The 288,358-nt window shown below is 42.7% G+C and overlaps 5 protein-coding genes and 1 long non-coding RNA gene across 8 annotated transcripts; 3 read left to right on the top strand and 3 right to left on the bottom strand.

The window, feature by feature from the left end:
• Positions 1-488: 488 nt before the first annotated feature.
• Positions 489-9,515, top strand: RD3 (RD3 regulator of GUCY2D; the record flags this gene model as incomplete). The annotated part of the gene is made up of 2 exons (XM_084261032.1): positions 489-784; positions 8,651-9,515. 2 exons carry the CDS (start codon positions 489-491, stop codon positions 8,946-8,948), a joined length of 594 nt encoding a protein of 197 aa, XP_084117158.1. The 3' UTR covers positions 8,949-9,515.
• Positions 9,516-19,298: 9,783 nt separating this feature from the next.
• On the bottom strand, positions 19,299-26,629 carry LOC311190095 (uncharacterized protein). Its single transcript, XM_084261947.1, has 7 exons — positions 26,583-26,629; positions 25,860-25,928; positions 25,489-25,632; positions 22,371-22,423; positions 21,653-21,736; positions 21,332-21,424; positions 19,299-19,867 (listed from the first exon to the last, which is right to left on the bottom strand). The coding sequence occupies exons 2-7, from the start codon at positions 25,924-25,926 to the stop codon at positions 19,817-19,819; spliced, it is 492 nt and encodes a 163-aa protein (XP_084118073.1). The 5' UTR covers positions 25,927-25,928; positions 26,583-26,629; the 3' UTR covers positions 19,299-19,816.
• A 5,898-nt stretch (positions 26,630-32,527) lies between these two features.
• TRAF5 (TNF receptor associated factor 5) lies at positions 32,528-39,248 on the bottom strand (the record flags this gene model as incomplete). 2 transcript variants are annotated; one of them, XM_084262014.1, is made up of 10 exons in its annotated part: positions 32,528-33,105; positions 33,635-33,803; positions 34,302-34,442; positions 34,973-35,065; positions 35,340-35,414; positions 35,826-35,903; positions 36,212-36,376; positions 36,936-37,037; positions 37,841-37,894; positions 39,030-39,248. In XM_084262014.1, 10 exons carry the CDS (start codon positions 39,246-39,248, stop codon positions 32,528-32,530), a joined length of 1,674 nt encoding a protein of 557 aa, XP_084118140.1. The 2 variants fall into 2 exon arrangements, with proteins under 2 accessions (XP_084118140.1, XP_084118139.1); XM_084262013.1 differs by having other exon boundaries at positions 37,841-37,898; positions 39,034-39,248.
• A 17,645-nt stretch (positions 39,249-56,893) lies between these two features.
• On the bottom strand, positions 56,894-81,043 carry RCOR3 (REST corepressor 3). The gene is given in 14 exon segments (XM_084262155.1): positions 56,894-57,611; positions 58,057-58,298; positions 63,646-63,703; positions 64,448-64,525; positions 66,144-66,362; positions 69,022-69,124; positions 69,983-70,107; positions 70,428-70,589; positions 72,000-72,053; positions 72,055-72,162; positions 72,278-72,330; positions 73,749-73,826; positions 80,134-80,190; positions 80,792-81,043. Coding segments are annotated over 14 exon segments (1,824 nt in total). The 5' UTR covers positions 80,934-81,043; the 3' UTR covers positions 56,894-57,266.
• Positions 81,044-82,899: 1,856 nt separating this feature from the next.
• Positions 82,900-88,507, top strand: LOC311190261. The gene is made up of 3 exons (XR_014617198.1): positions 82,900-82,961; positions 85,943-85,983; positions 88,423-88,507. It is a non-coding gene; the product is annotated as an uncharacterized lncRNA (long non-coding RNA).
• A 6,061-nt stretch (positions 88,508-94,568) lies between these two features.
• Positions 94,569-273,821, top strand: KCNH1 (potassium voltage-gated channel subfamily H member 1; the record flags this gene model as incomplete). Of its 2 annotated transcripts, none has more annotated exons than XM_084261532.1 (11): positions 94,569-94,641; positions 107,699-107,822; positions 108,069-108,175; positions 118,774-118,902; positions 127,142-127,260; positions 134,839-135,231; positions 147,351-147,780; positions 182,838-183,037; positions 186,653-186,905; positions 200,346-200,542; positions 272,973-273,821. In XM_084261532.1, the coding sequence occupies 11 exons, from the start codon at positions 94,569-94,571 to the stop codon at positions 273,819-273,821; spliced, it is 2,874 nt and encodes a 957-aa protein (XP_084117658.1). The 2 variants fall into 2 exon arrangements, with proteins under 2 accessions (XP_084117658.1, XP_084117657.1); XM_084261531.1 differs by having other exon boundaries at positions 134,839-135,297.
• Between the last annotated feature and the right edge of the window lie 14,537 nt (positions 273,822-288,358).

Here is a 288,358-nt window from a genome sequence, read left to right as displayed (position 1 = left end):
CTGCTGGAGATGGAATGGTTGAGTCCATGCAATAGTTTGAGTCCATGTGTGGAGTTTTTGCATGTAGTGTTTCGGCAAGGTTGTGCTCTCCCAGTGTGGACTCAGACAGGCAAGCCCCAGCTTCTCTGTGGGCAGGAGAACGCTTCCCCAGCCTGACCTGGGGGGACCAAGGTATCCTTGTAACTTAAGACATAAGACCTGTGACTGACATTTTAATTACGTGGTGACTGGAAGCTCAAGGGAAACTGTGCCTGCCCCTTCACCCTTTGTCTCACCCTCTGCACGTGTTGGCTGCTATGGGTGAGATTCCTCAAGGTGCTCAGCACCAGTTAGTTATTAACAGCTAATCCAGTAGCACTTTTAGGTGAGCAGACTTGAGGGGTGTGTGTGGGAGAATGTTCTCAGGCGAGGTGTGTTGATGATGGCACTGTTCTCTTTTTCTCCCTCCCTACCTGCAACCCACTCTCAATGAAGACACACACAGCACTATGTCACTGGCATCCTGGTTCAGGTGGAATGAGCCCCCAAACCGCATTTCCCAGAGGAACCCCACAGAAATGGTGGTTGAGACGCTAATGATGGAGCTGAGCTGGCAGACCAAGCAGGCAGAGAAGCAGCAGCGAGAGCGGGAGAATGAGTATCGCAAGATCAAGACTGGGGTGGACTACGGCTGGCTGGTCAGCTACCCAAAGCAGAGCTATGATATCAGCCCAGGAGAGCGGCTGCAGCTGGAGGATATGTGTACCAAAATACACCCTTCCTACTGTGGGCCTGTCATACTCAGGTACAGTAAAAGATCTGACAGTACAAGACCTTTCCTTTCCCCCCTCTCTGTGGTATGTGAGGAAGGAATGAGTTGTTAGGACCAACAGAACCAGAACTTGGCATCCTGCATCATAAGTCATGCTGGGACAGTGTCTTTGTGGCTGAAGGGAAGTCTGAAGTTTTGGGTCAGTTTAACGTGGTGTCACTTCCTCCAAAATGTTACTAACCACCATCTTCCTCTGAGACTGGCTTTAATACTTTCTGCTCCTGAGCAGCCAGAGCAGCTTTATCTTGCCTACTTCAGTATTGTGATGGCTTTTACATCAGTTTTTAGAATTTTAGAATAATTGAGGCTTAGGGGGACCCCTGGAGGTATGTACTTCAACCTCCTACTTGGGGTACAGCCCAGTTAGATCAGGTTTCTCGGGGCCTTGTGCTTTCCATTGTTGAATAACTCCGAGGGTGGTGATTGCACAGCCTTTGCACAACCTGCTTTGGTGTTTATCCGCTGCCATTAAAGCCTTCCTTCCTTGAGTTAAGCTCTTCAGCAGGTCTGTTGAGCTATTTGTTCCCAGTGTCTGGACTAGCCAAAAAGTGCTGTTGTGTTTTTCAGCCTGAGCACCGGGTATTCCCAGAGAAAGGAGAGACTGCATGCTTCTCCCTCCCCAGCCTCTCTCCACATCCTTGACATGGTGTAGGATGCAGGTGGGGCATGCAGTTGGCTTGAACACCTAGGTGGTGCTTCTTCCTTCTGCAGTGTAGATGTAGACACAGCCTCTTGGGCTTGCTGTTAAGATACAGGGTGCTGCTTGCCAGCTGAGTAACCTTCTGTACGAATGCCTTGAGAAACAGATCTAAGCGCTGCACAGCCAAGTTGGAAGGGAGGCTCTTCTTTTGAGGGGGGGCCCTTCTAAGTTAAATCTTGGCACAGTGCAGGTGAGGAGTTGTGCCTCTGAAGGCCACCTGAGCAAAAGCAGAGTTGTGAAGTGGCCTTTATAATCCACTTCCCCTGTGCTAACGTGTGCTTCAGATGGGATTAGATGGACAGTCGCAGGGGGCCATACGCGACGTGGTGCTCAGCACCCTGCAGTCCCTCACTGCAAATGCTGGTGCCTGTTTGCCATGAACAAACGAGCCTTGAAAATGAGCTGGCACCGGGCTTTGGCTTTGCAAAGGCTGCAACTGTGGCAGTCAGAGCCTTTGGGTCATTCAGTGGCCGAGTTCTCTCTGGTGAAAGTTTGCTGGGAACAGCACCTGCCTTTTGTATTTGTGTAATGCTGAGCTACACTGTAAACAAGGCACTGCAAACCCCTTGGGGTTCAGAGTTATTTTCACCATCCCCAGGGCCACTGAGCCAGGCCTTCCCAGCAAACAGGTTATTTCCATGAGAGCAGGCTTCAGGCACCCCAATGTTCACCATCTCCTTCAGAAAACAGAATTACACTGAGCCAAATGTGACTTGCTGCTGCTCAGGGTTTTTTTTTGTTTGTTTGTTTGTTTTTGCTTGCTTTTTTTTTTTTTCCCTTTTACACTGAGGCCGTGCAATATGTGTGGTTTCAGTGCAGCTCACAGTAGCTGTTTGCCATTGTTGAGGATTCAGCATGCTGGTGACAGTAGATAAACGTACTCTGAAACATGGGTGGGGTCTATCTAGGCATAATTGGGAAAGGATAAAACTATCCTCTTAAAAATCCCCTCATAAATCTCTATTACAGGCTATCATAAATTGTATTACCATGTGATTAAGAATGGGCATATTTTTGTATGTTTCATGCTGTAGAGTTTGCATGGTTAACAGAGCCACATTAAAAAAATGAGGCTTGTGTAACCTTTGCTGGCTCAATTCTGTGACTGAGAAGGGAATGTCATAGCCATAAAAATAGCACAGTTGGACGGGGTCAAAGGTCTGTTTGATCTGATGAGCAATCTGTATGTGAGAGAGTGGGCTGTAGCATCAGTGTAAGGAAAAAAGGCAAGCAAATCTGACAGTATGGGCAATTACACTATCTTGTGTCTAGCCTCCAACTTAAGAGTGGCTTGTACTGTAGAGGCTGTTGTAGCCAGAAGTGGTCCCTCTGTCCATAGTTGCTCTGTATGGCCTTGTCTTTCAGCAGGTTGTGGGCTTTTGCTTTTCTTTTTTGAAATCGTGGAAGCTTTTATTATCTGTGGTACCCTGCGTCAGAGTTGCACACCTGAACTACAGCTCTGCTGTATAAAACTGTGTTTTGCTCATCTCAAACTAAAGTGTAGCTGCTGTACTTGATAATCCCTTTTGTGTTGGGAATGTCAACAGCTGACCCCTCTTCTAACATCTAACGGAGAGCCTGGTGGTTCAGGAATCTTCATTGCTGACATGGAAACAATGAAAAAGAACAGGGCTTGCCAGGCTCGCACCTGAAAACATACAGGAGAAAGAAGGAAAATAGAGTCTAGCTAAAAGGCAGTGAAAATGGTATAAATTTTCCTCTTGGGAAGTGAGGTAACATGGAAACATCCACAGAGGTGCACAGGATGAGTATAATAGGAATTCAAGGGAAATCTTCACGTTTCCAGTTAAGTACTTTATTCCCATTGCTCACACTCTGGAAGCTGTCTCTTGAATACCCTGTGACTTTCTAATATGTAGTAACTTTAGAAAAAACTTCCACACATGAAAAGCCCCTAGGAGCATGTGTTTGGAACTTCAAATGCAGAGCATGTACCTTGCTGAAGCGCTTGGTTCCATCTGAAATATTAAGGTTGATCCTTCCCCTTCCATCTAAGAGACGCTGGAAAAGCTGCAGTCCTTTTTGATGTACTTGGCAAGCATGCAATACTTAAATAACAGAAGGAGCATGCATCTTGCACGGCTGCAGAGTTTGTTTTGTTTGTGGCATGCAAGGTCTCCTTCTTTGTGAGACTCTAAGCTCAGGGTCGAAGCTGGGAACAAAACGTTTTTGTGTGAGTTGTCAGAGATGTCACTTTAGTCTGCAGGGGTCGAAATGATTATCCGGGTTGTCCTTTTTCTGTAGCTGCAGTTGCATCTGCTGAGAGGCAGAGTTTCTATAGATGTGTTTCTTTAGATGCAAAGGAGGTTGGAAAGGAGCCTCTCTTAAACGGGAGGCATTATTTTCAGAGCCGGTTTGCCTGATTTGCGTCTTGGGTCAGTAGAAACTTTGAGTGTCCTGAAATTCTGGAAGGATTCAAGCAAACTGCAAATACCATCAGATGTCTGTAGGCTCTGACTCGCCTCGTACAAATAAAGCTACTGCATTCAGGTGTAACTTAAGTTCAGGTTACTGCGATGGAGATTGGCGACTCCAATTAAAATTAAATCCTGGAGACGTTTGAGGGAAACAACAGGGATTTCAGTGAGGCCCTGAGTATCAGAGATCTAGCTCTCACCAGAGCTAGTTATGGTCTCTTTCATTTCTTTCAGTTTCAGTGAAAGTGGAACAGTGGGCTTCTGTCCTGCTCTGCTAGAGAGAAACAAACCCAAACCCCAAATACAGAAATGTAAACCTGCATTTTAGTGACCTGAGCCATTATTAACACCACGGCCTGAGGACTGCAGTTGTCCAAGGACTGTGTATAGCTGAAGTGGACTTCTAGTATAGCTTGAATGTAAGACAAATTACTAAAAGCAGAAATGAGTTTACGATTCATGAGCTCTATTTTGAGGTGATGTGACATGAGCCTTGCAGTTAGTGTAAATGCCGTGGTCCCCTGGGAGTCAAGTAGCCTTCTGAAGCAAAGCTCTTCATAGCTATATAATATAACCAGAGCTCCTGCTCAAAATAGACTCAGGAGTCAGCAGCTCATTAGTAACACTAAGCACCCCACGTTTTCTTCGAATGACTAAATCTACTTAGAGCTGCCGGGTCAGACAGGCACTCAGGAATACGCCGAACTATAAGCATATTGTTTAAGTCCAGGGACTTCCATTGGATTTAACAGGTCTTTAAAGTTCACGGAGTACTTAGGACACCTACTGAGCTGGGGACCTACAGAGTAACATAGGCAGGTGACAGTGCTTTAAAAAAACCAGTGCCAGCACGAGCCAAGCGCAGCCGGATTCTTAAAATCTAATGGCTGTGCAAGGACACAGGAAGGTCACAACTTAAACAACCAATTTGTTTGACTGTGAGTAAAACACAGCCTGGACTGGGGAATGTGCTCATCCCTATATGAGTGTGAGTGTGGTCCCCAGGCTTCTGTGCTGGCTTAGGGTGAATTATATTTACAGTCACGTCCAAGCCCACATGACTTGATAACCTGCAATATCTTATGCTGCCAGCGGTATCATAACTTGTTTCACAATGATGCTAGATATGATGCTAGATATGTATACTTCTCTGATGAGTAAGAAAACCCTGTTGAGGGTTTTCTAGATATGGTTAGGCAGCTGCCTGGTTTTAAACTCTTCCATGAAAAGCTCTAAGGGTGTTAACCTGTGCCAAAAGATAGGCGAGCCTTGTGAAATGTTGTGTGCTTAGTTCCACTGAGCAGTGTGTGTGGGGTTTGTTTCCCAGGATACAAGCCCATATTCCTTGGTGCCTGTAGTTTTTACTGGGTTTATATGCTGTGTGTTTTGTGCAGAGAGCAGACTGCTGTATCATCCAGCATATCTGGAAGAGGGCCTACAAGAAAGCTGGATAGGGACTGTTCACAAGGACATGCAATGATAGGACAAGGAGTAATGGCTTTAAACTACAAAAGAGGGGAGATTTAGATGAGACATTAGGAAGAAATTCTTCCCTAGGCGGGTGGTGAGACCCTGGCACAGGCTGCCCAGAGAAGCTGTGGTTGCCCCCTCCCTGGCAGTGTTCAAGGCCAGGCTGGATGGGGCAGCCTGGGCTAGTGGAGGGTGTCCCTGCTCATGGCAAAGGGGTTGGACTAGGTGAGCTTTAATGTCCCTTTCAACCCAAACCAGTCTGTGATTCCATGATACCAGCTGGCTTTCATTGATAGCTGGGGAAGATGGCTTTAATTATGTGTAGGTAACTCCTGCAAGCCATCTATTTTCTGACACCCAGACTGGTTTAACTAGACCTCAGCCCCTGACAACTGTCCATCGTTTCTGCTGAAGTATCTGTGGCACACACACCTCTTGGATTTCATGTGGGGGATGTCCCTTACACAAACGTGCCGGTACTGAAGTTACAGGAGCATTAATAAAGGGGCAAAGTTAGTTCAGTCTGTTGGGGGAAAGGAAAGGCTCACCTTTCCCTTCTCTACCTGAATGAGTGGTTTTTCTTTGGGTGATTGGCAGACAGGCTGTTGCATTGCTTTCTTTTTGTTTCTCAGACCTGCACAAATCCATATCTGCTCAGAGGATAAGTTTGCCATTGTACCACTGACTTCCACTCCCCCCCCTCCCCCTCCCCATTCCCAAAGTCAGTCACTAGTTCCAGTAACAGCCTGACACATGCTGCTAACTGGAGGCACAGGTGAGGCCTTTTGGGTGCACAGTTGCCAATACAAAAGAAGAGGATGTACTGATATATATGCCTGCATCTCTCTTTAAAATACACATGGAGATAAAAGAACAGAATGACTCATTCAGTTCACCTCTGCAACAGAAGTCCTTTGAAGGTGCTTTCCCTGGTACAATAAGTAATAATGCTGTGAAGACTTGGGTTTCAATGGATACATCTGCCTATTCTTCCAACTAGGACAAAGGGAAAGTGTATTTTTTGTGAAAACTCTATTTTTGGCTCTTTGATAATGCAACTGAAGGGCCCCCTCAGAAGGGAGGAGATATTTGCAATATACAGCAAACATGTTACCACTGTTATGTGCTAACCCTCATCAAGTCTCATCTCTTCCAGGTTCTGCACCACTCTGCTTAGCATCACTGTGTGAGTACTGATGTACTGGTCTGATGTACAGCGCCTCAGAGGCTTTTTTGCACCCAAATATTCAAAGTTTAGAGGGTGTTTTTGGTGGGGCCATGAAATGGTTGGGGAACATCTTTGTGACTCTGCTAGGTTTTGTGTCAAACTCCTGTAGCTTGACCCTTCAGGGACTGGTGCTGCTACTGAGTTCCCTCAGCGCGTGGTACTGGTGTCTCCACAGCTGGACACAGAGCTGCCAGTACTTGCTGTGAGAGAAGCACACTGAAAGGTGTGGGACACACCATAATGTTAAGATGTAGGTCCAAACCAGGCCTCCAGAGTGAGTCAAAAGGCACAAATATACAAAAGGTCTTCTTGATTCATCTCTGATTTTCCTTCTGTCTTTAATTGTCTTGGGTACCCCTTGGTACACCGTTAAGCAGTGCAGTTCCACATCATGCTAAACTCCTTGTTAAGTTCCTAGGGCTTATCAAAAACCAAGAGGCATGATCTTATTGTATCAGCTTCTGCCATATATAGCTTATTTAAATGCGATCCTATTGTTTTCCATCCTGGTTCAGTACTGTTGGGAGGAAAGTATCAAAATACATATTGACCTGATACACTTCAGCTCTCATTAAGTATAAATACCTGGATTTTAGTGAAGTACTAGTCTAGCTCCATGTCTGCTTGTTGATAACATTTTTACACTGAGAACTGAGTAGCTATTAGAAAAGCCACAGTATCATCTGTCAGAAACACACACTATTACAGAATAACTAGAGTATCTATGTGACCCGTGAGTGAACCTTGGGAGTGGATCACACATTCTCCAGGCTGGGGACCAAATCATAGAATCATAGAATTGTAGGGGTTGGAAGGGACCTCAAGAGATCATTGGGTCCAACCCCCCTGCCAAAGCAGCTCCCTAGGACATATCACTCAGATAGGCGTCCAGACGGGTCTTGAGTATCTCCAGAGAAGGAGACTCCACCACCTCCCTGGGCAGCCTGTGCCTGGGCTCTGTCACCCTCACCATGAAACAGTTCTTCCACATGTTGGTGCGGAACTTCCTGTGCTCCAACTTGCAGCCATTGCCCCTTGTCCTGTCTCCACAGACCACTGAAAAGGGGCTGGCTGATTCCCCCTGCATCCCCTGCTTCAGATAATTATAAACTTTAATCACACAACAAGGTGTCAAGAGCGGTACGTTCTCCTCTTGGTCCAGCCAGTGACCCATTCAGGACCTGAAGAGAACTATCCTGCTCTGTATCTCATCTTTCTCACCTGCAAAACGAACTGTGGTAACTCTAGTTTCCTACTATTAAGCTACCTTAATATATGCAAAAAGCCCCATTTTTAAGCTCTTTGCTGAGAATGCACTGGCATCATTCGCACTTGTCTCATTAGAAACAGCATCATGCTGCCAATCAAGGTGTTATCAGCTAAGCCAGCCCTTTATCTCCCAGAAAGTCACAGGAGAATGAAATGCCACTTCCCTGAAATTTAAGTACCAAGAGACTATCAACATATAACAAAGCAGAGTTTTACAGGATTCTTGTTTTTCTAGTGGCTGTTGGGTAATGCTGTGGGTAATGAGAACTGGAAACAGCTTATGCTCAGCTTCTGGCAAGCAGCAGTTCAGGGACTACTTGAGCGTTTGGACAATCACGTTTAATCAGCAGCGATGGGGAGATTTTCCAGAAGCTTCTCTAATCATTTTGTCTCTTAAGCTATTGATAGCAGCGAGCTCTGATATAATAGGTGGTGCGTGAAAGAGCATTTCCTTTGGTTTCAAACTTGCCACCTTCCAGCTTTGTTTGGTGCTCCCTGTTATTCCTTGTGCTTATGAGAAACAGTGATTCATCGCTTCCTCACATTCTCTGCCTTGCTTGTGATTGTAGAGGCCTTGAGCATCTCTTCACGGCTCCTCCCTGCTGTTGTTCCCTTCAGTCCAGGGAGTCCCATGTTGCAGGAGCGTGCAAGGTCCAAGCCCCGCACACAGGGACTTGGCATCAGTCCCTGATTTGATGTTTTTAACTGGAGCTGTGCCTTGCCTGTGCTTTCAGATTCCGGCAGCTCGTTGCTGAATATGAACCGGAAGTGCAGGAAGTATCCCGGCTTTTCCGCTCTGTCCTGCAGGAAGCGGCCGAGAAGATCAAAGAGGAGGAAGAGGCCAAGAAGCTCGCCAGGCAGTGGAACACAAAGAACAAAACCAGCCTCTCCTTAACAACGTTTAAATCCCGGTCCAGGATTTCCCCGTTCATCAGTGACATCAAGACCATCTCTGAGGATGTGGAACGGGGCACCCAGCCCACCAGGAGGGTTTGGAGCATGCCAGAATTTCGGAATACCAAGGATTACTGACTCTGTACTGAACAAGGTTTTTAGACAGTGATCTTTCCAAATCCCAGTTAACCCTTTTTTAGCTCTACATTTTCTTCTTTGTTCCAGCTTTCTCCTCCCACCTGTCTCTCTTGGAAGCTGTGTCCATAGTAACTGCTGCTGATGCCCACGGTGTGTGACACAGTTTATTACCAAACATGCCTTTCCTTTAATTTAGTAGTTATTTGGTAACCTTAAGGGCAAGGCTCCCTGACTATCTCCATTTTTATTACTGCTTTCTTGTGGAAAATGAATTAGTTTTGTGATGTCTTGTCTTTCCCCTTTCCCCCCTAGCCTGGATGCAGTTTTTGGCCCAAGGTAGTGAGAGCTGCTGTCTGAACCAATCTTGCTGAGAGCAAGACGGCCGTTTACATGAGTAAGGCTTGCAGGATCAGGTCTGAGAGTTAAAGCTGCTATCTGATTTGGAACTGAACTTCCTTTTCCAACTAAGAACCTTCCTCAGTGCTGCAAGAATCTCCACAGGTAACCTCAGCACTGCTCTTGATCAGCTCTTTTTGCTGACACTTAGCCATCCAACCTAAATAGAAAGTGACCCAAGCTTTCTGAGATGGAAGACCAATACTATTGCACATCAACCCGTTTATGCATGCTCAGGTTTCTGGGGTGTTTTCTCTTTTGTGCAGGCAGAACCCCCTGAACCTTGCACCTGCAGAGTAGGTAGACATCTAACAACCTGCTGTGTAGAGATGCAGACACATACATCAGTGCTGTATCGATCATTGCTCTTGGTCCTCAGTGCTGTGTGTTGCTAAGTGTTCCACCCTGCATCCCAGCAATGTCAGTGGGCCGAAATTAATGCTCCTGGCTAAGCCTGAGAGAGCACTGAAGTACCATGTCAATGGCCAGAGGAGGGTGAAAGGTATCAGCAGTCCTCTGCAGTGCTCTCTGTACAGCTGCCAGAGTTGAGACAGTTTTAACAAGCTGCTGCTGTGAGTGATTGAAGGGCTCTGCTAGATGAAGGTTTGTGTCCTCAGTCTTCTCTCCTGAGTGCTCCCAAGAGCTTTCCAGTATCACAGGCTGCTGGCCGGTGAGTTGATACTACTGCAGAAGAATCTTTAATGCAAACTGAGCAGCTTGTAGGCCAGCATGCTGGGATTCTTAAGAAACAAGAACAGGCTGCTGAAGGAAAAGCTACTGGAGCTCTAACTCAGCAGCTGTAGGGAGAGCCCTCACCAGCAAAGGAGAGAAGCGTATGCTGTGAAAAAATCATGGATCCTATAGAGAAGCCAAAGGCTAGGATGCTTTTTGGTGACTAATGGGAGATGGGGAAGGATGAGAGGGATTTCCCTCTGTGACTGGCTCTGGTGAATCATCCCAGTGGGGTACAGTCTCCTGCAGGACCCTGTAGCTTTGTTGTTCTTCTGCCTCCTTCCAACTCTTTTCCCCGTGGAGCTTTGTAGCAGCACATGGGTACTACAGCCAAGATAAAACCCTTTGAAGCTGTGCCAAGTCTGGGAAGAATTCCAGCACGTGAAAGCTATCCTAGAGTAGAAATGTGCAGTTTTTCCAGAGATAGATGAGGGCAGCACAAAACAAAGATCACGATCAAACCTGTAATAGCTCCCTAAGACCGCGGGGTTCTGGCTCTTCCTCTCTCCCCTCTGGGCTATCTATGATTGAACACAAGGCTTTCTTATGACCACCAGGTTGTAGTTTCTAGGCCCTTGGTAAACTCTGCTGCCAGCAACCCTCCTAGGGTAGTAAGCAGAAGCTCACTTTTAATTAAAACTCGGCCCATCCCAAACTGGATGCTGTAATTGAAAGCCCTATTTCAACTCCAGGTCAATGAAGGAGAGTTTAAAGCCTTCTGACAATCAGCTTGGTGTTTTTCAGCTCTATGTCCCTGTGAAGTACTGTGACTGTGTATATGAAGTAAAAACAAAGGCTTGACATACTTAGCATAGCTGTAGCTGTCTAGAAGATGTGGGATCTCTAGCAAGGGATCACCAGTTTGCAGAAAAATTATTTGGAAAACTTAAAAAATATATATAAATTTACAAGCCACTGTATGGTACTGAAGGCTGAGATGAGTTAATGAATTTCATGCTACAGCTCTGTAGTCATTTTGTTTGCACTCACGTTCTATTTTGAGACCTGCAGTATTGACTGTATCGATGCACTATCTGCTGGACTGCTGGGAGAGATGAGGCATTCTGACACACTGACAGAAAGCTCTTTGTTACAGTACAGTCTCTGTAATGTGTTCACTCCTTAAGGGGAAGCAGGAGTATCTAACTTCTCTATGCCAGCGTACGGAGACAAGGAACTCACCTGAAGGGTGTTCACACTGTCACAGCATCCTGTGATCATACTGTGTACCATCATTAACAACCTCCAGCTAGCAGCTCCCATTCTCATTTAACAGCTGGGAAAGGGAGACAAATCTGACCTTTGGTCAAAGCCATGGAGGCCAGGCTGTGGCAGTGTGCGCAACAGCTGCTGCGCCTCAGCTTACCTATAAATTCTACTTCCACAATAAAATGTAATCCAAACTTAGTATCATTCTCCCTGCACCTCTTCTGCAAGTTATACTGGGCTCAGATGTATCTGACAAGGGGATATTCCAATACCAAGCTATGAGGTTTCTATTCTTACTCTGTACTGCCTAGTACTCTTAAAGGGATAGATGTAGTATCATGTTTGCCTGTCGCCAGCTGCTCGAAGACTGACTGACCTTCTCCGCTGTGCACCCAGCAGCGGCTACTGAAGCAGAGCTGAGGAGGGGGTTAGGATGCAGAACTGCTGCCCCAGGCTTGCTGTAGACTGAACCACGTGGCCACAGCATGCAGCAGCAACTACCCACCCACACGTTGTGAGACTACACGAGCATTTCAGTCAAGAAGTCAGGAGTGTGCAACTGCTCATTGTCCTACCGACTGTGCTGTGGTCCATGGACCTGGGCAGGCACAGTGGGCAAACCAGGTTTCTTTTGGATGAAGCTAACCCAATTAATCTACTGCAGCTGGTTCACAGACCATAAAGCTGGACTACTGCAGGTCTGATTTAAAGCCCCATGAAACTTATGCAGTGTGAACATCAGCTCCTCACTGACAAACATCTGACACTACAGCTCTGCTCATCCTGGGCTCCTCTACTTGCTAGTATAGGAAAAAAAACCCAAAACAATCCACAACACCCAAAAATTTCTACACAGCACTGATGATACTCTCTGATCTGTTCTTAGACCCATGTGAGAGCCAGTCCAGTGTCTTGAAGAAGTATGAAAAGTGAAACAGCAGCACACCACCCTCAGGAAACAAACAAGTGACCAAACCAAGACTCATTCTAAATTCTGAATCGTTCTCTCAATACCGAGCAAGGATTTTGGTATCAGCCCAGAGCATTGCTGCTGCCCCAGTGCTGGTTGTGTTACACTGTTCAGAGGACACTGTTGGACCCAGGAAACAGCAGTCCAACACCCCCTATACATTCTAACAAGTAATGGCAACGCTTCTTTAGTACCTCAGCTTCAAGGGGCTGACAGTCCTCAGCATCACTGCTCACCTGAGAGGGGTAACACAGCCCTGCTTCTGTGGCTTCTACAGATGAGCCTGGCCCACAGGCTCTGGTAGCCAGCAAAGGTGTGCAGGAGTTGAGGTTCCTCACCCATACTGGCACGTAGTTCAGGCTGTGGGGAACTGGAATAAACTTCACAGGAAATACCTGTCTGCTGAGATTGCATTGTTTATACATTTCATCACAGAACCTCACAGAATTAAAGCAAAGCTGTGAAATATAAGCCAATTTTTGTACTTGTCTTTAATTAAAGATCTCCTGAAATACTAACTGTCCACATCTAGCCAAACACAAGGGCTGTTCCACTGCCATACTATGCACTGTGTATGTATTAAAAGAGGAAGGCAAGAATGGTAAAGGCACTCAATCTAAACAAAAAAAAACCCCAAATAAACCACCAAACCAAAAAAACCCTATCCCCTCTCTCTACAGGCTACAAATGCAGCTGCCTAACTTTGATCTTGCTACCTCTACAAACATCCCAAGATTTAAGGTGATAAATAACCAGGATTAAACAACTACAAAGGTCTGAAATTCTCTGAAGCTAAGTGGTTTACAGATAGAAACTCGAACTAACTCCTCATCAATGCACTTCCAAACATGCCTTACACTAACCAGTGTTACCACAAAATGAGAAGATCCAAGTGAAAAAATGGATGTTTTATCTCCAGCTACTTTTGAGTCACTCTCATTGACCTAGTACCCAACTCTGGGCACTAGAATGCCTTAATATCATCAGATGGCCCCAGGTGGCTCAGGGCTCCCTGTGCTACACATGCATACATGAAACAAAAGGAAGCCATTTTTTCCCCCCACACAAACTACTGCTGCAGTCTGGATTGCACTGCTCAGCACACGCTGGACATCTGACAGATGAGTGCTTCCAAAGGGGACTACACCAGTTCAGCGGATTAGGAAACCACAGCTGTCAGGATGCAGCCTACAGCACAGGGCCTAAATCACTCCTTGCCAGAAGCTGTGGACAAAGCAAATCTCTCTCTGTCGTTACTGGTACTGCTTTACCAAAACACTGCTATAGGCATACAGACAGCTGCCTCTTGACTCGATGGCCATTCCTTCCCACATCGCTGTGTTCTGCTACACCTCCCTGAGGTGTGAGACACTGCACTGTAGTTTTGCCCAAAAAGCATCCTGAGAAGCCCTGGACTGATGAGTCAAAGCTGTTTTGGTTGCGCCTTGCAACAGAGGAAGAGCTATGGAGCCTTCCTCAGGTCCACCTACCTGTGCCAGGCAGAGACATCGTAATCTCAGCGCCTGCCTTTCCCTGGTACTGCCATCTGTACTGTGGGCTGCCAGCACAAGGGACCCTCTTGTTCCCTTTGTATGGGCAGTCAAGCCACATCTCAATCTAGCTTACATCACAAAAATACTGTGTTGGGCTGGAGAGTTGGGTCTCAGGCCTAGGTCTCCCAATGACTGCTATTTCTCTTCTGTGCAGCTATTACACAAAAACATTATCACACTCAGGGGAAAAAAAGCCTTTCCATGATGATCTCAAAATAAAAATGACAGAAAAGAGAGGAAAGGGCTACAGGAAGCACAGCGAATCATGTGGTGATTTTGGCTATCTCTATATACCGTACACCTCATAAAAATAAGAATTCCTAGGGTCTTGGCTAAATAACCAGATTATAGCATCTCTGTATTTTAGTCACATTTCGCCTCTACTAAGTTAAGTCTAGCCTGACCTGGCAGCAGAAAGTGCAGAAGGGTGGGAAAGAGCATGTGTTTTCTACATCAGAGCACTGACTCTCAGTAACTACATTCTGTTACACCTGGTCAGTGGTCACGTAACGCTGTATTCTCAGAGGCCTTGGTCAGGTCACAGTCCACGTGCAGTACATTTACAGCCTTATTCTCTGTAGTACCCAGCTGCCTAAACCAACAGATTACACCTCATTTAGTCTGAAGTCTATTTAAATAACCAGACGTGGTGTGAAGCAGTGACAGTGTAATACTACTTAGGTTTTTTTTCCACTAAATTCTGGCACTGGAGGTCTGAAATTATTTAAGAGATGGAGAAATGCAGGGTGCAATTTCTGAAGAACTCAGGAGCCCCAGGTGTGGGCAGCGCAAGAACACTTGGTCTTTCCAAGCACCTACTGGCTCTCAACAGCTTGCTCCACTTACACTCAAGTACTTGCAAGTCAAAGGCTTCCTTCTGCCTCCGGCACCCGAGTGCCAGCGGGAGAGGCTACTGTCCGTCCACAGCACAGCCAAGGGCCAACAACAAAGACTGAATCAAATTCACAGGTCAGCAGTCAGAAACATTCCCCATAAACAACACATAATTAGGTGTTAATTATGGCTAATTATAGGGTTTCAGAATAAGAAAGCGCGGAGCCAGTGTCCAAAGGTGTATAGGGGAAAATTCAGTGGGTTTCCGTGACAGTCCGGCTGAACAGCAATGCCACCTGCCGGCACCATGCCCAGCGCGGCTTCGCTTCCAGCTCTCACACCAGGCCTCTCCCAACACACGCCCCGCTCTTCCTCTACCTTCCTCTCACCCCGCTGCCACCCACAGAACGGCTCATGAACAGAGCAGAGCAAACAGCACTGGTGTTACAGGGCTGATGTTAAGGTGCTGCAGTGCTTAGTCCCTTACTGGCAGCCAGCACCGGCGGCCAGCGTGCTGGTAGCACGACAGCTGCCATCTGAAGCGTTGTGCCTCTGCCACCCATGTACGTTTATGGGACTGGATATTAATGATGCTCTTCAAAACATGCTTCCTTTAGAGCCCTCAGCACCATGTCCTGCTCTGCCCTCGGAAAACACAAGATATTCCATACTCCTTGTGAATCACAAGACTGAAATTGAACAGGCAGGAAAAAATACCTGCTGTCAACAGCCAAATAAATCATCATCTCTGCATGGGACAGTAAGCTTGATGATTCATTTTGTCCAGAGATGGAAATAGAAGGCTGGGTGCTTGCCAATAATTTTAAGAAAAGCTCCTCAAAAGCTTTTCACACCAAGTAGCAGACTGGAGGATCTTCAGGTGTGCCCAGGTCCTTCAGGAGGACCCACTACAACTTACAACCCAGCCATTTCATGGAGTGGCCAAATGAGAGTGGACCTCCCAACCTCAAGAGCTGAGCAGGAGCCTTGGAAGCTTGTTTCTAAGCATGCACAGCAAAGACCAGGAGGAGTACATTTGACATTTGCAATAAAGCATATCAGAGCTCCATCCAGTGGTCAACGTCTCCACTAGCACCTCATCGGGGAACGTTCAGCAGGCAACCCCTTCAGCTTCTGACCTTCCCTTTTCTCCTACCTATAGAGCTCACTCAGCTTTCCCTGCTGCAAAGGATGACTGGAAAGCTCACATATGCCTGCAGCATGAAACAGCCAAGTACAACAAAACAGCACGACTTGCCTAAGTTTAACTATACTAAATATTGAAGAGGTATCAAAATTGTTGGCCCTGCTCAACACTGCAGGATGACACATCTCACTCCAGCGGAGGCAAACACCTCCAAGACAAAGCGGTATTTACAAGTATTTTCTCATCTTGCTCTCTTGTACATTTTTGTATAGGCAAAGGAGTCAAGCTCAGGCAAATCATAAAGGAAACAAGAACAGCAAAGAATTACATTGCCTGAGAGAATGGGTTTGAATCACTTAATTACTTGCATCAACTATGATTTCATGTTTGGGTTTTTGCCTGTTTTCACTGCATAAGAAAAGCAATTTATGTAACTGTGCTACATTCCTTTCAGATAACTGAGATTTGAGGCTACTACCAGTTGTATCAGTTGCAGAGAGATCTTTAGAAATACCTGGTTCCTTTCCTGCTTCATGACAGTTGCTCACTTAATCCAGGAGGTCCAAATGAGCACCCTTCACCACAGACCTGCTGAAAACCACACAGACGTTTTACCTTTGTGCCTGGCTAGCTGTACCAAACGCAGGAGAAGAACTAGCATGGCAGCAGGGCCTTAAAGAGCAACAGGCACAAATCCCAAGGGACCGTGTCTTATCAGCTCTGCTGCTTGTGGCACAACTTCTTGTAAATGGGATAGAATCCTTAGAAAGAATGGTGCCAAGGAGAATGGGCATGGTGGGAACAGCCCAGACAATGTATCCTTCCCCTCCTCCTCACCCCAGTGACTTCTGTTCCTGGAATTTCTGTGTTAACAACAAAAAATAATTAAAAAAAAAAAATCAGTTGAGGTCTGCATGGTTCCCAGAATGGAAAGTGGTGGAGGGACACAGAAAGTGGGTGTTACAGGGAAGACTGTCACACAGGGAAGACTGTTACACACACAAAAAAGCCCAGGCTTTCACTTCTGAAAGACATCTATTATTCAGCATTTTAGCAAGAGCCTCGACTTGTCCAGGCAGGTGAGCTTCTGCGGCCCCTTGCTTCTCACCTGACCTCTGCTCCACTCTGTAACCTCTGACAGCAAGAGTCTCCCTCCACCCCTACTTTATACCGTTTCTATTGTTCCAGCCTTCATCTTCCCACACAACAGCCACTTTTTTGAGACCTGGGAGCAAGGCTGTCTACCAGCCATTTGCATATCAGGTCAACATCCCACGCCGCTTGACACTCTCCTCATGCGAATTTCTCAATCTGTATTTCCTCACACTCCTCTACCTCTCTCACCTTACTCTGGTAACCCTGACATCTGGTTCAGCTGCCCTGACAGTAACCTGAAGCAGCATTAAGCAGCTATGCTTCAGTGAAAAGGTCAGTAACATTAATTTCTTCCCTGAGGCAGCAAGGCATTGACAATTATTCTGACTGTATAAGCTCGTGCTCGCTGTGGACACCGCAATCTGAAGCTGGGTTCCAAGAACACGCATGTGACCTCAGTGCTTGTGGGGAAAAAACAGGGAGGGAAGGATGCAACATGAACTCAAACCTCTCCAGAAACCTGAGAATCCACATGGTGAGGGGTAGGAAAGGAAAGGAGGCTTCTAAAATCAGCAACTGCTGGGAGGTTTCAGACAGCACTCGTAACTGATTGGGCAGGAGAGAATAAAACTGAATCCCTGCCACAGAACTCAAGCAGCTTGGTTTATCTAAAAGGTGACAGCTTAGAAGTAAATGCTGGCACAGAACTATTTTATAGCAGCACCAAAACATCTCCAGCATGTCTAAACTGAACAGGAAAAAACCCTCTGCTTTGAAACAGAAAAAAAAAAAAGTTTTTGTTGGTTGTGTGATTGGTTTGTTTGTTTTTTAAAAAGGAAGAGTGGTCTAACTCCTTTTTTGTACAGTCAGCATTGGCAACTGCCAAAACCCTAAAAGAGGAAATCCTAAGTCCTCTGCCTTTTCCATACAAGAATGGAACAGGGAAGTTTTAGTATCTTGATTGATCTTGAATAGTGCAGCAAAAAGCAGATTACTTCAAAAAGGAATGGGAAATCTAAGAAATCTCATTTGTGAAGAACTGTGCTGATTGGAAGGTTCAGACTTAATTGCTCTCTATCTTCCAAATTTCTACTTCCACCACCCCCCCCATCCTTCCCCAATTTTCCAGAAATGATGCTATCTAATAATAAAACCTAGGGATGACAAGGATGTTAGCATCTTCTATGAGTATGTTCGGGATTAACTTTGTTAAGAAAAATCCAGATAAAATCCAGTTATCCGGACAAGATGCCTTAATGTCTCTAGCTGGAAGACAACAAAGTAGCATAAATCAAACCCCTATGAAACAAAGAGGGAAGATTTTGTTTGACTTTTTTCCCTACTGACATTTCAGAACAGTGCTTCCAAATAAAGCTTTCAGCAGTAGGTTAAAGTCTAGAAAACACCAGTCACTAACTACGTCTTTTCGTGTTTTACATTGAGAAGGGCATAAGGACTTGCTCATGTGGATCAGGGCTTTAGTCTCTGAAGAGTTACATCTCTGCAGCAATTGCAAAATGTTTCACAAAAAAAAAAAAGAAAGAAAAAAAAGCAAAAAAAGCCAGGATTCTAGCATCTTCAGAAGGCTTCACACATCAAGATGGTTTTAAAATTATCCCTTGAGCAATGATACAAATATTCAGGTTTAATTAAAACACCATGGCAGACACAGACGCAAAGACATTTCCATTTGTTTGCTCTTTAATGAACTCCCCACACTCTGACCACCACACACCTGAGACTCTTGTCAACGTCAACTACCTCTGACTCCTTTTTTCAGGCATTCCTAAACTGTTGTTCCTGAGGAGCACTTGCTACAGAAGGCATCAATGTGGAATTCCCACATCAGGGTAGCGTACAGAGGGGCCTGCTGAGCAATCCTAAGTCAAGGCTTTAGAAGGAAGTGAGCAAGGACCAAGCAAACTATCAGGCCCAACACGTACACACACAGGTTATGCTAGAGTCCAGCTGCCTATCATCTCACAGCAGACTGTCCACACACCCAAAGGGTCACTGTCACTGCCTGCCTGGACATCATTCCTACGGCTCTTTCTTTTTCCATTAGACTAAAATATGTGGTAAGTACCTTGCTGTACTTCAGATGGAGGAAGATTTGATACACAGCTCATGGGATAAGAAAGGCAGACCAGAACTCGAGAGATTTAGGTCCAGGAACTTGAACTCCACAGAAGGAGGGGGAACAAGGGTGTAAACTACTGTGAGATGCCTTTGAACAGCTGATCTGGATAAACAAACAAAACCAGAGACCTTTCCTGCTTCTGTTTTGGGTAAAAATCATTCAGCTACCATTATTGCCCTGGAGTATTTTACCATTTCTAGTGAGAGCGAGCAATAAACTGTCTGGAGAAAGATCATGCCTCAAACTCTGGAAGAAAATAATCTATCAGTGAATGAACTGTCAAAAAATCGTTTATGTAAAAGTATGTTCTATTTACAAAGGTCTATTTACTTGCTCTTTGGAACAAGTAAAAGCACTACTGGAAAAAATATACATATAGAAACGCCTCATCTTTCAAATAGACATTTACAAATATTCGGCTTTGCTTAAAACTACTAGAAACATTAAGACATTTGAAATTAAGAGTGCGTTCTGCATGCAATTAGGATAGAAATTACATTATTGGACTTCACTGTATCATTTCTTATTGTCAACAACACACTCTTAGGCTCTTCTAAAACATCACAGCCTGGCTATTACCTTAGGATCTCAAAAGGACATGGATCTTCATTAACAAGTTCTCAGTTACCCTTCGTTTTGCCATTAGAAAACGACATCCCGATTGTCTTCTCAGCAAGAGAGTGGTCTTGTCAAACTTGGTGTCCTTTTCCCTGAGTTTCCCTTTAGTGTTTTGCTAGGCATGATGATCGTTGGCTTGGTGTATTTACAAGTCCGTGGTCAGCACTCTTCCCGTTACAAGGCGGAGTTCAGAAACTCGAGGAGTTCTGCACGGTTCCGGTCTCTCTGTAGAGCAGAAAAGCAGAGGCAGCAGTTCAATGGTGCTTGGTGGACCAAAGCAGCACAACCCCGCTTTGCACGGGGCTCTCACACCTCAGCATTCTGCACAACAAATGCTACCACACTCACACAGCTGGATATGAGCAGCTACCGGTTAGGCATGACTGCCCGGAGGAGGCACAAGGCAACAGGCACTCAGTGAGATGCTACAGGAGACAAGCTGTCACTGTCACTATTCCAGGACACATTTTCTAAGTGGCTCCCCATGGAGACTCCACTGGGTTGTCATCATGTAACTCACAGCCTGCTCAGGAGGGAACTCGCAAGCGGAACAGATGCAGCTCTCTGGCATCTTTCACTGTACACACAGCAAGCCTTGTGCTTTGGGAAGTGCCCTATGCATAAGCAGCACCTTGCAGCTTAACAGAAATAAACCCACAAATTTAGCTTCTTTCTTTATACAAGAGGTGGCCCAAAGAATCAAAACATTTGTTTCCAGTGGTTTTTAAAAACCCATAAATCACAATTTATAAAACAATCATTGAATCTTAAATCTTGTGAAGTATGGATGTTGTTCAGTTCAGCACGCTCATGACCATGGACACCAATCAGAAAAGGACAAACATCAAATACTGTAACATGCAGGTTATTGGGATCAGGCTAGCAAGCATTCAGCATAGTCTAACACACACTTCAGTGCCACAGAAAAAAGGAGCACGTTAACTTGGAATGCTCAGGTCTGCTTTGGTAGCTATAGAATGAACCACTATGGCCAAATCAGGATCCGCCAAACTGGGTACCTCAGCAAGGTAATAATGCTTTTAACACACACTGACTACTACCAGAAGCCTTCTGCAGATCACCCTAAGGTGTGGAAACTGCTGAAATGAGTGAACACATTATTTAAGTGCTGAGTCCAAACACCCATAGCAATAGCACAAAATACTCCTTGTGATACCTATTTCCCTGGGTTTCTCAGTGAAACAACTGCTTTGAGAGAACACACAGGCATGTGCTCCTAATACTACTATCCTTTTTTTTTTTTTAAATTCCTTTCTAAATAATGGCTAGTCTCACATGCCTTAGAAACAAACCCACAGTAAAGCAGCAATTACCACAACTGATCACAAGAGACTGGAAGAAGATGAGGACAATTAAAAACAGTGCAAATTAAATCAGCAGAGAAACCCATGAAGCAGCTAAACTCTGCAGACTGAAATTCTAAGAACCTGCACAAGCATCCCTTGGTTCATCTACAAATGCCTGAGCATTCCAAGCCCACTCAGAGCACAAAACCTGCCAAAAGAATGAATTAAAATTTCACAGATGGCATCATAGCCACATGAAAAGCTACAAACAACTTACAAATTCTAACTGTAAGATCTACTCTTCTACAGAAAAACTATTAGAAAAATATTAAAAGATGCAGTATTTTCCCTTAGGGACAAGACAGACTATTTTAACTCTTACCTCTTTATCCTCCTTGGTCTTCTTTATTTTCATCTTAATTTTCTTCCCAGTTATCATGCTGTAGTTTTCATTCTTCTTTTTGTTTTTAAAGAACTACAATGAGATCACACATTAAAAAGACAAGCTTTATTTTGCAACATTAGAAACCTTAACTAAAATTGCAGACAATAAACTTTTATACTTCCTAACCATCCAAAACAACAGAGACAGATCTCTGTTTGCTGATGACAAAACTGATGGTGTCAGAAACTTTTTTATGACAGGACAGATTAAGTGTTTAGATGAGAAGTATAATGGGAATTCAGACTCACAGACACCTACCTTGGAAAGCTGGACGGGTCCTGTTTTCTCTCTCTTTTTCTTCTTCTCTTTCTTTTTCTTCATTTTGTTCTCTTTTTTTCTTCTCTACAAATATAACACATACACTCTTATGCTTACAGATTCACAAGAGTAAAAAAAGGAAACCCACAAGTAGCTCTTAACACCCTGGCTAGTCAAAACAGCCACTACTGCTTGCCCTTACCACTGTTGAACAGGCACTATTTGAAGCACACGAGAGGCAATGCAGCAGGGTTAGCAACCCTTGAGATCTGGAGAAACAGAAATTTTGTTTCCAGATTCCAGACTCTCTCTCTCTTTTAATGCAACCCAAACGTGTAACAAACACTGAACAGAAGGTCCTAATAAAATGAAAAACAACAACAGCAAGAATCTACTGAACTGTCTGACAATAGACAGTGTTTTCTATCAGGGATTTTAGAGAGTCATCATGATTCCCCACTTCTCTCTTCATCAGACTACTCCAAATTCTAGCTGGGCCAGCAATGACTGGCAAAAAGAACATCTAAATTATTTCTGATTTAGCGTACAGCCAAGTATACACCAACCCGTCAGCTCCCTTTCTGTAACCCTAAAAGCATGATTCACATTTACATAGCCACGGACAAAGCATCACACATTACATGACAGCAAAGGTTATCAAAATACCAACTTCTATTTCCTGTTTGTTAACTACTCATTTCTCTTAGTAGATGTTTACCTTTTTGTTGTGCTTTTCTTTTTTCTTTTTCTTCGATTTAGACTTAGGAGAATCTAAAAAAAAACAAACCACAGAACTGAACAAAACCTTGCAAGTATAGCATTCTGAAAGAGGCACTTCATTTTACAGATAAGACATACAGAAATGTAAAACACAAGAAGAAAATGCTTTAACTTATATATATATATTAATGCTGGCTCAAACTAACCCTGAGAAAAGCAATACATTAACGTACTGCCACTTACTGGTCTAACACAGAAACAGAGTATACTCGATTTACTCCATGATTACTTAGACCATATTAATAGAGACAATATTTCTCTCTTCTTTCTGAAGCTGTGCTCAATAGATTGCAAATAGCTTTTACAGCCAGGGATCCTGACTAACAAAGCAGACTACAAAAAGTACAGTTGGAGCCCACAAACCACTGAAAACATTGTCACTGGTCAAGGGAAATTAAACACTTTTCCTACTCACTCAACTCACCTTCCAACTTCAAGGTTTTCAGTAAGCTTTCTAAAGCAGAAACTCCTCTAAGTTCTAGAAGCCAATAATAGATTTTTAAAGAAAATATTATGACTGGTATGTGAAGCACCAAATTTGACTATGGGGCTGTAAATCTAGAGAGATTGTGAAACATCTTGCTGGTCTTCCAACAGACTGTCTTCAAGCTATCTGCTCTCCACGTCCTTTACAATCCATTCCAAGAGAAAGACAACAGGAATACAGGAATATACCAGAGCACAGCCAGACTCAAAAGTTAGGAAAGTCTAAGGTAAGACGGCCCAAGCAATTTTCTTTTGGCCTCTTAATGACAAACGCAGCACAAGCACAATGTCAGAATGAACAATGGAAACGGTACATCTATCACCACATTCAGTCTCTTGCCCACAGGGGATGGAATACCTGGCCAGAGGGCTTTTACACATGCTTGCCAACATCAGGAAAGGGGTACATTCACAAACACCGTGTTTCCTTTCAAGCTCTGAAAATCAGTACACTATGGCAAACAGAAAACTGCTCAGTTTTACCCCTTTGCCCACATCCCTTCCAGGTGCAGTTTTTATCTCCCACCATCCCAGCCATGGTTCTCATGATCACAAACCCTAGAAGAGCTTCTCTAGACTTCTGCACCAAAGGGTTGGCCTCCTAGGCTAAGCCAGGACATCTTTTCCTTCTGTTCCCTCTTCCTGAGTTGCCATCGCTCACCATCTGGCCTCCTCACTGGCTCAATCTGTTTCCATACTCAAGCCACTCTGCCTCCCTGATTTGAGCACTGACTCACCTGCTTGTCTCCTGTCTGAGGGGGAACCCCCCTCCCAACTCCACCTAACAAGCTGCAGTCCCAGTTTCTACATCCCAATTTCTTTTTCCACAGCAAAATGCATGCTTTCTGCATTGAAGTTACCTTCATTTTCCACATAACCTGTGTTACCAGCAAGGCTAGAGAAGGTGGATGGGGAATACAACTCAGGGAGCAGAACTCTCCTCTTGGTTTTCCCACCCACTGCCCAGTGTCTAACAGCCAGAGTTACTGCTGCACTTGCTAAACAAGAGAATCACAGATAAAGGAATGCCAGAAAAAAAATAATCTCCACTTTGGTACCCCCAACCTTCCTCATTCAAGGTCTTTAACTGCAGGTTAGACAAGCTATTCCACTGCTCTGCTGGTAGGGTGTATTTTTACCAGATCTAGTGCAAATCCCTCCTGTTGCAATTTAAAATGATTTTCCCTTGCTCCTCAAGTCACAGACAGATTTGTCACTCCCTTGCCACAGTAGCTGCTACCGAAACCTATATACCTGTCTTAGCTCAACTACCTCAAATCTGTTCTTCTCTAGATGCAGTACGTCAAGTTGTTTCAACATGCCCTCCTAGGACATTTCTGCTAGTACTTCTGCTCTCTCCTGTGAATGGGAAAACTTAGGGAATTTTTAGCTGTAAAGCTTTAGCACATCTCTGAGTGTGCAAACTGACAACTCGGGCCTAATTTGGAAAGATTTTTTTCCTCAGATATATGTTTCTTGACACCCCTCCAAAAGAGGAGCCAGAAAACATGCCAAGCATGTTCACACAGCCAGTGTCTAGCATAACATTTTAATTCTTTTCAGAAATGCTAGAATTTATCACATAGGATAAAATTCCTTCAAGAAGAAAGCCAACCAAATGTACAAGTTCATAGATTTGAACATGTTCAGAATATTTGGGTCAGATACATTGAACCAAGCCACTGAGGTATGAGAACAAGTATGAGAACAATATTTCCACACAGGTGTAAACCCACTTCAAGAGAAGCTGAGCTAAGTCTTTGTTAAACTGCAGAATACACAATCACAAATATGAGGTCCTGCAGCACACAGTGAAACTTCAGTTCTAACTCCCATGACAGTTCTTTCTAATCACAGTAAGAAGATAAAATACACTTCAGTATTAGACTAACACAGCCAGAATGGCAATTTGGTCATTTCACCTGCATTAATACCTCATGTTTTGGAAGAAGTATCAAAGCAATGCAGCCTTCATATGATCAGCCATACCTTCCCCCTAAGGTCACAGGTTATACCTGTAGGAAAAAAACATGTGCTTCTGGCCAGAGAGCACCTTTTAAACAAACCAAACTACTTCAAGTCACCTAAGTAAGCAGCAGCTTAGTATGGAGCATCTTAGTCCTGCAATGCTTACACACGTGTGCCCATTAAACTCTGTCACTGGTATTAATAAACTTCGTCTGAATCCTCCAAGTCAAATGCCTGCAACTTTAAGACCAATCAAAAACCCCAACACTGGTCTAAATAGAAAAGTAGAAAAAGATCTGTCTTCATTATATTTTCAAAGCACAACGTTGTAAATACATACCATATGTTGTTACAAAGTAACATTTCTTTGGCAACTTTGAGGTTATTTGCATTAACACAGGAACGGCCCATGCTGTGTGTGAAGAGGTACCTTAGCACAGCAACAGGAAAGGGTTATGAAATAACCACCCTGAATATACAGTACTAGTCTTCTGAATTCTCACTTTGTGGCGGTTTAGACACCTTTAAAATCAGCTTTCAATGTTTCTTAAAAGTGCTACCAGACCTGGCAGCCATCATGGGTACACACAGAGGCAGCTTACCTCTGCTGCTTGATGAAGATGACGACGACGACCTTGATGATGAGCGTGACGAGGAGGAAGAAGTGGATGCAGTGCTAGAAGACGATGTGGATGAAACAGACGACGATCTGCTTCTACTGCGTTTTCGTTTCCTTTTTTCTTTTCCTTAGGAAAACACAAGGCAACAGTGACAAGTGTGCTGGTAACTATGGTCTACAAACATGACCCTTCACAACACCTCTATTTTGAGGAATTTAGGGTTTTCCCCCTTTCCAGCACCCCATGATTAACTACAATTCTCAAGTGTCAACTCTCAACATCAAGGCCAAACATGGTAGCTGAGATAAAGGATAACACACCCAACGCCACAGCCGCGGGCTACCAACGCCTACCTTGGATTTTCAGCTCTTCCCGTGAAGTTGCACAGCGTGTCCTACTTTTTTCATCCTTCTTATCCATGTCTAGCGAGAGACAACACTACATTCAACACCATCGTTTCCAAAGCGCTTTGGGAGGAAACAAAACAAGGAGCAGTGCAGAGACAGAAGACCCCAGGGGGGTCAGCAGCACCACCGCCCCCACCAAACTGCATCACGCAGTGGTGAAGCCCAGGCTTAGGCTCCCATCCCCATGCAGGCAGAGTCTCAGGCCAGAGCCCTGTTTTCGTGTCTTCTTGGACGAACGCGCCCAAGTACCGGCGCGGTACTCGTTCCCGCAGCCCCTGCACCGCGATCCACCGGCGGACGGCGGGATGCCACCTGGCGCGGTGGAGGCGGGAGCCCTCGGGGCTGCACGCAGCCCGCAGCCGCCGGGAGGGCCCCGAGCCTGAGGGCCGGAGCCTCGCACCCCGGCCTGCCCTACAGCCGCTGGGCCGGCACCCACCCACCCGCTCCCGCTGGCAGGCCGCAGCCTGAAGCGGCTTCCCCGCCGCCCGGGCCAGGCCGAGCCGGGCCGCTAACCCGCACACGGGGGCCGACAGGCCACGCCGCCACTTCCTGGGAGAAAACGGCTCCCGCCCCTGCCCGCAGCGGCTCGCGGGACCCCCCTGCACCGACACACGCCGGGAGCGGAGCAACCCCCACCGCTCCGGCCGCCCTCCCGCAGACCGCCCTTACCACGCAGCCAGCCGAACCCCACCGCACCCCGGCTGGCGGCCCGGAAGTGCTTGGGCCGCCGGGGCGCCGTCACTTCCCGCCCGGGCAGGCGGCGGTGACTGGAGGGAGGGTGTTCGGCGTCTGGCGCCTCTCATCGGGCCGGAGGGCTCCAGGGGCCGAGGCGCCGCTGCCCTCGGGCTGCCCCGCGCTCGGGTGGGCGCCTCGGGCGCGGGCGCCGGACCGAGCTGGGCTTGACGAGGGGCCCCGCCAGCCCGCCGGCCCCGCCAGCCGAAGCCCCTGGGGTCAGCGCTGTGGAAAATGCTGGGAAATGTTGCTTTTGCAAATGGAAAAGGGTTATTGTGCTGGTGACTGGAAAGGTGAAGGACTCGGGCTGCCTCCTCATAAATCCTTTGTAGAGGAATTCAGGCAGACGAGGAAGTTTTGCTGTGAACGGTGTTACAAGAATTATGGCACAACCGGTCTCCCGGTTAGAACACACGGCTCTGTTAACAGATGCCGGTGAAATTTATATCTAACATCGGACTCAGGTGGAATGTAAGAGTTACCTGGCTCCACAAACAGGTTTCTGCAACGTTCAGGCGATTTATAGGGGGTTGGGGGGAGGGAGTGTGTGGTTTTGACTCAATTTTGAATCACTTTGGGGCCCTGTCCCAGCGGAGACAGCTCCCGGGAAAGGTGCTGCTGCATGATTAAAACTGAAGCCTGGATGGGGGCTCTGGATTCCTTCAACAAACTTTATGTCCTAATTAAGCCCCACTATTCAGATAACAAACATTTGTCCTGGACAAAAGGAATGTTTGTAACTTAGTACCCTGGCAGACATGAAAGCGCTTAAGTTGAGCTCGTAAATTTTGAAAAACTTAATCCATAGGGAAACTTTTACTTCAGGTGTTCTTGTGATACATATGGTGTTTAATGAATGGTCATCAAGTGTTAACAGTTATTATTGATTATTGGAAATGTCAATTGTTTGAATGTTTTGATTGTAACACACTTTTCCTTCCTTCTTGCTTTACCCCTATCCTCTATCCATCACGGAGTACCATCTGTAAGGTGGCAGTCTTGAGCCATGGGGTGAAGGACTGTGTCCCTCAACGAACGCCTGTACCAGTGGATGTATGTCCCAACATTGCTGAAATATTACACCTCTTGCTATTACTGCTATTTGTGATAAAGGGGACTTGCTAATAAGATGCTTGTAAAGGGTTAAGGAGGACTTGCTAACAGGATGGTTTGAAGTGCCATAGTGGTTATGTCAGAGGTGACCTCACATAAACAATGCCTCATTTGAACAACTCTAGTGTTTCTAGTGTAGTTAGTCCTGAGTGATTAGTGTTCTTGGAATAATTTAATGCGGACCAAGGACTGATAAGAAGGAAACATCCCAATTATAGTCGCCCACCTGGAACAATCACAACTACGCATGTGACAGGGGAAGGAGGTGAAAAGTTCAACCTGATGAAGACTTCAAGCCTTCGTCACTGAGACCCCCAATGACCACTACCATGAGACAGTGCACAGATGCAATTGGGAGGAGTTTATGGAAACCACCTCTTGGAACTCATTTTAATACGAAGCGGGACAGGTTATGAATATGTATAGGTGTATGAGGTAACCTAATGATTTTGGATGGGGATATGGTATAAAAATGCTACAAACTCTGACCAAAGGTGTGCCTACTTTGTTGCGTCACCCGCTCTTGCAAGAACGTATAATAAATTACTGCTTCACTAACGTGTCTACCTTGAGTCCTTTCTTAGGACCATTGGCATTTCCAACAGCGCGGTGCTGCCAGCCGAGCCAGGTGCCTCCCGCGAAAGAGGGGACGGGAGCCCAAACTTACCTGCACACGGTGAACTCCTGCCAGACCCCGGCGCCGAGCTTGAGCAGTTGTCCCAAAGCCTTTGCTGAACCTCGCCTGCGGCTGAAGCAGAAGTTACTTGGTCCATGTACCCATCCAGAAAATTAACGGCTCCTGCTGCGGGAGCGTGTGCTAAACAAGGCTTATTCATGACTCCCAGGATCCGCAGGGCATCCTCCTCTCCCCGTGTTCCTCACCACACCACCCACCCTGCCCAGCCCCCAAGGGGCCATGGCCTTTGCTTGGTGCTGCCCTGCTGTTCAGCTCCACAATTAGCCCGAAGTGGCTGTATCCTGGTGGATGACTTCCCACAGCTCCCAAGGAATGGTTCTGGGTGAGCCAGACTTCCCCTGCCACCCTGGTGCTGTGGACCCACAGCAAGATGCAGCCCTTCTGCATGTATTCGTCTCCAGATGTGTAGGTGTGAGTCAAGCAAAGTTGGCTCTAAGTAGACTACAGGAGCTGAGTCCTGCCCCAGGCCCTTGTTTCCCACTCCCTCTCACAGCATAAAAGCTGCTCTCACGCAGCTTGCAGCAGCAGTGTGAGGGCTGTCTGTCTCCACCCTGCCTGCCATAATTTGCTGGGACAGCCCCTGGCACCGAGTGGGTGTTTGAGCTCTCACAGACAAACAGGAGTCAGATACCAATGTTTTTCCTAAGCTTGTTTCCAATACTGGGGGCTTAACCCCACCAATTTTTCCGTTCCCATTCTTAAAACACCATGTCCTCAAGCATGAAGTAATCACAGGTTACTGAAACAGTTCCTCTGTTACTTGTCTGACCGGAAACAACGTCAGCTGAACCCAAACCTGCTCCTAACAGAAATAATGTCCCGTTTTGATCCCAGTGGATCCTCAGACCTCACGGATCTTTGTCTGATCTAGCTTAGCTTAGAATTTGTTGAACTTCTATGTGGAGCTGCTTTACAATATTCAAGTGTAAACCAGAATATCTGTGAAGCACATCACTTCTTCATTTAAAGCAGCATTGGATTTTTTATAGCCGGCACTCCACATCCTTCTGAAGTCTGCTTAAATCCAGTCAAAAGGAATGCATGCCACACTCACTCCAGAAGGATGGTAAAATTGTTTATTCTTACATTAGTTTAGGTATACAGTGATAACATTTGGCTAGGAAAATTGCCTGCATCATAGTAAGAGAGATTTAAACAACTACAAACTGTCAATAAATACATTAAAAACATTCTGTATGCTGATGTAGAAATACCCTACATTGTTTTGGTTACTTACCCAGTATAGTATTATTGAAAAGGATTTTTTTTTTGGTGTTTTTCATGCAACATCAAAATTCTTCCTGACAATTCATGCTATACGACATCTTTTTCTTTATCAGTAATGGGATGGAATTTAAAATCCTGTTCAGAAGTAGTAAAAATTGCTGAAAACTTTAACATAAATCTCTCAATTGCTGTAATAAAAAGAACTAATTTAAAGAAGGTCGTCTTTAAAAAAATTATTTTTCTCAACTAATTCTTTATAAAACAGGCAGTATTTCAAAAGGGATGTTTCCATCACCCAGGAAGAATCATTTGTGCTTCAAAATTTTATAAGGAATATTCGTGGCAAAAACCTAAACCCAACTGGTAGGTAGAGCAGAGATCGCAGTCCGGACTGGTTAAAATCGAACATGCTTCCACAATCTGCCCAGGAACACACTAAACATTTATCCACATCACTATGCCATCACCTACTCTAACAATGAGAAATGGAGGTTTAATAATACTTAGCTCTTTTCATGCTCAAAATTCTTCACAAACATTTAAATAGTCCTAACGCTTCTGCAAGTATTATTATCCCCATTTTACGCTTGGGGTGCTGGAGGGGGAGAGTGGGAATTTGCCAGGATACAGGCCGCATCCCGATATTTTCCCTCTTGCCTCCCTCGATTTTCCAGGTTCTTTATCACTTTCTGTATTTTACACTCCATGTACGGGAGACTCCAGGGAAACGTGGGTGGTACGTTTCCATCAGTCAGTAGTGGTTATCATGCTAGTTGTGCCACTTTGAGAGTTCCATGACAAATACTAAAGTAACAATTGACATGAAGTCCACGCCCGAGGCTCGGGATTGATGTCCTAGAATGCCACACCATTTTCAAACCAAGCTTGGTCTTTCTGCAACAAAATATAAGGGCCATGAGGGCTAATACTCTCTGTTGTACAGCCAAAATGACGTTTAAAGTCTTTCATGGCTGTACAAAAGAGTACAATCTGTCCCTCACCATCTGTCCCTGGGAACATGGAAAGCCCCTACAGTGGCCCAGCGTGTCCTGACATCATACAACAAACAGGACATGTAGATCAAAATGAAGATTTTCGATGTGGCAGCTCACCACGAGGTAAAGATAACTAAGGTCTTTTTCCTCCCACCCCTAAATTTGAAAACATTTGTGTCTCAATTATGTCCTAGAAACCATCTGGGAAAGTAAATGCCTAGCCATGAGATTGCAGATATGAAATACGGTATTTCACCTTCCTCTTAGTATCAATCCCCAAATCATATCGCCTCAGTTGATACCAACACCTTACACAGACAGGGCATTTTTGATTTTGCCACATTTGCCCTCTGAATTTTCTACTTCATCCCTTGCAGTCTGTGCCATGTTTGGATTTTTATCCTGCCTAGATTCCCTGTACTCCAAACCCAGCTCGGGTTCTTGCTTCCTCTCTGACAAGCTCCAGGTTTGCCCGGCCAGTGGGCTGCAGGAGCAATGGATAACGTGGTGTTTCACTACCTGATCTGTGAGAGATGAGAGACACAGAATTCTGTCATTTGGACTAACGAAATTACCAAGTGTGCAAAATTACATCCCTCTTACAGGCACCCAAAAGGCTTAAAAAAGGCACGTGTATTCTTTGTTGCTGTCCTCAGTGCCTGATCTCAGTGGGTTTAGTGTGTCTCCAATAAACCCCATACAGTGCATACATTCCCTTGGAAGGAACTTGGAATAAAAATGAAGATCTCAAGGTGTAGAGTTTGCAGTTGTCTTACTCCTTAACAAACACCAGAGCTGCACTACCTGGGAGAAGTGGGTTCTTATGGCAACCTCACTCCCTAATCTGTTTTCTCCCTCCTTTCCCAAACATCCAAGTTTCTAGCAGAGGGGAACAGTGCACGGTACATGGGCTTTTTCCCAAGCAGATATCCAAAGCTCATCCTGCCTTCTGTAGAGCTGGTAGGCCAGAAAACGTCACTTTTGTGCAGATGCGGGAGCGAAAGTACAGGAATTTTGCCCCCTTCTTCCAGCAGCACAGCGGAAAGCCGGCAGGCTGGCCGAGTGCCCCACTGCTGGCCATGTCCTGAGAGGTGAGAAGCGCCGGTGGCTTCTTTTGATTTCAGATAGAGACTGTGGATGTTTACCACCAATGGACATTAGTCCCAAGGCACTAGGCAGGAACAGAAAGGATATAACAAAGCTGTTGTGACATGGGGGTACTCTATACAGATGAAATATCAGGCTAGAAAAGTAAGAGGCATTGGCATCTTCCTCAGGGATTTCTGGAAAAAAAGCAATTAAACCAAAAAAATAAAAAGGATGCCAAGATTCCAGGCAAATGTTTTCCCTGCCTGACTGAAGCCATTCTCCCCGCTTTAAAAATCCAGGAGATGGAGGGATCAAGATACAGTGATTCAAATGTGCCAATGTTGGAATCTTTCCTTTTCAGACAGGTGAAATGCACTTGTGGGCTTGAACATGGCTTCAGTTCAGTGTGAGGGACAGGAGCCCACAGGCCTGCTTGGGCTCCCAGGGGCTTACTGGAGGAGGGTCATCTCCAAACGCCAGTCTGGTGACGGGGGCCAGGTGCTTTCCCCAGCCTGCACCGACCCAAGCCTGGCTTCAATGTATGTTCACATCAAACTGGACTTCTAGCTGCCTTTAAAACGCAGTCTTGAGAAAGAGGTTAAAAAAGGAAAGGCTGATGCTTTGGCGATTTGTTACACAGTCCAAAAGCCTCAAAACATTACCAGTAGCTTGACTAGTGGCAAGTCACTATTGCATGGCTGGCAGTCACCGAGAAAGCATTTCTTACTGGTTAAAGCAGTCACGTGGACTGGACATGTTTTTCACAGTTCCTCCAGATCGGTTAAATCCACGACCACTTTCAAAAACAGAGTGTCATCTCTGATGTAGGTGTTCTTTGTGTTCTCCAGGACCACATGTGACACGAAGCGTGGACATCCAGAGGCAATGTTCATCTCTCCATCCGGCCTTTTGAAACTGCTGCTGTTGGGATCAGCTCTGAAGACTTCCACGACGTGGTTTTTTTTCCCGCTTTGGTCCAAAAGCATAAGTGTAACTTTTTGCTTGAAAGGCCACGGTAGCAGCGAGTCAAACTCCCCTCTCATCACCACGAAGTAGAGAGACATGTGTGTTCCCTTTCCTGAGCCGTCCCCGTTCAGGTAGGCTCTCGCACATAACCTGTACCCGCAGCGGCTGGTATAAAAGGGCTGGCTGAAGATGGAGAGGACACGGCCTTCCACCGCCTCTTTTTTCTTCATCTTGTAGTCCATGATTTTCCAGATTAGTTTCCCGTTGTAGCACGTCCCTTCCAACAGCTTAAATCGTTCCTCGTTTTTATTGAGCTGCGCTTTGTGAATATTGATCTGGAGATCGTGTTTGCTGGACTGACCTTCCAAAACAACTTGGGGTGGGGGGGGGGGGGGGGGGGTGAGGGGGTGGGAAAAATAGAAAAACATTTGGTAAAACAAAACCACCACAGGACTGGATACAAAGAGCAACCAGGCTCAAGCTAGCAAAAGTGAACTTCTCAAGCCCGAGTATGGGCTGTTAACTAGCGCTACTAGACCTGTTAACTTCTTTTCATTGTCATTGCAGCTGGTGGGTGAATAGGGAAATCCAGTCGCTACAAGCCAGATTCAGTGCTGGGCTACACATAGTACCACTGCCTCACCACAGTGCACCAACCTGACCAAACCCAGCTTGCTGGCCCTGCAGCACCACAGGAATTCGGGAGACACTGTGGAGTAGAGGAGGACGGGAGGATGCAGCACACCCCACCACAGCTTGCTCTTAGAAAGCAAGAAGAAAGCCCTTCCTGGCTGATAGCTGCAAGTGACTGACTGTAGCATCAGTTAGCCTCTACTTTGCCACCAGTACATCAGCAAAAACCCCACACCCCACGCAGAAAAGAAACAGAAGTCCCAACACACCCAAGCGCTGCTCATATGTCTCCATCAGGGCAATCTTCTGTTTCACATTTTCAATTGTGTCAAACAGGGGTCGCAAGTCTAATTTACTTTGCTGCTGGTTTGCCATCTGTATTAGCTGTTTCACTTGTGATTCCAGGCGTGCAGACTTATCCAGGTGACTGGCCAGAGCCTTCCCAGTTCACATCATCGAAAGAGGGTGGAAATGGAGCCATGACACATTCATAAAATCAGACAGTTCATGTAAAATAAGACAAAGAAGCCTTTAGCATGTGGGCAGTATCAACTGTATGGTATATTTGAAAGTATTCTGCTGGCTTAGGAACATATCCAAATGCTCCTTCACAATTCATTTGGCATTTACTGACTGAGAAGCCATCCCTTACTCAGATCCATTTGCACTGCGTCACTGAGTATTCAAATCTGCACGTGCATATGTGCCACAGGGACCTGGCCCAGAGGACTGATACAGGGCTTTTTGCCTAGATCAGATAGTCAAATGTCAGTATCAAGATGATACTGCATTGTAAAAATCCCAAGAAGGGCTTGCAAAGTGTCTGGAAGGCAGTATTTGTTATTGCCCTGCCATTAATAACAACTACAACTGGATAAACACGTTCAAGGGTACAAGAATGCAATTAGCCAAAAAAAGATAAAATCAACATCTCACCTGTGTGCTTACCATCAAGTTGCTACTTTTGCCAAACAGTTGTGTAAACTGTCTGAACTCTTTCTCACACTTTTTAATGGCCTCTCCTAGCTGCTGGATTTTAATCTCTTTGCATTCCAGGTGCTTATACAGCTCTGATATCTACAGATGAAAAAAAACCAGAGTAAAAATGCTAATGCACATAAAAATATACAAAGATAAAACTAAAACACATGTAACCACATGTTTTAATTAAAACATATGTGACTACACCCAGTGCAGAAGTGATGGTGAGTGGAAAGGTGCTTGCAACTGGCTCTGCATTACTCCATGCTGCCTCTACAGAGGGAGTGAGTGACCTGGTTGTCTGAAGGCTCCTTTTCAGAGCAATCTGACAGGCCTCTGAAACTTTAAAATGCTGTATCTCCAAACCTCAGATCTGCTGTAAGCAGAGGTCAAAGACAAATGAGGTGAACGATGGCAACAAGCCTTTCTCCGTGCTTGGTGGAGACTGTATGTGCCCGAGCACAGAGATGTTTCCACCTAATTGACTGACTTCACTGGAAGAGTTTATTCTGAAATCCGAGGTGTGCAGAGACTGTAAAAACAGTCTTTTAAGATGTAGCTGAGCTAAACCAGGCAACAAATGAAGGATCTCATATCACCCTCAGCGCTTGTTAGATACGATTTACCTGTTCTTCCAACTGGGAGTTCTTGTCTAAAATCTGCAGCATGTGTTCCCTCAGGGCGCCGTTCTCATGCTCGGCAAGTTTCCCTCTTTTAACCTGAGTGAGGTAGAGGAGGAAGTGAAAGAATGAAATAATAAGTCAGGCAGATTTTTGAAGCTGCTTGTAAAAACTTTATTGCTGCAAGAATTTAAAATGTCTCCTCTGTGCTTTGAAAGCGAGGGAGTGGCAGTCCTGAGTCCCCACTACAGCATCTGAGCCAATACTGGAAATGGTCGAGAGAGAATAAAACCTGGTCATTTTGATTAATTGCCCTCGTTGGGTTTGGAGACAAATTCCAGTCCCAGCACAAAGAAAATCTGTAAGACGGTACCTTTACAAGGCAGCCATACTGCTTATATGGGCAGTCCACTTCTGTCTCCGGGCACACAGCGTGGTGCTTCTCGATCTGCATGTATTAACAAAGAAACTTGCAATGAAATACGTGTTAAGGAACTTGTCTCACTGATAAAAATCTGAATGCCTGCATAAAGGGCAAGTAAAGGCCAATGCCATGGCACTGCTCATCACTTGAAGAGGAAAATGAGTATTGAGTCAGTAAGCCAGACAGGTGTTTTCCCCCTGACACTGCAAAGTGCCAGTGCTTTGCCGTGATCGAATACCTTGCTTGTGAGATGGGTCACAATCACTTCTAGGACCAAACAAAGAAAATACTTAGGGCAATGAAGTTTTGTTGGCACGGGCTGATGTGGTCTGCAACGTGTGGCCCACAACGTGGGGCTCACAGTGTAGCTTTTAGATTTCATGAATGCGTGCAATCTGCTGAATCACACTATGGGGAAAAAAAAAATCATAGTACCTCCTTTTTCAGAATGATTTGTGAACAGTTTTGGAGACAAGGCACAGGATAGTCAGGACAGTCATTTTCCTCATGATTCTGGGGAAAGAGAAGCAAAATGATGCTGTGCATGTGTGTAATGTAGTATAAGCAAACTATTAATTCTGGCAAGCAAAAAGTAATCCCACACATACATGTGCAAGCCCCATGTCCCACTGTTGTTCATAAGAAAGCAACAGTAATTGGTATTATTTAAAGCATATTTATTATACTTTCTTCTTCATCTACTCAGCCAAATTTTGTTTCAGGAGTTGTCAAGCCCCATTGCAATGCTGGAAACTTTTCACTCAGCAAAATTAAGAAGAGACATGTGCTGTGGATCCCCAGGGAATGTTTTATAATCTTACCTTTATGTTAATTAACACCACGTATTTATTACAGTACTGACACATTTCTTCTCGAAATTTACAATGCTGGCTCAAGTGCTCTTTCAAGTCTTTCCGAAGAATTTGGTCACAACATCCATCATTAGTGCATTGCACACTTTCAAACAAACACTGCTGGAGATGTTCCTGCAACATACAACAGCAAATTAAACCCCAAAGTGTTTCACTGCATCTGCAGGTGCCCAACGGACCCACAGAAACTTTTGGCAGTTTGGTAACAAACTAAACTCTAAACACTCTTCCCTCCATAAACTCTTCCCTTCTCCAACCTCAAAACTAAAGTGAACATGAAATTTTTGAGAGCTGTTTGCATGATTCCCACTTCTCATTCAATTGATACCCCAAGAAAGGCCCAAATGACCTGTATATCTTGGCAACTTGAATCAACCATCACATGGTGCCTAAGCATACAGAGGTATGTTTAGACCCTATGGATATACTAAAGTTACATTAATCAAACAGTTCTTATTAAACCAATTACCTAGGGCAAAGCTGGAGCAAGCTAATACTTTTAATATTTTGAGTTTAATGTTTCCTCCTCACAGTGTGTAGCTGAGTCATAATCTTGGTACTTAAACCACCTCACGACAATAACTCCAAAGGAGACAATCGCTGGAATTCAGCTTACAATAAACACCCAGAGTTTGCAAGAAAATCAGAGGCGTCAAAATTCGACCAAACTAACCTGATACCGTCCCAGAATTATTTTTGAGCTGCAGTCAGGAATGTTTTTGCAGAACACATGCAAGTTGAGAACTTCTCTTTTACAGCAGTTGTCTTTGAATACCTGTAAAGGAAGCAAACCAGCCCTCATATTGCAGCCACGGGGGATGTTAGAAAGAATATCTAAGAGCAAAACATCACAAGAAATCCTTGAAGCACACAAGCATAGACTCTGTAATGATGAGTATGGTTCTCAATAATTCATAATGAAAAAGTATACTAAAAATATAAATTAAAACATACATGAATTTTCTAATAATAGCATAGGGGTTTATCCCACATATAGCTGACCCACATAGCACACTTTCAAGCCTTGGCATGTAAACAAGGACAAATGGGTCCATTAAAAAAATAAATAAATCAGTAGCTTCCAAAATAAGAAGCACAAACTTATCTTTTCCTTTAAAAAGCTACCAAAAAGTAAATTAAGTCTGCAGAATGAATGAGATATAATGCAAATGGTTAAGGCGACAAATTATAACCAAGTGAAACCCAAGACAACCAGATAAAGAAGATCCCCCTGCAAGGTGGGGCATTAAAAAGGCAAAGCAATAAACGTTCTATTTAGTAGACATTTGGAGGCTAGGGAAGATTTAAAACTTTGTGAAACTTTTGACACTTCACTGGGAATACAGAGGACTAAAATGAAAAAACTCCAGAACATAAGGTGTACAATAAAGCTCTAGCTGTACATCCATACTTCCTTTCTAGGACAGCACCACTGAATACATCTCTTCCCTTAGCATAGTTTCAGAGACAAAAGCTTCTCTGCCCCGAGAACTAACAGACTAAAGGCCACCTTGTTCTCAGTCACCTTGCCTTTTCCATGCAGATGTTGAGTGCTGAAGCAAAACTACAGCCACTTACCTCGTGCATTTTTATTGTTTCTTTGTCCACAGGACAGGTGGGTACTGCATTCAACTCTCTAGATCAAAAGAAGAGTCACGTCAAACCAGAGAAAATTTCATTTATTTTGTGAAATGGGGCTATGCTAGAATGTGAGTCTGGCAGAAGTCAGAACTAGACGCCATAAAAAACAAAGGAAGTGCTTCAAAACCACTTTCATCTGGCAGCTACAAAGCCAAATTCTGCCCACAGCTCTAGGAGGGTATCAAGCTGCAACAGTGAATATGTAACAGAAAGCAGTTTTTCCTATGAGTATTAATAAGATGATTTGTAGCTATGAGGGCTTGGTCACTCTCTGGACATCTGCTGCTCAAAAATGTCATATCTGAAAAAAACCCCATCAGGCGTGTTAAGCCCAGCCTTTGCCTAGCACAAGGAGCCCACTCCTTTCTGTACCAGTAAAAGATCCAACAGCTCCCATCTTAAAAGGCTTCCAGAAGTCCTGGAATGAAGGACAATGAAACACTTATCAAGGCAGCGCAGAAAGCAGGCAACCCAGAGAGAGAAAGCAGCAAACCCAAAGCATCTAATATTCATGAAAGGTAAATGGTGACATCCATCCACATAATCAGGCTTCTCCGCAGCTTCCCAGGCCAAATCCTGCCCTTGGGTACACCGAACAGTACATAGTGTAGTTCCAGACAGGCTGTGTGGTGAGCTCATTTGTACCTGCAGGTAAATCCCGAGCAGATGGATGCCAGCAGCCTTGTGACCCGACTGGAGTACCGAGGAAGACTAACCCCAGTGTTCTAACCCCACTAACATCAAAGAAATTGGTAAACGAGAACAGCTTCATCCACCCACCAAGTGCCAACACCATGAGACATTAATGGAACGAGTTCACCTGAACAGCACAGGATGAGACAGGCAGACTGAGACAGCATCTCGTGCAGCAGTGCTTAAGCTTACATCAAGAATTCATTTATGCTGACTTGCCTGCAGTCACCAGCACTGGACAAGGTCTGTAAAGACACCCTTAAAACACTGAGCACACAGTCATCGAATTCAACAGAGCCTTTCCATTGACTCCTTCAGCGTTTCATCAGATGGGGGCTATCGTTATGGCACTCGCTGCTGATATATAGAGGGCGCTGACTTCTTTTTAGGAAGGGGAGGATGTGGAGCTGGTGGGTGCGGGAGGAGTTTGCACTGACCTCAGAGAAAGAATGCACTGCTGGCAAAACCGGTGGCCGCATCCCGTCTGGTGGGGATTGCGGAGGACGAGGTGACAGTAGGTGCACTTGTACCGCTCTTCTAAGGTTTCGACAAACTTGTAGTCGGCGTCAGGCTCGAAGTCCAGGGAGACGGCGCTGGAAGAGTTCTGGCGCGTGAAGATTTCCGAGAGGCCCGCGGGTTCGTCACAGGCCATGGGAGCTGCACTGGGAACCAGACAGCGGGAGAACCCCTTCAAGTATTCACCGGCAGCGATGCCGCCTCGGCTGCCCCTTGCAGCAGGATGCTGCTTGCAGGAGGGCTGCCATCGGCAGCAAGGTGCGACAGGTTTTGAAGGGAAATGTGATGTCAACTATGGAAGAACAGCAAAATGCTCAGTGAACCACAAAATGATGGTTACATGATAAGCACCAAAGCACACTTCTTCAGAATAGAGTTTCACAGAATGAAAATTAGTCCCCAGAATAAAGATTTAAAAATTTTTCTCACAGTAGTTCTTAGTTGCAGAAAAATTACAAGGGTCACAGACATGGCTGGGGACAGCTGAGGCCAAATCTTGGCCCTAGTGAACACCAGAAAAGTCTACACTTAATGTAGAGGCCACCCACAAGACTTGGTAAGTTCACTGCACTGGTTCAAGCAAGAGATAGCTTTGTGATTAACAGCAAGGAACAGAGGAAAAAAAAAAAAAGGCAGCAGGGAGATTTTACCTTCAGTTCAGGTGTTAGAGGAGTCAAAGCCTCTTAACTCGATGTCTTTCTTTTCCCCGTTGATCACTCATTTAGAGCAGTAAACTCTCAGCCTACTTTCCCAAAGTTTTCCTTATTTACGTGCAAGTTCCTGGCTACATTAATCCAGCCTGAAAGAAACAGTGGGGGGAAAAAATAATCAAAAAACCAAAACTGTAATCAGAAGCGTGACTTAAGGGTTTTCTCTCAACCTACCAAAGCTCATACACACCACAGAACACAATCTTAGTGTTATAATAGGAAACCCCCACAACATTCATTTCCAACCCTAAGTCCCAAACCTTGCAATCTTCCACCGGTCCCTCGATCTTGCAGTACTTTGTGCCACTCTAGTTTTCATTTCTTGTGGCTCTGCATTCAGAAGACATTTCTTCCTTGCAGGATGCATATCAAAGCACAACGCACCTGAGCTCTTGGATGGTTTTGTGGGGGAAGTGCCCAATTTTAGCGCTGTGTTGTGGGATGCTGTTTCTCCTCTGTATGCATCACCCTCTCTATCAGTCACTCAAGTCACTCTTACTGGCACCAGCACCTCTGTCAGAGCTCTGACTCAGCTCCTGTAAGGTCACCGCGGGTATCTGCTGATTTCACAGGAAAGCAGGGCCAACACATTGCCATTCATAACTTCATGGCTGGCATTAAATGGTGTGCTGACTACTAATATACTGTCCTATCTCCCTGCTGCAGTGGATTCCCAGCCCACGGAAGCAGAGGTTAGAACATAAGCACTGCCACAGACCTGTGGGCCTGCACATGTGACATCCATTTTCCTTCCTTTAAAATCCTGTACTGGGCAAGGAAATCCTGCTGTCAGGTAAAGCACCCGATTCAAAATCAAGCCAAAGCTCTGAACCAGTGAAAGTATATTTCACAGGGAACATTTATGTGCTTCTTACTCAGCACCCTTGTTCTGGGGTGCACATGGTATTTACCTGTCCAGCTTGTGAGAGGCTCCCTGCCCTCCACCAGGCTGAATGTCAGACTTAGTCCAGCACAACTCATCATCTAATGTTGGTAACCCATGGGAACATGAGTCCTAATCATATTCCAGGCATAAAGACTTATTATTCTGACTGGAGTCTGCAAATTACCCTGTTTGGTCGCTCCAAATGAACAGCCCTCTGCTTCAAACCAGAGATGATTGTCCATATCGCTCCTTTCATTTTTTAAACAACTGACCTTTTCTCCTCTGAAAATGGGGATCCTGGTTCTCTGACGCTTAATAAGGAGCAATTTTATTTTCCTCATGTCACCCAGAGATGCTGAAATGCAACCCAAGGTATAACAACCCTCATGCCTGGGCTGCCTCCATAGCAGACGCCAGCAGCAAATAGAGAGCTGTCACCATTAACTTCCACAGCACAGCCTGCTTATAGGATAAATTTCCTACAAACTCATTCTGTCATTGGTTGGTAAGAACCCCAAAACAGGTTTTCATCCTCTCCCTTGCTAGTGCTCTCTCTTATTTATGAGTCATCTAATTTTCCAAGTCCCAATACACTCAAGGAGTTATACCATCTGATGGCATGGTTTAGCAAGTTAATGCTACAAAACACAAAAACTTGTGAAAAAACATGATAAAAAAATTGTAAAAATCTATATTTTGTCCATTTTTGCCATTAAGGGTCTACCTTAACTCCTGAAGTGCTTCCAGCTGGGGTGAACATTACAAGTGTTTCAGGCAGCAAAGTTAAGGGATGCACTAGGTAGAAACACAGTCACCAGCCAAAAATCTCATCCAGAAAGTCCTTCAGAGCTCTCGCTGCTAATTAAATCAAGCACGTTCATTCCCATCTCTTTCTGCAAGGAGCACTCTGCTGTGGTACAACATCCTCCAGCTCTGGTGCTGAGAATCCATATCTCCTTAAACACCTCCATAACACATAATCCCCAATCCAGATCCTATTCCTTAAGAGGAGACTCTCGGTATCTCCAGGAAAGTGTCTCCTTCACCTCAGCCTCACACAGGAGCGTGGTGCACAGCTGAGGGCACATCAGGGCACAGAAAAGAGCATTTTGGGCAATGAGTGAGCCTGCTCAAGGGCAGAATGGAAACCTTGGGGTGCCCAGAAGACTGGGGACAGTTGGTACCACTGCCGGCCTTGCAGGGGGGTTTTGCTGGGGGATTCGCAGCTGTTTTGCTGGAGAAACAGGGCTGCCTCAGAAGAGGGCCCGTGGATGGTGATGCTTCACCCAAGCTGGAGAGGTGCCCATGTGAATCAGCTGGGGAGATGGGCTCAGAGCAGCTGAGAAATGGCAGTCCTGTGCCAAACCTACCGCCGGCCAGTGCTCGGCGGGATGCCATCCAAACCATCGCAGGCGGCGTGTAATTCCCATCCCAGCACCCACCGGTGACTCAGGGTGGATTGCAGAGACTCTTCTTCCACTTCTAGCTTCCTGCGCCTGTGCTCTCTGAACTGAAACCAAAGGGAAAACGTCAGGGAAAAAAGTGCTTTCTTCTGACAGCCAGAGCACGCCGATGGGTAACTGAATCAGTTTCCTGCTTACGCTAATGTCTGGCCTGCGTAGGAGATGGGGTACGCTTTCACTTCTGCCTGCTCACAGCTCAGAGCAATGGGAAGGCATCCTTTCCTTCTGTACTCGGTGATTTTTCAGCACGTGTGCACACTGTAGTGCTGTTTTTAAAGTATTAGAGGGCTTCCAACTCATGCTGCATAACGATGCTCCTGTGGCAGATGCACAAGGCAGGCGGCAACAGGATTTTCAGCGCAGCTCCGCCGCAGCAGCACACACACACAAACCTGCCCCCAATCTGTGGACACTGAAAAGGATTTCCATCCACTGAGATAAATAGAATTTGTTCTGACCACGCATAGAAGAGTAGTTTGCATCACTAGTAGCTAAGCCTGAGCCCTACGAACAGCTACCAAAGCCTGGGAGTTCAACAGCAGCGCAGCAGAAAGAGCTCCCAGCTGTACCCTCCTGCTGCTTCAGCATCCCAGCCCTGCCTGTGCCGCCAGCGGCACACACCACACGCTTCTGGAACAACCCTTTCTATGACTGAGTTGTATGAAGATGCTTTAACATCCCTGGAAATAATCCATGGGCGGGGGGGTGGGGTGGGGAGTTTTCGTAACAAAAATAAACTCTCCTACATGTGGGCTATCCTGCTGTAACCACCACCCCAAACTGGGACCAAATGTTTTCCATTAAAATGCACCATGCTGAGTATAACTTTTTAGAAACTAAGAGATGAGGAGAACATGATAATAAGGAGAAAAATCAGTGTGGGCTTACTGTAATATAGCCATTACGTTAGCAATTCCAAAGCTGTGTTCAACCAGCTCCCTGCCAGCACCTTATCTGCACCCCCAGCAGTCAGAATGGAAAGCAGTGGTGTGCAGCACCAATAGCACACCAAGCTACTGTGACAGCACACAGAAACACTGTGACAGCATACCAAACTACTGTGGACAGGATAACTCTTTTTAGCCATGAAAACACACTGACTGCAAACAAAGAAAATCATCCCTACAATTTGGCAGTTCTTTCTTAAAGAGAGTATGAATTTCGTGTTTCTTCTTTTGTTATCACAGGCGTGGCCACCACCTGTGGACAAGAAGACAGGACCCTCAGTCCTGCTGCCCAGCAAACAGGGGCTGAGAGTATGGTTCCTGTCAGGTTCATCACTTGAGGGGAGGATTATGCTCAGCTCCCCTCCAGAACTGGAGGATTGCTCAGTAAAAAGCACTGTGATTGCTTCCTTACATACCATGCTTCCATGAAATACATTAACAGGCCATGGAAAAAAAGTGTCACATACCTGTATTCTTACAATTCTAGTTCTGTTTCAGCTCCATTCCTTTTCCTGAAAGGACTTGGTAAGGACAAGTCTTAAAAGATGCCCTGTCTCTCCCTTTGAAAATGACCTACCTTTTACAGCACAGCAGAACTGGAAGCCTCTGTTAGACATGACGGGGCACGCTTTGTCAAATCCAACATACCTCAGAGGTCTAAGATCAATTAATTTCATCAGGAGCTGACAGGGAGAAATACGATGGAGAGGAACATGTCTTGCATTAAAATGACCCTCTCCAAGCTGCCTTATAAACCAGGTGGATTAGATGCCTCCAGTATTTTAAAATTAAAACTGTGAACTACTAAACTAAGGTCCTTCGCAAAAGCTGTGCCTTTTGGGGGCAAGAGATGTCTGTAACATACAGAGCGGAACAGGTAACAAAGTCTGCTTAAGAATGACTGTAAACTCCTGCACACTTTAAAATCCGTATTTAAGATACAGCTGTTTATATGGAGTCATGTGAAAATAGCAAATGATGACACCTGACTTCACTGTGGGATCGTCCTCATCCTTTTTAACCTAGGAACGGTCAAAACATTTTGACTGCTGACAACGAAACGCACTTGCAGAGTGCACATGGTGGAGAAGGACCCTGGCTGCATCCCTGCGGCCCCCCTGGCCTGAAGGTTGTGGATGGAAAGGATTCCCCACCATGTCATGACCACAGACCCACCACTGAGATGCCAGGCTCGCTCCTATGTTGCCTGGCAGCAAGGCAGCCTCAGGAGCTGCTCTGCTGTTGTCCTAACAGCTTAAAACCCACAGTGCAGTGACCAGCTGGTGCCCGGGAGAGATTATTTCTAACAGCAATAATTTCCTATTGGATTTGTGCCTGAGGTCCCACAGGAGATGTTGCTGCAGAGGGCAGCAGAACAAATTTGTTTTCTTTTCTATACAGACAATATTACCCAATTCAAACTCCAGTATTACCTTCTCCTCAAAGCACAGTGAAACCTCACTCAGCAAGCATCAATTTGCTAATCTCCATAGGCAAATTTTCACCAAGCAGAGTAGGACGGTAGGGCTTCCTTTGCATAGAGTTACAGTCAAACATTACAACAAATCCCTGTAAGACTAGACTTCATCTAGCTTTATAAGGCATAGACTACAACACAGATAGCATTTAAGAAATAAAAAAAGACCCCCAAAATTAAAGAATACACTCTTACAACTAATGTGGCGTGTCTAGTGCTGAAGGAGCTTTGATTTTATGGACAACTTGCTTGTTTGCTACATCTGTTATTTTCCCCAGATCTCCTAATCATTCATTCCTTAGTTCGGTGTGACCCAGAAATCTCTTTACATCTAATCCACACGATATCATTACAGTGATACGGAAGATTTTTGTCTTAAAGTAATCTCATTCACAGCTAGAAAACAATTTTACTGCCATCGTTCCTGCAACGTTTTCCTACCACCAGAGGTTTTGGTAAGGAGGCGCCGCCACTCACCTCTGCGACAGACACCCCAGCGCTGCTTTGCCGATTCAAGGGGCGAACTCGTTTCCTGAGACGTTGCAGGTTCTGCAGCCTTCGCTCAGCACAGCCCCGCGCCGCTCGCACCCCCACGTGCCATGGCTCACGCCTGAGAAGCCCTTCAGAGAGGAGAAACAGTTCTAGCAAGGTTAGGCTCCTGCCGGCATTGGCAAGACGCGCTTTGGTAAAGCTCTACTCGGAAACTGTCTCTGGTCCTCAATGGGGAGAGAATGAGAGAGAGAGAGTGCGCCAGTGTAAGCTTTGTGGTTAGAGCATTTTAAAACGGCAAGGGAGCGGAAATCCCCCAGCGTAGCTTTGAAAATATCATGTCTAAAAATGTTTCAGAAGCATTAGGACCCAAGGCAAGCCATTGAGAAGTCTTTTTCCCCTCGCTGTGTGGATGTAGGGATTGCAGGCTTGGCCAGCTGGTTAAACCTGTAATCACACAAGGTTACCAAAAACTTTTCTCAGTGGTTTTTGTCCCAGATACAGAGGAGATTTCACCTTTCACAAAAGTGGCTAGTGATGTGGCCGAAATAAAAATACCCAGGCAGCAGGAAACACATAAAGATGTAAAAAGAACCCGGGTCCAATGCTACAAATCCCTCTGCAGAAACCCTGGTGAGCCAGGGTGGACCCACTCGCTGCAGGAAGCGAAGGGACGGCTCTGCGGGGAAAGCGGCGCCGTCTCGGTCACGAAGCAACTACATCAACTCACACTACAGCCTGCACAGGCATTTCGCAGCCAAACCCCAACTCCCTAACTGAGATAAAATCCATTTCAAGAAAATAAACGCTCACATTTGGGGTTTTAATCATTTAAGTGGACATAAACACCAACGATTTTTGTAGCCTGAACTTAATTGCACACATGGGATTCCTGTCAGCCTCCATCTCCACTGACTGTAGGGGATGTGTATGTGTGTGTGAGCTTCCTTCCCCAGACCAAAATGTGCTGCCCTTGTGGCAGTGCCACAGGCTCCATCTCTAACTCCATCTCTATCCCCCCCTTTTCTTTCTCTCTCCCCCCCCACCCTCCCGCCCATGTTCCCTAAAGTAAGGTATCTTATTTTCTACAAAAGCAACAGTTTTTAGGTTTCCTGTTATTTAAAATACTACTTTTCCAAGGAAAGTTTCTATTCTATCTTGCAGTAAATACAAGCCATACCCTCCTCAGCCTTTTCCCTTCAACTGAGCTCGCTCCCAGTGCATTTCTAATGTGGTTCAAATTCCACCTCCCCCTCCCAGGAGGCATCTCAACCTACTGCATGTTTTCTTGAACCTTCCCTGAAGGTCTGGAACAGACAGGTCATTGCTGAAGTCAGTGGCAAAAGGAAAGGCATCGATTTGAAGGCATGCTGCTTCTTTATGGGATCAATTGGATTGATCCAAGTTGTATTTCTAGATGCAACCTAAGCTCACTTCTACAGTCGAGCTTTATAAACCAGAAGATATCCTTTTGTCCTTGCCATGAACTCATGTCCTCAGCATGTGTCCTGGTAAAGCTGTTGGCTCTGAGCCTCTGCACACGCTGACATCAGATCAGCAAACCAGCTCGTACGTGGGCTTGCCTTGAACCTGGCATCTCTGGTGGAAGGAGAGGTCTGGCTGGTTTCATCAGGAGGAGGCAGCGCTGCAGAAAGCATCGTGCTCTGAGAGAGCAGCTCCAGGAAACACCATCTGCTTCTGGGAAGCTTTGGGGAAAGCCCCAAATGGAGAAGTTGAGTAGGAGCAGGATCTTAATTTTAAACAATTTCACTCTGCAGATGAGTAGAGGGCAATAGGCTGGTGTTATTGTTCATGGGTAGCCCTCGACCTCCTCCAGTCCCAAATGTTGGTGCTGAAAGCCTGACCAGGTTTCAAGTAGGCCCAAGAGAATGAAAGTGAGTAAGAAGACAGACAAGAACAAGATAGAGCATCAGAAGTTACTGAAAAGAGGCTACAAAGATGGACAGAGAGCAAGACAACTAATGGGGTTTTGGTTGTTGTTGGGGTGTTGTTATGTATTGAAGCCAAAGTGAAGTCCTCACTTTTCCTAAAAAACAATAGGGCGTTACACCTTTTGCTTTTAAGCTTGCATTTCCATCCCTGCCCCAAGGAGACATGCTATCCAGGGCTTCACTTGCTTTGACCATTCAGTTGGTTTGGTCACGAATCCCAACTGAAGATGTAACAGTCACAATCCTCCCGAAAAGGTAACCGCTAAGTCAAACCCCAAATACTATCAGGGAACTTGCTGTCAGGAACTTGCTGTCAGGAAAGCAGTGGCAGAGGATTGCCACCGCTTTATTGTCCTAAAAAAAGAAATACTAGGGGAAAGGATGTGTTCTTAAGAAGCCCTTCTCATGAGATGACCCCGGTCAGGCTGGAGGTTTACAGAGGTACCATCTGGGGTGGTGCTTTTACGCAGCCCCTTGTCTAAATCTAATCTGCAGTTGAAAGCTGTGCTGCTGCCCATCCACACACGCTGCTAGGCCAGGCACAGCAAGCCCCGCCACAGGCCTGGGTGAGTGCCAGGAACAAGGTGCTGGGATCCATGGTGGGCAGGACCACTCCTTCTGGTGTCAGGCGAGGTGCTGCGTGAGAAGGATAACAACATGCTGTGGGTAACAGCCAACCCCAGCCTCGCTGTTGGCACCAGCTGTAGCCTTACTGCACCTACCAGTGAACAACGTCGCTGTCTGAAGTGGCCTCAAGGTCCATCTTGGGCATCACCAAGTCCGAGTTTGTAATTCCTCAGTAGAAGGCTGCCATGACACAAGGCTTTATGCTGACGATGGTGAGACAGAGATACGGGCAAGTGTTTTGGTTTTTTTTCCTCCTTACAGGTAGCCCTCAGTAGCCTTCCATAATACCTTTCATTGATATGTGACCTGGTAACTGTTTGTACCCGCTGTCTGTAAAGCAGTATTAGGAAGTTAAACCCTTGGGGGTTGTTTCTTTCACAGTTAGCAAGGGCCACGCACCAGTTTCAAGCGCAGAGACTGAAACCCGTGTGACTTGGCACAGCTCTGATCATCGTGTGCCTCACAGCGACTGCTCTGGGGAAAGCCAGCTTGGCAGCTGGCTCCTCTGGCAGGGTCGGGTTAGTCACTAGGCTGCTCAGTGTAACAGTAGCAGTGAAAACTAACTTTTACAATTCAGCATCGTCCTCTGCCAAATAAGCAGTCAGCAGCACACCCTGAGAGAATCCCTGCACACAAGCATCAGTGCGTTAACAGACAGAGGCTCACTCGACTGGGCGCCCTCGCAAACACACTCAGCGACAGAGCACTCTGGGCAGCCCCGTACCAAAACCACTGTGGTTTAAGGTGCAGACAGCTTTTCACACACTTATTTATTTGTCGTGACGCTGAGCTGGGGAAACCATGGAAATTTTTTTGCAGCGTTTTTATTAACAATATGCATGACTCAAGCTTCCTCACCTTCCTGTACCCAGCCATGTGCTAGGGTAAAGAGGTTAGCTGGGCCGAGGGAAGGGTGGAACAACTGCTCATTGCAACCCAGACTGGTTCAGATAAGGGAATGAGGACTAAAAGTGTGAATATTAACTCTTCATGGTCATTCACCGAGAAACTTGGACAGAAAAAGGACTGGAAAACAAAAGAAGGGATTCTGAAATCCCCGCCATGACTCAGGGCCCAGACCCAAGGGCACACTGGCCATAAGGTATCCCAGCCAGCTGGCTGGGCTCCTGCAGCAGCACCCTCGGGATGGTGTGCTGCTAACTGCCAGAGAAGAGCATGTCTGCGAGATGAAACAAACTACCCGTATCACTGCAGCCACCACTAACTGTTCTCAAGAAGATCGGGAGCCCAAGAAATGTTGTAACTTGTACAGACTCCCTGGAAGGCCAAAGAGAGGAACACCTTTCTGTAGACAGCTATTTATTGAGGATAAATAGCATCCATTTATGTAAAATCAAAGGGTCAGACAACGAATTGAAGAAGATAGAGGGATAGAAGTTAGGGTGAAGACAGCACACAAATAAAGCCTGGGAGATCAAGCACCCTGCAAGTCTGAAGCATCCCACTGAAGGGATTTGACAAAGTGACCCAAACAATATGCAGCACAGAACAAAGAGCTCACGAGTTGTCCCACAGCTCTGCACTTTGACAGCTACAGAAGAACTATGCTCCTGTCTTAGTGAGACTGATTAGGGAGCCTGAGGGGTGAAATAAAGAGCTGTCTGGTTTCCGCTCTTTGCACTCACTTGAAATGTCTTTGTCAAAGTGTCCAACAGGAGCTTTCCAGCTTTAAAATCTTTTCCCCTCCTGCATGTCATTCCTCATCCTCTCTAAATCCTGCAGTTACTCATTCAGTATATCTTCCCGTGCCCTCCACAGTTTCCAAGTGCCATGAGCTTTTCTTTCTCCCTCTCTGATGTTACTCTGAATCTTCTCTTCCATCAGCCTATGTGCCTTCAGCCAGTTTCCTGCCGACTACTCACAGATGTGCCCTGTTGCCACAGACCACCTTCCTGCAGAAGCTGAACTCTCGGCCTCTCCTCCGGGCTCGGGCTGTGGATGAGTACCAGTTCAGAGGTAGTCTGCTGCCATCAGCCTTCCCCAATGAGCCTTCTGCATAGCTCCTCAGTGTCCAAACCTGACACAGCCAGCCCATATTCCACTTAGGTCCTTTGTCTCTCTCTGGCTTAAAGCATTACAGCTTCACAATGCCTCACCAACTTCTCCTGCTTCATATCTCTATATGATACAGTATTTTTTGTCTACTTACGCAAATAAAATTCTCATCCATCATCATCATCATCATCATCTGGTTTTCCAAGCACTCATTTCTCTTAAAATACAATCTTTTACTTGTGTATCCACCCAGGGTGCTGCCACAAGGATCATTGTTCTATGCCACAGTTATAACCACATCGCCTCTCTCTCTGTCCCTCCACTTCCTCACTGTACCAAAACCTCTTGACTTTCAAACCCGATTCTAATCTCCCTCCACTTGCCTCTGCATCACTGACGGTGGTTTAAAAGGGTTGGTTTCATCTCACGATGACGGTACCAGGCTCCACCACCTCCTTGTTACACATGTGAGCGAGTGTGTATGGGGAGGGCAGATTTTTTTTAGCTGCCTCTTCTATTTCAAATCTGTTCTGCAGATCCCCTTCAGCAGAGGGCTGTGGTTTTGCCCTCGGCTCACACAGGTCCCGGCACACCGGGGTCCTCACCACAGCGAACAGATACTTCTCCACGTGACAGAAATAGGAAAGATAATCAAGGCTAACAGCAAAGGGCCTTACTCTGGGTGGGTTTAGGCCACGTGCAACACACAGCCATTGTGGCACTAAGGTCAAAAGCAACAACGTGATGCAGGGCTGATACAAACCAAGAGGAAGCACAATGCTTACCGAGCCGGTACTCCTGCACAGCAGCATCCCAGAGCGCCTCGATTTTACGTTCATGGTTAAACCTGCATGCCCTGTATAGAGTCAGCTGGGGTGGTTTAAAAATACAACTGTGTTACTGCTGCCAGTCTGGAGACATGCCTGACCTGAATACACCCAGCTATTTTTAGCTCATCGTTACACTCCTTTCAGCCATCCCATATTTATAAAACGGAAGTTATGAGGAAAGTTGCTTTTGGCTGGCACCAGGAACGCTGAGCCAAGCTAACAATAGGCAAAGCGATTCCAGAAGTGTAACAATGGGAGCTCTCCATTTTCCCTTCTAAATTTCAGAGAGCGATGAAAGTATTTGGTCAAAGCCTACTGCCTCAGCACGCCCCCAGGGCGCTGGTAAGCAGGGAAAGCCGGAGGACTCGCTGGGTCTCCCTGCGCACACACAGGGGAAATTTCCTCCCGCCCCCTTCCCCAGCAGAATCAAATTAACACCAGCGGGGATGCTCCTTACGGTTCCCCGCCATTGAAAAAGGCTCAGAACCGTAGCAAAGGTAGTTAGCCAAGGGGTCCCCGCTTCTTTGTTTCCTTCTCAGCTTCCAAAAATTTCAGCCCTACCAACCCGGGAGGCCCGCAGCGGGCTTGCCATTCCCGCAGCATCGCCCGGGGAAATCGGCGTTGGAGCATCCCTTCGTGCAGGGAGGGAGGGAGGGATGGGGAGAGAGAGAGGCGCTGCCGCTGCCAGCCCGCACCGGGCAGGGGCTGGGCTCAGCTCTGTAGACCGGAGGAAACCTCCAGCGCCATGAGAGGGGCTCGGCCACCCCAACGCGCAACTCCCGGGGGCACCAAGTTCAGGCTTTCTGCGCGAGCATCCTTTTTAGGCGAAAAAAGCGCCGCGACAAGAAAAGCGCCGCGCGGACCTCACCCCCCTGAATCGGGAGGGTGTCACCCACCTCCGGAGAGGGTGTCACCCACCGCCCAGGGCCGACCACCGCCAACGCCACCCGGAGCCGTGCTCGCCCGGCCCCGACCGCCGCCGCCGCCCAGCGCAGCCCCGGCCCCGCTCCCCGACGCGCCCTCGGCCGCGGCACCTGCCGGGCCTGGCCGCGACGTGATCCCCGCACCCGCGGCACCGCCCGGCCCAGCGCCTCCCGCCTGTGTGTCACCGTCCCGTTCCACCTCCTCCCCCGCACCTGCGCCGGCGCTCGCTGCCCTCCGGGCGGGGGCCGTGGCGGGGCCGCGGTGGCCGCCGCCGCCGCCGGCGGGGCGCGGGAGGTGCGGAGCCGCCCCTGGCTGCGCGGGGCGCGGCTCCGTGCGCGGCGACGGGGGAGAGGGTGGGGGGAGGAAGCGCTAGTACCGCCGCCCGCGGCCGCCGCCGCCCCCCCCGCGGGCTGGAGCCGCTTTCGGTTTCATGGCAACCCCCGGGCGGGGAGACCCCGGCGGCGGCGCAGCCCCGCCCGCGGGGCCGGGGAGGGGACGCAGCTCTACGCCGCGCCGGCCGCCGTCGGTGTTCCCGGGTTGGGAAGGAAGTGGCGGTGTTCCCCCGCGTCCTGGGGAGCCGCAACGCCGCTTCGTTTGAAGCGAAGTCATTAGCTCCGGGCGGCCGGGGATCCCCGGCAGCCCCCCTGCACCGCCGCCTGCTCGGGGCTCTCCGCGGGGCTCCGCGGCGTCCCAAACGCTGTGGGAGGTTCGGTGAAGGCCGGACAAAAGTCCTCCGCAGGCCCCCGGGGGCTGAGTTTCCAGGACGGGCTCCTGAGAGACCGCGGCGAGGAGCACGGCTGCGTTGGGCAGACTCAGCAGGCTTTGTTCACATCTCCCGTGGGCCACTCGGCCCTCTGGCTGCCGGCACACCAACTCCTCTCTCTTATTTACACCTGCCATACTGGAAAGAGCAAACCAAACTCGTGCTAAATGCACAAAGCCCACTGGCCGCGACCAGTATTATTTGCTAATTACTCAGGGAGTTTGGACAAAGGCAGATGACATGGCCATCCTCCAGCCAACAGTACAGATGCCGTTGCTGCACCGCTCGCTCCATCACCTATTGCAGCTCTCTGTTCTTTCATGTTAAACTGCTCCCAGAAAAACCAGCCTCCAAGGGGAAGCCTGTGCTAGCACACACACAAAAGCACCGAGACCGCTGATGAAAAAGAAGCAATTGGGCTATGGTATCCAGTTAGGCTGAACTCTAAAATCAGTAGTCACAAAATGGTTTTGGAAAGATTCTTCTGTTGTTGAAATGACTCGGACACACCACTGCCAAGGATGCCAGTTCACACTGCATTGATTCTGGGAGGCCATTACTACAATAGAGACCTCTGAAAACATCCCCCTTGTGAAAAAAACCTTGGACTTTCTTCCCCCCCCCCCCCCCCCCCCCCCCTCCTTTAGCTGTTAGGAATATCCTGGTTAGTCTGGGTACTGCTTGTCCAGGAAGTTCACAGGAACACCCATCAGAACAACAGGCATTATATTTCTGTAAGTAAATATTTATAAATGTAATCGAATAGTTCCTTTGGAGATGGGCTCGGGTTCCCCAGGTGGACATTTGCTACACTCAGGATGCTCCTGCTGCAAAACACTACAACTCACCAGAACAGAGCTTTGTGGTGACAAAGATCTATCAAAAGGGTCATCAAATATCAAGGTGCGGGCATTACTCGCAGTACCACAGCTCTGTGTTCAGTGAGCACTGCAGGAGGCCAAAGTCGCATCCCGGAAGGAGCAGCAGAGATCGCAGTCCCTGAGTCTTGGCCCTTCCTTTTGTGCCAGTGCAAGGGAAAACTTCCAAGTCAGGCAGAGTAAGGAGGATTTCTTTTACTGCAGTATTTCTGCATAAAAAACTACACTGAAAAAGAGCTTCAAGATTAAAGAGTAGTTGACAACTGCAGTGTCACAGCCTTCACTAGTGAAAATGAAGTCCTTCTTTAGCATCAGTTTTAAGGATATGCTATAAAAAGCAGGCCAGCTGCTTATTAGATAGCATTGCCTGTGTATTTTGCCTCTCCTCCCTACCTGAAATTAGATTTTTGATGCCTAATTGATCAGTAACAGACTACAAGTGGTGTTAAAGAGTTGATGTTTGTCTTTTATATCTCACGTACAGCTTCCTGTGATGTCGAAGCAGATGTCTATCGCGATGGTGCCTGCTGTTAACTCACTCAGAGAAAGGCAAACACTGAGGTGCAGCTACTTCAACCTCAGGAAAAGCTGGAGATTCACCACATTTATTAAAAGGACCAAGGCTGCATTCAGTACCATTTACAGTGCACTGTTTTGCAGCAGAGCTGTGACAGCTGCTAACTGCTCCCAGGCTTCCTTTCCCCTTTGAAAGGCAAACAGTTTCAAGATGTTTGTCTTTGCCCTGGCTTTGCTTTTCCCTGACAACCACATTTCAGGCTCCCATGAGCTGCGATTTCAGCCTGTTCCTTTCTTTTGCTAGCAAGAGGCACGATGTATTCTTGTAACCTTCACCCTGAGCTCTGCAGTTCCGCCCTGTTCCTACGAACTCCCATGTACACAAGCTACCGCTCTGAGTTCTCTTTTCTGTAAACTATGAAGTTTACAGAATAAACACTCTGATTTAAGAGAAATCCCAAGGAAAACCTAAGGACAGGGGTAACTGTAATTCCTTTTGCTCACGACCAACTGTAAGAGAAATTAAACTGCTTTACTATGATGTGCAAAGTTTAGTGATTGTTTTATTGATGCAGAAAGATCTGCTTAACTTCATACCCATTCTGATTTAAAGTGCAACAATTAAATCTGATAGTTCTTGTACATCCAGATTTTGCAAGTGTTGTTCCTAGAAGACATGTCATTCAGGCTATGCCTTGCATTTGTAAAATCTGTCATTTTTTTTTAGTACCGATTTGCTTTATTAACTAAAATAAACTGTACAAAAAGCTGTAGAGTTACATTAGCTTTGAACAATGTAGGATACACGTTCTCTGCCAAACTTTAGTGTGCAAACATTTTACATTTTTCTTTTTAAAGTGACAAAATTAAGCCAACCTTGAAGTCAGAGTTCATTACTACATTACAAAACAGGAGACTAGATATGGCAAAAGAAATTCCCCACTGAAATCAACACCATTGTATAATTTTATTTCTAATTCTTAAAAAAATATAAATGAATTTAGAAGAGAGTCACAGTATAAGGGCCCTAACATATTAGACCATTACAAGGTACATAAAAATAGAAGACACAGATTTCTTTGAAACTTTAATCCTTTGATTAAGCAGCAAGCATATCACTCTCCAGGCAAACACTGCTTAAAACAAACCCTACCCCCCAAAACAGGACGTGCAAACTGTATGCACATATTCTGCAAAGCACACAATAAAGACATTTTGCTATGTACATACTTATTTAGTACTACAAACGCTAGGAGTTCCCTACTGTGTGCTACAGTGTACGTAAATTAAGAAATTCTACCTATCTCTGACCCTCCCTCCCCCCTTCGAATACAGCACCTTTGCCTAGTTATAGAATATCTAAACAAGATTAAACGGAATTACAATGTACTGAACAGTTTTATAGCAGTTGGTGGTGGCCAACTGTACTGCAACACCCAACATTCTGCATACTGAAGGCTATCGACAAGAGACGAGACGAAAAATTAGCAAAGGTACAATACACACACCTGGGAGACTCAATGCCAACAACAACAACAACAACAAAAAAAACCCCAAACCCAAACAAAAGGGGAAAAAAAAAAGAAATCCTGAAGATGTGTCTTGTCACTGTTAACAAGAAAACTGAGATACTTAGTATGTCAGAATGTGCCAGGTTGGTTTTGTATTGGTTTTAGTCTGGAGAGCAGCTAGATTTGCCTGTGGTTGGTGAGGGGGCTCTTAGGACTCCCAGAACACAAGTCTTAGTGCCCATGAATTCCTCAGTGCTTGCTTTACAATGCTGCTTCTCTGAGACGAGAAGTCATCTGATGCTCACGTAGTGGCTAAGCATCCACCCTGGTGCAAAAGAAGATCTCTAAGAAGGACCTTTAGTACGAGACCTCAGCACGCCAGCGAAAGCTGTTCAGAAACGCTCTCAAGTCTGGTCTGCAAATATTTTTTAAAAATGAAGAACTAAACTATACAGGTCAACACCTTAACTGCAATCCAGGCCACAACTATCCAAGTTTGATACTAGATTTACAAATGAAAGAGGATCTGATACTGTAAGAACTTCCTTTTGCACATAAAAAAAAGACCTTAGCCAGCGGTCAAACTGATCCAAAGACCATCCAATCTATCTGTGAAAAAGCCTAGGGAGAGCACTCCCCATTTCAAAATAAAGGCTCATTTTAGTCAAGGGCAAGTCTAGGTAATAACGAGATGGATTTTAAAATATTTTCAAACACCATTTCAGCTATAAAGCAAACTAATTTTCTAAGTAGCATGGCAGTCAACATGAACATTATTATGAAGTCAAGAATGCCGCATTTGTCAGTAACTTGATTCAGATCACAGTTTCAAACAGCACTACTCAAATTTGCAGCCTGGTTTACTTGGGAGGGTAGAGGCATCTACTTTAACATAAACCTGAAAAAACCCACCAGAATACCCCCAACATACTGCTGGGCATACATCAAGGTTTCGGACAAGAATGCAGTGGAAAGAAAACCTGTCAATCTCCTAAAATTTCGAAGCAATAATTAGTAGCCAAATGCAGATTTTAGTCAATAAAACAAACACTACCACCCCCCTCCCCAGCCTCAACCCCACTCCTCAGCTTTGCCACAAAGAGTAGAACTCTGAGATAATCATTTAACAGTAAGACTGGGCTGGCAGCAGGTAACTCTACTGCCACAATATTCTGCCACCACCATCAGCCTCTGTATCTCCCTCATGAATTCTTAGGCAAGATATCAACGATCCAACATACAGGAACCGCACACAGCCACTCTCAGGGGAATGCAATTCTACTGTAGAAGAATTAGTGCGATAACAAATTAAATTAATGGTTCTTGCTCTATGGTTCCTCTCCTGTCACCCCCCTGCGTGATGGAAGTTGCTGCCTCTCTCCCCACCCCAGCCCACAAGAGATACTGCGTCAGGAAACCAGACTCTGGTATTCAGTTAACTGCTAGGCGTAGAACAAACGTGAGATTTACTGAGTTTGGTGCAACAGCTCAGAGTCTTCAAAATACTCTTTTAGAGGAGTATTTACTAAGACAGTACCTTTTCAAATGAGAAAGTGTTCTGGGAAAAAAAAAAACCATGAAAAGAAACACCTACATTTTACAAGTGCGTGAAATGCTTCTACTGTTATCTAAACAGGGCCAAAATTTCTCAATCTAAGGCCTTTTTTCTTTTTCACTAAAAAGTAAAAAATAAGAATTCACACACACAAAAAACCCAACGCTACATTTAAGTCTCCTACAATATTATCTACTCCTAGATTTGCCAGACTACTTTCCTGTCGTTAGATGCTTGACTACAAAGAACTGTAATAAAATAAATAGAGTAAAAATCAGTTAAACAAAATCTCGGTGTGTTGAACATTTATTCATTTAAGAAGTTAGCTTCCTTCAACAGTTATTCGTATAGAGGAGGGCTGTATAGTAGGTCTTGTTCTGCTGTACAAGTCTTTGACATAAAAATATTTTTTATACAGGTGGTCATCCATGTGGTTCTGTTTCTTGTTACTGGTTGCTCCTCTGCAAAACTGGTCTGATACCTGTGAAGGCTTGCTCCTTCTCTCCCCTTCCTTATTTGGGAAAAAATAAAAGGAAAGAAAACAAACAAAAAAAAGTACATTGATACAATTTTTCCAACGTAGGAGTTAGCATAATTCTGCTTTCTTTCTTCAGTGCAGAGTGGACTGAGATTCTGTCTGAATGCCAATGAGCGAGGGTGGCTGCTGGCCGCTGACCGTGGTTAGCACCGGCCTTGGGTTTAGACGAGGAGGCATGGAATTAGCTGGGCGGATGAGCGGCGGGGGAGGCTGATTTAGAGTCGGCCTTGGCTGAATAAATCGCGCCTGCTGTTGGAGCGGCGGAGGCTGGCGATGGAGAGCAGGAGCAGCAGGAAGCGCCGGACGAAGTAACGGGGGCGGCTGATTTAAAGTTGCCATGGGAGCGGTAGGTGCTGCAGCAGATGCCTGTGCTGGAGGTGAAGGGCCTAAACACTGAGTGGCCGGAGTGCTTTGTGCCTGCACAAAGGACAAAGACAAGACCGCGTGAACAGCCATCCCGGCCCGAACGTGATGTAGTTGGGCTGCCACTGGCCACTACACAGGAAACAGCATTAAAAAAACAACCAAACAAAAAACCAAAACCAAAAAACTGAGAAGTTACTGAAAAGAAATCACCAACCAAAACTTTATAGACAGCAGAACTAAAAATATTTAGGAAGCAAGAGTCTTCTTCTAGAACAAGAACTGTATTTTAACAATAAAACAGTAATGTGATTGTCACTATGAAAGGTGCAGTCCTGCTCCCAGCTGGTTAACGACATTGGCTGAAGTTCTATGCAAGCTCATCATCATTCTTTAGAATGTGGTTTGCCACTCCACACCAGTTAACCTTACATTTTATCACTAAATAAAATGCTGTTCCTCAACCCATGCTTACTTATTTCTGGTACACAAAACACACCTCATCTTCTTCATCAGTGCTCTTTCCTGATGGCACATTAGAAGTATTTTTTGTGTCCTCCCCTAAAGCAGAAGCATCACCATTAGAAGCCAGGGTTCCTTGTTCCGCTTCCCATTCCTGCAATACCTCCTCTAAGTTAAACCGACGCCTGTAGTTTACAAAGAAGTTCTTCACTTGGCCAACAGTCTTGTTGCCAATTACATCTGCAATAGCTTGAAAATCTTTACCATATTTTCGGACACCTGGAAGGCAAAGTAAATAACATAGCTGTGAAGAATCAGTCAGACACAGCTACGTGTGATGTATTTATAGAGAGAACCTATGGGACCTGCAAACCAAGGACTCGCTAATTGGGAGGACTTCTCAATTAGGAGGTGGCCTCAATTAAAACAAAATAACTTTTAATTGCACAGCTATCAACATAAAAATCAAGAACTTTATTAAAAGGTCATTACCCACTCTTCTTAAGGGTCCTGGCTTACTCACCAAGCCTCCCAACCTAAAACAGAGATCTGGCCTCTGACAAATCAAGAAAATCCTCCAGTGTGCTTGTAGTTAAGGACAGAAGCCCGAGACAAGTTCAAGACGGGAGAGGGAGGGTGACCGAGCACGCGCGTGGATCTGCACACGGGGAACAGCACTAGACATGTCAAGTGACAAACATTTGGTGGCTTCCATGGGTTCCCACCCGGCTAAATGCATGTGGACCTTTATCTGCCCACAACCCCTGCAGCAGGCCTGGTAGAGGGCAGTAGTTACTGGACTGGGCAAAGGACAGAACAGGGGACACAGTTCTATAAATCACTGCACATTCCTGCACTTGTGACATGCTCTACTGAGGCCACAAAGAGCAACTTGCAAGCATTCATGTGACAAAGCCTTTTTAAAGCTTTTGTTCACAATTTCAGCTGGGTAGAACAATCTGGGGGTTTAGGACAACTACCTTGGAGAATGTTAAACATAAGCCTCTGGTGTCTGTTTATAAGATAGTCCAGCCCAAGCCTCCAGGATCAAACCCTCCAGCATGCAGCAGCATGACAGAAGATCTTTGCATTGTTCTTTTAATTCATTTTTTGTAATGACATCAGTAGGTCACTTTTTGATTACAAGCACTTCACAAGAAAATCCCAACATGTACTTTATAAAGTTCTAAAACTACATTTGCATATAACATACAAAACCATTGGGTACAACATTCCGTATTTTTAAACCTAAAATAGAATTATAACCTTAAATGTAGTGATTCTCTCTCAGTTGTTCTGGATTTGTGTCTAGTTCCTCCTTTCTCCTGCTTAAGAAAAAAAAATCCTCAAACTCTCCAGCATCCTAGAACACAGCTTTTAGCTCCACAAAGTATATTTTTAATCACCAGTGCCCAAAAACTGGGAGACTAAAAGAAATAAATCAGAATTTTATTCCAGACTGAGTAAACAGGAGACTGATTCTTTCTCCTCTTGGCTATGCATGCGTGAGTTACAATTTGACTTATTCTGTGAAGCTCCTGATAACTAAACTAATTTGGAACATGACAGTGCTTAGAGGACAGGCACTCTGTCTCATTACAGGAAAAGAAATCTATGCCTGATTTCACGCCTCACTTCAGAAAGCGAAGCAAAGGATTTGGAAAGTGAGAGTTGCTTCAAATCTGAAAGCTATGTTCCTTTTCAACTTAATTGTGAAAAGTATGACCTTCAGCTTGTTCTGCTCTTTTCTCCTTTCTTCGTTAATAAGCACCTCTGATGTGGTAATGTACACTCACTGCAATTTAAGAGAAAAGTTCAGCTCCAGGACAGCAGCAATTTCTGTAGCTGAAGCTGATGTTTCAACTGTCAAGAGCTCAGCTCCATTATTTAAGATCTCTTCTAGGGCACACAAAAGAATCCAACCATCCTGACTGCACGAACCTTGGAAAGACAACAAAGGGACCTAGCAGAGCCACGTGGGAGAGAGAACATGCATCTAGGCAGACAGGGATTTGGCTCTGCGCTTGATCAGTCGCATGAGGTACCGGCTGTACTCCTTACAAGCTGTGCACATCCACCGAGCACTCCCTCCAGTGCTTTAATATTCTTTGATTACCCTATCATTACCACCCTTACTCATGTATAATGATCATTCGATGTCCACTGAAACACATCTAACACCCTGTACAATTAATCAAGTGAGCAGAGTGCCCAGCAGAACAAAGCACGTTCTTGGTTGAAGCCTAATTCAGACTTTCAGTGACTCCAGCCATTCCTGTTACTGTGCTGTCTGTATTTCTTCCTTCCCCTTCACCGGGAAAACGACTGAGCCTGTGAACTTCAACTAAAGCTGTCACAAACAAGGTCCTAAAACCTATTTCCAAGCAAACAGCTTGAAAGCAGTGCATCTTGCCTTCACTATGAGAAATCTCTAAAGAAAGTAAAATTTCTTTAGTTTATCTAAACGCAGAACTGCTCATTTTTGATTCCTTCGAGAGTGTTATTTAATAATGCTCTAGTGTCACCACAATCACTTCTACACAGAGAAAGTAAAAACCTTTTGAGCCACATCAGAAACAAGAGGAAGTCAATATGTGTTTACAAAAGTTTATGCATGAGGGACTGGCACATCTGTAAGACTTGATGCCAACCCATCATCCACTTCCAATTGGTGCACATTACTTATACCTCCTTTCATGCTAAACACCATCCAAATTACCTCTACATCAGTTATTCAATTTTATTAGGCTGCTGAAACTGAAGCTCAAGAAAGATGACTGCACAGCCTTGCTTCACGTGTACGAGTGTCTCTCCACGGGCATATCTGAACGCAGCCCTGATCATGGCAATCCCTCAGGCTCCTCAGAACTTCACCCAGTCACAAAGGTGGACTTGAACATGCACGTGCTCATTACTGCGATGTTCAAATCTCGAACGTCTAGCTCACAGAAACTTAAAAATGCAAGTGCAGTGCTGCCTGCACTGCCTAACATGGTGCAGTCCAACAGATGCTGAGGCACACAAAACATCAGCCTGGGTCCATGCGAATACAATACAGCACCACAATGAGGCAGAACAGTTAATGGCAACCTCTGGGTTATGAGAGCTTCAGTTTCACTGTGACCTGAGCTGTGATTACAGCGCTCTCGGCAACTACCTCATGGAGAGCTACATCCCGGCTGCCCCAGCTGGAGTCCACTGTAATGCTCTGGAAGTCATGCACTGCTTCTCAATTCCAAATATGTTGTCTTGAATGAGCGTTGGAACATATTTGCAATTGCAATTTTCATATAGCTGAGATCTTAGTTTGAGAAGATGATCCTGCTTATACATTTTTATACATGAAGTTTGCCACTTAAGAACACCTCAAGTGATGAAGTGGTCCATTACATTCAACGACTATTCAAAGTCGAATAGTAACCTGATAAATTACACTGCAGAAGACTGGCTTAGAGATACATGTCTGAGACCACAAGCCCACTGCTGGCAGCCACACTGCTTTTAAGATTACATGCTCAGCTACATTTTAAGGTGGGTTTTTTCATTACCTCCTCACTAGTTACTGCTGATCTCTTGAGAGTAGTGCATAGATGCCAAGAATCTTTTTCATATTTAGGAAAAACAGTACCGAAATTACATTACTGCATATTATTTTTATGACTTCCATGGCTGGATTTAATGTCTGAATTCAAGAGAACAAAACACAGAAGTGCCACCTACCTGCTTAATGCTTATGGATGCCTGTAAAATTATTAAAAGCACGTGCCAAAAATTTATTGATATATATAATTAAATAAATCTATTTTAAATGTACAAACTAAATAAATGTCCCCATGCTCAAGTCAACTTCTGAGTTCAAGCCTAGTATGCATCATGGATTTCGCTACAACAACCATGACTACCTCCTAAAAACAGAGTCAGGGCAAATGACAGCGTGGCTCATTCATGCAGAAGTCTACTAGCTCAAGTAATTGTTTTAAAGCAAGACATCGGGGTCCTTAGCCTGAAGGACAGGAGTTTAATACCTACAGCACTCTCATTCAAGGAGGGATACTCTACTACTGGACTGCAGATAAGGGAGTGTCTAAGAAGACTATTTTGTTAAAGTTCTTGTCCCATCTCCATTTGATACAATGTCAAAAGAAGGGGACTAAAAAGGAAACAATACATACAAGAAGCACATGTAAATTCAATGAAAACAGGTTTCTTCCAGAAGGCCCAATTTCCACCTCACCCTTCACTATCAAGGCTGACTACCTTTATGAAACATTCTCTAGAGAAGAGACCTGGAAGACTAGAACTCCTCTCCTGGGACTCTACCCCAGTCCTCCTTCTCTTTTGCCTGTGCTCCAGTTCTATTATTTACTTTGTCGGTCACGCGGTGCCACAGCTTCACAAAACGCTGAATCAGTCGTATTGCTTCCCAAACTGATGCTTGGTGAGAATTCTACTCACTAAACTATGAAAATGCAAGGCTGAGTTATTCTGTGCCATGGCAGGCACAATGAACCTGGACTTCCCCCACTTCTCCAGCAAGCACTCTACTTACTAGCCTGTCATACTAAAGATAAGCATCTCCTTCAGTTGCATTTGGGGACAAAACTAAAAAGCGACCTCGTTAGAAATACTGAGAGGACAAATTGAAGACAGAAAATGGTTTGGAGATGCAAATCCCAGTCTGAGGAACGCAAGAGGAAAGGCGTGACTTCAGACACATGAGGCTCTTCAGCACTTCCATTCACACCTCAAACTAAAGCTAATGGTAGGTTCAGCCACCTGACTAACAGCTGCAAGGTATGGCACACCTGATGATTTTCCAGTGATAGCTGGATCCAACTGAAGGTTTTACACTAAAATTCAGTATTTCATTTTAAAGGTGAAGAATATGGAGAAATAAAGCAGATGTGTGTACGCTGATTATCTTAAAAAAGATGATCTACAGAAGTGAGTCAATATATATATATAGTGTCTTTGAGACAGCATTAAGGCTCTCCAGAAATTTCCCTTGCATGTTCCTTGCATTAGATAGGGCACGTTAAAACAAGGCAAGAGTCAGTTTTACTTCATATAAATGAAATAACTGCTAATTAGTTGTATCAACAGCCTACCAGAAAATGTTGTGCTTTTCTCTAAGACTGTCAGTCAAGTATCCATATCCAGCTTCAGATTCTTAGAAGGTCTACACCAGGTGGATATCTGCTCTTTTATGCCCCTCGTGAACAGTCAAGCAGTTTAACTCCTGCTTTTCCCTACTTTAAGGATAGAGAGATGCCTTAGGAAGCGTTTTCTTCAAATTTTATTACTTCAACTATTCCTTCAGTCTTCCACTTTAGAGAAATTCATGTGAGGTCATTTAGAAGATGATTGAAGGTACAGTACTACTACAGTTTTTAAACCTAGCTTAGCTTTTCTATTTAAGACTTTATATGGGTAACTGAAAGACTAGTGTCATGTTGCTTGAATTAATACCCTAAATATTCTCACTACTTTTCCTGTTTTCCCAGTGACATTCTTGTAAGACCAGATAAAGTGTAGCTTTTCACTTAGAGGAAAATACAAACATAAACCTGAGTACCTCTTCAAATCCTTTGCTTCAGATTTCAAACCACTACTACTATTAACATACCTTGTACTGCAAGTAGCTGCTCTTCTGTGGTCCAACGGGCATTGATTTTCTGATTAGACTATTAAAATTAGAAAAATGGCACAAAGATCATTAAAATGGTTCAACAGACACAGAACATCTGAGCATCAGAACGTGTTTAACTTGCACTATGTTTTGTAACAGAGGTAAAAATCTCTTGCTTATAAGCCATAAATTTATAGTTTTAAGATTCTTCATGAAGAGGAAGTAGCATTTAAGGATTGGAGCCTAGGACTACACCAAGAGTTTTTCCTCTGTTTTAATGCAGTTCTATTCTAACTTATGTATAAGGTAATGATCTTTATGCAGACAGAATTTGAATTTGTAGTTACATTTATCTCAAGTACTAGGACTTGGTGTCTGCATTCACATTATGTTTCATATCCAAGTCTTTAAAACAAGGAGAAAAAGAGAACTCCAGTTGTATTAAGTCATTCACTTTATACGCCCAAATGTATATATATGCTCATGCTTTCACACTGAACACAAAATTTACAGCTAACAATCGACATTATCTACTTTTAATCAGAAATCCCAAATATCAGGGCCTAATTTCAGCTGCCTGTTGTCATGAGCAAACATGACGTTTCAGCTTTTTCTTGCCATAACAAAAGCCTGCCACTAATTTCTTGCAAAGAAGCCACGCTCATCCCTGCACATAATTCAACGGATCCTGTTTAAGCTGCTGATACCATGCAAACACTATGCTACAGCAAAACACATTTCTGTAGCTTCCCCCAATGTAAGTGAAAGGCCACAAGAGCTAATATTTACTCTGATTTACCTCAGGAGGTTTGAATTCTTCAATCCCGCCTTCCATTTTCTGTTTAAGTGCACTGTTTACTTGCTTAGCATTTTGAACCTTGGTCAAAAACAACAAAGTTAATCAGCTCCACAAAGAAAGTTGGTCACTTTACACATATATCTTCACTAGGATTGCCACAAGTGTACCTCCTAAGTTAGAAAGAGAAATATTATAGTTTAAGGCTTCACTAGTTTTAACTGTTAAAAAAAAAAAAAAAACAGAACAGTTTACTATGGAGAGAAAAATATTTAAGCCAGTCTTTCAAAAGAACAGTTTGTCTGCAGGAACATTAAAAGTAGGATATAACAAACAAGTTTTGATAATGATGCATATGTTCTTGAAGAAGAATGCGGAATATTCTAGACAGAAAACTTGGTTCTTAGAAATCTAAGTGAGATGTACTGTACATATTAACTTCTTCCTTCGCCAAAAAGCACTTAGAAAAAAAAAAAGATTTATGAGATGCTTCCAGTTAGTTCCTTCTGACAGGCTGCTTTTTATTGACCTTAGATCATCATGATTTCACTTAAGGGTGATTCTTGAAATTCTTTGAAATATTTAAATAAAATGTATTAGCCTATAAAAAGGAGAGAGCTTCCAAATTGACAATACACATATCCATTCACCATTTAAACCTGGCAGTGATGCACGTAAGGTAACACGTGTAAAAAAATAGATTTGCATACTACTGTGCACAGCTATTACAAGTGTTCTTAAGTATGGACACAAAAGCAGACAACTCAGTGGGAGATTCCAAAGGCTGCACCTCTGAGATCACTGCAAGAAAAAAAGAGAAACACAACCTCAAGGCTGTAACTCACCTACACTTAGGCTAAAGAGTGAAACCCACCTATGCTATTTAGCCCCAGAGTCCTGCTGTGACAGAAAGAAGCATATTTCTCCTGTAAAAGAATACAAGGGAGCAAAAATCCCATGAAACACTTTTTTCACTCCATGATTTTGCAACATGGCAGCGCTTAGCAGTCTATAAGGATGCAGAAATTCCTGGAGATAAGCCTTGACTTTGTAGCCCCATCATTCCTAGAAAGCAAGCATGCACACGCTGCTGTATCCTTAAAGCTGTGTTTCAAGTGCCAAAAATTAACTTTTTCATGCAAAGGATGCAGACAATTGTCCTCTTAAAGGTGAAGACTACAAAGCTTTTCTAAATTTAATAAGGAATAGAAAGCTTATCAATTCAAAGAGAGAAATAACTAGGCCCATGTTTCCCTCCCCCACCACAACTTTCATATGGGTAAGAACATCCAGAAAACCAGCTACAATTGTAACTATAACAAATGTAACCTCCTCTGCTTCATTGGTCTTACTCTCACTTGTCACACAAGTTGAAAAATAATCAAATGTGACTTTGGTATTCTCCTGTCCCCAAATTCTTAACACCATTTTCATGCCATACTCCCCCCTACATCCCCCCTGCCCTATTTTTTAAGGAAGTAATCTTGTTTCATGTTATCCACAAGAGCAGATGAACATAGAAAACAAAACTGAAGAATAGCTAGTCAGCTAGTGTCCAGCATTTCTGGTGATAACTGTGGAACAAAATTAGGAAGACTCACATTAAAGAAGTTTCAGAATCTTCACAGATAATCTTCAAAACCATTACAATCAGAACAATCTGAGATGAAAACAAAACAAGACCAATAACCCATGGTACCTGTCGCTTTAACGAGATTAGTTCCATATCCAGCTGTCTAAGTATTGTGTTGGCTGCATTGGGACTACAGGAAACAGCTATCACATCTTCCTGGGTCAGGTACATGCCTTTTGGTGGACGGCATTTGGAACGCTGAGAATGGTGGCGATGCTGCAAGCTCTGATACTCTCTTCTACCCAGACCTATTTTGCTGGTCTGAACAGGCTGCTCATTATTGCCCTTTAATTTACAAGAAATAAATCATTAAAGAATAACAGTATCTTATATACAACTTTATTAAAAAATAAAGTATCGCATAGCACTGTAATGTCATATTTATGACAAAGAAAACCTAAGCTAACATCGTCCTCTGTGTGTGGTATCCAAACTAAGTCTTGCAGATGAGCTGATGGAGTAAGCCAGTAGTAATTGGCTGGATAAGCCTGCATTAGTGTCAAGTCAGTTTTCAAAACTTTTTTCTTTTAACATGGCTGAAAATAAACTAAATCTTACAGAAGCCACAGTCTGAATACTGTGAAAGAGGGAAAAAATTGAAAATCTCTTATGTATGCAAAAGGTAAAGATATATACACACAATTAGATGTTTAAAGGAAGTAATCAGTGAATTTACATGTTTATTTCTGGTCAGACATGAAAAATTCAGGTGAAGCTCAGGGGGAAAGAATGAAAGTCAACCAGGATGGGCAAGTATGCAGGATCACGCCTTTTCCTACTAGAAGCACTCTATGGAAAGTGACTGCCATTTGCTTTGGGAAGGAAATTTGAGATTGGAAGAGAGAGGATAGATGTGGTACTTTTGCAGTCATTACAAAAATGCCATGTAATTTCGCAAAATTAAGCCTTTGTTGTTTGCTTTTTTGAAGTGGAAAGGGATAGCAAATGAGAGATGAAGTCTCTGTAACTGCTGCTTTGATATGGTTAGATGCCTAAAAATTTCTGCTGTGTCTTCGATGGGCATTGCTGCACAGAAGCTAGTCTCCATGTATGTGACTCCCAGAGAGCAACCGAGTAGGTTCCCTAGAGACCAGGAGTAGAGAAGCAAAAATTACTTCCCCTGCAAGGATTTTCCAATTCAGAGCAACTCTTAGTACCAGAACAGAGATGGGATTCGGGTTTTTTGCTACTTGAAGCAGCTCCCTACTGCTCCTCCCTGCTGACATCCAGGCAGGTTAAGAGGAGGTGGTCATCTGGTCACAGTGAAGAGAAAACAAATTACAGCAGCCATTATTATGATGTTCTGTAGCATTAGTACAGATCAACAAAAAGAGTGCTTTGCTCTGCTATGCTTGACCTTCTGCCACATCCTCTTCCCAGCTAATGTAACATCTTAATCCATTCCACAGACTTCAGAGAGGCCATCTTAAAAGCATTTAAGATATCTGCTCTTTCTTGGAAAGTTGATATAAGAGCCTTAAATCTTTGACACCTAAAACCCCAAAGGTTAAGTTTACTTCTGGCCCATCTGTTTGTTGATTCTGCATTGCTCTTTCAGCATGAAGGTGCAGTTCCTGCCTGTACAATCTGGATTTAAAGTTAAAATATTCTCTCAAGTTTTTGTCTTGCCAAGCTAGAGTGTTCAGCTCTTGTATTAGTTTTCTCCAGTAACAGAAAGTTTCTATCACTCTGTGCACTCAAACAGCCTACTCAGTTTATATTTTCCTTAGGAAGTGAAAGTACACAAATCCTAGCAGAAATGTTAGATCACAAAATTATCTTGTGTAGATCCAGATAGCTTTCATCAGAAGCTGCAAACCTATTTGTCCTGTTCCTAGAAATCTACAAACACACTATTTTCATTCTGGACTGCATGTAGCGATTCAAACAATAACCAAAGAAAGTCAGTGAAACAAAATAGCCCTTATTTAGAAGTGGCTTAGGCAGCAACTCAAATCAACAGACTGCAAGAACATTGTTACAACAGCAGAATGAAACGTAAAAAGGTTCACTATTAGATCTTGTGCCATTTCAAGTTCTAAAAAACATATCCTGGCATGTTTAAAAATAAAATCTCAAACTCTTTCATGGGCAGGGGCAATTGTCCTCCCCCATCAGTTAAAGTGATGCATTGAATGCCACTGCAAAGCTGAGAACGGAATCCAAACCTATCGCTTTTGGAAGAACTGCAAAATTTTAATAATAATAATCCAAGGTATCAGTTCACAGGATTGCTGAGGTTTTGCACTGATGCTCCTCTCCTATTCCCAAGAAACAGGAGCTGTCCCATTTTCGGAAAATCACAAACGCATTAAGTTGATCAAAGAAACACTCAAACGCTTACAAAACTAACTGGGTTTTTCTAGTCTTGTTCATAAATGATAATGTTTACCAAAAGAACTCCCAAGAAACCCAAAACATATGCCAAACACTGTCAGCTTCACAGGTAAGTGCTGTAAGTGTTCGTTAGAGGAGACAAAATTTTTTTGCTCTACAGTTATTAGTAGAAAGCACTTCAATCAAGCCACTTATTAGTTGGAATGCATAACCTCACTGTGCCTTTCAAAGAGCAAAAAAGGTATTCCTGGAAAATTGTTTTCTTGCATTTTAAAATTAAATGAATTTTAGGTTCCAGTAATTCCCAACCAGTAAAACTGTATACATATTAACAAGACAGAGGCAGGGGAAACATTGTTTTACTAGGTAGCAATAGCATACATATCTTCTAAAACTCTCTCAGGAGGCACTGAAGGCAATGAGAGATGCATTTATGCCCACAGAATGGCAAAAACACATGATAACATTTTGTTTCAATCAGAAGTTGTCAAGATCTTGATCACCTAAAATCCCTGTGGTTTCAGGGACTGCAAGCAGGCTGCAAGCTAAACCTCCTCACTACAAGTCATATTCTTCACAGTAATGCACCCACAGAAAACAAACCGACATTCACCATTAAGCTAACTGTTACCTCCTTTTTGGCTTCTTTCTTGGGATCATAATCACTATCATTTCCATCCATTGGATGAGCTTCTTCTACATCATCATCACTAAGGACAGATTATAAGAAGCTGGTCACATTACCTATTTTTCTGTAGTTTTTCAGCTATAGGATTACTAAGTAAACATATGGAGACTTTACATTTCAGGAGTTTTCAGTAATATAGTACAGACCCTTCTGCTCTAGCTAGACAGTTTTCTGTAGATATAAAATTGCATTTTCCAATATAAACATGATTATGTTACTTATACATTCAACACATTAAATGACTTTTTAAAAGTGCAAGTTAATACTAAGAGCAATATAATCTTAATTTCATAGCAACTAGGGTAAACATTATTCCTTTCTATCCAAGGCAATTTACATCTATTTTGAGCTCTACTTCTCTTTGACAGTGGTTCTAAGTTTCCTAAAAGAAGATTTACATAAAGTTTTGTTATAAAACAGTACTTGGGCACTCCAATTGCTACAGGTCTTTACAGTGGTTAATCTTTCAGTTTTAATTCCATTCTAGTCCAAAAACAATCCCAAACAAAAAAAAAAAAAACAGAAACCCCACATACCCACAAAAACACTCTTCCACACACAATAGTATAGGGTTAGATTTCTCAAATAAAGCCTTATTTGTAAGACACATTCCCAGAATTCAGGAGGGTGGTTTTTTTTAATCCCTTGTTTTTACAGTTACCCATTAAATACCACTTTTGAGTGCTTACAACTCACACCGACTGGAGTGACACAGTTCTTAATGCACAGGTACGAAAACCCTTTCTAAAAGCAGAGACTTCACCACCAATACTCAAATCTAAACACATGGTTCACACTGAAACATAATGTCTGGAAGTTACTCTTACATCTGTACCTAAAAAGACTTCAGTTTCTGGCTACCTAAGAATATAAAACTTACCTGTCACCTTGATTATTTCTATTAGCTAGTTTTCGAGCCTGACGATCCATCAAACTTGTTCTAGAGCGAGTTTTTTTCCAAGAATAGTAATATTTTACAAGGCTTGCAATAGTCTTGTCTGGAAGCTAGAAGAATTCATTAACATATTAATACTTTAAAAAATTAAAATTCCACCCAAGATTATAACTCTGCTCTATTTACAGCCACCTTTACCCAAATTTTAAATGCATGGGTAAGATGGAAAGAAGGATATTTCATATATTTTCTTAAAAAAGGAAGAAGAAGCTATAGGTCCAAGAGACACAGTTAAATTAACTTAATCTTATATTCAAGGTTGTTTCTGAAGTTCTTGCATAGAAATCAACATCAAATTTTAGCCCAACTGGAACCTTTGTTCTTAGTGCATCTGAACTGTTTAATGCTTCTGATTAAAATATTACTTTACCATTTGCTGGATCCTGTGAAAGCTCTTTCCATGGAAGCTAAATGCTTGTTCAAATAGGACTTTATCTTCCACTGTCCACTCATCAGGGAAAGGAGTGAAGTTAGGGAGATCCGCAAGGGACTTCTCAATATTGTGTTTATGCCAGAACAACATGCCGAGAGCCTTTGAAAAGAAATAGTCCCCTTTTGGATTTAGTCAACTTTGTACAATGTTGAGACAAGTTAAATAAAAAAAGGCGATTTATTTATTTAAAATAAAATTTGACTATCAGAACCTCTTCTCAAAACATATTTAAAGTGTAATTGGCTATGTACTAAAGGTTGAAATGATATTAGAGTGGGTACATCTGTACTTTATGAAAGGTACGAAAGCTAGACAATTCAAGGTTGGCATGGCAGCAGTAGTTCTGAGGTAGCATGAACTAGCTGATAGGCTCATACCTGACCTGCTTTCTTCCTTTACAAGCACGTACCACCTACAGATTTCCTTATAAGTCTTCAGGCCTTTATTACCAGCCCATTCAAAAAAGAAAATAAAAATACTGTTCAGCAACCAGAGGATCATACAAAATGCAAGTCTGAAAGTTCACAGTGAGAGAGGTCTTTCTACAACTCTCCAATTCACAAAAACAGCATGGACACTTCCACGTCACATGCACCTAATAAGGAATGGAAATGTAAATATACTTTCTTACATAATTTCATTTTGCAATATTCTTAAAGAATTTGATGCCGATTAAGAGTTTCTGCCAGAAAATCAATGACAGAGTTGATGCTAAGTCTGGCATGACAATTGTGAAATGTAATGCACTCAGTTTCAACCACACAGTACAAATGTCCAGCAGTTGTTCGTCAGGTCTCCAGACCCCTGACTTCACATCCTCTAATAACCTGCACATATCAAACCTCTTCTTATTAAAATGGCAAGTAACAAGCACCTCTTGCAAAGACAATTTCTATTCCACTGAACACTCTACATATATTTTGTACCAGAAGCTGTTTCGAAAAATAGTCTTTTATGCAGACTTATTTTGAGATCTTTCAGTTCCCTCTCTCACCTAACAAAAGCCAAGCCACAAACAAACATCACCAAACTGCAGGTATTCTGGACATCAGAACACTGGCAGCCTCTTTTTCAGCTAGCAGTTGAATAGCAAGTCTTTGCTATTACAAGCTTCCATCCTCTACAACTTACTTGTTTCTACTTGTACACCAAGTAACTTTCTGCTATAGGTAATCTCACTTTTACACAAACTGGTAAATTCAGGAAGATTGCAACAGAACTAAATGCAGACCAGCAAAGTTTTACCCTGTACATTTTATGGGACGGTGACTAAAGGTTATTAAAGAAAGTGAACTTGTTTGTTACTCTCAAACCTAGAATTTGATTCTGCTTTCCTGCCTCTGAGAAAAAAAAATAAATATCAAAATTGGGTTGCCTTTTTAAGTATGCAAGAAACATTGCCAGTACTGTCCCTATCACACATAATGGTTCAAAATGGTAACATAACTGAATTAAACAATAAATTTGTAAGCCACTTTCCTAAGAAATTCTTTAGTGAAATATACACACACAATTGCATGACATGCCCAGTGTATCAAGAAACATACCAAACCTTTCAAAAGTGCACATTACAAGCTGAGCATGTCATGAAAACAAAGAGCTCAATCTTTTGCAGAGAATCCAGACCACAACTGTATGCAGATCCATTTAACTGCAGTGTTTGCTGCCGTGCCTGAAGAAAAACAGCGTTAATTAATGGTAACCAAGGGGGAAAAAAGAAAGAGTTGTGTTATACTTCTATATTTAAAAAATCCTTTAAATGAGCACTCTAATTTCATAGCACTTACCTGTTCAACATTGTATCCATGTTTTTCCTTTGCTATTGCTATATATTCATCCACTGTAACAAAGCAATGTCAGAGTTATTCTTTAGTACTTTCTGTTCTGCTCTAAGGTGACAAAGAATTAGCCATTTAACTTGAGAAACAGTCTTCCCACACTTTAATATACTGCATAGGCCCAGGTCCCCAAAAATGTTAAAAATATTTGTGGCCTTATTAACAATACATAAGCCCACTGCCTTTAATCCAACATTTAATTTCATAAACTTTTTACACAGTGAAAAAGATTCTTGCTTTCACATTTTTACTACAACAAAACCAGAGAGGTTTGTAATTTACTCGAATCAGAGTCTAGCTGGTTACTGAAAGGCTGTGTCTTCTTGGAAACCGCTCGTAAGAACAGACACACGCTGGGGGGATGTCCAGGCACCGGGGTTAGTTTTAAATTGACCTATTTCTACTGTTGTATTCCCAAACAAGTTAAAAATTAATGTAAAGAGATCCTAGATCAATGATTATGCACATCTTGGATATTAATATAATTTTCACTGACCAGCATTAATTTTGACCATGGCATGAAGGCAGTTTTCAATAAAGAATATGAAAATTCAATGATTAGGTCATAAAATTTACCAATAACATACTTTTAAAATCATACTTGGCCAGAGTACAGCCAGCCTTGAGTTGAACAATTTCCATAATTTTACAATTATGTCCTGTTAGTTTTGATCTTCAATGGGTCTTTTTTTCTTTATTTTTAAAGAAACAAAGTCTTCCTATTCAACCTTCTGAAGTTCACAATCAAGTGGCAACAAAGTGTGGTTGAAAGGCAGCACGATTGAGAAAAGGAGATAATTATACCCTCGCTATTCTAGTGGACCAGAGATGTCCTTGCCATGAGCTGCTGCAGCATAGCACTTAACAGGAATGAAGAAAGTGTTAAGTAATAATAGGTCTAAAGCATTTTATTTCTAACTGTTCTACAGTAGTAGAGCATGCTCCCTCAAATATGGAGGGACATAAACCTCTAACCAGTGGTAACAGGCAGAAATTGTCCTGAGGACCAGATTCCCATGACTGCATCTCAAAGTTTACTCCCTTAAGTTAGATATGAGAAACTCTTGCATAGGAGGCAGGTTTAAGTTAGATTAAACAGATAATTGATCACATTTAGTCAGATGACTCCTGTATTTCAGGTCATTTCTGAAGGGAAAAAATGCCTATCCTGATAAGACAGTAATTTCCCCTTGAACAGGGCCTCAACACATCTTTTTCTGAACTTATCCACTGCAACTCCTTCTCCTAGTAGTTTAGAATAGCAAATTCTTCATGTTTAGATTAAAAAAAAAAGGAGCCTTGTATTTAATTTCCCAACTTGCAGTTTCACTGTGTGTAAAATAAAGAGCGAACAGGCACACCAGAAGCAATTACTTAGTTACAATTAAGTATCTAAATTCCTAAGCAGGTAAGGACTTACACTTGGCATCTGGAATATTATGATATGGAGACCATACAAGCATCCCTCCATTATCTTTATCAGTATATTTTGTGGCACCTGTAAGAAAACAAGTAAGTCTCAGTACCCATAAGTAAGATCTAGAGAACAACTATTTATGAGACAGTAAGTAAAAGTCAACTATATTAAGAAGTCCAGTCCAGATACTAAGGTAAAAAAACATTGTTAATTCTATATTACTTCCTGAAGATACTGAATGGCTGAATTTGAGCACTGCTTTTAGGAGGCTCAGTCATAACTGGGTATGAGACAGGATCCCGGTTACCCCACTTTGCACATAAGAGTGCATTGCTGAAGTTGACATGGATGCAAAGTCTAGAAGTGTTGGAACAGTCCTCCAGAACCTATGATAGTCTATTAGTATTCTAGGAGTATCAGGATCAGAGAATGGTTTGGAAGGGACCTCAAAGACCACCTATTCCTAACTCCCTGCCCTGTGCAGGGACACCCTCCACTAGCCCAGGCTGCCCAAAGCCCCATCCAATCTGGCCTTGAATGCTGCCAGGGAGGGGGCAGCCACAGCTTCTCTGGGCAGCATGTGCCAGAGACTGACCACCCTCACAGGAAAGAAGTCCTATCACTATGTGTTGTTGTAAGTTCGGCTTCTTTAAAAAAAGCAACAACATAAAATTAGATAAGTGACCATCCCTGATCCTCTCAACAATGAGCTATAACCAGAAACACTTTTGCTCGTCTCGCTCTTTAGTTTTCATTTTCATACCCACACATTTTTGATATTCATAGCCAACCAAATTATGCAGGTGTAGAAAGTAATTAGGCATAAAAGTCATCTTTCTTTATGCAGTTGTGTTTTTAGGGGGTTGTGGGTTTTTTCCTTGTTTGTACTTCACCTCTACCTCAATACAGAAGCAGTCCAAGTTACCTACCCTACTGAAAGACAGGGCAATTTTTGCAACACTGATGCAACTTTGTACAAGGCACTAAATCATAGAATTTTTGATTTTTAAAAACATGCTGTAAAAGAAAAGGAAATTCCCCAACATGCATTACCCAATAGTTACTTTTCATTAATATTTTACAAATATGAGGAGCAGCTGAGGGAGCTGGGGCTGTGCACCTTGGAGAAGAGGAGGCTGAGGGGAGACATTACCACCTCCTACAACTACCTGAAGGGAGGTTGTAGAGAGGTGGGTGATGGTCTCTTCAGCCAGGTGACAGGAGATAGGACAAGGGGAAATGACAAAAGCTGTGCCAGGGCAGGGTCAGACTAGGTTAGAAAAAAATTTTTACTGAAAGAGTTGTCAGGGCCTGGAATAGGCTGCCCAGGGAGGGGGTTGAGTCACTGACCCTGCATGTGGTTTTTTTTTTTTTTTAAAAAAAAGTAGATGAGGTACTTAGGGATATGGTTTAGCTTAGGACAGGAACAGTTGGGACTCAAAGGTCTTTTTCAACCTTGTAATTCTGTGAAATGTATACTACCAGATAAAGCCTCTTACAATCTGTTTACAAGCATTTATCTTCCTAGGACACTGCCCAACAATTGGAATATTTATGCCTGTGTCAGTATGAATTCCTTGAGGAATCAACCTCAGAGGAACTATCCTTCCACCCTTTTTGGAGAAAGATGGATTTTTTTATTCAGTGAAACAAATAACTTTTCACTCCATTTGAAGCTTCCACACTTTACATTTAGGTTCTACATCATGTTGAGGGGAACAAAACAAATCAGTGATTTGGAAAAGAACAACTAAATGCTTTCTAATTGTGTACTATGTTTTGCTGCTCTTCCCTCTTTAGTTTGGCAGTGTTTTGTACTTGCTATCATTTTTGCAATCTTTAGATCCATTATGACCGTGAACTTGAAAATCAGTTAATTAGAAGAACTCAAAGAACTCGTGTCTTACAAAATGAGATGTGTAAGACAGATAACCCAAATGCACCATAAACTCTGTAACAAGTTAAAAATGCACCAGTTTCAAGGCACAAGCACTACTAAACTCTGCCAGGGTTTCTGCTACATTAAGGAATTTGTTATTATATACCTTCTACTTTAGAACACAAAACCATGCCATTTTTAGTCATTAGGAATGCATTATTTCATGAAGAGTAATGCAAACACATTACAGACAGAACATTTCTCTTGTCCACTCAGTTTTGTCACATGTGAATGACCACTACCCTGTACTCCACTCTTTAACTATGAGATGATGAGAAAACAGGACCACTAGAGAAGGCATCAGAACTTCAGGCTGTGAGAAGAAAAGGTCTAAACTTAACATGAGGATGTCCTCAGCTTTTCCTTCCAAAAAATACCAGAGCAGCACCTGCAGATAAGTGGATATAGTGAACATTATCAGGCATTGAATATTCAAGCTCTAAAGTGAAAAAAACCTTGATGTCAGTGGCCTATTGTTTGCACCTGCAGAAGATGATGCATGCAGTGCCATTCCCCTCCTGAGAGGCTACCCCTAGGTGACTAACAAGCAGCTCCCACCAGAACACCCCTGTTTGAAGCTGAGCTGCTTCTCCAGCAGGAATCAGACCACTGTTTCCATTCAGGCAGCATTTTCACACAGCCAAAAGGGAATCAAGGGTGACAAAGGAAAGATGGGATGCGTGCAGACAGCTCAAAGGAAGGCATCCTATCCTCAACAGAGGATGTCTATAGCTACAGTACAGGGATCCCTCCATCTCCATGTGCAGGACCATGATCTACCTTTATGAGAACTGCTTCTTGTCCTTTCTGCCCCAAGTATTCCAGCGAGCAGCACTCCTCCCCAAAAAAGGCTGTGTTGTATCTTAAGGGCAACGTGATCTTTATCTGCCAGATCCATTCTTATTATGGACAGAGGCTGGAAATACCAGGCAACGTTAACCAAAGCATGTTAAAAGCGCAGAGTTTTAAGCCAGTAAGGAAGAGAAAGACCACAAGCTACATCTCAAATAGAAGAGGCGTCCCCCTGCACATACCCCACATTCAAGTCACTTTGGAAGAGGTTTCCATACTTTGGCTGCTGGGCTCCTCTGCTGAGACTGCATGGAAAATGAGGCTGGCTGAAGATGACCCATGGGTACTTCTCCATTGCTTTCACAACAGAGAAACTGTAGCAGCAAAGACACTCTCTAAATTTCAGCCTAGCATTATAAATTCAGAATGCATGGAAGATGCCATTCTGTATATGACTCCAAGTACTGAAAATGAAAATAAAATCTGGAACCACACAAGGCTTAGTAGGGGCATTGTGGGGCAGCTCAGCAATTTAAAAGCATACTGGTTTCCAGCATAAAATGAACATCTGCTTAAGACTAAGCTTTCAGAGTAGAAGCAGAAACATGGAAACTAACAGGAGCAGAAACTGAGTTCCTGAAGTAAAATACCTGAAATCTTAAAATAAGCAAATTAGAAACAAACTGGGAATGTGAAGACAGATAGCATGGGATGAATGGGAAAATTTATATACTTCACTACAGCATTTAATAATTCTGATTTCAGAAAGCCTGTTTTCATATAGGAAGACCAAGGGGAGAAAAGTTAAAAGAACCTACACAGAAATGGATGTCGTAAGTGACCTTAGGAGTTATGAAACATTCTTCTTGATAGTGCTTCCACCCCTACCTCTAAGAGTGGAAAATGGAAAATAAGTATTTCTACATTAAGTAAGCAAAATTCATACTAAAGCCTGTGTGAATTCCAAATTTGAGTAGAATAAAATTTCTCTAGCAATTGTCTTGCGTGTGGATGCCACACCAGTATGGTACATCTCCTGTGAAGGTGTTTTCCACTACACTTCCCAGGAGAATGCAAACAGCCTACAAGGTAAGGATAACATCTTTGTAACATCCTGCCACATCTATAGATGGGTCAGAAAGTACAAGCAGATACAACTTAGTCTCAAAAATATGGAAAGCCAGTAGGAGACAAATCTGGACTGCAGGCAGTTATTAACTCAGTAACTTAGATAAGAATATTTAAGATTTTTATTAAACCAATTTCTTGCATTGAGAAAAATTTCCTCATTGCAGTAGGATCTATCTAGTGACAATTAAAAATTGCTATTTCCCTATGGCTCTATCTGAGGGATTGCTTGTAAAAAGGGGACAGGGTGGAGGAATGGGTAAGAAAGAGTATGTTTAAACTAACTTCTCTTAATTGTTTCTTTCAATCACATTCCACTTCTTCCAAGAGACACTGGCAAACAGTTGATTCCCTTTTTCTTAAAAAAAATTTCTTCTATTATACATGAACACAAGTTAAAAAAACAAATCCTACCATCATAACTTTAATCATTAATGTTTTGTTCTTTAACATATTGTCATAGAGCACTGCTTATTAATATTTTTCAATACAGGATTAAGTGAGGCCAAAGGATTGTTATTTATTCTACTCATTTTAGTATCCTGCGTGTATACTTTGTATCCTACGACTTTAGTCTAGTTTCATCTGTCACTGATTTCCTACCTATCTGTTTTAGGGACATTATTAACAGCACTCAAAGTACTGCAAATAAACACATTCTACTGTATCTAGTAAATCCTCAAAAAAGGCATTAAAACAGTTCCAAGAAAAGACAGCACTAAAATTAGTTAGCTAGAGATAGGACCTATGCCCACACATACAAACCAACAAATATGATGGAGCATCTATTAAATAGTTTGCTAAAAAAAAGTAATCTAAGCATAGATACAATGGCACAGGTTTTTGTCCAGCATTAGTTCCATCTCTAAGAAATGACATCTCAAGACTCATCAGAAAAGGACTCCAAAATTGCATCAGATCTTGTGGGTATCTCCTCAAATTTTCAGCCTGCTGACATGGTGTGTATTGTACCTAGACGCTTTATGGACTTTTAAAATTTTTTTTACTTAAAGTGTTCAAAAAGAGTTACTATCTTCTCGCCCTAATAATCAAAATACATACCCCAAGAACAACAATGCTATGCATTATGCCTCTTACAAAAGACTTATTAAAGAAAGACTCCCAACATTATGGAAACTGGAAAAGGAATACATATTAATCCCAGTCATGGGGAATCATCAGTTGAATTCCACTCTCCAGAAACATTTAGGAGCTCTAAAAAGTCTGGTTATAAGAGACCACAATATTAGTTCTGTAGGTACAAATGCAATGATACTATTGCATGTGTAGTTTACAAAACTGAAACCACAGAACCTTAGTTGTCCTACAAGGGGTGAAGAGTTCTTTTGATTAAAAGAAAAACAAAACCAGCGTGTTTTTTTAATTTGAGTGGCCTGTAGGAAAAACAAGCCCAGGCTGCATGTTAGAAACAGTAATTTTTATTTATGTTTATTTTTATGTAGGCAACGTAAAAATAAAGGGTGTAAACGGTCAGTCTTATTAACAAAGAGACCTAGACTACGCGCTGCTTCCTAGGGGAAAGGCATTCCCTTATGCCAAGATCATGCATCCATTTAATCCCACCCTCCCCCTTTCTTTCCCCCGGCCTTTTCTTTGGCCTGTGGGGACTTGCGCCCATCAAGAGGGGCTCGCTCCAGCTTTAGGAGGCACTATGTGAGAAGCTCTGGCCCAATCCTCTTCCGGTAGGAAATCATCTGACACCAATGGAGCCTGTTTGGAGAACAGGAAAGTAGATAGGCTTCATCTGACCACTACGGCAAAAACTAATAAACGCTCCCAGGCTCTCGCTGCTCAGCGTAGTAAGGCAAAACAGCATTCTAGCAATTAACTCGCTAAAACCGAGCACCGGGCTATGAGAGCGTACCCTGTATTTCTTGGGGCGGGGCTGGGGGGAGGAGGAAGGCGGCGGAGAGCAGCTCTGCCCGCAACCCCAGGGCTAGCGAGGCTACTACGGCACACAAAACCAGGGGCAGGAGTTTCCCACCAAGCGCATCTTCCACCCAGCGCCTCCAGCGCGCAGCCAGGTCTGCTCTGCTTCCGGCAGGGCGCATCGCTTCCCACCCTCTGCCCCAGAGCATCCAGCGAAAAACCTCGACAAATATTTCCAAACCCCCTCGTTAATATACCGTAGGCGTTATAGTTTAAGGGGAAAAAATAATAATAAAAAAAAGAAATAATAAGGAAGAAAAATAATAAAAGAGAGGAAAAAGCATCCGACCTTTTCCTGCTCCACCGCCTCCCGCCGGATACACATAATACGGCTGATAGCGAAGTGAAAATCTCCCACCGCGGTGGCCCCCCACCCCCGGGTGCACAGGGAGCAGACGCTGCCCCAGCCAGCCTCCCGCCGCCGCATCGCCCGCACAAAGGCTCAAACAGCGAAATAAATACAGCCCCGCCGCCGAGACGAGCCCGTTCCCCCTCCCCCCTTCCCCAAACCTCATCCCCTCCCGCCTCGGGAACGGCGGCGGCAACAAGATGTCAGGTTACAGCCGAAAAGCGATTTACCGGGCTCGAAGTCAGGAATGCGCGCCTGGTATTCCGCTCCGACCCTCATTCCTACATCTGTAACGCAAAGCGGGGAGAGAAATTAACGGCTTGGGTGTCCCCGGGGCGGGCGCTGTCCCAGGCTACCGCCGTGTGGCGGGCGGGCGGGCTGGCGGACGCGCCGCCCGGGAGCCCCCGCCGCCTTGCCGCGGCCGTGCGGAATAAGCCACCTCCCCCCCGCCGCCGCCACCCCGCCCGCCGCCGCTGCCGCCGCGGATTAAGCCCCGACTACCGCCGGGGAGGGGGCCGAGGGGGGGAAGGGGGGAATTTATTTCAGCGGAACAATGGGGACGGCGGCGGCAGCTCCCGGGAGACACTCCCCATCGTTAAGCACCACGGGGCCGCCCGGCAGCCGCGGGGCCGCGCCGCGCGCTCCCGCGCACCCCTCTCCTCCCCCCCCCCCCCCCCCCCCCAACCTCACGCGCGGCCGCGGCCCGGCCCGCCGCAGTACAGGCGCGCGGCGGCGGAGGAGTAACGGCGGCGGCAGCGCCCGCACCGCCCCGACACCGGCGCGGGGGAGGGGGAGGCGGCTTGGCTCGCCGCCCCTCCCGCAGCCTCCGCCACCCCCCTCCCCCCGCTGGCGGGGCGGCCCGGCCCGGGGCCGGCCCCAGGCTCGCACCGTGCTCGTCGCCACTGTCACCGCCGCCGCTCTCCGGCTCCGAGTAGTGCCCGTTGGAGGGGCTGCTGCTCTTGGTGCCGTTGGGGGCTGCTCGGCCCTTGCCCCCCAAGAGCTCCGCTCCCTTCTCCATCATACCCGGCATATCAAGGCTTGGGCGGGGAGAGCGGAGGAGAGCGACGGCAGCGCGGGCTGCCGAGGGGGGGAAGTTAATACGGAGCCGCCATGTTGCCCCCTCCCCGCCCCCCCCTCGGGCCGCCGCGGCGCCGGCGCCTCCTCCCCCCTCACACCGCCCCCCTCCCCCGGTGCCGCGCAGCCCCCGGGAATCCCTCCGCGCCGGCCCGGCCGGATCTAGCCAAGGGGGCGGGGATGCTTAGCGGAGCCTCGGCGGCGCGGCGAAAGGATTCCTCCCGCCGCGATATCGGAGTCTCGCCGCCGCCCTGTGGTGCTCCCCGGGCGGGCAGGGGCGGAGGGCAGAGGGGACTATTTCCCCCCCGGAGGCGCAGGGATCCTGGCGGGAAGGAGTGGTGTGACTGGCGGCGGCTTTATGGCCCGCGGTGAGGGGCGGGGGGAGGTGCGTCGCCACGCCTGTAGTGAAAGGGCTGTGTAGGAGAGGGGCGGCCTTCTTCGGCCCGGCTGGGCAGCGGGGCAGCGTCCCGATGAGGCTGGGGCGGCGGAACAGGGCCTGGGGGTAGCGGTTGCCAGCGGGGACGGTGGGCGGGGCCTAGGCTGTGGAAGCCGGTGCCGGCTGCGGCCGGGGGCCGGCGCGGTGAGCGGCCTCCTCAGGCCGGCTGGGCTGCCTTTCGAGCCACGGCTTTGGAGAGGCGTTTCAAGCCGGGGTCACGTCAGGCTGAGGGATTAAGGGCACGGGGGAGCCAGCACCAGGGGCGGGCGGTGCTGCAGGTATTTCCAGGTGCCGCGAGCGTGTGGGAAACAGCCTTGCTTCTTCCTGAGCGCCTGGGGTTTTGTTTGTTTAACGTAGTTCTAGCCTGGTTTTAAGTGCTCGGGTGTCACCATCCCGTTCGCATATTGAGTTTAATACTCGAGTTTTGAGCGGGGGGGAAAAAAAGGGCTGTGACTGGCTCCATATAGCGGCTGAGTTGCAGTGGGATGATAGTCTTGTTACTTTGTCTGGAGATGTGTTAGTCTGGCTTGTTTCTATGCAAATACGATTAAGTTGTTGTGGCTATACTTTAATTACATGTTTAAGGGGTGTTTTTTTAATGATTCAGTAATAACTTTACAGTCTGATTTCCTAATGTGGGGGGAAAAAAATGTGAGCTGTTGAAGTTACTTATTATTGCAATACATTGTAGTCGAGTCTGACCTTACAACCAAGACTGACTTACGAGCCTGTCAGTTTCTCATTTGTGGAGGTTTTGCATTGCTTTTTAAAACGTACTTCCCAAAGTTGTAGCTTTGGGTGGAAAGGTTGTGTTTGGGCAGATGGGGAGGGATTGCTGGAGTGCAAAATGGATCACAACAGAGAGGAAGGGAATTGGGGAACAGAGAGATTGCAAGCAAGGAAGGTGACACAGTCATTTAAGCCTTTTAGCCGAGTGGCTAAAAGGCTTTAGGAGAGGTAGAAGCTCAAGGGGAAACAGCTTTCGCTATCCATGAATTAACTGAGTTTCAAACCCACATGATTTCCAAGGTTGATCCTCACAGGTTTGAGGCCTCTTGCAGTTACCTTTGTTAGAGCAGGTTTTTGGAATTCATTGGTTAAAATGAGGCTCTTAGACTGTAGATTTCTACCATTCCATATTGTTACCTTGCAGTGAGGGATATTGATAGTGTTTACTGTTGAGTGGTGAGCCATGGGAAAACAAAGACTGTTCATTCAGAACAAAATAGTTTCTTGAAAGACTTGTTGGTTTCACATGCTTTTATTACTTTGGAACCACATAGGTTGGAGAAGATCATTGTGTCTGACCTAACACTTGACAAGTCTAAGCCATGGCCCCGCGTGCCACATCTTTGTGTCTCTTAAATACCTCCAGGGATGGTGACCCAACTGCTTACCTGGGCAGCCTGTTCCAATGCTTGACAACTGTTTTGGTGAAGAATATTTTCATAATATCCAGTCCAAATCTCCCCTGGTGCAACTTGAGGCCATTTCCTCACATGTTATCACTTGGGAGAAGAGAGCCACCTGGCCACAACCTCCTTTCAGGTATATGTAGAGAGCAATACAGCCTCCTCTTCTCCAGACTAAACAGTCTCAGTTCCCTCAGCTGCTCCTTGTAAAACTTGTACTCTAGACCCTTCAACAGCTTCATTATTCTTCTTTGGATATGCTCCACGACCTCAGTATCTTTCTTGTATGTTGTGTCCGTCTCAGCTATGAAATTTCTAGCTCAAGAAAAGTACTGCAGATCACATGTGTGGATCCGCTATTTTATGGTGACCGTTTTATGCTTTCAGGGTGGTTTTTTGATTTGGTATTTTTTGACAGTTCTCTGGCTTGGGAACGTCCATTACACTATTCTTAGATCTCTTTATCAACAAGTCAAATTAATTTCTGATGCTTCTTGAGGAAAAATTATGAATGTATGATATGTTTTGTGACACTCAAAGCAAACGGGATGAACATGAACACCTCTGGCAATATACAGCCTGGAAATTTCTGATTTATCATGAAGATTAATAATTTCCTTTGTCTCATATGGCAAAGTGTGCTCTTTGTCTTCATAAACACATTAAGAAAAGCATGCCTGGAATCAAGGTAATTCTAGGTAAATCAGACTACTTGGAGTCTCTTAATTCCTCTGCTGGAAAATAGAAAGGTGTCATCTGTCAAGTACTGTGTTTCTTCTATATTAAACACGGCTCAGCCTGCTGGGGGGTATGTGGGAGGCACAGAGTGGCCAGGGTGAGATTTATTCTTTCAGACTGATGGTTGTTATACTGTTATATGCAACATTCTTGAATTTTCCAAAGACTCCACGTTTTAGTGGAACCAGTGGAAGTTGGGGGGGGGGGCATTTCTGACATGGGGTTCCTCCATAAACTTCTCCAACATGAGTCCTTTCCCACGGGGCTTCAGCTTTTCACCAGCTGCCCCAGTGTGGGTCACTTCTATGGGGTGCAGTCTCTCAGGCCCAGGCTGCTCCAGCCTGGTCCCCCACAGAGTCACAAGTACCCCCAGAAAACCTGCTCTGGTGTGGGCCTCTCTCTCTGTGGGGTCTGTGCTCCCCATCATTTTCCATGGCCTGCCGGGGAATCTCTCTGGCAGCTGGAGCGCCTTCTCTCCCGTGGTGTCTGCAGAGTTTCTTACATCTCCTCACTCCATGCTTTGGTGGCAAAAAGCAGCTGCTTGCATTTTCTTTCTCCTGAGTATGATTCCCAGAGGCGCTGTGACTGTCGCAGCTAGGCTTGGGCTTGGCCAGCGGCAGGTCTGGCCTTGAGCCCAGCTGATCCTTGCTCTGTCAGGCCTGGGGAAAGCCTCTAGCTGCTTCTTGCAGAAGCCACTACTGAAGCCCCCTCCACCCTGCACCAGAACCTTGCCATGCAAAACTACAACAGTTTTATTAAGGCAAAAATCAGTAAGAACTTGTTATACAGGTGGTCAGTGAAATGAAACGATAAAATATTCAATAACTGACTTGCTGCTGTTAATGTGCCCCAACTGATACTCAAGGGGTTGGTTTTTTTCTTGGTTTCCTTTGTTTTTCTAGTGCTGCCTTCCAGTTTTGGGCTTTGAGAGCTCTCTGCTCTCTAAATGTGGATAGGGTTCTTTTGCAGTTTAGTTAGCACCATAGGCTGTTTGCATTAGGACAGCCAGTAGCTTACTTTTGGCAAGCAGAGACGACCATGTTGCAGTTTCTTTGAGAAGTCTAAGGACTTCAGCCGTTGTAAATGCTTTTCTGTTGTTGTTTCACCTGCAACCAGTTGACCAAACCTTACCCTTCTGAAACTTGTGCTGCGCTGTATGGTGTTGGTGGTTGATGTGTTGAATGAAGCTGGGAATACTGGGACTTTGCACTGTGTTAAAAACAGTATTTTGAAATGGTTTATTGCACTGTAGGAAGTTTTATCCAACAGCTAGCATAATAGATTGGTACTAACACCCACCTTGTTCAGTACTTTGATCCTTACACATATGAACAGCAGAGTCTACAGAAGAGCTCATTTTGGGGCAGGTAATCTCCATTCTCCCTTGGCAAGAAGCCTATTCTTGGTTTCCTAAAGATTTGTTGAAGCTCTGGATTCTAAAGCTTGGTCTCTTAAAAAAAAAAAAGAAAAATGACAATTTTGACTTCATGTGCCTGTAGGATCTTATTTAAGTGGCTTTCTATAGCAGCGAATTCTGCTGATGCTGTATGGATTTGTTTGTTTGCTTTTATCTTGAAATAAAAATGAAAATCTTCTAAATATCCTGTCCTTCTTGACAGGAAGGACAGGTGTTCCTGATTAGCTCTTTCAGTCTCATTATTTCATTTCTCTACAGTTAACCTAAATATCTGGTGAACCATACCGTTTAGACAAAGCAGAGGGCTCTGTGTCCAGTTCATTATCATGACACTGTGGGAAAAGCCTGAGTTTAGCTGGTTTAACCTTATGTTACATAGGCAACTTGGCATAACAGGTCATTTTAGAAAGTCGGTTTACAGATGTTGTTTAACTACTTATATTTTCCTATACCATCTTCAAGGTAAATTGTGGTAACAGCTGGCAGCAGGTCTTTGAATCGGAACATCAGCATTCAGTCTTGCCAGTGAAGATTCTCAGTCTGTATGCGAATAGCTTGTGTACATGACCAAAAAGGCAGCATCTCTTTATAGATAGTGTGAGTTTAGGGCCAGTTGTTTCCCATAAAGGGGGAAGACCCCAAAATATTGCAATTGTTTTGGTAAGGTAGTGTGCTTTTACTTTGTGCTGTCTTACTTTTGCACACAGCTACCTGAACTGCTTTTCATAGGACTGTTTAGTGGAAAGCAAATTTCACCTAATTGATAACTTTAAGTTGGACTTCTGCAAGAAATGTAATTTTTCTTCTGCATGGCATCTGGATTTTTTGTGGGTTGTTTGTTTGGGTGGCTTTTTGCTTGTTTAGGGTTCTTGTTTGTTTTAAATGCAAAGCAAAACAAGTACTTTGATTTCATGCACTTAGTGAAATGTGTGTTAAACTTATGCTTTATTCTTCCTTGTCAGGTTGTCCGTTGCTGTTGTACCTGAAGAGGTGACCATTTGCTGTAAGTTAATGATGTTTATGCTCCCTCCTATTTCTTTCTCCTCCTTTTCCTTCTTTGAAGTAACATTACAAAAGGAACATACTGTGCAGGACTTCTTCCTTGGAGATAATTATACCAAACCCTCAATTCTTTGAGAAAAGGGTCCTTTAATACATACCAGAATAACATCAACAAAACCAAATGCTCTGGTATATTACTGTTGTGTGCCTAATCCTGAAAAAGATATAACCTTGCTCCAAACAGCTTACTGTTTATTTAGGATCTGGTCAGTGTATGTAACCAACATTAGAAAACACAAAGGAACGGGATTTGTGTGTGTAAAGTGGAAAACAACACTGACTATGTGTGACCAAATGCAGGCTCCTGAAGTGTTACAGGAATTTATATTTTTGTTTCTCATCTCATGGCTACTATAGAAAAGTGTATACTGCTTCCTAGGAATCCCTGTGTTAGGGGGCTGTGCTGGATTTTGGAGGTCAGCATGTCTGTACCATGTAGATACATGAATAGCAATAATGGTTAGTATTGTATCTTTTCTTCCTGTAAGTATTATTTGGGTGATGTAATGATTCACTGTTCAGGTATGCAGTTTAGGAAGGATCAATGAGGGGTTCCATTTTGAGAAAGTAAGATGGAGTTGTAAGTAATAAAAATATAATTGTTAATTTTTCTGAAATGTAAGATTTATTTTCCCACATGACAATTGTTATTATAATACAAATTCACTGGATTTTTCTAGGAGTACCTATGGTTATTTTGAGTCTGTTCTGTTACAAGCCAATCAAACAGATCAATATGGCTTTGTCTGACTCTTCAGGATGTTTTATATATCATGCTTTCAAGAGTTATATTTCTCTCTTCTCTGGTCTGAGGCAGATAAAACTATGTAAATATCAACCTGGAATCCATAATTGTGTGTGTGAGGGTGAGGATGAGTACATAAAGGATCAGTCTACACTAGGAAAATTCTCACTGTGAAGATTCAGCAGTTCGCAGTATTTCTCCTGAAGTGGTTGTTAAACCAAGAGGAAAAACAAAAGGGTGAAAATGCTGGTTTCCACAGTAGTTTTTAGAGAAATACTGACTTCAAATTGTCTCTCAACCAATGTATCAAATACTGTTGTGCTGGAGGCAAGGTTTTTACTTGCTCATATAGAGATCACAATTTTTCATCAAAACTACATGCTGATTAATGAAGGTGGCTTTTATCCTTGGTTTAAGGGTCTGCCTCATTAAAACTCAAGATACATTGTAGTCTGGGAGATCTGTGTGTGCTGGTTCCAGCAAGGAGAGAGTTAACTTCCCCAAGGAGCCAGCTCAGGTGAGCAGAGCTGGTCCAGGTTGTTTTCCACACCACATGATGTCATGCCCCCATAAAATGGGCTGGTTGGGGAGGGGTGGATCCACGTGGCTCCTGGACAGAATGAGTGCAGTTGGGCCGGTAAAGGGCTCTGTGTCATCATGATGTATGTGTTCTGCCACAGGCTCTGTTGCTGCTCCCCTCTCTCCCAACCTCTGGGGCTCTCTTTCTGTTCATTGGGGAGGGGTGAGCAAGTGGTATGTGGTGCTCAGCTGCTGCCTGGGGCTGAACCTCGACTGGACATTGCGCTAGACATCTAGTGATGTGAAAAACCAAGGAGATGATCCAGATTTCAGGCAGTTGCACTGAGCTCACTGCCAGAGATCCACTCCCTAGAGATACTGCGGAACTGCCAAAGATCTTTGCTAGATGATGCTTCTGATGATGTTTCACACATAAACATTTACAGCTAAGGATCACGTGTTCTAGCCCATCCACTCATTTCCTAATTTTGTTTTTCTTTGTGCCATACACTCTATTTTGCCATAGGTTTGGAAACGACAGTGTGTTCTTTTTTTAAAGAATGGACAGATATTTCACTGTACTGTGTGACTTTACACAAAAGCTTTTGTGCCAATTAACTGGTAGCAGTCTTTGCTTCATAATAATCAATGGAAGCACAGAAAGGAAACTGATTCTATTTGTTTAAACACTTAGAATTTCATGGAGCATCTATATTCATGACTGAACATCTGTAAAATGTGAGCTCCTTGTGAACATTGTACCCGGCAGTGCCTGAGTGGAACATGTTATAAAAAAATTAACCAAAATTAGAAAAGACATTAAAAAAACCCCACAGCAGGTATTCATGTGTTTACAAAAATCAATAGCCCATCAGGCTTTTGGGTCATGTGATATGAGAGATAAGTCGAGTGGTGATAAGGGCCCTGGGAAAAAAATGCTGCTAAGAAATCAAACTTAGAAAATTTAGGATTTTTTTATCACAACTGCAGAAGATAACACTAAGAGATTAGATAGAATGAGAAAATCAGTAATCACTATATTTAAATTTTTAAAAAATGGCAATACTAAACTAGCTACAAAGTGTTGTTGTTTGTTGGGTTTTTTTGTCTCTCCAGATTTGTGCTCCTGAGTTGTTTGGTGACTTCTCTGCATCCCTTCCGTTGTCAAAGAATGCAATGAAGTTCTGTCTACATAGAAAGCAAATACTGTGAGTAATCCAGCATGTTGGCGGAAAGATGAGGAAGTATGAAATACATGATGACATGTTAAGCTTGGTAAAACTGCAATAAAATGAGAAGATAAAGTGTGCTTTTTTCTTTTTTTTTCCGCTCCCTGTTGTAGGATATTTTTGGAGAGGGGGGTGGTTTCTGTCTGCTGACAAACCTTTCTAAAATTAAAATCATACAAGCAGCAGATATGCTCAGTAGATTTGTGAGGTAAGAGATCAACTTCCTAAAACATGCAACTCCAAAACAGAATTCTGAGCATGTGTAAGGCAAAAGCTATGAAATACAAGGTCTCCACAGAGAGCTTGTCCACTCTGTTGAATTGAATTTTAAACTGGGTAATTTTTGAGGTGTCTTTCTTGGAGAGGCTACTGGACAAGAGGCACTAGCAGCATCTTTACCACTGTCAGCCTCACAGGTAGGATGCTTCTGTCCAGAGAACAAGCAATGACGTTTTTTAAATTGTTCTGCTTTCTAAATAAACTCCTGAGTTTAGGCTATATATTATAATTTGGTGAGTCTGATGCCATATTATTTAGGAATTCTTTGTATTATTACATGGTTGGAAACGGCTGTATGGTAGAATCCCAGGTTTGTTCAGAAACCTAATCATATGGTTTAGATCAAGGACAGTGGCTAAAGGAGGACACTTTAAGGCCAAAGTAGGAAAAAGAAATGAAAGACCTGCTAGCTACTGCAAGCATATTCATAACTAGGAGCTATTTTTCAAATCTGGGCCTAAAATAGATAGTTCTTTGGTTTATTCTTCATACAGCATGTCATAAAGATATAAGACAAAGTAGCTTTTTACATTGTTAGATCAGGGGCTACTGGACCACAGCTGAGAGAGAAAAATGCAGTCAGTAACTTAACATAGTAATACAGCATGCAGTGCTCCTTGCTATTCTATGAAAACCTGTCACCCAACCTGTTCCTAGACTTATTGTGGGCAGGGCATCAAATAAAAATATTGATTACAATTTCTTGCTCAGGATCCCTGTGTTCTGTTAGAATTTAAGCAAACTGTACTCAAGTTGCTTCATTTTGCCTTGTTTCATATTGACCCAGACACAGGAAAAACAAAGCTGAAATAAACAATGTTAACAAAAGTCACCAGAGAAACTGTGGTTAATTTCCTTTCCTCCTTTGAGTAGTAACACTTCAGTGGGTCCCTGCCTTTGCTCTGAGACTGGGAGACACCATGGGCAGTGAAAAACAGGGTTGAGCCAGGAGGGTTGGGTAGAGGCACATGCAGTGAGGACAGTGGTGATAGTAGCTGGTGTCCTAACTGGGATGTGTGGGGATTTTTTTGGTGTTTTGTTTTGATTTTTTTTTTTTCCCTAAATCTGGAAGGACAGTATGCCACCTCCTGTTGAAATAAATGGAGAGGGACATGCTGTCCAAATGGAGGAAATTTTTCTATGCCCTTTTGCGCTGTTCTGAGAAGGAACAGTTCTTCCTTGTTAGCCCACACTCCAAATGTTAGATGTATAAATAAAAGACTGCCTGTGTACTCTCTCATCAGTTTTATTTTGAGATTTTTTTCTTCCATTCAGAACACAGGTTTTTTTAGTTATTTTTCCATATTTGTTACCCATGAAAAGTCTGGAGGAAATTCAGTAATTCCAAAACTGGAAAAGTGTCTGTATTTTTTGACAAATTTATTACAGCTCTTTGGGAATTCTAACATTCATCAATTCTTAGGTGTACAGTCTGCTGTGCAACTTGGTATTTCTTTGAGTTAAAGGTTTGTGCTGGTTTGAACCTGGCTGGAGGCCAGATGCCTACCAAAGTTGCTCTGTGGCTCCCCTTTTCAATTGGACAGGGGAGAAAATAAATACTGAGAAATATTTGAGAAAATATTGAGAAGCTTAGGGGTTGAGATAAGGACAGGGAGAGATCATTCTGCAATTGGTGTCACAGGCAAAACAGACTCAACACAGAATAAAGGAAAGAAAACTCTATTTATTACACAATTACACACACACAGTGAAACCAGAGTCGGATAATGACAAGTGTGACCAGATCTTAAAACACTTCCCCCAACCCCTTTCTTCTTAGTAGACTTCATTCATGATTTCTCTCCCTCCTCCCCTATTCTGGTGGGGGGAGAGGCAGGGAATGGGGGTTTCAGTCAATTCCTCACGAGTTGTTTTCCTTCTTAGCTGGGAAGCGGTTTTGCAGGAGGGGGAAACATGGCTTATGCTCCTCCCCTGCTCCAGGGTCGGGTCCCACCCACAGGAGACAGTCCTCCATGAACTTCTCCAACATGAGTCCTTTCCTATGGGGCTTTAGCTCCTCACCAACTGCCCGGTGTGGGTCACTTCTGTGGGGTGCAATCTCTCAGAGACAGGCTGCTCCAGCCTGGTTCATCCATGGTGTCACAAGTTGCCCCAGCAAGCCTGCTCTGTAGTGGACCTCTCTCTCCATGGGCTGCAGGGGGACAACCTGTTCCACCATAGTCTTCTCCATGGGCTGCACTTCTCTCTCTGGCACCTGGAGGGCCTCCTCTCATTTTTTTTCTCCTAAGTATGATTCCCAGAGGTGCTATGACTGTCGCTGCTGGGCTTGGCCTTGGCCAGCCGTGGGTCTGGCCTTGAGCCCTTCTGTAATTTGTTATCCTGTCAGTGTAGTTCATTTACACAGCAAAAACCACATGGTGGTATACAAATGGAACTCAATTGTAAAGGCCATATATTCTTTTTATTTTCAGGGTTGGCAATAGTTTGTTAAACTTTGTGGTGTTATAATTCTGGTTTTTGACAGTTCACTTTTTCCACAAAGAACAAAAGGTAGTGTGTGAAACAGGGTGGGAATCAAAAAGGCCTTGGAGAAACATGGTCCTTTCTAATAGAAATTAATTAAATTTTGAGCCCTAACTACTGTGTTTCTCTACTAATGCCATGCTCTGAAAGTGAAATGACAAGTCCCGAAGAACTGACAAGAGTGACAGCCAAAGTTTTGTGCAGCTTTGCAAACTGAAAGGCAATGAGAGCAGACAGAGGAGCATTAGAGCAGCTTTCCATGCTTTTGCAAAGGGGTTGGTGGGGTTCGTGTCTGCAGAAGAGATAGTTCTTACTAGCTTTAAATCCAGATGACTTAGCAGTGTTTTAGAAAAAGCTTTACTCTAGGATTCATTAGGTGTTGGAATGGGTTACCTAGAGTGGCTGTATGGCTGGCCAATGGGAAGACTTTAAAGGAAGTTACAGTAGTATCTGTCAGGGGTGAACCTGGTGGTGAGATGAAAGAAAGGAGCTCTATCCTGTTCCAGTGCTTTTATTTCATAGACACCATGGGCTTTAGTGAAATTGCCACAAATTAGTGCCAGCCAGTGATGTTCTTACTGATGTGATTTGAGGTTTCATCAGGTTTGCATGTATCAATGCTGGGAGTTACAGTTACCTTAGTGAACAGGCTGGGATAAATACAGCCTGCTGCCAGAAAGGGAGGTGTCTCAGCTGCCTTTCCTCACTCGCCACCAGTGCTGGGTTTCTCTTCAGGCTGAGTTTTGGTTCAAGTGGGGTGAAAATACAGACAGCTTAGATGGAGGCAAATTCTTCTTTTTGCAGCAGCAGCTGCTCCAAGTGACTGTGGAAAAGTAGCTTAAGGCTTCGCAGCCAAGGGACAATCACTTACTGGGGTACTACACGTCCTGACCTAGGGCCTTATTTTCAGGGAAAATCAACAGGCTGGAAAAGCAGCATAATAAAATACAGCTGGATGCCCTCTATAGCAAGCTGTGGCCTTTTATATTAGCCTTATGTGAAGGTGTTTGGTGTTAAGTTCTGTCCATAGGCTTCAGCAAACATGCAAATTAAGCAATTCAGTTTTCAACGTTCCAAAATAAAAGATCACTGGAGAGGTAACCAGCTAACAATGAAGTGCTGCTTCCAGTGGGGCTTTGCTTCTGGCTTTGCATTATTTGCAACGTTTGCCAGTAATGGCAAGAAAATGAGTATAGAGTTCAAAATAATTGCAGTGAAATGCTCACACAAGTGGAAAGTTCCTGTCACCGGTGGGAACTGTATTGTGCAGAGGTAGAAAGTCTAAAGGAGGTGGAAGATAAAGGTGAGATCTTCCATTTGCCATCACATTTTATTCATTTGCAGAGTTAGAGGGTGGATGTAAACCCCAGCCTATCTAAAAGATGGTACCTTTGACGTGGGATTAAACACGATGCTTTGAAAAATGAGGCAATGGGAGTCTGGACCGCGCAAGGCAACACAAACTGCAGCCAGCCTACATTTCATGGAGTTCTAGAAAAAAAAGTACTGCTTTTCTTTCTTACTCCATCTCCCTTTGCTCCCACTTCTGTGTACTTGCTGATTCAGGTTTTTTGTTTTTTTTTTTTTTTTTCTTTTTCTTTCTTTAAAGGCCTCAAAGTTTCTGTAATGTGTGCCAGCTGCCAGCTGTCTCCAAGCCATAGATATTCCTGCAGAGCCCGGCAGAAGCCAAGCTAGCATGCACTTATCTAGCCCTCTGGCATGGTGGCTTAGAGGAATAGTGAAACAGCAGATCCCAGTTTTCTAAACCTCACGCTGGCATCTTTGCTGCCATGTAAATTTGTTGCCAGAGGTTACGGTTACAATTTTTCTGGGGAAATTGCCAGAGAGTTTAAGGTCTCTTCAGGTTTCGCCTGAGCTGCTGAACCTACAGGAATGAAATAACCCGGGGTCTTTGCATGTGCAGCTGCTGGGGATAGATTTAGCTGTGTAACACTGCCAATCAGTGCTTCCATGAGCTTTTTTGCAAAATCTAGCACATTTCAGGGAGAATCAGTAGCCTTCTGCAGCTCCAGACGCTGGGTTTTTCCCTCCTAACCTGCCTGTCTGTGGCAGCAAGCCCAGGGAAGGCTGGTGGACAGTTCATGACCAGTTTAAAAGCAGCTTGGGTGGCAGTGGGGCTGGGCTGTACCAGAGTGTTAGGAGTCACCCACGTCTCTGGCTGTGTGAGGGGCTGCCAACTCTGGGGGACGTGGATCATCATCTTTGCCATGCAGTATTTGCTGGTATTGTGAGAAGGAGCTTTTTGCCACCCCTCTACTTCCCTCCACCCCTCAGATAATGTGGGTGTGTGAAACATCATGTCTTGAATATGTGAGACGCCGAGCCTGGAGGTGATGGGCTTCGCGAGGCAACGGCGAGCAAGCGCTGATGCCAGAAGAAAACCCGCACCTTGGACAGAGGAGATGGGAGCGTGTGCGTGTGTGCTCCGTCAGCCGCTGAGGGGGGAGGCACAAAGCCGCTTGGCCCCTGAACGCAACCCCTTTGCAAATTAAATATTTCGAGAAGTTTCAGGCCCATCCAAGGCCGTGTTTAAGTCGTTTATCTGGCGGCTCCCGCTGAGCCGTTAATCGGTAGGGCCGCGTAACGCCAAGCAGCGATCATCGCCGGACCGCGTGCAGCCAGCCGGGGGGGCTGGGAGCGAAGCCTCCGCTGTCCCGGGGCCCTGAATCCCGGAGAGATACAACCGGGAGCTCGCCGAGTGGTTTTAAAGCTCGCCGAGTTTCTCAGCCCCGCCGGTGAGGGGCCGGAGCGCTCGCCGGGCAGAGCCCCCGAAGGGTCGCCGCTTCGCCCCTCTCTCCTCCCTCGCCCCGCAGCCGAGAGGAAGCTGGCCCCTCGCCCGCCCGCCCCGTGGCTAGCAGCCGCGTCTGCTTCCCTAAGCTGCAACCGCGACCGGCACTGCCGGCGGCGGCTCCGCGATGCCGGGGCGTGCGGCTCGGCCCCCCACGCACCCACCCCGCATCGAGCGCCGCGCCAACACCGGCCCCAGAGGGTGGCGCTGCCGCACCGGCCTGACGGCACGGCGGCGCGTTGCGGCGACGGCCGGCAGGGGGCGCTGCGGGGAGGTCCGGCGCGGCGGCGGCTGCCGCGGGTCTGCGGTGCGCGGGAGGCGGCGGGAGGGCTGATGCTGCACAGCCGTGCCGGTCCCGGCGGAGGCATGAGGAACGCGGGGCGGGCGGGGAGCGGCGCGGCAGAGCGCGGGTCGGCGCGGCCCTGAGCGAAGCCTCCGCGCCGCGCTTCCGCAGAGCGACTATGGCCGGGGGAAGGCGAGGGCTGGTGGCGCCTCAGAACACCTTTCTGGAGAACATCGTGCGAAGGTCTAACGGTAAGGGGGGGACCCGCGCCCCGGCGCGGAGAGCGGGCTCTCTCCCTGGGCGGAGCGGCTGGCCGCTTCCTCGGCGGGGGCAGCCCCGGGCGGAGGAGCGTCGAGACCGGGGCGGTTCCCGCGACGCGGCGCATCCAGGTGCCGGGGGCCGAAGCCGGTGCCTCCGGCCGGCTGCGCCGCCCGAGTCCCGCGGAGAGCCCCCGGCCCGGGCGGCGGGGCGGCGCGGCGCGGGGCTCCGGCGGCAGGTGCACCGGCACGGCGGGGCGCCCGGCGAGACCCGCCGGCTGGGGCTGTGCCCGCTGCGGGGCGAGCTCCGCGCCCGGGGGCGAGTCGGGGCAGCGCCGGGGGCCTGACCCGGCACCGGGGGCGAAGGGGATCGGGGCCGCCGGCGGGGTCAGGCGCTCCGTGGGGGCTGCGGCTGCGGGGGCACGGCGGCTCCGGCCGGGGAAGCGGTGCGGGGATTCAAAATGGTCTCTGGGAAGGGGAAGCCCGGTGCTGGGGCATCGGCGAGGGCTGCCCGAGTTGGAAGGGAAGGTGCGTTGTAAGTGGGGAGAGAGTTTGCCATTTTGAGGGCTCGGGGTTGGAGAATTCACTATTATTTGCTTTCCCTGGTGCACTGTAGCCAGGTTTTCCTCTTGGAAAACTGTGGAGTGGAAAATGCCTCGAATTTCACAATTGCATGCAAATATGCATTAATGTTATCCAGATTCCTTCACTTAGGGACTTCGGGAAAGCTGCTCCCTCCGTGAGCCGGCGACCATGCAGACGCTCAGCTGTCTGCCTAAGCCTGGGCATGTGCCTGTTGGGAAAGCTCCGAGCCCAAGTTCTGCCATTTTTAGTGCTTCCACGGGCTCCGATGGGGTTGCTTAAGGGATTAAGAACTTGAGGTATGATTGGGAGTCTGCAGGATCGAGGTCCTTTTGAAGAAAAGGCATTTAATTAAAAATATAGAAGATCGACCTTCTTGATAAAAACCCGTGTTATCCAAAGAATTATTTTCAATTGTATTTTGGGTGTTGCTTTGTTGATTCATCGCTTTTTAAAATTAAGTCATACTATTGGAGAAACAGCCTTTGAGAAGACTGTATTCTCACATAAAATTCTGAGGCTCTTCTTGTAGGTTGTTCCTCTCTGCAACTTTCCTGTAGAAGGGAAGGGGCTGGAAGCTGCATTCCTGAAAAAAATACCATCCTTACAGTGAATCTCACTGTTACGTTACATCACATTCAGGCTGCTTCCCTAATCTTCCAATGCCAGATACCTAAGGCTTTTCTCAAACTGTCTTGAGTTTATAGATTATTTTCTTCATTAAAACCCAATTTTCTCTTTGGACTTTCAGTGCCAGAACCTTGATGCAGTAAGTCAGTCGAGGTTTGGAAATGGGGGAATCATGCAGCAGAAACTGTGCTCTGTTTCTTCCTCTTTTCCCCGTTACTAAGAAGGTGTCATAACAGAGCCTGGTGCTAGATAGCACAGGTAAAATGACAGCACTCCATTTCCAAATGCTCAGCAAGTCCCGAGGGCTGTAATCAATACAAGTTTTTAGATTAAGCCTGCTAGGAAGTGATGCACAGTTCAGGCATATTAGGAAAAGCTTAGGGAAGTGACTCAGGTCTAGAAGCCCATTTCTGCTGTAATGTGCCTTCTAGTTTTTGCTCGACCTAGTCCAGCTTTGCTGTAAATGTGATGCCGTCACATACGAATGCTGTATGAATCAATTCTAACGTGGGACCATCAGCCTCTTTCTAAGCCCTGTCTCTTTGAGGAGACAAGGAGAGTCTCCTTTATTTTTTGTCAGGCAGAGCTGTGCTGGCCAGCACGGGGGCTGCATGGAAACATCCTGGTTCCTTGTTGCCTGTCTCATCTTGGCCTGCCTCCTTGGCCTCTGAGGTCATTGGGGAATGCCCACAGGATGGGTCTTTAAATGGGCCCATAAAGCTTGAGGTTTGGCTCCCCCTTCTTGGTTTCATTCGATTGGGTAGTAATGTGACCCACAATGAAGCTATCTAGGCCGTGTGGGATTTGCCAAATAAACCTTGGGCTTATTGTCAAACTGTATTTGCTGGCACATGCAACCGAGTTACATGGTGCCAACGGATATTGAGTAGATACAGATACAGGACTGTTCCTAATTTGGGGAGGTTTCCCTTTGAAAGGAGAGGAATTTGGTCCTAGGACAGAAATAGGTAGTTCTTGTATATGACATGCATCCACAGCCGCAGGTGTCCTGAGGGAAACACACTCTTGCTACCTGTTATGTTTTGGGGCAGGAGCTGTGAACTCAATAAGAGAGGCTGTATAGTAATGATGAAGTAATTGGCATGCAACCACTTTTGGAAGCATTGCTCTAAAGACAGCACTAATTATTCCATTTTTTCACCATCAGTGTAGCAAGTAATGCTTTGGGCAGCCTTTCATATTCGATGTGGGACTGGCAAGCTGAGGCCCCTTTGATGGCTATAGGTAATAGCAGTATGCACAGGCATGCAGCTTCAGGGTTTTTCCTTCAGGGTTGTTATTTTGCTCATGTTTGTATCACGCTGTCCGCAGCAAGACTCGCCTCAAACTCCATTGGTCTGAATCGTCTCCTCTGGAGTTATTAGGGACGAGAGCTGCTTCTTAGGTTGCAAATCGACTGAGATGGGTTCTCATGCAGTAAGTGCCAGCAAGAAGACCTATGCTAGGGTTAGAAGCAGCACACTGTTTCCTTTCCACACGCTGGAGCAAAGAAGGAATTGAGAATTTCTCAGCCCATCCTGCGATGGTCTTAATGATAGCACACACAAGGGAAGAACACATAAAGTGTCATTTGCCAAGGCCTTTGGACCTCATTTGGTCCTCTGTGACTACTTCTTGCAAGAAGACCTTTTGGATGAAGTGTGAACTTAACATTCTATCCTCTTTGAAATGAAGGACGCTGTAATTCTTCTTGTATTTATAAGCTGTGTTGCTATACTAGCCATGTAGAGCTAGAAAAATAAATGCTGCATGTACTGCTTGGTTCACAAAATTTGTTTGAAGCATTGAAATATTTAAAGACCAGAAGACCCAATGGGACAGAAAATGAGCCCGTGCTGTGAAACAGTGCAGTATGTAAAGAATCACTAGCCCCTGATGGTTACTGCTAATGTGATATTAATGTTTTTCTTGGGTAATGTAATACACCCATGACGGTATACAAGCACTATAACAATAACAGTTATAATCTTGGTTCACGGCCAAGGCACCCAATTCAAATGCTGCAGTACGTTACAGACAATACTCATCCTTTGTGATATTCCAGTGCTTTATTGATAACTGGAGGCAAAAATACTTTCCAGTTTACATAAATGCCAGATAAATTCTGCAGTCCTTCCTTGGTCAAAATTCTCTCTGTGAGAGAATTGTCTCTAGGTGGTAATTGTGCACGTGTAAGAATGGCAAAAGCAAACCGTGTGCTTACATGGCTTTGGAATTTCAATGGAAGTCACAGATGCTTTTCTGATTTATTGACAGAACGAGGAGGTTGGAAAAAGGGGAGGTCAGAGGGCATAAGGCCTGTGTGAATTTAGTCTTGCTTTCACTAAATCCTCAGGGACCACCCTAAAGGAGATGCCAGGTATACGAGCAAACCTGCACCCTTTGATAGAGAATGCAAGAAAGAAAAAATGCCTTCTGACACAAATTCTGAGCACAGCAGACATCTCCATGATTTATGGCATTACTTCCATTGGAGGCTATAAAGTCCCAGTACAATAAACGTTCTGCAACCTGGGCATGCTAACCTTGTACCATTGCCTGAGACCTAGGAGAGAAATTAACTTTATTATAAAAAGCTCTGAAACTGAAAAACCTGCTTCTCTGCTCAGCCAGAGAGACGTGCAGAGGAAGCTAACAGAATGAGGAACTAAACTGAGATTTATTTTCATACTTTTGCACTTGAATTAAGTGTCCATTTAAATGAAAAGTTTTCCAAGGATCCTTAACCTGACAGCGCTGTGCCTGCTGCAGCCTGGGCCTGCCTGCTGCCTTCCTTTCAAAACCCAAAGCTGTGAGCAGCATGGTATGGGGATGTAGACCTGGCTGCAGCTAAAGCAGTTTGGGCCCAGGAGCAGTGTAGGCACACTTCCCAAGAGGCAGGGTTCACTGTCTTAAGTGTGGCGGGTCGAATCTTTCTGAGACTGCTGGGCGGTTGTGTTGGTAGGGAACATGTGTATGAACGTGGCAAGGTCTGCATCCCTCTTCGGTATCAGATGTGCCACGGTTAGTCAGGACCTGGGTATCACTTGGGGCACCTCACACAGCTGCAGCACTTTCGGTAAATAGCATCTGTCATCACAAAAGTATTTTCATACGGAGAACAGGGATGTGTTTGTTGAAATTAGCAAGCCCATTTTTGGAGTGGAAGTACACCTTTCTGTTTCCTTTTGATGGAATACGTTTGGTTTCCTGACCATTCACAAATTTCCTTAATTTTCAATGAATCTTCAAGCAGCACTGGGTGAAATTCATTATTTGCCTTGTGCTGTGGGTAAATTACATCCTAGTGTGATCTAGTGAGGTTCTACTGAACAGGGAAGTGCATTTTAGTGACTGTTTCTGACATGAAAGTACCAAAAAGGACGAAGTTTAACTGTGTGATATTGAGGTATTCCTTAGGAGATGCAGCGTCTGGGTTAGGATACCCTAGGTCTTAAAGCACCCAAAGGAGCTGACTTGGAAGGTTGTAGATGTGCAGGTTTTCAGCTCCATGCTGCCAGTTTAAAGCCTCATCCACCTTCCAGACCAAAGTGCATTAAATTCAGCATTAAAAAATGCCTGAAGTAATGGAACAGGGGGTCTAGCCTGGAGAATGCTTCCCTTCCCATGTATAGAAGGCTCTTGTCAGAGTCATGCCTTGCAAAAAGTGTGTGGAAAACTGCTGGATCAGTAATAATCATAGAATCACAGAATATCCTGAGTTGGAAGGGATGTGTAAGGATCATAGAGTCCAACCCTTGTCTCCACGCAGTCAGAGCATGTGCCTGAGCACATCGTATAGGCACTTCTTGAACTCAGTCAAGCTGGGTGCTGTGACCACTTCCCCGGGGAGCCTGTTCCAGTGCCCAACCACCCTCTCAATAAAGAGCCTCTTCCTAATATCCAACCTAAACCTCCCCTGTTGCAGCTTCATACCGTTCCCTCAGGTTCTGTCACTGGTCACCAGAGAGAGGAGATCTGTGCCTGGCCCTTCTCTCCCACTCGTCAGGAAGCCACAGACAGCAATGAGGTTTCCATCAGCATCCTTTTCTTCAGGCTGAACAAACCAAGGGACTTCATCCTCTCCTCAAAGGTCTTCCCCTCCAGACCTTTCACCATGGTGGTACTGTACTGCATAGAGTCCCTTTAGCTGAAGATTTTGTTTCCCTTCCCATTGCTATGATTTGCTCAGTGCAAGGCGAAATGAATGTTGTCCTCTGCAAATCTGGCATCCAGTGGCTGAGGTTGAACCTACACCCTTTTGTATCTAATCCTACAAGACCCACTTTATTTAAGATTTCCTGTAAAAATCACTTTTGGCTGAGTAAAGTCCATGAATGTAGGTTTGCCTGTTGGCACTGATTAAAAGAAGACATTTAGCCATGAATCAAAAGATCTTCAAAAACCACAAGGGGACAACCTGTAGGTTCTGTGCTGAGGATGTGTTCCCAAACAGAGAAAGAAACAAACTAAAGGGTTTAGTTAATTCTTGATCTTCCTTCTTTTCTAAGTTAAGAACTGTGGAGACACTTTTATTTTCATCCATGTTTTTTGTACAGTTGGCCAGTACAACAGCTCACCTATTTGCTATTGACAATATTTTCCTCAGTATCACTAGAGTTGAATATGACGTGGGGTTTTTTGCTGGGCCAGAAGCTTCTAGTTTTGTGTGTGCATCTTCATGCATTTAGAAATGTATGACCTGATTTCCTTAAAATGACTTTTATAGATAGTAATGAAAAAAAAATACAACACAGAGATGATAATGTATTTTAAAATTAATGTTCTGAAAGCTCAAGAAGTTCTACTGTGATAATTCAACATATCAATCCATTTCTGCATTAAATCCTAGAACAAGATCATAAAACAAATCTTAATGAAACCCATTCACTGGAGAATTTGTTAATGCATTTCTGTAACTCATATAGGTGAGCAGGGAGTTAGGTCTTGTCAAATGCTTTTAAGGCTTTTGATGGCTGTAGCTACAATCAGTAAATCAATAGGCTTCTTTAAACTGATGGAAGATCTGTATAATTGATGCAACTAAACCATACTTTTCCCTGGATTTCTTTGAAGATCTGATGGGGGGAAAAAAAACCCCAAACAGCACCACCGCCCCCTCATCCCCCCCAAACTTGAACAAATAAATGGTGAAACCTCACTACTAAACAGTGCTTTTGTTTTTTTAATAAGAATGCTGCGATGTATGACTCTTCAATCTGACAAACTCTCTAATGGCTGAAGATTATCTTGTGCTAACGTCACATTTTTCTAAATGTCTTTTCCTTTTTTAGATTTCTTGGTATGGACAGTACTTCAGAGATACATAGGGATGATGCTATGCATAAAATACTTACGGAATTATTCTTGTTCCATTATTCTGCACTGATTTGTTTTATTACAAAAATACAGATAATTATGAAGATTTTACTGCTACTAGTGTTGGAAGGATGTGTTCTTTTCAATTTAAGCTTTTCTCATGGTAGAGGTCTACTGTGAAATATTTGCTATAAAAGTGCAAAATAACCATTTACCAGGTGGAACCAGGAGTTTTTATCTATACTGCCGGCTGAAATTAGCATTCATTTTCTGTAATGATTCAAACTGAGTCACTTGAAGTTGTTGTTATAGTTAGTGTCTCTTTTGTTATTTGTGGTAAGTATGATGAAATACATTTTTTAATAATTCTTTTCAGCCTGTACTCACACTAAGCTCTGGAGTACAGATGACAGTGTAAGTCATGTTTGAATAAAGCATGAATTGCCTGCGTGTACTGGATTGTGCTCATGCTGTAGCAGCCAAGGAGCTTTAAAATCCATTTTTGTTTCTGTAACATAAATAGTTGTATAAAACTTCCATAAAACGTGTAAGCCCAAGTGAACTTATCTGTAGGGTTTTGTGAGGTTACAGCTTTAAATAATTTGGTCTCAATATTAAGGATTACTGTAGGTCACTTTATCATCATTCTGTAGGGAGATCAAGTTGTTCAATAGGATATTTGAACATTGATGGACTCCCTCTCTAGGAATGAAGACAAGTAGAGGTGGATGGGTGTATCCATGTAGATTGACTTCTCCAGGAAGATATTCATGGAAGAATTTTGTCCAGTTACTTTTATTCTACCATGTGAATAATCTTCCATTCCTTTGAGGAGCCTGTATTTGCTCTGAATACAGCTATAGCCCTTCTGTAGAGATGAAAACATGGTTGTTTCCATGTCCTTCCTCCCTGAAATGTGACCCTTGAACCCCATGTATGCAAGGAAAGGATTGAATAGATGTTTGAAATTCATTTTGACTGACTTGTACTGATTTAGGTCCATATTTTGATCTCAGAAATGGTATTTGAACAATGTAACTAATCAGTGTGACTAAATGCTGCTGTTTCACTTTTTTCAAAGCTAAGACTAAACATGAGCAAAAAAGTCATATGTACCTATCCTTTGCAAATTGTTAACGCAGAAGTATGATGTGAGCTGTGTGAGTGTATTAGTTTTGACAGGCCTGCTTATAAACAACATTTTATTTCCATGCATTGTGTTTCTTACCATAAAAAAAAAGCCAAACATGTCTCTTTCCCCCCCATATCCAAGTGATGCTACTTGTGATGCAAAGTCAGTAGGTTGTAAATGCCACAGTTGTTTAGAAACTCATCTGTCCACTGTACTTAAACTCTATGACACAGTCTTTAATCATACGACAGTTGCATGTGATTTTTGCCTGCTGTACATTTCTTAGTCTGTGACATAGCGCTTTGCGCCCATACAAGAGAACAAGTAGCTAAGGAGGCTGTATCCCTCACCCTTACCCCAGTGACTATGGGTAGGGTGAGAAATCTATCTACTGAGCAGTTCTTTTTCTTCTGCCATAGTAGTGGTTTGTGCTTTGTAATGCCAGAGGTCTAGGTTTGCTCCACTGGACATCTGTGGGAGGAGTTTGAGGCATGATAAAATAGATGTGCTGGTTTCAATAACCAGGTTTACATCCTCACCCAACATGATGGAGGCTGTGGTCTGGAATGAGGAGACTACTCTTCTGTTGGAGGCTGATGAGGGAATTACCAAGTTTGACGAGGAGCAGGTCTGCCCACCATGGTGACCTTGATTTTCCTTTCACTGATAGGGGAGTGAAGTAGGAGCACAGCTTTTGAGTGCTGTATTGTATGATAACTGTAGGACAAACTATTAATATAGTTAAATGACATTTGTGCTTAGCACCAACCTGAGCATGCTTGTGGGGGGCTTTGACAGACCTGCATACATATTTACAAGTGCTTTGGATACCAGTCTGGTCTGCACTACCACTTACTGAACAGAGGTTTCCTCTTGGTTGCCTCGGTGTGCTTCCTCTGTGTAGGCAGCAATGTGGGAATGTCTCTGGCAGCATGGCAGAAGGCCTGTGCACCACTCAAGGGACAGGGAAGGCAGAACTGGTGTGCTGCTTCTGGAAGGAGGTGGGGGGCTCAACTTGGCAAAGCCCACCTTAAGGGAGAGACTGGGATGCTATGGGTGCAGATGTGCAGCAGTGCAGGACAATGGTGGGGAGGAAGCATTTCAGTGAACTTGCTCCATGCTCTTTGCAAGGAGGTGAGGTCTCTTCAGGCAGCCGGCCCTGACCCCCTGTGTGTCTGTGAGTTGCTTCTTGTCCTCAAGTGTTTTGGAGGTTTGAGTTGATGGAACGTTTCAGTTAAATAAAGCACTATGTGTAGCAACACAATTCAGTAGATGCAATAGCTTCAGTGAAACTGGGTGTTCTAGACACTTGCTACTGCTGCTGTTAAAGGTCTGCTGTTATTTAGAAAGACATTATCTGATGGTGTATCTTGTGTGTGGAGGAAAGTAGTAGCTTCAGTGACCGAGCAAAATCCAGGCTTGCATTTTTTTGAAGGAGTTAAAATGTTTTTCTTGCTGCTTTAAGAGCTGCTGGGACTAGTTAAAAGTGATAATCTGAAACGAGTCTGACATTTGAGTGGGTAAAGGCTGACGTGTGGATATACTGCAGTGAGCACAACTGACTTGTGGAAAAAGCAGGCTAGAAACTGTGAAGTGGGGCACTTCACACAGCAGCCAGTGCTGCAGCCCCTCCTCAAAGAAGCCCACCCTACTCCTGCAGGTAGCTGGGCTGCCTTTGAGATCCTACTGTTCTTCTGTTTCTGCAGCCTGAAGTGCTGTGTGCTGCGCCTCTGCGTATTCCTGTGCCTCCCAATATGTCTTGCTCAGACTGTGCCAAATGCAGCTCAAGCCAGAACCCCAGGTCTTCTTTTATGCGAGCCCGCCCTCTCCAGTTCTAGCTCAAGTCTTCTTGGAGCAGATAAGAAGGGCCAGTGATGCTTACAGCTTCTCCTCTGGCCAGGCAATACTGCCAATTGACATTGTAATAGAAATTGATTTCCTGGTAAGGGAATCCTTTGAGTCCTTTCAAAGAGATGCTTCAAGTCACTAAATAGTTTTGAGTACTGCAGCTATCACATGTACATTTCACACCCTGTCTGTGAAGAAAATTTAGCAGTGGATTTCTCCATGGTCTACTTCTGGCCAACTCCTCTCATGGCCTTGTTGACCCACTTGTGGGTCCTCAAGAGGCTTTGACCTGTGATGCTTTAAGAGTTCACTAGAGCATCCTTCGTGCTTGTTGTGCAACAAAGCCACAGCTGTTCCCTGGCCTCTGGGACCCGTGTCCCTGCAGATGGAGAGGCAATGTTTGCCTCAGTGGATGTTATTTAATATTTTCTTATGTTAGGAACAATTGTTTAGCAGATTATGAGCTGTCTCCAAGCAGCACATTGTCAGGGATGTCAATGCAATTGAAAGTAAATGATGGCAGTGAGAACAGCCCTTCTACCTCCGGGTTATCTGTCAGAATAAACTATGCAGCAGAGTTATAAATGGGAGTCCTTATTTTATGCTGTGTCTTGCTGGTGTTTGCAGAAGCAAAATGTCGTTGTTGGAGACACTCCTGAAGAAATGCAGGTGTGTTCTCCATGTAGGCATTCAACCACTGTTGTGTCATTGTTTTGTCTTTAAAGAAATCTGGGAAGAGGAGTGCATAACTGGAATAAAATTCCCATTTGTCTCCAAGACCCTCTCTTTGCAGATGCTGGGCTGGGGCTCCCACTCTGTGGGTTGTTAGGCCACAGCAAGGTAAAAAAAAAAGGTGGGTACAGGTAGTTTGGCAATCACCAGTGCAGATCGCCTTTCCCATTGCAACAGAATCAGGAACAAAGAAACTGATCCTCCTGAGCCTGGTAACCTCCCAAGGAAAGTTGGCGGAGAGTGGTGGGTTGGAAACCTCTTTCCTGGCTTGGCAGTTTGGATGGTGCTATGTTAGAGCCTCTCTTGGCTGCCTGGTTGCTGACAGACGGCTTCCCTGCGTGGGGAGTTCCCAAGCACTGGCCCCTGCAGGGTGGTTTTTTGGATCTAGGGATCACCCCAGGGCAAACACTAAAAAAGTGTGCAATGGAACTGGAGGAGCTAGCCCAGAGATGAGTTGAGTGTGGTGTTGGCTCCAGAGAATGAGTCCAACTTCAATATTTACTTCCTGTGTGTTTGTAAGCTGTGTAAAGCCCAGATCAAAGAAGGGTGAAGATGCGTGAGGCAGGAACTAGCTAGAAATGAGACATGCTTATAAAAAATTGTGGGATCATCAAACCCTCTGACTTGCTCTTTGAATTGATAGGTGGCCAAGCTTTGCCTTTAAACCTTTGTAGGTATATAAAGGTCTCTCAGTTTGGTTGTCACTCACAACTAAACCCAACCTGGACTCTCTGATGAAGCATTCTACCTGCATCTCCTGAAGATGCACACCCAATGTAGGTGTTGCCTAGTAGGGATGCATAAAATGCAACGGTCAAGTCATGTTGACTTAATTCATATGGTGAGGGTGTTGGCATCTGTTCTCCTTGGTACCTTGATAATTAGAACAGTCATTCAGGAGTTGCAGTGAGGGCTGAGTTTTTGCTGCCCTCAGGTAGCTCTATTTGCTCTGCTCAGGGGTCTCAGTTCTGTCTCACCAACACTACGCACGGAGCTCCCAAGTCTCTGAGAGCAGGGCATCTGGAGGCTAGGCTGTGGCAGTCTTGCCTTCTGGTGCTTAAGTCTCTTTGTGGAATTAGTGCTTTGTTTTTACTTGTAAAAGGGTGGTAAGAGCACTGTCCTACCGAACAGAACCATTGCAAGGCGAGATAAAAGAGTGAGCATGGTAATGGCCATCAGAAGTGTGTCCTTGTAGATTTTAATTAAAAAAGAAATTATTTATCCAAAGACAACGTTGAGGTTTAAGCACGAAAGGAGGTCACTGCTTAAGTTAACAGAAGCTCTTGAGGAAATGGAGAGAAGGGTGAGTTACAGTTTGAGAAGGGGAGATGGTGAGAAGGAATACATGCATGAAATAACACCATTTGCATCAGGGCAGGACCTGGCCTAACATTTGTATTTGCATATTTTTTTGTCATTTTTTTGTACTTCCTGATGAAAATTTAAAAATAGCCTAACAGTGCAATGCAGTGTTTATAATAGACACTCAAAAGCACTTGCTTTAGCAATGAGAAATGACTTGGCTTACTTATTCATAGGAAGGGGTGAAAGACATGTATTGTTTTTGGAACAAAGTGCTTCAACCAAGCAAAACCCATGGTATTTAAAAGAGGCTCTGAGAAACAAAGCAGTTAAAATGTCCAGAAGTTATACTACTGGTGTATTTCATTCTAAAGAGTGCATAAAGATACACTTAATCATGCTCATGGGCTTGGGCAATGGATTTAGATAGCTACAGAAATGTTTTATTTAAACCCACTTGAAGTTTGCAATGGGACAAAAGATTTTTAAAGGAAAAGTTAAAAAGAAAACCATTAATAGGTATACTATCTTGTTTGTGTCTCTTGGTTGCAGAAAGCATTAATGACAACTATGTATGTTTGAACAGTTGGGGTTAGATCCTGAAAAGTAGACAGTGTGGTGGAGTCCCTTAAAGGCTCCCCTTAAATATGGATGCCTCTTAGTCTCGTGTGGCTGCCCAGCCTTTCTTTCAAAAGCCAGTGGGTCTTTGCAGCTGTGGAAGGAGTTACCATCTCCTCCTGTGGGCCAGTGCCCCGGCAGCAGCACAGGAGCCAAAGCAGCACAGAAAGGTGAAGTCTGGGCCCGTTATTGGGTACATTCATAATCTGAATGATGTATCGATGATAAAAGAAGAAGCATGCACAGATCCAGTGAGAATGGAGATGTGAATCCTGCTCAGGTGTTTTTTCTTTTTTGTTTTTTCTCTTTTTTCTTTCCTTGCTGATTGAAACTCCCTCTGTCTTGTACAGCAAACAGAAAGTTCTTTCTTCTGGTGTAAGCACTAACCCTGGTTGTCTGGTGTCTGGTTTGGAGCACTGTGCTGTACACGTCACATGAGAACTATTTGAGTTTGCATAGCCAGCAGTGAAGGCAGTATTGAGAGGAGCCACTGTGTCTACCTTCAGAGAGGAGAAATATCGCTCGTGTGCTTTGTTGGCCGCGTGTTAGGAAGCTGCACATTCAGACTGAGTATCATGGTGGGTCAGTGCATGTGGCACAGAAGGAAGCAGTTTGGTGAATCTCTCCTCAGTCAGGAGATGAATTTTACCTCCTCAGTTGCCATGCATTTTGTTTGCATAAATCTCTTAAGCTTTGCATGAGTAATATATATTTTTTAAAAATAATTTCCTTAAAACTGGAAATAGTCCCATTGACTATAGTGGGAATGGTATCTGGGAAAAACCCATGCAGGGACTGAAGCTGTGAGGATTGGGTCCTGAAATGAATATTTCCTCTACTGCAAACGTAGCCTTGTCTAATGCCTAACTGATGTGCTCTTTCAAACAGATACTAATTTTGTATTGGGTAATGCCCAGATAGTGGATTGGCCCATTGTCTACAGCAACGATGGATTTTGCAAGCTATCAGGATATCACAGAGCAGAAGTTATGCAAAAAAGCAGCACCTGCAGGTATTTGAGAACAGATTTATTTTCTGTTAAATAGCTTGTAGTATTGTGCTTGTTGCTTGAGGAGAAAAGTAATCTGTTTATTCTACTTTTGTCTTTTATCTCCTGGGGCTGCATCTGTCAAATGTGCTTTCCAGGTGACACAAAATCAAAGAAGGACTATTTCTAAATAGGTCTTTTTCCCACTATAAACAAATGGCTTCGTGTCTTTGCCTAGTATCTGACTTGAATTTCTCACTTTATTTGCAGTTTTATGTATGGAGAGCTGACAGATAAAGATACAATTGACAAGGTCCGGCAAACGTTTGAGAACTATGAGATGAACTCCTTTGAAATCTTGATGTACAAGAAGAACAGTAAGTAGTTGATTGGTTTGTTCATGAACGTAGGCGTGTAAAGTTGTTTTAATATACAGGGTAAACTGCAAGTCTGTCAGCCTGGAGGACTTTGCTTTATCTAGAGCCAAATAAGCCCCAGTTCTACCAGTTGATCTACAGGGAGAAATGAGAACATCAGGGATGAAAGTCACTCAGGGAGGCAGACAAAGCTCTCTAATTTGTTCTGACATTTAAAGCAATTTGTGTGTGATGCTCTAAGACAACACTCAAGATTCCATCAGCAATGATAGTACACTAGCTAGGTTTGTGCAAATTGTTTGTTACAGAAAATGTACTTTTTAATTTTTAAAAAATTTGATACAGTGAAACCAGTGTTTAGATGTAGTTTCAGGGTACCCCCCCCTTCCCCCCCATATTTTTTGTTGCAGAAGCTGAACTGCTACTGGTGTCTTAATATGAAATTGTCTTGTTGTTTTGGACAAAAATTCCTTAATTAAGATATTCTCTTAGGAATTTCAGTTTGTCTGTAACTGCCTCTGTCAGAAGATGAATTACCTGCCCAAAACTTCTTGCTCCATCTAGTGTGGACTGTCATGGCACAGTTATTTCCATCTACTTAGTGTCACCTGAAGTGTAAATATGCCAAGGTCTTCAGCCTGGCCAAATGTTAAGCTGAAAGTCTGCATTCTGTAACTTATTTTGCTCTTCACAATTTTGCCTTCTAATCATGAAACTGGTCTGTGTACAGGGGAGGCTACTTTGCAGAAGCATCCTGCTAGCAGCTCCTTCCCATTAGAGCTCTGATGACTGGTTTGACCAGTTCTTCATTAGTGGGCAATGGGACTTTGAACCACAAAATACAGCGTAAACTGCTGTGATGTAATTTTTGACAGTTAACCTAATTCCTGCTTTGTTTCTTGTTAGAAAGACCACTTTCCTGGGCAAGGGTCACCCAGCTTTTATCTGTATGTGTGAACCATTGGTATTTCTGTTGAAATGATGAGCTAGTACTGATGGAGTTTGGTGCGGGAACCACAGGTGCTTCACAAAAGCTAAAAGAGAATGCTTATGTATGCTAGTGCTGATCTGCAGAGCCCCTTGTCTTCTATCAGAATTAATCTGTTCTTCTAAAAAGTGGTGGTGCCTTCTAAAAAGTACATGGAATTGTTTTTTTGTCATCTTTTAGGGAGAAAAAAAAATCCTTGAGATATTTTTGCTTCATCTCTCTTCCAGTATTTTTCTCTTAGCCTGTTCAAAGCATCGTGACCTCTGACATGGTGCCATTGCTCAGGGCTCTTCTGGATCACAGCTTTGCTGGTCCAACTAATTTGAAAAACTATGTGCCCTGTCTGAACGGTCTTGCTTTGTGCTTCTTTTCTTCTGGTCTCATCTGTCTCCAATGTTTACTTATTTCTTAAAGTTGATTTCTGTTTGCAGGTCATATCTATGCATCCAAAGTCAAGTAAATAAGCTGCAGATGTGGGATCTAGGAGGGTCTGGAATTCTCTCTTGGTTAACAGTGATTTGGCACCAAGAGATTATGCAGCTACTTTTCTCTCCTTGCTGCAGCATATGGCCTGTGGTAGAGCCTGGGGCCTCTCTGTCTTTTATGCAGATTTAAAGCAAGGTAACCGTGGAGTGAAGAATGTTTCCTGCCCTGCTGTGCACTTCTCTGAGAGGAGGCAGCCTAGAACAAAGTCCAGCTGTGCAGAAGCTGTGTCATGCGACATGCCAAAAAGCAGAGCTGCTGCGATGGTTCTGTGCGTGCACAGAAGGTCACCAGCATGGGAAAAGGGAGAGCAGGGAGCTTGCTTCCCAGTTTAACAAAACGCAGTGCTCTTGTGTTTGTTAGTTTCATGGCTTTAGAGATACATTAACTACTGTTACAGAGACTGACTAATAGTGCTGAAGAGCTGTAATTGAAAAATATCAAGCCCAGGACATCCTGGATCTTTTTCTCAGAATAAGCCACAGCACAGAAAAAACACCCGACTTGTTTACTGGTCACTTAGCACCCAGACTGAGAAGCGGTCTTGCCTCTGTGGTCACCTTACCTCTGCCTGCAGCTCTGACAGTTGCCTGCTTGGGCAATGGATGCGACTGTTTTCAGCCTAGTCTGTTTGAAGGTTTTGGATAGGACCCTGAATTTTGTTATTTTTTCCTGCCTTTTGCCTTTAAAAATTTTTTTAAATCTCTCTATTCTCCCCTCATTCTATTTTTCTTCTTCAAATTAGGCGGTAAATTAGAGAGGAAGCAGATTTGTTGTTCTTTACCTGTCCTCTCTTTCCCTACAAAATAACAGCCATGATAAATAGCAAGATTTTCTTCCATTTTTGTGCTGTTGAATAACTGGGACATTTTTCACAGCCTGTACATTTAATTTACTTCTAGCTATTTTAACAATACAATCTCTGTCCTTTTGGGTGAGGGCGGTGGGGGAAGGAAAATAAAGCAGGAGTTTCAAGTTAGCAGTGATGTTGCTAGTGCAGTTCAGTCTACATCTTGTATCTTTATGAGCACTATTTGTCTCTGTCTGAGAAACATCTAAGTCCTGATCTTACATTATACATATCAACAATACTTTGAGATATTGAATAATGCTACTAGAAGTGATAGTTTTTGATTTGACAAGGCACTCTCCATGGTGGTGACTCAGTGCTAGTCTTTACCTGGTGTGCTATAAGATTATCCCATCCAGATGTCAATGGGATATCCACCAGCTTCATTGCAATTCACAGAATCAACTCTAGAAATGATGTAAGCTGTAATATTCAGAAGAATTATACCATTTTGTGCCTTCATCATGTTTGCATTTAGGGAGACTGCCTCTATCCTTGTCTCTTCTTTTTCTGTCCAGCCTTCCTGCCATCCAAAAGTGACTGTGCCTCTCTCTCTTCAGAACTTCAAGTTAAGATGTGACAAAGATTTTATTGTTTCCTTGGGCTAGACCTTTAATTACTTATATCATGATTTTTCTCTGAAAGAATTGCTTCCTGGAAGTGCAGAGCTCCTTCAGGATAACTGGAAGCAACTGGAGCAAGCAGGTGCACATCCACAAGATTTTTATCATTGTTGCTCTGGTGCCACCCTGCCACATGCAGTAGGGATTCACGGTCATACCTGGAAGGAGACAACGTGAAAGCTTTCTTTAATCTGGACCGCAAAATGACAACAGACAGGTTGACAGTAATTTCATGTGAGAGCTTCAGATCCATTGTTTGATTAAATGTGAGTGTCCAGGGATGTTGGGAGTATTGTTTATTTTTATATGGGAAAATCAAAACATTGCTAAGTCTTGCTGAAATCAGTGGAGCTATGGTAACTTACACCAAGGAAGGATATAGCCTAATGTATTAGAAAATACTCTGTATCTAGCCTCAGTAATCTCTTGGGTTATCTAAACTGGTGCAGCTTTAAATGTCCAGTGTCTTATGAGACTTTGACGGCCATTTGTTAGGTTTTTACACTTTGGTCAGCCTCGTAAATTAAAATGGCTGAGTAAATTATATTTAGACTTTCATTGCCTAGTTTTCCATCTACAACGTAGGCCTGGGTGACAAGAAGTGCAAAAGGAGGCTGCTTCTGGGTGCACTTGCTTCCATTATTGCTGAAGTAAATTTTTGTAAGAATATAAATTTACTTCTGTCTGTCTCTGATGAATTGGTTACTATTCAAAACCTAATCCCATGTACCCTGAGGTACTTGATTTGCTTCACTGGAGGAATATTTGAAGTGGGCTGGACTCTTCAAAGCTAAAATGGCTGGAGAGTTAGTTACAAAGGGCCTTCAAGCATCCCCTGAGCATAGATACTCCCATTGCTTGCAGTCTGTAGCAGCACTGCAGGCAGCCATAAAGGCAGAGAGCCATAACCACCTTTATTTCCTCAGAGATTTTCTGCAGGTGAGGCCAGTGGAATGGCAACAGCCAAAGGGTTGGCTGTAGATGATTGTTTGGTACACTGCAAAATGGAGCACATAAGCAGCAGTTCTGAGTACATATAATGTAGTGAGAATCCCAAAGGCTGGTCTTCACTTTCTGTTTGTGCTGGCATTCATTTCCATGGTTTTCTGGCTATTTAATTTAATGCCATGTTTAACAAATTTAATGCACCATCCTTCTACAACATACTAGAAATCTCTTAGATTTATCAAAGAATGACAAATAGGCTTAAATAGGCTTTGGCAGATTCTACTTAAAACTATCTTTGGGACTGGTGCTTTCTACTGATGATAAAAAACAAACAAACAACAACCCAGTCCTAATTTATAGAGGGCAAAATCCACTTCAGGGGGGTTGACCTGTGGTTGCCTGCCACAAGGGAGAGTGTCTTATAACTAGTATTGGTTAAAACCATTTAAAACCATTTAAATTTGTATGTGCTGTGCCTCTAGTGTCTACAGATGGAAACCTTTGGTACATAAATTGCTATAAACCAAATCATTGTATAGGACAAGAAACAGGAAGGAATGAGGGTGTTGGAGTAAACTGGCATGTATCCTCCTAAGCCTCCCACTGACATCTAGCTCTGTATTTGTCAAGCAGCATGCACATCTGCATCCCCTCTTCTGTGAAATCCATCTGCATGAGTTCAGTTACCTTCAGGAAGGTCAAATCCAAGTATTTGGGATTCATAAAACTCAGAATTCCCACTAATCTCGGCAATTTCAAATGTGTTGCCAAGCAAGACCTGCTGTTACCTCCTCAAACATTTTCAGAGCAATGTTTCTTCTCAGTAGTAGTCCTTAAATATTTTATCTGGAGTAGATGGAAGGACCAGTTCAAGACTTCCCTGTGTCTTCTCCTTCCTTATACTCACTTTGTGTTCTTCAGAGAACTCAGAATCAGGTAAAACATATCAACTGCTGCAGTATAGGTGTGTGCTGAACCTCTTTCCTACTGTTGCTCTAGTGTCATAGCATACACCCTTGTGTATAGCAATTCCATCTTTGGAGACTGAAATAGATTTTTCATAACTTAACATGTAAAGATCTGACCTTAAGAAGCATCAGCTGCCAGAGCATAGCACCAAAACATGAAGGTAACAGGTTTTAAAGTGCTAGAAATGCATTGTAAGGTGCATTATTATTGGCACAGAATAGTGAGCTCCTGCCCTCGAATTGGTTTGTTCTCTTTCAGTGTATGCTCTCTGCTAGAAGGTAGAGTCAATAGAAGACTTTTGCTCTTTGTCTTGCATGGTCAAATGTCAGAGACTCCTCTGTGTTCCTAGTTAAAATCTGTACTACTGGATATAGTAGCTTGTCTAACTTTCTGATCACACCTCATCAACTGGTTTGCTAATTTGATATTGGTTAAGCTGTTTGGTCTCTGTGGGATAGAGAGAAGCAGTCTCATACTGAGTACCTGGGGATAAGTGAAATTCCAAAAGAAGTGACTGTAATGGTTAACTAATTTTTAATTTTACTTTGCGGAAAGAAAAAATGCTTGTTGCAGTTTTATTTAAGCAAATGTGCTTTTTGTTGTTTTGAGGGACAGCTGGTAAATTGACCTCTTCAATTAGGTAGTTCAAAATATGGGGAAAGAGTGCATTCAGACAGTGATTTTGATATTCATAGTAGCCTATTTTTATTCGACAGGATGGACAACTGAATGGGGGGAGGGGTCATCAGCATGTTCAGGGGGAAAAGATCTTTAATGAGGGATAAGGAATAGACCTTTAAGGTCTCATTCACTTCAGTGCTGTTAGAGTTTCTGAAGGGCCTCCACCGCAGTGAAATAGCACTTTTAATGCTGGTGTTCCTGGCAAGGGGCTGAACGTAACACTTTGAAATACACAGGACTGGAAAAGAGGAGAAGGAAGAGACAGGAGTATTTGTGTTAAAGATGGGAAATTATAAGGTGTGGAGACTTTTATCTTGTGTTGGTCTGGAGAAGATTTGGCACCTGGATCAAAATTGTCTTGCCTCTGCTCAGGCCAATGAAGACCATTAAGGAACTGTTTCTACTGATTGTGGAAGTAGCTATGTAACTTTAGTACCATGACACAGGATGGTCCTACAGGCTACTGTCAGAAGTTCATTGTAGATTTTAATTTTTTCCCAGGTCACGCTCCTTTTCCAGCAGCTTTGAAGTGACATTGCCTTTTCTAGCAGGATTGGTCCTATGCCATTAGACAAACTCTGGATTCTTTCACTGTTGATTCCAAATCTAACAGAAGCCAACATGGCTCACGAGCGTTTACTTCTTTGTTTGTGCATTGGCATTATCATTGAACTTCACCATTGAGAGACTGAACACAAAATGTAAATGAAAGTAGATGTATTGTTGGAAACACTGGTAAACAGTCTCTCTGCGTGGCTGTACGTCAATGCAAACTGGGGGTGTGTAGGGAAGTTACTCTTGTTTTGCTATGAGAGCTCTGAAACATGCTGTGGTTTCTCTCACTGCCTGAACAACCCATAGGCTGCATCTGAAAATCACATTTTTCATTGAAACGGCCTTGTTTGTGCCTCTGGCCGGTAGTGATTGGCTGAGCAGGGACATCCGCTTTGACACCAAGAGTATGAGGGCTGCCTGTAGGAGGTTGAAATTCTAGTTTCCGACCTGATTTATAAGTGGTTTATACTTTAAGCTTTCCTGTTTAATAGTTAAATAAACTGTTTAATGTTTAAAAAGTAAAATTCTTCTGATAATTAAAGCAGTATGCAGGAAGAGCGGAGCACAGCCACATCTTGGCTGAGCCTTTCAGCGTGTTCCCACAGTTCAGATCCCGGTTCTAGTATGAATGAGCTCCTGGTTGCAGAGCACTGTGGAAAGCCCATGTAACCCAGCACTGTGAGCACTCGTCTCATCGTATTTTTATATCCACTTGTCACTCTCTTCCGTGAATAGGAGACGGGATGGTGAGGAACGCACTGCAGGGAGAAATACTGGATGGTGTTGTGGAGGCAGATACATGGCCTGGCAGAATTTTCCATCTACGTATTTCTGCTGTTGCTGTGTTACTGTGTAGGTCCAAAACTGGAAGATAATTTACAGAGACCACCTGTGCCACCTTGATTTTATGTTCTGCCCTGGAAGACACAGTGTGTGGCACGCTGACACTCTGGAAATTATAAGGGTACCCAAATGTTGTGGTTTTTCATGGCAAGGTTATGGTGGAGGAGGGGTGGCTGCAAGTGGCTTCTGCAAGAAGCTCTCCTCAAACCCCACAGTGTAAACATCAGCTGAGCTCAAGACCGGAGCCACTGCTGACCAAGGCCGAGCCACTCAGTGATGGTCACAACGCCTCTGGGAATCACATTTAGGAGAAAGATAAACCACAAGTAGATGCTTTTTTCCACCAGAGCAGGGAGCAAAAAGATGTAAGAAGCTCTGCAGACACCAAGGCCAATGAAGGTGAGGGAGGAGACGCTCCAGGTGCCAGAGAGGAAGATTCCCCTGCAGCCTGTGGAGAAGACCATGGAGGAGCAGAGTGTCCCCCTGCAGCCCATGGAAGATGATGCGGAGCAGAGATCCCACCTGCAGCCCATGGAGGGACCCTGTGCTGGAGTGAGTGAAGACATAGGGAAGATGCTCCAACGCAGGTCACAGGAAGCCCCTGGCAGGACCTGCAGCTAGTGGAGAGAGAGACCCACACTGGAGCAGGTTTGCTGGGGGAACTTGTGACTCTAGGGTGGACCAGGCTGGGGCAGTCTGGGCCTGGGAGACTGCACCCCACTGGGGCAGGTGGTGAGGAGCTGAAGCCCCGTGGGAAAGGACTTAGTGGAATGGGTGGAGACATACAGAAGACAGTGACCCATGTTGGAGCAAGCTCCTGACAGGACCTGCAGCCCATGGAAAGAGAGAGAGGCCCACGCTCCTTCCTCTGTAGCAGCCTTCTACAGGTCATCAGAAAAAAAATATCTCTCCTCTTGCTGCATTCAGAACATGTTAGAAAAATCTTGCAAGAACATATCATACTACAATCATAAAGGGATGACAGCATTCATCTGACAAATACCCAGAATAACAAGGTGAACTGCATCCTTTCTCTGATGTGTACAGCATCTTCAAAAGTAGGGTACTAAGTTTTTATAGCTGTGAGAGTCAGAGATGAAGCTGAGTACGTGATTCACCCTCAATGCTATGAAGTCTAATGAGCAGCCTGTAGCAGGATGGCTGTAGCCTGAAGTGGCGAATGGGTACAGAGTGTTTTTGGGGAGGAGAAAAAAGTCCTTAATCACAAAACCAGGCATGTGTAGATCGAGATTAGAAAGCAAGGTTGACTAAAGTTTCAGTGTTAATGAAGGGTGTTGAAGTGGGTAAAATAAAAAGCAATTAGTCACCAAGGAGTCTGTTTAGAAGCAAGATATGGATTTCATCAGCCTCAGAATAGTTCACATGTGAAGATGGGAAAAACAAGTAGGCAAGAAGAAATGGAGAGAGGCAATTTTAGGAGTTACTGAGAAAGGGTAGTGTAAAAGGTGTTACTGTCTTGAAAATTGCTGTTGGCTGCTTTGTGGCAGCATCTTCTAAGCTCATTAGCAAGTTAGTGATGATTTTACTGGCACAGTTACTTTGCTGAATCTTTTATGGCATTTAGCATTTTTGTGTGCTCATACTTCATTGAAAGAAGTTGTTGAAGAATGCTAATGCTTAAAAAAAAATTAAAATTAAAAAAATATATACATTGACCCCTGAATACTTTCTGCCATGCAGGCATGCTCCAAAAATGGCCATCAGTGATTCCATCTGGATTTCTCTGCTTTTTGAGCAGAGGCCTCCATGCATCATATACCCTGCTGTTTAAGGAGGTGGCTGTACATATGGCATGGAATCTCAGCCAGGGTTTGAAACTGCCTGTGCTATGCAGGCACAGTGGGAGCCTTAGGAATCGAACTTCATTTGTGGAAGTTGTCCATGCGTCTTGGAGATGCCCTAGCTTTCTATGGCCAGAAAAGATTGCTAAACACAGAGACTGGGAAACAGCCAGGTGAGACACTGGTAGCAACAACATCTCTTATATTAATGTAGTTGGAAAAAAAGCTGCCTTTGCTTCGTTTGCTGAACAGTAACTTGTGAACTACCTGAGGTTTCCTTGTAGCCCGCAGACAGTCAGGAGGCATGAGGGGCTCTAGTTGTAACTAACTATTGCATGAAATACACCATGTAGTACTCAGGTTAAAATTCTGAGCAATTCAGGTGAAAGGAACTCTGATCTCTAGCATATGGAAGGGTCCTGTGATCAAGAAAGAAAAGAAATAGTCTTCTAAGATCACCCTTTCTAAAAGAGGCTTTCCTGTGTGAGTGGCAGAGACTGTGTGGTGATGTTTGTTGTGGCTTTCCTAGATGGTCAAAATCCTGCTGATTTTTACATCTTATACTGGCTCTGGGTTTGTAGTCCCTTCTCTCAAGAGGGAGACTCAAGAGAAGTGTTGCTTACCGCAAGCAAGCCTGAATTCTATCTTTGGCCCTTACATGTTACTTCCACAAAAGCAATGGTGGGTTTTTTAATCATCAAGGGTGTAGGCATGGTCTCAAAACTCATGTACAAATTCCCTGCAGCCCTAGGCCTGGTGATGCTGGAGTCTCCTGATCTCAGTGTAACTCACAGCTGGAGAAGGTGTCACCTTTTTATGACCAATGTTATACTGCAGACTGAAAATATGGTGCCTTTGAGGAGGCCATGTTGTGACATACAGGAGCCAGCTGCTCTGTTCTCAGCCCTCCAGCTGGCTTACACTCAAATCTCACTAATACTAGTATGGTGACCCCTGTGAAATGAGAGTGGTAGACACCATCTTGTACATGGAACTTTATTGCTGTCACTAGGGTCTTTTCAGCAGCCTCAGCAGAACTGCCAGAAATATAGAAAGGCAGGGCTGATTGACAGTTTCTCTCCTCAAGGTGATCTGTGAAATGCAGTCTCTAATCTCTCAATCAGTTTTCATTAGTAGTTAATCCACCACAGTAATTAGAATAGCAGAGTTTGATGCAGTACAACTTACCCCCCATCTGCAGCCAGTGTTCTGGTCCTGACGGCTTGTTCTTTCCTGAATTCCACGGAGTTGTGCTTCAAACTAAAGTGACTGTGAGCTAACTCAGGACAGGCAAGCTGAAAGGCAGCCTGTAAAGGATTTCCCTTGCAAGGGAGTATTCGCAGGCTAGACTGGAGTTCACAGAGCCTGGCTCTTGAAACTAGGCCTAGCTTGATGTAGTTGTTAGGGAACGCTGCACCCTTTTTGCAGAGAAGTATAAGATCAACTAAACTGGTAATGCTCATAAGACTCTATTATGGTCATGGTCTAGACACAGTTGGCCTGTTCTCAGTCTTGTACAGAACTGACAGTGCTGTTTTATGTGCATCTTTTGCATGTATGTGGGACTCTTTCAGGAGCTCTTAAAGCAGTTCATAAGTTCAAGTATTCACTTTGTAGATGAAGCCCAGGAAGAGTGAGTGGTTCCTGAAGATTAGAAAACTAATCACAGGCAGAACAGAGAACTTAACTAACAGTGTTCTCAACTGCTTTGTCATTTTTCCTAATAGGTGTTTCAAGAAAACCCCTAACATGAAAGTAACATTTACAGATGGCGGATTTTGAAGTGTAAACATCTAAACTAGCATATTTACTGTTCTGACTACCACTGACCAACTTTTTAATATGTTTGTTTCCAGGAACACCTGTCTGGTTCTTTGTGAAAATTGCTCCAATTCGAAATGAGCAGGATAAAGTGGTTTTATTTCTTTGCACTTTCAATGACATAACGGCTTTCAAGCAGCCCATTGAGGATGATTCATGTAAAGGTTTGTCTTTTTCACAATTATATATTTATGCTGCTTCTGTTTGCTTTCCCTGGTCTTGAAAGAACTGAAGTCCTTTAAATACCAAAGCCAAAGAATGAGATGCTAAAATAGCTGGCAGCTATGCTACTGGGGACTGAGCTGGTGCAAGAGATGGTTGCTAGTTTCTTAGGCGAATTGGCTCTGGCCTGCACTGGAAAGGGTCACTGCTAATGAAATCCCCAAGTGCTTCAGGAAGCAAAGTTTACTTAGCAAATAGGTGCTGCTCTTCCTTTGAATGCATTATTAATCCACGCTCCAGCATGGCCCTCAAGGAGTCATTGCTAAATATCTTCTTTGATGTCAGAGGGAACTGAAGAGTCTTGGGCCCTGTACAAATTGTACATGACACTGTAAGCAAAAACCTAGGAATTAACCCTGTCTGAGTCTTGCAAAGAGCTGAGTAATTTCATTCTGCCTGGCTTGATGTTACTTACCATTATTATTAAATAATAAAATTCTGGACTAGTTTCCTTTAACGTATGTGAAGAGATTCCCATTAGTTCTGGTGAGTGAAGTAGCATTGCAGTACTTTGCTGTTAACCCTTTGCTGAGTTACATCTTGGAAACCTAGAAGCAAACTCCATTGTGACAGTGGCACAAAATTTCACTCAGGTTCAGATCCTGGCAGAAATAGACCTTTTATACCCATATGGAGAATTACAGAGACTTGTGTTCTCTGGGGTAAAAAAAGACGTAAGTTCTCCTGTTGTTTGCATTTTTGTAGTATTTAATAATATTTGTAGTATTAAATTAAACAGGAAACTTACTGTGAAGGTGAACTGATTTACATTTATGCTCAAAATGTTATTCTTTAAAAATGTAGTTTCTCAAAGTGGAAACACCTGTTTCCATGAAAAAGGAAGTACAACCTTGACAAACATACCCTCTTCCAAGGTATGTGGTTATTTTTTTCTCTTTTTAATGGTATTTGTTTGATTCTTCATTGCTTTAATAAAACTAAAAAAAGTATCTTGTCAGAAAGGTTGGGTCTACAGGATTTTTTTCCTGCCTAGTGGTCTTCTCTGTATCCTGATGAGGACTGACAGCAAAGATAAATCAGTATGACGCAGTAAAGCTGGTTCTCATTTATTCCCAGGCCCTTGCTTCATGTAGTCAGTTGATAAGCAGTACTTCCAGTCAGGAGTGGTAGCTGTGTCTTTTCTCTTTGCTTTCACACAAGATACTTAGTGGGATAGTGATATGCACTCTTGTGCAAAAAGTGCTAAATTTGTTTTCAGCGCAAGTAAAATCTTTATTTTTTTGTGTATAAGAGAAGTATTTTGAAGGAAAAGGACATTAATTGTTTTTAAAAATCTCCTTTGGATCTTGAAATCATGCTGTTCTTACAGTGTTCATGGTAATTCTTAGTAGTTCCATATTTCAAGTAATATAATCACTAAGTAAGTGCACTAACCTTTAGAGGAGTTAAGGTGATAAGCAAAACTTCTTTATCTGGCCCATGGAAACTGGCTAAGTGAATACCAAAAGTTGCAGAGGGAGCAGAAGGACAGTGCTTATTATTTAGAGGCCACTGGTTCACAGCTCGGTACTGCTTTTCTGAGTACTACGACTTTATTTACAGAAGAGCTGATGTGCTAAGTCAGTCTTCCAAATATTGTTCCTGAATTTCCTAAAATTAGTGAACTTGTACTGGTTTCATGCTGGTAGAGTTCTTTGTCTCTGTATGCACAAATCAAACATGATATAAGTGAAAATGCACATTCTCTTCTAATCCTTAATTCATCCCCTGTGCCTGCATTTCTTCTGTAATCTACTTCCTATAGCCTAGTTCTGGAATTCTGTTACATGCATCTCAGGAGGTGATATTCTCTCAGTCATTTGGCTAGGTGAACAATTTCTTTGTCAAATAAGTAAAGAATTCTATATGCATGACCATGTCTCTATTATTAGATTTCATTGTGCAGTTGTATACTCTGAGCGGGGGAAAAAGGCAGGTATGGAATGTCAGACAGTTGTCTGCAATAGGCTCTAGGATTCATGGAGGGGAAAAGCATTTTTGTAATATGGTAAAATAGTATTATCTTTTAAGACTGATTGCTTTTACAGACCTGAGCTTTGAAGAGGACATATTCTCTGTGCCATGTACCACACTACATAGGAAGTTTGTAGCATGCTTTTAAAGGATAGTAATTTTCATAGAAATGGTTCTCATATTCCAAGACCAAATGAACTCTCAATCTCAAAACCTAAAACTGCGAACTTCGAGATTTATTGTTTAATTGAAACAACTAGTAACTGATTGCTCAATTATTTTTCCTTCTTTCACCTTCAGTCAGCTTTTATCAACTATTCTTTTACTGTATTACATGTGAAATCAGTTTCCTATGTATATGACCACCTAGTATGTCATAGGCTGTCTGCAAATGCAGATGTTTCATTAACATATATCTTATCTGTGTAGTTGCAGAGTGGCACATCGTATAGTATTTGAGTCTTTCAAAATTGGTGCCTGTAGGTCCACATAGAGAAAAATGTTATGTAGTACAAGAACATGGTCAATTTAAAGAGCAGCTACTCTGTCAGGATGAAGCTGCTTAGCTGTGGTATATCTTAGTTTTCTATCACCTGCTGGCAATTTCAAGCATGATTGTTCAGCTGCAAATGATGTAGTGGCTCCCTGAGTGAAAAGTGTTGAACTCTAATGACAGGTGTTTGACTTATACATAAAAATGAATAGTTATCCTTTATCTGAAGGTGACTTGGAGAGATAGAAGGCTCCAGTACCATTTTTAATTCTTCATGATTTTTATTAATAACATCAGACATTGAAATAGATGAAACAAAAATATTTCTAAAGCAATGTAAAAAGTAGACTTCTAATTGTAGTCTTGAATTGATTCAGATAATTTGGAACATGTTTATTTTAAGACTGCCACAGAAGTTAAGTAACTTTGCTTTTAAATTCAGCAGCTTTAAAAATAGTGCATTCTAAATAAAACAACTTAAAAATAGTGTGTTGGTGATGATGATGATGATATCATATTTTTAAACAGCCTTTTTCCATTCTTCCTCATATGCTTGCCCCATTAAAAAATCAGGGGAAAATAGGTTTACTTGAACAGAAGTGGGTAAAATCAAGCCATAACAAAGCTAAATTTGACTTGTGAAGGGATAGGTCACCTTCTTAGCTGAATTTTAGAGTATGTGCTATATTTGGAATTCATGCATTTTGTCTGTATCTGGTGGTTTTGGTTTTTTTGTTTTGTTTTGTTTTGAGATCTAGCATACCAAGCATGAGATGTTTGAGAGTAGCATATAAAGGGGAATGCATCACTCTATGAAAACAATAATTTGTGCAGACAAATGGAATCTGTGCCTTCACTCTGAGTAACTAGTAAGAAGTTTGACTGAACAGGTTTTGCATGTAGGAATACAGAGTGATCATACTCAGAGGCATCTATGCTGCTTTATAAAAGTTCAGATTGTGCTTTGGATCCTAGTTTTTGCTTTTGATGCCTTGTTTTTATACAAAAAAGGTGATCAAATTCAACATTGCTGAATCGTATAGGAGAGTGGTAGTTAGCCTCCTAGCTATTGTAATCTCTTGTGCTTTGTAGCAATCATCAGTATCTCCCCTGTGAAAGCAGCTTTATTTCATTTTGCAGCTAAGTTGTCCTTTGCATCACAAGCAAGGCTACACAAAAAAATAACATTTTGATTGCCTCCTTCATCTTCATTCAGGGAAAACGCCAAGTGTTTCCTTTTTTTCCCTTTTTGTTTCTTTTTTTTCTGTCTATTTTTTTGTCCTGTTTTTAAAGAAGTATTTATATGAACAGAGCCAGTGTTTGAAATATTTTGATTAACTTACGCTCTACTTTCATCTAGATGAAATGTTTTCTTAAAAAAGGAAACAAATGAAAGGAAAGTAGTGAGTATCTTAAAAAAACCCCACTTTGGTATGCTTTCCCAGTCCAGATGGAAAAATAAGACAGTTTTAGTCCCAAGTTTCAAAGGGAAGGAACATGAAGACTGCACAGTGGCATGATGGATGTAAACAGGAATCTTTGATATCCAAGAAAACAAAGGTGGTTTGAGTGGAGGCAAGAACTGCCGGAATCCCAATCTAATCACTTTTACATAGTTCTGTGTGAACGATAGACTTGTGACCAAACAAGCTTATTCTCTAGCAGGCAACAGCTCCTTGTTCTAACTCTAGGGAATTGTGTGAGTCCTGGATCAGCAACTTGATAACAAGGGTTCTGTAACTGCCAGAACTTCTTAGTGCTTGAAGTTACGAGTGGTCATGAACAGACTGAGGAGAGTGGTAGAAAATGTATAACTACCTACAAATAAATAATGGATGTTGTGGATTGAGTATCAACAGTCCTCAAAATACAAAAAATCAGTTTATTCAACTTAAGACTGTTGTTCAATGAAGCTCCATCTGTTAACAAGGAGAAGTCTTACTGAGTTAAACATCACAAAGGTATATTTCAATGCAATGTTTTTCCATGAAACAAAGCTCAGGAGACAGCTTTTGTCCCTGTTGTAGGCAACTTGTCTTGGGTGCTTTCAGAAGCAGTTTCTATTCAGCTTTTTGCAGTGGAATGATGGAAAACTGAAAGAGCATCACGGAATGCAGAACAGCTGAAATCAGTGCTGTTAATTTTGAATTCCAAGCTGTATCCTCTGCTATGTGAGCTCTTGACTGTTTGAAGAATATATATACCTATATGGGAATCCCCTAGGGTATTAGGCTTCAATTTAATTTATATTTTCTCTATTTCTAGAGGAAAAGAATGGGTGTACAGATACAGCAACTGCTTGTGTTGAAAGAGGACTCCTAATCCATATCATCTGGTCCCCCTGCCCTAGCAGGACTAACATCAATATATTCTTATACCATTCTGAAACCTAGTTTCTAGTCTTGGAAAGCTCATCTTCTTTCTGTAATAAACTTCATGACCCTTAGAATTTAATGTTTATGTTCTCTCCTGTGGCTGAAGTCCATTATTTGACCTCCCTTCATTGGATAAATATCTGACTTGCTGTAGGCTGTGTCTGTTCTTAGGCTTCTGGAGGAAAACTTGTGATAAATTCAAGAGGTACCGCTGTCTTTTCAAGCAGTAGTGGAGAAGTTATAATTCAATAGGATTAGTACTGGCATTCTCTTTAATTTTCTTTTGCCTATGCTACAATCTGCAGATCCACTATAATAATAATACTTTGAAGTTTTTATGTTTCTTTCACCAAAAAAAAAAAAAACCCAAAAAACCCCAAAATAAACCAAGGGGGGCAGGACAAGGAGGAGAGTGTTCTGCCTTGAAGATTCATATACCTGGGACATTTGCACAGTGACTCAGTGCCTGGTTTTAGGCATTTTGACACACAATGACATGTGTAACTCCAAGCTGAGCTCCCATGTGTTATAACACTCCCAGCCTGCCTTTTTCAGATCAGCTTTGGTTCAAAAAGCCGAGCTAAAAAGCCCTGCCTCTCGACACAGTCTTTTGCCTACAGAGTTATATTTTTAGAGCAGAGTTTGGAGTACAAGGTAAAAGATCTCATGTTCATGAACGTGTATACCGTTTAGGCACTCAGAAATGAGTTTTGCAACATTTAGGGCAGAGGAAGTGCTTATAGGGGATGCTGAGGACAGAGGAATGGGTTAAACAGAACCTTTCAAAAGGAGATGACCCTTGGGAAGAGGATGAGGTACCCGGAGGTGCTCAGCATTCAGAGCTGCAAACTGCGCTGAGATGTCTGGCACCGCTTCTGTGCAAGGGGGTTCAGGCAAGGTGCTTCCTTTTCCTTCCCTCTCCGTGTGCACATGAATAGCCCAATTCTTAGAAAACTCGATGGCAGGATGAAAATACCCACTCAAAGTTTGTCCTCCGGTTTTGAACCGAATTTCGAATCTTCCAAGAAACGCGTTCCCCGTCAGCCTGTTTTCAGCCGGTGAAAGGGGCTGGCTGCGTTAGCTGGAGTTAAAAACACTACCAGTCTGGTGGGCGGGGGCGGGGGGCGAGGTTTCTTGCTCCCCGTGAAGCTTGTACTCTGTCGTCCTTTCTCGTTTGTGGCCGGGGCTGCCGTTTCGCAAACGAGCCCCGTTGGCCTGCAGCCCTGGCTGGCTTCAGCACCACGGCCAGCGCCGGGAGCGGCCGCGCCGCCGCGCACGCCCGGCCCGGCCCGGCCCGGCCCGCCTCTGGCACCCGGCTCCCCGAGCTGCAGAACGGGGCTGCCCTTCATACCCTCCTGCAACAAAACCCCCTCGGGCCTCGTCAGGCTGGATTTACATGGCCGAAAATACACCGACGCTGGTAGCCTTCTCCCATGGCCAGTGCTGGTGTATAAATTCCACAAAAGCAAAGGTTTGGGTTGTTGTGAGTGGCTGTAGCTGTGTTGGCTAGTCAGGTATACAGCAGCTGAAGATTAGCCATTATACATTTTTTTGCCACATGATCCATTCCTTCAGCCTCTACTGTCTTTATTCAGGAGGTAGTAACGCCTTCAAGCCTTAACCTGTCTAGTGTCATTGGATTTCTTCATGTACAGTAGAGAAAGAATGCTCTTGTATAAACATATCTTTTAAAAAAACCACAACCCCACCAAAACCCACCACCTTCCATGGCAATGTACTGCAAGAAATCAAGTGCTTTGGGTCAGGTTTATAACAGATATAAACTGACCACGCTTGAGTTTCTGTCGTGTTGATTTATTACTCTGAGAAATAGTCCTTTAGTATAGCAGCTAACATTACATGGGTTTATAAGGAAAGATTTAGCTTCCCGGATGAAAATAATTCGTTCTGCTTGTTGCTGAATACTGCCCAAAAGTGTTGGCTAATTCTACTCAATTTAGCTATTAAATTACAGGTGACAGGCTTGCTTTAAAATGTACTTTAAGGCATAAGAAAATGCTTGTTTTATTCTTGATTTTGGAGAGGTCTGATGAATTTGTCCCTTTCCTTTAATAAATGCACCATTTTGCATGTTTTTAAAGGAGAAAATACTAAATTCAGATCTGCCATGGAAGGTCTTGTTCAATAGTTGATCCATGTCATTTGTTTATTATTTTGTGCTCACTTCTCAAATTACTAAATATGTTCCTTAAAACTCCATCTAAGTGAGATATCAAGCAGGGATATGTTCATAGTACAGGATAGTGTTTTAACCACCCGTATTTCTGTTCTTCTCATGGATCACTTGTAGACTAAACTTTTTACTGGTCTTCAAAACCAGTCACTACTATTAGTATAATTTCTTTTGCTGATAAAACCACAAGCATGAGGGAAATTTTTCCAGAACCAGATTCTCATTAAAACTGAATCTTTAAAGTGATGTACGTCCTCAGTTGGAGTAGGAGGTGAGACCACTCAACAGTTCCCAGGTGGTGCTACCCTTTTTCAAGATTGGGACTAAACACACTGATGCTTTCCCTTCACAGTACCGAAAATATCTAGATGTATACTCTACCTGACTTTCTGTTATGGCAAAGTGCTGCTCGTAAAGGTTATAGTTGTAACTAGCTCTTGTGACTGTCATCAAAGGTCTTCTATTTTGAGGGGTATTTGAAATGACTGTAAAAAAATATTCGGAATTAAAATTCAGCATATGGCTTCTCTCCCAGAAGCTGCTAAATGTTTTATTAGAGTTTGAGAAAATCTATTTGTATATTTTCCCCTTTTGTTTAGAGTGGATGAAAATAATGATTTTGTTTTGCTTTGTCTGCTCTGCTTTTTATTATCTTAAGTATATTTCTCTGTTTATGCCAGATCTATGCTCGATACATCTGAGGCCACATTCACTTCTGTTACAGGCAACTGTAATTTTCACTGTGCGTGATTCTAGTCTTACATCTTGATTAGTCTGGAGTGTTTTCTGCAGTGCTGAGATCCAAATCTGGCCATTGGATTTAATAGAAGATTATTGTAAAGGGGACATTTATCCCTACAAAGGATGCAGTTCATGTAACAGCACTCTTGCAGAGCCAACAAAGTCGGTGCAGTCATGGGGTTTATTACTTTGCCACCCTGCCACCTATTTTGTGACTTGCTTTTATCTGGTACTCGGTTAATTTATTCTCTCTCATGGTCAGTACTAAAGCAGATTGCTCTGGTTTGATTTTTTTTTTTCTTACTTATGAGAGGCTTTATGTGGTACACTTGCAGCTGGTTTTTTTTTTTTGGTTTTTTTTTTTTTTTTTTGGTAATGTGTGTAATCTTGCATGTTTTCTCAAGGTTGGGGAAAGTTTGCTCGCTTGACCCGTGCCCTCACAAGCAGCCGAGGTGTGCTGCAGCAGCTTGCTCCGAGCGTGCAGAAAGGAGAGAACGTTCACAAGCATTCGCGACTCGCTGAGGTAATGTTTTCTTTCCCTGAGAGACTGTAAGGACATGCTTTTAGCCTTTGGGGGTGCGTTATGTCCGTGTGAGCCAAGCGATGTCTGCGGCCCTTGCCCTGGGAATCTGAAGCCTGGTGGCAAGCATGGCAAGTCAGAATACGGCACATGCGCTGTGAAATGTGTCCTGTGACAGTAGAATGGAAATAGGTGTCCAAAAGACTTCATGTAACTTAACTACAGTGTTTTGTTCCACTCAGCAAAGTCTTATAATGGCATTAATACTGAAGTTTTTCTTGATTAGTTTCTGTTTTTCTAAGGACCTCACTGTTAGTAGGATCTTGGACTATTCATTTGAGTACGATCAAGGTAAGAAAAAATGAGGCTAGTACAGAAGGAAATTTTGGAGAATCCTTGATGTGGATGTTTACTGCATTCATTTGTGTCACATCTTTTTTAGTGGGATCCCATTCCTGCTTTACAAACTGGTTAAAACATGTTCTATGGACAAAACAGCTGTAAGATGCCATAAACAACACTGCAGACAGATTAGGAAAATAAAACCTTGTGCTTTTAGACTCAAAGCTTTGAGAAAAGCTCCTGGCAGGAGAAAGGTCCTTAAAGTACGTGAGGCTTTAGGGCTTTTGCCGTGATGGGGAGAGACTGTCCCAGGTTCCGTGTAGCTGTCTACTGGGCCAGTAGCAGGGTCTCTCTGGCATAAAACCAGCTTAGGGAAAATTTTGTTATGGTGTTAATGACAGCATGGCCAATATAACATGGCATTCCTGTATTGCCTGTTTCTGTGGATGCCATGGCAGCAGCTGTGACTCTTGTCAGTAATTCTTAATCTTCCTGGGTAGCTGGAGGTATAAGCCATTGATGGGCCTTGTAGGGTCTCCATATATTCAGAACTCTGTTAATTTTCCCTCTACATGTCTTAGTTTCTGTGCAAATTAAACAACTCCTGCCCAGACCTGTACTATTATCACACGTAATGATGAAATTCCTATGGACGGGATTTTACCTATTCAGTATTTAACGCAGATGCACTTGAGTGGAAAACTGATTTCTGTTGGAAGTACAGAAATAAAATAGATCGTGTTAGAGAGGAGGGGCAGACATTCACACGGACATGATACTGTAGGAATACCCTGCGATTATCACGTCCACCTTGGAGTTGCTTCAGTGTCCTGGAATTTGAAATAGTCTCCCACCTAATCCTGCTTAAGGTTTAGCATCAAATAATCCTTTCTTTTCTTTAGATGTCTACCCTTGAATTTTATTTCAGGCTAAAATGTAGGCAGTGGAATGTAAGGCAAAGGGTCTGAGGTTATTCTGTTTGGCTCAGTAAACCTCAGCCTGAGCCTAAGTGACTACACATTACTGAAACTTCTTGCAAGTTGGTGTGCTCAACAAGTCTTTGCAAGTATTCTAACTGGCACAGCCAGCTGATTCATTACAAATAATAAAGGGCAAGTGTATAGTTTACGTGTCTGAAATGAGTGTCTTTAATTGTCGACTGAATATTGCAGTCATTATTCTAAAAAGAACATTAGCCCCAACTGCAATGTTAGGTACCTTGTTGTATATCTGCTGTAACTCCACTTAAGTCAATAGAACTACACCAGAGAAAAGCAGAGTGCAGATAATCATACAGACAGGCCCACTTTTTGTCCTTTGAAAACATATGGGGATGCCAGGCTTCTTATACTGGAAAAATGTCTCGATAATATTGAACACAGGATCTTCAACTGTTCTTTGTTGTATTTTAAAATCTTACACACACACACACACACTTTTTAAAAAATTTTTCTTCATCTCTGAGGTAGCCTCAGTTTGAAAACTTAAGTTAAAATTAAAATTCATCCTTTTTCTTTTCCTGCTGTGGCAGTTCACATCAGTCGTCTTTGCTCAAGAAGGCTCTTCATTTATTGGAATATTACTTATGTCACTTTTAATTCTTTATCACTTAGATTTTTTAATATCTGAGGAGCTAGTTGTGTCCTAGTACCTGAGTGGGGCAAGATACTGTACAAACACAAAAAGAGGAGCCTGCCACAGAAGCTTATAAATTGCCCTTTAGAAAATATTAGTTGAAAAAAGTTGAAAATAAAACTTTGTTTTATCCAGAGGCTATGGATAATGCAAGCAGTGTCTGTTAAGCCTAAATCTCTGGCTTTTGCCAGTATGTGTAGATTTGGTTAGCCTGACTTCTCTAACAGCAGTCGTATGAAAAGTGCTTAAACTAATTATGCAATTAATGCAAGGGTGTTAGGTAACTCTGAGTACATTTTGCAATACGAGTGTAAAGTAATTGATCTATTTCTGTGTCTTTATCACTCAGGAGCTGATTGTAGGAACCATTCTTCCTGGTCACTGCATAGTACACGTGTCCTCTGCTCTTACTGTGTTAGCTGATGCATTCTGTGTATTTACCAGGCAGTTCTGGGTAAACAAGATTATGTCATAATTTAAAAAATGTGATAGTTATGAGAAGTAAAAGCAGAAAAAAATTACAATGGTGCTTAGCAGCACTGCTTAATAACATAACTTCTGCCATTTTTGTTTAAACCTTATTTACCAGGGACTTAAAATGGCCATTAAAATCTACTTCAAGTTGAGGCTTAGCACCTAGCGCTTGGCTTGGGAGCAATTTGTGTGGGTGCCTGTGGAAACAAAAGCAAAGGAGGGTGAGAGAAAGCAAATACGTGCAGTTGAAAACACAAAAGGGAGAGATTAAGCTGAAAATGAATGTGAGGGTTTTTTCCCTAGTCATGCAGCTTTAAAAATAAATCATTATAACTGCTTGTTGATGCACTTTTATAAATCCTGACTGGTGATATAGTAACTTTTTGGGTTTTTTTAAAAAAAGAATCTCGGAGGACTTTTTTGTTTTGTTAAGTTAAAAAAATGAAACACAGCCTTGTGAAACCCATGATGAAATCTGTCATTTCTGCTCTTGAAATAATATTCTTTGCCTTTAGAGAGCTATTAAAACATCATGCATCGTTACCACAAATAATAAATGCAGATAATACAACTGTAGTGGCTGATGAATCATAAGTAATTGGAATAATACTTTCATTAATAACTTTCTGAAACAAATATTTCTTTTACTGTGGTATAACTGAATAATAGAGAAAAACCTTCCAAAACCAGGGCTGTTTCAGTTATATAGAAAATAATAGTGATGAAATATTTGTTCAGTGCATATGGATGGAAGCTCAGCATATCAGTTTGTATAGTTGTGTGCACTCTTAAAGGTTACTTTTATACTCATCTCTTGGGTTTGGGTTTCCTGCGGGTTCCCTCCCCCACCCCTCCCTCCAGGGGAAGTACCTTTACAAGCATTTTGAGTCTAGTTAACTCATGGGTGGGTAACCCCACCTGATGGCTTCAGCAAATACTGTGTCCCAGGTTGGCATTACTCTCCCTAGAGGCTGGAGTGCAGCAAGAGCACCTTGGAAAGGGCAGAAGGTGCTTCTCTTTCCATCTGTCTGGCTTTACTATATGGCGTAGAGGGAGTGGGGTTTATAGTTCTTAATCTCCAGATGACCCAGCGTGTGTGTCTGGAGGAAAGGAGAAGAAATAGACAGTGTGTGGCCCTCGGTGTGAAAAGTGGAGAAAAGAGCTCTCCTAGCTTCCAGCTCAGCATCCTAACAGAACCTGGAGCTTTAGCACTAAGCTCTGCAGAAGACCTCCTGTTATTTCTGTATCTCCCTATGGCAGAATGTGGGCCCTTGTCTGAGAGCAAAGGCTGCACCTCTGGTTGGGGGTCTCCGCACCGTCTACCCTAGTGATGGCCAGTGCCTCCACCCAGACGGACCTGCTGAAGGAGGGGCTGCAGTGCAGACCTCAGACTGTGAGAAGTGCTGTCCTTTCTCCCAGGGCAGGTATGGGTGGCAGACCTGCCTGCAATAGGTGTGCCCAGGTGAAGGACCTCCTGGAGCAGATGGATGAGCTGCAGAAGGTGGTAAGAAGGCTGTATAACATCAGTGAGGCTGAGAAGGATTTAGATAGCTGGTCTAAACACAGCATGAAGTGGATCCACAGCCCATGGCCAAACAGCCAAAAACTCTCATACCAGCACACACAGAAGGGAGGGGGGACAGTAATGCAGCAGAGTGCAAGCTTGAGATGGCAATGCCCAGCAGGAGGAAGAGGCTTTCCCTGAAGTCTGAGGTGCCCTTGCAGAACCCTTTACCACTCTGAAGAGTGAAGAGGAAAGGCCTGGCATATCAGAAGACCCTGGAGCTGAGTAAGGCAGCTCCATCAGCTCCCCATATAACAACCAGCACAACTAAGTAAAGGTGATGGGTTACAGTCGGTGACTTTCCTCTGAGAGGCATAGAGGCACCCATGTGTACCATTATGCAGTCTCTAGAGAGGTGTGCTGCTGACTGGGAACTCATATCAGGGATGTCACTGAAAGACTACCAAGCCTTGTACAGTCATCTGGCAACTATCCACTGCTGTTGTTTCATGTGGGTACCAGTGATACAGCCAGGAGCAGTCTAAGGGGTATCAAGAAGGATAACAGAGCCATTGCTAGAACTTTACCAGAGGCTTCAGTGTGGTAACAGAAGTTCAAAAGACTTATTAATAAGGTCCCTAGCCATTCAGATAGTTTAGAGTTCATTTGCTTTCTAAAAAAATAAAGCAGCAGATGTTAATCCTTTTATTTTCCCGTGCTGTAGCCCTTTGAATCTCAAACAAGGTAGGGGACGGTGCTTTGTATTTAGTGATGACATTTTAAAACACTGAAGCAGCAACATTGTTTATTTTCTTAACAAATTGAGATTAGAAATCTGTCTATGTCTGCATTCAGTTTAGTTTTATATCACTGCAGCTCCACTGGCTTTACTGTAAATTTTTTTGGAGGGTATTTACAGTAAAATAATGGACACCATAATTTGGCCCCTTCTTTATTGCCAGATATTGCTCTTGCCTTTGCTCCTGTAATTCAGGTCTATGGGAATACATTAGTACATTTTCTAGTAACTTTAGTTTGGATGTTGAAGAATTTCCACAAGTTCTTGGAGTTGGTTAAATGGAATGCACTATACAATTGTCAAACTAGAACCTCTGTAAGAATCCACCTGAGAAGAACTAATCAGTGTTCATAGATGAGGCTCCTGTCCTGATTAGAATGGTTGCCACAGTATTTGACTTTTTCATTTAATATTAGAGGCCAAATTAAAAAAAAAAAGCTCTAGGAGACATGTGATTGCAAAAGAAGACATGATGTTTTCACCCTGTGTTTAGGAGGTGATAGAATCTCCCCATGCTGTAAGATCTGAGCCTTAGAACTGAAATCCAGTTAACCGACTGAAGGATGTTACTACACAATAGAAAGTGCTTGGTTTTGCTGATCAGTTATTCCAGTGAGCAAATACTGCAGAGGATTCTTCTTGCCCAGTGAAGCTTATTTCAGGCTTGGGATCTTATGTTAGAGCTGCTACTCATGCAAATCTGCATAAAAGCCGTAGTAGCTCAGTTTTTTCCTTCTGATTCAGATACAGCTGTGATGTTCAAAGGGAGAGCAGGAAGTATTTGCAGTATTGATCTCAGAGCAGAGCTTTTGTCGCAAATACATGCTAACATTTGTTGCAGGGACTGCAAGCAGGCCCTGAAAGTAACGCTGCTGAGTACACATACTAACTTGGTATACACTCTATGTCTCTTCCAGTCACTACCAGGGACTTCTGGGGTCTACATTGGCTGGCCAGTGCCTTCTGCAGAGAAAAAACTGCTTCTAGGTTCTCTCACCATAAGGCAACTTTTATTTATTTTTTTTTTCCTTTTTTTGGGTAGTACAGAGCACCTGTGTGAATCAGGGTCAGGAATGGCAGAGTACTTAATACTGCAGTGGCCATATCTGGGTCCTAGTTGGGTCTGGGAGGGTGGTATTTAGGGGAGAATACTCCTTTTCTCTCTTCGCTGTCATTCTAGAAACTCAGCAAAACAAAATTACTAAATTATCTTAAATTGTCTTGTTTTGGGTTTTTTGTGTGTTTTTTTTTTTAACTGTTGGTGCTTTTGCGCTAACATGCAGGTCTCTGAGCAGGTCATGCTACTTTTTTGGAGAACACACTGAGCTCAAAGTCAGCAGGCTTGCAACTCCCATGTCATTTACACTTGTGCAAGGGACTGTGATCTCACCCCTGTTGTGCACAAGAGTAAGTGATGATGTGAAGTTCAAAGCAGCAGGGAACTTGATCTGAGGCTGTTTTGTCCAAGTGGGACTCTAGTAGCTGATTGTTTTCTTTTGTTGCCTTTGGCTTAATCTGTTGGAAGAAAGCCCACCAGTTCACAAAAAAAAAAAAAAAAAAAAAAAGCAAAGCAGACTCAGAAAAGCCTGCAGATAAAAATCCGGTCTAAATAATTGACATTAAAAAAGCTGAGATAAGGAGCATGAAAGGAAGGCATCCTCCTATTACAGCTATGCTGTCTGATCTTTTCCCTGAGAAGTTGGTCATTTAATTTCCTTCTCTGCTCCCTGTTGCTCTGGACTATGTGTAAATGTGAAGAAGGAACCATGCTTCTAAACAGTGCTCCCAGGTTCTAGGAGTTTGGCATTAGCAAACCTCCATATTCCTTTCAGTTTTCACCCGTAACTCTACCAGAGTAAATTTCATTTTAAAATTTAACTTTTCTTGATTTGGAGACCGATCTTTCGTGTTGGTTTCATCCTTATGTATCTATAGATGTAAACAATTACATTCCTGTTCATAGCTATGCATAAGAAACTTCAGTTCCTAGGAGTAAAATACATGATCATACTCTTTTTTTGCAATAGTATGCAGAACTGGAGAGGTAGTAGACTTAAAATGGGCAGCACTGATCAAGATTGCAGTTACTGAAAAGACCTGGAGCACGTGCTCAGCCTGACATCCAGAGTTTAAAACACATGCTGACAGATCAAAAAAGCTGTAGGGCCTTTTTGAATTCAGACCTGTGTTGTAACTTGACTGCGAACCATCAGATAGTGAAGACACTGATCGTCTCTAAGTGAAAAGTTCAAGTTCAAAAAGAGTTTATTGAGGCTAATGGTAGTTATCCATAGGCTTTGGTCCTGCATGGCCCAGAGAAGAGGAACAAAGGCCTGTGCATTCATGATGGATTGTAGTACAAGACTGTGTCAGATACAGTATAGTGAAGCCTTAAATAGACAATGTTGAAAAACAATGTGGTCCAGTGGTCCTGGTGCTGGACTGGAGCTCAGAGATTGTGGTTTTGTTCCTGGTTTTACCATTGATTTCTATTTGCAACTGCCTGCCTTCCCATCATTTATCTGTCCCATCTATTTAGATAGACTGCTGAAGGAGCTGTCTCTTTTCTGTATGTCTAGGAAATCCAGCACATTAGGCTTAATGTAAAAAAAAAAGTAATGGCATTAGAAGAACAACTGTTCTTAGGTTGATGCACATTTGTTTAACAGAATACTTACCCTGACTTACTTACTGTTTGGTGGTAATGGAGTTAGTGGACATGTATTTTTATTAACTGCTGTACTGAGCTTGAGAATCTACAATGTGAAAAATAACACCAAAAAATTAAACATGTTTTCTTTTTCCCCTGAAATCTCTGTCACTGCAGGTGCTGCAGCTGGGCTCTGAAATCCTCCCGCAGTACAAACAAGAGGCACCAAAGACTCCGCCGCATATAATTTTGCATTATTGTGTTTTCAAGACTACCTGGGACTGGATCATCTTGATTTTAACTTTCTACACGGCTATTTTGGTCCCTTACAATGTCTCCTTTAAAACCAAACAGAACAATGTGGCCTGGCTAGTAGTCGACAGCATTGTAGATGTAATTTTTTTGGTGGACATTGTACTTAATTTCCATACCACCTTTGTGGGGCCAGCAGGAGAGGTGATCTCTGACCCAAAACTGATTCGCATGAATTACCTGAAGACCTGGTTTGTGATTGATCTGCTCTCATGCTTGCCATATGATGTCATCAATGCATTTGAGAACGTCGATGAGGTCAGTATACTAGTTCCAATTCCACCCCTTAATTATTACTTAATGGTTGGGGGTGGAGAAGCAAAGAAATGGGTGCTTTCAAGCATATTGAATTAGTGTACCTATGTCTGTAATAGCTGGCCTCAGTGCATGTAAAGTTTGCTGATGAGTCCTAGCCAGAAGGGTCTGTCTCTGCGCTGGGAGAGGCTGAGGTTTTTGGTGTCAGAAATCTGTGTTATTTTTCTTAATTCTCCATCCTTAGAGTTCAGGAGGACAGGCAGAAGCAGAGAGCAGAACCTCTTTAGAGCACTGAGGAAAACTGCTTCACCTGACTTCCCATGAATATCTTCCTTGGGGCAAGGCTCTCTTGCTTTCCCTGTTGGCGGAACGGTGTACGTCTGCTAATGGTAATTCTTCACATGAACAACTAGGAAGTACAATAGGCTTTTCTCAACTGCTTCTAACCCAATATAGCGGGTGGCAGAGAGACAGGCAGTGACTCACTAAATCTTATTCCACCAGAAAGTATTGAGTGGGTATGTGGTGATCCATGCGTGGTTTGGCAATAGTTGCTTTAGAGGAAGGTGAAGCAATTGAAGATGCTGTTTTGATGCTTGCTTGGTAAGTCCGTAATATAGAAGAAAGGATAGGGAGAAATCTGGAAATGTAGACTCTGACGTAATTCTTGTTCACCTCTGTGGGAACAGGTCACAAGCCAGCAAAAGAACTAACATACTCAGGCAGTTAAAGTCCCAATACTGTCCTGTTTTGTCTGCTGCTTCTTCTGCTAGATTAGGCTACCAAGAAAATATTCCTAAACTAAGTATGTTAAGGTTCCGTGCCTCAATAGTTCTTAGTGTTAATGAATTGCTAGTGAAACCTTAAAGAGGATTCCAACAGCCCACTTCTTAATTACATGTTATCAGACTGTACCATCAACTAATTACATGTCTGCTTACCTGTGACACATTCTAAACCTGTAACATCTATACTTATCTCCTCAGTGGTTAGTATTTAAAATTTATCCTGTAAAATTTAATTTTTATTAGTTACTTCAAAATATGCATATGTTATAAAGGAATATCTAGCTATTAAAAGAAAATTATGTGAATTGAAATATCTGGATAAAAACATAAAGCCGCATTACCTTTGTAAAAATACACTACACAGGTTTTTATCAATTTTAAAGTATTTTGCTCAATAACTCAAGGACAAGTAGTCCAACTATTGGATGCTGTGGAAAAAACCATAATCTTATTTGATATTTAATTCCCTAGAGAGGTTTTCATTTTATATAAAGCTACAGACTTGAAATAACAACAAATGAGATCAAGCAAAAAAGCCTTGTGAGACCTGTCCTTAAATATTTGTTTGTCATGAAAAGGGCCCAGGCTGCAGGTTCCTGTGCAGGGTTTTCACATATTACTTTGCCACGGCACTGATAAAGCAATGGAAGGAGTGGCCATATGTCAGTTTTGAGCCATTAAGCTGAAAAAATTGTGAAAAAAGAAATAAAAGTGGGAGGGGAGAAGCAGGAGACCAAAAGAAGGGGGTAAGGAAGCTTTTCTCACCTGCTGCAGATAGTAGCAACCTGCTGATAATTTTGCTGGAGGAACATTTCACAACTGTAGACTGGTGATGTGATCTACAGAACATCCCTGAGGAAAATATCTATAGCAGTGTTCGTGACAGCCCTTGAGCTGAGCACAGGCTCTCACAGACTCATGGTAACAATAATGCAGAGAAATTTTCATGGTGTGAGTTAGATTTTTCTCCAGGATCTCTGTTTCAGTGTTGCCTTGTAACAGTGAGGAGCTGATGGGTACTTCAGTTTTCCTACAGCTCTTCAGTAGTCTCCTTTATCAGTAGAACAGTGTTAGTTTTAGTTATTCTAGCCATTGTGCTCGAGGAAAAGAACATTTTTCTTGATGCGATCATTTCAAGACTGTTTGTCTCTCTTTCCCCTGGTGGGTTCTGACACTTGGCTGGTATAAATCATCACAGGGTCGTTATAGCTCAGTTTCCACTGGTGTACATTGCTGTGCTTCTATTAAGGGCTCGGAGGTGTGTTAACACGACTCAAGGGGCTCTACCAGCAATACCAGCAGAAAACGTGCAGCACATCAGGTGGGGATTTAGGACAGTATATACTGATCACTGTTTCATGAACGTATGCTGATCACTGTTTCATGATCTTTGTAGAGAGAAAGATAGCCTTTTATTAAGAGGAAGAAAATAAGCTACATTCAAGGAGTCATGGGAGTAGAAGGGCTTTGCCTTGTATCTTATTCTCTGTTGTGTAGAGCATTCCCTTGAGGGTCAAATCCCTTTCTTTCAAACTTGCTGGTTTAAATGTTACCTGTCTTTCACCTTGGGATTGCACACTGTACCATTTAACAGTTGGATTAAGTCAGCTGTGAGGCTGCACTGCTCGGGTTAGGAGCAGCCAGACTGGATTGTTATTTGTGTGTCACTTTGGTCTTGCTAAAGGGAATTCCCTTGGAGCCATGAGACTGGAGTTAGTAGGTGGCCATGGCTTCTGTGGGAAATTACTATTTTTTAAGGTTCTTTTTTTAGTCCTAATGTGAAAACTGTGAAAAAATTGCCAGAGATGAGATGATTCTCCGTGTCAACAGTGGTGATAAAATGAGATAAAGAATATGAATTGCTATTTTCCTGTATTGGTGTTTTCCTTGTATGCTTTTAAACAGGAGGAAATAGAAATGTGGCTTAGTTGCAGTCCCTATAGGGAGGGGGGAACTGGAGCAGGTGGAAGCTCCCTGGGTTTTCTGCCTGCTGTCATTCTCTGTTAAAAGAAACGTCACTGAAAATGCTGAGGATGTCATGGAGGAACTAACTTGACAAGTCAATTTGTTTTTAAGAATGCCGTAATTACTGTGATGGAGACAATTAATTGATTTGCAAGGGACATGAGACCTGGAGCTGAAGAAGTAAAAAGCTGTGTACATAGGGTGTTGAGGCTCTTTGGCTCTGGGTAATTTTGGGACTGTCCCATCACTTAGCTGTTGGCAGATCACTAGTGAAACCATTTTTGTCATCTTTAAAGCGATCCACCACCACAAAATTAATTTTAACATATAAAATTAGAGTTGATAAATATCTTTGACAATCAGATAGTAATTAAAAATATTTTTTTAAATGTAAAGTAAGTTTTTGTTTTACAATTTACTTATTTCATTATAAAATAGAATGGAAAATATTTTATTGAAACAAAATTGAGTGTGACTTCTGTGTTTTTCAGCAAATTCAAAACTCTTTGGGTTCGTTGCAGTTTGGAACATTAGTATATTTTCAAATCACATTTTTTTTAAATACTGAAATTCCAGTTTCCTCTCTGCACTGTTGAGAATATTTTTGAGCACAAAAACCCCTCATTAACTATTAATCAATACAACTATGAATAACTACAATTAATACAAGAGGCACTTAAGTATGAATAGCCACATTCTAACATGGAAGAGGAGAAAAAAAGCCCACTGACGTCTTTGTTTAAGGCCATAGCATTAAATATGAGAATATATGAAGCTTCTCATCTCAAATACTGTGAGAGACAGTACAGTATCCCATATTCAGGCACAAACAGAATACAACAAATGAGGGAACTAATGGCTGTAGGAAAGTTCCCATTGTTGCCCAAATGAAACAAAAGTTACAAATGTTTCTCCTGGCTTTTCTATGCGGAAAGCTAATGAAACAGTTAATTACAAATGGCTTTATTGACCTGCCATAGAACTTCAAGAAAAGAAAATACTCCACTGATCAGTGAATCAACTTAATGCTAGGCTTAGTCTTTCTGCTGGTAAGGCAGTGTATCATGCTGTAGCATAGTGTGTGTAAGAAAAGAAAATATTGCTGTAAAATTTACACAGCTCTTAAAACATGTGGTATGAGTATCTTTTGAATTTGAATGATCACAATAACATTTGTCAGTAATCCTTTATGGTAATTAGTATTATTCCTCACTTAGGATGTACTACCTACTTTGGGGAACACTATTATCTCTTTGTGTTCAGACATCAATCAGTAGATTTAATAAAAAACAGGCTTAAAATTCCACAATTTTTGCCAACACCAATGCAATTTAAGACTTTGCTCCAACTTGCCTTTGGAATTCATATTTTTGCAGTGTCAGCGTAAGCAATTTTATACTGTGGTTTTCAGCCATAAGATGTAATTTATATTGGAAAAATTTTGACTTACTACATGTGACACTATTGTGAAATCTCATGGTAGGAGTGGAATCCAGCCATGTCACCACCATATAAATCTCTGAAACAGGGAGTTTATAGTAGTAATTGCTATCTACGTTTGAACGGAACGCTATGATCAATTGTTGGCTGATGCCAAATTGAGAACCATATATCACTCATATTAGTTGAGGTAGAAGAGAAATAAACACATGGCAAAAGATCATCAGGAAAGATGTACTCAATATAGATGATCTAGTGTTTATTTAAGTGGATAAGAGAGAAGCTAGCATGTAGGCAAAGAAGATATACAGCTTTGAAAGGACAAAATTTATGATGATAAAAAAAGGCCCAGAGAAAACACAATGCAGAAGTAATAGAAGTAAATTAAGCTATTTAATGCTAAGTGAGCATGGTGTAGCTGGAAAGTAAACAGTGAGTTCTGAGAGGAAAAAATGAGTGTGTTGCTGGTCAGATTGTTGGCAACTCTCTGAGGCAGTACTTTTGCAATAGATTAATTTAAACCTTATTAGTGGAATAATCTCTCATGCTAATATGCATTAGCTGTCTAGGAATTACTGAAACAGTTATACTGAAAACCAAGGAACTGCCCTAGACTTGTTTTACCATTTGCTTGCAGTAAGGGGCAAGGGAATAAATAGGGGTCCATAAAAAATATTTTTGGTTAGGCAAATTTTGCAAACTAGAAAATATAATTTTTAAAGTCTTTTAAACTGTAAACAGCTGTATAATATGCAATCTTTTTGAAGCAGTGTGTAATTCACCTCTTACTTGGATCTGTCCAACTTGGCAATGTTGTGTTTTGCATGTGAGACTATTAATAAGCCTCATAACAAATGACAAGTTTTCTGTAGCTAATTACAATTAAAGTAGTCATTACTTTCTATGTAATGCTTACAACAAAGCAGCTAAGTAGGATCCAGACATAGAGGAGAGGTCAGCAAATTGTGTTTCTTGGATGTGATGAAAGTAGATGAGAAGGTATTATTGAGAGACCCTGGACTAGGTGACTCCTTCCCGGTGCTCCTGGGGAAGAATCAAGCAGTTGGGTTACTATACCCAGGTTGGGCAGTGGGAGGGCTGCATCCTTGGTTTTGGGGTGTGGTGGTGGTGGTTTACTTGATTGGGTGTCCTCTTGTGAGACATCCCTGAGAAGTAGGGGGTCTCTTTGGATCAAGCTAGGAGGGGTGTTGGGGTGGCTCCTAGGTGGTGTTGGGAGCTTGAGGGCCTTGAACTGCGGAAGAAGGGGAGTGCAAAGGAAAGGAAAGGTGTTCACGGAGGAGTAGGGTTGCTCATCTGACAGGTGCCTCTGTACTGCAGCGTGGCCCTAAGGGACCGTGCCAGGCAAGAATGACTCCTTAACAGGCAGGTAGGTGGAAGAAGTATTTGGGGAAATGCAAATGTGGTAAAGCAGACTGCCAGGATATAAACCAGGGAGGCAAAGAAGCACATACTGTTCAGAGTCTTTTGAGGATTTGTTTCAGGTTGTCTCTCTTTATTGTCTAAATTTTTTCCTCCATTTTTTTCAATCAAATATGATTTTCTCTAACTTCCCTCCTTAAAAAAAACCAACCCCTATGCTGTTAATTAAATGCCTCTTTTATGCTACCCTCTCAAGGGGCAGGCTGCCTTTTCCCCCTAAATCCTCTGTTTTCTAAATTGTGTTGGTGCAGAGTTCTTCTGCCATTTAACCCATTCAGGGTTTAATTCTTTCTTTTTAAATTTAAATTCTCCTTGCTTCCCTGGTCTCCCCCAGGTTCCTATACCTTGGTGGCTCAGTCACATCTACGGTGTCTGCTGATGGATAGCCCCTCCCAAAACAGAATACCAGAGAAGGATGTGTGGCCATATCCCTGCCCAACACCTACTCTGTAGGTTCTGCTGTGGTTCTTAAAATGCCAATTAGCTCCTCTTCTGCACTACTAATGTTCAGATGAGTCTTTTTGCTAAGTCACAGATAAGTAATGGTGTTACTGGGTTTCAGGGCTACTTCTTCATTGCTTTGAAAATCATGACATGATTTATCTTCCTGCTGAAGAGAGAATAGTAGTCTACATAAGCTATTCAATCTGTATAAGGCTAAAAGAATTAAAACGCTGAATTACATTTTCCATGATAATGTATGGTGATAGCCTTTGTCCAAGAAGGAGAGCTAATTGAATATATTAGATTCTGAATTATTTCAAAAAGCTGCCGTTAAGAGTGATACTTACCCTGCATATAAAGGGAAGCATGTTTCAGAGTCGGGGATCAGTTACTCTGTTCTTTTTCTCCCATTCAGCATACTTGTATCGATCTGAGGCAGAAAGTCAGATGAGACAGCAGAGGGTATTTATTTGAGTAGCTAAATGGTTGCTTTATAGTCTCTTTCATATTAGGGATTGGATTAGAATTGGAAAGATGGAGTGGCGTTGGATGCCAGTAACACTAAATCTTATTTGGGTGTTTTGCCTCTTTGGGATAAATAAAAAGCTTCTGGGACTGACAGCTGCTTTGAATTGGAAGCTTTGGGAAGTAGATTGCTGTCTGTTGGGTATTTTTTTTTATTTGATACTGTGAAAAGTGGGATTTCTTTAGATGACTTTCATAATCTGTTATCTTTATCCTTGTGCTTCCTCTCAAATTAAGATTAAAAAAGAAGACTTTGTTTCCTGGATTGGTTGTTTTCGAGTGTGCACATATGTGTGTAACACATAGTTTTATAACTGAAAAATCAGCCTTTCTATCTCTGCTCACACCCTATGCTCTTATACATGAATTATTGCTGTTTCTCCCTAGATTCTAACCAAGCTCACAGATGTCTGACTAAAATAAGCCTTGTGAGTCTAGAGATCTGCTTTCTTCAGTGCCAAAAACCACAGCAGTAACCAGAGGGTTTAGATATTGATTTTGACCTGTGCGCATAACGTTGTCTCATCTGTTGGCAGCTAAAGGTGGCAATCTGTAAGAAAGGTCATGTTCTCAGACCTAATTAAGAAAATCAGAAGAGGCAAATAAGAGAAATGAGAAGTCCTAATAATGACCTGACAGGGCTGCCATGTTACTGTGGAGAGACAGAGACAGGCTGCGGCACAGCTGACTTCAGAATCAGATGTCAAGAAATAAGGCAGTGCTTTCCACGGCTCTTACCGGTTCATTGCCTCCCTTTCTTTGATAATTAATTTTTTTTTTTGGTTCTGTTTCATTCTCATTCTTCTAATGGTTCGCTTTTAGTCTCCTGCGTCTCCCTTTAATTGAGATGAAGCCTGAACTCTAGCAGTTCCATATGAAAGTGCTGGAAAACTTAGTACAAATTTGTGCCAATACCGAGTATTTATCTTTTTAAAAATAGATAGCAAGTAGGCAGTAAATTATGCTTCCTCTGCACCTAGAAAAAAAAAATAATCTTAATGCTTGGGTTAAACGCCTTTTTTTTTTCTTCTGTACACATGGAAAGTAAATAATGGCCTAAAAAGCGAATACTGTCATGCAGACTGAATCTACTACTACAGTGCTAGTGCTACTATAGATGTAGGAGGTGGGATGAAAGTTGCATTTCAATTCTATTCTGAAGTTGTTCCTACATCTTCTTTGGAAGGAAAAATGAATTACTTATCACTGTTTTTTTCTGTAGTTAATTTTTATTGCTGTTCTTCAAACAATTTGTATTTTGTTTTTTCTAGGTAGGATTTTACTTTTTGATGAATTGAGTTGAATTTAATTTTGCATGGCAAATGAACAGCATTGACTGGTTTTTATTAGTACAGCATCTAGGACTGCAGTGTCCACTGGTACTGTCCTTGGGGACCATAATGACTAATAATTACTCTACTTACAGACCTTATATTTTCATAACACGTCACAAAGAACTTTGCCACAGTCTCTTCTCTATTTATTTTTATGGATATGGAAGTAATGGCACAAATCTTATGCTGTTGGATGCAAAGCTAGAGCCAAAGCATGGGTATCTGGATCCTCTGTTTGGAAAGAAGATTGCGTACATGGCTGAGGTGTGAGGCAAGGGGTGCACTGGCAGTAGGTCACATCTTGCAGAAAACAAGGAGATACAAAAGAAAATCTGTGTGAATGTGTGCAGGATGCAGTGAATAGGTCTAATTGCTGACAAATTATACATGGAAATTTACTCTTGGCAGTATTTCATGGACAAACTTATGAAGCATTCTCTCTGAATGTAAAATCTGGGTCCTGCTTTCCTCGAGGGCTGAGGCTGGTTCTGTTTTTATGTTGTGTTTGAGGTGCAGTTCCGTTCTGCAAAGATTGCACAGGAGGAAAAGAAGGGGGAGTGCTTGTATCTGGTTGTTTTAAGGGGTTTTGACATTCAGGTTTGCTCCATCAGTGAATACAGACTTATTTCTTCTGACTGTCAGCGCTTTGAGTTTGCTTTTTGGTTTGTAGGGGACTCACTACAGATTCTTCCATTTTTATGCATCAGCCATTGCTGGCAATGAAAGTAAACCTGGCAACCTAGTAAATATTTGTCAGCAGCTATTTGTGGATGTCTGCAGTAGAATAATGTCATTAGTTGCTTCAAACAATCTGAAATACAAGTCTGTGCGAAATTCAGCATTTTCTGCCATGTTTGACTAAATAATGCATATCTAACTATGTGCTGCACGCAAGTTCTCTCTGTAACAAAATGTAGTAAAAATGTACTCTTTGTCTACCCTGGCCATGTAACAGACATCTTGGCTTCTGCTTACCCCCAGGGAGAGGCTTCTGTTGGATCGAGTCCTAAAAAGTGGAACTGTCTCTCAGTAAACCAGGTGCAAGGAGGACATTGTGAGATACTGCTTAGTCTTGTCCTTTCCCTGGCTGCCACACAGGTGTTCCTGGTGCTGATTCTTTGGAGCAGAGCATCTGAGGGTGCCTGTTTGGGATCCGTAGTGCAATTTTCAGCTCTTTATGAACCAAGGTTCAACTGTTTCCTTTGGGCAGATGGAGCTCTGGGTGTCTCTCAATCTGCCTCTCAAAGGTTATAGGAGTAGCAGAGCTAAGGGCGTGGGACATGCATCAGGAGGAGTAAATTGAGTTCAGACTCTTTGCGTGACATCTTGGAGCCATCTCTATGATAAAAGCATAAAATAATCTGCTCTGATAAGGGCATTAAAATGGACAGTAATCTAAAAGCACAGTTCTATTTTGGAAAGGAGTAATCTAAAAATGTCAATTTTGAATCCAGCAGATCTATTCCTGCAAGTATTAAAATATATTACTTGCTAAATTTAGTGAACAAAAAGTACTATTTTAAAGTCTTGGAGAATGATCTGAGTTTTTTTCCTACTGTATCATCTATGAAACAGTCTATTAAGTTTCTATTGTTTGTACCCATTTGAAATTCTGTCATTTAGAGATTTTTAAGAGGGTTATATGAATAATTATTTCCCTGAGCATTTCTTCCTCTTGATATTGATCCGTTTAGAATGGACAAATCCTTTCCTCCAAGGAAATCAAATAGAAAATACTGTTAATGCTGAGACTTTTTTTTTTTCCCCCTGAACTTTTAGAATCTTATTGGCAATGCAGTCAGGTGAAATATTGTGACTAACCTGAATATTAAATGCATCCTTTCAATGCAACCAAATCAAGCATTTATTCTCTGTAAATAATGGAAAGTTCTTTTTATACAAAACCCCCTAATTCTCTCTGCTTCTGGTCACAGTTTGGTAGAATCACTTTCTCTGAATTGATAGTTTTATCACATTTAAAATGTTTTTAGAAATTTTAACTTTGTGGATTTCACAGGGGAAAATTAGGATAACAGTACAATGATCACAAAATAAGTCTCTTCTGAAACTCTGAAAGCATATCAGTTTGCCTTAAATGTTTTAAATCTCATTTCAAATATTTTATTTTATACCCCCGCTTTTAACATCCATGTATTCATAATCCTTTACTTTTTTTTTAAATTAAGTGTTAACCAAGTTCCAAACTTTTAAATTCTTCTTTAATCGTTACTATCTTTGTCTTTGGTAGGACTCTTACTGACAGTGATGAAAGTTTTGCACTACTGTTTTTGAGGGGAAAAAAATTAAGTATTTAGAATCCTGGGATGGAGAAATTTCTTTTCTTGCTCTTGCTTGGAACTTGTGTGATTACAAAGATTGCCTTTGAGATGGAAGCGAAAAGCAGTGCATTGCTGGAGACCTCTCAAAATGTAAAACATGATTGTTTAGCTGTTAAATTTGTGAAGAGGAAAGGGAGAAATGGGCATTGGTCCTGAGGAAAAAGGCCAGAAGGCAGAGTTGTGATGTCAGAAGGTGAATATTTAGAATGAAGAGCCTGTGTGTGCTTGTCACTCAGGGAATTGCATGTCCAGTTTCTAAACTATGGTTATTGTGTTACAGGTTTTTTTTTGGTTATCCCCTTTGCTTTTCCTCTCCATACTGAGTATTCAGAGGTACCTGCTTCGGACCTGCTTTCCCTCCTATGGAAATGAAGGCCTTGTGTCTTCTGTGTCATATACTCCGAACTGGCATCAAGGCTTTGCCCCGTTTTTCAGAAAAAAAAAAAGCTGGGAATTGCATGAAAGGGAAATGGAAATTAACTTTTACACCGCAAAGGAATTTTCGCATCAGTGACTTGAAATGTCATGACATTGTCGTGACATGAATAGATCGCTTGGACTCTTCTAGATCTCTGCAAAAATCTCTGGTTTAAAGGAAGGAAGCTTTTTGTCTTTTGTTCATCCTTTTTACTCCCCTCCCCCTGGTTGTGTTAGATCTTGTCCAAATTCTTAATAGAAATTGATAGTGTGTTCCCAGGTAACAAATTACATCTCCCTCTGAAAATGAGTCATTATAATCATGACAAATTCATGAAATAAAGGGGAAATACATTGCTTCAGTCCTGGGGAACATGAGTCAATATGCTTTATGTAATTATTTAATAAAACATCTCTTTTAGTGCATTGAACCAGCCTAAGATACTGCAACAGTTGTATTTATGCAGGAATAAACAAACTTCCAGTAAAAGCTGGTGACCAGAAGTATGCAATTATGTATTTCCAGAAATACTCATTAAACCACTCTGCTTAAATTTTAATCAGACTTCTATGTATGAAACAGTCTTGATAAGAGGGAGTACAAAAAAAAAAAAAAAGGATAAAGGATTTTTATGAAAGGATATTCAGATCTTCTAGTGCCCGAAATGGCTTTGAATATTTTTTATTTAACTTCTCGTGCATGGAATTGCAAACCTCTCTAAAAGTTAAGAACACAACATCCTACATGCTGCCCTAATTCTATTTTATTTGAGCCTTATTAGTATCAGCACAGAAATACTGCACTGATAACAAAGCTGTCATAAAACATTAAGTACTTCCAGTATTTTTTTGGCCTTCCTTATTTATCTTCCTGGTGTATCTGAGTTAAATATTTCAGACTGTGCTTCATGAGAGACATGGAAAGCCATGTGTGACCCAGGATCACAATGAAGTCGGGAACAGCTGTAAGAGGTTCATGGTCTAGATGCTGGACTGAATTCAGAAGATGTCTAGTCATGTTCCTCTCAAGATTAAAAGTGTGTAGTTTAATGGTCAGTGACTTCCACATTTATTTTTAGGCAACCTAAAGTATCATCTGGATGGTTAGGTATGGTCTACTTGAAGAACTGGCTGTGCAATAAATAGCCTGTCTTTTGAAACCTTTACAAACGCATTGTAAACCTATTTAAACCACCTGGAAGGGGAATTCAGAGAGCAACCCACAAAACATTAGTGGATGAAGACAAGAGTGCATATATCCCTCCTTGAAAACGGTCCCTAACCTTTTCATGTTTCACAGTCTCTCCTTTCGGGTGTCATCCAATGACCATGTATTTGTGATCGATCACCTCGTGTCTTTGGCAACCGCAGTTATGAAGATTGCTGTTTTAATTTTAAATTCTAATAGTCACTGTGCTTTATCCTTCTAGGGCATCAGCAGCCTCTTCAGTTCACTTAAAGTGGTCAGGCTACTTCGGCTGGGTCGCGTAGCTCGGAAGTTGGACCACTACATTGAATACGGCGCAGCAGTCTTGGTCCTGCTGGTGTGTGTGTTTGGTCTGGCAGCGCACTGGTTGGCCTGCATTTGGTACAGCATAGGAGACTACGAAGTTATCGATGAGGATACAAACACGATCCGAACTGAGAGCTGGCTCTACCAGCTGGGGATGTCAATAGGAACACCTTACCGCTTTAACACGTCAGGCTTTGGAAAATGGGAAGGCGGACCAAGCAAAGACTCGGTCTACATCTCCTCATTGTATTTTACCATGACCAGCCTCACCAGTGTTGGATTTGGGAACATCGCTCCGACTACAGATGGGGAGAAGATCTTTGCTGTTGCTATGATGATGATTGGCTGTAAGTATTAGAGATTCTGTCTCACAGTCACAAAATGCCAGACAGCTGCATGTCATGAATACTGCTATCATAAGAACATCTGGAATTGTGTCAAATATTATCATACAGCTTAAAATATTTTTGGTGGAAACATAGTCATTACACACTTTCTTACTGATTAGTTTTAAAATCACAAATGGGAGTATTGCCGTGACTAGCAAAAATTCAGTCATTTTAGAAGCAAAGTTCTGTCCGTATCCTCTTGGAATGTGTAAAGCACATAGAATGTGTAAAGCCTGAAGCATTAAAATTAATGTGTCAGAGTCGGCAAAGACAACCTTTGTGCCTCCGCTTGGTATGGAGCAAAGTCTTTGTATGTCTGAGAGCTGTATATATTGGACAAGTAGGTCGGTGAGCCAGAGGAGGTCCAAGAGTATCTCATAACAGGGACAGAGCAGTAGCTCTCTAGAGGGAACAAACTCCATTCTGGGCTGAGCACACAGTCCAATCTTAAAGCAAACGGGATGGTACCGACCTTGGGCACCTCTGGCTCACATTTCCTTGTTGCAAGGGATTCATATTGCCAAGCTGTCCAGCTTTTGGCCATGCTGTATCACTTCAATGCTTGAACTGCACTCAAAGTGCCTTGAGAGGAGCTACTTGGAGTTAAGAACCATATGGAGGCTGCTGTTAAACTAGGTAATGCTTTTCTAGATAAGGGGGGAATTTTAACCAAAATAAGGGGAAAAAAATTCTACTTTATACATAGAAGAGCATATCATTATATATATATAGATATATAAAGAGAGAGAGAGAGAAAGAAGCTCCTGTACAGTAACATTTCTCCTAGAGGAGAAAAAAGCCAATCCTTACTAAGCTGAAAATTAAAGCCAAATATATAATGAAACACAATTAGCAGCACAGTGCTTGTTATGATAGAAACGTCAAGCTTTAATTCTGATGTGTGTGTCATTTTACAGCAGCACTGAAATAGCGTACTGAGATTACGTGTGCAGTGTTAAACAGGCTTGAAGGTTAGTGAGAAGAAGTATAAAGCATTCTTGATCACGTAGGGATTGGGATATTTTAGCTATGAAAATTATTAATTTTGTTCTATCTTTTTCCACTGCAAAGAGTTCCATCATCCTAATAAAACACCGGCATTGCAGAAGGAAAATTTATGTAGAACTTGGAGACAATTACACGTTTTCCTCTTGAGGACATGAGACTATGTAGCAGTGAGGTACAAAACAGGCTTCCAAACATATTTCCTGATGAAGGGACCTGTTTAATAGGATATATCTTGATCTTTGGATTATTGTTCATTGTGTTATGATATTAGCTAGACAAAAATAGCTAGTACTATTATTTAGTACTATGAGTAGTGAATAAACATAATCTTAATAAAATCATGAGTGTACTTGGGAATATTTTGGAGTTGTAGCTGCTCCAAACTCTTCATATGAAAATGTGGTGGAAAAAATATAATTTATGCAAGATTAATATTGATACATATCTGCTCTGAACTGTAAAATGAACTTTATTTTCAGAAAGCTATAAAAAAGTGGTTTTCTGGTGATTTTAAATCTCATGAAAAGAATCACATTTGAGGGAAACAATTTTGTTAGCATTTTGACTTCTGGAAGCTTATGTTTCTAACCCTATAAATGTCTGTGTATCTGAGCACCTTTATTCTGTGAACAACTAATGGGAAGCCATTAGGATTATTCACAGTGTGTGTTTGTGGGAATGACAACTAAGTAATCCAATCTCTGAGTTTACATCTCTGGTTCTTGTAAGGTCTTGACTGCTTTTAAGATGCTGAAGTTTTGAGCTGTGGACATTCCTCAGGATGTAGAACTTCATTTATGGCAGACATTCTTCCACCATAAAATTTTATGTTAAAGTAACACTACTTTGCCTGTAGAATTTAGCTCTCAAACATTGATCTGAGCTTGAACTAGGGCTGTTTCATAGCAATTTTGTCTGATGTGCTGAGAATCTGAAAAGTACCTAGCAAGTGTACAGGTGATAGATAGGGAGGGTTAAAGACCTTTCCTGGCTAAAGCTTTTGTTTATCACTCAGAAAAATTTGTATTTGTCCCCAGCCATGTAACATGCTTGTTATAAGCTGAGCTCCTTGCTTGTAGTACTGTCAGTGGCTGTGTGTTCCTGTTACAGTCCTCCATATGCAGGTGCCAGAACACATAGATCTGCGCATGGGATAGACAGGTGCTGTGGATGTCCAAAGCATCAGAAATAAGCAATTTCAAACCAGTTCTGCTAATGTGTTACTACTACCCACTAGGAGAAGGAAAAAAGGGTACATGATTTCTTGTTTATACTTTGCCATTAACACTGCATTTATTTTAGCATCTATCTAGTGATGCATTCTTAAAAGCTACCGCTATCTTTCAGCAGCACAGGGAACGGCATTTATTGTGCAGAGAATGAGAAATTAGGCAGAGAGAGACTAATGGTTTGGCTATCTAAAACTCCAGTTGAAGAGAGGTGGGATTTTCTGAGTCCAACCTCAAACATATTTTCCCACTATTAACTGCTCCTTTAACAGCTGTCTTAATTTATCTTGGTTTTGAAGTGACTAGGTATAGTCTGGGCAAAAAGGCATACCTGTATGGTTATATACAGTCCAGTGAAATAAGTAAAGTAATTTTACAACCTTTTCTCTATGACCTGGAAAAAATGCTGTCACTTTTTATTTGAGGATGGTATCGCTTTTGTTTAGTTGAGTAAGACAGTGTTAGTAAGATCAGTTTTGAGATTCCAGAAGTGCCAATATAGTGTCATAAAAAAAAAAAAAGGAGTATTTGTGGACAAATGTATACCATCCTGCATTAATATTTTAGTCATTCCAGAAAAATTTACTTCAAATAGGCTGAAAATTTTTAATAGGAGGCTAATTTTTTTTCCCCTTGGGCCAATTAACCTCCTGTGAATAAATAGTAAGACTTCATTAGCCTGATGGATACACATTTAGATGAGCAGAAAGAAAAGAACATTTCCTTCTCTTTGTGTGTTTTATCCTCCACTCTTTTTGAGGAGCAGTAAGCGCTGTGTCAAAACACTAGTGGCTCATTAAACAATACTCTGGCCAGCTAAGCCCAGGGACACAAGATGGCCTTTGAAATTTTGATCTTCTCTTTATTTGTAAAATAAATTAAATTTTCTTGAAATGGTGATGGTGGTCAACCTGTGCGAAGTTGTCAGAGCCCCCCACCTTCCTGGCATGGGCTGTGGGTGTAGCAGCCCTACAGTAAATTGGGGTGCAGGTCCCACTCCAGTGCATGGTAAGCACTTGCCTCCCACTGCTGGCTGACCGAGAAACTACAGCAACGGCGCTCGCTTGTCCCTGGATCCATTTTAGAGCCAAGGTACTGCCTTTGCACCCTCCCTCTGGTTTCTGGCGTCCGTGGCCTTGACTTCAGTTTGCCCTGTGATCAAATGCAGCCGTGGTTTGGTAGGGGCACTCAAGAACCGCTTCCCTGGAGTGCAGATGTTGGCATCAAGTGGAGGGAAAGTGATACTTTACTTCTAAAAGTATGAATTTTTCCTACTCAGTGAACTTAAGAATAAATAAATTTTATATGTGTATACACACACGCTCATCCACATGTCCGTATGTACATAGCATCTGTGTATACATATACAGCGACTGCACACGTATCACAATGCTTAAAAGAAGAAAAAGAATGCATGAGGCTTCTTCTTTGATATTCTATGATTATTTTTAACAGAATGGATATGATTGTGCCAAGTTCTTGTATCTCTGGGGAGGACTGGACATGGTGCATGCTACCCTGAGGAGCATTGCCAGGTGGCGCAGTTTTGCAAGACTTAGTTTTTAGTATTGGTTTGGTTTATTTACCAGCTGAGTATCTTGAATAGTTTCTGGGGAGGAGAAGTCATGAATAGCAGCAATACTTTTTTTCTTTGATCCTGAAGTGTTGTCTGTTGAGCCTCTCTGTTTCAGGAGAGAAACAGCTGTGTAAACAAGTGATTTTAAGGCACATATTGCTGTCTTCTCCACTGGCAAACTGACTTAAAGGATGTTTGTGGCAGAAGGGCTCAGAATATTACAGGTGTTTGAAAGTGTAAGAAGTTCACATTTAATGTCCTTCCATGTGTGTTTAATATGCTTATGCATAGAGAGATGGAATTAATACTCTCTAATTACATTTCATCTTCTGTAAGATAAAATTCGGTTTTCCGTGCTGCTCAGCCACTGATACACCCATTTCTGCTCACTGCTTATTTCCTCTGTAAAGGTGATCCTGTGGCAGAATATGTGTTATGTTAACTCTTTGTGTACCTGTTGACCACTAGTAATATTACTTTGCTATAATGTAAGATAGCTGTTTAAAAAAGTAGGCAATACCATTTAGTTTTGTTTTTTATTCAGTCTTTCATTATGGTAAATAATAATTCCATAACTTTTAATTAAAAATTTAGAGATATGTTAGTGAAACTAACATGGGCCGGTGGGAATTTTGGCTGAGTAATAAGTTGTTGGCCTAGTAATAAGTTTAAGGTGTGTGAGCTTGTGGAAGGAAGGATGGGTAAGTCATGTCAGCAGCACACAGCCACTGGGAATGGATATTTAGGTGAACAAACTGCCTGCAAGTACTGCCTGTGGGGCTGGCTGTCTTTACACATGGGACAAAGAATAAGAAAGCATGGCTTGGTCTCAGCAGCCCTGTTCTCTGCTTTGAGGCCACCTTCTGCAGGGAGGTGTTCTTGTGCTCAAATGCAATGGCAGCACCGCTGTCCCACTGACCTCATTGTGGCTTCTCAGGGAGAAAGTGTTCTACTCTTGGTTATTTTCACATAGGTAGGATAAACCCCTTATTAGATTTGTGAGGAACTGCAGCATGCTCATCATGTCATCCTGGGGATCTATGGCCCGTTGGCCAGCACTGCCAAAGGGGGATGTGGGTAGGTGAAAAAATATTCCTGGTTCTTGATTGCAAATTATGTGCATCTGTTTAGGAAGAAGAAATTATTTTAAAATAGAGATGAAGTATCAAGTGGCTGGTCTTAAGTATTTCTGAAGGCCCGATGCTTCTGATAAGATATGCAATTCATATTACCATGTAACTGGTTTTCCTGAACATATGGTAAATTATGGTTTCCTAAAGCAAATTGTCTTAACATCTGTCAGTGAACTGACCTGCATGCTTTTGCCTCATTGTATTTATTGAGTGTGAGTGTATATATAGAGAGAAGTCAGTGTTACTACTGGAAGTAAAAGCAATTAACTCCTCAACTTTGTTTTAAATGAATCAAAACATATTTGCTTATCCCTTTTCACAGATGGCCACTAAATTGCTAATTAATAGAGAATATGCCTACAGACAGATCTTTCAGGAGGCTGATGTTACATGAAAACAGGTCTAAAACCACCTCCTGGTTCTGTGGAAAGATATATATTATTCCTTTTTTAATACTTGGGGGAAAAAAAAGGTGCTATTTCAATTTTTAGGTTCTTCCCTGTGGAGATGTATGCCTTGAAATAACTGTTCTCGTATATTTTGTTCCGTGAAGCTGTCAGGTCGGGCTGCGTATGGTTTATTTTTCCTCAGCAGTAGCAGAAACCTGAGGACTTTCATTTGCGGTTTTCATATCTGGGCACTGTGTCAGCAATCCCCTTGCTGTGCAGGTGGAGCAGGGATGAACAGTTCTAAAATTGCTTTGCATTTTCCAGCCTTAACATACCATAATACTGATGGATGCTTGCCTCTCTGGATTTTGGGAAACTGAGCAAAAATCCGTCATTTTGGGAGACTTTTGTTAGTGTACTCAGTCACATTGAAGGATCCTAAGCTTTCGGTGCCTGTTCATGCTAAATTCTCCTTGTTAGGTGGGAGCTATCTGGAACTACTTGGCTTGACTCATCCAAAGTACGAAGGTCACTGAGGAAAAGGCACATGTTTGAATGCTAAACTAAATCATAAATTCTCCCGTGAATGCAATAATTAGACCAGATAGTGAGAGGGATTGTGGAAAAAGAACAAAACTAGGAGTTAAAAGGTCAGGCTTGAGGACACACATGCTCACATACTGTAATAAATGTTCAGTCACTGAGTTCGTTAATCAAAACAGACCAGAGACCAAAACCACTTATCCTTACTGGTTGTACACAGCAGAAGCATCATGCAGTCCTGCAGCACTTCAGCTGTTGTCTCTGATTAAGGTAGACACAAGTCTGAGAATTGTGGAGTAGCTCTCTCGGCTTCCTCTGTGAATAGCGTATTTCTCATCAGGCATAAAAACCAGGAATGAGGATAACATTAAGTAAATTTGAAAACATAATTAGGTAGTTTTATTTACAGCGCTGTAGCTGAGAGGAACAGAAACCCTCACTAATACTGTGATCATCCCTCTGAACTATAAGGATATCTTGGTGGCTGGTATTAGGACACACAGGTCCGCGTTGCCCTTTCAGAGTCCCACAGAGGTTTATTCCCCTCTGGGGGACCCCCAATAGAGCAGGAAGTGTTCAGAGGCTCTTGTGAACAGGGATATCTAGAAACTGATGAAAACTAGACTCGTGTTACCAAAATACCTGAACAAGGAACAGATGCATTGCAGCATCATGTTGGATGGTGCTCCTGAGGCATGATTTTCCCTGCATAATGCAATTCATCAGTTGTTAGAGCAGATGGATGTGGCCGTGCTGTGTGTGTACTTCCCAAACCTGTATCTAATCACAAGAGAAATATGTGTACCCATAGTACCCCTTTTAGGGGGTGGGGGCAGGGGCATGTTCAAATTGCTTTTGCTGGAAGTTGGTGGCCTTGAAGCTGAGAGCTGGCTGCTGAGTGCTGGCTAAGTTTGCTGACAGTATCTTCTGGGGCTGAGCTTCAAACCCAAACCAGCTTTTTCTGTACTCATGGTTATTTCAAGTGACATGTTTTGATCTGGGGATGTTCTGGGAAAGGAAAAAGTAACCTTGTCTTACAAAAGTGGTTTCTTGGATACCTGCTTTTTGTCACTAACTCTGGCAGGATGATGAAAATCTCTTGGATGCCACAGACTTCTTGCTAGTCACTGAGGTTGTGGTTGGCATGCTTTCCATACAGCTGATAGTTTTGCATTGCTTTTCGTTCTCATCTATTTTAGCCACCAGCAAAACTACTCAAGCTAGTAATTTCTAATTTAAAGACCTGGATTTTACTTTTTTTTAATAAGAAGGGACAGTCTTTACAGATCTGTTTCCTCACTCCTTTGTGTTGTGCTTTATTTCTTCTTGTTTGAAGCTAGTAATGATGTTTGAGGAGCCAATGTGGTGTTGCTATAATTGTTAAGCAACTGTTTGGGATTTCTGGATGTTATTTTTCTTGGATGCTTTGTCTGTTAGCATGAACCACAAGAAGTGTCATGCATATGTTTCTCAGCTATGCCAAGTCTCAGCAAAGATGTAGGGCCAGCAGAAAATCTGGACAGAGTTACTCTGAAGGTTAGAAGGAGTGTTTGGCTATTAGGACAAAATTTGGTCTGGTTGTCTCAATGTGAAAATAGCTCAATTTTTCATGTTAAGAATAAAGAATGAGTAAAAAAATAAAAGAGTAAAACCCAAACGCTCAAATAAACAGCAGCAAAAAACCCCACCTACCAAAACCTCAAAGTTATTGTAATTTAAAAATAAAAACAACAAAAAAAATCAAACAAACCCAAAAGAAAAATGTATAGACAACGTTGGTTTAGGCTATATAAACATTCCTTCAGCCAGTTGAGCCCTAAGGGGTGCAATTTCAGCGAAGTGCATCGCTACCTCTCATCAGCAAGCATGAGACTGCACCAGGTCATGGTGCCATTTTCAGACCCACAGATGAGCCAGAGTGTTTGGCCTGTACAGAGTTACATCATTGATATTCAGTGCAGACAGGGCATCCTGGAGAGATGCAGTCAGTGCTGACAGACTTCACAGCATAGCAAGCTACAAACCCTGAGCTGCAATTCTTAACAGTTGCCTCCTCTTTGGATAAGGGTGTCCAAGGCCTGCAGATTTTTTTTAAGAACTGCTTCTACTGGAACATAAACCACTGGTGTCAAAGCCAGTGAAAAAGGGCAAATTTTAGGTGACATGTATGTAAATAGTGAACTCCTACAAAAATCATTGTATCCAGGCTAAGATGGAGTGGAAGGTTTTTTTCAGGTTCACAACAACAGTGCTAATGTGATAAATCTGCCTGAGCTAACGACTGTGGCTATATGAGGAGTGGGCCATTCGTATGGGGTTACTCATCTCCTCACCACAACACACTTCAGTATTTATAGAAGTGAGAAAATGGTTCTTGTTAGCATATTGATGTGGTAGTATCTTTTCTGGGCTGGTTTGGGGAAATGTAAGCTAACTCCATGTGAGATGTTACCTCTTACTATGCAAAAGCACATAGGATTTATTCTTTTTCTTGTTATTTAAAGTGTCTATGACTGGATTAAAACTAGATTAAATTATTGCTATTAAATTTCCTGCAAAATGCAGTTTGCAGATGGCAAGGATAGGTTGCCCATGTACTTCTAATTTGAGGGGGGGGGCGAAGATAAAAATTCATGTATATCTGCTTGATAAATCATATCATGATGTGTCATCTTGTCTTAAGAACTTAAAAAATTTCAGGCTGTGTTTTGGCCTAGTGGCTCTAGGGATCAACCCTTCCTCAGAATATACTAGAACTTAATTGCTAGAATAGTCCCAGGAAATTTTACTCCAAATCGTTGTCTCTATCACACAGTGAAGTGAGGTTTTTGTGAAAAATTTTAATTCTCAAGGTTCTTCCAATCTGTTGTCTCCTGCAGAGCTTAACCTTGCTCTTCAAGACACTGGACAACTTTTGAAAGGCCTGTAAATGCAAATGGAAAATAAATAGTTCTGTTTGACAGGAGAGAAGATGAAAGCTATAAGGTGTTAATGGTTTGAGTTTTTTTGACTCATGCTACAGTAATGCTTTAGATAATTTCCTTTTTTATCTTTGTTTCTACCTTTTTACCTTGAATTATTTAATAGTAATGAGGAAGATAAAATAAATAGGTGTCCCAGCTGTCAGTTTCTCTCTTTTTCACCTGATGTCTTTCATATCATATGCTTATTAGTGCAGAATTTTGCTTTCTTTAGGCCATTTCAAATTTTTCTTCCTATAAGTAGAATTAAAACCAAAATGTGCTGGCTCTTTCAAACTTCCATCAGAATATGCAATCAATTTGTTTTGAATTCTGAAGGAATATCATTAACTCAAGTTAGAGAGGGAAGTGCCTGATGGATCCAGAACATGGACTGAGAAGGCAGAAGAGCATAAAAGAAAGACTATTTCAGGCAGGTGAGCCAGGAGGTAATATACGAGACGAGTGCTTTGTTCCCTATGAAAAAAACCCCCAAACTTCAAGAATCTGCAAGAGACGTGTTTTGACATACAGGACAGAAAACCTGGGGGGTTGGTTTATAAATTTATTCTTAAATTACTGAAGCACACAAGTGTAATGTAGAAGACCATGATTTGTATTGTCAGAATTTTATTCTGGATTCCCACGTGTGAAATTAGCCAAATACCTACAGTCCACAAACTATGACAGATGTTTCTTTCTCTTTGGAGTCCTGGGAGGCCTTTCCTTAACCAGAAACACTGTTTCTGAAGGATAGAAATCCTGGGCAAGGATTTGGTTTTACGTGAGAATGATCTGTATTTCAATGTCCATATCTGTCTAAGAAAAATCCAGTGAGGTAGGCATGGGGAAAAATAGCAAACCAGCACATCGACTCATACAACACATCATGCCCTTGGTACCTGATATGTGAAATATGGCATTTTCTAAGCACCTTTCACTTCTGCATTGGCTTCAGAAAAAATATAGTTATTTCCATATCTAATTGCTACTCAAGCAGGTTGCAGGTTACTAAATATTGGAGTAGAAACAGCTTGCCTAACTGTAATATACAAGTGGTTTATGGATCATGATATGTCCCTAACCACTTAGATGAGATATCTCATGACATCTTGGGAATGAATAAGGATTAGTTGTGCGTGCCAGAACAGGGAATTTTGATGCATTTTGGCTGCTTTTATATTTTAGAGAAAGATTTGACAGTTTATGAAAACGATAAGTAATGTTTTAGAGGATGTAGGTGCTGCTGTGGGTCATATGCAGTTTATTTCTTGGAGAGCTCTGAAATATGCTATATCTGAATTTGAATTGCTATCTAAAGACATACCCTATCATAAGCAGCAGCCTGAATGAAGAAATTCTGATCTGAGAAAATAGGGAATAATATGTTCAAGTGTCAGTATCTTTTATCCACTGTACAGCAACTCTTGCTGCAACTGGTGTGAAAAATGTGAAAGGAGACAAGTAACTTATTTATAGGTCCCCTTGCCTGGAAGAAAAGTAGAAAATACATTCTTCTAAGTAAAGGGTTTCAAGAACCAGTAGGGTCTAAAATCTGGAGTACCTTATGGTAAAGAGTGAAGTAGTTGAGGTATAAAGACCTGACTATTCTTACCTCGACATGAATTGGGAATGCTTTTTACTTCCTCCTTTGAAATCAAATCAATAACTGTACCAGATGGTGTGTAAGTAAAGTCTTCTGGTCAGAGAACAGGCAACCAGAATTCAAAGAAGAGGAGCCTGGTAAAGCTGGAAAACAGCAGTTTTTTCCTGCCCCAGACTAGGACAGAGAGCGTGTGCAGTAACATGGATTACATCAACTCATGCTTGGTTAAAGAGGGATTCCTGTGCATTCTGGAACCTGCTTCGTCAGGGGGGTTGGACTTGATGATCTCTGAAACCTTGCCTTTCCCTGTCACCACAGCAAAAGCAAAAATGGGTTGCTTGAGCAGTGCAGGTGAGTGGGATGATTCACGGTCGTGGTTCAGTAGTTCTTCAGTGCTAATGGAAAGATCCTGAGGGATTCTCACTACAAAATAAGAGGGAGCTGGAGATTGGTAACATCTTCCAAGTGTTTGGAGGCCAAATTTAAGGAAAGAAAATTGGACTTAAAGTAAAGAATTAATTTCTCTCTTTGAAATTGAACTTCAATGAGATTTTCTAGTAAAATTAAGATTTCCTACAAAACCATGGAAAATAATGCCAGGGTTTTTGGATTATCCTGGTCCACGAAGACCTTGAGCAGTATCAGAACTTCTAGGCAGTTCATTAGGTGAATTCTGAAAACTGGAAACTTACTCATTACAGTTGTATCACTTACTGACAGTTCATACTTTCAGTACAACTTTTGTAAAATATGAAGTAACACACTTGCTCCAATTTTGAACCAAGCCTATCTTGATTTTCAAAAATCTTTCACCTCTTTCATACTCAGAAATGAGAGCAATTCTGCATCCTAATGGTTGTGTCTACTGTGGTGGTTTGTGTGTGGTGGCCCTGAGAGAGTACATCCTTTTGCATCAAACACACAGGTTTGGCAGTGGTATTGTGTTCATGTATATAACCCCGTATCCTCTGAAAACAGTTCATAGAAGTGCACCTTAAATCTGATGTGGCCATTCTTCTACTTCCAGTTCTCTTTCCTATAATGGATCACCACTTCCTTCTTCCTACTTTTCTCTCACTTCCCTGCATAAGCCTTGATTTCTGGACCTGTCACTGCTTTGCCATCTCACACCAGCAGCTTCATCCTGGTTAGGTGTTTTTTTGTTTGTTTGTTGAGTTTGGGTTGGGTTTTTTGGGGAGAGGTGTGTGGGGGTTGTTTTTTTTTTTTTTAGAATTTCCTGAGAAACAAGGAACTGGAAAAGATGCGTAACATACCTTGTTCTGCCCCTTTGCTGTTAGCGAGGCAAGTTCTTATAAGCTGTAATTCCTTAAACATTTGTTGGACTTTAAGCTTCTTATTCAGTTTGGTGCATTTAAATACAGAGGGAAGGGAAAGGAAGGTGACTTTCTGAATTGTAAAGATGCAAATAGGCTTTGATTTCTTAATTCACTTTTGTTTTGAATCTTTTTGATATTAGTTATTCTTTCTTCATAGAAGTCTGTCTTCACATGACTGGGAACATTATAAAATCAATGTTATCAGGATCTAAGTTTGCCACAACTAAATTTTCCAGGAACTGACTTTCTCACACTTCTTGCAAATAAGTTGATTGCAGGTTAATAATGGGGTAACAGCTATAGAATGCGTGAGGGGAAAATGAGCATTTTTCTGGAAGGGAGCCTTATTCCACATAAAGTTAGCAACCTCCTGTGAAAATCATAGAGGAATTACCAAGAAGGCAAATTACTTCGAGCAAACTGCCCTATCATGTAGGAGCCACACGGACTGTGGGCATCTAAAAGGAAGAGAAGACCTAGCTCTGTGCCACCTTCGGCCTAGTATGCTGGTCTGATAGCTCATGCAGAGAAAAGAATGTCTAATACTGCTTTGAGTCTTTGTGTATATAATAAACTCAGTTGATGAGAAGCTGATAAGAGTTGCTAGTGCCCTGTAGTGTGACACAGGGGAGTTGAGTCCTGTATCCAGCTGAGGTGTTAACCTGTGGTGTTACCTTCCACAACCTATTTTCCCTTCTTTGTCGTTATGTATTTAAACTTTTTGTAGGGAGTTGGAGAGAGGCCTGCCTCTCATAAGAGCATAAGCCTTAACTGGAGCTAAAATGCTGTTACAGATACTCACTACAATGGCACCTGTATTGGTTCACTCATTAATTGTGACCCATAAGTTCTCAACTGGCTCCTGAACCATCCCCAGGCAGAGCTCTGTGCATACAGCTGCTCTGTCAAATAAAGGGTAATTCCCCTTCCTCACTTTCCTAGCCTGCTCTTCCTGAAGAGCCTGTGTCCATCCAGTGCATGTCTTAATGATTCCAATGAAGTCATCTCCCTGTAACCGTACATTGTCTTTCTAGCTCTTCCTGTTTGTTACTCACACTGCCTGCATTTGGGTGGGTGTTTCCAGGAAGCACCTGAGCGTGCTCAATCCCCAGTATAGGCTGGGAATGGCACTAGAATATGCTGTCTGATCATGAGGGGAGCTTTCTGGGTAAACAGGAGAAGGGGTGAGCCAGGTGGGTCTTTTTTTTTCCTCTCCTCACTGGTGAAAGAGAAGACAGCACACTGTTTTGTGAAAACTATGACAGACAAATCAATCAAAGCTTCTCCACTTGTGCTTAGAAGTATGGGAACAGCAGTACCTGCAAGGCAGAGAGCTGTGTGATACTGCCAAGCATCTTCTGGGGTATGATCTGAAGCTGCCAAGTGGATGGATGCTCCTGCTTTCCAGTGATGGCATTAGAAGATTGTCCTTTCAGGGAAGTACAGCTGACCATCTGCCTTTTGGGCTCCTGCTGGTCCGTTTGTAAATGCACTGACAGGTGTGACATGGAAGCTTGTAGCTACTGAGCTTTCCTTTGCTTCTTTTGCTTTCATGCTGGGGTGTGTGTGGGTGGACAAAAGGGAGAGCAGGCATAGCGAGAGAAATAGAACCTGAAGTTAAACCTGAGGTTTCTTCTTTTTCCTTTTCAAATTCTTAAACTTCCTTTTTGACTGCTCCCCAGAATAAACAGAATCTTACACAGCACATGTTTAAGATGGTTATTTCCTTGTACTAGTTACAGACGTGTAGTCCAACAGATGGCTGATGTTTCTCTTTGCAGCTGAAAGAGCATGGTTTTGAAGCATGATGCCTTCAAACAAAGACATGAAAAGGCAGTTTGGGGTAGTTGTTTATGTGAGGAAGAGTGCATGCTGGGGTGTGAGATAAGTATGGCCAGTTGACTGCATTGATTTTTATCAAGTTTGATTATTGTACTGTACAAAGTATGAGATTCTGATCGTGATTATGCCAATATAAAAGATACCTCCCTTCATGAGGGTGTAGTTCAGATCCAGAATGGAGTTCTCTTTTATTCATATGCAGATTTCAATAACACAGAAGACTGGAGGGAAAGCTAGTGTTTTATGGGACTATTGTTTTGTATCATTGGGCAGCCAGACAGAAGAAAATGCTCCAAGTTGTTACCAGTTTGGGTTGAAATGGAAAATATGATACAGCAGGCAACTATAACAGAAAGGTATGAATGGTTCAGTACATGGTGTACTGGTATGATTGCAAGGGGCCACAGCGCAGTGAAATGGGTGGTTCAATACTTCGGCAGCCAGTGAAATACTGGGAGAGATAAGACATTCAAAAAAGCAGGGAAGATAAGAGAGCTGAGGGCAACCATGCTTCCCAAACTCTGTGCCTTCAGTTGGGAAGGACAGTAGTCTGCTATGAAGCTTTTAATCTCCTGATGCACTAGGGAGCAGCTGTGGTAGAAGTGGTCGGGAAGAGAAGTAACTTTCTAGCCTAGTGCACTCTGCATAAGCATGTGAATCTGTGTTGACATAAATCCCATCCTCACAGGAGTCATGTGTTTTCCTTCCTACAGCTGTTCTGCAGGCCACATCATGGCTGTCCTCACTCTTCAGCAGAGATTTAATGTGAGATAGTGGAGAACAGTGGTGAAGGAATCTGGAAAAGCATTTGGTGGCTGCACATGAATGAGAAATGCTGTTTCCTGTAAGCTTTTGATGTTAGTCTTGCCAGATACCCTATACAATATGCAAACGTAGCGTACTGACCTGGTGGAGCGTGGTAGGAGGTGGGGTCAGGGTCTGTAGGCCCAGGCTTTAAGGTAGCATTTGAGACGGATGAAGAGTTTGACAAATTCTGAGTAAATGGGCAGTGAAAAAAGCTGCTTCCCAGAAGGCGGCAATAGAGCTGGAGAAAAAGTGGAGAAAGGGAACGAACTTAAATCTCAGACTGCTATTTTTGTGTGCTGCTAGCATTGCTTTCCTCCTGTAATTGCTGTCTCTAACCTTATCCTGGAGATTATTATCCAGCGAGTACTGCTTTAGACTTTCCAGAGGAAGGTATCTGGTTTTGTAACGTTTTCTATGCAGCATCTATGCAGCAATGCACAAAATGGTAACGTTTGCCTGAGGCTGCGCAGCCACTGGTTGCTCACAGGAAAGGTTTGCCCTTCGGTAGCTACACGGTGGTACTTTGGTTTTAACAACTTTGGAGGACGTGGCTGTCAGTCACGGGCTGCCTGGTGCACTAAGCGCGTTCCTGTAAAGCAGAGCTACTTTCCCAGACAACTTGCTGTTTGAAAGGCTTGTTCAGAATGCAGGTCATTTTAAATCATAGAATCATAGGATGAATGGTATGGGTTGGAAGGGACCCCAAGGATCGTAGACTTCCAACCCCCTTGCCAGAGGCTGGGCCACCAGTCTCCAGGATTGCTTGCTTCTCACAGTTAACAGGCTTGCAGAGCCATCTAAAGTGAAAAAAAGAAAACAAAACAAAACAAAAAAGCACACTTGCTGTAATTGTAGCTGGGAGAAAGGAAGTTTCCTCCAGAGTCTGCTGAGCCTGTGTCCAGGTTGGGTAGGGAAAGTAACGTGCTCTTCTGTGCTCCAGTTTGGAATGGTAGGGCCCTCTAGGAGAGAGCGAGCAGCATATAAATGTGCCAGCTGAAGGCAATAAAACATGATCCACAAAACCTGTTTACCCCAAGGATGAAGTTTTACTTTTTCACAGATTTCTCTGTTGACTCCAGTGGTGCTGTTCCTGAAGTGTTCTGGGAAGAGTTTCAAAGACTCTGGCCCTGCAGGAGCTGCCAGTGTTTTGAGAGCTTTTGCAGTAAAGGAAGGAGAAATACCTTTTGTCAAAGGCTTGGTTTTCTCTGAGGTTGACTGAGAATCTCTGCTTGTAAATTCACTTACTCTTCTTCACGTAGTGTTACCGGGGCAGATATTCAAGTTAGGTCAATTTGAATGTTCAAAGAAAAAATTGAGTGTTGACAAAAGTGGAGACTGTTTTGTGTGCTGTGACATCTGTTTTTCTGTACCTTTGGCAAGTTATTTTGACCAATACTTTAATGTGTGCTTGATAACTTGTGTTTTAACTTCTGATTTTCCCCACTTGGTAAGTGGCAAAGCTGACTTCATGTTGCTAAGCCCCTGACACAAAACACAGCCATGAGTACCTAAGCACCTTAGCAGGCTGTTTATTAGAGAAAATCTGGATGGGATTGTAAAGTTAAAATGTGAATAGAAACCTTTAACAGAGAAGCCTAGTACCACAGGCTAATTCTGCCAGCTTAATCCCCCTGTGGTTTTTTTTTTTGTGGAAACAACTGCACGTTAAGTGCTGGCATTAATTATTCTGGTCCTGTCCGGAAGGGGCTGCAACTTGCAGATATGCAGTCTCTCTAGTGAGAGGGATGACTGCACCTTCCCAGCATCAGCTGATAAGCTTAGTGCTGATATCTGTGCAACAACCAAACCATACTGTGCTTCTGTATTCCTTGCGTGATGTCTGCGCTGTTCCTGTGTTTTATCACCGCATAGTGAATGCACTGGGTATGCTGTAATTCAGATTGTGGACTTTAAAAATTACAATCAGACAAGTAAACAGAGCATAACAACTATGATCATCAATTCAAAACAGCTTGATTGGACCAGTATCTTCCCATTAGAAAGGGAAAAAAACTCAGCCCCAAAACAAAGAGCTTTTTTACTGATGGCTTTGTGCCTTCCATGGGCTGATGATGTGTTTTATGTTATTGCTTGTGTTCCGAGTCCTTCCTACCATTTCTGAATTTTACTGCTATTATCTGTCTGCTGCCATCATGATAGTATTAGAAACAAAATGTAGCAACATCTATAATTAGGGTTGTCTACTCATTTTTTCTTTCTATTTTCCATTTGACTCATATTCCTAACTTTCTAAATCTTTCAATTTGCAAGTTGAGATAATAAAGGTCAGTGATTTCTGAGAGCAAGGGTGCTGTTTGTCCATTTAACAAAGCAAGATTTTGATCTTCAGAGCAGATACATAAGAGCAGAAAGGCTGGAAATTGAAATTTGGCAGCAGGAGAATACTCATAGAGGAGAATTCTTGGGGAGAAAAAAAGCTTTCTTCCAAGGAATACACCAACAAAGTAAGGACTTTTAATAGTGACCCATTGGAAATGCTGGCCTTGAAAGACACGTGAGATCATGCAATTACTGAGCTAGCCATATATGTAGTTTAATTTCAGTGGAAGTGCTGAATAGACATAAAAATTATATATATTGTCTTCTCTGAATGAATCACAAGAGAATGTATCATGGAATTGACAGAGGTACCTGACTTCAGTGTGACACAGGAAAAGATGGGCATCTTCAATTCCTGAAAGCCACTGCCCTGATGACAATCCAAGACACATAGGCATCCTTTAGCTGCCAATGCCTGCAGCCCAGCCTGGCAGGCTGACCACATCCCCATGCTATAGGGAAGCACCCACTGGTGGAAGCAGCATGGGCTGGCAATGCAGCTGTGGCAGCCATAGCGTCTGGCAAAGGAGCAGTGATGATGAAGTCCTGGGCACGTGTGAAACTTAGGGGCATCTGGGAAAAGGTGATGGGTGAGGGACAGAGTCAACTTTTAAATACTGGACAATGTGTACCTGCTGGGTTGGCTAAGCTGGTCTTTGGTACCTGTCTCTTTGTTAGCTTGACTCAGAGAGTACAGACGTGGTTTTCTGCACAGTCAGTTTTGTGCTAGACCTTGCCCAATCTGTGTTGCTATGCACAGGTGTCTGTTAGCATGTCTATCTGTCAGCCAAGTGTGACTTGGTGTGTTTTGTACTGTCTAAAGTTGGAGCTCTGTGCACTGTTTTGTTTGCTGAGATCCTTAAAAGCATCCTCCTTTGTGTCTTTTTTTGTGGAGTGGGTCCCCTTCTGCGGGTAGTTCCTCTGCAGTACCCGAGTGCTGCGAGAGTTTCATTTCAGGCTCTGATAGTTAGATACGTGGGACTGGCAATTTGTGATTTAATTGGTGATGTCTTCATGCTGCAATTAACCTAATTATGGGTTTCATTACATTAATTAAACTCTTGTCTTGGACAGCAGCTGTTTGATCATTCGCTTTCAGACTCCCCCTCAGTTGGGGTCATACTGAAAGCTGCTGTTTTGAGTTGACAGAGTTGAGTGGTGAGTCCGTGCTGTCACCAGCAGTGCACTGACTTCCCCCACCCTTTATTCTTAAACTTTCTCTTTTTTTGTTTAAGTGCCACTGGTCAACTTCTGTTCCCTTGTTCTTTGGAAACTGGTCTTTTTTGTACTAGTTTAGACTAGTTTGCCTTTTGATGTGTATGTGCTCTCTGTTGTGCTTACAGATGCCGTCCTGGATGCACAGACCCTGAGACAAAACCTAAGTCTGGCTTTGCTGCTGTAGCCTTTCTCCATCCCCCCCACCCCCCCCTCCACCCCCCGCCCCCATTACCATTAGCTGGTTTGCATCACAGCTTGTTTTGCAGAGCTGTTCACTTACAAAGGGTCAGGATTTGGGAGCTGAGCTGCAAATGGACTCCATAGTCAGCTTTGGCAGAAACAGCAGGAGCATACCATGATAGGAAAGTGAAGGTGGTGGTTTGGGGCTTGATGAGCTACTCCCATCTTTGGTATCCATGCTGAAACAGGCAGCAAATTTTGGAGTTTCTGCTGTTTAGAAAGTCTGTGGAGGACTGGTGCAAATCAGTAAGGTTGTGGATTTTCAGTGGAAAGTGCTTCTTAAATTTATCTCAAGGTAGAAAAGAAATGTAGCATCACAGAATCACAGTGTAGTAGGGGTTTGAAGGGACCTCTGGAGATCATCTAGCCTACCACCCCTGCTAAAGCAGGATCGCCTGCAGCAGGTTGCACAGGATCACATCCAGACAATTTTTGTATATCCCCAGGAAATGAGACACCACAATCTCTCACCTGTTCCAGTGCTCTGTCACGCTCAGGCTAAAGAAGTTTTTTCTTGCATTCAGATGGAGCTTCCTGTGTCCTGGTTTGTGCCTGTTGCTCCTCTTACTGTTGCTGGGCATCACTGAGAAGAGTCTGGCCCCATCCTCTAGACATCCACCCTTTAGATATTTGTAAGGGTTGATGAGCTCACCTGTCTTCTTCAGGCTAAACAGACCCAGCTCTTTCAGCCTTTCCTCACAGGAGAGATGCTTCAGTCCTGTCATCGTTTTAGCCCTCTGCTGGACTCTCTCCAGTAGTTCCCTGTCTGTCTTGAACTGGGGAGTCCAGAACTGGGCTGAGTACGCCAAACTTGGCCTCACCAGAGTAGAGGGGGAGGATAACCTCCCTTGACCTGCTGGCCACACTCTTAATGCACCTCAGGATACCTTCTAATCTAATGCACTCTTCAGTTCTGATTGCATCTCCTTTATCTTCTGCACAGAGATGCTGCAGTGGCTGTTAATTCTCAGTGTAGTGATTCAGTGTTTGTCAGCTGAAGGGTGCCTGGCCAATGCTTTTATTGGAGAGGAGGACTTGAGCAGTGAAGAAATTCCTTTCCTTCCACACTCATCATGTTGTCATGTTTGTGCAAAAGCTCCAGCTTTTGGGCTGACTTTTTAGACCAGAGAACAGCAATTCCAGCGTGGTGCACGTGTTGGGCTGTTGAATAGGAGCTGGGTGATAGACTGTCATTTAATGATATGGTGGTTTGTGTTCTTGAACTGAGTAACCTTCCTCAGGGGTACTTATCCCTTAGAGGGACAAGGAGGTGTGGACATGGGGAAATGGTGCTAGTTTTAGAAATGAGCTGTATTGTACATAAAGCCAATGCTAGTTTTGTGCCTAGAAGCTGAACATTAGAGGTAGTAGCCAGGTTCAGCTCAGCCAAGCACCTGTAATCCAACCACACTTGGGTCCCTGCACAGCAATTCAGTGAACATACAGCTGGGAAGGCTGGGAGAGGTTGTGGCTTTCCTAAAAGCAGGGAGAAATATGTCTTCTGTGTGGACTGTTAGCAATGGTTAGTTTAGCAAGAAAAGACTGAGGTGTGATGCGGAGTGAGTCCTCTTGCGATGTTGATGCTGCTACACCTTTTACAGAATACCTGGGATCTTTGAAATTTGAGTCCTTAAGCACATGCCTAGGACTGGTTTGTCCACAGCCTTGTAGCAATTGTAGTAATTTATATACCTATAAAAATTTGCATGCTGATTTCATAGCATGTTTTCACCCAGGCTTTGCAGAACACTGTAAGTGTGCAAGGGAAGCGGGCAGTTCTGTGCAGTGTCTGTTAGATGGAAATGCAGACTTCCCTGGAGCTGTGCTGCTCCCTCAGCTTTTAACACTCAGGGAAGGAGCAGAAAGAACGAATGCAGGAACTAATTTGTCTTAATGGTTGGTTAATGGAATTGGTAACACACAAAAAAGACGTATTTAGCTTGTAGGTGTGTGTAAAATAAGTATTTCTTTTCTACTTGCTGATCACTTCAGTTTGCCCCTAATTTGGGGTACTAGTCTTTTGGGTCACTCAGAAACCCCAGATCATTTGGTTTGTTTCAGCTGAGAGTACTCTGCAACTTGAAGTATCAAGCCTCAGGTTAGAAAGATTGCTTTTCAGAACTGAGAAGCATTTTAAATGGATGGCACTTTTACAGTGAATACCTTTCCAGAAGACTGAACAGCAGCAAGCCTACAAAAGCCAATTCCTTTATACATTGCCTTATCCCTTGTGATTGCTGTGACGATTAAATAACTTCAGAGTAGAAAAAGTTTGAATGGCATTTGCCTTGAGCGTTCTTGTGCAGTGCTTTTTTAATGAGCTCCCACACTTCCAGCTTGCAACTTCAAGTATTTAAAGCTTTCTCCGTGCTTTCACTCTTATTTTAATGTTGATGAAGTATGTGGGGTTTAAAAAAGACTTTTATTAGCAGTTGTCCTTCTTGTGTCGACTATGAAACCATGGATTAAGGCAAGTAAAGGTTTTATATTCATTGCAAGTTAATTCTGTTCTAACTTTAGTCTAGCTGGAAGCATGAGTCTACCAGACAATAGGAGGGTAGTCTAGTAGAGGAAGGAAAACCCCCTGGTAACGAACATGCAAACATTCAAAAGTGGTTTTTTTCAGACTTCATGAAGTATTTATAAACGTTTGTGAGACTGCTGTGACAACAGGTTCCCACTGCCATACTGCTGTTGGAAACACCAAAGGACATTGCTTCTCTTCTAAGGGTGAGGAAGATGAGACTGTATGCAAGTACCAGCAGAGGGAGTCAGGACTGGGCATTAGCTATGGGAGATCCTCAGATCGCAGTGGTCATCATTTCAAAGGGGAAATATATTCTTCATGTGTGGGATGACCTTTAAGATTCTTCTACGTGATACATATACGCGTTTTCTCCCTCCTACACTGGGATTAGGACCATTAAAAACACATTCCAGTCCAAAACGGTTTACTGAGCAATTTCCCTTTCCCGTGCCCTTCCCAGAGCACACTGATATGAAGCAGGGAATGGGGTAGCATTTAGAAGTGATCGAGGTTTCACATCTCTGCCTTGTCAGTGGTAGAAAAATAAAGTCAAATAGGAAAGGCTTCCAGCAAGACAGATCCCCACAGCTGGGGAGGAAAAAAAGGTTGAAGATGCTGGTGGTGTTGTGGGCACTACCAATATGTCTGCTCCTTGCAGCTGCAGAGCAGTGATACCTAGATGGATGCATGCATGTTGTCCCTCATGGCACAGTGATGGGGAGGACTTGGGCAAGTGAAAATGCTGTTTGGAGGCTTGTGCCTGTGTAGAAGCTCTTGAAGTTCTTTTCTGACAGTCTGCAGAGAAGCACAAAGGACTTTATCTTTCCCTTTCACACCCTGCTTGTGACAACCTGTTCACTTAGGCTTTGTATGAAGGGTACTGTTAGGATGCTGTTAGGAAGGATACTGTTCTCTTTACTGCCTCCCGTGATAATCTCTCTGGATTTGTTGTCTACCCCCTTGGCTTGTTCTAAAGTGTTTATTCTTTTATCTTTCTAACTTATTGCCTAAATTTTCAGCACTGGAAAAAAAAAAGTAAATAAAAATTATGGAGTATTTGCTTTAAGGTATAAAAATTGAGCAATTTATTTTCACTAGCTTCTAGCAAAGACAACATCCTCTCCATACTATTTGTTACTCCAGGAACTGTGTTTCTCTGGTCTGACTTGCACAGTCCAAAGTGTCTTGCATTGCAGTCACAATGCTGACATGTTCTTCCAACAGAGCTTTTATGGATGCTTGTTAGCCACAGCGTAGCCTACTACTGCTGCATTTCACTTATTGATTTTAGGGAATGTCATCCTAACTCAAACAGTTTCTTCATTAAATGGGCTTTTGGTACTTTTTTTTTCTTTTTTCCTGGAGAAAGGGAGATTCACTCAGACATGGTGTTTCTGTTTTCTCAAACCTTCAGACAGAATTAGTACTTGTAAGCCTCTGGAAGCTGCAGAAGGTTCTGGACACAGAAAATGGGTATTATGGCCTGCAAAGGAAATAAGCTGATAGGCAAACGGCACAGCAAAAGGTGAAACCCTCCTGCTCCTTATCTCATCAGTGCTGAAAAATACTGGAAATACAATGCAGGAGCCAGTGGGGGCTGGTGCATAGGGGAGAGGACCTGAGCAGGCATGTTTGGGCTACCCTCCTGTGTGACTTTTTGCAAACTGCCCCATGTGTCTGCTTCGCCTGCCTTGCCTCTCTAACTTTTTGCATCTTGCTAGTACAGAATGGCTTTTGCTGTGCTCTGTGCATACCGTACCCCTGCATGGCTATTCCCTCCCTCTGCAGGGCTACTGAAGGGTATCTTCTTGACTTCAAGGATAGTGGTATAAGTAAAGGTAAGCCTGTCCAGAAAACTGGACATTTAAAGTCTGCCTGTATTTTTTGCCAGTTCAGCAATCTTTGTGCTTTGTGTTCTACATTCCCAGCCTCACCTACGTTCTTTTTCTGCTCCTCCATCCCGCTCTTACTTATTTAGGCTTGCATCCCTGTCTCCCCGTCCTCCCCTCCTCCAGCCTGTGAAGACTCCCTGTTCTCTTGACCATCTAATTTAGCTTTGATTCCCTCCTAGTCATTAGGCTTCTCTATTGAGGCCAAGAAGGTCTGGCAGCCTCTTTGATGGGTCTGCTAAGCTGTTGATTTAAATTTTGCAGGCTCTGTGATGCAGAGAGACTGCCAAATCACTGTTCCCATGACAGGTCTCTGAAAGGCGGGAGGAAGACAGAGTATTGAATAGAAAATTGGAAGAGGTGAAAGAAAACAGGAGGGCAGAACTTCTGGAAGGAAGCACAAAGAGTAATTTTGGGCCAGGTAGATGACAAGAATTTGACAAGGAGAAACAGTTTAAAGAGTATGTGTGTACCTGTGGGATAGGTGGAAAAAAGGCAGGATAGATGGTTATCCATTAGAAGGACTTCTGTCAGAAGGAGCTGAAACCATGGTGACCAGATGCTGAATGCTCAGCATCAAGAGTGATGCTTAGGGACATCTTCAAGAGATGCTTATTCAGAAAATCTTGCTGTGTGATTTGCAGGTAGCCTCTCTTATTTTTTAAAAAAATACATCACAACCCAAAGACCTAAAAAACCCCTACCCCAACACTGAGGCTGTGTAAAACCCTACCCCAACACTGAGGCTGTGTAAAACCCTACCCCAGCACTGAGGCTGTGTAAAACCCTACCCCAACACTGAGGCTGTGTACCATTCAAAGCACGTCAAGCGAGCTTGACAGAAAAATATTTTAATAGCCCGGTGCTCATGTGCTGATTGATTACAGCAACAGATCAAAGATAAGTATTCTGTCAAGAATCATTAATATCTGTCAGCCAGTAGCAGCTATATAATATCAGAAAATCTAGCTGTTGAAAAGCATTCCATCCTTGCCTTGTTCCTAAGACCAGCAAATGAATATTCATGGTAGCACACGCAGCTTGCGAACAGTTCCTCACTCCACATGCAGGTTATTACCACAATTTGTTAAAGTGCTGAAATGAGTTTCTGCATTTTTACTTCTTTATAATTTGATAACTTTAGTGCTGTAAATGACATGGAATATATTTACTACTGTTGTTTGCCCAATTCCTGCTGTTAGTTTCCAGTTACTGTATGAGCTGTAAGATCTTCCTGTTGCCTCTATCAGTGGGAAGGAAAAAATTGAGAAAATTTGGTAGGTGCTGCTTAGGTTATACTGCATATGGTAGAAAATTAAAGGAGGCAAGTTCTTCAGTGTTTAAACAAGGGAAAGGCTTGTGAAAACTGCAGAAACTCTGCTTCTGGAAGTTCCTCCTCTGATATTCTGAAAATTATCCCCTATCTGCAAGAAGTATCAGGGAAAACTTCCTTAATGACTGCCTTGGGGATCCTGCAGGATTAGGTTCTCTATTTCTGCACTGAGATTTGCCCCTTGTATCCCACACGTACAGTGGTTGCAGCAGAGTATCATTGCAGTCCTCCCTAAATCATTCTTCCCTAAGCAAGGAAAAGCTCTGCGTGCCTACCTACTGGGTGAGGTTTATAGCTGCAAATTACTGACAGAGGTATTTCATTACCTTTGAGAGACCTCTGTACTTTCTGTTGGCCAGCTTCAGCTTATTAGCATCTGCAAATGCCACTCTTGTGTGCCTTGCTGTTTCAGGCACCGCACAAGCAGTATAGTTGTCTAAAAGGGTCCCAGTGGGGTATTACTACATCATTACTTTCTACTGCATAAGTTTGTACATGTGCAAATGTATTTGTGTTTTGTGCTGGCTTGCTAAAAACTCACCAAAGCAAAAAGCACAGCTTCCTGACATTTTTTAGATGTCAGATGATTTCTCTGTAATAAGTACTTTAAGAAGAAATTAGAAATAAGAAATTAGGAATTTCTTATGCAATAACATGTACCCCTGACTCTAATGATGTATGTTTTTTAGAAGCTAGGCGTAGAACTCCCAGCTGTATGCGTGCTTACCTTTACTGCTGCTTTTAGTCCCACTGAGTTCTGATAAAACAGCAGAGTCAGCCTGGAAAATGAACATCTCCAAGACTGGAGCCATAGGAACAGTAATGATTGCCTATTTCTGAGAGTTAGGCTGTAACCCTCTTCGCCACTCGAGTGAAAATTACTCTTCTCACATGCAGCCATCCATGGTTTCTCGTTCACAACCCAAACAGTTGCCTGAGTTAATTTTTGATCAGCCATATGTGTCTTCACTAACCTGTCGCTTCCTTCGTCAGTGAAGCAGCCCCCCTAGAGAAGCAGCTGTTGATGAGCTTTCCCCATTCCTGCACATACTGTACGTACCTATTGATTTGGGTCTGAGAGCTCATCTGCGATTAGTGTGTGGGAGGAGCATGACTCAGACCTAGTCATTCCTGTGACAATTTAACCACCTCAAATTAGTCTTCATCCGTGAATGTCGTCTTTATCTCAGGCCTCACTGGCTTACTCAACATAATTAACAAACTTCAGTATTCTTACTTGTGTTACAAACACCATTAAATATTTGTGCCTGTTTAATGACACATGAAGAGGGAAGCTTTTGGACCAGTTTGTCTTTAGGTTTGTTTGGGTTTTGAAAAGCACATCATTTGTTTGTGCTTGCTGCATCCAGAAGTAAAAGAAGTGCATGTTCAAGATGGGATTGGTGGGTCACTCGGTGTCAGCTGAAGAGCATCTTGCAGTCTTTCTGTGGTTATTGAAGTAACAACACTCCGGGAGCCTGGCTTACCAAGGTCATTGTGTCAGAAGCTGCAGGGAAGCAAAGCAGTCAGGTACAGCACAGTCCAGCTAAGTGCAATAGCTTTAGGGGCTTAATTTCACTGCAAAGTTGATGTGAGCTGAGAATTAATTGTCCTTATCTCAGGTATCCATTCATCCTGTCGGGTGCAGATGTGCTCTTAACTCTAGTTGGCTGACCTGACAAGTGAACAGGCTTGACAGCTCCTCTGTGATTAACACAATCTCCCTGTGCAGCCACAGATCACTGGCTGTTTTGCGGTGTTACCACTTGAAGCAGTCAGCTTGAAGGGTGCTAGTGGGCATAAGACAGGTGGGCTACAGAAAACCCAACCTTCATCTCAAGTACGTGCTTTCTGTTGCTTGAGGGTTTTGTTTAGCTAGTTTTTTGGTTTGGGGACAGTACCATTCATCTGGAGAAGTTACTTCTCTCTGGATTCTGTGGGACAAGAGATGTGCAATTTTTACATCAGCTGCCTGGGTGAGGCCAGCACTCTACCACCCACCTCTGGTTCACTTTACAATGAAACCATAGTACTTTCATCCCACTCTGCTTTTATATGGGGATAATTTATAGGCATTGAAACTTTACCTTTTATTTTGTTCTCAGAGAAGACAAAGCCTAAAAAAAGGGCTGTCATGTACTTGCTACATAGGCAGTAAAAGCTTTTGTAAGTAAGTGGATGAAAGTTAGTGGTCGAAGAGAGATTCTTTGTCTCAGTGTTTCTCCTAACTGTGTCCTTAACTTTAATCTCCTGTGTTGTAGCGTTTAAGTACAGAGGTGAGTTGAGGTGAGTGACATGAGCCTAATGAGAATTGAGATCACTGCAGCCTCAGGGGAGGCCTTGGGTCCTTCCTCCTTGTAGTCTTACTGGTGCATTCAGATCTGAACAAGAAATGCAGCCCACTACCAGCTTCCCCCATGGGCGCTCTGGCAGGAGTACCTAGAATCTACCTGAATCCATTTATCATTGGGAACAAAGGATTACTCCAAATCTGGCACTTGAATGTTAGACACCTTAATTAAATGAGGTCTGGAGGAATGACAAAAGGATCACGCTGGAGAATGCTGCCTGGGCAGTTGTCAGCAAGTGACTCTAGCCATCAAACTCTTGTGTGTCATCAGGGTGGGGGTGAAGTGCAGTCCAGAATTCAGTATGCACAAGGGTTAGATGGTGGCCTTCTCATGCAAAATTTAGATCTGGTTCTGACCTCTCAAAGGGCACATGTAGGTTATTGCAAAATCAGGCTTGGGAATCACCAACAGGAATCACCAACAGGCCCAGAATTACAGGGAAAGGACCAGAAAGTTTGGATAAAAAGTGATCTCCTTGAACCTCCCTAAGGTTTCCATGCTGCAAGGCTTTGTGGAAAACATCATACAAATCACAGAGGAAATAGGGTAAACAGGAACCATAAAAACTATGTATGCAAGCAGATTCACATTAAAAGAGAACAACTTTTACTTTTTATTAACTTTTTTCTTTAATCTTTTCCTGACTGGCATTTTATGTGTAGCTCTATTTCAGTAATAGATTTTAAAAAATGAGCGTTTGCTTCTAATTGGGAGTAACCATTTCAGATAAGTTGAGGGTAGATAAAAAAACAGCTTTCAAAGCAAAAGCCTTCATATTGGTGCAAGTCAGTAAAAACCTAGAAGCAGTATCTGGAGATTTAATTTTAACCAAGTAATTGAAATGGCCATGCATTATCCTGTATAAATTGTAGAAGAAAAATGATGCCCTTAAATGGCTTGGTCGTCATTTAAATGGTGATCTGTTCATTAGTGCTGGGAAATGAAATGGAAATCCATTTCAATTTTCTAGACAATTTAAATTTTATTGTCCATAAAATTCTACAAAACAGTAAAATAGTGTCCTTTCTTGCAAATTGCAGAGGATTTAATCAGATTTTGCCATTTTAATAATTCTCATCATGGTAAAACCTGCTAGTGAATACATTGAGTTGAAGTTATCCCTTGTTGATAAAAGTGTCCCACTGGTGAGTCTGGCCTCGTATGTTTGGAATACAGATGGTTTTTGCAGCTGCAATCTGTTTATACAGTTAGTTTCCTCTTGATAATCAAATTGGCTTAGTCTAGTGCAAGGCTTAGCATTCACCAAAGTACACATGCTTAAAACATAGAGCATCATCAAGATCCTGCTCCACATTTAAAACCCTTTAGGACCCTCCCAAAAATGTTCTGATAAATATCTTGTTCTTTACAGGAATTGTAGTTGTTTTAACTAGTTGTGAAGACCAGTACAGTCACTGGCCATTCGGTCTTGCCAGATCAGAGATGAACCTATCTTGTGGGGTATAAAACATGGAGAGGTGACTGGAAAGTGCCACTTCTGTGCAATCAGACTTTTTCTCTAGTCTTACCTTTGAAGAATCATGCTGACATTTCCCCTCGCAGATCTTTCTGCCTGTTGCTCTTGCTATCCCATATTGTATTTTGACTGAAATAAAATTTGATTTTGAAGTGAATTTCCCATGGACTCACTGATTAAACTATAATGGTCCTTCAAAGTCATTTTGGTATCAAGGGCTAAGACCCCACCTCAGTAAGTTACTAGGCGTTAACTGTATTTGCGGGTAGTCGTGGCTGGCTGTCAGGTTTAAGAATTTACCTGTAAGTTGAGACAGAACATCAGTCTTCTTACTTGGTTCATGATGTCCCTTTGAATGTAAAATGGTGTTACCCCACTGAGACTAACCAGTGGAAGGCTCTGGAAGTACAGAGCCTTGCAGAAATGCTGATGCTGTCAGACAATTCAAGTGGGAAGAGTCAGGTAAACTCCATGGTCTGCAAGTGCTGATTGTTCATGGATTAAGAACATGTAGTCCTGTTCTCCTGATGGTGAGAGAAGCTCATGGTTGGGGATTTCACGGTCTACCAGCTTGAAGTTTCTTTGTACCTGATGTTCTTCAGATCCTTTCAGTGTCATGTTTGTGTTGTCTTCTGTTGGCTTCCTTTTACAGCACAAATGCAATGATTCCTATTCCTTAACTTTGCAACCAAGAGCACATCCAAGTCCTCACAGGCTAGTTCTGACTTCTTGTGCATCTGATTACTGTAGTAATCCACTTTTCTGCAAGTGTATTGCCTGCAGTGGAGTCTGTGGCTGTCATTAAATACCCCTCTGAATGACTGTTAGCACCTCTCAGTGTAAATATAATGCTAAACCATGGCTGTCAAAACAAATGAATGATGGCTTTTGTGAATCTTGACTCTTGCCATTTTACTTGCTTGGACACTTCTCAATTTACTCAAATCCAGACTTTGCAGTGTTAATTAATTGTTAATTTAGTCGTGCTTCTTTACAGAGGTAGGGGCCTTGGCCCTGGAGCTAACAGCTACTCTTCCTTCCTATGAATTGCCAGGGGGTTCTCCATCCTCTCGTAGGAAGGTTCTTGGATCCAAGATGCAGCCTTTCACAGTGTGCAAACTGGTGTTGGCCCTTCGCTGTGTGTTTGGAGCGAGCTGTTTGTGTTGGAGAGCTTTCTTGCAGGGCTGATGCTGAAGTTTGTTTTATTGGCTTTTACTCACTTTGGCTCTGATCACCTCTCTGATCAGTTTTGGTCTGTGTGCTTTTCCCATGCTGTTTATCTCAGCCCAAACTTGCTGAAGGCAAAAGGAAAACCTGTTGGAGATTTGTGCTGCCCGTGATGCCCAGGCTCATGAAATTCTTGTGATCCAAAACACCTGCAGTTGCTGCTGTCAGCTGTGTGTCTGCTACCAGATCAAATCAAAATAATAAACAACCCAGAAAACACATCAGCTTTGAAATGTCCTTAGGGAAGCTGGGTTTAGAATTTTTGGAAGGTTTGGTGTTTTCCCAACCCTTACCTCTCTTCTTCCATGTTAAGCCTTGAACTGGCAAAATGTAGGTGGTTTCAAGTCCCTGAGATAACAGGAGGTTATTTGCCCGTGGGGCTGTGCTGCTGTAGTAGCAGTCTGCTTTTCATTTGCGGAGTTAGGAAAGGGTGTGAGAGGCAGCGGGAGCTGTTTGTGGTGTTTGTTCCATAGCTGTTCTTAACTCTTCCCTTTCTGCCCTTGCACACTGCAGACAGCCTATTTTAAGGTGCACAGATGTTTCTACTACTCTAGTCCTTGGTAGTTGCTTAAGTGGCTTCTCAGAGCAGCTGTTCCCTTGTTTATGTCTCTGGCTTTCATTTCATTGCAGTTCTTGGGTTTTTGGTGATGGGAAGAGGAAAAAAAATTGTGTGCCTGATGCTCTGTTGTTTAGCCCTGACCAGCTGTGTCCTCGCTGGTGGCCTATCCTTCTGCAGGGAAGACATTTCCATTGTAGCTGGAGCCCAGTGTTGTCCTTCTATGTCCCATCCATTGTCAGCAGAGTGATTTCAGCAAATGTGATGATGAGTGTGGCAAAATTTGCGGGAGCATTTGACTAAGAGTTTGATAAAATTTGCTTGTGGTACCTCATCCTTCATCCTACAAGTCAAGCAGTTCTGCTACCTAGCTCACTCCTCATGTCCCTTGTGGCCTGTTCAGGCATTCTGCTTTGCTCTTTGGCATTGAATTGTTTTCAGACTTGCTCAGTTGATAGCAGCCTGCCAGTTCTTTGATCTGTAGCACTGCTACTACTGTGCTTTTGCGTGTGGGGTACCTAAACAGAGGTGCAAATTTCACACTGGTGGAGTGAAAGAGGAGGGAGGTGGAGCAGTGTATCCGTTTAGTCTGGGGGAATAGAGAGCTGAGGAAAGAGTGGGATCTAACAGGCGCTGCAACAGCATGGGGGAGAGCTCCTCTGGGAATTTGTTTTCACTTAAAAAAAAAAAAAAAGCCTTTTTTCCCTGATTTGTGAAATTCAGAATCTAACTGATGTACATGCTAAGAAGACAGTAGCAACTGTATCATGTTTTATACCATGTGACAACATTATGTAGAGTGAAAATTCATGAATTGAATAATGTTATTCACCCTGTTAGATTATGGCTAAGCTGTTTATATTTATTCTTTGCTAGCTAAAAGTAATGATATATCTGTAAATTGTATTAATAAAAATAAAAGATAAAGAAAAGATTACAAATAGGAAACTTTTTATTATAGAAAGTTTCCGAAGCAGCAGCAAAATCAGGCAGCTCTGCACGCCTTGATAGAAAATAGGGCAACCTATTTAAATTCTGCACTATTCTAGATACTTGGTAAGTAAATCTTACTTTAGATGCTTTGGTTTCAAGTTGCAAGACTACAGATAACAATCCCATCGAAAATAGAGCTGTAAACAATTCATTGATAGATACCTGTTCAGTTTGGTATTTGCTGGCAGACTGTAATTAACAGTTCAGCTTTTGTCTTTTAACTGCATGCTCTCTGCCCAGTAGGCATAATTACCACTAATCAAGACCCCTAATCTCAAGGAATTATAAGCTCTTACATTGTTTTAATTGCACACTTAAACCAATGTGTTTTTCTCATATAATTATATTATAATCCATACAATTATTAATTTCTGCTTTCTTTTTATCTGATCAATGTTAATTTTCTGTGACCTCACAATATGTTATCGGAAAAATGCCTTTGAGGCATGCAGCTTTTGTGGTTAATTTATGGCTACGTTTCATCTTCAGTGTCAAGTGACATGGTGCAACAGGTTTTCAAAGCTGGCTTTCTTTCAGCTATGAACTCAATAATTTGTTGTAAACTAGGAACTTGTAGTGAAACAAAAGCGTAATTACACATTTCAATCATCTAGTACTTGTAAATCCAGGTGCCTGCTTTTTTAATAGCATTTAGCTTAGCACAGACTACTCCTTAAGTATGTAAGAGGAGTTTGGTTTGGTATTTTTAGTTGTGGAAAAAGTGGAACTTCTATGCAGGGACTTTCTGGATCGCCTTTAGATAAAGTGGTAATGAAGGAAGTTCAGTTTCAGAAAGCACAGCAAGGCTTGAGGGCAAGATGTAAGAGTTTGTTCACTAGTTGATGTAGGTCTCACCTGTTGCTCTATAGTTCTTATGCACACATTTTGTATGCAAGGGCTTGGGATGAGTGCGTTTTGAACAAATCATCATCAATCTGATGATTCATCTCAGGAACCGCATGCAGCACTTACATGGGTAATTGGGGTAATTGCAAACCTCTCATTCTTACAGATAGAAATTCTTCCTCTCATAATTCTAAAATCAGATCCCAGATCTTTTACTGTGGTAGCTGAGACCTACACCGACTTGCATTTATTTCTCTATTCTTATTTGTTATATCATTAAAAGTAGCAGATGATTCAGTGACCTTTCCAACCTGTGTCTGACCTTCATGATTCACTTGTGTGGGTAATTGGCTATTGAAATTACTATGCTTTTATCTTTGACGTTATTTAAACACTGGTTTAAATTGGGTGACACAGACTGCATTGTAAATGAGTAGCCACATTGTTGGGGACAATGTGGTTCTCTTATCTGTTGTCAGAAAAGAATATTAATGGTGGGGGAAGGCTCTATCTTTTCTGAGGGATCTTGAGATTCATGGGGGGGGAGGTGTTTGATGTCTGCTGGATGCGCTGCAGCTTTGTAAGCAGAGTTAGAACAGGTTGTTTCTTGTTCTGCAGAAGTTTTCTCCTTGGTTGATGTATAGGCATGGTTGCTACAGGCTTATTCCTGGGCATGGTTCCTCAGAATCCACTGCACAGCCTCCAACCATGCTGATGCATCTGAGGAAGCTGTTGGGGTCAGATTAATTTGTAATCTTTCTGCATGGTGCACTTTTGACCTTGCTTTAGTTGAATCCATCCCACGCAAGGACATTTGCCCTTCCCACCCTCCTACACCCCTTAAAATACTTTTCCGTTATTCCTGTGATCCTCTGAACTGCTAAGAAGTTGATAGAGTCTGTAGAGTTTGTGGGACAGCACTGCCAACTCTGGCCAAGAGCTTCAGGGACCTTTGGATGTTGGCATGTGACCTGCACTGTTGCTGTTACAAGGCAGCGGACTAATGTCAGTCTTGAAACAAGGATTTGGAGATTTTGCTCTGTCATAAATTGCCCAACTTTCTTCCTCTGTGTTTCTGAAGTCTTTCTGATCCTGCAGTGTTCTGCAATTGGTTCGTTATTCCTTTGAAAGAAGGAAAGGCACGCAGCTAGCTATTTCTATGCAGAAGAGGTCAACGTTTAATATGCTAATGTCTCTACCCAATATTGGGCTGCAAAAATCCTTGGCTTTAATGTGTCTTTAATAGTAATAAAGTGGTTAGCTAATGATAAATTAAGGTTTGTAAGTTGGGGGATTTTTTAAAAAGTAAAAAATGAACGTAGGCAGGAATAATTTTTCTTGCTGAGATAATTGCCATACGGGAGCACAGTAGCTGCAGTTTGCAGTGGAAATTGCTTTAGGACTGCTTGCCTCATAATGATCAAATGAAGAACCAAATTTCAGTGCTTTCTTTAGGCTTCATGTAGCTGGACAGTAATAGGACAGAATGGGGACTCCATTTCATCTGTGCCAAGATACTGAACCAGCAGGTCTCTGCTCATCAGAGAGGAAAAGATAGATAGTTGTATGCACACAAGTATGGTTGCCCAGAAATCACAGATGGGGATTTGCTTGTGACCCTCTTTCTAATCCGTCACCTCTTTTGAGCATTCTACTGGCTCGCAGACTAATGACGTTTGCGAATGACTTGTGTTGCTGCAGTGGCCTGCCAGCGAGACTCCGCGATTTTGGAGAGCCTGGGTAAAAGTCCATGTAAGTAGGGCCTAAGGTAGCAGTATTATAGGGTTGTGTTTGCATCTGCATAAGAGAGCAAAACAGGACGTGGTTAGGGAAAGGTAATGTTTTTCAAATACTAAATGCTCATGAATCAAGGAATTTTTAAGGTAAATCTGTTTTTTAAAGTATTTCTTCATTCTTCAGTACTCATTGTATCCGACTTCTCGGTATGGTTTTGGTCAGACACAAGGTTAAACAGAGAATTAATATATATGCTTCTGGTCACTGTACCTCTGTTCAATCTCTCTGAGTTTTTTTAAACTGAGTTTGCACATTTTTATATATATTTTTAAACCCATCTGTATAAAGGGGTTGGAAAAGGGGAGAGTTGGTCTCTACAGGAACTCATAAAAAGAAAAGAAGTCATACAGCATCAAGAAGGAATTCTGTAGAGAATGAGCAGTGTAAAGGCCTTGAGTGAGTCTAAATATAAATTACATCCCTTGATGATAAGGGAAAAGACAGTCCTGTAACTTGTACATTATCAAAGGTATTTTGTTGGTCATAAAACCCTAAAGCATCTAAGTTTGCTTAAGGTTATCTGCCTGTAACACTGACCCAAATAAATAGCTGCATTCTCAAAGGAATGAATGGGATGAGGAATTTTCACTTTTTTATTTTTTAAAAGGGGGTAAGGGAGAAAATAAAGAGCAAAAAGGATTATTTAGATAAGGCAGAATATTTTTGTTTGCTTTATAAATATGGCTGTTTATTTTTATCTCAAACTGAAGACATACTGACAATTTTGGGGGACAGGATAAAGAGGAAGAACTTACTCAGCAAGCCAGAGCACTTACTGATGGTTAGCAGCCTATCACTGTCTGTTCCTCTCCATCTACAGCCAGCCTCGAACTTACCACTAACCTGACTCACAACATAGGAAGGCTTCCCCTGAGATTTTCTGTCCTTCCCTTTTGTTCAGGGCTGGGCTGGCTGGAAGAACCTCAGCCCCAGCCTCTGCAAGCCGTCAAAACATGACTCAGACTTCCACCAGCCTGCTGTTCTATCCTGGGCTTCGACAGGTGGATCTTCTCAAGACCTGTGTGTTCTCATCTGCTTCTTTCCACACCTGGAAATACCTCCTTTGTTTCTTTCTTGTGTTTTTTCTTAAACCCATCTTGATGAACCAGCTGGCTTGATAACTGTGGTATCTAGTCAAAAGGGCTGTGCAGCATTTGGTCTGTGTTCGAGGGCTCCAGCTCTTGCCTCAGGCCTTGCTGTTCTGCTTGAAGAATATAAAACATAATGTGAGTTTTTATGTATTATTAAGCTTACATCTATAAATCACTGACCCATGGTAGCTGTTTATTACATATTCCATCTTCTGCTTTGATGCATTGTTCTTGTCACACTGAGGTGGGTAATGATGACTCGGCTTACTACTGTGGTAATGCACTTAAAGCTTGGAAATCTGTCACTGATGGCACTTCAACACAGGCACGATAAACCAAAGATGAAATTTTAAAGTATTTGCTATCAAGCTATTTGTCTTAAAATTTTTGTGTCTTCTATTGTGCTTTCTTAAGGGTTTTGATACTGCTGAATCGTTTGCTGGGCAAAGACTGATATTTGTGTTTCAGGAACTCTGTCCTGCAGCACTCACCATCACCAAAGCAGGTGGTGGTCTTCAGTTTGTAGTGCTGGAGGTGACCTATAAAATACTTGTGCTCATCAGGTCTTCCTCACAAAGCATTGATACTGCATGCATTTCTACAGGCCTGGCATTTCCAGTCTTAAAGCACAGTGGAACATAGATTGATCCTCACAACTTACTATGTGTATTATCTATTGTTTTTTTTCCTTTTTTTACAGCCCTTCTGTATGCAACCATTTTTGGTAACGTGACAACCATATTTCAGCAAATGTATGCTAACACAAACAGATACCATGAAATGCTCAACAGTGTCCGGGACTTTCTAAAGCTCTACCAGGTCCCTAAAGGACTGAGTGAACGTGTGATGGATTACATCGTTTCCACCTGGTCAATGTCCAGAGGAATAGATACTGAAAAGGTAAGTAAATTAAACTCCAAGGAAACAAGTCACATCCTGAAACTATTTCATTAAAATAAACAGGAGGTACTTTCTTAGTAAAGATGACAAATATTCTTTAAATAGTTCCAAATAGTAGCTTCCCTTAATTTTAAACTTTCAAATACAGTTTTTCACCTATTCTGTCCTACTGAAGTGTTAGTGGTAAACGTTTGTACGTATTGCTGGTGATATATCATGAAATAGTATAAAAATGATGATGGAAAGAGATTGGTTTTCAGTAATGAAAAAATAACTAAAGAAAGAGTTCTAAATTCTATCACAACCTGAGCATTACTTCACATGAGATTTTTTTTTTGCAGTGTTTCTGTTGTGTGAGGTTGTTTGCAGCTCTCTGGGCCTGAATACAAAGTAAAATTTGTTTTGCCCTCATAAAATTTGAATGTAATATTCTGTGTGCAGGTTAAAGGTATGAATGAAAGTCGGAAGTCATCACTGTAAAATAATCTATTGTTTGATATCTGTCTTATGCGAGGAAAATGCTACCATCCTAATTCATTGAATTTACAAGTAAATTCACGTTGCGCCCTTTAAAATAATAAATGGCCTTTCACCAGAACAAATGTACAAAAGCAACTACTTGCTGCTTTCGTATTAGTTGTCAGCTTTTATGGAGATAGATACTGTTTTTTCTTTTGCTTGTAAAGAGATGTGATTTGTGGGGTGGTTCATCCAGGAAATCATACCAGTGCTCTGGTCACCAGCCTTCTGGTTGGTGGCTTAATTTAGTATTCTAAACTCTAGATGATGCAGTTAAAAAGCAAACAATTTCATTTCTGTCTAGCTGTTAAAGCATCGTTATAAAAGAGTAGAACAGATGTGGTCTTGCACTGTGCTGTCTCGAGACCAGTGGGTACACAGGGTGCTGTTTGCTTTCCTAAATGGTCTTCAGCCTATCTGCCATTTAGATCCCAGACCATGAGTCTGGGAGGCACTGTCCATTGTGCTAGCTTTCAGAAAGAAATGGTGTTTTAGTACTGGATAGTGCCGATTAGAAGCTGCTCTGCCTGTTTCCTCACAAAATATCTGTGTGTTGGGGTTATGGGTTTGAGGTAGGTACATTTGGGGAAGGTGAAGTGACAACACCTGAGGATACATAGTGTATCATGTGCTGGTGCTTTCATTTCCCCCCTCCCCTGTGCAAGCTCTTCTTAACATTTTAACAAAGCAACAAGAAAAAAATACTATGTAAAATGTGTTTTACCTTATCTTCAAAGTTCATTCTTGGCTTCCTCTGATAAGAAGAGGTATGTTTTAAGAAAGCCTCTGGAGACAGTAGGATAACCAAACCAAGCACAACTTACTGTAGCCGTTGAGAATTATCTGAATAAACAGGAAAAAAAGTCTCAAATTACCAGGACATCAAAGAGCATAATACGGTGATGATTTCAGTAACTGGTGTGTTCATAGCTGAACTGCCAGTAGTGATGACTACAGAACCAAGAAATCAACTTTCATCTGCATAGCAAAAGCGAGCAGATGTAAGCGACTAATGGCTGTGCCAATCCATAAACTCTCTGGTCTGAGCTCCTTTGCTTTGATGCCTGTCTATAACTTCTAGGATGTCATGCAATGAATAAAAGATGAGTTTCTCTGTGACAGAACAGTGGTAGTTGTGCTACTGTGTCATGCAGTGCAGGTCTCTACAGATGAGACAGATATTTAAAGATGAACTTAGCATGGAATCAGTCTTCTTGCTGTTTTGTAGGCCACAAATTTGTCAGTTTGGTGTTAACTGCAAGCATGCCAAGGAGTGAATAATCAGCTAACAGTAAAGTCTCTAAGTCTGGAAAATGCCAGTATATCAAAATTTAACCAAGAGCTGCTGAAAAATTCTAAAATTAATCCATGAAGATATGTTTCTTACCTCCCATACAAATGAAAGTCTTCTGCAGTTTGTCTGTAACATTCAAATGTCTTTAATCCCTCTTTATTTTTGTGAAATCTGGAGACAACTTCTTTATCTGTAGAATGGAAAATGATTTAACTTCTGAGACTCGGAAAACCAGGGAGATTTTGGAGAAGAGCTTCATTTTAAATATTCTCTTACTCCTGTTTCTATTAAAACAACCCTTTTTGTGCATGATATTCAAGTTAACTGTGAAGTGCATGTGTGTGTAACTCCAGTGCCAAACTTTGGCAAGCATCTACAAATACAGAATAGTTTTGTTGCCAGAGTAAATGAGATCATTGCAAAGACAGCTATGGCTGCTGCCCATGTTCAACATTAAATGCTGGTCTTGCTGCCCCAAACCATTCTGGTGAGCCTGGAAAATTGAGGACTGGCAGGTTTGGCTGACGCACACTGTGGGGCGGAGAGATCATCTGTAAGTGTCCTAAAGCACTTCAGAAATACATCTCTTTCAGAAGTAAAATCCCTAATAGCAGATCTGCTTGGAGGTAGGCCAAAGATGATGATAATTGTGGTAGTCATTTGCCTTTGGAGCAAGTGTAATATCTGGAACCAGTGCCGTGCACAGAGTTAGGTTCCCTGCTCAGATCTTGCACAGAGCCCATTGTGAGGTGTAGCCATAGCCACAGTGTTTCCTGCATTACCTTTATGTTTTCCAGGAGTGTTTGCACTGAAGCAGCCATCTCTTTCCATCCAGGAAAACATGTGAGAGTAACTCTGAAGGTCACCCAGAGCGCTCCTTAACTGGATGGAGTAGTTATTACTGAGGAAAAAAATGAGACAGACTTACACTTTTCAGTGCTTATCTCAAATAACACATCCTCCGATGTATTTCATCACAGACTCTCCTCCAAAACTTTTTGTCATCCCCAAACCTGGTTCATCTTATGTATTTCTGGTAGTTTTGCCAGGAACTTTTAATCTGTACAGGCAGTGGTAATTCTGTGTTCTTTCCACTTGGCTGTCTGTATTATATTAAAAACCTTCAGAAATGGCCCTGGCTGGTACCCGCTGTGCTAAGTGTCAGTTTTGGTACCCTTGGGAGCACACATCATGAATTGCCATGAGGAACATTGCGTTTGGAAGATGGAAAGTTGCCCGACACAGTATCATGCCTTAAAATCCCTTCTTGTGTGAAGAAAAAACCCAATACTGCCACTGAGGGGTGAATTTCAATACCTGCAAATCTCAATATTATGAGTTAATGAAACTTGTAATAACTTTTTCTCCCCCCTACTAAAGGGATATGAGAATGCACTTCCCCTCTATATGATACTTCTCTCACTTGGAACATTGAGTTTGCGCTGGCTTTTCATGGAATCTGCCTTTGAAGAGAGTGACCTACCCATGAGAAACAGTCCTTCAGGAAGTTTTTCTCCACCACTTTCTCTACTGCAATGCTCTTAATTTTGTCTTAAAAACCTGAAGCCTTATCCTGGTAACTCAATATCCAGCAGAGCATGTTGCTAAGATGAAAACATTTTTTTTTTTTCAGGTTTTGTGGCTCGTGTCTATAAATAATACAAAAATATATGTATGGGCTGAGATTCAGAATTTTATATGAAAGAGGAGAGTAGTTCTTAAACCCTGTGTAGTGAACTGGGGATAATTGCCTGGCATGTATGAGCCATGCGCAGGAATTGATTGCCTAATTTCCTTCTCAGGTGTTGCAGATATGCCCCAAGGACATGAGAGCAGATATTTGTGTGCATCTGAACCGCAAAGTTTTCAAGGAGCACCCAGCCTTCAGGTTAGCGAGCGACGGGTGCCTTCGAGCGCTCGCCATGGAGTTTCAGACAGTGCACTGTGCCCCGGGAGACCTCATCTACCACGCTGGTGAGAGCGTCGACAGCCTTTGCTTCGTGGTTTCGGGGTCTTTGGAAGTAATCCAGGATGATGAAGTTGTTGCTATATTGGGTGAGTTTCACAGCTAATAATAAGTGTTGTGCACTAATACAGATGCATAGAGTGTTTTTATAGCCCCTTCTACTCAAGCACTTAACTCATTCTTTAAAAAGCTTCGTTAGGTTTGCCATAGCCTGGTGAGGTATATTTTAATGAACTTGTCAGCTGTATGGTCTGAGATATTTATTGTCTGGGAAAAAGAAAGAGAGGAAAAAACCCCCCTTGCTTAATGTCACACAAGAATATTGCATAGAGTCATTGACTTGTCCTTCCTGTTCTTGTCCTTCCTGATTGCCTGTAAAGGGCAATCATTTCATTTCCAGATTGCTTCAGCACTGTTTCTTCTGGTCAATAGAGCATCAAGATACTGGGGTTCTTCCTGTCTCACCACCTCTCTTTTCTTTAGAAATTCTATGGAGGACTTCAGAAAGCCTATTTTTTAAAGTGCCTGGCTTCCTTGCCTCCCTCTCAGCCCCCAGGTTTAATAATCTGCTTTTGCTGAAAAGATATCATGTTGAAATAGTATTTCTCTCTCTTAAAAGTTGAAGTAATATACAAATTTAAAGCCGATTTGCATTAACTTGGAATGGCACCTTTCGTTTGGAGGCATTAAAAAGAAGCTGATAGTGGTGTGAACAACATTCTGAGGCAACGCTAGGAGAAAAGAGTGTGGTAATCCAATAGATGCAGATGAATCATGGGGTGGCTGGAGCATTGAGGAGAGGTGATACTTATCATTTGATTCTGTCGGACCCTTTGTGATAAGGTAAATTCTCACAGGGGCTTAATCCAGTACCTGTCACTCATGGCAGCCTGGAAAGAGAATAAACCAGCTTGGTAATCGTATTCTTTCTGAACACATACACCCAACTCTCTGAAGAGGGAGGTCTACTGGAAAATGAGGGGAGCTAATCAATGTGCTGAGTACACAGTACTTCTGAACAGGTTTGCATATGTAGCATAGGGTGAATTTAGTGTTCTGGGGAATGAAATTCATAATAATTTGTGCTCCATAAGAAACTGAAAAAGTGTAAAGTAGGGGTATAACTGGTTCCCTTTTGTTCTGGAGTCACCCATGCTATATGATTCTATCAGCTTCTGCTTTTCTCAGTTACCTATCAAGAACTTACTATCTCTTGCCATACTGAACTCCCAAGAATTAATATGCTAAAGGTAGAACCTCAATTCAGTAAAGCCTCTCAGTTTGTGTCGCCTTTTAGTCCATAGTGACTCCTCCTGTGTCCATCATGAGAAAAAAACCTCAAAACATCTTGCAGCTCCATTTAATCAATATAGGTGAAAAGCACTGAGAAATAATTGTTAAAATGTTCTTTGGAAGTACAAATCTCCCCATCTTTGCCAGCAATTTCCATGTTTTATCATAGTACTCCCTTTAGAAAACAGTTGACCTAGATTCCTTGAGAAATCAGCATTAAGGAAACGTGAACCCCTAATCTCTGCTGCTGCAGAGTGGTGGCTACAGATAAATGAGGCTGATCCCTTGGTATCTGAATGAATAGAAATATTTTTTTATTGCTGTTCTCCTGGGACAGTAAATATTGATCCTCATTCCTCCACACTTCTTTTTTATTTTGTTTTTATTTTGGGATTTGGAGTCAGTTCTCTGGCTTGCGCTAAAGTTGATGAGCTCTATCATTTTTTCATGAATTTTGTAACCAGCGGAAAGTAAAATCAAGTGGCATCTGATTGTGATTCTGTGAGATTTCGTTTCAGTTAAAGGTACATCAATTTTTGTGCTTCGGAATGCCTTTCCACACATGTGCATACCTTCCTCCCCCAAGCTGTGAAGCCTTCTTTGGAAGGTTTCTCTATCCTGATAAGAAATTATGTGGTTAATTAAGTTTTTTCACTATTCTCAATCAGTTGGACTTTCTTCTCCTTCAGCATTTTATAATGTAACCACCACATTAAGAAGGATTCTGGAGGAGGTGGGTCAGAATTTCCCCCCAGACTTCTTTGTATGTTCGTTTTTTTTATCCGTTGAATTGCAGTGATTTTTATTTTTTTTAATTTATTTTCATATTCAGCTAAACTTCTCAAGTTCTTGGTAAAAGTACACAAGATAAAATGAGGCATTACAGGGAAGAAAAAAATAACGCCTACATTCTACAAGAACTGTGATTGTTGCTGATCATTGAGCCAGAACAGCCTATTCCCAAAGTTTTGTTTACCAATCACAACTAAGCATAGCTATGAACATCAGGCATGTAACAGTAAACCATGTGAAGAATTCTGTAGGGTAATTTCAGTTAACAGGTACATCATCTCTCAGACATTCTTGAAAAAAAAAAAGTGCATAAATTATTCAAGGTGAGTTATTTGCTCAGCTTTAGCTGTCACTTAATAAAGCAGCCTTGCAATTTGCAATGTAACCTGTATCTTCCTCACAATAGAGGGCTAAATTGCATCTCTCGATTTGTCTGTGTGACTTGATGTACAGCATTACATAAACCAAAGGCAAACTGCACTTAATCTTTAAAGGATCCAATTCATATGAAACATTTTCAAGTTCTGAAATAATTTAGCCTTGCAGAGTAGCAGATAACAGTGTATTGTGCAGCCCTGGAATTTGGAGTGTATTGTGTACACTTGTGTAATATTCTTCCAGATCAGTTCTGTGTAATACCCAAGGGAAAGTTATATTTTCAGTTCAGGCTTAAGTTCTTATAATGACTTTGATTGACTTGGAGTAATGAGTACTGAGTTGGGAGAAATTGCACACAGGCCAGCAGTGAAAGAAATACATTGGTTTTGGTGTGTCCCCTCAGATCCCTGTTGGTCTGACTTGGAGACAAACAGAAAAATAGGTAAATTTAAAAAAATTCTTTGCAATGCTTGCAGTAAAAATTTAAGAAATGGATGCATTTTGTATAAAGCTTAATTTGTTGGCATAAAATATGTTATTTTTGAATTCTACCCAAAATTTCTGCTGAAATAAAGCAATTACTGATGTTCATGCACCACGATCTTTGGATTGGATGTGTCAAAGAAATAGAAACAAAGAAGAAGAAAATTACTTCTAAGGCAGGTGATTGATTTATTTGTATTTGTGATTCATTCTAATGCAAACGGGTCAGAAAGGGAATATATGGCAAGAACTGCCACTGTCTTACTGTGGTTTTCTTTGTTGATGTGCGAGTACGTGACTGGAATTACGCAGAGGTGCAGATTAGCCATCGGGAAGCTGCTTGAACGAGAAGCAGTTCTGTTTTGCTGTATTCCACTGTTCCTCCTCTCACACCGTTGTCACTGCGCAGGGCGAGGCGCTGATGTACGCTCAGCACTCTGTGGAAGGTAGAGACGAATCGCGCAGTCCCTGCCCTGAAGAGAGCTGAGCCAGGCACAGGTCGTGCGGGACTTCCATTAAGAGACTGTTTTCGGCTCGGCTTTGCTTTTAACTTTTCTGAGCCTTCCCATTTGGGCTGATGCTGCTTTATCCATCTGAGACCGAGAGATCTCTTTGAACTTCTCCTGCTTAAAAACTTACCCATTTATCCAAATGTGGTTAGAGAAAATGGGTTGTTTTGTCACTGTTAAAAACAATCAAGCATTTATGTGCACTTCACTTGGCAGCTCTTGTTTCTCTGCTTTGGAGCAGACCTTCCAGGCTGAGCCACTGGCCATCTGAAAAGCTGACCTTACGGCGGGTCTTTGGAAAGTTAAAATTTACTCATGCTCAGGAGAGATTTGCTACATTTTGATGCAACAAATACCTTCTTACAAGATTCCTCCTGAATTAAATATGCTCTGGTCAGGGACCATAAAGTCTGGCTGTAGCTTTCTTTGAAATATGCGTCAGAAAAGGGGCTGCAGTGGAAGCATGAAAGAAGCCTGCATAGCTAGTCATTGCTTTTTACTTTAGGGATGCTTGAAGACCTAAACTGTCTTTCATTGCACTTTGTTTGCTTGTTTACACTATGAAGGTAGACATTTCCTTAACATGGTGTGAGAATCTGTAATGTTTGGAACAGCAGTAATCAAGAAGCTGATAGTAGAAGTGCAGTTAAGCGGATGGTAGGCCATTGTTTGGACTTGCAGGGTTCTTCCTTGGTCCTCTACCCTTTTGGTCTGGACCTCTTTAATTTTTCCTGACTGTTGCTAGAGGAAATGCTATTTCTTCTGTTATGTTCTGTTATTGCAAGTGTGTGTAAAGCATTTAATGAAAATTATAGAAAATAATGGCATGGTAGCAAAATTGTGTTTCCATAAGTGTTTTCTGGAAATACATGGAAAGACTGGATAGGAGGATTTGTTGAATGGGTTTTATATTGTGTTATGCATGAGCGTATTCTGAATGACCAAAAAAATCATTTTTGTTGTCACTAGAAAGTAATAAAATCTAAGTTTGATATGAGTGAGTTAATTGCACTCGGAAATTGAACAGAAAATCCCTCTTCTGTAGGAAAACTGAAGGAAGCAAGTGATTCTTGGACCCAGGTTGGTTCCAATCTTTTCTGCTTGAAATTGAGGTAATATTTTGAAATTTAAGAAAATATTCCAGTAAAAGACTGGAGAAGGAAGGAGAAGACACTTACTGTTAGGGTGAAAAACTTTTTTTCTAGATAGCAGTGGAAAAAGCAGTGTCTAGTACTAGATTTATTGAATTATGACTCCCAGAGAGCCTGGCTAAGCAACAGATCTTCGCTTACATGAATTGTTCAGAGTTGCTGAAGAGGTCTTCATGACCCCTGCAAAGGGGGGGCCCTGTGTTTAAGACTGGAGGTTAGTCTTGCAGACTTCATTAGGGAGTAGGAGCCTTTAAGCCTTTATTTAGCAATTAAAAAACCACTGTGGTCTTCAGAGCTGAGCAATGATTGAGAAAAATAATATTTGCTAGAAAGTTTAGTTAAAAAGACACCCCACACACAAACCAGTTTATCCCGAGTAAAGCAGTTTATGTAAGTGTTGCATCCCATCTGTTCTGCACTTACTATGCTCTTGCTATCCTTATTTGAGCTAAAAACTTTTAAAAGAGTAAACTCTTTCATTGACTTTATTGGTTTAGCAAAAAGTATTAATATAGAATTGTAAAATATCCTGCGTTGGAAGAACCTGTGAGAATCATTGGGCCCAGCTGCTGATGCCACAAAGGTGAGGTGAAGTGAAGATACAAAGGGAAATCAAGGCAGTAGCTTCGTGTGAGCAAGGAAATTTTTTTCCTTCCACACGGACAGTTTGCTGTCACTTTTCCTTTTGCTGCTGTCAAAGCTAAAGGGAAATAGCAGAATGTAGAAATTACGTCAATATGAAACCATGCAGTAAGAGAATGTCGAAGAATCGGAAGGAATAGTCTAGACCTGGCTGCTGCCTTCACTGGGGGGAAGTGGGATATGTCTTTTTGGTGGGGGGGAGATGGGGGGAAGGTGGAAGGGGAAGTGTGCAAAGGGTGCACGTAGATTTACCTTTGAGATCTCATGTGAATTGGGGAAGGAAAAATTGGATGTCCCTGAATTTCAGATCTCTCATTATTATTTCCAAAGCTAAAACACTGCCAAGATTGGAGATGCTGGTTTTAACATGGTCTTGTAGAAGAGCTCGGTGTGCCACGTTTTGTTTCAGCAGGATATTAAATGCCCCATTTGCTTTGTGTGGAGAAATTCCTGCTGATTTAATTTGATCTAATTGCAATCTTAAAGAAATGTTATAAGAATAATTGTTTTCTTTACAATTGTTTTAGCTTACTTGTTTAGCCATAAGCGTTTCATTCAGACGTTGACACAAGAGGCTTGATTCAGATTTTGGTGGGACAGATTTGTATCCAGATAGGACAGTGCAAACTGCAAGGGCAACTGCACCATGGGGATGGATTTTAATTTTTTTTTTTTAGAGAAGGGAAAATAGTAGTGCAGAAGTATTGTCTGCCTTAGATCTTCTCAGTGGAAAAGCATTGCATCTTCCACACAATCATGTGAAGATTGCTTCTCAGCAGGCTTGAAGATGTTGGATAAGGTAATTGCACTGTGCTCAGGCTGCTATATTTAGACTGTCCCCAGTACCTGAGGTTACTCGGGTTCCCCAAAACTAAAATGCTTTGCATCTAATTCCATTTTCAGAATTTAATTGTGTGTTTGGGGGATTCTTGTTATTTAATGTCAAGTCTTTAAAATGTCCTTTTAGTTCTCTACTTCATTTTTCACCTGAATTTTAAATGTGGGTACCCCTCCCTGTGTTACAAATGTCAAGCTGCTGTGCTGTTAGGCTTAGAAGTGGTTGCGGGATTATGGATGGCATTAGAATTTTCTTATTATTTTCAAACACAGTATCTAACGTCACAGTATTTGTGCTACTGAATAAGCCTGTAACGTGACCAGTGGTGCTTTGAAAAAGGAATGATTGAAATGAAAATCCAGCTTTATCTTCAGGAGTTCTATTGTGCTTTTTCTATTTATAGTTTAAAGTGCCCTTTTTTTTTTTTTTGACATTGACATACATAGGTAAATCTGAGAAGTTGCCTGTTGCTGTGAAGTAATTCAATGAACATCAACTGAAGGAGTGTTTTTCAAAGTCTGATTTCTTCAGCACTTATCCAAGCACACTATTAGCAAAAGAATTAGAAGTGAAGATTAGGCTAAAAACTTAAAAAGACATGGGCATTACGAGGTCTATATTAATACAAAATTTTAATTTCCTGTGCATGGAGGAGCAGCACAGAACCTTTACTCAGGAATACAGGTTTATTCCAAACGGTGGGTTTGGACTGGGGATGTTCCTTACTCCTGTGCTCCAGACATCCAGAAAATGGGATTGCCTATTTTGAGACTTCAGCCAGATGTTACTTGCTCCATGTCTAATTTCTGGTAGGAATTGCCAAAGCCCCTGTCCACTGCTACCTTATAGATGGTCTGAGACTGTCCAGGGTATTGGAGAAGCAGAGTTTTAAAACACTCGATGCAGGACTTGTTATAACAACTGGGGAAACATCGCGCTCCCTGTGAAGAGAGGCCTCAGTCGTGACCTTCTTCACACTTCAGTTTACTTGACTTTAATCCTACAGTTTCATGTTTTATCATTGCTAATTTATGCAGCATAGCGTGCCCTTACGTGATCTGACACCCCTACTTGCGGAGGTCCCCTCTGAAGATGGTTGTGTCTGGCAGGCCATCGGCAGCCGTGATCCCTGACACACTGACAGCTGAAACTGGGGTGTGGTGGAGGTGATGCTCCCTGCTCCAGCATGTTCCTTGATATCCCAGGCTGTCTTAGGGAAAGGCTTGCCCATCGTGTGAGTTTGTGTGCATATTCCAAACAGAAGTATGAAAAGGCAGAAATTAAAATTTAACAAAGAAATCACATTTCTACAACAGCCCTGATTTCTGGCAGGTGAACCACTGAATTAACTTCAATTTTTACATTAGGTAGGGTTTTGTTTCTGTCTCAGAATTTTGGAGTAAGAACAGTATTTTTTTTAATCAAAAATCCAGATTTAAAAAAAATGAAAATCTTCACAGATAATTTTTCTTTGTTTTCTCCAAGTTTCAAATGAAAACTTTTTTCAGAGGTATGTTTCTGAAACATTGCTAAATTTATCCTCAAGGAGTTTCTAAAATATTAAATAAAATGAAGTGTACTACAACTATGAACTTTGAGAGGTTTTAAAAATATTTACTTTATATAGTTCAGAAGGTAAAATCTACTATTTTAAACTCTTGTGAATCCTTTTGTCTGAAATAAAATCAAATCTGGGGGCTTTAATGTAAGCTTCAAGCTATAGCTATAACATAAAGCCTCTGTTTCCAAGTCATCGGGGGGTAAGTGTGAGGGTATTGCAGTTTGAGGCTCTCATGTTGTTTTGAACTAGCACTGTCCATGTGATGGCAACACAGATTGAGCTGTGTATTTCATATTACTTAACCAATGCAAAGAATTTAAAATACATTTGTGACTTTCTAGTTATTTGAGCTGGCAACTTTCATGTCTTCTGGTTTGCACAAACTGGCCACGTATCTATAATGTTGCTTACAGTAACCATTAAAAAGCAAAGAGGAGAAATGATTTGGATTCTGGTGAAGCTTCCTAGCTTTTTGTGAATAAGCCTGGTAGGGCCGAGTTGACATTTGAAAACTCTTCTTCTCATCATAGTTAGTCAAGTAGTGACATATAATTCATGTTCTGATCCGAGACACAAATATACACATTAATTATAATAATAATAGAAATCTTAGCTGTAACTAATTCATGTTGTTGCTACTCATCTGGTGCTCTGAAATAAATGTTTTTATTTTGTCTGTACAGTAATGTGCTTCAGCAGAGAAAACTGATGCAGTTCTGTAGTAAACTGTCTGCAAAATGTTGCCAAGCTGTGTTTTAAAGCATGAACAGATAACGCTGTGTTTCTTTTCGTGGACCATGCAAATCACTGGAAGTGCAACTTCAGTTTACTGTCACTTCAACAATTCTTTTGGTTTGTGTGGCACAGATTCTCTGCCTTTTTTCCCCCTTATTAGAGGAAAAGAGTGATTAAAACCGCTGATTAATGAACAATAACATGTTCTCTGCAGTGCCGCTGGTCATTCGCTTCTCATTACGTGTCTCAGTTTGCACCTGAGAAATCTTCAGGAAATCCAAAGCAACAAATCACTTCCATGCATCATCTCCTGCCAGCTGTGCTGTGTTGGAGGACCAAACTGCAGGCTATTCAGTGGCTGTCAAGTTGTGCGATGTGTCTGTGGGATGGGTACTGAATGCTCTACCTTGATGCCAAGTGGCAGCTCTGGTTTTTCCGGCTGACAGATGTTTGTTGCTTTCAAACAGCGCAGCAAGGGGAAAAAACTACTTTTGTTCTCATGCCTCTTACTTTCTTCGAATCTTTTTTTTCTCTGTAAAATGGGTAAATTTGTGTGCCTTAAAGGAGGAGATAAGGGAAGAGAGGAGAGCGAAAGACTCTCAGTTGAAGCCAAGTAGGCGGTTGGTGATCACAAAGGGGGTTTGACCAGAGGCTCGCATCACTGGCTTTGAACACTTACGGGTAAATGCACTATCCTTAGTGGACTTTGAGTACAGGACCCTGTGACATGGACTAACTTCAGATTCTCTGGTTGTGTTCAAATCTGGGGCAGGGGTTGCCTTTACAGCAGTGGGTGTCTCCTACTGCTTGGAGGTGCAGAACAAGTCCTCAAGGGGCCAGGCCAGGGTGTGTGCTTCAAGGAGCTGTGCTGGGGCAATCATCGAGCAGGTGCAGCAGCTGCTATTGCATCAGCATCACAGATAACAGTATTTGCTAACACCCAATTTCCAAGCTATGCTTCATGCTGCGTTGCTGTTGAGGTACCATCCAGCAGATTTTGGTCATTCTAGCTTATCTTTGGGACTGCTGAGACCATGCCACAATTCTTCTGTAGGTCAAACATGCAGATGAAGGCAGATTTGGAGGGGACCTGAGCTAGATTTTGGTGTTGGCTGCTGTAACAACTATTACTGTTGATATGAAGATGTTTGTAATATGATTAATTTGTATCTGATGAAAGTCCATGGATTCGTGTGAATCCCATCAAAGTCCATACTGAGTTGTAAAACCTTCAGCACACGAATGCATGGCCTCATCTTCTCACCCTTTTGCTATCACACTGAAACTGTACCACGACTCCTAGACAACCAGAACCTAAAAGTCAAAATATTCCACGTAGTGTCGTATTTTTTCAGAGTAGGTGGAATATCTTCTGTCTGAAAGCTTTTCAATACTTTCTGTTTGTAGGAGTGAAAAAACCGACAGGTTGTTCTGGTAGGCACAGCAAGGCAATACAGTTGAGAAGTGGAAGCATGGTTGTTTTCTCAAACAGGACCACCAAAACACTTGGCAATCATCAGCTCTTCCTTACTGATCCTGCTTTCAAGAGACAGAATGGATGTGGCTTGAGTTTTTGTGTGACTCAGGCTGAGTTTGCAGTGGTAACAGAAATCCTTTCGCTTACAAGTTGAATAGCAAATTTTATGTGGAGAAAAGATCGGGAAAGAATTAATAAGGAAACAGAAGGGGCTGCTTTTATAAAATAATTCTGCAGTGTTTAAATATATCAGATTTTGGGAACTTGTTACTGCAATTAAAACAAACAAGCAAACATAAAAGGCAAAAAACTGTTTGGCTTTCTGGTGCATGCTGAGCTGACGGTGGGAAAGGTTCTCAGCCCACAAATCCAGCAGGGAATATAAATGGTTGATGGTAAAAGCTTAGATCATCCACTTTAAGTGTGATTGACAGATAGCGTTCCTGGCAAATCTCTGGAATTCAGCAAGCTGGGAATGAGAAATGCAAACTACTGACAAACAAACGGCCATCTGTATTTCTCTGGCTTTTTAATCTTTCATCAGAGGTAAGGTGAAATATAGAAAGCCTGGAGGAATATGTAAAAAGAGGCTTTTGACTCTAGTTCCCCAGTGTAGCCATTAGACTTTGCCAACCCCCTTCTGACACGCTTAGAAGTCTCACCTGGATGCTCTTGCTTTCCGGATGTTTTTGATAAAAACACTCAATCTGCCCTCTTGTTTTTCTTCCTTTTTCCCAAGTGATCGATCTTCCTTTCTGGAGAGAACATAAAGGAAGGGAGATGGTACGCAGCTCCTTACTACGTATAAGAGGAGAATTGTTCTAATCCAGTGCAGATACTCCTGGATGGAATTTTAATTCCTCCTTACTACAAAGACTTCCCCATCTCCCCCCCACCCCCCCAGTTTTCTATGAATGTCAAACACAAGGGTTGTTTTGAATCTGACAATCTAGATTGATAGTTTTGGTATGCATCATTTAGAAAATGCCCTTGACAGAAGCAAAGCAGCATGGTGCCTGCACGTGTGCCTTGCATTGGAAATCGAACTGTAACATAGGATTGATTTTCAAGTAGATCACTGGCAGTTAACTCAATTAACTTCCAGGAAATTGTTGATGATAGAAAACAGTACAACTTCTTGTTTTAGCCTGGTTTGTTTCTTACACTGAGGCTTCTGTGATGTGACTCAGTTTGTGGTTCATGTGTTGCTTTTCTCTGTTTGCTTTGGCTCAGTGGGCTGTCAGCAGATGTGGCTCCTTCATGTGCTGCCCTTGCCACGAATGGGAAGCGGCTCCAGGGGTGGCAGGAAACTGCAGGGAGGGAGTTTTTTTGGGGAGTTACAAGTACTGAGGGGAAACTGGGATTGTTGCTGCAGGTAAAGGACACAGTTGTGTCTTTCTGTGTTATGTGAAAAGCAGGATTAAATTTTCAAAAGCACAAGATGTAACTAACTTCTGCCGTATGTCATTTCATATGTAAGCAAATCAACAACATGCTGTTTGTACTTGCATTTTACTAATTATTCTTCTTGTTACTGTGGGGCAATAAAATAATTATCGTCATTTTAAGGTAGAGAAACTTCTCTGGATATGTTAAGAAATGAGCTTAGAAATAAGCTATAATTCCTCTCCCTTATGCTTGGACTACCAGCTCTAAACTGTTGCTCATCAGTGATGCCACATTTCTATACTTGATAGATTCCAGAGCGTTAATTAAAACAGTTGTTTAGCTAATTGCCTGGAAGATTGCAAGTAAAAGCATATTTATTCCAAAGGCAAACAATCCATTTTTACCCAGTGAAGCATATTAGTTTTTATGGTGCATAAAAATTGTTTCACTTCAATTTTCAATATATTCTGTGTTTGTCTGTCTAAAAGCCTTGTAGATTATGATCTATTTAAAGTCCATGGAAGCTTTTTTCTTAGGCCATTTTTAATGTACCTACTGAAAAAGCCTATGTCTAAATAATTGAAAATGTGAAAAGTCATTGCCATTAAAATGAAAAGTTGCTTATTTCATTGGGCTATTGGACTACCACTGTGCTCACTGATTTGCAGCCTCTGTAGGATTGCTGGGTGTTAGCACCATCCTACGTAAAGAGATTAGAGGCAGAAGAAAGGGTGTCATTATGGTGCCTTTGCCTAACTTTGAGGGGAAAAAATGTGCTTATGGAACAGGTGTTTTCAGTGTATATATGCATTTAAATGTAAAATACAGATTACGCTCCTCCGGAGTGTTCAGAGACCAAACTGGTCCCCAGCAGCTGGGCTGTACAGGGCTTTTGTGGAAGACTGGGAGCACATCAGTGTGAACCACAGTTTATTGCACTACAGCATAGCTTACCATCAAGCTGATAGCATCTCCTTAGAGAGAAAATGCTTATCATCTAATGGAAGAGGTTACGTAACGGTGGAAGTAGAGCTCAAGGCCTGAGAGGGGAGTTCTGGGCTTAATTTAGAAGTTTTCTTGACCTCTTTACTCATGACAGTTGTCTTGACCCTCAAACCAACTTTCATATGTGACTATGTGTTTAGGGAATGAAATCTAAAAGGGCCTGGGTGAAGTCCATAAGCTAATGCATATTTTGATGCTTTGGTTTTAAGAATTGCTACAGGCAAGTATTACTTACAAGACAAGGGACCATCTGGTCCATCCCTACCACAACTTGAAGAAACATTGGGAATTTCTGTCTTTGTTGTTTGTCTTAAAAGTTACATGCAGCAGAGGTTTAGGAGGATCCAACCAGTGAAAACCTGACTGGGGGCTGCTCCTCAGGCAGGTTTTGGAATGCTTGCCTTGCATTGTATTGCCCAGACTGGCTATTCCTTAGTGAGCATCTCACTGGCTGCCCCAAGCTCAGAGAGGCAGGTACATGGAAAGGACGTAAGGAAAGGGCCAGGTTTGCTTTCTTTCTTCCAGTGTGCAACTTGTCAGTATTATCTCGGTGATAACTAACCTGTACTCTTCTTGTTTTGGACTACATTGTTACCTTAAATCCCTGCTGTATTAAGTGGGGGCACACATGCACATCTGTGGAAGGATTTCATGGAGACTTTTACCACCTGAAAAGCATTAGAGCCACCAGAGTTGAGACCTGCTCTTTTATACTGTTGTAAAGGCAGACTTTTCTGGCAATGATCTAGCCAACTAGGGCAAATTTAATACTAATGTCTAGTAGTGTTTCACTACAGCCTGTAACTGCACTGATGTATTGTACAAGGTGGTTTTATTAACACAATAGTGGGTAATTGTTAGCTAGATTAAGAAAACTCAACAACGTGGATGTAAGAAACAAATCCTTTGCATACCAGTTAAAAGAAGAAAGGGAAAAAGCATTTCCTCTTAATTAATCTCTTTGAAAGGGATCAGAAGAGAACATGAACGAAGAATGAACCGGTTGTCTTGATTTTTAGAGGAAAACCTTTACTGATGTTTAACAGGGACTTGTCACATGAAACACTTTTTAATTGGGGTTTATTCTTAGGAACGTTTTCTGGGCTGTTGTAATTAACAAAAAGATAACAGAAAAAGTTACCAGTGAAATATTTCAAAGATTATTTTTTTCCCAGACAATTTTTTTCTCTCCATGTAAAACAGAAAAAAATTGACTGCATAAATGTTCTTGTATAACAGTACTATTATTGTAAACAACACTGTTGCTTTTCTTTAGGGAAAGGAGACGTTTTTGGTGATGTGTTCTGGAAGGAGTCTACCCTTGCCCAGTCCTGTGCTAATGTAAGGGCTTTGACCTACTGTGATCTTCACGTGATTAAGCGAGATGCCTTGCAGAAAGTTCTGGAGTTCTATACAGCCTTTTCACATTCCTTCTCCAGGAATCTCATTTTGACCTACAACTTGAGAAAAAGGGTAAGGAGCTTTGATTTTAACATACACCATATAAATGACCACTTTCAAGGACTCTGAAAAAAAATGAGTTGTTTAAATACTGTCATTCTTGTTAGCCTCTCTTATAAGAAGGTTTTTTCAGAGCTTCCCTAAGAGACACTGTGAGCACATAGAGTCAGAAGGCCTTAAGTATTTATTCCAGTGCTAGTTTTATAGGGAGCTGGACTGTGTACGTGTGAAAGTACTTTGTGTTTCTATGAAGAGTACAGATTCCGGCATATTTGTGAACTGTCATGCACTTGTGATAAACCCTATTCACTACTTTCTGCAACTTGAGTTTATAAAGCAGCTAAAAAGACGTTAGAGATGTTTCCTGAAGTTAGAAGGAAAAGTGGAAGGAAAGATTTGGAATCTATTATAGGCAACAAAAGTCAACAATGGTAATCACAATGGAAAAGTAATGTGAACCTGACTTATTCTATCAAGAGTTGTTTCTTTTATTATCAGTGCAATTTTGGGATTACTTTGCTTATCTACATTATTTCCATTTTCTTATTCTTGATTTTTTGGCTCTTTAAATTTCTTTCTGTGTGCCAGTTCAAATTACTTTGTCAAACACAAGTCGTCACAACCTAGTACCCCATTTTAAATTCTCTGTGTAATCTTCAGTGATCCACCTCTGTAGAAGTTTATTAAAACTGTAGTAGGTATAACTCAGTTGATACGGTTTTATGATGCAGTGTAGTAGATAGTAATTTTTACATTGAGACTAAATATGTTGGAGTACCTATACTTACTTTAAAATATTATGATATAAAGATACTTGAGATCAGCTAAAGAAATGTGTTTGATAGGAGATTTTTTTTTGTTCCTATGAACAGTTCTCCATGGTAACTTCCAGGTGCCAAGTAAGTCCTAGATAATTACATCTGAAAAAAACAAACCTTTTCATCTTTGAAGTCTGTTTTGTAAAATTAGACTTCAAGTCTAGAGTCTTGATTTCTTTTAAAAATTGTTTCATACCTAGAGCTGGCATAGCAAAATTAAAAGTGTGATGATGTATATCTGTATATTTTATCAATATCTCTGTATATTTAATCAATATCGAAGAATTTGACTTTTTAATATTGGGTATAGAAGACTGTGCTGTCCACACTTTGGCCAAATAAATCAAAGCTCCAGTAGAAAATTGATGTCATTAAAACTAAGAAGCAAATTTATACTTTTGGATTTCTCATAGGGCATTTTTTTCAAGTGACATTGAGTTCCTGCAGAACAAAGAAAAGATACACAGCTGCAAAAAGATTGACAGATGTCCTATTGAAAATTAAGTTTAACAACCAGATAGTTACCAGGTGTTAATTAATGTAAGAAATAAAAGAAGTGAAAGAGTTTGGTACTGAGATCACCTAAGGTGTTGGTATACTGGCTGACATCTTTTAAAATAACTCTGTGGGTTATGTGATAAGATGGTCTAAAAATATACAACTACTTTTTTTTTTTAACATCAGTAGAAATACCAAACTTTGAGTCATGGAAGGAGCAACTCTCTTAAAACTCACAGTAATGCTGTCAGAGTTGCATTATTTTGGATCTGCTCTCAGCCAGAAGTCCCAAGTTTAGAATCAAATGCCTACTCCAGAAATGACACTCTTTCCCTCCGTGTTCATCATCACAGCTTTTCCCAGCCCAGGTTACAAACCACTTCTTAACTACAATATTGTTATAGCTGAGCTGTCAACTTTCTACGCAAAATGTTCATTAAAAAAAGGTACATTTTATGATAGTGATTTCCATCCAGTTATTCAATTATTGGTTTTTAATTGGGTTGCAGTCAACAGAAAAGTGGCATTGATTGATAATGGAAGTGAGAGCTTGATGGTTCTAGGTTTACAGTTTGTAATTTTATTTATTTTATTGAAAGAAGGCTGATTGCAATCAGAATGCAAATGTTCATTAATGTAAATAATATGTGATTTTAGAAACATATAGAAACTATGCTACTTTAGAGATTGGAGATAATGCACATTACAAGGCAACTTTTTAGAGTTTGGAATTTAATTTAGTTTAAATATCTGTGAATGTTTTATAGAACTAGCTCCCCAGCCTGTTGCTTTTAACACTTTTCCGGGTCTATTTCTGCAGAAGAGATTTTGTAGAATTCAGATGAACCGGTACCTTCTGTGAGTTAAGTTTGTGATATATTGCATGTCCTTTGGACTATAAATACCAGAATTACACTTTTCATTTCAGTAAACAGTTTAATCTCTGGCTCCAAAAGCATTGAAGTGCAGATACTGTATATTCATCCCAAATATATTCATACAGATTCCAAATATGTGAAAAAGCAGCTTGGGGGATTTTTTTTTTTTTTTTTGCTTGGAGGATCTCATTGGTTTATTTTTAGACTTGGCTATTCCTCTGAGGTGTCCCCATCCCCAGGGTGCATATGCTTTCACTTGGCCATGGTGCCAAGTCTCACTGCATAGTGCAAGGCGCTTTCTAGCCAAGTTTCGCTCCACCTAAGTGAGCTTTAGCATCTGCCCCCTCTTTCACCATGTTCACAGATTCCTTGGCTGCTGGGTCTGCTCCAGTGATAGCCCTTCACTTACGGATTCCCTATCCCACTGCCAGTGTACAGTGCTTACCTTCCAGATGTGCCCCACACTCACTGGTGTTTGATTCAGGGCCACAAAGATGATTAAGGGAGCATCTCCCTTATGAGGAATGTCCGAATGAACTGGGGCTGTTCAGTCTTGAGAAAAGAAGACTGAGGGGATCTTACTATGTTTATAAATATCTTAAGCATGGGACATGGGGAAATGGCCAGCCCCTTTTCAGTGTTCTGTGGGGACAGGACAAGGGGCAATGGCTGCAAGTTGGAGCACAGGAAGTTCTGCACCAACATGCAGAAGAACTTTTTCACAGTGAGGGTGACAGAGCCCTGGGACAGGCTGCCCAGGGAGGTGGTGGAGTCTCCTTCTCTGGAGATACTCAGGACCTATTTGGATGCCTACCTGTGTGACCTGTCCTAGGGAACCTGCTTTGGCAGCAGCGTTGAACTTGATCTCTGGAGGCCCCTTCCAACCCCTACAGTTCTGTAAATAGCACACAGACACAGGATCCTATTGACTGTGACAGAAATAAGCAGACATGCAGGCAAATTCTAAGGTAGCAAAGCTTGTTAGTCTTGAACATAGCTGACTCTAGAGCTGGATTTAGGCAAAGTAAAAATCATTTTCCCTCCATTCCTTGTGCTGCTCTTCCTACTCATCTTGCATGTGCCTTGAGCTGAGCTGGATGCTTCTGACTGTGTGTCCCCTTTATGGCTTCCCAAGTACAGAGCTGCAGTTCTGAAATGTTCTGGTCATGGCCTCCGAGGACTTCATGGCTGAGAAAGACACTTTCAGTGCTGTGTCCCTGGCATATGCTGTGGGCTGCCCGTGCCTGTGTTGTGAACACAGTTTAACTCACTTTCTCAACAAACGCCAGTTGAATACCCTTTTTTCTAAAACTGTGAACTCACTGTCAGGTTGACTCCCCAAAGAGTTTCCTCAAGCAGTTAAAATCCCTCCTGAAGTTATTAGCAGTTTAGTTACCTCTGGCTGGAGTTCAGATTTAGAATACTTTTTATTTCTCCTAAAGGGGAAGAGAAAGGAGACCTTTAACTCTTTCTGCTGCCAGTCATTGAAATTTTCATCTAACTGGGAGCAGGGCAAGAATCAGCTGCTGCAACTCTCACCAACACCTTATGAAATGGGAGTCTCTGGCTGCATGTGGCTGTATGTCAGACTCAAGGGCTTTGCAGCTGAAAGGAAGATGATGGAAGATTTCCTGGAGCACTTCCTGCTGTAATCTTTGAAATGTAAAGCGGGTTAACTTAATCTTTCTGTGCTCTTTGGAATCTTAGAGAGGTACTGGAGTGTAGACACTGGAGGATTCCAAGTGTAGGATGCACAAACTCACCCTTATGGAGGGTGTGCTAGATGAAGGAGAATTTTTGCAGGTTTGGAGGGCAGCAGGATTGACAGGCTCGATGAAGCCTGTTTTTCCCCCAAATATTTAAACACTTTGGGGCTTCCGGTGTGGACTTCACAGCTCTGGGTTAGTACTAGTGTAAGAAGAGAGAAGCTGGCGTGATAGGTACTTGTCTTTTGCTTGTGATGAGGTGCCAGCACACTGGCACCTTCTTTAGGACTGTGAAAGGCCTTTGGCAGCACTTGCACACCTTCTGTTTCTGGCAGTTGCTTCTTCCTGTGTGTGAGCTTTGTCACCAATATTAACTTACACCAGGTTGTAACACAGTGTATTTGCTCAGTTCATTCTGCTGCAGCCAGAAATGATGTTACAGCTCAAATGATCGCACAGGCTACATAAAAGAGAGAATTCTTATACATAATTTATTAAGCTGAGATTTCTCTAGTAAGCCATTTTAGCCTGGATAGAGATTAAATGACTAATTCTGAATGTTTTGGAGTATCATGATAGAAAGCACAAGTAGCTATTCCAGAAGCTGAAATTTATGTCTTGGAACAAAAGAAGGAATGCAGTAGGATGTAGATATGTTATTTGGGATTTCGTAAGACTGAAATAAATGGCAAAGAACACTCTGCATTTTTACAAAGCAAGCGTGATTTAGTGATTTTAAAGCCAAAGCTCCTAGTCAGAACATATTTCTTGAGACCAGCAATTGCAACAGAGTAAGTAGTCTGTCTCCCTGGCAGTGTAAAATCACTTGCTTTGGTATGTGTAGTGTGTGCTTATTCTGTGCTGTTCCAACTGTGCCAGTGGACAGGGCTCCCAACACCTCTTTCTTTAAGCAATTTAAAAATATAATTCTGCTTTCCTCTTCAGCATTAGCTTCACCTTTCTTCTTTTTACACTGTAAGTTCTTACTAGAGAGAGAACCTCTCTCAGATCAAACATTACAGCTAGGAGTGCTTCAAGCCTTGATTTTAAATCTCAGGGGGCTTGGCAGCAGGTTGTTTTCAGAGAGGCAATCCATGACCTTGTATGCTGCCTTCCCACATGACTCGTTTTCTAATTCTTTTTTGTGATAAAGGTTGAAAATGGTATCCCAGAATTTTTTCTGATGTGGCAGGCAGAATTGCTGGAAGATTTTAGTAAAGCTCTCTTGAAATGAGAAGCTGGAAAGCTTTTAGTTTTACTTTTCCTGATGGATTTCAGAATGGTCAAACCAACTACCTACTTCTTTCTACTGCATTTGTACTCACCAAAACCATCCTACAAGTCCTGTGGGAAGAGGGGTTTGATGCTTGACTGTCAAATATCTTACAGTACCGAAAACCCAGGACACTGGATGTGAGAGACTGGATGTGAGAGACTGGATGTGAGAGACAGAGATCTCTGGATGGGTCTGGGGCTTGGGAGGCAAGTTGTTGTTTTCAAAATACCCCTTCCAAATGTAAATACACACTCAAGTATTCAACTCTATCCTTTCCCATGTTTCCTTTTAAAAGCTTTTCAGGTGTTTGAATGTTCTTATATTCTCTCTTTCTCCATGCCAATCTAAGCAAATGGGTTGCAGGTTGGATATCTTCTTTGCTTTGGGCCTCTGTGAGCTGAAGGGGGATAACCTGCATCACCATGGTCTTCACTGTGTCACCATGGGCTGTAGGGGAATCGCTGCTGCAGCACTTGGAGCACCTCCTCCCACTCCTCCTTCACTGACCTTAGTATCTGCAGAGTTGTTTCTCTCACATCTTCTCATGTCTCTCTCTCAGCTGCTGTTGTGCAGTGTTTTTTACCCTTTCTTAAATGTGTTGTCATAGATGTGCTACTAAGACTACTGATGGGCTTGGGCTTGGTTTTGGCCAGAGGTTGGTCCATCTTTGAGCCAACTAAAAACTGGCTCCATGTCCAACATGGGGGCACCTTGTCACAGAAGTGCCTTGTCACAGAAGCCACTGCTGCAGCACCCCTGCTATCAAATCCTTGCCACGTAAACCCCATACAGAAAACAAAACTGTTCTGCAGCTTTTATTCAGTGCATGATACATTTTCATGTAAATTTTAGCTGTAACTTAATCTATGTGGGTAAGTAGTGAAATGCTTCTTTAAAATGCTCTTAAATGACTAATCCCTTCTAAAGTGATTTAATAAATTCATCACTTGAGATGCCTTCTCCTGCTATGAATAATGAGCAATTTTTCATACATTTAGATGCTGTAGTATATCTGTACAATTGTTGTAAAGAAATAACTTCATATACTGTACCAAGCAAGATGTGTGTTTCCCCGAAGGAATATTAAGTTGTTGAAATTCTGAGAGGCCATTCACTAGTAAATCCCATTAAAAGTAGCCTAGTGATCGTTAGATCTTAATAGCCGTCAATAAAATAAGTTGATGAAAGAGCTGGTAAGGGTGAATTTTGAATTACAAATTGTCTTAAGTTGGAAGAATATAATTCTTTTATGGAGCTGGTACTAAAATCATAACTGCATTGAACTATCTTCAATAGGAGAATATTTCCTGTTCTTTGTAGTCATAGGTTTTCCCACGTTGGTTGCTAAATACTTAATAATCATCAGAATTTTAGCTATTTATTAATGCATTTCCTAAGCATGGAAAACTATGTCAGTGAAAACATTCCAATTATATGTCAGTACCTGGAAAAATGATGAGGTAAATGGCACAAGTTCTGGTCATCCTGAAATTAAGGTTAAAGACTTCATTCATTAGTCCAGAAGTAGGATTGACATTTAGTTTGTTTTATCACACTTTGAATAAACCTGTGTGAATTGTTTTTGAAAGGGGTTTTTTTTTTTTCCTCAATGACCCATAAAATACTCAGCCTTAAATATAAAAGGAAAAGAAATCTGAACTTTTCAAAATCTGTAGTGTTCATAAAGTCTTCCCATATATGGTAAAGCAAGTCTGAGTAGATGAAAAATACAGTTAACAAGGTTGATGGTGAATTAAAATTAAATTTGTTTTCAGACTATTTTAATCCTTAAAAAAAGGCACATATGGCTTTTGTGAAGCTATTTTCAGATGAGTAATAGAAAGTTAATATTAAAAACATTTTTTTCACTCATTTTTAACGTGCATAACCACCCACACCAGCTTGTTTATCCCCACAGAAGAAAATACTTTACTTTGATTTTTACCCTCCTCTGCCCACGTAAAACATTGAAATAATTTTAATATAGATAAAGGTTACTTAGTGTGAACAGGGATACCCCAGAATAGTTCCCCTGAGCCTTTTTAAAAAAGAAAATGAGTTTCCTAGGAACTGGGGAAATTCTAACTATTGGCCCGCCACCAGGGACAGAAAACAATAAGCCAAAAGACACCGTAGCTGCTCTTACACAGTCTGGGAATCTGGTCTTCAAGTGGAAAACAGTGAAATGCTCACTGGTATTTTTGTAGTAGGAAGGGTTGGTTCTTCAATTAAACCTCTATTTTTCTTACTGTTATGCTGACTTTGATAAATAGACGTGTAAGAGGGATACACGAGGGAGGCTGAACAGCAGGATGCGAAGTGTGTTACCCTCCCTTTCAGCACGTGCATAGCACACTTTTACCTGCTCACACTTACATCTACCAGGGTGCCCGAGGCCACTTTTTGACCATGCTGGCAAAGTTGAAGGGGACATTCCATGGAAATTCACAGCTCTTATCCTGTCCCCAAAGCTTGAAGTCTGTCTTCTACTGCTTACCATTACTGAGTGGCCAGATCTTAAAAATCTCTCTGTATTTCTAATTTAAAAACCAAAATACATCTTTTATTTATATTATAGTATTATCACTGCATAATTACTTCAATGCCTTAGTAACCTCTGTGCCCTGTGATTGTGCTTTCTGATATACACTAGTGCTTCACACACTGTGGAGTGTTACTGACTAATGAAAAGCCAGAACAGTGACCTAATACCCACCTGTACTGTTTTTTTTTTCAACTCTAAAAATGATCTCTGGTGTCTGTGTTCTGGTAAGTAGCTGACTCCAGGACAAACTCTTACTAAGAGGATGTGATTTCCTGGCATAAGAGCTTTGATCTTCTGGACTTCTCTAAGGTCACTAAAAGTCCAGCTCATAGGATTGCAAGTCCAAGCATTCAACCTCTTTAAGGCACTCCATTAAGGTTGGGGAGAATGCAGGTAGATGGGCAATATGACAGCTGAGTAACAGTGGGAAACCTACGTCCTTGAGCAATCAAACATTATATGATCTATATAATCTAAGGGATCAGATTGGTCCTTTAACTCTTCAATGAAATCTGAAATAACTGCCCCCAATTTAAAAAAAGAAAAAAAGAACAAAAGAGGAATAAAATTCTTTAGGTTACAGTGCATGTTATGAAGGGACTTTGTGATCCTTGCTCCAGTCCAAACCCTACCTACATTTCCTCTACTTTGTTGCTTAAATATTGAGAACTTAACTGTAACTGTGAGATCTCAGACAACAAGGCAGGGGAGGTCCTTTTCCTCCTTGCATGGAGTTGGGTCTCCACAGCTCCTCCAAGAACTCGATTTGATTTGCACCATGATGGGCATAAACAAGTAGCTTACTTTAGAAGTGATAAATGCTGTTAGGATTTTATGTGAAAAAAAAGGTTTTTCCAGCCTGAGTTATGAATGCTGGAAGCTGCCCACAGAATTTGTGTCAAACTATGTGTTTAGACAACTAGTGTTTTCCCTGTATGCATCCTTGAAATTAAGCCTTCTAGTTGCCTTTGAACAAGCATCTTGCTGGAGGAATAGAGCCAGGAAGGTACCACATTCCTTAGTCTCAAGCCTGCTGCAAGAGAGTCACATGGGTAATGTGGTGTCTGATGTCAACCTGCTCTACAAGCTGCTGCCCATTCCAGTGTGACATTGAAGTGTTTGACTGGTGGACTTGAAGTGTAGTAACTACTAGGTGTGGCCTTGTGAAACTTTTAGAGTTTGAAATCCAGTAAGCTTTGCCATCATGGGAATGAACCAATTGCAAACAAAACTTGATAGGGCACCTTGCCAGTCCCCTGCTATGACCACAGCTACCGACTATTGCCACAGCTCAAGTCAAGTGGTAAGGAAGGCATTGTGTTTGGGTTGTGGCTCAGTATAAGAACTTACTAAAATGCTTTGAGAGTAGGTTCATGAATCAGCCCCTCTGTATTTGCCTTTTTTTTTTTCAGCAGGCAACTGGGGTTTTCCTCAAACTGTGTACGAGGCCTTCCTCAAAAGGAATTACATTGTCATTTCAAACACTTCTTTGGATTCAGATTTTCAAACAGAAATGTGATACCTGACACTGATGTAAAACATTAAAGCCCTGTGCAAATGAAGGTACTAAGTGTTTTTAGAGTAATTTTTCTAAATTAGCAAACTGCAGAGGGGACTTACCCTCAGGTCCACTTGAAAACATTGTCAGTATCTTCCCTCTTGCTATATTTGTTCCCATTCATTTTCTCTTTCCACTTACTACATTCCAAAATGGGGTGTAAACTTCAGTATCTCCTGTGTGTGTGTGTGTGTATATGTATATATATATATGTGTGTGTATATATATATACACACTGAATTAATATCCATACACTGAGTTCAATAACATCTCCCTCAACCTGAAACAGTGGCAGGCTACTCTGAGTATACTCAATGTCCCCATATGCTGTCCATATGTCTGTTACTTAGAGTGGCAATAAATAGCACTGTCCACAAACAACTATGCAGCTGACCATGAAGTGATCTTAATTAACCACAGGTCCCATGGTCTCCCTAAGCAGCTATGAGACTGTGTAATGTTTTCACAAGATTTTTATCTGGAGCTAAGTCTGCTAAATCCATTTTTAATTAGTACCACATTATGAATGTGAAAACCCAATGTCCAATTAAAATAATGTTTGAGATTTGAATACTATGGTCTTTTGTTCCAATATACTTGTGTATTTCGTCTTTTTGTCACTATCTTTGGGGTCTTTTCCAAAGAAAAAAAGGAAAATGTTCAATGCATACCCTGTACCAAGCCTTTGTGACTTTGGCAAACCAGGTCTGCAGCATGTGTCCTCAGGAAAAAATGCAGCCAGCTCAACTGGGCCTTTTTTTGTCATTCTAAAGGTACTGCGCCCTTATCTTCAAATTTCAGAGGATGTGCTTCCACCATCCCAATAAACTTCATGCTTGGTCATCTCTCCCATATGGTCTGTGATAAATATTCCAACACAACAAAACACACAACAGAATTGGTTTATGATTTGTTTATACATGTGCCAGTAGAGAATACAAGAAAATTTCTGCCAAAATAATTTTATAATGCATTGGATTGATTACTTTGTAAGTCACCATAAGCATCGTCTTTGTGTGAAAATGCAGAATTATGTTCCCTTTTTGGAAATCTTTTTTCCCATTTTTCTTAAAAAAACCCATCCTGCCAAAACCCAAACATAAGTCTCGGGATGTTACATTTTAAAAAAGAGCAATAGTCAACCTGGGTTGATGAAAATATATAAATTTGTTTCTCCAATCTTCAAAGTTGATACCTGGGTTGTATACAAAATTTGATAAATCATGTAAACCCCAGCATTCTTTGCACTGTTTCAGAAGTGAGGCGTGTTACAGTCTTCCCCTAAGTAAGGGGATAGACAGTTTGTAAATTGTTTTCCAAGGTTCTGCTGTTACTTTACAGTAACAGGAAAGATATTTTTTATGGCCACTTATTACCTTGAATAACAAAACCAAAATTGCTGTTGACTTCCGTCACGCACTTTATCAGATGGTTTAGGCTGGAGATGAAATACGAGGATGCTGTAGCCTTTGCTCATGTTAAGATACAAAACAGCAGCAGAGGAAGAAAATAGTGTTAGCTCTAACAAATGGGTATTGGCTTTGCTATTAGAACTTTGGTATATTCTGGAAACATGTTATTAGCCTTTCATTTCCCTAGCCTGCGTTTTTCAGGTTGCTCAAGCAGCAAGTCTTGTTAGGAGTAAAAGTTGCATTGGGTAGTTCTGTGGCTTAAATGCTGCCAGTGAGTATCCCCCACCTTTTCCAAAAGAGGAGGTTCACATTTAGTCTGATGGCAAATTCATTGGAGTAAGTGGAAGAATAATGAAAAGCTTTTATTTGTGATGTCATCTGTGACTGCTTCTATCCTTTAACATAAAAGTATTATGAATTTCTTTGTCAGGAACATTCTAAAACATAATTTGCTTTTGAAAATCAAGACAGTCATAAATGACCTTTGTCATTTGTTCCCCAACCATCCTGTAACACAGATGTAGCCATGAAGGGAGCTTGAGAAATTTGTTGCCTCCAGTTTTCAATATCTTCCAGAAATGCATGACAGTTCAGCTAAATTTCTTGTTGCTCTCTTATTTGTGTGATATCTAGCATATTTGTTAGTGATATGAAGGCATAGCTTCAAAAATACTGAGGGGGTGTTTCTTATTGTGCTCTCTTAAAATCTGTCATTAAGTACTGCATATTGTTTGGTTCACCACATTTCCCAAGCAGTAAGTTTCCAAACCCCATCACTGTCACCACAGAGCTGTTCAGAAAGGCATACTTTGTAGAATTGTAAGGTGCCTACCAGATTACATTTAATTATATTGTCATTTTCTTACATGTTGGAATTTGAAGGTGTACAAATGGAGCATTTAATCCAAAGATCTAATATGGGGGTTTATTTCTTTGGTTTGTTTTTTTTTTAACATGAGATATTGAATTATTTCTTGCCCTTATGTGAAGGGAAACACAAATGTAGAGGATTAAATGATTTGCTGGATTGTACAGTGTCTCTCGGGGATGAAGAGGAACAGAACCAGGATTTTCTAGCCATGTGGTCTACGCAGTATAGAAGAACTTGGAAGGTCTGCAGCATGTAGTGCACCACATTGACTTAATGCTATGTGCAGTGGAAGAGCAAACTGATTTTGTGCTGGCGTCTTGTAAAAGGCCTTTGCCTGCTCTCTCTCTCTCTGAAAGACAAGCCACCCTATGAATAATGAGTATTTAATAGTACATACAAAGTGTGCTAAAGGAAGCAACGAGCAAGCAAAAATAAGGACAAGGTTGCCAAGAGAGACTAGGAAAATGGCACTTGGAACATAGGCTTGTGCCTCTTCTCCTGTTGAATGCTGCATGTACAAAGAGAGCCTCTCAGTAGATAAGCAACTTAAACAGAGAAAAGCAGGAGAGAAAAGGAGTGGAGCATCTGATATCTCTCCATAGAGATGGCTGGAAAAAAATGGATGAATGGAGCAGCTGGTTGTGTCTGATCCACAATGCTACGAGATAGCAGTAGGTGACTGGGAAGAGAGGCAGCTCATTCTCTTTTCACTGGTTTCCAGGACCAGGTGGACATAATAAAAGCAATAAATGGCAACCTCAACTTGTCTTACCAATGTTTTCCCTAACTGGCTACCAAGGAAACCTTTCTGATGACACCATTTGACAGCCTATCTGCTACCCTTCCTGCCAACAGAAATTTTAATGCTCCAACATCTATGTTCTCATGATTCCTGAGGATTGTTATTAAAGCAGGCAACAGAAGGAGATGAAGAAGTCAGGAGGACCTTATAGTTATATTACTGCATTTGAGATGCTTTCTCAGCTGTCTGGATGACCTAGTATCTGAGGTTGCTCTGGTAGCCAAGTCTGACCCTACAAACACACACAGCACCTTCTAGAAAGTCTGATGTGAGACCATGGTGGTGCAGGCTGCATGGTGTCCAACAAAGCTGTTTTGCAAAGATATGGAGCCCCTCTCTCCCACTGGGCAGGTCATGCTGCGGGGTCTGTGCCATTGTGATCATCAGAAGCTCTCTCAGTTGGTATTTCTATGTGATAACCCAAACAGTGCATGACTGATCTTGCTGCTCCTGCTCCTCCTTTGGGAACATGAGTGACAAAGCTTCTTTAAGGACCAGAAGAGATGTAACACTTGCTCCCTGCAGCCCTCCCACCTTAGAAAAAAAAAAAAGTGGGATCAAGCTGGAGGCTGCCACTCCACTGTAGCTGGATGAGTGCCGAATGCGGGTTAGTCAGCCTACCCAGGCTCACCTAGCAACCGTGTGTGTGCTTGGGGTGGGCTGAGCCAGCCTCAGCACACCATGCTGCCTACCCCTGCCTGAGCATGCCGTCAGGTCACGTTTTCCCTTGAGATTTACTCTGCATGTGTGTCTTGCTCTGTTGTGCCCACCAGCAGATGAGTCCCACACCTTCTGAGAGCCTTTGAAGGTGACCTGAGCCAGCCATATCTGTTCAGACAGCTGGTACATCTCATGTTCTGTGAGACGTGTCATATTGCTGAGTTGTGAGAGCATCTTCTCAGGAAACATTGCTGGAGTCAAAAGAATGAGGAAAGGGGGAAAATGGGTGTTTTGCCCCATGTAAGCAAACATGTCTGCTGGGATGAGCACCTGGAGGTCAGTGGTGGTTAGCTTTTTAGCTGCAGTCCATGATAGACATCAGGAGCATATGAGGATGAATTCTCAGAGATCAGGCTCTCTCCTGGCTCTGATGTCTTTCTCCATTCCTCCTCACTTTGCCTGAAGAGATACTGGCATGTAGGAGAACTGAGCAGGACCCCTTCCACAGGACTGCATTGTGTTACAGGAGCGTGCATGGTGCAGGCAGTGTGTACATAAAAGACTACATTGGCTTAGTTGCCAGGGATGGTTGGATCTGTGGCAAGAGGTGGCCTCTCAAGGATGCACTGAAGACCAGCTAGAGCATGCTGCAGACACCAGACTGGGCAGCAGGAGAGACTGCATTCATACTTCAGCCTGAGGCCACCTTGCATGCAGAGTACTCAGGAACGTGCTGGAAGGGCAGTGTGACAGTGCATATTGTTAATTTTACTGCAAGGGTGTCAATGTTGGTTGATCTGGAAGAAAATAAGCTTTTTAAAAAGGATTACAGGTTTTCTGAGCTATTTGGAGGTTTCTAGCAGAAGCTGTTCAAAACTGTTGCTTTGCAATGCAGCACAGTTCAGTGCAGGGTATTTTGTGGGTTTGTACAACAAACAAACAAACACATAGGAACAGTTCTCACGGCTGGGAGCCTCCTGAAATTTATCTGGCATCACTGGGGAGCCCTTCTATTGAAGAACTTCCTGATCTTTCTTTACCAGAGGTTTCTGGTCCCTGTGTTTTTGTATGTGCTGAATCAATTCTTTACACAGCCAGTAAGGCAAGTGTAAGGAGGGAGGAGTAGGATACAAAGTTGTCTTTTAATACAGCAGTAATAAACTAAACAAATTGCCTTCCTAACGGGTGTAATGTAAAGGTAGGTGATGTTAGTTGCTATTTGGCTGTTGCTGGAGCGGTGGCTCTCCTGCTCCCACATGCTTATATTAGAACATTCTAATCATGACGGTCTCGGAAAGCTTCCCATTTCATTTCTTCTGTAGGGTATAGATACTTTAACTTGCACTTAATGCAAGTGGAGAGTGACAAGAAAAGATTTCAGAAAGACTTTCTTTAATAGCCTGATATTAATTGGTAAAGATTGTTTTGCAATACAAATACTCTTTGTTTACCATTAAAAAGCTTCAATTGCCTTTAGACGTCTTAAGTGATTTAGAGAAACAGACAAATGCTTTAATTTTGATTTTGTTTTATACTCCAATGAAGCAAACAACAGATTTGGAACAAGCTGCTTGCTAGACCTTGGAAATTAAACTGCTCTTTTTATTGGGCACTGCTAAAGCGTCTCTGCCTTTCCTGATGGCAGACAAGCCTGAAATACATTGACTCATGCTTGTTAGGGTTCCATCAGGCTCCTTTTATTTCCTTGATTATGATTCTAGTGCTGCCGCCCAGGCAGGAGCTCCCGCTTTGATTTCCTTGAATTTCCCTTGAAACCTGTGCTTTCCAGAGAACATCTGCCCCCTACAACCTGGAGTGAGCTACATTGTGCAAGCCTGACTTGCAAGGCTATGCCTTTCCTCCGGAAAGCTATTCAATGCAGAACACTGAAGCTTTTCTTGCCTCCTTTAAGTGGGCATGTGTGTGCGTACAGCATTAGGTGAGAGGGGAGCAGGGGCTCTGGAAGACAATACTAGTCTAATTTTAACTTCTAAATCTGTTTTGATAAGGCAGTTGTTGAAATCAGTGTTTTCACGATTGAATGTGATACTTTGAAGCACTCTTGTTCATGTCATTCTCGGCCCTTAGTAAGTTTTCTCAGACCTCTAAGCCAGTAGTCAGAAGCATGGGAGGTTCAGGTGAGGGAACCACAAACCTAAGTACCTTGAGTAATCATGAGTGCTTCTTATCTGGCTTGCTTAATGCACTCGAAGATAAGATGTTTAAAGGCAGACTGTTTGCTTGCATGACACTTTTTCAGGCTCTAAAATGCCTATTAATATCCTGGTTTTCCTAATTGGTTTTAATTCTTGCACCACTAAAATAGCAATAGTACATTTAGGTGTTTTGTTGGGGTTTTTTCTTCAACTTTAGTTCTATCCAGGTTTATGTGGGCTCTCATTCTGCCTTTATCACCGTGTCAGTGTCTTCTGGTGAGGCATAAAGCAAAGGCGCTTACATCTGAACAGCTGCCATATGCAGTTTATTCTTTCTCACCTCTTTTCCTTGGAGAAGTAAATGTATGTTCAGTATACTGGTTTAATTTGATAGGGTTTCTTAGTGTGTCTGTGTTAAAGAAGGTGGAGTCTGTGCCCTGAGAACAGCAATTGGTAATAGCTTCTTGAAAGCAGGGTGAACTAGAGCCCCATCTAATATTATACATAATTACATTTTCCTGATGAGATGCATCTTGTGGGTAGTACAGTTATTTTCCCTCAGAGTGCAGGGCTAAAAGGTTGTTCACTGGAATTCTGTCTTTTAAAAGACAAACTATGTTTCCTCTCTTAGGTATTTCAAGAGTGTGCGAATATGGATACATAAATATCAGCAAACAACATATTAGCAATACAAAGAGTTTTATAGGGTTTTTTAAAAAGAAAAACATGCAATAAGAGAATATTCCAGTCTTGGTGTTTCACAAGGCATGCTGTTTGATATTTCTCTAGATTTTACAAGATTTGAGTGAAATCCCAAGCTCTGCTTCATCTAACTTATGTTCTTCATATTAGTGCTGCTTTAAAACAAAACAAAAAAGGGTGCATTTTCTGGCACAAGAAGACTAATTGTTGGATGGTCTCTTCAGTTACTGGTGAGAAAAAGAAACCCTTGTTCCAAAGTTGCACAGGGCTTGAAGATCCATTTGTCCAGTTGGTAATGATCTGAGCACTGCCTAAATATGTGGGGCGCTTTAACTGGGGTGCTTATAACTTACCTTTTTTTTTTTTTCTGACTCATATCTTGGATGTTAAATTGTGTAACCAGCCAGCCAATTGCCTGCTATGAAAAATGTTGTAGCTGCAGGGATTATTATTAAGAATGTCTAAAATAATTTTCATATTTTAGTGATCTATTTTTGGATGATTACGCAACCCACTGCTCAGTGGGACTAGGCAGAAAGGGATAGAGCAGGGTTGGATGCTGATAATCGTAAACTGTTTGGTGTGCTCATCCGAGCAGTGGGGGTCCTCTGCGCACAGGTGGTCTGTTTAAAGGTGTCTCACTTTGCAGCGAGTCGCCATGGTCTCCCCCAAAATCCAAATCTCTGGGCACTGGCAGGACTCTTCTGCTATCAGGTAGACATCCCCCTAAACATAAAAGACGTGTATTTATGTTTGTGCATGTAGGAGAGAAGGATTTAAGTGCAATTCAAAGCGGTGTCAGTGCATGCTGGAAACTGCGTAGTAAATCACCATATGTTCCAGAGGAAATGCCAAACAAAGTCATGATCGCTTATATGTGCACAGCTGACTGGCAGACAGAAAGGCAGACTCATGATGGGGGGTGCCATCATATGCTTTTCTCCTTCTTTGCCACATCGGAGCGTGATTGGAGCCCATCTGCTTCCCTGAGCGCTGGGGAAGGGTAGGAAAACATTCAGCCCAAAGTTTTGCTGCTGGAGCATAGGCACCAGCAGAAAGGAAGCTAAACCCAAGGAGCCCTCTCAGATGTGTTTGTTTCCCATTTCTTTTGAAGTACAGCATTAAAATTTCTGTGAAATTCTCTTCCTGCCGTACCTCGTACCGCCCTGGCTTCGCCGTCGCGCCGGGGCAGCCTGACGTTTGCTGGCTGCGGTTCGCAGACCAGGCACGTCTGGGAACAGCCCCCAGCCCTGCGTGCCGGTTAGCTGGCTGCTACGGCTGGGGAGGGGGCAGTAAGCATCTCCTCACAGCTTTTTACCCGTGCCAGCACGGAGTATTTAATGCCTCACCGGAGCCTTAAGTGCAGGCGTAAGAGTGGTGGTGTTTGCTGACATGTTTGGCAATCTGTTTGGTTTGCACTTTTTCCAGGCTCTTTAAGGATACTTGAAACGTCTGATAGAAAGTCATAGAAAACACTAATGACTTCTTTTCCCCCCTCCTTTAATTAAAGCCGGTTTATTTTAACTCCGGTAGCGTAGCCGCCTCGGAGTGGCTGGCTAGGTGGGCTGGAATGGCTGTGCCGCGATAACGTTGGCTGCCGTGACACCTACTGGTCGAGCTGAGGAGGGAGAAGCCGCTGGGTACTTGCTCTTCCCTCTCCCTAATGATGAGTCCAGGTAATGAGTTTGGCTCGTGGGCCAGACACAGCAGGGATACGGCGTCTCTTGGAACGATTGACACATCTTCTTTCGATACATCTCCCGGTACTTTGTGCATTAAGAAATTTAGATAATCGCTTTTCTTTTTTTTTTGCTTTTAACTTTTGTCCTCTCCATTCCTAGTGGCTCTTTAATCTTCACCCTCTTTGTTTCATCTGCCTTATCTTTATTCAAGTTTCTTTTTTTATCATCCCCTAATAGTACTGGGAACTGCAGGGAAATCACTTTGAAGTCTTCTGTGAATTGCATTCCTCTCTTAGAACAGTTCTTCTTCATTATCTGTGATCATTTCTTCAGTGCTGGAGACCTATTATCATTCTTATTGCCCTGTTAGGCATTCCGCTTTTCTGGGAAGGGTAAGGAGCCATTCATACGAGTCCTTCCATGAGATCTCATATCTACAGATGCTTTGTGAGTATTGAGAAAAATTGAGCTTTTCTGTGTGTATATATAGCAATAAAGATGTTAGTAATTCACAATAAAAACCCAGCTTTGCATCTCCACTGAACAAAGAAGAATGGATAACTTTTCATAACTGTAGGAGAATTTTCTGTATGCTTTTTCAGAGGGATAGTTTCTCTGCACTTGAGTAGTGCTGCAGTCTTCTGAAAATGCAATCTCCCACGTGTGATTCTAGAACATACCATTAATCCAGAAAGTTACACAGGGAGCTTCTTAGCTTTTCCTTCTTTTGTGAGACTTCCTTTGAAAGACAATTTATATTCTAGAAGCTCAAGCAGCTTCAAGTAACTTAAAATGGCATGAGGTGACTTGAACTGATCTGGTAGTCCTCAGTGGCTGAGAGGGGGAATTACTGCTGTCTCCTCTCCTTCTGACCACATGCTTTTGTCACTTATTTTGTGCCCAGCAACTCCAACACTGTGAAGACCCCATCTGTGCACTCATTCAGTTCACTGACCTGGCAAAAAGAGACAGGGTGGGTCATGGGAATTCCAGTCTGATGAACACCATTGGGTATCAGCAAGGGATGAAAGGTGTCTGGGAAGCAGGGCTGAGAAAAATGCTGGGGTGGGAAGCAGGTTAGTGAGGTCTTCCCGTTTTTGGCAACAGCAAGCTGATTCAACTGTTGCCTGTCATTTTCCATATTAAAAAACGGTTTGTGTCACCTCTTGTGTTTTTCCTTTCTCTGGTCTGCCAGTCCTGTGGCGTCTTGCAGTGAGCTGTGTGGGCCATGCTGCCTTTCCTCCATCCCTTTTCTCTGATTCTGGGCAGGTTCTTGCATTACACTTATAGTGTAGGGTCTGCCTCCTCTTTAGGGCGTGTGGCAACATGACATCTCTCTCTCCTCCCTTGAGGGAGAGTTGGGTATTCACACTTTTTTAATTATATATTAACTTTTTTTTTTTTCATGGGTGGAATTATTTTTATTCGGAAAGTCGGGGAAGGCACCATCAACTTTAGACTAAGGGTTGAAAAGTTTGTGAGGGTACCTTTTCTATTGGTATTTCTGACCAACAAAAAGCCTTCATGTCCTGCACAAGTAAGCTTTGCCTTTACAGTATGAACTGATTCTGTACCACTGGACAAAAGATTGTACAGAAGTATTCCCCTAGCACCTAAATGTTTCTAACATACCCCTGGGAGTTCAGGAAATGAGGAGAAAATGGGAAACTGAGCAGGAATTCAGTGGATGGTTGAGGTTATATGTGCTCTTCTCAAAAAGATTCTGATACTGACGATTTGTATTGGTGGTCTACAGTGATTAGAAATTATGCATTGTGTATGACCCTGTAGTCTAATTAAGAATGGCCATGGGGTGAGTAAATAAACTCAGCATTGGAGAGGAAGGAGTAGAATCTTTGTCAGACAGTTGAGATGATGGTCACTCTGTTGCCTGCGGTACAGGCTACTCCTGAGCAGGTGAATTGACTTTGCTATGCCAACCAGAATAAGCTTATTTTGATTTTCAAGTTGAAGAGATCTGACTCAGAGCACAAAGGCAGCAGTGATGGCTATTTACTTGTCAGACACCGTTCTGGCTCAAGACTTCATTATAAAAAGCTGGGTTTGGGCAGCACTGAGTGTTACTGCAGGGTGCTGAGAAGCTCCTGCTTACCTGTGCCCTCACTGAGGGTTGAAGGTAGTGCCTGTGATGACAATATTTGATTAGTTCAGTAACTGTAAAATGTTCTTCACAAATGGAGACCCTTAGACTTGTCTGTTGCTGCCTGCGAGGAGCAGTAAGCATGTCAAAGATGCTGGTGTGAAGGAAAACAGGTTAAGGCAAATTGCTGTTGTGGTGACGGGGAATTATATCTGTGTCTGAAGGGTTGGAAGTTGCAAAAGATTTCAGTACCTTGTGAGATTTCCTAAGCCTATAATGGTCTACTTGCCCATAAAAGTCACTTAACCTTCTTAATAATTTTACTCTACATCTTTCTTATTTTTGACCCCTTGGCTTTAAATGATTTGTCCAAGTTCACACAGGAAATCTCTGACAGACTTGGGACCTAAACCCAGACAGACAGATTCCCAGTCCCGGTCCTTTGGCACTTTCTGGGGTGGCTTCTTTGTAAGCTAGATCTTGAAAAAGAGCCTATCTGTCAAGTGGCACTTCCAGCAAGCCATAATACATTTTAGACTAGAAACCTACAAATTAAACCTGCATTTTATAGCCATTTTTGCAGAGTATAAGTGTGCTTTTAGTGACACATCACTAAAACCTGGCATTTGAAATCATGAATTATAGAAATCTCTTGGTCTTATCTTAATCACAATCATATGCTTAGCTAGAGAAGCCTATGTAGAGATGACTGACCTTGAATTAATTATAAACATCCATGGTGCCTGATTTGTGGTGACGTCATTTATCTGATGGTAAAGTTCCAGAGAGTGAGAGACTACACTTTAATTTCACTGTTGCCTTGTGCTGTTGCGGCAGTTTGACTTTGGCCTCAAGATGATGTAGCAGGGCACTGTGTCCTGTGGAGGTTTCTCTATGGGCTGGCTAGAACTAGAGACCCCTGCCAGGTTTGGGTATCTCAGATGCTCAGGCAAAGCTCTGTCACCCTAAAGAAGTTCCAGGCAATGCAGTTCTGCTGTCTCCAGCACAGCCACTGTGTTTAAATACTTTTTATTTCTTTTGAATTCTTGAAAATTAATTACCTAGAGGAGGGGTACCCAATCTGTCAAGGACCGAGGCTGGTTTGGTTGGTGCCATACCCAGCTGTGGTACCTTGTTTCCTGAGGGGTCCTTGGGAGCAGAGCAGGCTGGCTGGGTTTTCCCATGGTGAGCTCCTGCTCACCGCCTTTCTCTGGGGTGTGGAAGTACCTATAGCCCCATCTGTGGTAACAGATGCAGCATACAGGAACATGCTAGCATCCCTTGTACCTTGGTGACTCTTCTGACAGCTCACTTCTTCACAGAATCACAGACTGGTTGAGGTGGAAGGGACCTATGGAGGTGTCTTTTCAACCTCCCCATGCTCAAGCAGAGTCACGTAGAGGAGGTTGCTCAGTACCTTTTCATTAATCCTTAGAGACAGTGACAACCAGGAACCTGCATCAAGTTCCCATGTAATGTTTGAGAAGGGAGCAATTGAGCACAGACTGCAGAGAAGCCCCTCATTGGCTGCAGCCCATTGCAGCTTCCCACATTCCAGGGATGCTGACAGGACCCTGTGTGACGTGCAGCCCCTTCTGCTCCAAGAACAAGCTGTGAGGCCCAGGCAGCTGTTGAGATGGGGCTGCTCAGTGGACACACCTTCTGCTCACAGTGTGAGGAGGTAGGCAGCTTTTCCTTCCCAGGCTAAGTCTCCTTCATGGCATTGTCTCTGCAGAGTGACAATGAAGAGTTTGTCAGTGTGCCTGCAAAATGTTTGCAATCAGTAAGGGGAGGTTGTTAGCCTTACATGCGCTCCATGTACCCAGCGTCACAGAGACCAAAAATAGAAATGTGATTTTCTTTCTAACCTTGTGCATCATCCTGAATAGTAAGAGATTCGGCGCCTTGGGTTGTGCTCGTATTTTGCATTACTGTGAAGATATCTGATTGAATACTAAGTATTGCTTATTCTATCAAAAATCACAATGGGGTACTCCTGCAATCTCTTGTTATTATGTTGAGCCTCTGTTTTTTGTAGTGCAAATAACAATCACTTGTATAAATTCTGTGCCTGTTGCAGCATCTTTCTGCTTTCCCCTCCGATCTTCATGTGATAGCAGTGCACTGCCTAGGGGCAATGAAGGAAGGGAGGATTTTGATTAAGTCTAGAAGACTGCATGTAGCTTCTCAGGTCGTATGTTTGCTTAGAAAGAATTAGTAGATCTGCAAACTGTTAAAAAGAAATAAATCACGTCTCTTTCTGGCTTCTGCTTCTGCGCAGAAGGGGTAGGTTTGGACTGAAGTCCGAAGGGCTTGCAGGGACTTATATTGCCTACTTGTAGCCCTTGTCTAGTGTTTGTATTGTCATATTAGAATTTCGAGATTACAGAACAACATGACAGGAGGCATTTCACACATCAAGATAAAGTCTGTTTAGTCTAAACCTCTGACTTTGGGTTCCTTTCTCTTTCTTTCCTTACTGATACTTTTGGAATTTTTAATTTACACCATTGATGAAACTGATGTCTCTGGCTTTTATGCTACTTTTGTTGAAAAAAAGCCTTTATCAAGTTCTTAGGAAATACATACTCTTCTTTATTAAGTCCAAAGTATGTTGTCAGGCTGATGTAATAGTTAAGCAAAGTAAATTGTGTCTGAACACAATCAGAGCCAAAATTATTTGCCCTAAACCATTTAAAGATACGCAAACTTGGACCTAAGGAAAGCCTGATGTACAGTGTTATAATTCACACCGGGTGCAGAGGCAGCTCCAGGGTTAGTCTGTATTCATTTCTGCCTGGCAGTGTCAGCATGCATGGCTTTGGTGCGTGCAATCGCTCAGTTTGTCCTGATAAATGAGAGTGCTTGCGCTTGCGTTTTTACCAGCACATCTTTCAAGAATATATTTGAGTGCTGCTGTTTCTAAACCACCTTCATCTGAGGGGGAATGCAGCTTGGCAAAGGCAGTGAAATCACTTGGTGAAGATAAAAGTGAGTTCTCCATTTTTTTGTCAGTCACATAAAACAGAAGAAGGAATAAGGATGGTCCAGGGTAGTAACCATGGAATACAGTTATGTGGCTTTAGCTGGCGTGGTATCTTGCAACAAATATTTACTCAGCCTCCCGAAGAGCTCAGGTGCAAGCATAAAGAGATTGCTCTTCTCAGAGGTCCATCTAACCCGGTGTCTGGTGTTGGACGGCGTCCAGCAGTACTGCCTAGAGGACAGCACAAGCGTGGGATGAAAATGTCACAGTACTTTTTGGAATAATCTCCTGGCACCCAACCAATTAGTGGAAATGATCAGAAGCATTTTGCGGGTTCTGTGACTTTGCCCTGGTACCTTTTGAATCTCCTTAAAGCTAAAATTAAAAAATTCATAAGGCCCATGACAAGGAGATCTGGAGGTTAGTATCCAGCTGCATGGAATATTTGCCTTTCTTGTTTTGAACCCATAGCATTTGATTCCCTTTAATTCTTTCTTCAGAAGAGAGAGGGTGAGCAACTGTTTCATGTCATATACCGCGATGCTAATGATTTTACAGCTCCCTGTAGACTCCCTCACGCTTTCCTTATTCTACTCCTTCCCTCTTTTCTCTTTCTGTCCCACACCCCCAAGATAGATGTGAGACTGCTTGTCATTCACAGCTTCATGCTGAATCTGACTAATAAAGCATGATGAGAAAAAATTATGATGTAAAATTGTTCTCGCATTTCCAAAGTCAGGTGTTTCATTTCATGATGGTTTGATTTGGAAGCACAAAACAATAGAAGTAGAAAAAAAACCCCTTGAGAATAAAATAAAGCATTTTGCTTGACTCAAATCTTTTGAAGAGGCTTTCAGGAGTTTACTTCCGTGATAAAACAGCATTTTTTGGGTTTGTACTATGCAAAGCAGAGAACAGGGCTTTTTTTCCTCCACTGGAGAATTTAATCATCTCCCCCAGCCCATGCGGTGCCTCACAGGACTCCCAGCCCTCCGACCTGCACCTGTTCCACTGCAGGAGCTGGATCAGGTTGGTGACCTTGGCTGGCTCCACCCTAGCAGTGGGATACCATCTTCTAGCCACAAACCAGGATGCACAAGGAGGCTCTCTGTGAAAACAGGTTTCACTGTGAAGTTGTTCTCCCTGCAGCCTTTATGTAGATCTTGGAGCAAGAGGGTTTGGGTTTGCCGCTTTGGGTTTGTATGCATGCTTTCTCTGAACAGCTGACTAAGGGCTCAGGCTAATCATCAGTTTAACTCTCCAAGTTTCTGTCCTGCTGCTTTTTAAAAAGTTAAAAATAAATCACAGAGAGCTTCCAGCTTAAATCTTGCCTTTTTTTTGTATTGCTTTATTTTTAATAATACAATACTATGCAAAACTGGAGACAAATACAGACACAAAGCAATTTAGACTTCTTAGGTACAAACTGTCAAATTCAGAAACCACAAGTACGTCATCAGGCCCCTTACGTAGCTTTAATCTCTTTTTATAGCTAACCTGCAGAATCATCAAATCTTCTCTGTGGCTCTGCAGTATTAAGTCTGATAGGTGAGTTTTATTGATAAATCCGAAATTCTTTGCAATTGAATATATTATTTGGCTCCTACCTACTATGGCAGTGGTGTCCATAGAGATACCATTACTCATGGCCAGATACTTAAGATTTTGGTGTGACCACTTGTTTAATTGTCTAGTTTGAAGTATTTTGGGCCTAGTTATCAGAGAAAATGGGACATTTCTGCAGCTCCCACCATGTCTGCCTCAAATCTAAAATGGACTTTGTCAAAACAGACTTTGGAAATGTTGACTGACCTTTCTCAGATTCATTTTACAAACAGGTGAAATAGAAAATGATGCCATCTGTTCCACAGCAAAGTAACTGTTCTGATGCCTAATTATGTTTTAGATAGCAATAACGAACATAATGAGGGTAGGGAGAAATTTTTATTTCGTGACTCTTAACAGAGTTTATCCATTTAAAACATTATGGAGATAGACAGGGGATGAACATTTGAGGAAACGGTATGGGGATTGATGATGAGTGATTTGTTAAGCTGTTATTGCTCAGTTTTCTCTGTAATGGCAAAAAGTGGGAGAAGTCTGATGGAGAGAAAAATTGCATACATGTAGGGAAGTGGTTATGCTCTAGAGGTACATCAGTGCACATCTCAAGCCAACTGGTGTTCAGATGATCAGCAAAACACCTGGAAGAGGTAGAATAAAGGCAAGTCACACTTTATCCTTTTACATTTCCTTGAATGATGTGGCCTATCAAAGAGCTTAAAGTGGAAAGCCAGATCCCCACTATGTAACAAAAAAAAAGTGCTCAGCACACTCTAGAGCAGTTAGTATAATAAAGATGTTGAGGAAATCTGGAAATAGTACTAGATGGGGGATACAGCGATAAAAATGGTGTGCTCTTTTATATGCTATTTGTGCATGGGCTGAACTTAAGTATTCCTTTTAGTTGTTGCCATGTTGTTTGAAAAATGTGGAAAGAGAAACATAAGGAAGCTCAATAGAAATTCACTGTACGAATTGGATGGAATGTGGTGCATGATTAAATACTTTTAAACATTTTCTTTTAAAAACTAAAGTCTTTCAATCCAGTATCCATTAAAATAAAAACAGCAAACACTGAGTCAAGAGGAAAAAAAAATCAGCAGAAAACAAGAGTAAAAGAAGCTGCAGCTTTTAACTTTCACTGTGGAGAAATGGCACAGAGCAGCACAATGTTTGGTGTTTTATTGTAAGTATCACAAAGTAAAAAAATGGAGAGATTAGACATGTCTTTGAATTGAGGGGGATATTTTACAAACTGACAATATACAGCAGGGTAAATTGGTTAGAAGGGTAAGTGGCTACAAGTCTGGATAAATCCAAATTACGCTTCCATAGATTCATAGAATAACAGACTGGTTTGGGTTGGAAGGGACCTCAAAGATCACCTTGTTCCACACCCCTGCCATTGACAGGGACACCCTCCACTAGCCCAGGCTGCCCAAAGGCCTTGAACACTGCCAGGGAGCGGGTAGCCACAGCTTCTCTGGGCAGCCTGTGCCAGGGCCTCAGCACCCTCACAGGGAAGGATTTCTTCCTAATCTCTAATCTAAATCTACCTTTTTTCAGTTTAAGCCTATTACCCCTTGTCCTACTACTATACTGCCTGATAAGGAGTCCCCCTTCAGAGTTTCTGTAGGCCCTTTTGGGTCCTGGAAGGCTGCAATAAGGTCTCTGGAGCCTTTTCTTCTCCAGGCAGAACAAGCCCAGCTCTCTCAGCCTGTCCTTATAGGAGAGATGCTCCAGCCCTCTGATCATTGTGGCCTCCTGTGGACTGCTCCAGAAGGTCCATGTCTTGCTTGTACTGAGAACTTTAGAGCACTGCAGGTGGGGTCTCACATTGAGCTTTACATCAGTCAGCACTCCCAAGTCCTCCTCCTCAGGGCTGCTCTCAATCATTTCTCCTTCCAGCCTGTAGTTGTGCTGGGGATTGTGCCGATCCATATGCAGGACCTTGCACTTGGTCTTGTTGAACTTCATGTGGTTTGCATAGGCCAATCTCTCAAGTTTGTCAAGGCCCCTCTGGATGACATCCCTGTCCTCCGGCATATCAGCAGCACCACACAACTTGGTGGTGTTGGCAGATTTGCTGAGGAAGCACTCGACCCAACTGTCCATGTCTCCAACAAAGCTGTTAAAACAGTGCCAGTCCCAGTACCAACCCTTGAGGAACACCACTCTTCACTGGTCTCGATTTGGAGATTCAGCTGCTGACTGCAACTGTGCAACTGGCTGGCCAATTCCTTATCTACCAAGTGGTCCGTCCATCAAATCCATGTCTCTCCAATTTAGAGACAAAGACATTGTATGGGTCAGTGTCAAATGATTTGCAGAGGTCCAGCTGGATGACATCTGTCCCCTTTTAAAAAAGCAAGGGATTTAGATTTCTGTTCTTGTAACACAGGAGGCAAAAAAAAAAAAAAAAAAGGTGCATGTACGTGCACAGTTCCTGAGCCTTAGTGTTCAATGGTTCAGTTTAGATGCCAGCAGTATTTTGGAAGCTCTTGCCCAGCCTGCTGTGCCCTGGTCATGCTTGCTCTTCAAGTGGAAAAGAGGCAGAAGAGGACTGCCTGCTGTTGTGCTGAGGTGGAAGGAGTTGGTGTGTTTGGATGTTGGTATGCTCTGAAGCTGAGCGTGGGGTCTCACAGGGCTGTGTCCTTCTTCTGCTCTTCTCAGAGGCAGCAGGCTTTCTGTGTTTGAACCTGAGTGGACTGAGTTGAGCTGCAGAGGAAGAGGAGTAAATGATGCTGCCATGCTGGGCAAGGCTCAGCCTCCTTTACTTCTGCAGTGTGATACCTTGCTCTGTTAAAGATAACGGAAATATTTGCAGAGTAACGTAACGCTTGCTAATATGAAAAGAGCCTCAATCTAGTCTTAATGTTAACATTTATTTAACACCACAATGTTAAGAGAATAGTGGTGTAGAGGAGGGAAGCTATTTTTCACATAGCAGAGGCATTTAGAGAAAGCAAGAGATGGTAATGCAGGGCAGCTCAGAGGAGTGAGTGGCACGAAAGCTGGACATGCGTGTAAGAAATTGTGGGGGAGCATACAGCTGTCCTGCTTTCGGCTGAGATAGAGTTAATTTTCTTTTGAGCAGCCAGTGTAGTGCTGTGTTTTAGATTTAGGATGAGAATAATGTTCATAACACAGTGATGTTTTTAGTTGTTGATAGGTAGTTTTAGTGTCTACACTAAGTAAAGGACTTTTCAGCTTTTCATGCCCTGCCAGGTGCACATGAAGTTGGGAGAGCACAGCCAGGAGAGCTGACCCAGGCTGGCCAAAGGGATAGTCCCTGCCCTGTAATGTCATGCTTCAGATATAACTGGGGAAGCTGCTTGGAAACAGACTGGGCATTGGGTTCTTTTTTTCTGCATGTGGTGAGCAATTGCATTGGTGCATCACATGTTAGTTTTATTATATTATTTTATTATTCTATTGAACTGTCTTTATCTGAACCCATGAGGGGTTTTTTTTTTTTTCTCGTTCTCCTCCCCATCCCACCATGGGGAGGAGGGGTGAGTGAGCAGCTGTGTAGTGCTCAGTTACTGGCTGGGGTTAAACAATAAGTGCTTTCAACTCATTGGGTGGAAATTAAAAATAAATAATCTGTGTGCCAGTGGGAACGCAGAGAATAGTTCTGGAGCCTGCTGTTGTTTTCATATTTACATTTTTATTAATTTACTTCTTGGTTTTAACCCCAAAACATGACTAGTACAACTGTCAGGTTAATAATACTTCACAGCAGCACCTGAGATCTTTAAAAGGGTGACAAGACAGAGGGATACTGTAATCTGGTTTGGGATTGTGCTGTTTTACTGAACTTCAGTCCTTGCTTTCCTAACTTCCAATAGAAAGATGAAGTGTCTGGGTAGGTTGTGGTAGTAGGTATGTCAAAGCAAAGACCTTGCTTTATGTTTCAGGAGAATTTCTTGTAGTTCTTTTTACCTTCTGGAATGCTTGGATTTCTCGTCTTTTAAAATATTGGAATTTCTTTTCCAGTTGAAAAGCATTTTCACTATTGCCTTGAAACCTTCGTGACCAGTATCTCACTTTTGTGACGTGGCTGAAACTCTCTGGCAGTTTTTGCCCATGAACCAAATGCATGGAATTGGATTTGTTTGCTATAGCTGAGGAGGGTTGAAAAGCTTGCTGAAAAGTACCTTTTAACCAAACCCTCTCTACTTTTTTTCATCATAAGATGGTTTGCAGAGAATCCCCTGGCCACAGGGACAGCAGAGCAGGTGGGGTGTTGCTTGCAATAATTCAGAGTATGCTCAGTAAAAGCAATGTGATCAAACTAAGCAAGAGACATTTGATGTGCATGCTAAATTTTGAAATGCTGCTGCCTTGGAAAAGTCATCTTTCATGTGGTTGTGATTTAGCCCAGAGATGAGTTCCAGGGGGAAAGGAGAAATAGAAATGCATGTATTGGCTGATAATTGTGTGAATAGCAATGAGTGGGTAGTTCAAAGCCCGCAGATTTCAACTATTGGGTTTTCCCACTTTGCTTTTTCACAAACAGCAATAGCAATTTTGCTTTTTACTTTATGGAGTCTGAATTATTTCCTAGATGGATAGATATTCCTCTGCAATATGCTAGATGATAAGACTTTCTTGTGTAATATATTTCAGTACAGGTTCTCTTGTTTTATTATTTTATGCAGATTATTTCCTGTAGCAAGAAGAACTTCAACCACTATCTAGGTCATTACTGGTAGAATTAATTACTTCATTTAAAAGTACCACAAAAGAAATGTAAATAACAGTTCCTGTCTATTCTGGGCAGATAACTGAGATATATACTGTAAAAAAACCCCAAACCCTCAGACCCAATAAACAAAAATGCAATAGAAGGTTGGGCAGTTCTTCCCCTTTTCTTTTTTTAACAACATGCTGGCAGCTATTATAAGTGATTTTGTATATTTGAAGACTGAAGTGGGAGTATCATAGCTGTATACCATTCAGAGTTCTATTTGCAGAGGATTGAGGATATGCCAAAGATGTGGACTTTGATTTCCGTGGCATGGGGACGAAACTTGTATGATGGTCTATGTAGGTAAAACGTGGTTTCGTTCTGCTGTGAAGCATTTTCTTATCAATGGGCAATACATCTCCCTGTGGTTACAGTTTTGCTCTGGACACAGAAGTATGGTCAGTAGTGATCATGCTTAGCAGCCATTTGGCTCTACATACTGCACATGTAGGAGATAACGTGCACTTTTGGCAGTTCATCCACACGGGTAGCAGTGGAAAACCATACGCTTCCCCCAGGTCATGCAACTTGTGTGCTTCTTACTGGCAGGACCTGTAGGCCACCTGTCCTCCTTGCAGTGGATCTGCACTCCTCCTAGGTGGAGAGGCAAAGTGACCTTCATTAAAGATTCCACATCATTTTCCTTAGGGCATCATTATACTTTTTGGAATAATGTATAGTAAAGAGCATATATCGAAGAACTTAAGTGTACAGATGTTCTACCTCCTTCAATGCAAACGTTTCATTTATTACATATTTTTTTAAATTGGAAACATTTTACTTTAATGTAGCCATTCATTAAGCTGGAAGTTTAATCAGCACTTTGGGACTCTGTGAGATGATGAACAGTGCAATGTTTAGCAGCGTTCTCTTCTGGGAAGTTAGTGCTTTATCAGCAGATACCAGAAATCAGACTTGGTCTGACCTGCGATGGTAGTTGCAGCTATAACCTAAAATTTTCTTCATAGATTCAGTACTGCAAATGACCTAAAAGGTTACTTATCTCATTTGGATGTTTTTGAAGGAAGAAAATATTTCTCGCTGAAAGCGTCATTTTGAGAAGGAAAACAAACAAATAAACAGAAATGCTGAACAAATGAAAGAATTTGGAAGGAGGGGAAAAAGTGTCCTTTCCACAGTTTGAATTGTTTTTCAGTCAGTAAATTTAGGGAGCCAGACAGGTTGGAAAAGTAATTGTTAAAAAATAAATCTTAATACTGAAGTTAGCACTTAGATGTACAGGGCAGTGCTGTGTGTATTAGTTATTCTCCCTTTTGTCCTAAAACCCCAGCAACCCAGACTCCTTCCATAAAATCTTACAGGAGCAGGGCAGAAGTTTTAAGGGAAATTACTAATGAGGAACATATTCTGAAATTACAAAAAAAAATTTTGAAGTTACAGTGGTTTTTTTTTCCCCAAACATACTCATGTCTTATGAATGAAAAATTTTATCTCCTTACTTCCCCAAATTAATTCTCAGCTAATTAAATATTTTAACCATATTTTTGAACATATCTGACATATTTACTTAGTCCAATTCTGACAAGTATATGGTTTGTAACACGACACAAAATTCAAACGATCATAAAATGTTCATGATGGGCAAATTTATTTCCCGTGTTTCTCTTGGTTGCATTTTTGTTGTGCCATTGAGAGATTCCAAAACAAACCCATCAGATTAGATTTCTGCTTTAATTACTTTGTGCTGGGAGGCTACTCATGCTGCAGGTAGGTGTCAACTTCTTTGAGGTGTTTTTTGTGAGTCTCTGATAAACCTGTTCTTTGGCACAGAGGAATAAGTTTAACAGCCAAGTTCACCCTCAGCTCTTTGAGAATATGTCAATACTTGTCTGATATAAATATAGAAACCAATGCAAAGAAGAAAGGGCTCAAATGTGAATAGTTTGGTATAACCTGATGAGGAGGTTTTGTAGCACTTCCTTCCCAGCATGGGCTGTTTCAAGCCTTCTGAGCATACCTCTCTATAAGGGCAAACTGCTTATTTCCCCACCACTTTCAAGTGTTGGGAGTACAATTTTCCTTTCTCTGATCCCAAAGAAGAAAAATGCTCATGTTGCTGGAATGTAAACATTCATTTTGCCACAGAACATAAATGGCCTTCAAAAACCATGTTACTTACCCCAGTGTTTGCAAATCAACATTGCCAGACAGAAAAAAGCCCACAGTTGTTTCATAGTGACGCAGGCATTGTAATTAAATTGCATATTTATTGCTGTTCTTACCCATTTTTCTAGCAACTCGCTTACAATTTTTGGCCAGTTTATATGTTCTGTGATTTCCCATCAGAACACTACAGTGAAGAACAAAAAGATTCATACAGAAAAAATAAAGTAGAATTATTAAAAAGTAAAGGATGAAATTAAAAACAATATGATCACAAGTTTCTTTTTTCCCTCTCACTTCTTGCTGGATAACTGGTCACAGTAGAGATAATTTTCAAGCTTTTTTTTTTTCCCTATGTTTTTCTTTTTTTCAAATGTAAATGCAGTGTCAGAGCGCAAATATTGAAGTGGAATTAAGGGTGATAGTTGGGTGTTCGTTATGCAGAATATGCTTACTAGTTTAATGATAGACTTTGACATCTAAAATTAACAGAATTTGTTCCTCGTCAGCACTGGAAAAGAAAAGCCACTCACTGTGTTTAGTAATTGATTTGTTACTTCTAAAAGCATCTAATAATTCAAGAGGAAGATTGTTATTTATGAAATGAAATCTGTAATGAATTAATTACATTTGATTGCAGCCAGTAGCATTAGAGTCAGAGTTGTTTTGTCAACAATTCTAAAAAATGTTGCACAAAATTAACAGTGACCTGGACCTTCATTTACTGTTGTTAAACTGGAGCTTTGGTGAGCTGCTGAACATGGAGAAAGTACTGAGCTGAAGTGAATGAGCTGCTTCAAACATTTTTGGAGAATGTTCTGAGGAAGATCGTTTTTGTGATGGAAAATGGTCAAGCCCCAGGCCACATAGGACTGTGTGGAGTATGGTCTTATCAGAAGTGACAAGGAAGCTGGTTGTAGGAGCTTGGCTGACATGTGCTTTACTGTTTCCCCCCCAGTATCAATGCAATACATTCTTTATTCAGATGGTCCAAAGTTCAGAAGCTGGAGGTGGTGACTACCCTCTGTTACTGGCTGTTTCCTGACCCTGCTCCCCCTCCTCTCTCCCAGTGACAGCAAGTCCAGCACTGGCTCCCCCATCCTCCACTCCCAGCCCCTTTTCCCTTCTTGGACATCCATATTCTAAATTACATTCTCCATGGTGTCCTCTAGATATGTTAAGAGAGATCCTGATTAGTCCTGGGGGATGTGGATGAGCAACTTGTCTGAGTAATTCCTGTGGAACTGAAGTCACTGATGTTAGTGGAAATGGCCTTAATTATTTCTTTTCCAAATGTACTTCATTGTCGTATTTAAAATTGTGTAGCAACCTGCTTTTACTCTGTTCCATTTGTTGTACTGTTTAGCATCTCAGCATTCAGTTCAGTTTTCAGGTGCTCAGACTTCATTTTTCTACCGTGAGGTCCATCATTTTGGCTATATCATTGTAATTCTCCTTGATATTACTCTGAAATCCTCAGTGCTGAGAGTCTTTCAAAGCAGGGAAAAGTAAAATTAAAATGTTGCAATATAGTGGTTTGCTTTCTGGTATTAGCTTTAAATTTTTAATTCGTAGAAAAGATAAAATATACTTCGAATTAGAGAAGGATGTGATCCTAGCTGAGATCTGCCAAATAAACAGTGAGGCAGCTAGAGACTGACAGCAGCACACCAGCAATGTGGGATAAAGCTCTTTCACTGCTCTTCCTTCGCCCATTTGTTTCTGTCGTCTGCCACTGTTTAGCCTCCAGGTTATGCTGAGGTGTGAATGCTGCATGAAATCTAATCCTAATGCAGAACTGCATTTGGCTCTTTACATCCAAGGTGTGCCTCCCTCTTCTAAACCCACTTGAGGCTGGCTTACTTGCTTGAATGAGGTGTAACGAACCTGTAGTCGTACTCCCCAAGCTATTTCCCTTCTTCCCTTTGGCTGCTTTGAATTTTTCAGGTTCTGAAGCTTGATACTTCTCAATGTTTTTTCCTTTTTCGATAGACTTATACTGCTTGAGTCTATTAAAAAACTCTGCATTCTTTTATACTTCTTCCTTTCCATCACAGTTTCTGTACACAGACTCTACCTGATGAATGCCTTGTTATTCTTGACTGTTTTTCTACCTTTACAATCGTGCTGGGAAGATGAAAGATATTAACGAAAGAGCCAGCGAAGAAGTGCACTTCCCCAACGTTCAGCAGCATGCATCTCTTCTGCCTCGCTGCAGTTCGAAGGTTGGGGCAGAGCTGCCTTCATGAGAGCTTGTGAAGCAGAGAGAGATGGTATAAGATGAAAGGTACAGGATGGGCCAGAAATCTCATTTTTACATGATGGTGAAGATTTTTTTTAACCACACATTTCCACTAACACTTTTGAGTGCTGGCCAACCTACTGCTATAGACCAACAGCAAGTTCTTTCTTTTGCATATTGAAACTATTTTCATTTGCAGGCACCGTTTGGTTCTGAGAACTAACCCATTAAAAAACCCCACTTTATAGTTTAAGATTCACAATAAAACAGCAAGCATCACAGCACTTGCCAGCTCCTGTAATTTCATAAAAATACTCTGTTTGGTGCTTTTTCTCCTGATGGCACAATTCCTGGAGACAAAGATCTATGCAAGAACCCAACTCATATGTTTAGGAATCCCACAATTGGAGATTTGTTTGGTGCAAACCATAAAAAGCAAGGTGGTTTTCTTTTTTAATCTTATGAATTCCAAAGCTATTTTTAATGATGATGATGATGAGCAATAACATTGATGATAACATGTTTTTCTCCCCATTCTGAAGAAAAGAGGGAAAAACCAGCAAGGTGATTTTATACCCTTCTCAGAATTACTTTTCATGGTCGTTCTCATTGGTCCTGTGTATATAACAAACATCTTTGCAGTCAACAATTTTCTTTTAATTTAAATTTGGCTGTATTTTTAAAAGCACTAAAATAATATTAACATTTTCATATTTGCCTGCTGTAACATTTATTTATAGGATAGCTGCTTCAGTTTGAAATAAGGGAAAAGAAAAGGAATCTAGTCACAAGCCAGAGGACTTTCACTAAAGATTCTCCCAGAAATGTATTTTGTTATTCTGCTGTAAAGATGTAGGCACACACTCATATAGCAAAACTGCATTTTACTGCACAGAGAAGTACGTATGTTTATGTCTGTGCAATTATCTTTTTTGGGCATCTGATTAAGCCATTAAATAGAAAGCTCACTAGATTTATCAACAAATTAATTAGTCAATAAAAAGCCCTAAACATGTCCTTTTTTTTAAATTCTACCCTTTATTTGAATAACCAAAAATACATATTGTGACAAGTACAAAAAAAAAAAAATAGCTACCTGAAGAAACTATGGAGAAGTGCCAACAGTTTCCAAATAATAGGAAACAGGGCACTGATTCTTAACAGCTATGGAGCAACCTCCCTGCCAGTTGGGTGCCTGCCCTTGCTGCCAAAATTAAGCCTTTTGAAAACGTTTTCCTGGCCACAAAGAATGCTTCACAGGCCGATTCAAGGTCAATATGGCATCCATCAGTAATCTTTGTTTTTCATGTGCTGGCCTTTAAGACCAACTGTTCTTCCAACCCTTTTAGGGTGGGTGATCAAAGAGTTTTCGGCCAATGTGTTTTCTTTAATTTGAAGGCAGAGAATGGCACAGCATGGCTTTTATAGAAAATATAGTGGTGAACTCCAAGAGGGAATAAAGTGAGGCTTCAGGACCATTACTTACTAAAGAAAGAGTAAGGCTTAAGCCAAATAGATCTACATCGATAACGCATAAATTTAGGTGGTATTCAAAATAAGGTTTCTAATTATTCAAAGAACGAGATGTTGAAAATGGCTTTTAAAGAGGCAAAAAAAGGTCAAGCTACATCCAAGACAGAACTTGGTAGGCTGTTGGAGAGGATGCAGTTGGCTGTGACAGCACAAGATTGCACTTGGAAGAGCTGTCGTTGCCTTCCAAGCATACGTTCCTCTGTCCTGCTGGCAAGAGTTAGTTAATTCCATGTTATCGGAGGAATCTCGTGGGCTCTTAGGGAGAGTGCCTGTCTGCGGGTGTTAGTGCCTGATGTGCAGAGTCTGAAACCTGCTGAGTCAGTTCCATGTTTCACAGTATTTCTGAGGCAGAATTGGCCAAAATGTATGTTTGGCCTATTCTTTCTTCACACTTTCCCTCTTTGCCCTCTCAAATCTTGCTGTACACGCAGGTTGGTGTGTACAAACGTTCACAAATGCTTGTGTGGGTGAGTCTTTGGATTGAGGTATCTATAACCCCTCAGAGTTTCTTGCAGCATGACTTCTTTCTGTCTACATCTGATTACTTGGTTTTGTCAGTCCTGACACGTCAAGTTAAGTAACTCTTGCAGCAAATGCCCTTCCTGTGTTTTTGCATCCATCACCCCTGAATTATTACATAAATGCATCTACCAGCTGCCTTGTTCTGTGCTTACTTCTAATTGCTTCCACAAATAAGCAATTTCAGCTAAAGCCATTGCATCTTCTTCTGCATGATTTTACAGTCATGGGTGGTCTGCAAGTCGCTGAAATCACACACTGCATGTTGCCCCCTCCCCCCAGTAGATCTGGACTCTGTGGCCTGGGCAATGAAAATAGATTTGTATCTACATCTAAATGTGATTCTTTACCACAAGAAGATTAAGCCAAGATATTTTTGTTTGCTTGTTTTTATTATTATATTGTTATTATAAAATTCAATACTCTTAAATATTATTATATTATATTATAATATATTTCATACATCTCATATTAATAATATAATATATTATATTACATGTTATATATAATATATAATAATATATACTATAACATATTATATAATGTAATATATAAATATAAAATATATAAGTACATAATAAATAATGTATAATATAGTAATATTATATATTTATCTTCTATAGTATATAATATTTTATAACTTATTATTATATGTCTTAAATATTATTATATAATTATTATAAAATTTAAGACAATTAAAAGAGGCAAATTCTTTCCCTCACAGAGCAGAAAGATAAATTAGTATCAGTTTTTAGTTTGTGCCATTTTGATGTCAAGTGGTATATGCTGTATCCTGGGCTAGATTCTCGTTTAATTGCAACTTAATTCTCTAAAGCAGTATTTAAAATGCAAAAATAAGGTATTTTGTATTTAAATGGTGGTATGGATGGATTTCAAAGAGTAAAAATCACAGCATAGTAAGAATTCACTTCATTGATAAGGCTGCAGCATTGCAACACGGGAAGTTTTTCTGACTCCATTTGAGAGCAAAGAGTTGACATGAGTGTCCTGACAGAGTTGTGTTGTTAGCTCATTTTAAACATGGCTTTATTGCAATGGGATTCAAATGTGTCTCAGAGAAAACAGCTACCCCAGCTCAGATTTTAAGAAATCTGACAATGAAAAGGCTAAACGATTCCCTGTCACTTACTCATGACTGGAAAAGTCAATGTGAAAGAAATCTCTAATTTATACTGTGGCTGCCACAACAGTAACTGTCTTTATCTCGGTGATTTTGCCCTGCTAAAAAGCAAACCTGGCACAACGTTCATAAAAAATGCAGGTTTTGTTTGCCAGTGTTGAATGTATGCTGGAATGTTGTGTCAACACAGAAGTATTCCTGATGAAGAAATGATAAAAAAATGTTTGGTGCTTTAACTCTCCATTGATTGCAAAATGAATTGATTTTTATTTAGTGTATTTAAAGCATGACCCAGCAAGGGAAAGTGATGTTGCTCCTAATCCATTTTTAATGGTGACTTTGTTAGTGGTCCCCCAAGGCGTTACAGTCATGTTGTAGATAGAAAAGCACAGGAGTGTACCTGTATGACCTGGTCATTGTAGGGAACACGTCTTCCTTATTCCCTCATGAATTCCTGCTCCCCAAATCTGTTCTTTGTTTCCATTGGTTTTACAGAACCTGAGCTCTGCCTTGGAAGCACAACATTGCAGGAGCTTGCTAGTGCTGGGAATGGAACAGCATGTAATGGAACAAAGAGCTGATGTTCAGAATAGCATTAATGACCAAGAAAAGGTGAAGGTGGACAATTTCATGTCAAAGGGAAACAGAAATATTCCTTAATCACAAAGGTTGTTTCTCCTTCTGTTGTTCCCTATGGTAGGGCACTGTCTAGGAACCACAGTTGAGGACCCAAGCATTCAGTCCCTGCTTTTTGGGCTCACTGACAGCATTTACCAGGGAGACCATGAAAGGTGAATGGAATTAGGGAGAGACAATGAGTTTCTCAGAGGGATTTTGAAAGAACTGTGCTGCTTTGGGTTTTGAAAGTTCTCTGAGGGAAGGGGAAAGGTGTGTTCATGTTCAAATTGAGGAAGTATTGGCTTCAGAGAATTGCCAGTGCAGAAAGGCCCATGGCTGACATGAACGGAAAGGATGGGGCAGAGGAGTAGAAGCTTTCTGAACTCTCCGTAAAGACTAGAAAGTTGGAGTTAGTACCCATGCTTCGCTAACCGTAGGGGGAATCTCCCCCAACATGTACATGCACATTTTGTGTAGGATAATGGCACTACAATACACTTCATTGGTGGCTGAGTTTGCCTGCGTGGTAAAATCACATAGGGTTACTTTTGCTTTCCATTGCCACACGACCCACTGGCCTACCCCCATCACACTGTGCAAGGCTGAGGGCTGCAGCACGGGCTGCTGTTAATACAGATCTTGGTGCTGGTAATGAGAGGGTAAGGCCCAATATTTGTAGGTGTGTTTAGCCAAAATGGACATTAAAAATACAAAAGGTACCGTGATAAAATTATTTGGGAAATCTAGTTTTAGGTTTTTATTGATTCTCTGTGTAGTCATTATGAAAGGTCCAACTTTGTCCTCCAACAGCATTGCAAGTCTGATGTAATTCCAGGAGGAGAAGAAAACGCAGGGAGTGATGCTTGGTTTGTGTCACATAACCGGAGAGGAACAGCAGAGGTGATGGTGTGGGCGGTAATTAAGTAGGGGTTTTAAATGTCTCTGATCACAGAAATCTTTGAAGAATAACATATTTCTGGCTCCATATTGGACAGAGAAGTGGATAAAGTAAATCCTTAAATCTTGAATAAATGAAATATTTCTATTGTCTCATTCTAGGTGTTCCATTCAGGATCAAAGTAAAAATTTATAAACTCTAGTGCAAATAGGTATAAAGAATAAAATTCCAGCCCAAATGAACTATCAGTCTAAGTGACTTTAAATGTTGAGAACTCCAGCAAATTCAATGAACGATAGAAAACAACAACCTCAAGACTATTTGCTACAAGGGTGCTTTAGTTCTGCTATCAAAAATGCTTTTGGTTACTGGGTAGGACTGTCAGCAGTCATGCAAAATAAATGTCTCGATCCTGGATGCATGGGAAATAAATGTGTTTGGACCCTAGTGCAGTTGTATGAGCTATTTGAAGATTATGAATGATAAAAGGATACATTTGATGGTGCTGACTTCAATAAAGGATAACATTAAGGTAGCTGCAGGCACACAGCTTTTAAGATGTTGCAGTTCAAAAATTTGCCTTTTTGCTTTTATAGTATCTGCCTGCAGGAAAACTAGTTAAAAGGCAAATAAACATTATAAAAGAACTAAGAGAAACGCTTTTTCTTATAGTAATTGAGAGAAATTTGTTATGAACTGTTGAATCTGCAATGTAATTTAAATACATTATTTTGTTCTCAAATTAGACTCTAGGAGTTGCTGGCAAATTATCCTTGTTGAAGATTGTGATGCTGTTACTGGTCTATGCTTTCACATTTATATATCAGAAGTTTTATTTCTAGAAGAGAGGTAGTCCATAATTTCTTTAAAACTTACTTCTAGAAGGAAGCATACTGTCTCTAACTTGGCAGAAGTGAGGTCAAATCTGATAGCTGCCCTTCCACCCTCAAGTTGTTCAGAACTGACCTGGGGACTAGACGGTAGGAACAAGATGAGCAACAAAATCAGCTAAATCAGTCACAAGATCAACAACTGGGTTTGCTTTTTTTTTTTAAGTGTGGGTGATCAGCACCCCTGCCTAGCCCTCTTCCACTTTGGACATCCGACCCATTGAAGAACTGTACTCAGGGCAGAGTGATTTGTTCCACCCTTTTGATGAAACCTCAACAGGACTCACAGGTTGCACTCACAGGTTTTACCCTTCAGCATCTCACCTCAGAGATCCCAGCCTCCTCTGTTAAAGGACTAGCACAGCAATGCCAACAGCCCCTTTTTCAAGTGAAGCGTATGTGACAAAGCCACTATCAGGGTTGGTTGTCATCTCAGGAAACATAGAGACACTTCATGGTTTTAGTGGATGAGGTTTGTTTTCACACAGCTCGAGCCGATAGAAATACTACGCGCTATTTTTCCAAGGCAGGTTTGAGTCACACTGGGAGGGCAGTAAAGGAAAAAGTACTGTCATTGTATGAATTATACCATAAATCCTACAATGCAAAAAGAGGGAGTTCTCCTTTACCGTGTCTTTCACTCATAGCATAGGTAGAGAACAAGCTGTTGAATAGGGGGTCTTAATGCCACAGATTTCTATGTGTTCTTAAAAGGGAATTGTCTAGTCAAACCAGGAAATTATCTCTTTCAAAGACATCTTTGTAAATGGAAATCAATATGGTTGTTAATGATAATAGGTTTCCCACAATAGTATGAATGTACCTGGTAATTTCTAGGCAATTGAGTGATAAAAACAAGTTCCATTATACTTGATTGCATTTATTTTTTTGTCCTCTTCATAAAAGTGGCTCTAGGAAACTCTTGTGAATCTTGGATTAGCCAGCCAGTCTGGTTTCAACCCTGAGGTTAAGATCAAGGTAGAAAGCTGCTAGTTCATTGTGTATATAATCTGCTTCTGCCTTTTTCATATTGAATACTGGCAAAATCTGTGCTTCAGGCTCCGCAGATGCGTATCGCTAGTTTCTGGAACTTTGCACCAAGTTTAGTGTGTCACCAGGAGCAAAACAAAAGTTCTGTGGGAGATCATCAAAGCAGATGGTGGAAAAGAGCTGTTTAAATGCTGTGGCAGTACTGAGAGGCTCCTACAAGCTTGAATTTTACTTCAAAGCACAAAGGGACTGAACAAAACAAACCAGGAGCTTTAATTGCAATTTACGTGTATGTACATTTCTATACCTTCATTTATTTATTTCTAAAATCTCAGTGACAAAATGTTTACATGCTCCTTTTTGCTACCCAGGCCAGCCTCACTTTGTTTACAAAATACTGATGGTAAAGGTGTCACTCTAAAATGGATTTTGACACAGTTTTCTTCCATTCGTTGGAGCATAGCGCCATCAAATTGGTATGAGTTTTTACAGACAATGGCATTTAAAACAATCCTTGACTCAGCCAACAGCTATGATTTATTGTCAGTTGGTTGGAGGTGCCAAAGCACCAGAAGCAAATTGCCTTGGAAGAGATTTGTATGAGTGGTGTGTCTGCTTTTTGCCTCTGTGTCTGGTGTCAACTCAAATAAATTCCAGGAAAGGATTTACAGGAGAGCGATGCGATCCAGATAGAAAAATAACCATCACCGAGATGGGACTTCATTTACATCACTGCAAGTAGGTACATAGATCATTTGCGATGCTGTTCCTTACCTGCCTTACCATAGGCTCCCCTCCCTCTCTTGCCCTATATGTTGGCTAATACTTGTTCTTTCTGACCACCTCTGTAGGGGGAGAGGATGAACTTTCATTGACTTGCTGGGTCACGTAGCACTGAGATACTCTCCTCTCATTGTGCGGAGAAAACTGGGAAAGTGAGACTATATTTTTCCTTAATTGTTTTTGATTCCTCTCCCTTTCCCCCCAAAGGCATCAGCATTTTTCCTCATGGCATTGTTTCCATACTGCAGGTTCCCGGGTAGTCCTATGGACAGCCGCACCCCTGGCTCGGGTGGTTGCGATACTCAGAGCATTAAGGAAAAGGACCCAGCAAATGGAGTTCTCACCATAACAGTCTCATACAGTTATTGCTGAAGACATCTTGCAGTGGTTTAATCTGTTTACTAGAGACAGAAATGTGTAGCCATTGCAAACTGTCTATAATAATTAGTTCATGATAACAGCGTTATGCCTGGATGATTGCACTGCAGACTCCTGAGTGCGTTTTTATGGAGAAACATTAACAGTGCTGAGTTAGATGAAACTGAACTAATCCTGTTGCTATCTATTCTATTTATGTTTTATAAGCAAGAGCTGTCAGCTTGACTGGTGCAATAGAAGTGACATATAAACAGTTATTTATGAAATTATTTGAATGAAATCTCGGTGGCAGGCAATGACCCTGTGCAGGGGTATGTGTCACTGGGTGTTTCCTCTGGACCTTTCAGACAGAGGTACCACAATTGCACCAACCAGGCCACTTCTTTTCTTCTGCTTTCTTGCTTCCTTAAGAGGTAGGAGGAGACGTTCAGCCAGTAGCTGACATGAGAAGCTGCACAGACATTTTAATGCGTTTTGAGACAGCAATGGTAACTGAAGCTGCAGTTTCCTAACTTGGGGGTTTGCCACACATTTTCCCTGGAAAGGTGCCTTCTGGAGAAAAGTGTGTGTATGCCATAGACTTATCCTTGCACATGTACAGGGCCCAAAGGTAGGATACAACATACACAGCAATACTGGGTTCAGGGCTTTACAAATCAGATTTAGCTGAGCTCCTCTTTTCTGCTTGCCCTTTTCCTCCTGTCCCTTTGAGATTTTTCTAAATAGTTCCCCAGTCCAGTAGTGGTTTCTGTTGTAGCAGTGGTAGCTAACAGCTGGGTAGTTTCTCACTGAGAAGGTTACCTGCACTATTTAGGGCTTCATCTGACACCTGTGAAGAATGTGGGTGTTCCCTAATTCAGGAGAGGAATAGACCTTCCAGGAGAGGAGGTCACTCTGCTCCAAGAAGGCTGCTATGGGACTGGAAGGAGAAATGGAGGATGAGGACACATCTCTTCCAGCAGTGGAAGAGGAGGATGGTACCAGGCAGATGGGGATGGAAGGAGTAGGGAGTGCTCCAGGAACTGCAGAGCTCGTACTTAATGTAGCAGATGCTCAGCTTGTGTCTCTGCTCCTGTTTTTGCTGTAGCTGTACTCCTCTTGGAGCACGTGCCAGGGGAATGGATTTGTATGTCTGACATCTTTCAGCCAGTTTTAAAGCAAAGCCAGAAATAGGTTTTGAGGAGGGAAGGGGAGCTTAAAAATATAATTTGTCCTTCTTTAAAACGGCCCCTTTCTGACTGATTATTTTTTTCTTTAATAATGCCTTTAATATGGAAAGTATAAATGCAAGTGGATCTTCAGGCACTTGTGTGGTTTAACTGCACAGCACTTTTAGTCTTAACAGAGAAACTAAGATCAGCACTACCTTTGGGAGAAAATGTGCCTCCAAGGCAGCTGTGTGCCCAGGGTGTGCCGTGTTTTCTTACAAATGAGGACTTTAAGACAAAGGTATGTTTAGGCAAAATGTTAAATAGTGGTTACAATGACTACTCCCATCTAGAGGTATATGATAAAGCAGACAACCTGTACAAAACACGAGTAATGTTGTTTATAATGAAGTAGTAGACTCCCAATACAGTGGTCTTTCATCAAAGTTCAGCTGATCTGGTATCTTCAGTTTCACAGTTCAGTACAGAAATGTTAGTTGGGTGGCTTAGCCACACATTTTAGGCCAAGGGAAGCCTCTCTCTAGTGTCTTGCCATGCACCTTTGTGTGTGTTATCAGCTAGGTTTGAAAAAAGAACATGATTCCCAAATGTCCGCTCAGTTCAGCGGTTAACTGATTTTACATGCGTTGGTGTCATTGCTCGTTCCTTAGATGCAGCTGTAGCTGACTAGAGGTGACAGAGGATTTACCTTTGTCTTCTGGAGCGCCTTGAAAAGCTGAAAAAATAGATTTCCTTTGAAACTGAAACAGTGGGTGTGCCCATTGCATTGTTCTGCTGCTGCATGTTTTGGAAAAGTAGGTTTCCTATTTGACAGACTTTGTAATTTGTATCTGTGTAACTGGTTTTGCAGAATAAGAGATCTGTAGCTATGGCCACTTACTTTAATTTAATGTTGTGGTTGCCCCTCCGCCCCTCCCAGGGGTCATGCTTGTCAGTGCTGACCTGAAGCCACAGCTGGTTTTGGAGAATGGTGACTAGAAGCTGCAGTAGAAGTGCTCCAGGCAAGTTTTGTCCTGTGCCATGGGAATCTCAGAGACTGTACTGTTTGTGCTCACGCCGTTTCTGTTGTGTGAAAGGGGCAGTGTTTTTGCAGCTGTGTGGCTGGATAAGTGAAATGTTTGGCTTTCTAAGGCAAAAGCAATTGCCATGTGGGCGATCATGAACATGGGAACCATTCCTCATCCCCAAATCATGTGCTAAGGGTACACACACACACAAAGACGTTGATACTGAATGGATGTACAGGTTGTGTCCTTTATCACTCCTCTCCTGTACCCTTGGAAAGAGGCTGGTCCAGGGCTGCAGGAGTAGGTGTTGGGCACAGCAGGCCATGAGGAGAAAGCCTTCTGGAAAGCCTCACACCTACACACAGCCCACAAACCACGTGTCACTGTCAGTGCTGCCATCCACCGAACCCTTCTCAGCAGTCAGCCCTTTATTGACTGCTTGCTGGGCATTGCAGTCGTCTTTCCTTTGGCCAGTCTCAGGGTGTGGCAGCAGCCAAGAGGTCAGTCAGAGCAGGCTGTTGGCAGAAAACTTTGCGCTGTGTCCCTTGCTGTGCCTTCCCTGGGCAGCCATGCTCTCTCTCTGGCTCTGCCATGGTAACTTGGCAGGGGGGCTCCTTTGGTATCGCTCATTTGAACCGCACACCCATCCCCATGCCACGACTCACAGGACACGAGCCTCCCATGGATTGAGTTACCCAATAGTCTTTTTAACAAATGGTGCAAAGCTGAGGCACTACAGGGCTCTTGAATCACTTAAGGTATTTTGCTTGCAGGGGTGTGTGTGTGTGTAACATATGTGAGGATTCGAGGCTTAGTTCTGATCCTACTAAAGTAACATAAGACCTAATCCTGTTCCTACCATGGCAGATTTATCAGAGCATGACTGTTAATGCTCTAAAGCTGACTGAGTGACAGCTACGTGCTGCGGACAGACAGCAGCTGAGAGTTCACTCCTACAGCGACCGCAGGAGCCGGAAAATAGCGATGAGTAATGAGGGAGTGGGGAATTCACAGGAATGCAACGGCAAGCTAAATGAATGTAAATTGATAATGTGGTCCCTGCATTAATATTAATTATTTCTCTCACCAAAATAAAATGAAAAACACCCAACTTCATAAGCACTCATTTTAAAATTTTAAGACCGTATTATTAAGGCAGTTACAGAATCCATTTGGGACCTACTTTCCTATTTTTTATCAGAAATAAGGGTTTTGGCACTAGATAAACAAGTATGAAGGAAGAATAATACTCAGAAAATGAAAGTCATGACAATTTCTCCGTATACTCTTTCTTCCTTTTCCCCTTCCCATTCAAGATGCTGCTCTAATGCTGCATGTTCTGCAGTTCTTATTCTCAGGGGAATGTGATTGATTGCAGTAGGTCTCTTGCTAGAATTCAGTCCTGTAGAAAGCATGATTTAACTTGGGGAATATGGACTTTGGTCACAGTTCATAATCTTTCTGTAAATTGCAGTACATAGTTGCGCTGCTCCTCACAGCACCTTAAAAAGGATTTGACATCCAAAAAAAAAGTTATCACTTCCCCACTTTGTTTTGGGAAAAGTGTCATTTGTAGCTCCAGCAGAAGCGTTGTGTTGGTTACTCATCTTGAGTAGTGGCCAGTGTGGCCGTGCTGTGAGGCCGGTTCTTCAGGGTAGGAGGTGAGGTCTGGCTCCCTCGTGTTTTGCCCCTGAGCAGAGAGGCAGGCAGCTTGCTTCTCCACATGTGTGCTCAGAGATGCGAGGGAGCAATTTAAGGTGCTGCCTGCGTCATAGCCGTACAATATGGGACAGCACACCTCCCTTGAACCCAATTATTCTTCTTTTCACATGCCTGCAAAGTGCATAGCGTGCTTTGGGCTGATGCTTAAACAACCAGCAACGATAGTGGCATATTTAGATAGTAATATTGCAGATTCATCCCCATCAGCTGTCAGAAATGGATCTTGGTTCCCTCCCACCTCCCCCGTTCCTACTGAGAACTGTTCACTGGGACAGTGCTTAGATGCATCATAACCCCACACCTGCCACTGAAGTGGATGATGTGGCTGTAGTTTGGGGTGTAGGTACAGACACAAGCAAAGACAGCCATCTGTCAGTGCAGGGTGGTCGTTCTCTGCAGTTATTCCCATTCTCTTTGGAGGAAAAGATCGTTGCACAGGTAGAAAAATTCCCGAAGGATCAATCTGGCCTACAGAATTGCCAGCTGGATGATGCAGGTCTGGACTAAGGTCTTCTAAGCATGCTGAAGTAATTTTCAATTTTCCATTGCAGAGGAGGAAAAAAAAGCTGGAAAATCAATATAATTTCTGTTTTCCATAGGAGACAATGGACAGATTGTATGCTTTAAGGTCAAACAGATGTTTCTTCTTGAAGCGTTTTTTTTTAATCCATAAAAACAGTGGAGAAAATCTATACAGAGGAAAAATGGTTCACAGAGATTAAGGGTGTATTTTCACTTTATTGCATGTATTTTAAAATGTCATCTAGAAAGAAGAACATTGAGCCTTGATTTAGCTAATAAAGTCCAGTCATTTCAAAGCTATCTCTTTCCTTCTTCTTTTTATACAGAAGCAGGGTAAACTTTCTAAGTCATATATAAAGAAAAGAAGAAAAAAAAGATGATTTAGATCTTGTTAATAATTGTCAGGAGATGAGATTCTAGACTGGCTCGCATTTTGGTATTCAATATTTGGTATTCTTCTTCAACAACTTGAAACGCTATGTGGTGAAATACTTGGAACAGTTGTGAACCCAGAAGTTCCAATAGTACTCTTTAAAATCTCTCTCCTAAGAGAAACAGAGAAAGGAAGCTACGTGTTACATGGAAGTGGCAGTGTATGGATAGCACTATTAGAGCTGTCACCGCAGCCAATTCGCAGGGGTTCTTTTGCACATATGTTTGGAGGCACAGCAATGTGTGGGTTTAGGATGTGGAAGTAGAGAGTCAGTGTTACCCTGATTTCTGATGAATGTGTTTGCACTCTCCCTCCCAAGCCTCTAGACCAAAGCTATTATTTTGTGCTTGTATGAAGTCTAGTGTGAAAGAGCCCACGTGCAAATCGATGATTTCTTTCTAGCTCTAGACTAGCCTGTGCACTCGGCCTTTGAGTCGGGAGCTGGAGTAGCTAAACTTCATTGCAATCCATCTTCGCTGGGAACTCGGGCAGACAACCCCAGGGACCTGCCAATGACGTATGGTGTGGGCTCAGGGAGTAACGTGTCCTTCATCAGGGTTGTGGTAAAGGCAGCACAGTTTAATAGACTCTGATCCTTAAGGTTTATGAAGAGTTTATTCAAAGAGCACTCTTGTGTGCCCTCTTCATTTTCAACATCAGATAAGAAGCTTTATAACCCTGAATTATTTATAGGTTGGTAATACAGTATATCTGACCTTTTTATAGGGTAGCGTCGTGCAGGAGGGAACGAAGTATTACAGCACAAGGGTCATGCAGGGCACAATCTTCTCGTTTCATTTGTGATGTCCCCTAGCTTTGCTCTCTCCCAGCCATTTGTTTTGCAGTGGCATTTCGTGTGTCTTATGTGTGAGGGCGAATCATGCAAAAGGCACCTCTTGGATTTTGAAGGAGAGTTTTCCGTTTCAGCTGTGATTGATCAAATGCAGTGTTATAAAACCAGTTTAAAAGTTGTTCCCATTCTGCTCATCTCATAATGATGAGCAAGAAGGCCAGTTTATTGAGCCTGAGCAATATATTTTACCTGCTCTAATGCGAAAGCATTGAATTGAAGAAAATTGGCATTGTACTCCCATGAGTTACCAGAACAGTAGTGGAGTAAGATTTTATCTGTGGCATAGGAAATCCAGCGTGTATGTCTAAAAACTGTTTTAATACAGTCTTCTGGATTCTAAACACAGAACCATGTGATAAATCCACACACCACTGGAGCGCTGTGTTTGGGTGTCAAATCTGATTTGCACAGATACTAGTTTGTAAAAGAAAGCATCCCAAGATTAACAAACAAAACCCCCCAAATCAACAAAATCTCCTCAACATCTATGCTTTTAAAAACTCCTGCAAAACTCTTGTGTGGGGTAGCTCATGCAAGTACAAGTTCTACTATTTATCACTGGCATTACTGTAGTAAAATCTTTCTCCTCTAGTTAGGAATTGCTGTACTTTTATATCTGCTAGCTTTAGAATATGGAAATTTGTCTGCCCTTCACTGGATGAGACACACAGAGCAATATACAGAGATTGCTCATAGGCCACTGAAAGCCAATTTTTTAACAACTGCATCTGCACTTTGGAGAAGCCCAGCCCAGAATGGGCAGAGGGACTGGAGACCCTGAGCAGCAGGTGTGTACATGTACTTGCCTTCCCTTCAACCTCTGGCAGGATTTTAAAGGCAGGATGAAATGGTGATGTGTTAGGTGGGTTCCTGACTACTTCCCATTCCCCGAGTTACACCTCTGAACAGTGCAGGCTTGGGCTGCATGCTTGCATTTAACTTTAGTGCATTAAATTTGTAGCCAGTTTGCACTGCAGATTGGAAATTAGATTGATGCTTTAAAGCATGCCTCAGGTGAGGGGAGCAAGGATAGTTCTGATAGGCTATGAGCATTACTCATTTGCGCACTGCTGGTCCATAGGACTTAGTTACTTACCCAGGATGGTGAAATAGGGACATTAAAGATTCATGAGGAGAAAACCATGAATGTGAAAAGGCTACACTCTGTCATTGTCTTTAACCTAGTAGCACAGTATGGAAGTGGTGTGGGTCAGTGAATAAAGGCAGAGTAATGGCTGCCTGTAGGCAACTGCCAAACATCTCTGTGAGGTGCTATTAGGTACTTGAAATTTTTAATCTTTCAATTTGTCACAAAGCCTGTTTTTCTTTTTAAAGCTTAATGCTATTAAACTGTGTTGCATGCTGACAGGAGTGCGGGTGACTTGTAGGGAACTTAACCTGCAAATGCTGTGGCTCAGGTGTCCTCAGAGCTCCAGGGACTCTACTTACAGCACTTGGCCTCCCAGTTCCAGCTTTCTGGGCAAGTTACTGCGACTCTGAAGCTTTAGAGATGTTTTGCAATATGTATGTTTGTGACCACAAAAAATATTGTGAATCTTCTTTAGAGAAATTGGTAGGAGAAATATGATGATGCCAAGCTCTGAAGTGAGATAAGGGTTCAGCATCTTCAGAAATTACTCAGATTTTATTTTTTTTTATTTGCTGGATTTTTTTATAGTTTTATTCTTACTACTGAATCCAAAGCGTTTCAGTGATTGGGTAACTGCTTTTCTTTTTTAAGGAGGTGATCCTCCCCCTCTACTCTGCCCTGGTCAGGCCCCACCTGGGGTCTTGTGTCCGGTTCTGGGCTCCCTGGTATAAAAAAGACAGGGATCTCCTGGAGAGAGTCCAGAGAAGGGCTACAAAGATGATTAAGGGCCTGGAACATCTCCCCTATGAGGAAAGGCTGAGTGAGCTGGGACAGTTCAGCCTGGAGAAAAGAAGACTAAGGAGGAACCTTATTAATGCTTATAAATATCTTCAGTATGAAATGCAGGGGGAAATGGCCAGCCCCTTTTCAGTGCTCTGTGGAGACAGGACAAGGGGCAATGGCTGCAAGTTGGAACACAGGAAGTTCTGCACCAACATGCAGAAGAACTTTTTCACAGTGAGGGTGACAGAGCCCTGGGACAGGCTGCCCAGGGAGGTGGTGGAGTCTCCATCTCATTCAAGACCTGTCTGGACACCTATCTGTGCAATATGAGCTGGGGAGCTGCTTTGGCAGGGGGGTTGGACCCAATGATCTCCTGAGGTCCCTTCCAACCCCTGTGATTCTATGTTTCTATGATGATTCTCTTTAGGCAGTTCCAGTAGCTTCAGTGAAGCTACGCTGATTTTGCACCTCTGAAGGACATGATTGGAAGGAGTTTTATGTGGGCTATTGCAAGGGCAGGAATGGCCCATAGTGAAAATTAGCAGGCCTATTGCCCTGTGTAATGGCAGCCTCCCAGGCCATATACCACCTGCGGCAGCATTGTGTCTTTCACTAGGTTTTCTGTCTGGAATGGTTTTCTTAACAAGTGGCCATGCAGGAAGGCAGCCTGGAGCTTTTGTCCACAGCACTGTCACCAGAGGACACCTTGCTCTGCCAGCATTAGGTTTATAGGGTGCCTTTCCAGCATCCTTTTCCTTTCCTCCAGAATAAAAGAAGTAAAGCCAAGGCAAAATGATCTCCTCTAAGATTTTTCAGTGGTTAAACCATTGGAGATTACCTTTTGGACAAAATAATTAAGAAGGTATGAGAAACCAAAACAAAGCAATGACCTCTCTGAAGGATTAAACACACTTCTGAAGAACTAAATCTAGTGCCAAATAAACAACAAAGTTGACCTTCTTGATGTTCTGGGGATTAGGTATCTTGCTTCAGCCATGTGTTAGCCATTTAATTTCATTCTGGGTTAAGGAGCTTGGCTTCTGCTCCATACCCTCCTTACAGTTTTCTTTTAGGAGCATCTCTATCGTGTTGTGGCAGTTCACAGAGACGTTGCAACTATGTTTTCCTAAAAATAAGCATGGGAGAATGGGAATGCAACTGAGAGTGAAGTCTGGAGACTGAGAAAACCTCTAATGTTTGGGGTTCTGTGTGACCGATCTCAGAGGTCTGGTCTTTTCACAGTCTGAGATGAGATACCTACAGTTATTCCACATGGATACACAATGAAACAAGCTTTTAACTGGGAATTTTCTTCTCAGAAGAGATCTCTCCAGGATATGCTTCCATTATCCTGTGGTCAGGAGTAGAAGCAGCACCTCACCGGAGCTCAGTGGCACCTCGCTGTGTGGTTTTAATGAAACCCCCTTTAGCTGAGGCGTCTTGCCCCCGTTGTGCAGAGTTACAGCAGGTACCTCTTGGCGAGCTGACAGCTCCTTCTGTTCAGGGCAAGGGTGGCTTTGCACACTGTGAGCACTGCAGGCTGTTCCTTGCTTGCTGTCAGCTATATTGAAGTAGAATATAAACCTTGTTTTTTTCAGTGTAGGAAGCGTTTTCTTGTTCTGGTCGTATGAGATCTTTGGATGTAAAATAGCCCATAAATGTGATCTATGGATTCCCGTGCGCATACGCTGTGTAGGAACAACGCAGCACCAGTCATCTCGCCGCGGCTGCGGCGCTTTTGCAAAGCTCCCATTAATTCTGTCCCATCATTCCTCTTCGTGTAGACCGAAAAAATTATGAAGTGCCTCATGTAGCTTGCTTCTGAATGCTTCTGTGTTACAGAGGTTCTCTGGGCTCTTTTAAATCAAAGGAAAGATGGATCCCATCTTACTGCTGACTCATGTCTCTTATGTTTCTGTTCTGTTACATGGGGATTTTCACATTCTTCAATGTAAATGTTTCAAATTGATAAACGAGACCTTTCAGAAGATACATTTTCTTGAGTCATAGCTATTGCCTGTCTCTATTTCCCTTAGACTCAAGAAATAATTAGACTGCCTTAGCATACAATGATCTTTGGAAAGAGGTTTTTAAATTATTATTTTATTTTTGGTCATTACAAAAAAATTCAGTACACATAAGGTTTTATTTCTTCTAGATTTTTTTTAACACTAAATTTCTTGAAAAGAGACTACATTCTCAAGAATGTATCTGTCTCTTCTTTAAAGACCTGCCTAGGGAAAAAATTACAGACTTCTATCTTACAGAAAAATAGATCACAATATAGCTTGATGGGTTTTCCCTAAATTATGACTTATATGTATCTAGGCACAGGGGTCAAGGTGTATGTGTGTTACATTGCAAAACGCTTTAGTCATTTCCACTGTCCTACTTAGTTTCTGGCATGACTATAAGATACACTTGCACTGACACTAGTAGATGACATTTCCTTCCCTTTCTATTTGAAAATGCGATGCTTTCCATGCTTCTGACAGTCATCCATCAGGCTCCACGAACTCCATACAGCTGTTTACAGACTGTCTCAAGCCCTTTTTTGTGCATGGAAGTCATAACCTCTTTTGATACTTATTGATTTTAAGTTAAAGGATGAACTACATGCATTGATAATAAAGAAGCAACCTGGCTTGATTATAAAGCATGAGTCTCTACTAGGAGCAGTTGTGCAATCTTTCTTCCATGGGTAAATGGGTAGTAATGTCACAGGGCATTGCAAAGGGGGAATTCATTAATCTTTGGAAAGGATAAGGCGACTGCAACAAAAAAAAGCCCAAGAGGAAATAGTCTGTCAGCGTGCAGGGTTTGGATGCTGCGTACACTAGTGGTTGATAGACCAGGTCACGCAAAATGCTGTGAAAAAGAGCACCCAATGAATTCAGCACTGCTCAAAATGCAGGGGCCCTAGGTTAGAGGGCAGAGCTTTCATAAATAATGACCACAGCATAATGGGAGGGTTGTGAGAGGCAACCAGAGCTTGGGGTTTCTTGACACTCCAGCCCTGTCTGAGCATCGCGCCACTGCAGTTCATGTCTGAGCTGCCTGAGTGAGAGGGTTTCGCAGAGGCTGGGAAGTGGTTCTGGGGGTCATTGCTAATGCTGAGCACCCTGTGGGGCTGCCGAGGTACCGGGGGGCTGAGGGTGTTCAGCTCCACCAAGAATCTAGCTGTTTAAATCAGACTGTGTTTGGTTTTGAAGTCGCTGAAATCCCTCAGCACTCAGGAGCAGAAGTATCATCCTCTGGCGATGGGAAGATATGCAGATCACGGGCTTTATGTGTGCAGTACTTTCTACCTGGGAAGCTTAACCTGGCAATATGCGCTGCTTTGCAGCCATGCAAATCCACGCAGCCTGCACACATTGTGGGAGTGAGAGCAGTTTGCCTTTACCCAAAGTGATTTTTTAAAATCCGTGTGTAAGTCTAGTAGGGCATGGTCAAACAAATGTCCTTGAATACACTAACCCCTCTCATTTCCATTGTGGTGGCAGCAGTTAGAATCACTGCCTTACCGTGATGCCTTCCATCTTGCCTGAAAGCAACTGATCTCTGTCAACTAAAAGCAGAGACCACTTATTCCTGTTGTGTTACACAAGTCAAACCCATCTATTTACATCACTGGTAATTAAATGCACTGTATATAACTGTTCCACACGCATATGTGGTTCCTTGGAATATTTATTATTGCAATGAACATCCTATATTGCTGGGAAAATTAGGGTTGCTTTTCTCTCTACTGCAGGCATCCAGTATAAAGACTAGGCTGATTATTCATTCTCTTCACTCTCCACCCAGGCAGCAAAAGCAATAATACTTTCCTTGCCTCAGAAGCTGTTATGAAGTTGAATCTACTTCAGATTCCCAGGTAAAAGGTGGTATTGAAGTGGACAGATACTATTTAAGAGACTAAAGCTTATGCCACAGCCTAGATAGCTAGTCACACACACACACAAAAAGTGAAGTTGACTCTTGTTTATAAACTTTGGATTGGATCCTAAAGTGCTTATTTTTACTATTTCTTATGTGTGCAGCAAGACAAAAGTTCTCACAGTGCTTATTAGTTTTCTAGTTGAAATGAAGGAGTTCACACAGACCTTCTGTCTTCCTCCTCAATGTCATTACACCAGGAGGAGCTTTTGAATGCTTTTGTCTTGGAGCTTCCCGTGAGGAGGACAGTGGCTGCTGCTGTTTCTAGAGCATAGAAAACATCTTCAGTGACCCAAAGACTGGAGCTGGAGCTTTTTATTCCAATCTTTAAACAGTCTCTTTAGGTAGAGGGAAAATGCCTAAAACGTTAACTGAGATGTGCTGTAACTGTCTTGTGGAGGGGTTTAAGTATGGTGTTTCACAGTAATACCAAACTACCTGCAAAAACCACAATCCGACGCTGACTTTAGTTGAATTGTTTCTGTCTTGGGTTTGGTTTTTTTTCCTTCTGACTGTTGGTTTTTTGTTGATTCTGGGTCCATTTCCTATATATGACAGAGTTCAGGAGACATATTGATTGCCAGATATTTACAGAATTGATAGAAAGTGTCCAGGAAATGAAACAGTATGGATGATGCCTGCTTCGTCAGCTGAGACCAGGATGTGATTTTTCTGAGCCTTTCACTTGTGACACATACTTCCTATAAGCTGGAAATGCTTTGACAAAATCATGACATTTTAAAGCCATGTCCAGCAATGTATTAGAGGTCACAGTGACATCTGCTTATTGCTTAAAATTGCCAGTGTTAACAGGGTACCATCAGCTATAGTTGGAGACAAAACTTAGGCCTCAGTCTGGCAGTGAGGTGTGGGAAGAGGGAAGACGTGCATCTGAGTCCAAACCCTATCTCGGTTCTGACAAAGTAGATGAAAAAGTAGATCTGTCACTCTTTCCTGTTCAAACATTTAGGTTTCCTTTTATAAGCACCTGACTTTAAAAGACCTGGATTGGAGCAATGGCTTCATCAGAGCTGATGAATTTTCGCATTGTGTCTTCCACTGCCCAGGAGTGCGTGACCTTCCCATCAGCAAGCTCAGCTCAGTCCTGACTCCTGCCTGACCTTAGTGCCTTTGGTAAGGCCAGATCAGCAAGCAACATAAATAGCCAAGCTGCTGCCATCACCCACAGCGTGTCTGAAGCATCCTAGCCCTGGCTCCCTTACATACAAAACACATCTCAATGCAGTGTATCATGCATTTGCAAATTCATTGCCCGGTTTGTTCCTGAAGTGAGGCCAGTCAGTATTCCCTGTGGGTATTTGCTGTGTGAGTTGTTGCTGTGTTTGGAGCCATTTTGGTTAGCCAGAAGCCTTCTGAGTTTAGTTTCTGTGTGCATGTGGCTATCTAGCAAGGCGTAGCTGGATCATGATGTTGACATTATGCAGCATTATGCAGCATTCAGGTCCTGCAGGACCTCTGCAGTGGCTGGTATTACTTGCAGCATAGGAAGCTTCTGATCAGTCCTAAGGCTATGAGAGGAAGAGGGATCTTTGTGTAGTGTATTAATCTGAGACTTGGGAGGTATTAGTCCACTTCTCTGCTCTGCAAAAAGGTTTCTCTGCTGTCAGTAAAGCAGGTATGGCATCATCATGCTGGGCTGCGGCTAGGAAAATTAATGGCCTGCCTGTAGAAAGGATAATGTGGGCTGTTTGGAGCTCTGATTTCATCTGTTTGGCAGGTGTCACCACAGCCATCAAAATGTTTTCATGCAGTTCAGGAGGCTAGTTTATGTCTCCTGAGGTACCCAGAAGGGGAACGGAGCAGCCTTGCCATCGGACTCCCATTTCATTGGGGTTGAGCTAGATGCTGCGGAGCAGCCGGGTCACATCTGTGATGTGTGATTGGTCAGCGAATTGCTGCATGAAGCTGGCAGGAGAGTAGTAGCTGTGCTGTCTCCTCGCCCTGCTGCCCGTTAGGGGCTGTAAGCTCGGCTCAGGTTCTGGATGCAGCATTAATGGGGTAGCACTCGGTCTCTGACTGCCTGAAAACCAGAAACAGCTACAAAGCCAACAGCAACAACAGATTTTGGAGTGTCTTAGCGAAAAGTGGCATGCTTCCCCCTCATTCACTTTGCTGTCAGTGATTGCTTGTTGTAGCATTGTCCTTGAACAGGTTTTGAATGCGAAGGAGCCTCCCTGAGAACAAGAACAGCATGTTGTACCGGAGCGTGTAAATGCCTTGGAAATTCTCAGGCAATTGAGGGTGACTCACTGTTTTAGCACCAGTGCCGGGGATCGTTTGGCAAGATGTGGTTTCAATAACCAATACAGGCATGAGGGCCAAGTGTTTACAGAGAGCTGAGGCTTTGCCTAACCTGGAGTAGCTGGATGTGGTCCAGAGATGGGCCTAGCTTCTCCCTGCCCCCAAGGTATGGGCTAAAAGTATTCTCACATTTAATTTAGCTAAGTCATCTAGTCTACCTGATGACTTCTCCTTGAAAGCTTTGATGTGGTAGATGTATCCAGTAAATGATGGATTCAAGAATATAATCAAATGCAACATGATATGCCAAGTATCTATCAAGACAGTAAAACTTCTGCCTTCCCTCTCAGGAATCCTGTTCTCTCGAGTCAGGCCAAGATGAGGTTTGTGTGCTGATTAGTTACGATATCCCCTGTGAAGTAACTTGGCTCAGCTAACGGGGAATCATTGCAGCATCCTGCAGCTCTGATAAATCCTTCTGGGTCTGCACGCTACAGCAGCAGCAGGCAGACAGCCTTTTTCATGGTGGGCTCTGCCCCCGTTACTGGCAAACTTGGGGCTCTCCCAAGGGAGAAGCTCTCATAATAAAGTTAAAAGATCTTAATCTAAGCACTGCTGCACCTGAAGAAGGTTGGAAGTTTAGATGCAGGTGACAGATGAGTGGAGAAGAAAAACAAAGAAAAATCAGATTATGCTATTGTAACTCATAAGTACAGCAAACTTGGTTCCAGACAGCATGTGCTGAGGGCAGCTGGCTTGCAGAACAGGTGACAATACATAGCCACATATTAAGATAAATGCTGAAAAAAATGCATGACTTACTAAAATAACAGCTTTTTAACTTAGAGTGTTAGAAAGATGGTGATTTTGAAGAGCAGCAATTTGAATTTTAGCTGGTTTAACCCAAACTGATGTTCAAGAAGTAGTACTTATTAATAAACTAGATGTTTTATTTCCTAAGAAGTCATGTATGAGATGACAAATGCTAAGTAAAAGGAATACAAAAGACAAAATCTGTTAAAAATGTTCCATCTGGCAAACTTCCCTGTTAGGGAAATGTCTAAAGAGACTGGGCTGGGCTTTTCCTAACTGGATAAGAAAAAAATGGGGGGACGGGGGAAGAAGTGAATTTGGAGACACAATTGAAGCAATTCCTGTGCTTTACTGCTTCAAAAGGTGTTTCCATTTAGTCCAACATCCCAAGTGAAACTGATTTTATACCTTGGAGCTGCCGTGGAAGTTATTGTGTCTGTCTGCAGAGCTTGCAAAGCGAAGAGACAGCAAAGGCTGGCAGTGTATCTGCTGTTCTCACCCACTTTTTGGAGACAGTGAGAGCAGTTGAGCTCGCTGCCTTAACCTCGAGCTGCCCTGCAGTGAGGATGCCTCACGTGTGCTGCGTGCTGCCGTGGCACCCTCTGCTTGCCAGGCTGGTGGTCCTGAGTGCTCTGCTGTGAACATGGGGATAGATAGCCTCTCAGGCAAAGTGTGTGGTGGGCATCTCAGTTACTCACTGCTGAGCTAGATGAGAGTTTTTCCATGTAAAGAGAGCATGAGACGCATCAAGAGATGCTCTGATACTAGTCAGGAGACTCTTGTCCTCAGGGTTTTAAGGACAATGAGCAGGTTTTGGAGTTCAGGGGGATTAAACAATCTCTGCTGGCACTGCCATGCACTCCTTGACAGCATTTGCCAGAGCCTTCTGTCACCGAAGAACAAAAGCTGGATCCTGGCAGTTGCTTGGTGCTTCCATCCACTTCAGCCAAACAGGCGTTTTGGGCTGGATGCCCCTGTAGCACAATGAGAATAATGGAAATTACAGCTGATTTACTCAGCAGCAATGCCTCTGAGCCAAATGGTTTCCATCTGAATATGCAGCAAATTTGCCCATGCACCGATGTAATGAACACACGATCCCTTTGCCCCTTCCATGCCTTTGTAGTCAAATGTTTGATAGGAAGTCCAGTACTGGATAAAAATCAGGAAGGAATGGGTAGAATCCACAACTTAAAAAAAAAAAAAAAGTTTCTCTAGACTCTATTTAGTATGTAATTGTAGCTCAAGGTGTTGGAAAATGGATAAATTAGAAGAATGCAAACCTGTTTCGTGCAGACTAGTGCAGGTGTGTGCACGTGCTGTAGGCTTGCTTCAGCAGGGGCAGCGTGGAGTCCCCACACCAGGACTTGTAGGAGTTGTGTTGTTTCATCTCGAGATAAAACATTTGCTCCTGTGATCTTCTGAAATACCTGCTTGAAATCTGAAAAAGCCATAGCTGCTGCTTTGAATCCTGAGCCAGAACCTCTGCGGCGAGTCAGTCCCCTGTGCCATGAGTAGCACAGAGCCAGATGACGTCCTTCTAAGGACTTCATTTTTCAGTGTGATACAAATCTATGCCACAGGCAGATTGGTGATAAAGATGCCTACTGGGAGAGTTCAAGGGTGTTTGAAAGAACAGCATGGGAGTGGAGGAGATGACTCTGTCCCAGCCCCAGGTAGCCTGTGGTTAGAATGGCACAATGGATCAGGTCACCTGCACTTGACCTGTGATTTCTGTACAACTTGTCTTAGAGAAATAGGCACACAGAAGTTAGTTGGCAAATCCTAATTGATGAGTGAGCGCCCATGAGAAAGGGGGTTATCACTTAGTAGGGGAGATGGTCCTAAAAGCAGTTCATTTGATTAGGATGGCATTATACAAAAAATGAAGAGTATGTTTCCCTTATGTGGAACATGAAAACTGTTGCCAAAATCCAGCTTTTGGTCGCTGGTGCTGGTTGTATAACGATGACTACTTTATGTTTCTGAGGATCCTAACCTCTTAGTTGGTGGTTGGACCTGATGATCTCTTGAGGTCCCTTCCAACCCCTACAATTCTATGATTCTGTGATTCTATGAAATAACCACTGGCTTGGAGCTTCAATGTACTGTCTTGGGACAGACACCCCTACCTGCACAAATATGTAGTAAAATACCTCTGCTTAGTTAAAAACAGCGTCAGGACGACAGTCTTCAGTGTTGTTTGCTGTATATGCAAACATTTTCTCTGAGCTCTCTGATAAATTGTTTAATTGTGTCAGTGTCTAATGCACCTGGACGTGCACAACACATTGATCTCACCATTACTTATTCAGATTTAGAATGGTACACTGGGGTATACCTGCTGTTGTTTTTGCTTGAGTTCAGATCCATGCCTAATGCTTTTTGGGATAATAATGTCTTTTTTTAGTCTCCAACTAGAGTTTTCCATTAAATTATTTTTTCCAATACGCTCTTCAAGGAGTCTGGTATTATTTCTACATGTACTTAACTGCTGAAGTGCCTGCTGCACTCTTCAGTTGCTAAGAAAATAGTTTCCTTTTCTCAATATATATTTTTAATATCTCAGCTTATGCCTGAGGAATAAGATCATCCATCTTCTCACCTGAAAGTATTTAAGTGAGTTTTGGGACTAGTAAGTCTTGATGCTAGATGTCTTACAAAAGCGTAAGTAAGAGCAGAAGGGAGAGCAGGGCCCTTATGGAAGCAGGAAGAGAGTGATTTCTGGTTGTGTTTGCTTAATTCTGAACATCTTTTGACACTGTAGTCAAGTACAATCATTGTCATAACAGGAAAAAGCACAGCACCTACTGCAGTGTCCACTCTTAGGTTACACTTTGCATTGGGAACTGTTTCTAACGAGTTCTCAAGCGTGCAAGGCCCTGGTTCTGTCCCCCACGTTGTATGAGGTACCTGGCAAACCTTTTTTTCCTCTCTTCATGCACAGCAACGCAATGTGACGGTGACAGAGCCGAATGTCACAGTATCTGCTGATGTTCTATGGTACTGTGAAACCCACCGGGCTTCCAGCAGCCTCTCCAGCCTCTGCGTGTCTGCAGTTCTTCCGTTTCAGGAGAGTGAGAGCGTGGCCTGCTGCTCACTGTCTTTACGTCTGGTCAGGATGACGGTTCTTTATATTCCTGCACTTGGGATAAGAATCAGTCCATGTGAAATATGAGACTAGGAGATGGGTAACATAAAGCACAGTATGACAACCTCCATGAAAATGCATTTCTCTTGTCTTACAGATAAGAAAATTGTGTAATGTAAATATAAGTCATAAAGGCACGTGGAGAACTAAAGAGCTGGTGGCACAGTGTAACGGGGAGTTAAACTGAGATTACAAGCTTTGGCTCTGCTTCTAACCTGAGATACAGCTCTTGTGGTGGCTTCTGCAGGGTGCTGGTGCAACTCTGAAACTCAAAGTAAGCTATGTTTCAATGAGGCTTAGAGGTGAAGAATTACCATCCCAGTATTACCAGTAGAAGAGAGACAGTTTGCTCAAGGGCGAGCTCTGTGTCACATCTCTCTCCTCATCTCAGAAGGGTGGATCAAACAGAAAACTGGTTTACAGTGTCCCTTAGGAGGAAGCAAGGAGATGTCACCCCAGGTATTTAAGTTTAGCCCACTGTGACATTAGAGCATTGAAGAAGTAGAGATGGCAAAGCACGATAGTTAAATGATCAATATTTTATTGATCACTTAAAAGCGCATAACCATGCTGATGTACAGTCTGTGCTCTGCTTCACCTAAGCTACAGCTGAACTCTTCAAACCTGCCTCTCAAATGAAAATTAAATGTTTTGCATTGTCTCAGTGAAGTGGAAAAACAGGGAGAGGAGGAAGCTTAAATGAAAAACTGTCTGTAAGGTGAAAGGAATATTTTAGTTTGGGGAAATGAGGAGTTAGAGTTGCAAAGCAGAAGGAGGTGGCTGTTAGATAAAGCTGGGCTGTTAGAAAAAACTAGGTTAGCTTTCAGGTTCATTTTTCTCATTGATTTGAGAAGATGAAGAGAATGGTAAAATTGCCCTCCAAGGAGGTTTCTGGGACTGGGTGTCATACGTAGGCTCTCTAGTTGAGACTTCATTTTGAACCAGTTGTGAGGGTGTTTGCTAGAGCAGGAACCAGAATGCCGGGATCCCACCTCATGGTGTGAGCCTCTGTCTCCAGGCTGGAGCAGCATTTCTGCCAGCTGCCTGAGGGAACCTCAGAGACCTCAGTTCCAATATTTTCTTTAAAAGCAGGAGACTTCCTTCAACCCTTCCTGTTGGACTTGTTTTACTTGTTTGGAAAGATACTTGGTGAAGGCAACAGACACTGGCTAAATAGCCTTGAAGACAGGATGGCCTGTTGTGCATCTCAATAGCCTTGAAGACAGGATGGCCTGTTGTGCATCTCAAGTGGAACATCAGGACACAATGAGAGCATCTCTCCCCAGAGTAACCTCAGCCATTCTGGCCTATCTTTTGCTTGCAGTGAGCTGGCATCTTGTGTCACAGTTGCCTCATCACAGTGCAAAGCTTGGGTGGAGGGTGGGGAGGGATAGAAAAGGAGAGCTTTCCTGTGTGTACCATGGAGTTTGGAGTGAATTTCTGTGCTGGCTGGGCAGCCCTGCTCCATCATGTGGTGACTGGAGCATGCTCCTGGAAGGGGTGTTCAAATCCTTTTGGCAGAGGGGAAAAGGGAGTTGCTTTCTGCTGTCTGTAAGTGCTGTCAACTACTCAGGAAAATGCAGAGAACATCATGACTGTGTAGTCCCAGAGTCAGAGGCAAGCATATTGTTCCTAAACAAAACCTTGTAACAAAAGCAGTTGCAAATGCAGTCTGATTTTATGATGACTAAAGTGGCAATTGGGGACAAATAAACCATTGTGAATACGTATCCGTATGCAACAGGGAGAGGTGTGATAGGGATGAAGGCTGGGCCAAAGGCAGCTTTTAGGTTTGCATTTGGTGGTGCCAGAGATTCTTAAGTCTGCAGGTGCTGCTGCTCCTGGTAATAGAGGCTGGCATATAGAGGTTTTCAATATTCAGATTTAACTTTGTCATTTTTTTGAATACAGGTGATGATAAATATTTTAAATGAGAGTTTCAATACAGTTGTGAGGAAAGGTGTGCACTGAATTGTCCTGGTTTCCCTCTTCCAGAGCAGCTGCTTTCTTCAGGAGGAATTTAGGACTGTTTAGAAGCTAAGTCTGTTTGAAATCACAGCTCATTTGACAGATTGCATTCAGGATTTCTTAACGGGAACTTGTAAGGGCAAACCTTTACCAGTCGTAACAAAAAAAGGGACGTCTTGCACAGGTAATGTTTCAAACCACTCATAATTTTTTGTGTGGCTGACATCAGTCATTGCAGTATGTGCTGGGCCTCAGATGTCTTCCCATGAAACAGGCCACTTTGCCTCATCGAATAATGGCATTTTGCTCTGTGGGTGTGTGAATCAACCGAGAGAGTAATCCAACCCTAAGTGTTGCTGCTGTGTAAATAATAAATAAAAATAATGGCATTGGTCTTATTCAGAGGTTTGAGGAATTGCTGTGAGGCACTTGGGGATGTGTGAATGAAATACACTGGTGGGATAGAAAACATCTACCTCTGTCAGTATTTGAATCTGTATTTGCCATGGGACCTAAGCATCTGCTTTGACAGAATAAAAATACCAGAAACAAAACCGAGAAGTACAGCACTAAGGGATTGGTGTGCAGTTATTTGGAGGGATCTGTCAATTCTCTCACCTGTTTTAATTAGCTCACCTGCACATTTACCAGACAGGAGACAGCTTTGGTTCTGACACTTGACAAGGAAGACAGGGCCATCACTTCTTGCCCACTGGAGCCAAACAGCAGAAAACGGCCAGAGACCTATTCCCAGGAACTGCTAGCCAAGAAGAGATCCTCGTGATGAGAAGATCTGAGACAACTCACTATGGTCAACTGTTTTCTCCCCTTCAAGGCTAAGAGGAGCTCCTCATGATGAGAAGATCCGAGACAACTCACTGCAGTCAACTGTTTTCTCCCCTTCAAGGTTTTCAGCTCCTGGCTGTTAGTGAGGGCTGAAGAGATGTGACAGCTGCTTTGGGAAATAACGAGCAGTGCACTTTTTATTGCTGATTCTCATTCGGTTATTAACAGTTTGTTTCCTTCTCATGTAATGTTATCCAAGCAGAGGAAAGGACAGGCTGGTTGAGTGGCACTGGGCTTTTGGGTGGGCACGGCTGTGCTGCCATACTGTCTGGCAGAAGATTTATTCTCTTTTTATGCAGAGCTGCAGGTCAGTTTGTTTGTCTTCAGCATCATAGCTGCACCCTCAGCCTGTTAACTCAGACACACACACGTAAGGAAGAGTTTGTGCTACTTCCAGCAATTTATGCAAGGAACTTTACCTGAGATTAGTGTAATTCTCAGTTTATAACTTGCACCAGCCTGCTACTTCAGGGGCACTGAGTGTTGTGTTTGTGTGGCCTGCTGCGTGAGTGGGCATTCAAAGGCAGCTGAATGACTCGTCTGCTCTTGGGACCGATGGTGCCTGATCAAGTGGAATGCATTGAAAAATACATTTGATATCCTTTTGGAAAGTAAAATGTCTCTCAGTCACTGTGAGTCTAATGACAGAAAGCAGGTAAACGAAAGCAGGAAAGAAAGTGCATGGAAGAAAAACATTGGCTAAGAGGCAATTACCTTAACGGGGAGCTGGTGTCTAAAATGTAATCACTGAAAGCAAACTATACAGTTTAACTGTTATCTCAACACATCACCGCTTTCCTCAGCAGCTCTACAACCTCTGCATCCATTTCAGATCTCAAGTGAAATTGTCTCTGAGTTGGGGAGGGCAGGGGGAAGTCCCAAAACCTTGACTCGTGCAAATTGCTTGATTTCTTTCAGGAAACATTTGGTAAATGGTAGCAAGCCACAGGGAGCTTGGGGAAACACACTCTGACTCTTGAGAAGTCACACTGTACAGATTATATGACATTTTGTATAGTTGTAATTTAGGTGACAGAGAGGTAGATTCCTGCTGTGCCTTGGGGTCTCCTTAAAGCAATTTTTGAGGCAGTGTTGTCTAGCCATGAATGAGGGTGGTATGTTGATCAGGAGTAAAAGGTGAGTTTACATGAGCTGTGCATCTGATGTGCACAGAGACTGAAAAGCATCCCATGTGCTGAAAAAAAAAAGATTAGACAAACATGAAAACAGTATTTTGTAGGTGTTTCTGCTAGAAGCTGCTGACATATGGCGTGCAGGAAGCAGAAACAGTCTTTTTTCCTCATTTACCCCAAAGAAGTTCCTACAGAGCATTTCACATTTTGTTGGACATGGTAGCTCTCAGCTGGTGCAACATCCCCCACTCAGATCTGGCATCCTTTCCCAAAGCCCATGCCTACATTTTAGGCATTTGGTTGTAACAGCTCCTTTTACTCTCAGAAATAATGAAGTTCTAGTAGATCTTTAGGAATAGATCTTTTCATGTTTTTTCATACTACTCTCTTACTCTTTTTTGTAACTTAGTGAAGAAGGACGTGAAATGTGCTGTAGTTGTGAATGTCTGTGAAAAATATTGACCAGTGTCAATGGTGTGGGTCTTAGTTTTCACTGTGCACTTGTCTGAGTTTACTAATGACAGTGTTGTAGTCTTCTGGGGAAGAGACATCTCTCGATGCCTCAAAACTTGGTAGTGACCCTGCTGTAGATCAGGCAGGTTTTGTCTGTTATTTCCACTGATTTCTCTGGACATACAATTCTGTGTTATTTTCAGTAGTATTTTTGTAAAATCTTTTCTCTCAATACCAACATAGCCTGTAAACATGAATTAGAATGAGAAGTTTGACATAAAGGAGCAGAGTCTTGGGTTCTGCAGAACTTCTGAATAAATAATAGTGTCATGATTAAACACTAATATTCAAGGCAGCACTTCTAGACTTTGTAATTAGGCCACAAAATGTGCTGTCGTAGAGAAGAGCTTCAGAACTGCCAAAACTGATGGTGCTCATGACAGTAATAGCCCAGTTGTTCTGTATGGAGTAAAAGCCTTGTTATCTCTAATCATCTGGTTAGTGTGGGTGCTTATTAAATTAAAAAGTTGTGTTTCCTCCAAACACTTACATATTAATGATCCAGTAGTGCACAGAAGTCTGATTTTGGTAAGTAAGGATGTAGAGGTGTCTGAAGGGTGGTCTGATTCCCCACAAGACTAAGTCTTCTTGGCGATGCAAAAAGGCTGTGCCCATCCATGCTGGCTCTTGAGCTGTGTGCGTCCCAGGTATATCTGAGGTTTCCTGATACCAGCACTCCTTTACAGCCCCACTGCTGAGATCTTCCAGACCTTAGTTTCCTTGGAGTTTTGAGACTGTAATTCAAACCCAGAAATGTTTGGGAGTGTTCTGGATGAATGTGACATTAACTGGAGTGAAACCTGTTCCTCTCCAGAAGCAGGAATCAAATTTGGCTGTTGTAGCCAGTAAATGTAGAGAGAACTTACTGACACCTGCAGCACAGTAGCAGACTTGTGTTTTTTTGTCTGGCCCTAAGCCCCATGCACAAATTACTTGCTGGAACCCGGGGTCAAAGCCACATGACATGGGGCTCCAAACTGGGTCATTTGCATCAGCCTTTTAACAGGTACGTGGACTTTGAGGATTGTGCCTTGGAACTTGAACAGCAAAATGGGATCTGCACTTTCACCTGTCATAAATGTGACCCGTGCACTTACATACCTTCTCACACATACACACCTCTACGTCCCAGAGGTGCAGGTGAGACCAGCATTTAACCCAGGAATTGGTATGGTAATAGGTAATGGAAGTGAAACCCATTGTAGGTTTTAGTGGGAAGCTTCACAAACGGGCACTGTGTTTTGTGAGAGCCATCCCATGTAATTGCATACAGACATAGTCTTGTTTCTCCACCATTTTCCCTGACACTTGCTAATACACTGCTGTAGGGATTCTTTGTCATCGTAGACCGTTGATAGCATGCAGCTTTGGGTTCTTTAACACCAGTGTTGAAAGCATTTTTATTGTCAAGCCTTCTGTCTCTTTCCTCTTTTTTTTTTCCCTCTTGCTTTCTTCTTTAAAGAAAAAGAAAAAAAAGAAAGATTGGATCCAATTTTCATCACACTAACATCAGCCTGAAGATATTTTCATCAGTTCTTGGCAGATGCTAGATGGACTATGTACTAATAAATGCCTTTTTGTGATTGTTTTCCTCTCACTTAAGTCCATTTTCTGTGAACACCGTATGAAGTAATTTTAAGCTTTTAATTGTTTATGATATCTGGCACTTCCAGACTCTGTGAATGTTCTGTATGTGTGAAAGAGAATTATTAAGCACCAGAAAAATTCTGCCATGCTACTTGTTGTTAATGCTGAGGAAGACCTGCCAAATCTTGCAGTATTTTTGAAAGCTATAGAGGTGGAAAGAAGGGAAGCTTGTGGAGCTAATAATAGCAGCAGCAGCTTTGTGGCTAGGAGCCTCATAATTGTAACTCCTTGATGACAGTCTGATTCAAAACGTGATGAAATCTGTATTTCTATCTATTCCTGTGGGTCTTGGATCAGTTCTTACAAATCAAAATTGAAAAGAAATTTGCATGGTTTTGCACAAGACCAGAAGATCCTTTCCAATTCAGATGCAGGCAAGTCTTTTATAGCATTTGACAGGATAAGGTTTCCCATATATTCATAATGTGTTTTAAATTAAGCATCTGCTGATCTTTAAGACCGTCTCACGCAGTGCTGGCACAGTGGCTGCTTTTACAATCAGATAACACCACCACCAGAATAAGGATGCTAATACGTTGTTGGTTTATCTTCCCGGGAGTGTGCAGAGCGTTAAAGGACGTGACTTGCTGTGGTTCGGCAGTGTTTTGCAGGCTACCCACGATTCAGAGGTGGTGCAGCTCCTCAGTGGGCTGTTCATTATGAGAGTAACTGGAGACAGTGGACTTCTTAATCCCCTGTGCACACTAAGCAATCTTCCCTACTGCACCAAAACAGCATCCCGTCTTCAGTTCTTTTGTTTGAACCAGGGCAAGGCCCAAAGCAATCTCCAATTTATGTGGTACAACATGCTAATGTAATGGCTTGTAGTCCTGCCTCTCCCTATATGCAGGTGAAGGGTGCAATGAGTAAACCTTTGTGTGAAATGGGTGAACAGCCTGCTCAGATGCTTAGGGCTCAGGTCTTTGAGCCTTTATTGTATTTTCTTCTGATGTTTTTCCCTCTGGCACTTCTATCACACTCATTGGGAATGTCTCCTCAGTAGTGAGTGAGGCAGCAGTTCCAGATTTGGCCTCTGTAATGATTTAGGGTTGCCTCGGGATGCCTAAGGAAGCAATAAGAACAAAACTTTCCTATGTGGCAGTTCCTATGAATACTTTTGCAGCTTCCAACTTATTTTACCTCAGGAGATTCCCTGAGCAGGATGCCAGTTGTGTCTGTTCAGTAGCCCTCAGTGGCTTTCTCTACCAAGTCCCTGCCCGGGCTACTGAATCCATGCAGACTTTTTGCATCCAGACCACCCTTTATTAACATTTTTGACATGTCTAATCCATTCAGGTGAAGAACCATGAACTTGTCTGTGTTTTGTATGTGACTCCTCTTGCTGGCATTTGATGCTGTAGTTTCTGTGTTGGATAAGACGCTGTATAATCAATCCCTGCCTACCCCTGTTCATGCCATGTCTGATTTTATATACCCCCGTCGTATTCTTCATGTCCCCACCCCTGTCTTCCTGTAAAGAAAGCAAGCACTTAAAATGCTGCACCTATATTTGTACCTGGTCAGAGGAGATAGCGCTGCTGTTGGGTGTGTCAGCCTTTTTACCTGTTGCAAAGCTGCCTTCAGCTTTAATGGCCAACTTAGCATAGGTCCTCTGAAGGGTCTTCATGAAAGAGAAGTGAGTACTCCTGTGCACATTTCCCTCCTAGTTCTGCTCAGGAAAACCTACTTGGAGCTATGCTAGATAGCTCTGGAGAAATGTCAGCTAGTAGTGAGATGGGAAGAGCAGTGGGTAGCAGTGAGACAGCAGAGGGAAACAGCTGAAAGACTCATTGAAGGGTTAGTTGTTTTACTTGGCTTGTTGAAAGAAACATTGTATTTAACTACATATTCTAGCTCTGGGTAAGGGTGAGACTTTAAGCACTGAATGCTGACTGTTAAAGATGCTGGAAAATAGAAAATAATTCAAACATCTCCAAAGAATTGGAAAGCTTAGAGTTAAATTGAAAAGGCTAAAGGTGTGAACTTTGCCCGTTTCATATAACATTACTGTCTGAGTCCTTCACGGTAGTCACTGACTAGCTGTAATAATTCTGCAGAAATTTTTAGACATAAGACTCTAGAATCAATTTCCAAAAGTGAATTTTTAAGTGTCTGAGGGAGCAAGGAACAGAAATGTCACTGATGTCACATAAACTCAGTGTTGAAGCAAAAATTGCAGGGATCTTTTATCAAGATGTGATGATGGATTCTGTATTGCCATCAAACTGGACATTTTTCTGAAAGATGCAATCTAGTTGTAACAAGATTCCCTTCAGGGAGTGCTCCCTCGGAGCAATCCTGTGGCCTCCTTATGATGGAGGTTCCACTGCAGTCTGTTCTTCTGGTCTTATTGTAATTATGGAAGTCACGTTCATGAACAATGTCCGTGTTGTGATATTTAAATGATGCTTGGGTTTCAGTGCTCAGCACAGGAAAATCTGAGCAACAGTTGCCGGGCACCCCACATCTGACAACCAAATAGATATTTCAGGTATTGATGTACATCCACCTGATTTTTTCATACTTTGGGGAGAAATCTTGACCTTAGTCACTAAAGACATCGATTTTAGAAATACAGCTTGAAAACTCTATGAAGAGTAAAACTTCTTGAAGACTTCCCCTCCGTGGCTGGTTAACGCTGAGGAAAGGGCGATGTGCTGCGTGTAACGCCGTCGGTCTTCCTCGGACACTGCTCACACACAGGCAGGAATGTGGCCACAGGGTGTGCGCCTCACAGGTCAGTGAGACATCCAGGGGCAGGAGCGCACCAGGACGTGTCAGCACGTTTCTCCACTTCCTTGGAGTGCGTTGCCCGAAAATAAAATAGTTATTGAGTCATCATAACTGCATGCCACAGTTAGATGTCTATCTGACTGCAGTAATAACTGCCTAGCCTAGCTATTTTCCAAGTTTTTTGCTAATCCAGGCTGATGCCCACACAGTGCTGGTGTTTCTGGCAGCTCAGGATGCTTTCCTGTGGAGCTAAGAGTTTCAGCACCTTTTTCATAAAAATGAAATTACGAAACAAGATTGGGATTGGATGTGCAAAGCATGAACTTTTAGGCCTGGTATTTAAATTTCTTATTATTTCATCTCAGCTCAGGCTCTTTGCCCATATTTTGGTCTTCATGTACTGTTAAAATGTTCCCACAAGATACTTTTTTTTCTGTGTGCTTCTATCTCAGAGAGGATGATGTTATGGAGAACTACGTATTTTGTAAAGGACGGGACCCTGTGTTTGCATGGCATATAACACACAGGCTAGGAGGTTTTTGGGAAAAATGCCCTATCCTTTCCCAGACAAAAATGAATGCTTGGCAAGAGAGGTAATTAGGAACTGGTCCTAAAACTAGATTAGGATTGTTGCCATAATATTTATTAACTTTGATTAGAAACATGGTTGTAGACCTATCAAATTCCACATGAAAATTGCTGTGTAGGTCCAGACCTCTCATCCTTACAATGAGTGAAACCTGTTTTCTTTCCGTATGTACTCTTACTGCTGGTGTGAGCGGGTTTATATACATCAGCATAACAACCAAATTTTCTGAATACCTTGAATGCTGCTGGGGCTGTTTAACCAGTTAAAAATCGCTTTTCCCTCAACAATTCTGAGAAAACATTCCATTTAAAAAGAGTTGTTTGTATTATTATTTATAAGGACTTGCACTTAATCTTAAAAAGACAGCAACAAAACCAATCCAGAATGCAGTTATGTCAAGTCTTTTCAATTACTGCTGAGCTTTGCATAGTTACAACGATTTTGCTTAGTATGTAAATACGAAGCTGTCTTGAGAAAGTATGGCACTGGGGAGCCTGCAAAAAAAAGGGAGGCCAGTGACAGGTTTGGCCGGGCTTCCCAAAGACAAGTTGCTCTCTGACAGGTATTTATCCAGTGTCTTATTAGGTAGTTAAAAGTAGCCAATCCAAGAGACAGAGGCCGTGTCCCTTGGTAAATGGGCATAGATTTGATTTGCACTGCATGAGTGCATCTTGTCACATAAGCCTGTACGTGTACAAGATGTTGAACGGGAGGGGAGACCCGAGGATCGCGGTTCTGCGTACGCACACGCGATTACTGCTGCTGTGTACTTGCCCTGCAGCTGGTGTAAGGCCTCTTGTGGAGAATGGAAATTAGGGGTCTCTCTTTTCACGAGACCCCTAACTAACACGGTAGCAGTTACCCATGGCGAAGGCAGCATTTATGTAGTTGCTCTCTCCACATACATTCCTGTTTCCATTGCAGTTTTATCTCCTGAAGGCAAAGGAGTGGAGGTACTTTCAGGGCCCTGAGGCTGACTGCACAGCAGGAAAGCTGATGGCAGCTCCTCCACATTGGAGTGTGCTTAGCAAGGGCTAATCTGGGCAGTGCAGCGGAAAGCAGTGGGGCTGTGTGGAGATACGCATGGCCAACACCTTGTCTCCCAGCGTTCACCTTTTCACATTTGCTGGTGAAGTTGCTTCTCATGTATTCCCTTACAGAGACCATGCTGTGAGCTGCTTGAGATGCAATGGCTAGTATAAGTATGGATTGGGCTAGCCTGATAATACATTACTGCTTGAGACTTGCTCCATTGCCCTGTCACCTGTGTGGTGCTGCAGCAGGGGCAACTCCTGTTAAATATCATACCCATTTATGTTAGAAAAGCCAGTCATTAAATAGTAAGAGGTACTCAGTGCTTACTGAGCAAAGTGCTGAGAGTGCTGCATGGAGTAGGGGTTGGACTGGACAAGGACTCTATGAAGCAGCCTGGCCTCTAGCTCTTTCAAGCACCCAGGTACCTTCTCCGGTGACCCCTGTCAGGGTGACCACCTGGCCATGCGTCCCTTCTGGGCATGTAAGGAAAGCACACAGCACAGATACATAGATCAGCCTGAGACTGCTCACATCCAAAGTGACATGAGCTCCATTAACCGCCAGACTGTCTGGCACAGCACCGTGCAGGATGTGGATGTCCACACCAACACCAAACACTCCTCCAGGAGAGGAGGGGACTGGGGTACACAGCAGTTTGCAGAGACAGACTGAACCAGCTTATAGTTGCCTTGGCTTGCTGGGGCTTTGTGCCACCAGAGCCAGCCTCAGCTCACTGCTGGAGGGATGCCCTGGGACCCCACCTGGCGTGGCCAGGCACCTGCTGAGCGTGCAGAACAGCTGCCCTGATGCTGCACTGACACTCTTCCCTCAGCTGAAGCGGGGGACTGCTGGTGTGTGGGAAGCCATTAGCCCAGAGCATTGTATTGATTCTCCCTTCCCAGAGAGTAAGTGCTATGCTTTCTCTTCCAAGGACTGTGCTGCTTTGTCTGCTTCCTACTGAGCTCACTGCAGACTCAGTTTCTTGGGGAAAAAAATATCGTCAAGTACCCTGTTTTCTTATTGTTATCCCACATTTAGTTTCCTAATTACAGCCTGGAAATAAAATATCCTCCCTGCTAATTTTATTCTTTTGTATTTGGGAAACACTGCCAAGTCTGACAACGTCTTTCTTCCAAAGATGCAGTGTTAAGATGTTTTTTCCCTGCTTCGCAATGACAAAACTGTCAAGAAATATTGGAGTCAGGAGAAACATGCATTTTATGTGTGCCAGTGAAGCAGTTCTTATTATGTTTGGTTTAAATGAAATCTGTTTGCAACAAAGGGATGGGTTTATTTACACATTTCCTAATAATGAGTTGATTTTGAAAGTTATTTCTATATTGGAGCATAAGAACTTTGAGTGGATTTTCATGGAATCACAGAATGTGTTAGGTTGAAAGGGACCTTTAAAGGCCATCTAGTCCAACCCCCCTGCAGTGAGCAGGAACACCTTTAACTAGGTCAGGCTGCGCACAGCTTCATCGAGCCTGACCTTGAATGCCTCCAGGGATGGGGCCTCCACCACCTCTCTGGTCAGGTTACCAGTGTTTCACCACCCTCAGCGTGAAGAACTTCTTCCTAGTGTCTAATCTAAACCAACCCTGCTCTAGTATAAAACTATTACCCCTCATCTTATCACTACATGTCCTTACAAACAGCCCTTCCCCAGCTTTCCTGCAGGTCCCCTTCAGGTACTGGAAAGCCACTATAAGGTCTCTTCGAGTCTTTTCCAGGCTGAACATTCAAAGTCCAACTCTATCAGTCTGTCTTCACAGGAGAGGTGGTGCAGCCCTCTGATCATTCTTGTGGCCCTCCTCTGGACTCACTCCAACAGGTCCATGTCCTTCTTGCACTGAGAGCTCGAGCTGGATGTGATACTCAGGTGGGGTCTCACCAGAGCAGAGTAGAGGGGCAGAATCACCTCTCTCAATCGGCTGGGCACACTTGTTTTGATGCAACCCAGGATCTGATTGGCCTTCTGGGCTGCAAGTGCACATTGCTGGCTCGTGTCCAGCTTTTCACACATGTCCAGCTTTTCACACCCCCAAGCCTTTTTTTACAGGGCTGCTCTCTATCACATCATCCCCCAGCATGTTCTATACTCTGTATTGAAAAATTCAGCTTAGGGGGCCTCCCATAGTTTCAAACCAAACTGCTTACTGGTTCTCCTTTAATACCACTCTTTTGCTTGGAAAATACCACCACCAATGTAAACCACATCGAGTTCTTGAAGAGGATGTGTTCCCATCATGTCCAGAGAAGAAGCATTGCGTGGCTGCACTTCAGTGTTGTGTGGGGCACTGTGAGGCTTTTGTCAGCACCACGAGACCCTTGGGCTGCTCCCACAGAGACGACTTAGCCGACAGGCTCAGGGAGATAGAATTAGGACAGTAGTTGGACAATTAATGTTTCTTTGTGCAAAAAGCATCCCCTTTTCAACAGAAATAAATAAATCAAGATGTGAAGCTCTGTAATCTTCTGTAATAATCAAGCAGTGAACAGCTTCTTCATGTCTCGCAGAGCCCATTCCTCACTGCCCTTGTACCTTTGACTGTAGGACTGACTTGAGCTTTGCCTCATCCCTAAACTTCCAGTTACTTCTAGAAGAGTATGTGGGAGGGAAGAGAGGGCAAGAAGCACTCTGCAAATTGCTCTTGGAGAGTCCGAGTACTCTCTGCTGTGCTGGCGTCATTAGTGGCCAAGCTTTACTAAAATAATATCAGGTATTTTGTGTGGTGTGTAATGAGTGAATAGGGGACGAGACTCATGGAAGACATGGGAATGGCTCTTTGTAATATTAAAAACTTGGTGCTAAACCACAGAGTCAGGAAAACAAATATAAGATGTGAATTAAAACAACGGTGAACAAGTAACTTCATGGGATCGTTGTATATACAACAGCCCTGCCTTGCTGACCCAGCAAGGGAGAAATCTTTTTCTTCTTTTTTTTTCCTTTCTGATGTATGTTTCTATGTATGATATATGAAATAAGCCATGTTCCACACAAGGTAAGACACTTGTTGCTATTAATGTGCAGAGGTGGTGTGCTTTTCAGTTCAGATGAATTCTTTCCAATAATTCTTTCCCTACAACTTTTCCCCCTTAACCAATGTGCAGTTAATCAGACAGAGACATCTCTTTCCTTCTGTAGATCGTGTTCCGGAAAATCAGTGACGTCAAACGTGAAGAAGAGGAGAGAATGAAGAGGAAGAACGAAGCACCTCTGATCTTACCCCCAGACCACCCGGTCCGCCGGCTGTTCCAGAGGTTCAGGCAGCAGAAAGAAGCGCGGCTCGCAGCCGAGAGGGGCAGAGATCCAGATGACCTGGACGTGGAGAAGGGCAACGTTTTAGGGGAGCACTCCTCTGTGCGCTCGGTGGTCAAAGCCAGCGTTGTGACTGTACGGGAGAGTCCGGCGACCCCTGTGTCGTACCAGTCTGCTTCGACGTCGGGGGCCTCCGACCAGGCAAAGCTGCAGGCCCCGACGTCGGACTACGCAGGATGCAAGGTGCCAGGGGAGTACCCCCGACGAAAAGGCTGGGCCAAATTCAAAGACGCCTGCGGGAAAGGTGAAGACTGGAACAAGGTCTCTAAAGCGGAGTCCATGGAGACTTTACCAGAGAGAACTAAAGCTTCGGGAGAAGCTACCCTGAAGAAGACGGACTCTTGTGATAGTGGCATTACAAAGAGTGACTTGCGCTTGGATAACGTTGGGGAGACAAGAAGCCCACAGGACCGCAGCCCCGTCCTCACCGAGGTCAAGCATTCCTTTTACCCCATCCCAGAACAGACTCTTCAGGCCACCATGCTAGAAGTGAAACATGAATTGAAAGAGGACATCAAGGCTTTAAACACAAAAATGACCAATATAGAAAAACAGCTTGCTGAGATACTTAGGATATTAACTTCAAGAAGAAGCTCCCAGTCGCCACAGGAGTTGTTTGAAATATCAAGGCCGCAGTCTCCAGAATCAGAAAAAGACATGTTTGGAGCTAGCTGAGGTGTTTCTTTTTAAAAACAATCAAACAAACAAGCCAACAAAGAAAGAAACAGCCCCCCTAACATTTTAAATTTAATCTTTCTTGAAAATGAGTGAGGGACCAGTTCACTGAGCATGTTCCCTCTGTCTAAAAAGGTACGGTAACAGGAATTGCAACCTCATGTCAAGATGGCAGCTGACTCTGAAGCCTTTTTGACAGCAAGGGTACAGTTTCTAAAGTTTTTCTTTTCTCCATTGGTGCCCATCCCCGCTCCCCCTTTCCCTTCCCACCCCGCTTCCACCCTCTCCCTTGGGATGTTGGAATAAGAATTCTGACAGCAGCAGCCATCCCTGTGAGCCCCAGGTGACCTCTGAGGTTTTTGGAGCATGCCTTACATTGTTAGCTTGGGGTTTGCATATCTGGATAAGCACTTGCAAGGGTGCTTATGTTTTCAGTGTTTGGTGGTTTGTTTGGTTTGGATTTATTTTTTTTGCTGCTGCTGTCACTGTCTCAGTCACCTATACAGCATGTTAAATGCCACAGTCTATTTTCATGTATCTGTTCTAATGCAAAGAGCAGCAGGAGACGTATTTCATTTCAATAGAACATGTGATGCTCAGTCCTGAAGTTACCTTTGAGTGGTAAGAAGGTATAGAAAGATGAAAAATGTACTTTTTAATTGCAAACTGACATATTGCTAAAGCAATTACACTTAACGTCTCCTCACCAACAGTCACAAACTTCGGGCCTGCTGATAAACAGGATCTTCCATATCCTTGTTCACTGAGTCCAGGATACTGGTTTTCAAAAGTTTAACATGTGTCCCAGATATCTTTGGATGTTGTTTCTTTTGCTTTCAGCTCCAGCCACTGGAGGACAGGGTTGGATGTGCAGTGACCTGAGTGCAGCACACTGCACAATGTACTGTGAAGACCAGTAGCAGGTCCCGCAGATTTGCCTCCCCAAGAAAATATACTGTGGCATTTTATGTCTTGGTTTTGCTATGAATCTGCTCTTTTAATTCTTGTTAAATTATAATTCAGAAGTTTCTGTTTTGATAACATTCGTTGTGGCCAAAGGCTTTCACAAAACTTTCAAAGAGGTTAGATTGTGTTGTTTTGCTCTACATCCAGATGTATTGCTCCTGATCTACTCTAGCTAGTAAGCAAATGGATAGCTGAGGTAGAAATACAGTGCTTACTGTATACAAGTGCTATTGTAGCAAGGAAACAAAAAGATCTTCTTAAAGAAGGAGATGTTTCCAAAACTTATATTTTCATAACTTTTTTGGAGGAAGATTGAAGCACTTTACCAAAACTACTGTTCATTATTCATTAGGTAGGGTAGCGTAGCTGTTACCATGGCTTGGGTTGTTATCACCTTGGGATAGAGGTGTGTAGTCACGGTATATTCTCTTCACTGACCCAGAGCATTCACTATTTAACAGTAGGTTAGAGCTCAGAAGCATGGTGCAACACTTTTTTGGGTTCTTCATTTTTAGTGGCAGTAGGTCTTAACACACTGTGGGAGTAGTTAAGTCTTATTCTTTTTCCACGGTACTAAGTCATTTACAAAAAACACACGTTATTTTTGGGGAAGACTTTTGTTCGTGTTACATAGGGAAATGGCACGGAAAACGACTGATTTGAAAAGATTTCTGGTGGCCTGGTGCTTGCACAGTGCAATGCAGAACTGTGTCAGACATCCCTGGGGAAGTGTGAGGTCCACTGATGAACCGGCACAGTGGTGAGGCCATGCTGTGCAACGTGACTAGGTCAGGTCTTGAAGTCAGTGTATTTGTGTCTGTGCCTGTGGTAACTGCCCTGATCTCACAGATGCTGATTTTTTTCCGTGCACAGCACCATGGTTTCCAGGTCCAGAGGCAGCTGGTTTAGGGTTGTCTTCCAGAGGTCTTACACTGTGGTTCCATATTGAAGTGCCCACAGACTCTGAATTCTTACCCAAGGACAGGAATATTCCCAAGAAACAGCTATTGGGACCAAAAAAATCTGTAGGTTACCTCTTCCCTCATTGGAGAGAGGGCAGCAGGGAGGTGACTTGCCCTGAAACCAGGGTGCCATTTCCTTATTTTATTTCTGGTTCCACATTTAGTGTTCCCCAGTGGTACCTGGTGTCTTTTACAGTTGCACACTGCAGGCATGCAGCACAGAGGGAGGCTCTCTCTGACCAAAGTTATGCTGGGTGTTTGGGGCATTAATCACTGTAACTGGCAACAGTTACCTGTGATAACTGGCGTGATCCCCCCAAGAAGTCCATGCACCAATGGTTTCAGTGAGAAACGATGACACAATTCTTCTCTCTAGTCTCCTCTAGCCTGTGAATTCATTAGATAGTGAAACGTTGCCTAAGTAAATACGGGTGGACTAATGTACAAGGATTTATAACTTACCCTAAAGTTCCAGCAAGGTTGTAGAGGCCGACTTGGAGCCAGTTTCCTAATCCAGGCAAATGGCTCGTTGGCGTTACATTATTTTTAAAAAGCTGCAAGTCTTGCTGTATCTAGCAAGCTCCTTGTGAAGGTGTCACCCACCTACCTGCAGCTGGATAAACGTGGACATTAGCTTATGCCAGGTGGATGCAGAAATGTTTGTCACCTCCAAAGAATGTGCCTAACATCTACCCCCAGGGCAGTGCAGGCGTAGAATCAAACGTGCAGCTGCGGGTTACCCTGGCCCTTTGCTGCTGATGGAGGTGGTGTTTCTCAGTGGTATTTTTACATGCCCTCAGGGATCTGTTAAAGGTCATTCTGGTGTTACAGATTGCCCAGGTCTGGAGTCAAGGCAGGGCCAGCCCAAGGAGCCGCATAATTAGCCACCCCTGTGAATAAAGGGACCCAAGTCCCCATTTGCTGGAGGTGTTTCCAGTGCAGCCTGAAGTCCAGTACGATACCTGCACAACCTGTTTGACAATGTCTAGGTGCAGCACAGGGTCCATTTTTAAGGCTTTTATGAGGCTCTTATAAGTACCTATAAAGCCATTTATAATAAATTTATAAAGCCTTCACAGGCTCTGGAATTATGCTTAAAATTTAATGTCTTTTAGGATTACGGCCACATTTGATTTTGTTACGGCCATGAAACTCTGGAGAAGCTCTGGTGTTTACAACGACACCTTCAAGGTGTCTGCTCCAGGTCAGCCCTGACAGCAGTCAATGTCATTCAGATTTGCGCAGCTGTAACTGAGACCAGACCCATTTTATTACCATTTTTATGAACTGGCAGGCACTAAAACTAGTTGTAGGAGACTGCATCATCCCTCAGTAACCCGTATACCTTGTAAGAGAATTTGGAAAAAAATAAGACTGTCTAGGTCTTTGGATTCTCTGGGCTACTGAGTGGTTAAAATGAGCAAGACCTTGCCCGCTATGGCACATGGCTCCTTCCAGCCTCAGACTAGCGCGGACCCGGGCTGCGGCGCCCGGGCTCCACAGATGCGGCACTTCTCCTTCAGAGTGATTGAAAGCACCCGTGTTACAGATCTGGTTTTCTCCATTGAGCCTTACACTTCGATGCCTACAGCTGGACAGCGTGTGTAACCACCGTAATTGTTACTTGTTCTCTCGTTTTACGTGTCAGCTTTTCCTTTTCCTCCTGTCTCTCTCTACACGTTGGCTAAGCCTGCTCACTTGAGCTATTTTTCAGCTTAGAAATGAATGATCTGTTAACACGAGGCTCTGCCCCCTTACAAGCGAGTGCTTGTAGGTACTGTAAGAAAAAAAGGAACACCAGAAAGCCTCAGTTTTAACTGTGTTCTGGCATAGTGCTTCTGCTATGTACCAACCTGCTGTGTAACCTGCATTAATCTAAAAGCGATGGTGTGTGGCTTTTTTACTGTATGATGGAATTAGATCTCAGCCAAAAGCAAGCAGTTGAGAGGAAGAGCCTGGGTTATGAATTGGTAAAATGGAAACTTCTACAAGTTTGTGCTTGAACTGTTAGAAAGCGTACCGATACGCAGCGCAGGGTTAAAAAAGCAAAACCCAACCCTCCCCCCTACCGTGTTCGGATACATTTACTTCTGTCTGGTATTACATGTATACTTCTAAAAACACCATTCTTGCTTTAAATCTCTTTCACAGTGCTGCCCTGAATCCCAGTGAACACCCTGTTTAACAGCTTCGAAGGTGATGTTCTGCTTCTACAGTACTTCACTTTAATGAACCGAACAAGATATTTACTGTGAATATCTGGTGATATATTTTCAATCACTCTTAACCAGTCTGTGAAAGAATTTAATACATGATTTGTCTTTACTATATGAACAACAATGTGTATGATTACACTTGTGCAGATGCGTGTACATACACACGTATATATAATCTCTATGTATAGATAAGTCTGTGGATTGCATTTCTGTTGAGTAAAAGCACATCCTGCATTTAATGATTCCAGTTCAAGAAGGGAGTTTAAATCTTCCCAGTAGACATCCACTGAATGTCCTAGCTAGTATCTTGTTTGTTAACTGTTGAACTTTTAAGGCCACGACTTTTGGTTTCTCTAGTTGGCCTCAATTTTATACTGTTGGTCTGGCGAATACCGTGACTGCGAGAAGATCTGGTGGGCTTTGTGGTGGTCAGGAAAAAGAAAGACTTGTGACATTGGAAAAATGCTGGATCATAGCGGATGGGAATAAGGCTCATAAGCCAGTATTTGTTGCTCACAGTATCTCTGAGGCTAAGCTGCCCTGGTAGTGCTTCTCGTGGCTTCTCCTGCCAGAGAGATGGTGGAATAAATGGATTTCTTTTTCCTGGTACCAGTGGCTGTCTCAAAGGTGCTGAGCCTATCCTTCTTCTCATGGGCAGCATAACACCACGTGGTCGCTGCACCTCTGCTTTCTTGTCCTGGTGTTAGGTGGCAAAAAGCATCTTCCACTGAATTCTTCATTTCCACATCGTCTCCTGTGGGTGTATTGGCAATAACAAAGTCCGTGTTTCAGCTGCACTTTGGATTCATTAAGACAGACCTTTTAGAGAGAGATCATGCAGGGGAAGCTCCAGAAATTTGAGGTGAGGCACAGTAGGTTACTGTACCCTCCAATCTGACATCATAGTTTTGACCACATTGCTGTGGCAAGCATTGATTCAATTAAATAAAGCTTTTCGCAATAAGATATATCCAACATTTAGCCTTAAGACCCTTTCATAAATGATATAATTCAAACTGTGATTCCATTCTCCTTCCTTCTTAACGTTCTGTAGTATTTACAGTGTTGCCTAAAGATGAAGCACTTTGATTAGCTTTCTAAATCTGATCTGGTAATCGCATTTCTTTCTCTACTTACTGCCTTCATATTAGGATAATGAATTACTCCATTAGCCCTCCCCCCTCACAAAACAGAGATGTAACTATGGTCTAAACACATTTGTGTATCAGGGAGCTGCCCTGTCATATCGCAGAAGTGGTTGTTTCAAAGATTTTAATTTCTTTTTTAACAGTTTGACAAAGCTGATGTGGATTTACCTGCGACTGAATTTGTTTCCAGCTGAATGTTGAGTGTTTTGTAAACATGTTTGATGTGTAATCCCAGACCATCTCTGTAACTGGATCTAAATGCCTAATGTTAACAAAACAGTTCGGGGTGTTCACTAACTGTTCTGAAAGGCTCATGGGGTTTTTTTTTCCTTCTTCCCACTGAATCTGTGACCACTAACATAGAGAAAGAATCATTTTAGCTGTAGATGAAAGAAGTTCAATAATCTTGTATCATCAGGATGAACTGCTATATAAAGAAATACCAAGTTTTCTAATGAATGTGTTATATTAATGTACCTACATACAATCAATATTTGTACATCTGTTGGAGACCTGTCTGCGTTTCAATATTTAGCCACCACTGCATGGACACTTTATTGATATGCAGTTAAAGCTTGGGCGCTTTTCAATGTACTTCACTTGTTTTTAATCCTTTCAGAAATCCACCAAATGCTCTAGGTTCTTTTTCTTTGCATTTGTCACTTTGTTCCATGAAGCATGACTAGAAAAAGAGAACGAGTAGATACTATTTTTGTGGTCAGCGAAGCAGCTGCCAGTAGATAGACAGTGAGTGTATGTATGTACGTATGTATACACACTGTCTGGGAATGTTTCAGTTACAAATGCAGCCACCTACATTAACAATATCCCTATTCAACATTTTTAAACAAGCACAAATAATATTTGTAAAAAAAAAGTTTAATTTTATTTATTATAGTAATAAACTATTTTATACATTACAGTCGCTTGGGTGTGCTTCTCTTTGTGTTCAGTCTGTGCTTATAAGATCAAACTGGGGGGGTGGGGGGAGCATCGGTGTGTAAGTTACTCCCTAGAACCTCTGGCTAGCCATTTTGTTGCTGTTGGTTTGTACCTGGAGTGTTACTAGCAGATCCTACTGTTTTGGTTGCGAGTAGTTCAGGTCGTTTCCTCAGATTTCTGTGAGTCGTGTATCAGTACAGTTGGATTTCCATGTCCAGGGTCATTGTAAAGAGAACTCAGGTGTTCTGTAAAGTGAATATCCTGTCACCCCAGGCAGCGTTCAGCACTGTGGTCTCCAGCCTGGGCCAGGTGTCTGCAGAGCAGGATCGAGCTCACGGGAGGACTGTGACCTGTCTGAAACAGTCTTTTGATATCCTGAGGGTACACATGTCTGCAGTCTGTCTGCTGTAGACTCCATTCACTGCTGCAGTATCTGACAACAATTACAAAACTTCTGGAAAACAGCACTGGCAGCCAAAGAGGCTTCTGCTGTCTCATCATCTGCTGCAGAAGAAGGTGACCCTACCATGGACTTACGTGAAGACAAAAACAACAGGAAGGAAGCTGATAGTAGTGTGTCTCCTGCCAGCAACTCTGCTGCAGCAGGCAGCAGCAAGTAATGTTTTGTTGGCTACCTCAGCAAAGAAACTGATAGCCAAAGGTGATGGGAACAGGAGACCCTTTCAGGTCAGGATGGGCATACATGACCCCACCACTGGCAGCAGCCATTCCTCCAGGCAAGCAGCCACTCTGGATGTGTATACAAGGTTTTAGTCTTTGGGATATCAGCCTAGACCCCATGAGCTTCACACCCATTTCTGTGGTTCATTCTGCATCCTCCTGCTTGAGGGTCTGGTGACTACATCTGTCACCTGTATTGCGACACCTCATGGGACTGTGACTCTCGTCAAAAGAACAACAGTAAAGCATAAACTTTTGGACTGCAGAGCTGAGGCTAAACCACTGAGGAGCTATTTTTAAACATCATTTCTGCATCCGTTGTAGTCTGTGGTGTGACAGGTTCGCCAGTCAGTAGTATTGTTTCACTGGCCAGTATGAAAATCCGGCTCCTTTGCCAAATGTTCCCTGTACTTAGTAGGAAAGGAAAAATTACCATAGTGGAGGCATGTACTTTATTTTTTTCTTCTGGGGTTTTTTGGGGGTTTGTTTTTTTTTTTTTTAAATGGTCTCTAGAGGCCATTGTTCTCATTTTCTGAATTCTCCGTTATTTTCTTTGTTCAGCCTTCTCCTGCATTCATAGCAGTGCCCCAGTTTTGCCACAAGCTTAAATAAGCACATGGGGGGATAGCCTTGCCTACACAGTATTCCCCAGCCCAGATTCCCTCTCCTCATCAGCCCCACAGCTGTTCAAACCACAAGTAATTAAGCACAGCACTGTTTTGTCCAGATTTGTGTGAGGAATTGCAGAGGCTCTCCTTCTACCTGCTGGTCCCTCAGGCCTGGGCTCACCTGAGCAGCCTTATCTGTGTCAGCCCTGTTCTTTTTTTGCTGCACCTGGAAGCACACTCAGAGCAGGGACAAAAGGTTTCTAGACCATGAGGTGTTTGCTGTGGTGTCTGACTTCTTCTCTCTGTGATAATGGCAGGTGTTGTGTTCTCTGTTTTGTTATGTGTCATCGTGCAGAGGGCTGGCACCTACAAGATGGCTGATGGCACATAGCCAGAGGAGAGCTCTGGGTGGGAAGGTGTGTAATGATGAACAGCCTTGTCAGGGCTGTGAAGCAGTCCCTTGGTGGTAGCCATGACTGGTAGAAGGCCTAGGCCCCACAGACTCCTCCTTGCTGAGCATGGCAGCTGCTGGGGACCCCTCTTAGGGTGTGCGGGAGTTTCACCTGGCTAAGTGTGTGGCCCCAGGGTGCTTGGCTGCTGGGGCAGCAGCAGTGGACACTGGTGCAGTCTGTGGTGTGTTGGCTTGTGGGGAGTTGGGTGTTACTTAGGCAGTTTGATTCTGTATTTGGTGATGGGGGTTCTTTAATTGCCCTGGGGTGCATTTCACTATCTCCCCTTGGACTTCAGTATCCAGCACTTGGGCTTTGATGCTTTCTTGTACTGGAAAAAATATGACTGGCCTAAACCAGCTCTTCTGTGCTGTGGGAGCCTGTGGGGTGGAACTGCAGCAAACGCACCCCTCGCGCACACGCGTGCGATGGCAGCGAAGTCTTTCATTTGCTTCCCTCCCGTTGCTAAAGGCCCATCAGAAGTGTTTGGGTTCAGGGTGTGCAGCATGTCTGCCTGGTGCGGGAGGCCGCTCGGACACCGTGCCAGATCTGGGGGGAACAGTGGCCCCAGCAGCCATGTGCCCCCTGCCTTTAGGGAGAGATGGCTGCTGTGCTCTAACCCGCCTGCCCACAGTGGGCACTGAGACTTGAGGCCGTTGTGGCTGGGGAGCTGCTTTCTGCTCTGGCCTTGATCTTCACAGAGGTGAGGTGGTTAGAGGGGCTGCGGGTCCGGCTGGAAAATGCTGAGAAGGACGCAGTGTTGCTATGGTATTTATCCTGCCAGTGGCGTGAGGGGTTTCATTGCAACAGGCATATAGTGTGTGAGGAGTATCAGCAACTACAAGTATTTTTCACCTGGAAGATTGCATTTTTCCTCCTTTCGTTCTAACTCATCACAGCCTCAGTGAGGGTAGCTGGGGGAATAATGTGTCCTGCTCCTGAGAGGAAGAATGAGTAAAAAAACCTGTGAGAGATCCAGAGAAGTCATTAGAATAACTGACTTCCTAAGATGTCTGCCAGAAGCAGATATGAGAAGACTTGTGCACTATCTGCAAAATACACGTGGCTCAATCCTTGTCTTTTCTTCCCCCTTTCCCCTTCCTTTTCCATTCCCATCCCCCTTCCTAATCGAGTTCAAACCCTTGTGTAGCGCAGCCAAGAAAAGAAGCCAACTCTGCTGGAGTACCCCTTACATGGGGGGATTTTCTATAGAATAGGAGAGTATGGCCCCTTCTTCAGCAGGGGTTATGTCAGAGGGGTGAAACACTAAGCAGGGATAGCACACCAAGGGCCAAATTAAACCTGGGAGCCCCTGATTGCTCAGCAACAGGATCGAGACAGCTGAACAAGACTTGGTTCCCTGCAAGCAGTGGCTCATGGGAAATGGAAATAAGGGATCGCTTTCAAACCTCTCTGGCAATCTTTTTTTTTTTTTTTTTGGTGAGTTTTATGGCTAAGCAGAAAGTATTTTAGGAGAACTAACAATAACAAAATTTATTGAACGTTCTCAGCTGTGGCACGAGGACAGGAAAGAGCTGAGATAATCCCTACGTAGCCCCAAGTCAAAATAAAGTATTTGTTTTGTTTTGTCCTTTAGGATGCTCAGACTGCACATGTGGCCATATTGAACCTGGCTGCTGGACGTGTGGCGACAGAAATAGAAACAAAGCCAGCTCAGCTGAAGGCTACAGTGAAATAAAAACAGCACCCTTAAGGAAAGTGTGCAGGCACTGTGCATGACATTACAGCTCTGGCAACGAGAACTGTAACCAGCCCTGTAAAATCGGGGTGGGCGCATCCCCCTCGTGAGCAGCAAGTAAAGCAGCAGCGGGGGTCAGGTGTGCTGAGAAGCCGCAGGATGGTTGCCCTGGCCGCAGCGATACGCAAGGTGTCGGTCAAAGAATCTGAGGTCACGGCAGTAGATGGAGGGAGTGTAGAACGTAGCGAAAGCTACAGAGTTGGATACCCATCCAGGTGGGTTTTAACCTGCTGCGTTTCCTTTGTCCAGGAAAATGGGCTATGGAGGAGACCCAGCTGTGTCACAGGAAAGGGCCTGAGGAAAGCTCAGGAAAAGTGAGAGGGTGGGCACAGTCTGCAAACCCACTGGGGGCAGATGAGGGAGGGGGCCAGAGCAGCTAAATGGAAGCTCAGTGCTGCCACCTCGGGACTGATGGCCCTGGGGGTTACAAAGGGCTGTAGCCCCTGAGTCTGCCACGCGGCTGCTGCTCTGTCACTGGAGCCTGGTTGTCTTCTGGAAGGAGCAGTGAGGTGTTTCACCCTGCCAGTGTCAGAGGGTCCCCTTGTAGTGGTGCCAGCAGCCTTGAGGTCTCAAAGATTGAACTTGGAAAAAATACTATTATGAAAATGTAATTTTTCCTAAACCAGAAATTTCCTCCACTAGTGTTAAGTATTAAGCAGTTCATGGCCTCCAAGGACTCCAGAAGCAGAATACTATTGTATTTTGAATTATTGTCCAGCTTTTTCAAACCTTGTATCACATCAGGGTGGTTGTTCTTGGTGTCAGTAGCGATTGGCATAGCCATTCAGGGCAAGCAGGATGCCCTCAGGGACTGAAGACGCTTTGTAGGCTCATATTTTTACCAAGTGATGTTTGGCAGGATTTGATCAGATTGAGGAGCTCTGAGACTAAGCAACCTGAGTGAAGGCTGCTGAAGTCTGGGCAGATGGCACCAGTAGTGGGGTGGGAAGTGTGGGTCAAGAGGTGCCGCAGTTGACAAGTTTTGTGTCTTGGTCCCAGAGCTCTCTGGCTCACACATCCTTGGTGACCTTCTCGGCTATGGTTGTCTGGAGTGGTGGGGCCCCAAAACTTGCCTGTGGCTTAATGGGGTTAAAAACATGTCGTCTCCCCAAGCCCTTACATTTGTTGCCAGACTGGGAGAACTCAGAAGCTCCAGTACTGTGAGGGTCCTGGGTCTGGAAGTCCTGGAGAGGGTTTTCTCTATGGTTCATTCTGTGTTGTGACATTTTGTTGCATACTCGCTATGGGTCTGCAGCGGTGGGCTGGTCAAGTGAAGCCCAGGGTGGGCTGGGTGCTGATGCTGCTGTGCGGTGTTTTAGTGTGGTGCCCAGGGTAAGACCATACACAGAGTGTTATTTACCTCCCCAAGCCAGAGCTCTGCCCATGCTGGAGGCCCCATCTGGGCTCCTTATTAGGCAGCCTGGTCTGGGGCAGGTTTCTGCCAAGACAGGACCTGGGCCATGCCCTCACTGCGTTTGCAGCGCTGTCACCCCATCAAGGGGTGGCCTTGAGGCAGGATGCTGAAAGGTGGGGGAAGGGAGCTTAGGGATGGATGAAGTAGCCTGGAGCAGAGATGTGACCAAATGAACGTTGCTGGCCTGGAACTCCATCAAAAGCTGCCACCTCAGCACAAAGCGACCACCACGGGAGTAAAGAAACCCATAACTATAAATTAGCAGCAACATCATTTAAAGAACTGTCTCGTAAATGCTTATTTTTATCTCTGCAATTTGGCTTACTGTCAGGTAACCCTCCCACATACCTGAGCCCTTAAAACAACCTTAACCCTTCTGGCAGCAATCTGGGGGAATAAAAATGAACTGGACCTTCTCCTTTCCCCAAGGCTTGCCTTTTAAATTCATTTACCAGCAGCATACACATTTCTGGTCTTCAGGTGTCATTCCCAGCTGTTCTATTTTTTCCACCTAATTTTGGAAACTCAGAGGCACTAGTGCGGGGATGGAAGTTCTGTGGGCCATAAAAATTAATTAATTTTGTCAAGAAAGATCAGCTCTAGAGGGAGTGCTAATACAATTTAAACTTCACAGGTCATAACTGAAGTTATGTTTCTGTGTTATTTCGTCAGTAAACTTTTTTTTTTTTTGGTGGTTGGCTGATGCACCCGTCAACAACGATTCACCTCAGCTACCCAAGCATACGTAAAGTTTTTCTTAAATCCCTGCAGACACTCATGCCCTTTCTTTACCTGGCATCTGACCATTGCTGGGGTGGGTATGTGCCACAGGTAGCCCATTTCCATTTTGGAAAGGAGCTGGTACACAGGTACCTAAGGTTGGTACAGCCCGGCTTGTGGTCAAAATGTGCCTGTTAAATCGTGGTGTTGGCGTAACTTGGTCTGACCCAGGCCTTTGTGGCACCTACTGTAAGGAATGGGGATGTTTTTGGGCATCTCTACGTATGCTTGATTCCCCTGGCTCATGCTGCTGTGTAGTTTTCATCCTGTCACTGTGTTGGCTTCTGACTGTAAGTGCCCATTTCCTCCCAGCACAGCAGCTCCCAAGGCCAGCCACGCTGATGCACAGCTGGAGGATTTACATCCCTGAAGTTGTGGGAGCTGCCATGAATGCAGAGCCGCCATGGCTACCTGAAAGTTGGGCCTTCAGCTCAGCCTCTTCTTCAGGGTATGAAGTATGTGGGTCAGATCATAGAATCGCCTGGGTTGGAAGAGACACTTTAGATTATCAAGTCCAGCCACACTTTAACCCTGACTGGTCCACCTCTAGATCATGTCCTTAAGGACCTAATCTATGTGCCTTTTCAATACCTCCAGGGATCTATTAGAGATCTTCCTCTCCTCCTGGGCGCTGGTGGCATTCCTGAAAACCTCTTGAGCTTGGGGCTCCCAGTGCTTGGGGCTGCCTGGGCCGAGGTGGTCCATCAGCAGAAAGCTGCAGAGTAGGTGACTTGCGCCACGGGCAGCTGGGACTCCTTCTCAGGTGCTCTGGCAGGACCTGTGCTTGATGCAATTGCATTTGCTGAAAGTGGAAATCTCAGGTAAAACAGTTCTCTAGCTTTTCTTGCTTTTCTTCCTTGCAATTAATGGAGGAACCGCTCCACAAGCAGCTCCTGGCAAAACTGCTGCATTTGGGGCACGTGCACGCGACACCCCTGGGCTTCCAAGTCTGAAGGAGGTCAGCAGAGGAACCCACTGGAGAGGGTGGGTCTCCGAGGTCCCTTAGTACAAGAACTGAGCTATTGTAATGTAGATTTCCTCTCATTCCCCAAAGGTTTTCCAGCCTCAGCATTCTTCACTGGCTCAGTGGCGAGCAGTGAGCAGTGTTTCGGCTGTCCCCGCAGGAGGAACATACACACCTCACCTAACAAGCGGCTGTGAGGCCGAGAGAGTTACTCTGCAAAGCAATAACAGGGGGGAGGGGGGGGCAAGGACTACAACGTGCGGGCAGGAGAAGCTGTGACAGCCCATGCATAGCAATCTCCTCGCTCTTCACAGCTCCTTGAGGAAGAATCATGCCAGCGTGCCTGAGGAAGGCAAGCCTCCCCTGGCAAGCGTGGGCTGCACCGGCTCCAGCGTTAGTGGAAATGAAGCGGGTTCCCAGGCCAAAGGACAGGCCCTGTGCTGTTGCTGGGCTTCATAACAGAACTGCCACAGGTTTCCATAGTTCAGCTGTTTTTCCTTCTGACCTGTGGTAAGCTGGTTATTCCAAGTAAGCTGCTTTCAGCTCTCAGATGGGAGAGACGTGAGCAGAGCCTTGCCTGCCCTCTCCTCAGCGCAGAAGTAAAGAAAGAGCCACTTAACGTGAGCTGTCTGTCCCTGGTAACTGATGGCTGGGAGGCCTTTGTGGGCTGGGGAGGGGGGTCAGGGGAAGGCTCTGTGTGTGTGTGTGTGTGTGTGTGTGTGAGAGAGAGAGAGAGAAGAGAGGCTTAATTACTACAGCATTGTGGTAGCCACTAAACCCGTATATATGTATGTGTAGATAGTGATACGCTATGCTTGCTCATTGCTTTGGCTTTTGGGGTTTTTTTACATCACTTGTAAACTGGTTTTGTCAGTACCCATCACATGTCTGTCCACCTCTGGTTCAGAGCCACAACCCTGAGTCGTTTTGGTCACTGCACCCTTGTGACTTTTAAGTTCTGTCAGCAGTAGCGTCCCCACATATCCCTGCAAGACTAGAGATGCCTCCCTCTTCGGTTCAAAATGGCCAATGACTGCCTTTGTCAACCGTTTCCTAGGGCCCCTAATTAACTTCTTAGTGTTTGGAAGTCTCCCTCTCCCTCTCCCCTGTGTTTTTCTTTGATAAGTGAGGTAGGTATCTCTTCCAGGCCTCTGCAAGCTCCCACCTATAAGAAATGGTGTCTACTTCTTAAATTGCACAAGCATGCTTTGTACGTCTGACTCTGGACCAGGGCAGCAGGTGTGTAAAAGGAGACATCATTTTACTTGCACACTGCTCTTGGTGAGGTTTCTCAGATGCTTCAGATGCTGAAGTCTCACCCTGAGTTCAGGTGTATTTGCTTTTTAAACCCACACTGTTAGGGCCTGCAAGGCCCTCTCAATATATGAGGGGGGTAAAAGTGACCAGTGGGCACTACACCCACCCCACAGCCTTCCAGTGCTCAGAAGTGTTTCTTCACAGCAGCAGAGTGCTTTTACTGTTCCTGCACCAAACTGCAGCTTTCTAAGACATGGCTCTCAAGCCCACAGTCAGTTTCAGCTTTATTTATAGAAACAGAAAAGGCTACAAAAATTATATAAGATGTATAAAGCACTCAAAAAATATAAAATAGCTTTAGTTCAGAAATAAGCATATGCTAGATGAGTTT

This window comes from Gallinula chloropus (assembly GCF_964237585.1).
Source record: "Gallinula chloropus genome assembly, chromosome: 3".
Lineage (NCBI taxonomy): Eukaryota > Metazoa > Chordata > Aves > Gruiformes > Rallidae > Gallinula > Gallinula chloropus.
This window is presented reverse-complemented; position numbering and strand designations above follow the sequence as displayed.

Excerpts from the sequence above, each read along its gene's own strand:
- LOC311190095 (XM_084261947.1), bottom strand. The coding sequence starts at position 25,926 with ATGGATAAGAAGGATGAAAAAAGTAGGACACGCTGTGCAACTTCACGG. Across the intron at positions 25,633-25,859 it reads GGAAGAGCTGAAAATCCAAG|GAAAAGAAAAAAGGAAACGA; the intron begins GTAGGCGTTGGT and ends TGTTTTCCTAAG. Across the intron at positions 19,868-21,331 it reads AGACCAAGGAGGATAAAGAG|AGAGACCGGAACCGTGCAGA; the intron begins GTAAGAGTTAAA and ends TCTGCTCTACAG.